Source organism: Callionymus lyra, chromosome 2, assembly GCF_982586985.1.
Source record: "Callionymus lyra chromosome 2, fCalLyr1.hap1.1, whole genome shotgun sequence".
Taxonomy (NCBI): Eukaryota; Metazoa; Chordata; class Actinopteri; order Syngnathiformes; family Callionymidae; genus Callionymus; species Callionymus lyra.
Genome location: NC_141819.1, coordinates 31,849,018 through 32,134,824, shown reverse-complemented (window position 1 = coordinate 32,134,824; position 285,807 = coordinate 31,849,018). Strand labels below are relative to the sequence as shown.

The 285,807-nt window shown below is 41.1% G+C and overlaps 7 protein-coding genes across 12 annotated transcripts; 3 read left to right on the top strand and 4 right to left on the bottom strand.

Moving 5' to 3' along the window:
• Nucleotides 1-1,159: 1,159 nt before the first annotated feature.
• On the bottom strand, nt 1,160-5,457 carry LOC148086568 (zinc transporter ZIP3-like). The gene is made up of 3 exons (XM_087784711.1): nt 5,407-5,457; nt 4,244-4,531; nt 1,160-3,112 (listed from the first exon to the last, which is right to left on the bottom strand). The coding sequence occupies exons 2-3, from the start codon at nt 4,448-4,450 to the stop codon at nt 2,369-2,371; spliced, it is 951 nt and encodes a 316-aa protein (XP_087640837.1). The 5' UTR covers nt 4,451-4,531; nt 5,407-5,457; the 3' UTR covers nt 1,160-2,368.
• A 397-nt stretch (nt 5,458-5,854) lies between these two features.
• On the bottom strand, nt 5,855-11,485 carry sgta (small glutamine rich tetratricopeptide repeat co-chaperone alpha). Its single transcript, XM_087784710.1, has 12 exons — nt 11,355-11,485; nt 10,433-10,574; nt 9,781-9,884; nt 9,604-9,694; nt 9,438-9,537; nt 8,436-8,540; nt 7,913-8,048; nt 7,780-7,842; nt 7,636-7,673; nt 7,414-7,560; nt 6,979-7,100; nt 5,855-6,310 (listed from the first exon to the last, which is right to left on the bottom strand). Exons 2-11 carry the CDS (start codon nt 10,530-10,532, stop codon nt 6,989-6,991), a joined length of 996 nt encoding a protein of 331 aa, XP_087640836.1. The 5' UTR covers nt 10,533-10,574; nt 11,355-11,485; the 3' UTR covers nt 5,855-6,310; nt 6,979-6,988.
• A 192-nt stretch (nt 11,486-11,677) lies between these two features.
• Nucleotides 11,678-21,700, top strand: thop1 (thimet oligopeptidase 1). The gene is made up of 14 exons (XM_087784709.1): nt 11,678-11,981; nt 14,433-14,639; nt 15,773-15,921; nt 16,676-16,783; nt 16,871-16,973; nt 17,039-17,196; nt 17,294-17,429; nt 18,573-18,715; nt 18,772-18,995; nt 19,943-20,144; nt 20,266-20,452; nt 20,548-20,676; nt 21,196-21,332; nt 21,420-21,700. Exons 1-14 carry the CDS (start codon nt 11,969-11,971, stop codon nt 21,567-21,569), a joined length of 2,046 nt encoding a protein of 681 aa, XP_087640835.1. The 5' UTR covers nt 11,678-11,968; the 3' UTR covers nt 21,570-21,700.
• Nucleotides 21,701-23,663: 1,963 nt separating this feature from the next.
• On the top strand, nt 23,664-33,806 carry nwd1 (NACHT and WD repeat domain containing 1). The gene is made up of 20 exons (XM_087782997.1): nt 23,664-23,688; nt 23,774-23,932; nt 24,720-24,805; nt 25,744-25,860; nt 25,958-26,312; nt 26,388-27,687; nt 27,894-28,097; nt 28,162-28,315; nt 29,525-29,642; nt 29,708-29,872; nt 29,936-30,133; nt 30,500-30,622; nt 30,690-30,892; nt 31,173-31,433; nt 31,860-31,950; nt 32,012-32,160; nt 32,254-32,527; nt 32,595-33,148; nt 33,326-33,431; nt 33,496-33,806. Exons 1-20 carry the CDS (start codon nt 23,664-23,666, stop codon nt 33,804-33,806), a joined length of 4,953 nt encoding a protein of 1,650 aa, XP_087639123.1.
• A 5,343-nt stretch (nt 33,807-39,149) lies between these two features.
• On the bottom strand, nt 39,150-119,346 carry patj (PATJ crumbs cell polarity complex component). Of its 3 annotated transcripts, XM_087784671.1 has the most exons (49): nt 119,297-119,346; nt 117,454-117,510; nt 117,155-117,333; nt 113,259-113,462; nt 113,060-113,199; nt 112,709-112,877; nt 110,802-110,930; nt 109,707-109,955; nt 109,393-109,534; nt 108,825-108,913; nt 108,633-108,762; nt 107,529-107,651; nt 103,553-103,608; nt 103,432-103,488; nt 101,712-101,846; nt 101,462-101,656; nt 101,309-101,386; nt 99,312-99,503; nt 91,769-91,978; nt 91,570-91,629; nt 77,831-78,124; nt 77,600-77,675; nt 77,401-77,473; nt 77,209-77,268; nt 77,052-77,123; nt 76,811-76,988; nt 76,627-76,737; nt 76,406-76,465; nt 76,057-76,156; nt 54,969-55,165; nt 52,441-52,532; nt 45,204-45,285; nt 44,947-45,018; nt 44,792-44,887; nt 44,206-44,268; nt 44,054-44,144; nt 43,887-43,993; nt 43,740-43,823; nt 43,485-43,678; nt 43,278-43,425; nt 42,507-42,593; nt 42,295-42,436; nt 42,208-42,239; nt 42,126-42,146; nt 42,024-42,059; nt 41,245-41,349; nt 41,078-41,181; nt 40,875-40,998; nt 39,150-40,804 (listed from the first exon to the last, which is right to left on the bottom strand). In XM_087784671.1, the coding sequence occupies exons 2-49, from the start codon at nt 117,473-117,475 to the stop codon at nt 40,658-40,660; spliced, it is 5,607 nt and encodes a 1,868-aa protein (XP_087640797.1). In that variant the 5' UTR covers nt 117,476-117,510; nt 119,297-119,346; the 3' UTR covers nt 39,150-40,657. The 3 variants fall into 3 exon arrangements, with proteins under 3 accessions (XP_087640797.1, XP_087640794.1, XP_087640796.1); XM_087784668.1 differs by having other exon boundaries at nt 42,024-42,146; XM_087784670.1 differs by having other exon boundaries at nt 42,024-42,146; nt 109,393-109,495.
• A 351-nt stretch (nt 119,347-119,697) lies between these two features.
• Nucleotides 119,698-126,243, top strand: tm2d1 (TM2 domain containing 1). Its single transcript, XM_087782948.1, has 7 exons — nt 119,698-119,849; nt 121,549-121,616; nt 121,788-121,896; nt 121,970-122,061; nt 124,839-124,912; nt 125,430-125,546; nt 126,091-126,243. Exons 1-6 carry the CDS (start codon nt 119,710-119,712, stop codon nt 125,538-125,540), a joined length of 594 nt encoding a protein of 197 aa, XP_087639074.1. The 5' UTR covers nt 119,698-119,709; the 3' UTR covers nt 125,541-125,546; nt 126,091-126,243.
• Nucleotides 126,244-145,166: 18,923 nt separating this feature from the next.
• Nucleotides 145,167-285,599, bottom strand: nfia (nuclear factor I/A). Of its 4 annotated transcripts, none has more exons than XM_087784679.1 (11): nt 285,306-285,599; nt 238,519-239,047; nt 171,744-171,809; nt 169,867-169,941; nt 161,555-161,672; nt 160,091-160,218; nt 158,601-158,651; nt 154,585-154,763; nt 153,585-153,747; nt 152,819-152,907; nt 145,167-149,699 (listed from the first exon to the last, which is right to left on the bottom strand). In XM_087784679.1, exons 1-11 carry the CDS (start codon nt 285,486-285,488, stop codon nt 149,685-149,687), a joined length of 1,596 nt encoding a protein of 531 aa, XP_087640805.1. In that variant the 5' UTR covers nt 285,489-285,599; the 3' UTR covers nt 145,167-149,684. The 4 variants fall into 4 exon arrangements, with proteins under 4 accessions (XP_087640805.1, XP_087640806.1, XP_087640808.1 ...); XM_087784680.1 differs by having other exon boundaries at nt 154,600-154,763; XM_087784682.1 differs by lacking the exon at nt 285,306-285,599 and adding an exon at nt 246,043-246,965.
• Nucleotides 285,600-285,807: the final 208 nt, after the last annotated feature.

The following is a 285,807-nucleotide window of genomic DNA, read 5'->3' as shown; positions in this document are numbered from 1 at the left end:
TGGCCCTCTGTTGCAGGATACACATGGAATTCACGTTGAACACAAGGCCCATTGAATTATCGTTATGATTCAAATTTCTTTTTTTCAGGGGTTTTTCAATATATCGTATCGTGTATTTGATTTAACTGGTTTGTTTTCTTTTTAGCATCTTTTGACCCACTTTTTTATGTTGCCATACTAACAGTTAATGAAACAGCAAGACCACAAGTCACAAAAAGATGAAAAAAAAACAAAAATGAAAAACTTTTTCTTTAATGTATGGCCCAAAAAAAGTGATGATCTTAGGGAAAAACATTGTCCATTGCAAAAACAAAAATGCCATATAAGAAACAAAAGAAAAAAAAAAACAGTGAACTGCCTCATTTTGGGGAAGGAAAAACTCAACTGTCAATTACAGACAGAGAACATAACAATAAAAAATAATTTTAAAATACATATATATACTAAATACTTTCACTTACTCTTTAAGAGGACATTACAAAACTACAGAGGCTAAAGAGAACGTCAGCACAGTACATACTGTACAAACCCACACTCTGCCTTAAGCTGGAATCGAACATGTAACCTTCTTGCCATCACTCCAGCGAGTTCACTCAGACGTATCTGAACCGTCACAATCGAGCAGGAGCTAATCTGATCAGCTCTGGAAGTCTACCTTCGGCCGAGTCCAGAAATACGCAGACTGGAGGAGGAATGATCCCGTGTGATACCAAGAACTGTGTCCTGCTTTTGCGACTAAATCGGACCGGCCGGTGGTCAGTGTGACACCGGAGATTAAAGGTCAGTCATGCCTTACTGGACATCATTTCGATAGAGAAATGCAGTGGTCAGTACCTGTCCGAGGAGACGGCAGTGCTGAGAGCTGCTTTTTTTTTCTTGTCTGCCAATACTGGTCCCATTTCAGGACCGACTACAACAAAGAAGTGGAGCGTTAACAGGAAACATTCTTCCAGGCTCTTAAAAGTGAGGAACGTTTACTTACAATTAATTGTCGCCGTTCTCTTTTAAAACTTGTATTTCCCCCTGACTGACACACAAACATGCAGGTTAATTACAAGCCTTCAGGTGCATATTTGTGTCTCTTAGTTTGAGCAGAGACTCACCTTTAAATTCACTCAACCCTGTAAAGAATTTTTTTAAAAATCCCACTCAGACTGGATCATAAGTCATGGGTTTTTCTTTTAATCATAAAGCAACATGAATAAATACAAAATCACAAGATAAAAAAGAATTACAAATATTTGGTCGATGCCTCAACTAGTGTTAGTGACACAACATGATGAATCAACCAAGTATGACACAGTGATGACATTCACATAAAAACGAATTGGATTATTAACAGAAAGGTTTGGCTGTCACTCAAATCCTCCTGATGATTTGACGGACACTGTGTCTTTTAGCTCATCAACACACTTTTTAAAAAAGGTACAAGAAAAGGAAACGTGGGAACAAATATGCACATGGATCTCATTGTGGCAGGAAGATATAATTTCACACACTTTAGTCAACACAAGATTTGATTTGTAGTTATTATTATGCCCTTTATACCTTCATATCATGTACATAAATTTAGCATTAGAGTTTTTGTATCAACCATTTTTTTTTTACATGTTGTGCAGGTTCGAATTCAACATTGTGAAATCATATTTGAATCCAACATGTGGGGGATAATTTTTTTGTTTAGTTTTTCACAAATAAATATAATCTTTTCTCTGTTTAATCTGACATTTGGTTTGAAAACACGAGTTCTAAAAACACAGTAGATCAACAGTTCTAAGACACTCTACTCCACCCTGCAGGAAACTACTAAGCAGCGACGGTAACTAGTGCCAGTGATGCAGGTTCAGGTTGTGTGGAGTAAAACCAGATCCACCACAGCTGCTCATGGACATCCTGGTTGGGACTTAAGAGGAAAAGACATCCTGCTGCTGCACAGCAACTCTGAATGCTTAAGGCCGACTGAGGACTGGTCACAGGAGAGCAGGGTTGCAAGAAGGTTTGCCTCAGAACCTTGTAGCTACAGCACCACCTAAAATAATGTTTAAATATATTATACAGTAAAACCGGGAACTGGGATTAATCTTTGTCGACACACATCCGTAGAACATAATGATTCATGGACTAAAAGTTGATTCAAGCTTCTCTCGATGGAAGGAGTGTAGAGAAAACAAATGGATCACTAGATTGTATTTCAGGACGGTTCCCGCTCTTTGAGGGTAGAAAGAATTGATTGCAATTGCATTTGTGGCTCTAAAGAAGAGCTTTAGAAAAATGTTTCCCTTCGTTGAAACTACAACGACGACTCAAGGGATTAAAGTTACAGTTCTTGTTTCCTGCTCGGTTTCTTTGGTTGGTTCGGGATCTAGTGTCACCACTTGATGAAGACCAGGATGGCCAGGCCTGCGTACCCCAGGATGAGGAAGAGGACCTTGAGAAGACGGTCTCTCTTGTCCTCCAGCTCTTGCGACAGGATCTCAAAGAAGGTTATAAACAAAAAGGTCCCGGCGGCGAGTCCCTGCAGGACCACGGACACGATGCTGCCCGCCAGCGTCTGCGCCGACTGGATGAGCATCCCAACCACCGCCCCCAGAGGGATCATCATGCTGACGGTGACGGCCAGCTTAGCGGCGTCTTTCATACCGAGCGCCGCTTTGGCCACGCTCACGCCCAGAGCGACGGCAGCCAGGGTCTCGTGTATCGCCACACCCAGGAAGAGCCCGCCCAGCTTGGCCGCATCCTCCTGCAGCCCCAGGGCCAGTCCCTCGAACACGGAGTGAGCCGACAGAGCCAGAACCAGGCCTGCCAGTCGCAGCGGCCCCGCGCCCGCCAGCTCGGCGGGGCTGAAGTGTCCGTGCTGGTGGCCATGGTTGTGGCGGGGGGCTGCAGGGGTTCCCCTCGCTGAGGCGATAAAAGGAGTGTCATACTCCGAGTCGCTCCCTGCTTCGGAACCCCCGGCGTTGAAGGTCTCCAGGTCGATGAAAGACGGCTTCTCCTTCCTGAAGGTGAGGATGACCTGCTCCACGAAGACGGTGAGGAAGAATCCCAGCATCATCATCGTCTCGGCTACTGGATAGTCATTGTTGATGTTCAGCTGCCGTAAGACATCGTCGGCCTAAATAGAACAGAAATCACAAACTGTAATGAGGGTGCCTTTAATTAAACACTTTTTCCAAACAGTTATTTTGGTTCCAGACTGCCAAGTGCATAGTAGAAAGATTTAAATCTCATCAAAGTACAAATGTATCATTCAACAACTAAATAGGTTTATAAAGCATATAGAAACACAAAAGTGAAGTTTTTTTTTTTAGAGCATCCAGAAGTGTTGAAACAAGAAATAATTTGCTAATATCCATTCATTTTTTTCACGTCTAATGGACACCTCATTGATCCACATACAACAAATATTTGTTGATGCTTTACCTCTTGTTTATTACATTTTCACATCCACCATTTGCTCTTCTCCTTCTGGGTACATAACTTTACTTGAACTTTTTCATAACATTACATTGATTTCTTGAAAAAAAAAAAAAAAAAGTTATTATTATTATTATTGTTTTATTTGCGTTTAGTGTTGTCAAATCATCATCTAACTGGGACTCAGTTACGATATAACATATAACCTCTAATGCATGGAAGGAAAATGAAAAAACTTACAGCATTATTGTACCTTTAAAAGAAAACTAAAGTTAACTTTAAGAGGAAGTTGTTTTTCTGTACTTCATCAAGATTTTCACACACATTTTAGATGTTTTTTTTAAACATTTCTAAGCACCATTTTTAATCTATTTAATTCACAATAATGTATAGATTGAATCTGTAAATTTGATTAAGCCCTTTTTTTTCTTCTCTGTTCACCAAGACTAATGTTGGAACTGGTGATGAAGCTCAAGAAGCAGCTCTGTTACACGACTAGCCAGTTTGTTGACACTTGAAAAAAAATGATGTAATGTTGTTAAGGGGTTAACACATAATTTAAATAACCTATTTTTGCACACTTCCCAGCTTAATAGAGTTCATTTACTTTTTCAGGTCATAACTGTTGATTAAATCACTAACCTTCAGTTCAGCTTTTTAGATAATAGGTAGTTTATCAAAAATTCAAATTTCAAAAACTAAAACAACCTGTTTAACAAGAAGATTAAACTGCTGAACGCTTGTTCTGTGTGACGATAATTCAATGAGGTCTTGTAATGGAAGTTCAAATCGGCTTGAAGCGTACGTTTTTCATGTGTGATGTTATTACCTTGTCCCTGACGGCTGGCAGGAGAGCATTGAAACATGTCGCCAGAAATACGCCTCCTCCGAACGAGTTGCATAAGGACAGGGCTTTACGATATCTCTGCGCCTTGTCATAGTCCACATGCAGGAGACGAACCGGGATCACGATGCCGGCCAACATCAGACCAAACACCCCAAGTAGGCCGAGGACCTTCGCGATCAGGATCTGCATCCTGGCGTTTACCAGACGCTAGAGACCAGGAAACACAGACCACAGCTTCATCTGATCTGGAATCTCTCAGGGCGGCTGTTCCTGTTGGGAAAAGTATGATTTAAAAAAAAATGAATAAACCAGACGTTGACAAAACTATTGTAGAGATAAAAGGATTATTGGAGTCACACAAATCATATGATCATCAAAATAGTCAGTTTAAACAAACATCTGTCAGGTTTGAGAAAAAAAACGTTGAAATCAATTTTTACAAGAACACACAACTTCTTGGTTCGAGGGCATGGGAAATTCCAGTCTCTATCCCATGACTTTGTTTCTGACAATGTGAGCATTGTATGATGTAACTTTTTTGTTACAGTAGATGTTAACAAAAGGGATTTACAGCAAAAACCAACAAATTTTCTTTGGCTCCAAAAGATTTTAACAGAATGGACAAAAAGATTATACAGTAATACATTAAAACAGTTTTATCTTTATAGATACAGTCATATTAAGAACCGTTAGACTTTTATAAACAAACCCATGAAAAATCTCTTGTATTTAGTGTAGCATTTTAAAGGCTTCGATCAGTATTTTTCTTTTATGAAACATTTTCACCAAATCCTCAATCCATTTATGAACTGAAAAGACGAACATACTTGTGACTAGTATATTCACGATTGGATAACTCGGAACAGAACTAATGTAAAAATATACACGCTATAATGTATGAGGCTTCTCGTTGTATCAAATAATCGATGGCCGATATTAGTAATAAAACTTTATTTCCGGCTTCAGTTTAGCCAAGTGTGCTAACTTTGCATTAGCTCTCCGTCCTTAGCTTCCAGCTGCTGGAGCTACTAGCAAACACGGCCATGTTTCTTCCATGCAAACACAGGCTAACGTTTCTAACCGATAAAAAATAACTTCAATTTAATCAAAATGCATCGAGAAAGCAACAATATCACGATGTTTACCTGACCGAGTCGCCGTAACCCACCAAGCAGGTGGATGGAGCCGCTTCCATGTGACGTCATCGAACTCCGCCCTCCGTTTATGACGTCATCACTCTTTCATTTTATTACGTCATTTTATTTGACAAAATAAATAGTTAAAGGATGTCATTGGCAGGTTTGATGGACTGAACACAAAACTGTCGAGAACAATTCACGTTTTCTATTACATTTCAAAGGATTATGAGGCCTTCTGTCAAGCGGTAATAACTTTATTAATATAACAGATAACTTATTATTGCCTCGGACAGCAACAACCGTAAAGGTTTTATCATAATTATTTTGCTCATGTTTATCCAACATTCATCTACAGGGCTTAGTAGCAAATTATGGTCCTTTTTTTTTTTTTACAGAATTAGAATGGTAACTATTGCTGGACTTTACCAAACAACTTGAAATAACACGAAATTCGAAATGTAAATATTCATAGTTTTATTTCCTTACACAGATTCCTGCCTCCGTGTTGTCCCCCACTGCCTCTCGTTCACACACAATTCACAAGTTGACTTTTAAAGATCAAAGTTACACCTTAGCTTGGTTTTTATAGAAGAAAAAAGTTTCAAGTTTAGACCCTGCTGACTCGTGCCATTGTTAACTGTAATATATGGGTCCGTTTTCCTACAAGCACATTGATGTTTCAATCTTATATCCAATATCAAAGTTGCTCCTGCCCACATTAGCACTCGAGGAGCAGTCTGAGGTGGAGACGTTGGTGTGAGGTGACTCCTGAATAAAGGCTTCTCTCATGCAGGAATTAAACAGTGATGGAAACACAAAAAAATCTTTTAAGTCCTTCCATTTTTATGAATCCAAATGTGGAAAAAAAAATTGACTGTCAGCTGCTTTCTCCAAATTCAAATACTTCCACCTGGAAAAGAGAGAGTGAAAAAATAAAAATTAACCACGGTGAAGTAGCAGCCCCAGATAATAAATGAATAAAAAAAACTGCCATTTCATCTTAATTCCTAAATATATTCCCATTAAATGTGCCTTGAATATACGCAGTGTTTGATAAATGTAACCAATGCACAATCATCTGTAGGCCGATATTAAGAAAAAGAAGTTACACGAGTTTAGCATGATTTTATTTTAAGAACACGTCTCTGGGAAGAAGGATCAATATACACTTTGGAACCACTTGAAGCAACATGACCAGGATGAATGAAAACCTACACAGACAATACAATAGTTTAACACCACAGACTTAAATGTTTTAAAAGAAGCTCATGATAGTTTCCAAGTATCTCCACATAATAACAATAGAGCAGTTTCGATGTAAACCACTGAAGCTCCACTCATGCAGAAAAAAATGACGTAAACAAATACTTTTTGTAAGTCATTTGTCCACTGGCTCAAAAAATAAATGAATCATTAGTGGAAAAAGCTCCGTCCTGCTGCAGTTGGATTTTACATTACATTTGGTGAATTATTGGATCACAGTCTTGAGACATTGGCACAACGGCATTGTTAGGATTTTTTTTTTAAGTTCAGCAGATAAGCTGACGTTCCTTGCACCAAAGGGGTTTGTTGACGTACCACTTCTGTGTCACTGCTGATCCTCGTTGCCTGCACTTGGCGCCCGATTGCGCATTTGACTCCTCAGCTGTTCGATGAGTTCTGGGTTCTGCTGCTGCATCTGCTGAGCGAACTGCTGACCTCTGCAACACACACACAGATCCCTCATTATTATTTTATAATCATTATTATTTAACACAGAGATTTAATAAATGTCTAAAAATTAAAATTTTAATTAAACTATAACCAAAGAACCACATTGATGTCAATTATATTTCTACAGTAGTGACAAGAGTTGCCACCCACTAGTGGATCTAAACCTTACTAGGAAATTAACAACTTTGAAAAACATCCAGCCAGAAATGATAAGAAGAGAAGAAGGTCTTTTCAGACCTCAGATTTTTTTTAAAGAAACTGTTTCATGTAAAGAATTGTGTGATGCATTCAGGTACATACGCCTGGATCAGCCCTGATAAATCTCCTGGTGCAGGGGCAGGTGCAGGTGTAGGTGCAGGTGCAGTAGAGGTTGCAGCTGCAGTGGGAGCCCCTGCTGTTGCTCCACCCATCCCTCCTCCGTACGCTCCAGACATCATCCCTGACATCCTGCCACACATGAAATCCAAAGTTGCGAGCTGCACAGAACCCAAAAGAACGCGACGAGGAAATCCAAAGACTTACATCTGCAGGACCTGAGGGTTGTTCATCATCGATGATGCCTGCAGATCAGAGGTTTTAACTCAAACATCTCTCTTAAGTTGTGAAGGAAGTTGGATAACAGAATTTCATAAAAACTTCATCCAGTCACTTTCTGAGCCGACTCACCATGTTCATGAATCCTGGGTTACTGAGCAGGCCGGCAAGGTCGACTCCCCCCATCCCTGCACTCTGACACACAAACACAACGAGTCAGTGTCTGTGTCACACAAAGAGAGGTTCGCCACAAGCCACATCTTACTGGACTGGCCGTCTCCATCTTCTCCTCTGCAATCTTCAGGTTGGCTTTGTACGTGTCGTTGTCAGGGTCCAGTTCTAGAGCTTTTTTGTAGAAGTTCACCGCCTCTGTGAACTTGTTGAGGCTGGTCAGAGCCAAGCTGAAACATCAGACGTCAGTAGAATTGAACAAAATAGTGAGAACCAGTGATCATCTCCCTGCTCTATTCACAAGCTCTATAGTGACACCATCTAGTAACCCCAAAACAATGTTGTATGATCAGTAGCACATTTTGAAACAATAGTTGCATTAGAAGTGATTCACTGTGTGAATGGCTGTCAAAGCGCTTTGTGACCCTGGTCTAGAAAGGCGCTATATAAATAGAGTATATTATTATTATTATTATTATTATTATTACTTAATTGAAGAAAACAGATGAGCAGGTAAGAGTATAGAAGTGACAAGAGATTAATTTTCATAATATATTGGATTAATATGTAACTATAATGTTTGCAGATTTATAATGAAATACTTCAGGCAGTCTTACCCCATCCTGCCATAGGCTTTGCTGTAGTTTGGGTCGATGCCGATGGCCTGTTCACAGTCCTGCACTGCTCCAGCGTAGTTCCCTAGTTTACTGTATGCTGCAGCCCTGCAAACAAACACAAATGTCAGGTTTTCACCAAGTACAGGACTAAAACAACCACTTTGGATCACTATCAGAAAACATAGCAGAAGACAGGATCCCAGAGTGTTTCTAGAGGTTCCTCCACCTTTGGCAGATGTGTTCTTATCCAAAGTGGATGTTGGATACAGAAACTGTGTCAAATTTCAGGAAACCCTTCATTAACCACAAACTTAAATTATGTTAGGTTAGGTAGAACTTTTTTGATCCTCAGGAGGTCTCCTTCAGAAATTGTTTTTCCAATTAGTCACAGCAATACGGACGATTATTCATAAAACTAAAAATAAGAACAAGAACAAAGAGAAGTAAAAAGAACGAACAAGATGACGCAATCTTAGTCTAAAGATAAAGAACATAGATCAAATAACAAATAACAAATGATACAAAGACTAACATAGAACAGAACATCCTGATACTTTTACTCCACTCCTGCCCCCAAACTCAGAATTCTACAATATAATAGCCCGAGGAATGAATGAGTCCTTGAGTCTATTAGTTTTGCATCTGAGGAGGAGCATTCGTTCACTCATTTTTCTTCTCTGCTCACTGATGACAGTGCTCAGAGGATGACTGTCATCATCCATGATGGACAATAGTTTGTCTAGTGATCTCCTCTCAGCAACTGTCACCAGTGAGTCCAGCTTCATGCCAACCACAGAACCAGCCTTTCTGATCAACCTGTCCAACCTGTTGACTCTCAAAATAGAAGTTGTAGAAGCAGACTGGATGACACTCTTCAGCTAATCATAGTAAACCATGGCTGTGTGTGGATGTAAAACCAGGATGCTGGCAGAGGCAGACATGCTCTAAAACAACAAAGATCTCAGCTTCATCAATAATTCAGCAATGTTTTCATGGACTGACCTGTTGCAGTAATAGACAGCATTCTGAGGGTTGAGGGTGATGGCCTTGGAGTAAAACTCAACTGCGGCTCCAAAGTTCTCCACTTTCATCTGGTCATTTCCTGCACACGACAAAGTGTGTCCATGAAAATGTGTCCAAATATCACTCAATAAATGTTTGATGTTACCGTCTGATTTGAGTCTCTCTGCCTCATCTCTCTGTTCCTCGCCGATGGAGTTTGGGGTGGCGTTGTTGTTGACATGCGACTGAGCGGGAAACTGCAGTGATCAAAAGAAGGTGGTTTAAGATAGAAAGATTACCACAATTAAAGAGATTAATCTGTGACTCCACCAACGTGCTTCACCTTGTCTGTTACTAAGGCAAAAATCTCTGGTAATGTCATGGGAATCGAAAGACTCTGGTCATCAGTGGAAACTTCAAACGCTGTCTCCAGACATTGAACAGCAACTGCAGAGCAATTACAACACAAGAAGGGATGTCACTTTATATTAAGTAGAAGGAATGAAAGCAGATGTTAAACGAGGAAGATCGGAGGCTCAAACTCAGATTAGAGTGTAAATCACAGATAGTCCTTGAGCATCCTGAACCTTGCAAGTTTAAAATGTCTTCCTAATGTTAAATATGTTTCAAAAGTGTGGTTGAAGTGTGGGAGGTTGTCAACTACAATGTCTGTGTCACAGTCAGCACCACCACTACACACAGACACAGTTTGGATATTTTATTCCATTATTTGTCTCATTTATTCAAATCTGACATGAGACAAATCAAATGCTGCCTTCCACTCATTACACTTAATGCGTTCACAACCAAGCCGATTCAAATAGCAAAGTGCCATTGTAGGTTACAAACTACAGCCTAACTGCTATGTAGAATTAAAACAATAAAAAGATACTGAAGACAAGCTAACCCTCAGATAAGTAAATAGTATGTGCAAAGATACAAAGAGTATTTTTCAAGCCATAATATTAAAAAAAAACTAACAAAAAAACACCAACCTTCCAGGCTCTCCTGTGCAGACGAGGACAGGTTTCCATCCAGGAGCTGGTAGTGGAGGAACTCAATAATGGAAAAGGCAAGACGTTTGTTGTCTGTCATGATGATGGAGGTGCAGACCTCACTATGTTCAATAGTGGAAACCTTAAAAAGAGATAATCTTTCAGTACTGCTTGACCAAGAAACATTACTTGACACAAATGAACATCCCCGTTAACAACAAACGTTATTTTAAATGAATAAACGTTAGAATAACATGCAACATAATTGCATCGATTTGTTTTTTGTGAATGGGGAGTTAATCACATGCAGAAGGTTTCACAGCTACATTTAGCATTAGCTCGTGGAAGGTTCTAGCATCTCAGGTATATTATTAAAAATAAAGTGATGTTAACAGGCGACTATTCGTCATATAGTTGGACTTATGGGCGACTTTAATAAGGAGCAATAAGCAATTAAATTTAAAGTACAATGACGTCATTATACATAGTAGAACATGAGTTATTACGGTATATTATTAGCTTAGCTTGATAGCTTCTTATCAGGAACGCAGGACTATGGAAGCTATATAGGCTAACGTTATTACATGAGCTACAAGCTAAGCTAACAATTGCGACAGCTAAAGAACCAGAAAGAAACTTTCACGTAACAACTACACACTTGGATAAAAACATGTGCAGGCCACCGAACGTTTGTGTCGCACACGTGTTCTTCAGCCTTATTCACAGCATGCACGGGGACAACATTAGCGCGCAAACAAACACAGGAAAGTGTGAAACGTCAAAGTTTTAACGGGAGTCCGGCGTGACACAGAGGCGTCACACACGGATGAGTGGCTACATGCTAACTAGCTTGAAACATGTTGATAAAAGTGCCACGCCATTGGCACAGGCGTCGTGATAGCTCGAAGGTTTTCAACTGTACCAGTGGTCTCGGATGTGAGGTGCAGTCGCCGCTGATAACGGATGTTTCCGTTCGGGGCTCCGTGTAGGGGGGACTTCGCTGGACCTCAAGCCGCTCACGGGTACGCTGGTTGGCCTGTCGGGAAATAATGACGTCAGAGGCAGGCCTTGCTTACAGTGGATGACGTAAAACGTTTGTTGTATTAACGTGTCTAACGATTCCTTTGGAGATTTTTTAATTTTTATTGCTATTATTATTATTATTGTTATTCGGAAGTGTAATTGTAAAAGCTCAGCAAGGAGGCTATAAACACACTGTAACGTCTCTTTGTAATATAAATTATTCGAGTCACTCATTTCTTTATTACTTCATTGTTTTTATCTTTAAAGTAAACTATTGTAGGACAATCTTGTATCTTAAACCGTCTATAAAGTATTTTAAAAAAAAGGATACTCGTGTTACAAAAGGCAACATGTTTGTATTCTACGTTCTGTCGGTAGACGTTTTATTTTGGAACATCGGCGGATATTAAGTTTGTTCACATTTTCTGGCGCTTATTTCTTAATTCCCTGACAGCAGGCTCTCTGGCAGCAAACCATCACACGTCTCGCTAACCTCGACGATATCTCCTGACCATGGGCCCAACAGGTGAGCTTTAAAACTTTATTGCATGTAGATTTGAAGATAAATACCAAATCTATTCACAAGTGAACACATTCCGTTGTTATTCATGCGCACTCTGTCACAGGTGTTAGCTAGCTGCTGCTAACGGTTGCCTGTGTGACTCCATGATGATTCACTGTTATTTTCCTCTACACTGGATGGACTCCTGGAGAAAATGACTAACTTTCTAGTTTTTCTTCTACGTTCTCAGACTGAGCAGTGCTAGCTCACGTGTGTCAGTATCTGTCCATTCATGCAGCTAACTGAGCTGAACTGCTGGTTCATGCTGGGGACGGAAAAACCAACAAGTTTCCCATCATAAATAAAAATAAATCACATTTCCTTGACAGAATGGTCTTGTAAAGACGATCCCAGTGATATAAGGATCTTTTTCCTGCGATAAATATTGAGAAAGTTATGGTTTAATAAAACCGGTAAAAATGCAATCACCTTAATAAATAAATGGATAGATGGATGGATAGATACTAAGTCAATAGAGTTCAATATTTTAGGAGTGACTTTTTTTGTTCAATCCGATTTTAATAATGTTTTAACCTGCCTAATATTTACTCAATATTAAAAGGTTGGTATTGGAAAGCTTGTTAAACAAAGAAACTACTGGAAAAATAGGTTTCGTCATGTAGTAATGATGTTAATGCAAGATGTTAAGATGTTTTGCAGGGAATTTTGTTGAGTGAAAACTTAGTATATGTTCTCAGAGATTTGTGGCGAGATTTGATTAATCTGAAAATTTCGATATTCTTAATAAACTAGGACATTTGTTCTCCGTTATAACCATTGTTTAATAGTGGTGACGCTTTTTAGGGATAAACGTTTTACACGTAGATTTGTTTCTAATTCAACCACAGAAGACGACGACTTCGTAGCATGATAAGCAGACGGAGACAAAGTATAATTCAAAACTAAGGAATCTCTGGATACGGTCCTTGTCCAGGTTTCCCAGATTTTATAAGAATCTCTGAAGTCCTACGATCGTCTTAGAGCGCGCTTCAAATTTAAATGTAAGAAGGATGTGTTTTCCAGTGTCACTCTTAAGATCTTTCTCTAAGAGGGAAATGTAAGATGGAGCTGACCCACTCGTAACCACCTTCCTGGCGAGTGGCGACCAAATGCTCAGTGATCAAGCCGCGTCAGGCAAATTTATATCCTCCATTTTTCCAATTAATAAAACAATTTTCAGCTTGGAAAAGTTGTACGCAAGCATCTCTATTTGAGTTCAAGTAGTACTTTGATACTTGGTGTGATTTCCATTTGACTTGTCACACATGCGAGTGGAAGCTTGACACAGAATTACTTGTATAAGCTGATCATGCACTTCACTTGAGTGACAATATACGAAGGTCCTGCCTCCGTTATCTGGGGCTGTGATTGGCCGACACACTCGACTAAATGTGGCTGTAGAGAAAAACATTTCAACATGTGACATTCCGCAGATATCAAGGGAACAGATGTAATTGAGCTCAGAAAAGCTACACTATATTAAGGCGTCGCCAAAGTCTGCACTTTTGCCATATGAGACTTATGGCCTTATAAAGATAGATTTGTCTGACATCTATTGATTCAGGTTCAGCACCACCACACTGGACAGCTCACACTAAGAGCTCCTCTGACTTGATCTTAAAAAGTCTCTTATAAAGGCGGTTAAGAACGATCAAATCTGGGAAAACCCCGGCCAATATAAAGTAAAAACTGACAAAACAAATATGGTGAAAATGTCGTTTTTGTTTTTTAGCTTTGGAATAAAACGGTGGCAATAAAGAGAATACAAATGAATTACAGTAAGACAATATAAAACCAGTCAATACATTATACAACTACTTTCAAGCGATTAAAATGAGATGAATTAATACATTTTAGAATGTAATTATGATCTGTATTATCAAAGCCCTCAACTTTTAGTTTTAATGTTAATGTATTATTATGCAGCTGAGAAGTTGTTGAATAAAGAAAAAGTATCTTCATAAAATAAATTCTTGCTTCTAACAGACATGCAGTTTTAGGACTCAAATACAGCAGAATGTACCAAATGTTCGATGCAACCTTTAATTTCCACCAGCAGGGGTGAATGTTGCTGTGTTCTTTTGTCTAAATCGGCAACCTTTTCCACTCTAAGAGCCATTTGGAATCATTTCCTACAGGAAAGAAAACACTATAAATAAAATTTAAGTTAATAGTCGTTCAACTAAAATTGAAACTTCACTCGTTTTCTACTCACCCCCATGTCGACTAAGAGTTGGGATTATTAGATTTAACATTGAATTGAAAATATGTTGAATATTGAGTAAATAAATATCCATTACATCTCAAAAGGAACTATATTTAAGATTTGTATTATTCAATTGACTATTATTATCATATTTCACCCTTGAACTTTTGATTGTTGACTCTTGCTAAGGAAAGTTGTTTCCCCTCCAGGTGAGATGGTGTTCAGCAGCGCGGTGTCGGTCTGCTCAGAGAACCGTCTGCGCTGGGATCTCAGTCCAGATGAGATCCGGAAGCTCTCCGAAGAGCTCATCAGTACCACCAAGAAGGTATACGACTGCGTCGGTGCCCTGGACTTGGATGCCGTCACCTTCGAGAACACCCTGAAGGCGCTCGCAGACGTGGAGGTCGAGTACACGGGTCAGTGTCCAAACATCTTCTTATGATCTCCAAAGATTAAATGAATTGATCAAAACATGTGTGGAGTCGATGTGTAAAAGTACATAATTCTTGAATGGATGATTTAATTTCTAAGCACGTTATGGCTTTCCACAAATGTAGAGCTTTTTATAAAAAGTTGTAAGTCTTGTCCATGTTTTTCTCCATCTAAGATCAAAATCTTAGATGGAGTTTTCTCAGAGTACGAAGCATGAGAACAGTTGAGCAACACTTTGAGACGTGAAGTTGCACAATCTTAATTAAAAAAAATTAAAAAAAATTGTTTAGTGATGTCACCAAGGCAAACTCAAGTCATCACTTGCATTATCTGCCACTATCTGCTCCTGGCACATTAAGACTTGGTAGAAACAACAACATGTATCAGAAAAATAAGACCTGCTCTGCCCCAGGACCAACTTGTCAACCAGTCATGGCTCTTTGCGCTTGATTAAAATCTTTATTATTTATTTAACAAACAAAAAGTGCCCAAACCAGATAGTTCCATGGCTTGTGAATAACATACAGATGTGATCCAACAGAACACAGAGATGTTGCATTGTAAGTACATCTGAGTTGGCAGTGGTGAAGAGCAAAGGTCAAGTCAGCAGTTTGAAGAGAAAAGGCAGCACCAGCAAAGGCTTTTGTCTGTACACGGCTCCACAAACACAGCAGTGTTGCCGTGTAATGACGGACGAACATCACTCTGGGTGAAATGTTAGTAACGTGAAGACACCTTTTCAGAAACTCTGCACAGATAATACCTGCCAGCATTCTTACACTGGTTGACATTCAATCTGAATAAATTCATGAGAATTTCAAAGTCTGTATATAGTAAAAATAGATATGATCTAAAATCATATGTAATGAAATGCTCTTGAATGAACTGTTCATGTTTTGTTTTTGATTAGAGAATATCTTTCTTTTGATAAAAATAGTTTTCACTTGGTTAAAATAGTTTATTATAAGTTAGGATTTATATTAAATATTAGGAGGTACAGTAATTTGTATTTGTTTTGGGTCTTTATTATGCTTCAGTGACACCTTTTATAATGTTTTACTTTTTCACAATTTCCTCCTCTGTCAGACTGATTCATCTTTTTCTTTCTCTGCCTCAGTCCAGAGGAACGTGCTGGACTTCCCTCAGCATGTCTCCTCCTCTAAGGAGGTACGAGCCTCCAGCACAGAGGCCGACAAGCTCCTGTCGGAGTTCGATGTGGAGATGAGCATGAGGGAGGACGTGTACCTGAGAATCGTTGCGCTGGAGGTGAGCTGCTGTTGACCAATCGGAGTTGAAGTTGGATTATAATAGTCACAACTTAAAAAAGATGAAAGTTGAATTAACAATGCTGGGGAACGAGACTATTCTTCTAGAACATAATTTTCTCATAAGATTTGAATTGAAACATCCAAATTTGATTTTAGGGCAAACAGTGGAATGTTTCATAAATTATTTATGAACTTTTATTCATATTTTCTGTGATGATTGGTTTCATATTTTTATTGACTGATTTATTTTAAACCAATATTGAATTTGCTTATTATAATATGAATGTATTTGATAAAATAATCTTAATCTAACTTTTGAAATGTAATAGAAAATAAAACCTTTAATAACACTGCAGTCATTAACAAATCACAGAAAATAAAGTAAAAAAAGAAAAAGGGTTGTGGATGTAAACATCACAATTATTCTAAATCACGTTGATTTAAATAATAATAATAATAAAAAAAAAGAGTCAAACAATAGCTGGACTATCTATTATTTAAACAATACCCTGATGTGACTTTGGTAGGGCTTGGCCAGGAAACTGTGGGTCAGAGACAGCTTTTGCATTAATTTCGATATTTGCTAAAATACTGAAAGAAACTTTTGAGAGCCTTTCTTTTGTTTCGACATTGACGACAACTTGAAAGTGATAGAAACTATAAGATCAGTCTCACTTAGTGAGGCTTTTAAAAAAAAAGTTAAAAAATGAGCTCTGGCTGTAACCAGGAATTGTTTTGCTTCACTTGCGTAGAAAAAGATCGACCTAACCTCCATCACTGACGAGTCCAGACGCTACATGGAGCGACTGATCAAACTGGGGAAGAGGAACGGCCTCCACCTGCCCAAAGAGACTCAGGAGGTAAACGTTGTTTCTCAACACTTCAGCTGATTAGTTTCTTTATAACAAGCATTTTTGTGGGGAGTAACGTTTTTCATAATCTAACAGGAAATCAAGACCATCAAGAAGAAGCTGAGTAACCTGTGCATCGATTTCAATAAGAACTTGAACGAGGACACGACCAGTCTGTCCTTCAGCAGGGACGAGTTGGGTGAGACATTGACACGCCCTATCAGACCAGAACCTAGAGATGCTGAAGGTGTGCGTTTGTTGCAGGAGGCCTCCCGGAGGACTTCCTGGGCTCCCTGGAGAAGGACGGAGACAAACTCAAGGTCACGCTCAAGTACCCTCATTACTTCCCCACCATGAAGAAGTGCCATGTCCCAGAGACCCGCAAGAAGCTGGAGGAGGCCTTCAACTCGCGTTGCAAAGAGGTGAGAAGAACATCGAGAAAACTCGAGGGAGTTTAAAGCGCCTGTCAGTCAAGATGATCCCAAGGATGCTTGAGCAGCCGATGTTGTGTTTCCGCAGGAAAACTCTGTCATCCTGAAAGAGCTGGTTGAGCTTCGAAGCCGGAAGAGTTCTGTGCTGGGCTTCAACACACACGCTGACTTTGTCCTGGAGATGAACATGGCCAAGTCCGGGAGAAAGGTGGCAACTTTCCTCGGTGAGTGGAGATGAAATGTGACTTTGCACATTTCAAATTAACCATAACTCCACAAAGGTGTATCTTATCTTGTTACAATATCGGTGAATAGAGAACCAGGGCTTTGTCGTCATGGTTGCCGCCAATACCTCTGTAGTTTGACCACCTAAACATAGAGCAGATTCACCTGCACATTCGTCAAGAGTTATGCAGGCATCACAGGAGGATAACTCGTAAACAATAGTTGTAATTGAAGAAATGCAAATTGGTTCTGAAAGCAGATAAAGGATGACAAGGCCCACCAGATTATAAAACGCTATCAATGAGCTTTTTGGTTTTCTCTTCTGCGCCAGTCACACCTCATTAATCATCACTGTGCGACTTCCTGGTGTCATGTTACTGTGTTTAGCATGGAATAGTCTGTTGATCCAGATGACATGCACCGTTATTGTAGAGCATAATGTAGAGGATCGCAAGAGTTGTGATGTGCAGAGTGAGAAAGAAATTAACCAAAAGTATTACTTTCTGTTATTCGACAAATAACTTCCACAGTAGTTTAATACCATAGAGACATGTAGTGCGAAGTTTACCAACGTCTTAACAGATTTTTGAGTGCCATGGTCCACAGAAAATCAGTTGGGGGTCAGTTAATAACACCAGAAATTACACATAAAGTGCAGTGTTGATTTATTTATTTTTAATGCTCATTATCATTATAGCACTCAAATACAATGTAGCAGGTGTTTTAAATCAATTACGATGGTATAAAATGCTTAGAATATATGCAATGTAATAAACAAATATGGTTGAACTAGAAAACATTGACTTCACTGAGAGGGAGTTGTGGGTCAGAAAGTGAATCGACAAGTATTTTGTTTTTATTTAAGGAAGAAGTTGTTTGAGAGTTTAGGTTCACAGTTTAGAGCCATGATATAATATTGTAATATTATAAAGTGAATTAAATATAGCAATACCTTCCTTGTTTAAAGCCCTACCAGAGTATCTGAAAACACCAGACAAAAAGGCAAACAAAAGACCAGCAGTAAAAGTTGAACAAAAATCAACGTCTAAAAAAAAAACTGTTCTGTTCATTTCTTAACCCAATATAAACCCAGACCACATGAACATAATTGTTTAAGGTTCTTTTTTCTCACTGGCCCTCAGAGGAGCTGTCCTGTAAGCTGAAGCCTCTCGGGGAAGAAGAGCGGGTGGTCATCCTCAAACTGAAGGAGAAGGAGTGTCAGAAGAGAGACCTGACTTTTGATGGAAAGCTGCACGCCTGGGACACTCGCTACTTCATGACCCAGGTACGAGCCCTTGACAAGAGCCCACCTGAGCTCCACTACAGTGAACTCGTGCACAGGTGGAGGAGACCCAGTATGCCGTGGACCAGAACCTGCTGAAGGAATACTTTCCCATGGAGGTGGTCACTCGGGGACTGCTGGACATCTACCAGGATCTCCTGGATTTGTCCTTCGAGCAGATCAAGGGGGCGGCCGTGTGGCACCCCGACGTCACTCTGTACTGTGTCAAGGACCGAACCCATGGACACATGGTGGGACAGTTCTACCTGGACCTGTACCCGAGGTAAGAGATGGAGAAGAAGGGTGTAAGAAAATATTGATGCATTTGAATGATACCATATTGTCAGTATCAATATTTTGAAATTTGTAAGTAAGTCATTTTTATTTATAGAGTGCTTTTCCAGACCAGGGTGACAAAGCGCTTAAACAATCAAAACAATATTCAATAAAGTATATACTTAAAAGGTCAAGATAAAACTGATAACACAACAGGAGTTCCAGAAAATCAAGGAAAAGCCTGAACAAACAGAAACGTCTTAAGATGTTTCTTAAAGGAGTCAGTAGATCCATCAAGCGCAAAGGGAGAGGAAGATCGTTCCAAAGCTTAGGAGCAACAGCCTGAAAAGATTTCTCTCCTCTGGTCCTGAACCGTGTATTTGTATTTATTTATTTATTTATTTATTTTTGGGCTTTCAAATCATATTTTATTTTTATCCAAGTTCCTTTTTATAATTAGTTTAGAATTTATTATGAGTGTTAAACTATGTTTATTTATATATATATATATATATATATATATATATAAAATGTATTTACAATAAACGTGCAAATATTTATTAACTTACTTCATTTTTATTTGCAAATAAACATCCAACCCCTAGATGGCAGCAGTCATTAGGTCCTCCGCTGCTAAAGGAACAATGAAATCTGTGCAAGGTCCCTGTTATGACTGAGGACAAGAGGATACAGTCGATTCCAGCAGCTTTTAAAGCTGATGTTTGGGCTTATTTCTTGTTTTTTCAAGAGTCATGTGGTCCAAAAATGCACCACTGTAGTCAAGTACTCGAGCAATACTACAAATATATCTTTGATACTATAGTATTACAATATCTCGTATCTGTGTGTATCATGATGCGTATCATATCGCCAGATTCTTGACAATAAACCCCTCTATCGGAGACGAGTGCCGTCTCTGTCCCGGTGGTCTGACCGTCTTTTGTTGACCTCCAGGGAGGGCAAGTACGGCCATGCCGCCTGCTTCGGCCTGCAGCCGGGCTGCCTGCTGCCCGACGGCACGCGTCAGATGTCTGTGGCCGCCATGGTGGCTAACTTCAGCAAACCAACAGCAGACGCCCCGTCACTGCTGCAGCACGATGAGGTGGAGACCTACTTCCACGAGTTCGGGCACGTCATGCACCAGCTGTGTGCGGAGGTCAGTGACCGCTCATCGTGTCCCAGCCCAGAACCATATGAACGCTATCCATGACGCCACTCGTCGCATCCTTGTGCTCTCGCATGTCTGTGGCTCACCACCCCGTGTCTTTCCGCCTCAGGCCGACTACGCCATGTTCAGCGGGACTCACGTGGAGCGAGACTTCGTGGAGGCTCCGTCTCAGATGCTAGAGAACTGGGTTTGGGAGAAGGAGCCGCTGCTGAGGATGTCCCGCCACTACAAGACCAGTGAACCCATCCCTGACGAGCTGCTGGACAAACTCATCAAGTCCCGCCTCGCCAACACCGGTGGGTGCTAGTGTGCCAATGTTAGGATCATTCTGAGCGTAACTGATGGGTCAAAGGTCACGGGAGGTCAATCTTGTCTGCATGATTTGCCGCAGGTCTGTTCAACCTGAGGCAGATTGTCCTGGCCAAAGTGGATCAGGCTCTTCACACCAGAGACGGTCTGGACGCGGCAGAAGAGTACGCACGACTCTGCCTGGAGATCCTGGGGATCCCTGCCTCACCAGGTCCGTCGTCTCTCTTCACCACACGTTGATTTTTATATTGATTAACATTCTTCAGCGAGAATCTCGAGTTGGAAATCTTTTCTACATCAGAGATGATGCTGAAACATCACTCGTTTCTTTTGGTTCCCAATACATTTCTTTGGGTTGTTAGGAGAGCTAGCGGCCTCATTTTCAATGTAGAGTTTGAAACGTGAAATTGAGTTGTTTTTAAATGAAACTTTCCTCTAACACTTGAGAGAGCTAGCATTGTTCTGACTTGTCCTGACTTCAAAATAAAAGGAACAATTTTGGCTACTAATATTATTATTATTATTATTATAATTAGGGAACAAACGATAAAATTAAACCGATTTGAAAGGGTTTAATAAAACTAAATACTTGCTCAGCTGATCCTTTTTTTTCTGAAAGTTTACAGAGAAACTGTAACTGTTTTGTTTGGGTCCATGACGGCAGCAGAGATCCTCGTCAACCCTCCAGCTGTGATCCATAATTAATGAATCACTTGTTGTTCTCTTGCAGGAACAAACATGCCTGCAACTTTCGGGCACCTGGCTGGTGGCTACGACGCCCAGTACTATGGTTACCTGTGGAGCGAGGTGTTCTCCATGGACATGTTCTTCGCTCGCTTCAAGCAGGAGGGAATCATGAACCCCAAGGTCGGGCGGATCTTTGTCTGAGAGCAGACGACTCTCAACTTTGTTTCACAAACGTGTGTGTACTGATCCGGTTCTTTGGTCCCGCAGGTGGGACTGGACTACAGGAAGTTCATCTTGCGGCCCGGAGGATCAGAGGACGCCGCCGACATGTTAAGGAAGTTCCTCGGGCGGGACCCTAAACAGGATGCGTTCTTAGTGAGCAAAGGACTTATGGTGGACCCCAAGAGTCAGTGCTGATACGGCCCGGCAGCCTGGTCCTCCTGAAGATGATGGACTGATGTGATTTTCTGATGTTTTTATTTTCTACAAAAAAACAAACTGTAACAAACATGGAGGAAATGGCAGTGAATAAACTTGTTTTGAGGTGATATTTTCCACTTTTACTCACAGGTTTAGACTTAAAACGTTTGTTATGTTCTTAGTTAAACGCAAATTCAATTCATACATCACACGACTGGTACCAAAGGTCAAAGGGGAAGACAAGAATGAGGTGCCAGGACAGATGTTACCAGTTGTGTATTGGCAAGAATGGCGATACGAAATATGGTACACAGGCACCGGTATTATTATTATATATTGCAATACTATAAGAACAAGGATATATGTGTAGTATTGGCGAGTACTTGACTCTGGTGTTGCAGAATTTACAGACCAATTGAATAAGTCGTAACTTTTTGTTTTAAAGACCAAAATATGCAGAAGCTTTAGCTTCTACAGCTGCTTGAGTCCACTGTATTCTCTTGTCTTCAGTCATCGCTTGTATCTCACTAGTTGTCATTGTTCCTTTAGCTGTGGAGGATGTAATGACTACTGCCATCAAGCGGCCGGGAGTGTAGTTGCAACAGAAAAATGAACGCCATGCATATTTGCATGTTAATTGCAAGAAGAAGAAAAAAAATGAACATTAAAGTAATATACAAATTAATTGTGACTTTAAAGGGCCAACAATAAATAAAACGATTCAAATTGATACAGTGTTGAATATTGACTATTGATAGGATATCTTAAAAAAAAGAAAAAGTGTGCTTCTTTTCTTTCTTACACCCTTGTGACTAGATGATGAAGACGGTGAAGCGACATTGTTCTCATTATCGTGCTCGTCTGTTTTCAGCTTCATTAGTACTCGGCTGCTGAGCTTCTGCTCCCCAGAGACCCTCGCCTCCTGCGCTCCCCTCAGGTGAGTTCATCAGGCGCCACTTGACGACGGCGGGGAGAAGCAAATGTTGTGAAAGACTATCAAGTGTTGGTCATTTGAGACTGACTCATTTAAAAGTGTCAACCATTTTTATGCTCGGATCTTTCCCAAGAGTTTTCACGAAAACTTGTCCTCTACATTTACAGCAGAAATGAAAGCTCTCAGTTGACCTTGGAGGGAGTTTCTGGAGAGAGTGAAGTCTGACCCTCTTTCCTATTGCTGCCCCCTCGACCCCCATCTCAGATAAGCTGTAGAAAATATATGTTTGGTCATAAATGGCAAACTGACTCTAAGACAACGGGTGAGAAGTAAAGACATGATAGTCGACTATTAGTTCAAGTTGAGTTGTTGACACTGAAGGTGTTAGAATATATCGATACAGACATGTATTGCGATATTTTTGTTGACGATACTGTCAAGATTGGATAGCACTGTATTGCTTTAAATCAACTTGAATCATTTTTTTTACTATAGTTCTTTAATGGTTTTCAGTTTAACAAAGTTTGTTAAATATAAAATTATAGTTTTTTATTTTCAATAAATACACAAATATTCACAGCATTTGTTCATTTTTGTGTTGCAATTATACTTTCGGTCACAAGCTGGCAGTAGTCACTATGTCCTACACAGTTCAAGGAATGATGAAACACTGCAAGATCCCGGTGATGGCTGAGAACGAGAGGATACAGTCGACTCCAGCAGCTTTTTAAAGCTGATGTTTGGATATATTTTGGTTTCAAAACAAACAAAAGCAGTTACGACTTCGTCAGGTCATGTGGTCTGTAAATTCTGCAACTACTCGACAATACTACAAATATATCCTTGTTACTACAGTATCACAATGTATCGTATCGCTGTCCCTTTATCATGATACGTATTGTAGCCCCAGATTCTTGCTAATATACACCCTAATGTAAAAAGTCATGTTCTCTCAACTGTTAATAAGAATAAAACTTTTATTGACACGGATTTGAAACAATGTGAAATCTTTAGCATTGATGATATTTAAATACATTTAAGCAATTTCAAATGTGTTTTAAAAATAAAGAAAAACTAAATAAATCTTGATTTTGTTTGTCACTCAGTGTGCGTTAAAATACGCTTTGAATGTCTTAAATGTAAGGATTGTGTGAATCATGAGTCTAGATGTGTTGACTGCAGGTACAGTCGCAGATGCAAGACCCTGCTGTCTTGAGGGAACATCTCTTTAGGGAACAAAGCTGTTGACTGTGTGGATCATCTGCAGAGCAGAGTCAGTCTGTGCTGCAGAGGATGGAGGGAACACGTTTGTCAGAAGAGGCCAGCAAAGGTCGGAACCTGCAGGACCTCCTGAGTGGAGTGAGGGTTCAGACCAGCAGGACCAGGTCAAACATGATCCGAGTTTTCATCAGCTCCACGTTCACAGGTCAGAATACTTGTTGATCATTTTGAAGACTTTCACTTCGATGATATATCATGAATTACAAATAATTCATCAAGAATTACTTCTGCTTCCTTACAATGAAATAATCTGTAGTGTGTTTTTTAAACTTGCAAAAGTGATGATTGTCTTATATTAATGTTTATCTGTTGTTGTTTTTATAATCACAATATGATAAATACTGTACTTCATTTATTATGTTGTTTATTTAACTTTTATTTAATTATCATTTATGCTTTTAATTACTTTATTTGTTAATTGTTTTCGTTATTTGATTTGATGTGAACTAGCTTTGGAACTATATTCCTCTCCCCCTGTGTTTGATGGATCTACTGACTCCTTTAAGAAGCAACTCAAGAACTATTTATTTGTGCAGGTGTTTTCTTAATTTTGGGTGTTGCTGTGTTTGTCTCTATGTTGTCTTGACCTTTTAAAGTATGTATTTAAAATCAAACATTAGAAAGGATTCAATAAAAAAAAACATTTAGGCTCACATGGAACCACTTTGACTCGTGCTGTTGAAGATTAAAGAAATTCATATTTTTAGTCACACATTCATTCATGCATTTATCCATATTGGTTGAAGATGGTTTTTGCAGTTGGATATAACGAGAAAGGGGACCCAACATTTGTAAATAAGTTCTTTTGTGTATTTTTTCACATTGCAGTTACATAAGTATTACAGTGGAGGGCGCTAAAAACATCTTCCGTCGCGCTACTTTGACCTGCATATCAGTTAAATGTCACCAGACATTGGTGATTGTGTTTTCAGACATGAGCAGTGAGAGGAAGGTGTTGTTGGAGAGAGCGTACCCACAAGTGCTGGCCTTCTGTCGCTCTCTGGGGTTGATGCTTGAGGTCAGTCAATCACACAACAAACTTGGATTCGATAACACAATTGTTCAAACTACTGTTTTATATGAAGTGACTTCAAGAACACTTTAACACTATAACAAGAATCATGCAAAAAAGATAATAAAAGTAAAAAAGTGGAATTGTTTGAATCTTAAAACAGGTAAACTTAAACATATGGTTGACTTAAAACTAATCTTTAATCCTTAAGTGCCTTATATTAACTAACTAATAACTATTTTGTTCCATTATTACTAATGTGGCTGACGGTTAAAATATTGAGTTGAACACAAAATCAACTTGGTTAGTGTTACAATATTTAAAGCTCTTTGAACTAGTACTGGATTCTAATTTTTATGTACTCAAAGTGTGGGTAAAGTGATTTTGTTTAACCCACTTTCGGATCATTTATTTTTTTGTAAATTACTTTTGTTTATTACTTTTGTGTGTTTCTTATGGAAATATATGTCAGAATTCATTTCTGGTGAATTTAAAGAGGGTTTTTTTTCAGCCACCACCTCTGTTTGGTTTCTGGTCTGTTAATAGTATAAACGGTTTATTAGGCATTTTGCGAAAAAAAAAAAAATTTTCTCCAGAATAATGTACAGAACGACCCACAGTTGTGGGTAATGTATGCGCTGACATAATTTCTGGAAACTGTCTCATTCAACATTAGCTGGAGAGGCGGAGGTTTGTAAAAAAGCCAAAGTCAGGGTTTTATTTATAATTAATATAGAAGAGAATTAAATGTAAACATGTATACCATCAGTGGAATTATTTCCAAATAGTATTTTGATTCAAAGATTATTTTAACACTACTCATGCACATTAAAACTCCTGTGGGCGATAGTTACTTCGAATTTGGCGTGTGGCCTAGAGTTTGACATGTTTACTAAACATCCCGCAAACATTGCTCAACACAGACGCCATCTGCTGTTTCTCAGGTGGTGGATCTGTGTTGGGGTCTCAGGTGCGTCACATATGGGGACCATGAGGCCTGCGAGGTCTTCATGCAGGAAATCCAGAACTGCAGGAGGATCTCTGCTGGACCTTCTTTTGTTGTGAGTATCAGGTGTTAGCATGTTTGAAATCCTTCAATGTCACGTAGATAATAAGCTTCTTTAACCTCCTGATGATCTTCTCCCATGACTCCAACAGGCACTGCTGGGGAACAGGTATGGACACCGGGCTCTTCCTCGCGTGATCCCAGAGAAGGAGTTTGAGGTCCTCTTGTCCAAACTCTCAAAAAACCCTGATGGGGTCAAACTGCTTCATCGGTGGTTCCGGAAGGACGAGAACGCTGTTCCGCCCGTTTTTGTTCTGTTGCCGATCTCGGCTCTTTTCAGCCACTACAGCGACCTCCGACCTGAGAGTGCGACGCTCCGTGACCAGGATGTTACATCATGGCGTCAGACCGAGACTCAGCTGCTGGGGCTTCTACGGTCAGCGGCATCGGACGCAGAAGCTGCAGGTGACATCACAGCTGAGCAGAGACAAGCTTTCTTCACGTCAGGTGAGCGTTGAGTTGCAGACGATACAAACTTATGGAGTCATTTAACAGGTGGCCATCTTGTTCTTTGCTCCACAGTCTTGGAGCGTCAGCTCGATCTGGGTTTATCGAAAAATGACGGCAAACCTCCCGCTCTTTTATTCATCAGAGAGATCCCGAAGCAGAAAGTCAGAGAAGGCCCGAAACGTCTGTCCAAGTTCATGGACATGACTCTTGATGGACTGTTGGATGTGGAGGCTCAGGGTCTTCTCAATAAGCTCAAGTCGCGCCTCTACATCTCCTCCAAAACCATTCTCAATCTGCATTGCGTGGAGCTTAACAAAGGCAGCATTGACCCGAAACGCAAGGAAAATGTCCAGTACCTTGAGAGCATATGTGAGGACTTCGTGTCTCAGATGAAGTCCAGGATTGAAGCAGCTCTTGACCCTGCAGTGGGACCAAGTTGGGGAAAACATGAGGAGAATGGAGAATCTTTTGTGGACCGGTTGGTGGAGGAGGTGGGATGGCACGTTTCTTTGAGCACAGAGTTATGCAAAAGTCTTCACGGGAGAGAAGGTCTTCTTGGGAAGCTCTGTCTGGCCATGTGGGAGTCAACCAACAGTCGCCACAGTCCACTCGTGGTCCACGGATCCGCTGGGATGGGCAAGAGTGCGCTGCTTTGTAAGCTAGCTCAGGAAATGCAAACAGTCCTGGAGGGCAAGGCCATCGTGGTAATCAGGCTCCTGTCTATTTGTTACCCTCAAAGACCAGATGTGGATGTGGTCCTACGCAGTGTCTGCTCTCAGGTCTGTCTTGCCTGTGGTTTGGCGCCTCCTTCCTCTGTCACACTAAACTCCCATATGGAGCTGGTTAGTTACTTTCACAAAGCTCTGGAGCAAGTCTCTCTGCACGGAAACACCGCGCTCATCGTCCTCGACTCCATCGACTTGCTGTCCGAGAACCATCATGGACACAAACTGCACTGGATGCCCACTAGCGTCCCCCCTAACGTCCACCTGGTGGTTTCCTTGGACACCAACAGCGAGGTGTTTGTGAACGCGCGGCTGAAGTTAAAGAAGTTGGACAGCTTTTTCGAAGTGGAGCGTCTGTGTCGGGACGAAGGGAAGCCGATTATGGACGCGTACTTAAAAGCACGTTACCGAACTTTGACCTCGGAGCAAAGTGACGCCGTCCTTCAGAGCTTCAACTCCACAGGCAGCCCCCTCCACCTGATGCTCATGCTCTTTGTTGCCAAGAGCTGGGCATCAACTACCCCGGTCAAAGACCTTCAACTTGGAGCCAACACTCAGGAAATGGTTTCGCAGTTCTTCGTGATGTTGGAGGAGAGACATGGACGAGAGCTTGTGGGCGGAGCCTTGGGCTACATCGCACTGTCAAGGTACAGCCATGACTTGTTGCTTTATATCATTTTAGGACAGGGTTCCAAGCCATTCAAACCCCTAAACATAATCCTTATGAGTCCACGTTGTCCCAAAGCCTATAATCATCCAATTTCAAACCATGCTTAAAAATTTAGTAAAAATTACAAACACTACAATGTCGAATGGACTATTTTGTTGGTGTTTCTTCCTCCATTCTGCTCAGAGAAGGTCTGCTGGAGGCAGAGCTTCGAGACATCCTGTCGCTGGACAATGACGTCCTCAGTGAGGTGTACAAGTTCTACCTCCCTCCCACACCGTCGCTCATCAGATTCCCGCCTCTGATCTGGGCACGCTTGCGAAAGGACCTGGACGACCTCTTGGAGGAGCGATGGAGGCGCGGCGTGGTCACCCTCATCCTAAAGAACCGGTACTTGCCTTTTTTTTTTGTGTTGCGTCAAGTTGAAAGTGTTGAACCTGGACGTGTGTCACAGACGTGTGTCTGAGGCGGTGAGTGCCAGGTACCTGACCACTGAGAGGAGGGGGAGGAGCCTCGGGACCCTGGCGGAATATTTCCAGGGTCGATGGTCTGGAAAACTGAAGCCGGTGTCTCTACCTGGACTCTCCCTACTCCTTTCAGACAGAAAGGTTGGGCTAATCAAAGCAATTTTCATCTTTTCCCTCTGGTTCTTTTTTTTCTCCTTTTCATTAAGGGGCAACTAATATGAAAACCCAACTCTCCTGACTTACTCACAAGTCCCTCATCCAGATGATGCTCCATTTTAAAGTTATAACTTTATAAGGTTCTCCCCCGTCTGAAGTCTCGCAGAAGGAGAAGTTACGAGAACGGAGCTCATTATTATGTAATTATTATGTAATAATGAGCTTCACTCCTCCTGCAGAAGCGAAGATTGCCTGCTTCTGTGTGTAGACACGTCTTTTGGAGGCGGAGACTTCCTGGTTTGATGATGCTGCACTGACAAACCTCGAAGTTTGACCAATCACAGAAGAGTGGGCGTGGTCATGGGAAACGAGACGAAGCCAGGTCTCAAATCGCTTACTAAAACTTTTATTAAAAATTGTAAGTATTTTTAGTTCATAAATACGTCTCAATTCTTAGTATGCGAAACGTAGTGAGCCATGCACACTAAACTGTCGTACTAAAACGCCCACAAAACTGAGTAAGGATCGATGGACACTTTCTACCCTTAAACGGCCGCCATCTTAGTGACGCTTATGTTGTAAAAGGAAGTCACGTCATATATATTTGCCTATATTAAACAGGTGCATTTTCAGCCAGCAGTAGGAGGATGACACGTCTTTGACGTAAATATCTCACAAATATTTCGTTTCTCGTGTTTCTTGATGCAAACTCGCAAAACATGCTGCAAGCAGGTGTCGGCAATAGTGTTCCTACAGCTTTTTGCAAGCATCGTTAAATAATAGTAGAAGAAGAAAATGGTGCGTCATTTCCGGTTAGTGAGTAGCGGCAGTGTTTGATTTGAGACATACCATCTGTAGAGAATTTGCAGACTAGTTAGTATGTACACTATCCTGATGCATACTAACTTAAGCACATTTTCTAATGTAAATATTTCAATGAAAAGAGAGTTTTGTACAAACAGACACATACTGATGATACAATACTGTAGAGTCTAACATCTATTTAAGAAGCACTTAAATCAACACATTAGTTGCCCTTTAAGTTTCAAAAAATTAACCAGGGATCAATTATATGAATTTCAAACTCCCATATCCAATGACTTGACATACTAGATGTGATCCCTGGGTCTTGAGATCGAACCATGAGGCCTAACAGGGCACTAGTTGCTAATCCAGTCAGTTCTACTGCATTAGGTCCCTCCTCAGCCTCTGTGGTTTGCTCCTGGCCTGGCCAACCTCAGGAAGCTCCGTGGGCTCCCATATCATCTGCTGCATGCTGGCCTGTGGGAGGAGCTCCGACAAGAAGTCATCAGTACGTTTCAAAAGCTTGTCACGTCCACTCCTGGTCCACTAACATCGGAACCAATGTCTTCCCAGGCAGCGCTGAGTGGCTCTACTGCAAGAGTCGACTGTGCGGAGTGGCCAGTGTGATCCACGACCTGGACCAGAGCTCCCGCTTCATGGACTGTGGCGAGACCGGGCTGATCCGAGATGCCCTGTTGCTGATCAAACCGAGTGTGGACTACCTGGACGGTCACATGGGTTTGTGGTAAAATGAGCGCTTGTCACGTGTAGGTAGGTGCTGACTGTCACTGTTACCCTTAGACATGGCCCATTTCTACTCGGAGTTGCTGGCCAGACTGTCCTCCCTGGCTACGTCCTTCCCCTCTATGATTGGCCGGCTATGCACTCAATGTGAGGAGTGGCTGCTTACGTGCTCGGAACCAGTCTTCATCCCTAAGTGCAGTTTCCTTCAGGCACCAGGAGGGGCGCTGCAGCATACATTGAATGGCCCTCATGCTGGTAAATATTTTTATTCAAATAAGTCATAGATTTACATTATATTTATATTATATACATTCAGCTCTTTATTGATATGTGTAAATTATATCTAAACCAGGGGTCTCAAACTTGCAACCTCTGATATTCTCCTGCCCCTAATTTATTTTGTAAGTTTTTAAGAGTGCTGGCAGAGCAAGGGACTCCATTTTTTTTACCCTTCACATAAGATTGCAGATGTCCCTGAATTATCGTGAGGATTCCAGAATGTAATTAAACTTACACGACCTACTGCAACCCTGTATCCACAAGAATACCGGGCATGAAGTAGTCAAAAAGGTTTACATTAGGGTCATTTGAAAAATCCAACTTAAACAGTTGTTGTCGTAGGTGTTCTGTGTCTGGATCTCAGCGTGGAAGCCCAACTTCTAGTCATCGGGTCGGAAGACGGAGTCGTGGCAGTCTGGAGTCTCACAGACAAGTTTCTGATCCTGACCCTGCAAGAGCACTCAGGTTGGCAAGAAGAACATACGAGATTAAACAACGCATGAGAAGCATTGACCGGGGGTTGTCATTGTAGCCGCCGTTCTCCGTGTGAGGTTCACCGACGGCTGCCATCACTGCCTCTCACTCTCTGCTGATGGCTGTCTGAGGAGGTGGAGTGTTTGTGACGGTCAGATGCTGCTCTGCATTCAGGAGGTGGTATCCATCGAGACCATCACTGCAGCAGCTGTTCACCTCCACCTGTCTGACCAGCTGCTGTGTGTCTACACCAAGACAGAGGTAACACATCTGGACAACTCACTGCAGAGCTTATCTGTAACTATGTCTGAAGTCCAGTGATTGTGTACAATGAGCCCATCACGAAACCTTTTGAGCCATGGTACTGAGGAGCAGGGGCTGTGTGTGTGGGTACATGTCCTAGGTTCCTCTAACCAGGCCCCCTAGTCCTAGATGGGGGGTCAAGAACCATTTTGAGAGTGTCCCCCTGCTTAGCACGCCAAATACCAGGAACCCTTAAAATGAGTGAATTGTAGTCATTGCGGCATGTTTGCTCTTCCAGGTGAAAGTCTTGAGGCTGGACAGTGGCGACGTCATTAGCAGCAGTCGCCCGGAAATCTCGGAGGTCCTCGGAGTGTTGGACAACTCCGTGTTCTTTCTGTCTGACTGTGGTCGTGTCAGAATTTCCAACCTGGTAAACGAGACTCAGAGTTTAGAGATGAAGCTAGAGAGCCGTCACAAAGGGCTGACACTTGCCATGAGTGTGAGCTTACCAAAACGAGGGAAGGTGTTTGTGGTTTTCAAGGAAGAGGTTTTGTACCAGGTCAGTTTGTGTCCACATATGTCCACTCACGTCGCATGTTTTTATGGATTCATATGTCAAAGTTTGTTCTCATAAATACAGCAACTCAGAATTGCAAAAACATGAACAAATAACATTTTAAAAACTTGATACACATTTTTAATTTCTGACACACGTTTTCTGTTCTTGGTATGCTCTGGAACACCATGAGGGATTAAGTGAAAGAAAAAGTACAGATCGACTTTTGCAATTTGTTGACCACATTTACAATTTGTCGACCACATTTGCAAAAACAAGGAGACATGGACATTTTTACTATACCAGATGCGTAAATCCAACAACATGAACCGAATACATTTTGCGAGAGAGTTATAATTATTGATGCTGGTTTGCTTCCTCAAAAAATGTTTCCTCTTGTTATCGGTTAATGTTATCTACGTTCTTCAGATCTCCAGCAGGGGGCTTCACACCTCTTCTAAGTTTCCTCTGGTTCCTACTTTTCTCTCAGTGAGCGTGGAGGAAAAGATCCTGATGGCAGGTGCGATTCCAATCAGTAAGTGGAACAATAATGTTTTATTAAGTCACTGTGTTGTCTGCAGGCAGCAGTCGAACCCTCAGCCTCTTTAACATCAACGGTGACTCGGTGAACAAATTTCTGGACCTGCACCACGACCATATTGTACAGTCGGCTTGTGTGTCTGCGGACTGCAGACTGCTCGTGTCAGGAGCTGCTGACCAACTTATACGGGTATGTCAAATGTGTCATGTCTGTATATTTGGTCATTTCGGGGTGAAAGACCCTGAAATGAAGCACCACAATCTTAGAATTGTTGCCTCACAGATCTGGTCAGTGACCACTGGCGCTCTGCTGGACACCCTTTGTGGCTCCAACGCACCCGTCACCAGTCTGATTATATACAACGGCTTCATTCTCTCCGCATCTTCTGCGGACTGCTGCGTCCACCTGTGGAGCCTGAGGTACGACCCCCTCCACAGACCTGCCACACACATCCCTACCTGCGCCACATTCGTTGCCGTCACCAGAGATGCCGACCAAGTCTTCTACATCCAAGATGCAAGTCAGAAGGAAGTGGCGAGCTGGGACAACAGACTTGGTCAGTGACTCTTTTGAGTTTAAAGTCCATTTGGGCACAATTTAGCATCATACCTCATCTATGGCAGGATCTGTGGTGGAACAGCTGGCTCTGTCGGCAGAGGTCTGCTGCATGGAGCTGGCTCAGCACAAGCGCCTGCTGATTTGTGGCCTGACCACTGGAACCGTGCTCATCTACCCGTTGGATCTTCCACAAGAGACTCTGTGCATCCCCCCGCCGGAGAATTTCTCCAGGGTTCTCTGCCTAGCTGTAAGCCTGCATGAGAAGTACCTTGCCGTGGCCCATGAGGACTGTGTATGCCTGTTTGAGATGACCACCCGAGACGATTTCCCTACTGTGGACGGCCCCATTGACCAGTTCTCTCTGCCCCTTCTGCTGAGCCCTTTGTCCTCCATGGCTCTGCTCAACAACCGCCGACTGCTGTACGGAACACATGGTGGGGAGGTGATGGTGTACGACTTCAGCTGTCGAATCAGCTCCACTCTCGACCCTCACAGCAAAAGGGTCACCTGTGTGACTGCAAGTAACTGGGGAACTCACGCTCTGGTGGGGTCAGAGGATGCCGTCCAGAGGCTGTGGGCCCTGAACCCCCTGGTGCTTGACCACACCATGGAGTATAAGGTGAGGGATTGTCCCAACTTTAGAGGCATTTTCACTTTCTTTTTCTTCTTTCTTTCCAAATCTATTCACACCTCTCTTCATCCCTTCATTGGTTGTACTACTCTTCTTTTTCACCAACATTCTTGGTTTGACTGTGTCTGAACCTCTCATAAGTCTAGATGTCATGTACGCCCCTAGGGTTACTTCTTCGAGGGTGTTCTCTGCGCAGCCTTCTCTGAGAGTGATCAGTACATCTTCACCGGGTCTGAAGACAGGACTGTGAAGGTCTGGTCCACCTCCACAGGTAATTTATGAAACTCTCGGTGGTAAAAAAGAAAGAATTAAAACAATTCAAGTCTTGTTGTCAGGAAACCTGCTGCTGGTCCAGTACATCTACTCCCCGGTGGTTCGGATGGTTACCCACAGAAATGGATTCGTGGCATTAACTCAACATGGCTCCATCATAAAGGAAGTGTTTCGCTGTCCAGACCAGCTCAGTCCTGACCACAACCCTCTCAAGAATATCAAAGCCCAGTACCGGGTAACCTCCCGACAGAAGAGCCCAGACGAGTTGAAGTCCTTCACATCAGATCTGCAGGAGTACAACCCAGCCCAGTTTGATCTTAACGTCATCAGCACGCTGAAAGCCAAACCGTCCTCCACCTGTGTCCTCCTGTGACCAACCAACACTCTCAGGACTATGTTTGGATTAAATTGATGATCCAGAAGAACCTGATTAAACTATTATCACAGTAACTCGGAGTAATGTTTTTGAACGAACAACAACTTTGACTTGAGTCCGACATTTCTCTGAGATGTTGTTTTGGACTTTCTACCTAATTTTTCGGAATATAAGGTTCACAGGATTATTAGGCACAAATGACTATCTTAAACTACAGAGCTTTACAGAGTAATACTACGCAGCCTTTATGAGAAAAACTACTGAGCCTCACAATATATTTATTTGCGGCCATGTGGAGTAATACTACAGAGCCTCACGGAGTAATACTACAGAGCCTCACGGGGTAATACAACAGAGCCTCACAGAGTAATACTACCGAGCCTGCCTAAGTAATACAACAGAGTAAAACGATTAAAACTAGTCCGTTTCTGTCGCTCCAACACGACGTCACGTCCGGGTCTTAATACTTTGCTTTATGGAGAGAAAAGGTCAAAATGCAGAGTGTACGGGTCGTTTATTCGCCGCTTCAAGTCAAACAAAGATACAACTTTACGATCGAAAGGACTCGATCTTTGCCGGCAGCTCTACAGGTCAATAGCTCCGGGAAAGACGGTCTCGGGTTATGGGGCTTCTTTCTATTTAAGGGAAAGTTTCCTGTCCAGGGGGTCGCCTATTCCGGGGCAGTGGTTCTTTTATGTTAGCTCCTGTCTCGGGTCACCTGGAGAGTAACTTCCTTCCTTGCCTGTTGTGTGGGCAAGTTGCTTTGTCTTCCAGCCCCCCTTTTTTGGGTGTGTTCCGTTTTGCCCTTTTGTTTCACGCCCACAGGTGTGAACTGAGCAGACAGACAGATGCTTCATTAAGTCGCTGATTAATCTCTAGTCTGTTTTCAAGCTAGCCTTGAGACAGTGCATATCAGTATGAAGTGAAATGTTGATTGTGAATGTGTATTCAAACGTTTAAGCTCTTAGATGAGGCTAGTAATTTCTACTCTATTTTTTAATTATCTTTTTAGCATTAATTTAACTTATGGCGTATACGTATAGTGTATAATAATTTCCAATCTAACAAGAGCCTTGCAGGGTCATAATACAAAGGCTCACGGAGTAATACAACAGAGCCTCGTGGAGTAATACAACAGAGCCTCGCTAAGAAATACTACCGAGCCCTGCTGAGTAATACTACAGAGGCTTGCAGGGTAATACTACAGAGCCTCACGAAGTAATACAACAGAGCTTCGTGGAGTAATACTATCGATCCTGGCGGAGTATTCCTACAGAGCCGTGTGGAGTAATACTATGGCGTTGTGTGGAGTAATACCACGGAACCTCGTAAAGTAATCCTACGTGTTCTTGTGGAGTAATCCTACGGTGCATTGCCGGGCAGCTTGTAGCTTACCAAAGTCACACTAAAACATTATTACATATTTCTAAACTTTTTAAGCTGCGTACAACATAATAAACTAAATGATTTTTGTATTACCATTATCATAGTCTGAAACACAAGTTGTATATATATATACGTATATATATATACAGTATATATATATTGTTTACGTCGGTGGGAGCAAGATGGAGTGGTAAAAAGTGCTACTCTGTTGAAGGCTCTTGGACCTGCTCAGAGCCACATGGAAGGTCTGAGAGATCTTCAACAGAAACTTTTCTCCTGCTAGAAAAAACAAACTGGAAAACATAACTTAACACAACTGACCTTTCTGGCTTAAACTTCAACCCTCAACTTGTGCTCGTCAGTCATGTGACACTTGAGCCTTCACAGTCTCTCCGGATGATTCAACGCTTGTTTTGACGCAAAGTGAATTATTAACACCTGGAACGTCGCTGCAGACTCAGACTCCTCACTGAGACCATGAGGCTCCTTCATGTGTCCTGCATGCTGTTGCTGCTGCTGGAGGCCTCTGTGGACGCCCAGCCGGGTGAGTATCATGTTGTGTGTTAGTTGTATATACTTTGTGTATTTATTTTTTGTGTTTGTATATGTTAATGTAGGTTGTTAGCATTACATCCTCTTTATTGTGAAATAAATCAGTGTGTGTATTGTTTGTGTATGTTATCTATGCGTACCTTTTATATGCTATATTTGTGTCTTGAATTTGTGTTTTATATGTTTGAGTCTGTATTGGTGACTTTAGGTGTGTGTATATGTTGTGTTAATCTGCATCAGTGACTTTGGGCATGTGTGTATGTTGTGTTAATCTGTATCAGTGACTTTGGGGCGTGTGTGTATGTTGTGTTAATTTGCATCAGTGATTTTGGGAGTGTGTATATGTTGTGTTAAACTCTATCGGTGACTTTAGGTGTGTGTATATGTTGTGTTAATATGTATCAGTGACTTTAGGTGTGTGTGTATATGTTGTGTTAATATGTATCAGTGACTTTGGGCGTGTGTGTATGTTGTGTTAATCTGCATCAGTGACTTTAGGTGTGTGTATGTGTTGTGTTAATCTGCATTAGTGACTTTGGGCATGTGTGTATGTTGTGTTAATCTATATCAGTGACTTTGGGCATGTGTGTATGTTGTGTTAATCTATATCAGTGACTTTAGGTGTGTGTGTATATGTTGTGTTAATCTGCATCAGTGACTTTAGGTGAGTGTATGTGTTGTGTTAATCTGCATCAGTGATTTTGGGAGTGTGTATATGTTGTGTTAAACTCTATCGGTGACTTTAGGTGTGTGTATATGTTGTGTTAATATGTATCAGTGACTTTGGGCATGTGTGTATGTTGTGTTAATCTATATCAGTGACTTTAGGTGTGTGTATATGTTGTGTTAATCTGCATCAGTGACTTTAGGTGTGTGTATATGTTGTGTTAATCTGCATCAGTGACTTTAGGTGTGTGTATATGTTGTGTTAATCTGCATCAGTGACTTTGGGCATGTGTGTATGTTGTGTTAATCTGCATCAGTGACTTTAGGTGTGTGTATATGTTGTGTTAATCTGCATCAGTGACTTTAGGTGTGTGTATATGTTGTGTTAATCTGCATCAGTGACTTTGGGCATGTGTGTATGTTGTGTTAATCTATATCAGTGACTTTAGGTGTGTGTATATGTTGTGTTAATCTGAATCAGTGATTTTAGGTGTGTGTATATGTTGTGTTAATCTATATCAGTGACTTTAGGTGTGTGTATATGTTGTGTTAATCTGAATCAGTGACTTTGGGCATGTGTGTATGTTGTGTTAATCTGCATCAGTGACTTTGGGCATGGACTTCTTACTTTCAGAGCTATTCATGGTCAGGCTCCTCCTTACATCACTGATCTGATCCAGCCTTACACCCCAGCTCGGTCTCTGAGGTCTGTGGATCAGAATCTACTTATGGTTCCACGCACACGGCTCAGGACCAGAGGAGAGAAATCTTTTCAGGCTGTTGCTCCTAAGCTTTGGAACCATCTTCCTCTCTCTTTGCGCTTGATGGAGTCTACTGACTCCTTTAAGAAACATCTTAAGACGTTTCTATTTGTTCAGGCTTTTCCTTGAATTTCTCGAACTCCTGTGTTGTTCTCAGTATTATCTTGATCTTTGAAGTATGTACTGTTTTGAGTATTGTTTTGATTGTTAAAGCGCTTTGTGACCCTGGTCTCGAAAAGCGCTATATAAATATATATTACTTACTTACTTACATGTGTGTATGTTGTGTTAATCTATATCAGTGACTTTAGGTGTGTGTATATGTTGTGTTAATCTGCATCAGTGACTTTAGGTGTGTGTATATGTTGTGTTAAACTGTATCAGTGACTTTGAGCATGTGTGCATGTTGTGTTAATCTGCATCAGTGACTTTAGGTGTGTGTATATGTTGTGTTAATCTGCATCAGTGACTTTTAATGGTGCGTCGTGTAGAAAGTATGTGCATGTGTGTCTTAGTGTTAGTTGTCGTGCATGTGTACATTAAGCGTGTTTGTATATACGTTTTTTGTTTGTTGTATGTGAGTGCATAGTATTTGTGCTTTTGTGTATTGTTATCATCATCTCTGTCTGTCTGTCTGTCTGTTTCTGTGTGTGTGTGTTGTATATGTACTATTGTGCACATCAATATTTAATGTGTGTAAGTGAGTCTGTGTGGTCTATACATATGTTGTGTATGTAACCATGTGTGTAACTTGGCTTGTCTATGTGTGTGTGTGCATGACTTGTATAACAGAGTGAGTCCATCACTGACTGGACAGCTTCTCGTCTCCAGGTCCGTCCGAGGTCAGCAGTCGTCCTCTTCCTCGGTGGCTGACTGGCATCATCGCCGTCTCCGTCTTCCTCTTCCTCTTCTTCGTGGCGTTCCTGGTGAAGAAGGCCTGGTTTTCCGACCGCAGCAGTGTGTCCGAGTGTCGCAGGGGCTCGGGCGTGTTCAGGTACATGTCAGGTTCATCAACACGGTTCATCGCAGACGTGAGCAGCTCAATGAGTAATGAAGTAAATATTCTAAAATAAATATATCATAGACAATGAAGACCATCTGCAAATAAACGCACAAAAGAACCACTTGAGTCACAGGATGAGTGATCTCAGTCCAAAATATCACCTACTGACAAAAACCAGGAAATATACCTGACCATTGTTCACATATTTTGGTATTTGAGGCCATTATTAGTTTATATTTTGATGTTTTATTATTTAATAAACATTGATCATGTAGAAGGAACATGTAATCTATTGAGTCGATGTACGTCAATAAATTATTTGGATGTTAAACCTGCTAATTGTCCACTAATGATGTGATGCAAGACATCTACGTGCACACAACAAAATATTGATGAATTCCAGGATCCAGTAAATTTCCCGCTGTCAAGATCTCACACAACAGTGTTCTGCTCTCGCTTCATGACGTCTGACGTCTGTTTCCTTCAGATCCAAACACCAGGTGCTGGAAGCTTCTGAGGACAAGGTGACGGCCATGTGACCCACAGAGCTCGTCTCCAAACTTCTGATCTTACAAAGCTTCTCTCACTCCCGGCCTCCACCCTTCCTGTACTTTCTTCTTCACCTCCAGATGATTTACCACAAAACTATATCATCTTCAGCAAACATTAGTCCAGAGGCTCCTCCCTCACCTGGAGCCAGGAACTCCACCAGAGACTCTTATTCCTCTGAGATGTTGTTTTGGACTTTGGACCGTGTACATGCTGAACGTTGTGATCTGATATTGTACTAATGAATGATATTTTTCAACAAACTGCAGCCTCAGCTTTCTTTCCACAACACCGAACAACCAGGTTAGTGATTATTGAGGTGATGAAGACGACAAAGATGTTTACAACGCAGGATCTCTGGACGGCCATAGAGAAGAGTGGATTGGTCCACTCAATCGGCCAATCAGAACACGTGCTAGCTAGTTGGCACAAGCTTAATACACTTGAGACAAACTTTTATTTTCACGTACAGGCAACAATTGTGCACAAATTAATGGGAAAAAGACCCGACTGATGAAAAATAATGAATAGACACTCGGTTAAGGAAAGACGAGAGTAGAAAACAATATTTGACAGTGATGAACGAGAACACGTCTCAGAAGTGGAAGTCGCTATTAGCATGGTAGTGATTTAAAACAGGTCGACACTTGTGGAAACTCTTGATCAATTATGATAAAACTAATGCAAATGACAACATATATCATAACTAGCTGCTAGTTGAGCGAGTGTTGCTAGCAAGGAGCTAGCTGTCTTTGTTACAAACATATTCTTCACAATCATTACTTGCACATTATCTAGACGATATGAAAATGTTAGCGTAGCATACAACGGCAGAAAATTCATCCACAAGTCAACGGCACAGTAAGATGTATAACTAGCATTAGCCTAGCTTAGCATCAAACGTAAAGGAACTTTGGTCACGATGTTAGCTTAGCTCAACAGCAGGACATGCTAGTGGTTAAAAAAAAAAGTTGCTTAAAGGGTTGGTGTCGAACAAAAGCTTTTAAAATAATTCTAACAACAAGTTTCGAATTAAGAAATAGTACTGACAGTCCGAGCTGAAGCGGTCGAGCTGATTCAACAAGAGGATCCATCTTAAGCGTGTCGACCTGCTTTACGTCCCTTTCTAAAATCCCAAGATCACGATCATGTGGAAGACGGCGTGTCTGTTGCCGGGGGCGACACTCTTCAAGCCCACCGAGACCTGAGACGTTCGGAATCAGGTCCAAACTCTGCTGAAGGAACTTTCGCTCACAGAAAACAAAATGGCACTTTGCGTGAAGTGAAGTGAAGCTAAAATTAACTCATTTAAACTTTAACGTGTGTTGAGTATGTCCACAAATACAAATCATAACAACGTTCATACGCACTTGAGCGCGAGACAAACTACGTCTTTAGGACATGATGAACATGTTTGACAAGTTTCAGGCCCGGCATTGTGGTGCAATTTGTGCTAGCGGTTAGCGGCTAACCACTCATGCTAAGCTACCTGCGAAGAGTTCGGAAACGACGGCAGAGTTTCTCCACTTTTCCTGATGGCAGCACAACAGCTAGTGGCAGATCGTTGTAGACTCGCCTCCTCACTCAGTCTTGATCTCGGATGGTGCCCCCTTGTGTCGAGTCCTGCTGACGTCATAGTAGAAGATGGTAGCCCTTGTACAACAGAATGAGTCGTCAGCTGAATAGCTGCACTTATGCTAGCAGTTAGCAAGATGGGTGGTTGGACGGAGCCCCCTGGTGGATGAGGGGTGAACTGTGGAAATGAGGTAGACCAAGTGAGAGGAGATCTAATGAGGGACCTTCAGGTGGAAAAACTCTGCTCCAGTCTTCACGTGGTTTGGCCGACTGCCTGCTTGAGTCGGGGTGGATGTCCGTCTGCATGAGGACGTGCTGGGCGGCGGGTCAGAACCAGGTCCGGGCTAAAGGGTTCATTAGGAAAGGACCTCCAGCGTGACCCTTCCCTTCTGCTTCTTCAAGACGGCGACCGCCTGCTCGTGCGTGGCTCCCTGAAGACTCTCCCCGTTCACCGTCAGCACCTGGTCGCCCCTCTTCAGACGCCCGTCCACGGCCGCCGCGCCCTGAAAACACCCATGATGCACCAGTGAGTGAGAGGAAAGGGGGGGCCATGGTGGCACATGTGACTCTGACCTTGCTGAAGACCGTCTTCACGTAGATGGGCAAGTCTCCGTGTGGACTCCCGAAACCCCCCACGATGCTGAAGCCAAGACCCTCAACTCCTTTCTCCAGACTGATGCTGCGAGGACGAGGACCCCTGAAACACAAACCACTGTGTGTATTTCTAATGTTGCATATACATGTGTGTGTGTGTTTGTGTGTGTGTGTGTATTCACTCTGGCTCAGTGGTGTGTGTGTCCATGTTGGCAGGAAGACTTGTGCTGCACGACAAACTCTCCACTTGACTAGTGATAGCACCGATGTTGGTGTCTGCGACCACCTACACACACACAGGGGTAAGAACACAAAAACACACTTGTGTCTACATGGTAGTGTGTGTTACCTGCAGGTTGATGTCTCCGTAGCTGTGCTTCAGCAGGTCGACGACGTCACTGTGAGACAAACTATCAACTGACTGAGCGTTGATGCTGATGATCCTGTCGCCCACCTGCACAACACACACAAGCACGAGTGAGGAAACACACACAAACAAACAAGCACGAGTGAGGAAACACACAAACAAACACACACACACACACAAACAAACTCTCACTCGCAAATATACACAATCAATAGCACAAAGAAACGATAACATGCACAAAGAAATACACACAAACAAACCCACTTATAAATTGTACAAACAAACACACACAATCACACTCATGTACAAACACACTCAGACAGACACACATAAAAACAAACATACATACACAGAGAAACACAAAGAAACAATAACACACACAAAACAAAAATAAACATTAACACGCACAGTGAAAGATAAACGCATAAACAAACAAACACAGACAGAGAAACACAAACAATAACGCACACAGAAAACAAAATGAAATAAAAATAAACACACACACCGAAACACAAACAACACACAGGAACACTAATAATAAGACAGAAAAACCAACAAACAAATTAAAAAATAGAAAGACAGACACACAGAAACAAACACTCGAACAATAACACACACACAGAAAAAAACCAATAACAGAAACACAAACAAACACAGACAAAAAAACACAAACAATAAATAATGCTAGAACCCAAACTAAAGAAACAGACAACAAACAAACACATAGAAAAACAAAGACACACACAGAAACCCTGTGGTACCTTCAGGCTGCGAGTCTTGGCGGCGACACCGTTGGCCTGGATCATGGCGATGAAGACAGGGATGTCACCCAGAGGACTTCCCTTCCCGCCCGCTATACTCACGCCCAGGGAGTCATCGGGGCCCTGAGGACAGAGGTGGGGGTGAGCTTGTGTTCAGACCTGTAGGTCTGTGGTTAAAGTTTACCCTCATGATGTGCACCGAGCGCACGTTGCTCTCTGAAACACAGACGCGTTGTGAGTCGAGAATATTTGGAAGCTCAGACTTGATCACCTGTGATGCTGTCTGAGCAGGAAGTGATGTCACTGCAGGACTTCAGCTGGTTGTTGTTGTTGGGGGTCGTGCTGGACTTGAGTGGGTCGGTGGGGGGAGGTACGGGCGTAACCCCTGAGCTGCTCCTGCTAATCTGACTCATCTGGAAGAGGAACCTCACGTCAGCAACATCATCCTCTTCATCGTCACCTGCGCTCAGAACTGCTGCTCACCTGACTCCTCTGAGATTCTTGTCTGGACGAGATCCAGGAGGCAGCCTTCAGGCGACCCAGCTCCAGCTGCACCGCACCCCGAGCACACTGCACACACACGAGCCACACTGTCACTGCACACACACACACACACACAAGCCACGCTTTTACTGTACACACAAGCCACACTGTCACTGCACACACACGAGCCACACTGTCACTGCACACACACACACACACACAAGCCACGCTTTTACTGCACACACAAGCCACACTGTCACTGCACACACACACAAGCCACGCTTTTACTGCACGCACACACACACACACACGCGCACACGCACACGCACACACACACACACACACACACACACACACACACACACACGCCACGCCACGCCACGCCACGCCACGCCACGCCACGCCACGCTTTTACTGCACACACAAGCCACACTGTCACTGCACACGCGCCACACTTTCTTTTGTGTGAAGCCATCAGTGTGTTTTTGTGTTGTTTTGTGTGCAGCCTTCAGTGTGTTTTTGTGTTGTTTTGTGTGCAGCCATCAGTGTGTTTTTGTGTTGTTTTGTGTGCAGCCATCAGTGTGTTTTTGTGTTGTTTTGTGTGCAGCCTTCAGTGTGTTTTTGTGTTGTTTTGTGTGCAGCCATCAGTGTGTTTTTGTGTTGTTTTGTGTGCAGCCATCAGTGTGTTTTTGTGTTGTTTTGTGTGCAACCATCAGTGTGTTTTTGTGTTGTTTTGTGTGCAGCCACACTGCATGTATTTGTGTGTCCGACCTTCAGCACAGCAGCAACGGTCTCTTGAGTGGAGTTCCTCGTGTCTTCAGCATTGACCGACAGTATCTGGTCTCCCTGCATCAGTCGACCGTCCACCTCTGCGGCGCCCCCTCTGACCACCTCTGAGATGAACACGCCGCTGCCGCTCCTGACACACACACACAGAACACTTGTATCGCTGTGATGATGAAGCCGGGAGAATCTAACCTCTTTCCCACGATGCTGAGTCCCAGTCCTCTCCCGCTCTTCTTCTGCAGGTCCACCTTGAAGACGTCCAGGTTCTCCTCGTCCCGGTACTGGGCCTCGTCCCTCAGGACTGTCAGTCGGACTTTGGCCGGCGTCTGGCGGAGAGCGGCGATGGCCTGCTCGTGCGAGGCTCCACGCAGGTCCACCCCGTTCACCTGCACACACGTCCAGACATGAAGTCCAGGTTTACAGGGACACCAGTGTCAGAAGACCCACCTCCAGGATCTGGTCTCCAGCCCACAGGCGGCCGTCTCTGGCTGCAGCTCCTTCCTCGTACACCTCGTGGATCACGATGGCGTCCTGAGGGACGACATGTCAGGTCACAACACTGAACACTTCATCTGTGGACACCAGATGTTTCACCAGTTGTGTGTCCGTCCCTCCCACCACGCTGAGTCCCAGACCAGACCGGCCTTTGCAGATCTCCAGCAGCGTCTCCTGACCTGGTACCACCGCGCAGCAGGACGGATCTGAAGAGAGCGTTCATGTGTCAGAACTCAGGTTTGGTCCCGTGACATTCGGAGTCTCACCTCTGTTGGCGGCCGGCAGGTCTGGACTGATGAGAGGAGCCGGAGGAGGAGGGGAGGCGGTGGAGGGTCTGCTGCTGACGGGCCTGCAGGACTGGACACACAATCACAGTCACATGGAGTCGCCTCAGGATCCGACAACGAAGACGACGCACCTGCTGCTCCAGAGAGAGTGAGAGAGGCTGCAGCTCCTTCACTGGAGAGTCTGCTGTTCTTCCCTGATGAGACACATTATTTCATTATCATTAAGTTAGAAGAAAACGTGTTTCTATCTGCTATTTCAATGATTTAAGTAAGTAACTAAGTAAACCTTCTTTGTAAAGCGCCTTTCTAGACCAGGGTCACAAAGCGCCATAAAGTGTCTTTTGTCAAGATTAATCTTTTTTTTTCTCTTCATTTTTGCTTTCTCATCATTTTGGTTTGAAAAAAACAACAACTTTTCATCTTTTTATCGTCAGAACGTGTGTGAGAAAGAGCAAGTAAATATTGGCATGCGTTTTACAAATATGTCACGCAAATGTGTTTCTGTTTTTAACAATATATTAATCTTAAAAATAAATGTTGATCTAATTGGTTGAATCGGCGTATATTTTTCCAATACAGAATCCCAGTGACCCCTGTATGACCTCCGTGTGAACCCAGTATGACCTCTACTGACACGTTTTTTATTTAAGGTCCAAACGCAAACAAACAATTAATTTATGATACTTTCTTTACCACAAAGTTTTCGTTTTTTTGTACCTTTTTGCACGTGTCGTGAACTCTCGGTCTCTTGTGGGCGCTTTTGTTGCTGCTGCTGCTTCTGCTGTTCTGCTCCGGCTCACTGTTGGACTCGTCCTGTCAACAGAACTCCAGTTAACTGGACCTCAAGGCAAGAAGAAGTTGAAGCAACTGACCGGCGTGTCCGAGGACTGGAGGAGCGGCAGGTTGTCTGGAGGGCGGGGCCAGTCTGTGGGGGCGGGGTCAGGCTGAGGAACAAACGGCGTCATCAGACTTGTTTGATTGTTCATCTTGAGATTAGGATGTTTTTGTTTTCGCCACAATACGAGAGTTGTGTGTGTGTGTGTGTGTGTGTGTGTGTGTGTGTGTGTGTGTGTGTGTGTGTGTGTGTGTGTGTGTGTGTGTGTGTGTGTGTGTGTGTGTGTGTGTGTACCTCAGGACTAGCAGGAGAGAGTGTGGGAGCAGCTGGACTGGGAAAAGGAGCAACAGCCATCTGGTTTATGGCGTCTTCATTCCTGCAGATGATGAAAAACAAAACATCAAGGCGAGGAGACGAAGAATCTTCATCATCATCATCATCATCATCGTTTGCATCCTGAGGTAGACCCGCAGCAGCGCTGCACTGCAGACACACAACTGCTGCAGCAACACAAACATTATGAAATGAAACTGATTGGATGCGACAACTATATGAAGAATTTCCTGCAGCCTTTGAACACATCATGCCGGGTTTCCAATAGTTCTGATTGACAGCTCCAGATAATACCCAAAGAGCACTGAGCTACTTAAACTTTCAGCCAATCATGCGAAGTACAGATGGTCATGTGAGGATGTAGAAGGGCGGATTCCAATTAAATAATTTTGTCTGGTTGCACTATTATAACAACATAATAATATTTAATGTAAACAGCTACGGATTACAAAATATTGAATTTAGAACATGTATTTTTGAATTACTGAACAAGAATATCAAACTATGTGTAAAAAAAACGATTCAATTTTGTTAATACATTTTTTTACATTCATTATTAAATTATTTGTATTCATAAAAACTAAAATTCAACCTTTCAATACAGAAATTATGGATTTTATTGATTAAAAAAAGCCGAAAACATTTCAATAAAAAGTTTGTTTCAACAGTTGAAAAGTTAAATTCAACCATTTAATAATCTTTTGACTCTGAATCTTGGCTCGTGTCTCTCACAGACATGTCTTAGTTCTTGTCTTAGTTTTTTAGTGGCATTTTTCTGATTATCTATACATGTATTTTATGCAATTTACTATTGAGATACATTTTTAACCATTTTACCATGCCACATATTTAATCCCACATATTTGTGTTAGAAACACAAGTAAGAGAGTCGGAAACTATAAAACCAGAAACCGGCGTCCGTCGCTGCGAACTAACGACTCATCATAAGAGCGACATTGTTTCTCGAGCCACTAAAGTTGGGGTTCATCAGGCGTGTACTATTACGACCACGCTCTGGACCGGGATGGTCGTTTCCATGGCGACCCACTGGAAATGGCTGCCTCATTGTTCATTGCAGCGGCGACCTTTCTGTGGAGATAAATCATTCAGAGGCGACCTGTGGACAAGGTCTTAATGAGATTTTGTCACTTGGCTGAACAGCGAGCGCGGCGGCGTCCTTCTGCCCCGACACGCCGGCCAGATTGGATCGCAGCGGCGGAAAAGAAGGGACCCGGTCGTAATGGGGCGAGATTGGCTGCTGAACCTGAGGTGAGATCCAATAAGAGGTGGAACACAATTCTGGGGAGCAGAGCCACCTGAACCCCTCACCGGGTCGAGTGAAGGTATAAATGATGATGTTGAGGTGACTCTACTGTACAAACATCCTTCGTATCAAACAAGCATGTCAAGCCCAGGGGCCTCCAGTAGATATAATGTGGCTTCCACTGACTTATTCAGCCAAAGATTTTGAAATACGCATTTTTAAACTGTGAAAAGTTTTTTCACAAAGTTGTTGCTAATTCCTTAATACTCCTTAAAAAATATAGTTTCCCATCCGTACAGGTTAGTTTTTGTGCTTAACTGGATAAAGATGAAATAAAGATAGAATCAACTTCACTTGTTCGGATACCAAAGTGTCATGAAGCCACTTTTGTTCAATCCAACCTCAAGATATGATCGTGGACATGAATAAGGATTTAATACAAAAGTTCCTTATTTTGGGTAAAGTTATTTGTCATAACAACTTCCTTATCATCGTTGTCTCTGTATAATTATAACAGTGATGATCTCTGATCCGTGATCACCCCAAACTCTATTATTGAAGCTACTTAAAGACTTTTACTTTATGTTTATTCCCTTTTGAACATGTGTCATGTGTTAAGCACTTCGTCCAATCGTGGCCACTTCCCTGTTTGCCTGTAAAACAATAATATTTTGGAATTCTAGATGACCATCAGATCACATGTGGTGTGTTCAGGTACAATCAAAAACTTGAGCTTCTAAAGATCAAGGCAGTTTGTGTGTTGTATGGTCACGGCAAATTGTTAAAAAATATAGTTTATATCACATTTTATTCAAATCCTAATATCCCCCCTCACCTTGAAAACCACTGAGCTAACAGAGAATGCATGAGTTCTGTGTCCTGGGTGCTGATTGGCTAATGGAGCGCCACATGTCACCAGGTCAGACATGCCCTTGTGTTCGCTTGTTAAAGTTTCTCAGAAGAAGATACACCACCTGACGCAGCATCTCAGAAAACAGCGCTGTCACGATTCCCTGATGTAAACATTATCGTCGTCATCATTACTGCACATCAAATTCATCAAGTTTAATCGCAGTAAGTAAGTAGTCTGCACAAATAAAAATGTCCTAAGATGTTTCTTGAAGGAGTCAGTATATCCAAACACAGAGGGAGAGAAAGATCTTTCTAAAGCTTAGGAGCAACAGTCTGGAAGGATTTCTCTCCTCTGGTCCTGAACCATGTGCGTGGAACCATCAGTAGATTCTGATCCACAGACCTCAGAGCCCGAGCTGGGGTGTAAGGCTGGATCAGATCAGTGATGTAAGGAGGAGTCTGACCATGAATAGATCTGAAAGTAAGAACCAGAATTTTTAAATTGATCCTGAAAGCAAAGGGAAGCCAGTGAAGAGTTTTAAGGATCGGAGAAATGTGAGTTCTTCTACTAGAGCAGGTCAGAATTCTCGCTGCAGAGTTTTGTATTAACTGCAGGCGAGACAGAACCTTCTTATTTGGACAGGAAAAGGTCTCAATTAAACGCAGTCTTCAATGGTAAGTACAAGACTCAAGACGAGTTATTGTACTCATACACAGTTGGAAAATTTCATAAATTAAAAGTATAGTGCCACTACTTCACAGATTTTCACTTATATCCAGTTGTCCTGGAATGTAGCTCCACTGAGAGCTTGGAGAAGTCTTCGTCGAGACTAATGTGGCGTCTTCACTGCACGAGGTGCTCCGGGGAACATGTACTGCAGACTCTGGCATTAGTTTAAATTTCATCTTCAATCTTGCTTCGTCGCTCTGAGGTCATAATCAACCGGCTGATGAGCTGCTCGTCTCTCCGTCTCTATCAGGCGTCAGCGGGAGGCCGGCGGCTCAGCAGCCCGTGTCATGATTCGCTCGGAGTGATTTATGACGGCCGCTCACTCCCGGCAGCACTCGCTCACTCACGACTGATGCGCTCGTCGGTCTCGGCTCGTTGACCCGACCATGTCAGCCATCGAATATTCAGTCGCTGTGAAGGTAAAATCAACACGTGGCTGATGCGAGTCCTCAAAGCTTCTCCATGAACCCTCGTGTCAGTATTAGCTCATGTCCTACTACCTGCACATCGACTCAAAGATCCGTTTGAATGACCCGGTTCTTTTCTTGACTCCACTTCTACAAGCAATGAGGAAATACTTAATTTTTCTTTATTCCTTTTTAACAGTAAGTGAACCCAATGCATGGGGGTGAATCAGGTCCACCAAGAAATGTTCCATGGACCATGGAAAGTTTAAATAACGATAGCTGGTTTGAATCATTATTTAAACCTCACAAAGTACTTGATATTGTGGCGTAGTGGTGTATAGAAGTATATCAGTGCCATAAGAATATTGAATGGTCGGATTTAAAACGTTTTTTTTTTTTGTAAAGCATTAAGCATTGATTACATTTTTTTTTTTTATCATTTTCATGTTGAAAGCTTGAATTGTTTTCTATAAAAGAAAAGTAATTAAATGTTTTGTGTCTTCCACCAGATGGCGCTGTGGAGCACTATGCAAGCTTAAAATTATTATGAATAGAATTGTTCTTCTTCATAGAGAAATAATCTATAAATCATATTTTATTAATAATAATACATTTTAAATAAAGACAAATTATGTAATTTACAGACGGATATCCACAACTTTGCATCACGCAGCCTTTATATTCAAGGTACGAACAATTGTAGTGTAGTGTAGTGTAGTTATATTCAATAAAAATGTAAAGTGCCCCATATTATTTAAAGTAACTGTAACACTGTAAAGTTTGAAAAATAAAATTTTTACTGAAGGACAATTTTTTTTTTGGCTGCGTACATCTCTGTACTTTTCTATACTAATAATACTTATTTACAGTCAGAACTCTGCAGCGAGAATTCTGACCGGCTCTGGTAGAAGAACTCACATTTCTCAGATCGTTAAATTTCTCGACTGGCAGCCAGTTTACTTACATTAAATATGAAATAGACACAAAAGAGTCCTCTATCCAATATTATAAAAGAAACGTTTTTGTAGACGTTTGTGTTAGTGTAAAAAAAATAGATAAAAATTATTAACGGAAAATAAAATTAACGTTTTTAAAATAGAAATGATTGGATTAATGAAATGCAGAAAAAAAACATTTAAATAAAAAAATAAAAAAAATGTGATGGCACTACTCCCATACGTGTGCCTGCATTCTCCCTTAATACTTGGGTGATGAAATCAGGTCGGAGATGGTTAGAAATGTCAGTATTGTTGTTGGTTTGTGTCTAGTCCTGAGAGGTGAACACACTTCTGATTACTTGTTGTACCACTCAGCAGGAGTGTGGGAAGATTGCTTTCTTCAAATGCATCAAAAATAACAACTTATTTTCAGCCCGACTTTGTTTTTCTCTCCTCCATCTCCCTGGATCTGCCACTGACTCCTTCTTCTCCAGCGTTTAGATTTCCTCAGGGAGCGATGGCGCATGTTAAAAGTCTGTGTTTGAGAATCCACTGAAGATGCACCGCATTAATCAAGTTCACCTTCCGGAGTGGCGTCATCTGATCCCAGCACATGTGGCCTACATACGAGCCTCCCGTCGATCTTTGCCTTCAGACAGGTGAGTGTCTTCGCCAGCGTCTCGGAGTTTGGTCCCTCATTAAGTCACGAACGAACCTCCCTGACTGAGCTTTAAATATTTATGTCGGGTTCTTTTACAGACGCATCCATCACCCTGACAGCAGCTGGCAGCGTGGAGCTCTCATGAGGCTCCTCCAGTATTAAACTGCTGCATCAACATGTCAATCAGAACTCAGATTTGGGCCCTTTACTGAGTCGGTTAATAAGAAACTATAGATTGATTTATTGGGGTGTCACTCATCCACTTTTGTTTTGCAATGTTCCCTGGGAATTAAGCGTCTCTAAAATGGTTAAAACTGGAGTCCGTTTCCGTCGCTCCAACACGACGTCACCTCTGGGTCTTAATACTTTGCTTTAAGGAGAAAAAAGGTCAATGCAGAGTGTAACGGGTCGTTTATTCGCCGCTTCAAGTCAAACAAAGATACAAGTTTTTACAATCGATCGGACGCGCTCTTTGCCGGCAGCTTTTCAGGTTGATAGCTCAGGGAAAGACGGTTCCGAACGATAAAAGGTTTGCTATATTTAAGGCAGATCGTCCTATTGGTTCCTTCAAACTCCCTGTGTCACGATATCCTGTGGAGAGTCCTTCCTACTTTGTTTCCTTTTCTAATCATTCAAATGTTCTTGGGTGGGTGTTACTGTCTCCTAGGTTGTGTCACGGGTGTGTCCCTGTTTCGTTCTTTTGATCCACGACCCAAGGTGTGAAAAGGGCAGACAAACGTTTAAATAACCGCTGTCATGACTCTACGTCTGTTCCAAGCTTGCCTTGAAAACAGTGTAAATCAGTCTGAGTGAAATGTTGATTGTGAATGTGTATTCAAACATTTAAGCTCTTAGATGAAGGCGTATACGTATAGTGTATGATAATTTTCAATCTAACATCTCCCTTTCTTAGACGTGTCTCATCAACTGGGAGGTTAGCATTAGCCTGGTTAGCCTCCTGATAACTTCCATCTCTATCTTATCCCCTGAGAGGTTAGCATTAGCCTGTCTTATTCAACAGCGCTGACTGATAGTGATGCATAGGTGGTAATGGATGGTTTGTTGTTATACTGTCCAGGGAAATGCTGCGCAGATATATATTCATCCTTCTGCAGGTACTAGAGAAGCAACGCAACAAACTTTCCTGCAGCAGATCAATGCAGAGGAGGAGGTATCTTCTTCATCTCTCACTCCCTGACAATTCGGCTGTAATTCGAGACATTTGCTGCAGCGTCGCTCTCTCACCTCAACCACTTTTTCTTTGAGAGAATTTAGGCGGTCTATTCATGTTCTTCAAAATGAAGGCTATTACATGTGACAAATAAGCAAGAAACTGAAGATTTCCTACAACGGTGTGAACTTCTGCCTTTAAAGAGCAGCACAAACAGGCTCGAACCAGAGAAGAAACAGAAGATGGAGAAAGAAGACAAGTTCATTCGAGTCTCTAGTGTGAGAAATAGGCGCATCAAAGGTCAGCTTCATTTAATGGTCCCTGCAAAACACCAACGTCTGCAATGAAGAGACTCCTAGATGCTAAAAGACTGGCCAATAAAATTAAAAGATTATTATGGGAAAAAGATTACAGACATTGGAGAGAAGAGTGGAAAATGTGTTATGGATGGAAGAATCAAAGTTGAGGTGTTTGGATCAAACAAAAACGTTTGTAAGACGCAGACCAAGAGAAAGATTCTGGAACCTGACATCATCTGTCATAGAGCAGGTCATGTGATGGTCTGGAGATGCTTTGGTGCTTGTAAAGTGGGAGATTTGTAAAAGGTAAAGTGGATTTTGAACAAGGAAGACTATCACTCCATCTTGCAGCGCCGTGCCATACACTGTGGACAGCACTTTGTTGGAACCAGTTTCATCGTACAGCAGGACAAAGACCCAAAGCTCACCTTCAAGTTATGCAGGAGCTATTTAGAGAAGAAGCTGGTTTTCTGTCTGTAAAGGAGCTGCCGGCGCAGTCACCAGATCTCAACCCCATTGAGCTGTTGTGGGAGAAGCTTGACCGTAGGGTACGCAAGAACTGACCATCAAGTCAATCACACTTGTGGTGCTTCAGGAAACATGGGGTGAAATTTCTTCAGATAACCTCAACATATTATCAGATAGAATAGCAAAGGTTTGAGATGCTGTCATTGCTGCAGAGGGAGCATTCTTTGACGAAAGCAAAGTTTGAAGAAACAAAATTATTATTTCAAATCAAAATTATTAATTATAATCTTCCAACTTTTTGATGAATAAAAGTGTGACTTTTAATGGAAAACACAAAATTGTATGGGTGAAACCAAACTTTTGAACGGTAGTGTCCTTGTTTCTTATCTTGATTCCTGGCGGTCCTACCTTAGCAGGATGATCTTCACCTTGGAGGCGGCACTTTTGATGATGGCCGAGGCGTTCTGGTGGCTCCGCCCGTACAGAACCTGGTTGTTAATCTGGAAAAACAGAGAAACGTAATCTATTTAATACATACATATTTTGTTTGTACCATGGCTCACGTAGACAAGAGTTTAAGTGCACATCTGGAGCGACCATGGCCTACAGACTTGCCCGGCCGTACTCGTCTCAATCTATATCTCTCTCAGGCAGCAGACGATCAATGTTGATAAAAAGGTCGATCACATCCGAGTCGCCCCGAGCGGTGCACGCTTGATTAAATAACCTTTAACTGCTGCGGACGCTCCGTTCTTTCTCCTGATTAAGTCGTTGGTGAATTCTGATTACTGCACAATTCAGGTTACTTAACAGAGCAAACATTAAGTCATCTCTCTTGCAGAGGTCAAGACAACTCAGACATTGTGTTTGTTATAGCTTTGTCAAGTTGTGTGTGGGTCCCAATGAGGGGTCCCTGCAAGACACATGACACTGCGAGTGACTTCCATAGACAAACGAAAATAAGAAAAAGAGTATACAGGCCAAAATGGACAGTGAAGGGATCATCAAGAAATACAAAGACAAGGAGAATAACAAGATACCGCATTTCTCGGACAATAAAGCGCATTCAAAATCCTTTCATTTTCACAAAAATTAACAATGTGCATTATAATCTGGTGTGGGTTTTAGTTAAAAAATGAAGGTACTTTAATACAACAACAAAAAAACAAAATCTGCTTCTTGAAAAGAGAATAATTTTTACTGTATTTTCCCTTTTAATCTCTTTAATCTTTTTTGACTTCTTAGCTCGGTGTGTCTATGAATTGTAAATGATGTCGAAATACATTAACTCACGTCAACTGATAACAACAACTAACAAAAACAAGAAGAGAATATGGTGCAGAAATCAAGGGAAAGGTAGGATAAAGATGAGGAAAAGATACATGAAAAAAGAGAAAGAGGAATACAAATAGAATACGAAGGAAGGATGTTAAGGACAATAAAAAAAAATAGGAAGCAAAAAATGGAGGACAAAGAAAAATTGGACGGGACGAAAAAATAACAAAAGAAAAACAGAATCAAATCATGCAGGCATCAGGTCATTAACAGAAGCACCGACAAACCACCAGGCTACTATTAAAACAAGTCCTGCTACACAGAGTACCTGCTCCGCCACCAAGAACAACACAAACACACTTTAATTAAGACCGACGTTAATGAGCTGCGCAGCCACAAACTCATCAGTTCAGTGCTCATACAAACTCATCAATATCTCATCTGCACATGTGGAGAGACGCCAACAGGACGAGCTGTCGCTCAGTGACTTTCAGACGAATATAATCCTGCCATGATCGCTGAAGGAGACACAATCCTAACACGAGTTTACTGGCGTGTTCATGAAGTGTTAACGGAGGCTCTATTGAAAGTCATCAATAGTGGAGTTCATACATTACTTTTTCTCGCGCCAATTTAATAGGGTTTTGTTTTATTAGGTTTTATTATTACTAAAAATGGCAAAGAATATTTATCATTTCTAACAACGTCAGTGATAGATATACAACAAAAATAAATTAATAGAAGAACTAAATGCTTTGAAGGTTAAAATGTATACATTTATTTACCAAATAAGTATTATTATTTTACAATGTATATACAGTATAACATGTATATAAAATGTCTCATGATAGTTTTAAAAGAACCAAAATCATGACACTCTAGAGTAAAACGTTCACTTGAAGTCAATGTGTTGTCTCTGGGTCAAACGGACTCAGACTCCCGAAAACAAATCTGTTTGTGGTATCCCTTGTGTTGTCTCTGGGTCAAAGTGACTCGGACACACAAAAACAAATGTGTTTGTGGTATCCCTTGTGTTGTCTCTGGGTCACCTCAGGGACCTCCATCACTGCACATGCATCTTGGAAGCCATGGAGGTTGTTCACCTGGACCCAGAGATAATACATGGGCTGTATTTGATTTTAGTGTTTGTGCGTGTGCTTGCGTGCATGTGTGCATGTGTGTGTTAATTATACAGGTTTGTCATTAATTTTGAATGAGTAGCAGGGTGACTAATTTAAACTGTCTGTGTATCTCTTTAATATTAAAAGGAAGGAAAGTGCAACACATGTCCGAGACGTTAACACTTTCACACTTGACACAAACAAGCACAATCATTTCATGCACGGGCAACTAAGGTTGAGAGCCCTTGGCTTCAAACGTGGGCAGCTCTGCAGCATCAGCCGGTGATTTAGTGAAGCACTCGTCAGGGGAGAGAAGGTTGTTGGAAGTAAGTGTCGATGACATATTTACACCCTAATTTACGACCAGGAGACATTCTCACAATCCAAGTTTGGCTGCTCATGTGGAAACGATGAGTTGTGTTGACATGAAAGTGTGCGTTTCAAAAACAATCTTATCCACCACAATGATGAGAAACAGGATAAGCTCCAGCTCGACGTCACCCTGGAGAGCTGGGATGAAGCCGAAGATCCGAAACTCACCTCCAAGAGTTCATCTCCGACTCGGATGCGTCCATCTTTGGCCGCCGTGCCCCCGGGATGAAGGCCAACCACGAAGATGCTGAGCCTGGATCGGTCCCTGTTCCCGGCCAGGCTGAGACCCAAACCCTGACGCTCCTTCTCCAGCTCCACGCACAGTAGCTCCCCCTGCAGGTCTCCATAACGCTCACACCAGCGCTCTGTAACAGGGGACACGAGAGAGGTCAGAAGCAGCACCATACTTATCACGGAAGAAAAGAGACAGAAGACGGGAAAATAGAAGATGAAAAAAATAAAGAAGAAAGAAAAGTAACACGGATGAAAGAAGAAATTATCATTTAAATAAGACGAAAAAATGGAGGGAGAAAAAAAAATGAAAAGTAAGAAACGGAATAAGGAAAAGATTAAAAAATGAAAATATGAGAGGGTGAAGATGGAAAAGACCAAGAAAAGGAATTAAAGGAAACAAATTACGTAGAATAATAAGACGAAGAGGAACAGGGAGAAAATGAGGTGGAAGAAAGAAAAAATATTAAAAATGGAAGGAGAAGAAAAAGCAGGAGTAATACAATTCAGAACAATGATTAAGACGGACAGATAAAAGAGTAATAACAAGAGGGATAAGATGAATAAGAGAAAGAAAAAGGAATTTATAAAAGTAAATAATAGAAGAAAAGCAAGAGTAAGAAGCAAAATTAATGAAACAAGGAAAAAAAAAACAAGTGGAGGAGAGAAAGATAAAAAAAAAAAGGAATGAAAAGAAGAAAATGGAGTAAGAAGGTTAAGTAAGAACATGGAGTTAGAGGAGAAGGAAGATGAAAAGACAAACTAGAATTCAATAAATAATAAAAGGAAACCTAAGGATTATTAATCGAGACTAGAAAACAAACATCGATGACTAGGAATAACTCTTTGGAAGTATCTGAGGTCAGGACTGACAAAGACTGGATAATTAGTGGCTCTGGATCAAAGTTGTTATTGCAGTAAATCAACGATAACGAGACACGATCAAAACAGAGCGAGGGAGAAAAAGCGAGGATTACATTTCCTGTCAAACAGAATGAAGCTTAACAGTGCATGAAATAAACACGCCAGTCGAGGACGTGAGTGACATGACAAACTCCAGATCGGCGTGAGATGAAAGGTTCTTCCTGATGTCACGTATCAGTCTCGTAAACATTCCGACAGACGGGCGTGTCGCGTGAGGACACGGAGGCGTAATGATGACAAACACAACTGAGCAGGGAGATTGATGAGGAGGGGCGACGACCAGTTATCCTCCCTCATAATTCAGTGTGTGTGTGCGTGTGCGTGTGTAGGTGTGTGTGTGTGTGTGTGTGTCTGTAGGTACGCTTACTAATGAGACACCTGTGTCCCGCTCCACTGAAGACAGGACCGATAAAGACGAAGAGTCCTTATGATTCCAACACGACCACGTCCCGAAATACCAAAACTGTCCAACACAGCTGTTAATGACCTTGAAACAAATTGTAACTCAAAGTAGTTTGGATTTCAAGAAACGATGGGAACTCGTACAACAAACCCTAGAAAAAACGGGACTCGGTGGGTTGAGAGTAAGTTAGAAAGTAATGGTTATTTCTATGTGACCCCAGGAATAAATTCCGTCAGTGGTGCAGGTGTAAAGTATTGAGCTGACCATCCAGAGTCATATTCTCATTATTATTGAAGTTTTGTATGATCAGATGACAAGAAGGGCACACGTGGGTTTGAGCTTGTCTCTTTTTGAAGAAGAAGGACGAATAGAAAGAGAGGGAAGACTTGAAAAACCATTGTATGTCTAATAATATCTATTAAATAATGTACTTTTTTTTAGGTTCAGAGAACTTTTCTACAAGCAGAGAAATGTACAGCTGTTCCTTATATTCAGTTACTCTTTTGATATTTAATGCTATCGTCCTCTTCTGTGTGCTTTTTGGTTTTTCTCTATTCCTTCTGTGCTACTGGAAAACAGAAATTTCCCTGAGAGTGTCATCTCAAAGGGATCAATAAAGTGCAGTCTAAGTCTAAGTCTAAATCTGTGACATGGAAGAGCTTTGCACGATGGCTGGACTGACTGGACTTATACCAATGAAAACATCACATCCATGCTGAAAAAGAAATCTGAAAAAATGGAAAGAATGTGGAATCACTTTCAGAAATATCTGAAGTAAGTAAGTAAGTAAATCATTTTTATTTGTATAGCGCTTTTCCAGACCAGGGTCACAAAGCGCTTAAACAATCAAAACAATATTCAATAAAATATATACTTTAAAGATCAAGATAAACTGAGAACACAACAGGAGTTCCAGAAAATCAAGGAAAAGCCTGAACAAATAGAAACGTCTTAAGATGTTTCTTGAAGGAGTCAGTAGATCCATCAAACACAGAGGGAGAGGAAGATCATTCCAAAGCTTAGGAGCAACAGCCTGAAAAGATTTCTCTCCTCTGGTCCTGAACCGTGTGTGAGGAACCATAAGTAGATTCTGATCCACAGACCTCAGAGCCCGAGCTGGGGTGTAAGGCTGGATCAGATCAGTGATGTAAGGAGGAGCCTGACCATGAATAGCTCTGAAAGTAAGAACCAGAATTTTAAAGTTGATCCTGAAAGAAAGGAACACGATCTGTCAAAGTCTGGAGAAAAAAAGATGAGGAACAAATTAATAACTTCTAATTAAAACCTTATTTTCATTGTAGGATTGAGAGAAGGTGAAAAGAAAAGAAGTGTAAAGATATCACAAGTGTTCATTTCTATTATTATATTTTATGTTTTATTTTGTATTTTTGTTTTTTGTGCCTTATTCCTTTAATGGTGGGTGTGTTGAAGACATAACATTATCTAACAAATGATTTAAAAACATGTCTAAAAAATAATATAATATTGTACGGAGCTCATTTGAGAGCCACTGCGGCAGTTTAGAAGTGTAATGAAGCAGACAAATGTTTATTGACGAGTCACGCTGAGCCTTTTTTTCTATTTAGAGCCAATTGCCAGCCGAGGAGTGATGAGTCTCCACTGTGACCTCGTTTAGAAAAGAGCAGAGTCGGAGGAACGCGAGCCAATCCATCCCGGAGATCCCCGTCGTGTCGCCCGGAAGTGGACAGAAGATGAAAGAGCGGCAGCAGGAAGAAAGTTTGGACGGTCCACTGAGAGGACGAAAGATGAGGGTGAGTGATGGAGGGTGACAGGATAATGAGTGAAGGAGGGCACCTACAGATAATGAAACCATCCGTCAGCGTCTCCTCGCAAACACTAACATGTCCGTTTACTCACAAATCAAAAGCTACGATTACTATAGTGAACCAATCAACCATCTTCTCTCCTTCCTGCTGCAGTTTCTTCTCTTTACTTTCAAGTTTCTTTCTATAAAGTAAAAATATATATATTTTTTTATAACAACTAACATTTTTCAATGTTTCTTCATTACTGTCTTTGAACCATCAGAAGTGTTTAAGATTTAAGGGTCTTGCTCAGAGACACGACGGCACACCCAAGCCTGAAACTGTGAGGAAACCAGCAACAACTATGCTAATTTGTTTTATTTGTGCTGGTTGTATTTAAAGCAAATTAAATCTATTATTTTTTCCATTTATGACTGTGAGGGAAGTAAAACTGTGACAGTGACTCGTGATTATACAGCAGGAAGTCATTAAGATTCCGTCGACCAATTTAATTCAGTGTGTCAAATTAATCTCTGTGGGTCTGTGATCTGCACACGGAAGCATTTATTGTCGCTCATCTCCACAACTGTGCATCACTTCTGACAGTAATCTGTCGGCAGACGGCACATCTTCTCTCATGCGCCGTGAAACGAGTCTTCACGGACTAATAACTCAGGGTTACATTTTCTTGACAAACGAAAAACTAGCAATGTCAGTGAAACACAATTTCAAAGTGCACAATTATACATCCTAACCATGAATCTCTGAAGACGTTCTGAAGGGTAAATTTGGGTTCCTTTGTATTTCTGAGTGTCACTTGAAAGAAACAGTCACAGGCTTTCTTAATTGTAGGTAAGATAAGAGCGCTGGTGGACTGTTGAGATATAAATAAAACAGTATTAAATTAGAGACGCCTGCAGAGCCTCACCTCCAACAGAGAGCAACTACACAAGAGACGTGAGCGTGTGTGTGAAGATTTACGTGGTCAGCCTAATGGACGAATAATTGATTTAGAAGGACATATTTCTGCGTGTGTGAGAAGGACTTAATGCGTCTCAAGAGGAAAGACATAAAGTGGGAGATCCCGATAAGGAGGTGAGGACCTCTTATAAAAAGTGAAGGACATCAAAGATGAAGTGACGCACTAAAGAGATGAGGTGAAGGACACCATAGACAAGGTGAAGGAAATCAAAGATGAAGAAAATGATTTTATAGACCAGATAAATGACACGAGAGATGAGAAGAACATGATCGACAAGTGAGTTACACGAAAGAGGAGTTGTAGGACATCAGAGACAAGGAAAAATACCTCAAAGATGAAATGAAGAAAGTCACAATGAGGAGAAGAATGTCAGAGATTAAGTAAAGGACCTTATAGACAAGAAGCAAAAGATCAAAGATGAGGAGAAGGACATCATATACAAGGTGAAGGACATCAAAGATGAGGAGAAGGACGTCATATACAAGGTGCAGGACATCAAAGATGAGGAGAAGGACGTCATATACAAGGTGAAGGACATCAAAGATGAGGAGAAGGACGTCATATACAAGGTGCAGGACATCAAAGATGAGGAGAAGGACGTCATATACAAGGTGCAGGACATCAAAGATGAGGAGAAGGACGTCATATACAAGGTGAAGGACATCAAAGATGAGGAGAAGGACGTCATATACAAGGTGAAGGACATCAAAGATGAGGAGAAGGACGTCATATACAAGGTGAAGGACATCAAAGATGAGGAGAAGGACGTCACATACAAGGTGCAGGACATCAAAGATGAGGAGAAGGACGTCATATACAAGGTGGACGTCATATACAAGGTGCAGGACATCAAAGATGAGGAGAAGGACGTCATATACAAGGTGCAGGACATCAAAGATGAGGAGAAGGACGTCATATACAAGGTGCAGGACATCAAAGATGAGGAGAAGGACGTCATATACAAGGTGCAGGACATCAAAGATGAGGAGAAGGACGTCATATACAAGGTGAAGGACATCAAAGATGAGTAGAAGGACGTCATATACAAGGTGAAGGACATCAAAGATGAGTAGAAGGACGTCATATACAAGGTGAAGGACATCAAAGATGAGGAGAAGGACGTCATATACAAGGTGCAGGACAGCAAAGATGAGGAGAAGGACGTCATATACAAGGTGCAGGACATCAAAGATGAGGAGAAGGACGTCATATACAAGGTGAAGGACATCAAAGATGAGTAGAAGGACGTCATATACAAGGTGCAGGACATCAAAGATGAGTAGAAGGACGTCATATACAAGGTGCAGGACATCAATGATGAGGAGAAGGACGTCATATACAAGGTCCAGGACATCAAAGATGAGGAGAAGGACGTCATATACAAGGTGCAGGACATCAAAGATGAGTAGAAGGACGTCATATACAAGGTGCAGGACATCAATGATGAGGAGAAGGACGTCATATACAAGGTGCAGGACATCAAAGATGAGGAGAAGGACGTCATATACAAGGTGCAGGACATCAAAGATGAAGAGAAGGACCTCATATACAAGGTGAAGGACATCAAAGATGAGGAGAAGGACGTCATATACAAGGTGAAGGACATCAAAGATGAGGAGAAGGACGTCATATACAAGGTGCAGGACATCAAAGATGAAGAGAAGGACCTCATATACAAGGTGAAGGACATCAAAGATGAGGAGAAGGACGTCAGAAAGAGATGACAATAAGGACCTCATAGACCAGCTGCAAAAGATCAGAGTCGAGGTGAAGGAAATAAGGAAAAATGAGACACACATCATAGGAAAATGACATCAAAGACAATATAAAGAACATGAGATGAGGAGACCCTTATAGACAAGTTGATGAACAACATTAGTTGCAGGACATTAGAGATCAGCAGGAGAACCTAAGAAATGAAATGAAGAAAATGGACACAGAGATGACCAAGGACATTAGAGATATGAAAATGGACACAGAGAGGAGAGGAAGGACATCAGAGATATAAAAATGGACACAGAGAGGAGAGGAAGGACATCAGAGATGAGAGGAAGGACATCAGAGATATGAAAATGGACACAGAGATGAGAGGAAGGACATCAGAGATATGAAAATGGACACAGAGATGAGAGGAAGGACATCAGAGATATGAAAATGGACACAGAGATAAGAGGAAGGACATCAGAGATATGAAAATGGACACAGAGAGGAGGGAAGGACATCAGATATATAAAAATGGACAGAGAGGAGAGGAAGGACATCAGAGATATGAAAATGGACACAGAGATGAGAGGAAGGACATCAGAGATATGAAAATGGACACAGAGATGGGAGGAAGGACATCAGAGATTTGAAAATGGACACAGAGATGGGAGGAAGGACATCAGAGATATGAAAATGGACACAGAGATGGGAGGAAGGACATCAGAGATATGAAAATGGACACAGAGATGGGAGGAAGGACATCAGAGATATGAAAATGGACACAGAGAGGAGAGGAAGGACATCAGAGATATGAAAATGGACACAGAGATGGGAGGAAGGACATCAGAGATATGAAAATGGACACAGAGATGGGAGGAAGGACATCAGAGATATGAAAATGGACACAGAGATGGGAGGAAGGACATCAGAGATATGAAAATGGACACAGAGAGGAGAGGAAGGACATCAGAGATATGAAAATGGACACAGAGATGGGAGGAAGGACATCAGAGATATGAAAATGGACACAGAGATGAGAGGAAGGACATCAGAGATGAGAGGAAGGACATCAGAGATGAGAGGAAGGACATCAGAGATGAGAGGAAGGACATCAGGGACATGAAAAAAGACATCTGACACAAGGTAAAGGTCCACATTGAAAGGTCAAAAAAGATCAGTGATTAAGAGTACGGTATAAAAAATGCAAAGCAGGACATATAAGAGAAGGTTAGGAGCCAAAGCGACCTGTTTTCACAAGTGGAAGGACACGGAAAAAGGAAAAGATATCCAAGATGAGGAGGAGGACCTTATCGACATGTTTGAAGAAAATTAAAGACAAGTTTTAGGACATCTGAAAACCGGTCAAATAAGGTAGAGAGTCATGAGGATTTTTTCTCATGCTTTCATGATATCAGTCACAATCAAGGACACAAACAGAAAGTGAAGCTGGGGGCCTCCTGTAGGACGCAGCCACCAGCAGAGTGCTGAGTGAAAGTCAGCGCGTGAGGTGGAGGACAGAGGAGGACAGATGTTTTCACCTCGCACTAACACAAATGTTTCTTCACTAAAATATGTGTAAGAGCCGCGAGCGAGGCGACCTGTCACGTTACATCAGCATGTGAGCAACACACCCCAACCTGACGCCGCCAGATTTAGACGCCGAGTCAGATCCCTCCAGCCGTGTGTGTGGCACGAGTGTGTGCGTCCATGTTCTCCGCCCAACACGGGCTTCTACATCATGATGATCGTCTGGACTCGAGGGACGAGGTGAGACACGTGGTCGTCCATCACGCTGAAGGTCACGTCACCGGATGACAATCGTTTGATCCGCACCAGTCGTATGAAAAACAAGAACCCAGCAGATACAGAGAGAGAAGATCTGCCTTTGAAACCTTAGAGCTTCACTGGACTGGAATAGAAACACATTCCACCTCCGTCAAGGACGTGATCCGTGTTGAAACCTCCGAATAAAAAAGTTCCATAAATGATTTGTATTGAACTCATAATAAATCAGTTTTTTTTTTTTTTTTTACTTTTCCGGTTTACATAAGAGTTAAATTGTTTAGTGTGATAAATATGTTTAATAAATATTCAGAGTGAAAAATATCATTATCAATCTTTGTTATTTACCGTTGCTGTGTGGCAATTACCGCCGCCATTATGTTTTTATTCAAAGAAAATGTGTTTAAAAGACTCGGATGAAAAAAGCCCAGCAAATACAGAAGAAAAAGAAGAAAAATGTGATATTTTGGTCATATCGACCAGACCCTACCTGCCGAAAGGTTTTCTCAAAGTAGATTAATACAAGTTTCACGATCTATGAAGACAAGTGTGTACTTTAGGTTAAGCCACCGAACAGTGTGTGTTTTGGTGGGAAGGCTCTGCGGCAGCAGCTTCTGGAGGTCACTGCAATGCAACAGTAGCTCGGCATGCTCCACCAAAACACACACACTCGCTCCCACAGGAGGTGGCATTAATCTACTGCCAAAGCTGCTTGAGAAGGCTGGTTAGAAACAGCTCGCCATGAAGTGGAACAGCCACACGATCGGCACCGGCGTCGGCATTAGCGCTCGTTTATCTCTTCACTACAGCAGTTTATCATGTAGGAAGTCAATGAAAGTCGTGAATCAATTCCAGAGGGAAAATTCTTCTGCTGTGAAAGGGCGCTGAGCAAACAGAGTTCTGGCTCCTTGTTCCACCTGAACTGCGGCGGTGGACTCGTGTTATTAACCTGTGCCGATACACGGCATAGGTTTTGTCTGACATCTGGTATGATCAGGAAATAATAAAAAAAAAAACAAGTCCGTAAAAATAGACGTTAGACATGTGGCTTATGGGAAATGGAGTCATTTTAACAATTTACAGTTTTGTATTCACTGCAGCAGCATCAGGCCCTTTAAACACAGTTTGGTCACATCTCATAAAAAACTGTCATCACCTAAAAGTTACTTAACCAGAAGTGAAGAAGAAATAATGAGTGGAAAATTTGAATGAATAAAAGTCGCTTCTATAGTTCTTCACTCATGTAAAAACACATGAAATTGTACTTAAGTAGAAATTGATTTACCCATTTAAAAAATCCTTAAGTAAAGGTGGAAAAAAGGTAGATCATTCACTTATAGGAAATGTATTACTTTCTCTAACAGCAGGTGTTGAGCGTTTGTGCACCGTTTGTTTTTCAACTCGGAAGTGTTAAATTCTTGTTAAACAAATGCAGGAACTTGCATCAATGCAAAAAAGGTCAATACAATGACTTCATGGTGTTACAGGGCACAACAGAATTATTAGAACAGGACCAGCCTGCTTTCAATGATGTTAGAACAGACATTTATTGTATCTTTTTTATATGTTTTTTTCATAAAAAGCAATCTCAACACAAAATATATGAAAATATAATCAGATTCAATACTTTCTCTCTTGTCACACCTTAACTCATCTAGTAAAGCCTCTAACACAGGCTGTCTCAAACACATAGACACAATTTAACACCAAAATAATACTTCCAGAACACAAAATACAAAAAGTCTGCAACAACATGTTCGATTTTGAATACAGTTTAAAAAATACCAATTTGTCACCAGTATTGGTCCAAAGCTGAAAGATTTTCACCAGTAAATGTGCAAGCTATTCAAAAAATTTTAAAAAACTGTAAACACATGAATTAAAAAACAAACAATCTTATGATGAGGTATCCAATTGATTTTGAAGCGTAAAAGTAGACCTTTTTTTTAAAAGACCAGTTCACTTTGCTTAACAATCCCTTAGTGATCCTTTCATGTTGTAATGAGAAAACTCTTTATAGATGTACTCAGAACAACTCGTAGTTACAAGGCTGCTCATTGAAATTTAAGAAATATACTTTTGTGATAAACTGTAAAGGAAACCGAGCTAATAACTATTGCAGGCTTTGTTGCTTTGCTGTCTGCTCTTTTTAATTGCATCAGCGTCAGTTGCTGCCATGTGTACAAATGTTCCAGAAAAAAAAACCTCTTTTGGGGGTTTGTTTCAGGAAGCATTTGTCAGCCGCTGCATTAGATGGACCATGGACTGGAAAATATTATCCCTGACGGCTCAGAGAGAAATTAAAGCAGCTCTATGCGATTTTAGGTCGAGCAACGCCAGTGGACTTAAATGGTAATGTTTAGCCCGACGGGAGACCACATTTCCCATGAGCACTCGCTAAACGTCGCTATTGCCATGTCCCGGTTTGCATTCCATTGTCTGAATAAAGGATGATAATGATGAGGTAATGAATCAGATTGTGGATAATGAAATATGATATGTGTTATGAAGGCTTTTTAAATAACATAACTTTAACTTTGTTTTTGTACCGTAGTTAACCCCTACCCCCCCCCCCCCAACACAACCATCCCCAAGAACTTTTACAGTGAAAATAAAAATCACACAAAAACACCTCAAGTCACTGTATATGAGTCATTCAACTCGTTTTAAGTTGATGTGTCATCACAAGTTATTTTAGGAGAAAAATATTAAGGTACCCAAAACTACCCAGAGTTGGTTTAAGTCCCTTGTGAGAGAAAGTGTTTAGAATGTCCAGAGATGGGATGTTTTCTGATCACACTGAGAGAGATCGAGTTACATAAAACCCAAATCCAATCAGAACAAAAATGAAAGCATGAAGTCGGTGCAGGGAAGACAGTTTTCAAATTGCTGGTCTAATCCTCTCTTTCTGCTCTGCAAAACATCCATGTGCCAAATATCCTATATTTCACTAACACTTTTCTATGTACACATTTGAATTTAAATGTTGGGGTCTATCCAAAATGTTGCATTTTTTTTAACACCCAACGCTGATGGAACCCCAAAAAAGGTTTACAGAGATGAGGAGTTACACAACACTGACACTGGATCAGTCAGACTATTAACTTTTACTCATAAAAAAAAAAATCCCTGTCCTTCATTTCAAAGTTGACTTATGATTAGACGGCCAACTATTTTGTGATGGATTAACCGTGTCCAAGAAGGAAGGGAGGGGAGGGAAAGATGGAAGAAAAGACCATAATGCATGAATGAAAAGGGTAAAACTGAAATACAGAAGGAGAAAACTACACTAAGAGATAGAAAGAGAAGGAAAGGAAAAAAAAACATAGAAATAAAGAAATAAATCAGATTCAACAATGGTAAGTGAAGGAAGAGAGGAACATGACAAAGAAGGGAAGGGAGGAAAAGAGAACAAATACATGAGGGAAGGGAAAAAGAGGAAGAGATGGAAGACGGAACGGAAGACAAAGCAGGAATAGAAAAACTTGGATGAGAAAATGAAGAGAGAAGCAATGAAAACAAAATGACAAGGAAAGACAAGAGAGGGATGAAGCTAAAAGAAAAAGGGGGGTAAAGTTTAGATTGAAATGTATCAGAAGAAGAAAAAACAGGAAAAATAAAAAAAATGTGAAAAGCTAGGTAAGAGGAGAGGAAGGAACTGATGAAGGGAAACGCTGTCAAAGATCAAAGGAAGGGAATAAAGGAATGACGCATGTTAAGCGAAGAATTCACTTGTTAGGTTGAAATTAAGACTGTTTCATGGGGGGGTGCATGTGTGTGTGTGTGTGTGTGTGTGTGTGTGTGTGTGTGTGTGTGTGTGTGTGTGTGTGTGTGTAGAAATGCAGAGTCACCGAGGAATTATCTTTCACGCACGTTACATAATCCTCCACATCACCTGAACCTCAGACCGAACAAGTCAGTGAAAGTCACAGACTTAAACGTCCTCACAGAGATTCACGCACACGTCTGATACACTGCAGCGTGTCTGTGACCACCTGTTTGTGTGTGTGTGTGTCTTTGTGTGTGTGTGTGTGTTGAGCAGGCGAAAGATGACCTCTATCTGACTGGCCGATACCTCCACTGTTCACACTGAAGCGTCACGTCACCGTCTGAATAAAAACACACAACAGAGAGAACGCACAACTCACCCGGTGGCAGCATCGTCCATACTTCTGTCTTCACACACTCCCGATAGATCCAAGTGTGTGTGAGTCCTCTCAGGGTTGTGTGTGATACTGAGACACTGGCAGCGACGGCTCTGTTCTACACTCCAACCTCGATTACACTCCCTCTCTTTTCCTCCCCTCCCTCCTCCTCATGCTGCTGCTGAACACCCCCCCCCCCCCCCCCCCTCTACCCCACTTTTCCCTCACGCTTCGCCCCTCTTTCATCTTCATCATCACACCATCCAAAGCTATTTTCTGACCTCCTTTATGCATCTGCCTCTGGAAACATCAAACCTCATGACAGATGAAACTTTGCCTGATCGTGTCCTCAAGTATCCCGAGGAGACACGTGCTGGTCCGATAGTGACGTACTGCTGCGAGTCGTGCAACAGGTCAAACAACACCACGACCTTCTAAATGGAAGCTGATCCAAAATTCCATGTCAATTTATGACCGTACAGTTAGCATCGCTGGCTACGGCTACCGCTGGTTGACCTTCACTGGACAAGGACACAGTACGATACCTGAGCGAAGCACTTGTGAGGCTGTTTGAAAGGGTGACAAATGGCGGACCATTAAACATTGGATACTTAAAATACCTCCATCAATCAGTTTGAACTAGAGTTAAGTTTCCTCCAACACATAAAATATCGAAAATATCAATACACTTAAGTATCGCAATGTTTTTTTACACGGGACAGAATCCATATTTGACAGTTCCATTATTTTAACTTAACAGAAAAAGGAACAATTATATACTGTGAGATCCTCGGTAAGACTGAGGATGAGAGGATACAGTCAACTTCATCAACTTTTAAAGCGGATGTCTTAACATAATTTGGTTTAAAATATTATATTATGGTTTTTAATATTATGTTTTTCATTTATTCATGTGGTCTGTAAACTTTATTTGGCAATATCACAAATAAGTTCTTGTTCCTACAGTATCACAATATATTGTATTGTTTCCCTTGTATCGTGATACATCTCGCCAGTACACACACATAATAAAGAAATTTAAAAGGTTGTGGGATCTGCTCGTTAACGCTCAAAAATCATCCATTGAAGTGTAAGGCCCCCGAGTAAGAAGCAGAACTTGAAATGCATCAACATGACGTCAAAACACACAATGTCCAAAATTTTCTCATGTCCATCACGGCACTCTATCAACTCGATATGCAACTTATCTGCTTCTGACGTGTGCATCCCTATTAGTGCGACCATTTCCGCTAGCGTATCCAGACTTTTCACTTTCAAGTTGCATCTACGATAGAAGGTCAATTTGTCGGAGGGTCCAAAGTTAGTGTTAAGTCATGATGGCTAATAAGAGGCAGAATTTGAGCTCTTTTCATCATGTGTAAAAAAAAAAAAAATCTCCACTTTGCAAATGTTACCATGAGATCTGGGCTGTGATTGATTTTATGGTTTAGATCAGGGGTGGGCAAACTCGGTCCTCAAGGGCCGCAGGGTGTGGAGGTTTTTGTTCCAACCGTTCAAGAGGACACATTTTGACCAATCAGGAGTCTAAGGAGTGTCATCAGTTGATTGTCAGTCAGGTGTTGCTTGTTTCAGCTGAAACCTCATTGGTTAAAATGTGCATGCTCGATCGGTTGGAACAAAAACCAGCACACCCTGCGGCCCTTGAGGACCGAGTTTGCCCACCCCTGGTTTAGATGTTTCAACATTTAAATGAATGAAGCGGCTCATCCACAGTGTATCATCCATGATGTTGCTATTTAATTAAAGCGCTGGAATGTGAATTTACTTGCTCTGACATACTCGATGTGAGGATAAACGCATACTGTAGACATGGAGACAATATTGTGTTGAGGAACAAGGGAAAAAAACAATATACAGTGGAACAAGAAAAGGTTTACAATTTTAAAGCAGATATATCTAAAGGATGGCCATTTGCGGCCCTTTGGAATTCTTCAACCAGATAACTTTTTTTTTTTCTTTTAAATTGGAAAAATAAATCTTCCTAAAATTTTTTTCTATTTTGTGTTAAACTGGAAGGTTCCTTTAAGTTCTCAACAAAGTAATTATTGGTATGATTCTCACATTTCCCCCACAGCCCGTTTGCTCAACAATAAACATTGCCCTCTTTAAAAAAAAAGTTTAGACACCCCTGATCCAAAGGGAGCAAGAAAAGTAAAACATTTGTCTGGACACAGATGCTTCTAGGAACCAGGGTCTTTTTTGTATGACTTCAGTTTCCACTGTCCCCCAATTAATAATAAAGATACATCATCAAAATTCTGGTTCAATCCAAACCTAACCCTTGAAGTTAAGTCAGCAGTTGTGTTTATTCACCTCACACTCCTGCCGGGATTTGAACCAGGCTTAGAGAAGAAGCTATAGGAGCAGTCAATTACGTGTGATCTTTGATTTAAACCATAGTTTGAATTCTAGTCACTGTTGATAACGCTTATATGATGGCAGAGCATCAAGACTAACAACTTTCATCTAATTACAAGTTGTCTTTTATGGACTGAAATGTGTTTTTAGACTATGGGGGTCGACTTTGAATGACTGTCTCATTCCTCCACGTAACAATGTTGGAGGAAAGTAAAGAAAGTGTATGTTGCAATCAGAGATCAGGTCGGTGTAGAGCTGCTACGAAATCATATTGATCGAACACACACACACACACACACACACACACACACACACACACACACACACACACACACACACACACACACACACACACACACACACACACACACACACACACACACACACACACACACACACACACACACACACACACACACACACACACACACACACACACACACACACACACACACACACACACACACAGCACATCACTATGCAGACCAACACCTCGTGGAACCTTCACGGGTCTCACAAATTAATGTAGAGCGACACATCGTGGCCCCGAGAGCCGGCGACAGCCTCTATTACGATCCCTCACACACAATGACCCCCCCAGGACTTCTGGACTCTGTCCCATCTCACTTGTGCAGGAAAACACACACCTGACGTCTTCCTCAACCATGCAGTATCGACACTTGCTGACTCTCCTGGAAGTCGGAATAGAATCGACCTTTTGAAACTGTTCTGGTCTCGTCAATGAAGAGCACATGTATAAAAAACTCATGGCCCTGGGGCCAAATCTGCCCCCCCCAAGTCATTTCATCTGCAGGATATTTGTCTAAAATCGAAGTCGATTAATGTTTATGTTGATATTGTGACTTATGAGGATGTTTTTTATACAAGATAAGAATTACAGATCATGGATGTCTTCTTGAAACTTCTTGTGAAAGTACAACTGATGACCATGTTACAAAAGACAATGTGGGACTTATACTTCCAGTAAAAAACAGATTAAATACACATTTTTTTCGGCCCTTGAATCGGAGCTTGACTTGAGAGACGGTGGGAAGTGACTACCATAGAGAAGCTGAGCTTTTGCAAGTGATATGACTGCCGTCAATGGGGCTGATGATGCCAAACACCTTGGTCGACTCAAATAAAAAGTACAAAGTAATCCCTCCACGAGTACAAACTTTTACATCGAGTCGCTTGGATTGATAACTCGTGTAGCTTCTCGGACTCTCATCTCTAGTGGTGACACAGACCTGGCCTCACTAAAATAAAACTATTGATGAACTGAACTGATTCATATAAATCAACCAAACAAAGGGTTAATAACTCACCCACACTTCAGTCACTACGATCGACTTTGAAAGACACTGGAGGGTCACAGACGCCCTTTTCTACTTCCTCTCAACACAACACCCCAAACACAGCCCACAGGCGGTGACAGAGATAAAATATTTGCTGGCGCATCCGTGACGTCCTGCAGACAAAAACAAGGACTAAAATAGAAAATGTGTCAGTTCACCTTTAGATCTCAGATCAAGGGAACAGAACATTCAATTACAGCTCTGCTGTTGCACCAATAGAGCACACACACACACACACACACACACACACACACACACACACACACACACACACACACACACACAACACGTCAAATTAAAGCATCTAGTCCTCCGTGTGTTAATTTATTCATCATAATAAAAGTTACATTTGGAACATTTCTCATCCGAGGAGCTGGGATGGAAGCAGCGTCTGGAGACTTGAACACAGAATGTGTCCTACTTAACAAAAACAGTAGAAACCAACCCAAACATTTAAACTCTCAAGCCAGAAATGCAGCCTCAGATGATAAAGATATAACGTAAACCTAAGATGACCAAAGAGGAAAGAGAGTGGTGTGCGTTTGTGTTACGGCTTATTAGGAATGAGTCGAGCTTCAGCTTCTACTCACTTCGTGTTATCACAGACTTCCAAGAATCTTCCCTTTTCTCAGATGCCTTATCCCCACTTGAGGGATTAGAGGCAGAGAGGTGGGATTCTAATCTCCATCTGGGTATTCTGCCACATATTTCCCCCCCGAGCGCCAAGAGAACCCGAGCAGGTGAATCTGGTGAGATTTCTTCTTCACATCCACAAACAGTCCCCGAGAGATCCGTTGATCACACCTTTAAAATAAATGAGATGAAAGATTTGTATTTATAGAACTGATCCAGGAGACACAGACTTGGCTGAGCACCAGATATGAACATCAGATCTTTCTCCAAATACTTTTCTCAAAAACCATTGAGGAGAGAATTAATGGAGTCATCGAGTTGAAATTAGCTTTTCATGTAACAGAATTGATGCGTGAGCGCTTTTGTGTGACGTTGTCGTTTCCTGCGGCGCCAGACCTCAAATTGTGGGAGTGTAGAGACAGAGACTCATAGAGGAAGGAAAGGACAGAAGAGAAAAAGACAAACAAACAGGGCAAATAAGGATAAAAAGATGATTGAAGAAAAACAAAAGATATCTAACAAAGATAAGTGGAAATCATTAAAAAAGAAAGAAGAGAAAGAAAGCAGGAGTAGAAGGAAAATTGATGAACGTGACGTGACAAAAACAAAACAAACAAAAGAAATGAAAATATTAAACAAAAGTAAAGAAGGAAATGTTCCATCAGACATGTACGAAGTGCGGCCTGGGGGCCATTTGCGGACCCATAGCAGAATCCATGCGGCCCCCAGCTACTGTTATAAACTGTACAAATCACCCAGAGATCTTAAACTTTTTAAGTAAATACTTGGCAGTGCCTGGGTATATCAGATACATAGGTTTGCTTTAGAAGGAGTCTGAAGAAAAGGAAAAAAATAGAGTAATTTAAGACAGATTATGGGTCTTACAGTTGCTTAAAGGAGCTGTCATTAGGAAAATCAAATTAATTAAATAAGGTTCCAATTTATTGAATGGATGTTTGAATTTTCATGGGGGTTTTCTGCCCCCCTCATGGACCCGTCTCTTGCCCTTAAAACTATTTTTCCGTCGGTTAAGATGTTCTGAATTTTCCCTAGAGATTAATGAAGATAAATGTGCTTTTATTTTGAAGCTCTGAATGAAATAACTCTTGGTGTCACAAGTTATATTTTGCCCCAGCTCGGTTTCACTTCATCAAATCTGTTCCTTCTGGGAAAAAAGTTTAGAAACCCCTTGTTTAAACCAATGGACATTTTATTTTGCCAAGTTTTTTTTCTCTCTGTCATCGACTAGTGTGAAGTATTGACGAAAGAATGTGTAGCTGGAAACAGTTTCAGCTGATTCAGGAAACCTGCTGATGAATGAAAAGGATATTAATCTGCAAACAAGACCACAGAGTGAGAATTTTGTTTGACTAGCGTTTTGATATAGAGGAACATCTTTGTCAGAAATGTAAGCTCTAATAGTGGCTCGCTGACTAAATTATTGATCAGACACATGAACATTCCTCAAGGAAAAATAGCAAGATGGTTCTAATGGCTACGTTTAAATCATGGGTGACATGATCGTACTGAACAAGGCCGTTAGCGAGTCATCCTCACAGAAATGAATGCAAGAAGCTTAAGAATCATTATCTTTTCCGTGCGAGTGTCTGACCATTTGAGCTTGAGGTCGAAGAAGTTCACTACAAAAAAAGGATCATGAAAGAACCTCTCACAGCTCCTTCAAATCATACAAGACCTTAAAACGAACTCCTCCGTCAACAACAACAAGTGTACTTTTGATTCATATCGACCCGGACAGTTCTGGTGGGCAGACCGTTTGTACATCTGTGATTACACAGAGCAGTCCTGAGTCAACTTGATGTGTTGAATTATGGATACACAAGGCTTTGCACAAGTGGCTTTAACGCACCATGAGCTGGAGCGGTCGACTGAAAATAACCTAATTTTCCTACTTATAATAACCAGAGATGAAAAGAATGTTTTACTCATAATACTTAAAACCGTATCACATAAACTCTCTTAGAGCACTAGTAATTACTAGTAGACTTGATCTTCTTTTTGTGCAATTATTTTCTTTACCAATAACAGTGTTCTTCAATGCTTAACTTAAGTGCACTAAAAACAAGTTAGCAGTAAATTGTAAACAACAGTTTTGTCATCATTTTCAAGGGGGGTGTCAGCCATGCATTTGTGAACCAACTCTTTTAATTTAGCTCATGGGTTTAAGCAAAGCATTATGGGAGCTGACACCTCATATGTAATGTTAAGTTTGCAAATTAAAATAAAAGATGTTGAATAAATGTTGTTAATATAAAACCTTGTTTGTCAACATGTCAAAGTTATTAACAATGCGTTCCTAAATGACGTTTTTTAAATATTTAACCAGTGTGAGAATTAGGAGAATGTTAGTTCTCTTCTGTAACCTTTCACAAACATTCAGAGAGGGATTATCATGCCTGTATGTTGCCTCAACATGTATAATAGTTGACAATTTAAACGGTCACTCTTTCACAGATTTTGTTTAATGCACAGGGTTCTCAGAACATATCCCCTGTAAAAAAAAAAAGGCCATAATATGGCAACATAAAATGACTTGAGTTTGACACATGCGGAGATTACACAACCATAAAGAATCCAGTGGACTTGAGGCTCTAGCCTGGAGAAACAACGACCTGTTCAGGTCAACAAGAATGAACTCAAAGTGAAACAGTGGGTTTGACTTTAATCTGAAGTAGAAACAAAAGACTTCATATCTGTACGTATGAACTCGTCACTTTAGTATCGATTCAACCTCGACATGGAGTCAGAAGGTCCAGGATCTTTGTTCGCGCTCACAGCCACACGACCTGAAAAGAGCTTTTTCCAATCCAGTCGAATCATTCATAGCATCCGCCGGGGCCGGAATAGAAACGAGACAGCAGAGCGAGCGGAACAGAACCATCACCAATCACCCGAAACGAATCATCCACAATGAGAAGCGACACACAAGCGACACCGCCTGTGACTCTGGACCAACAGCGGCAGCCTCTCGCTCGCTCCCTCCGATATCAAATCAGCATCAGAGTCACACAGGCGGCAGCCCGGAAAAACAAGTCTGGAAAATGAGATTCTGGTGAAACAAAACCCTCCTGAGATCAAACAGCACCAGCCCAGAACAAAGATTTCATGATTCGGGTTTCATTAAAAAAAAAAAGAAAAAAAAAGAAGTCACATTTGATTCAGTCTCAAATTTTTCTGTCCTTATTGTTAAACAATTATATATAGATATAGAAAATATATATAGAAGTATAACCTTAACCTGGAGTCTCAAGGACCGTAACTAGTCTGATTGAGACTTCGGTGTCTCGCAGCAGCTCTTCATGAAGGACCATAAATGACATCATTATAAACAAATACATAAATTAACATGTGAATAAAAATGTTTAAATAAATAAATAACTTCTCATTTCATTTTTTTCAAAGAGCGTTGCCATTTCTAATTTATTTATTTATTTTCATTTATTTATTTCAATATTTTTAATATATATTCACATGTTTATTTATTTATGTATTCATTGTTTATGTATTTATGTACGTATATTTACTTAACCATTTATAATGATGTCATTTATCCTCCTTTACAGCTCTTATGTACATTAGATATTTGTCTAGCACTGGTAAAAAGTCAACTCTCAGGAGTCTGTAGTTAACACTCTGGACGTACAAGCTAGCAGATCACAATATTACTGGTAACTAAGAAGTTTCCAGTTCAATATAAAAAAGTAATGAAAAGTCTGATCAGGATGTGATTGAAAGTACCGTGAAGGAGTAAAGTGATCATGTTGCGGTTCGGTCCAAATCAAGTATCATGTTTCAGAACTGAGTCCAGCTGAGATCAAACAGGAGCCGAATCAAACACCAGAGCACGTCAACATGAACCGACATCAAAGCAGCTCCACACCCGAACACCACATCCACCTTCAGACCAGCAAAGAAGGACTAAGAACCCGGCAAACTGGACAGCAGAACCATGAACAGGACAGAAGAGAAGGATGAGAGAAAAGAGCCACAGAAACTTAAATCCTGTGTCCTGAGACACAACAGCCTTCAAACAAGACCTGTAACGACAGAAACACACGTGTTAGGCCGGATGAGCTGCAGGGTTTACTCCAGGAGTGTTCCATGAGTCACATGGACTTCCATCCTTAGGCTGAAGGACTTGCAGTGGTCCACTCAACAAGGCCTCAAAATGTATTACCAGGTTTGACTAAGGAAATGATGTGGCTCAAAATTACATATGGTTTACCATTTCAGTTATAATAATAAACAGTAGTTTAAAACTTCTAATTAGTTTTCAGAACGAATAATTATAACTTCATTTGTGACCAATGCTGTACAACAGCAGCCTCTGGTGGATACACTGTATCATTACAGACTCTTTAAAACTTGCCGGATACCTGGAGTATTGCCAGACTACAGAGGGACTTGTGGCAGAGGCAGAAGACACGGATGAAAACACAAGAAAACGCGAACGAGAAACAAGAGCAGATTAAGTTTATCTATTATTTAATTCACAAACTGCATTATGAATGAGTCGCAAGTATCAATACAACTAAAAAGTAAGTACATTTAAATTAATTTAAACTGGGTAACTGGTGTGTCTTTCTTTTAATAATATATATATATATATTTAAATCTGCATAAATCGTATGTACCAGCTTTTTCCCATTTGTTTTTCAACTTTATACATTTTATTTAACTTTTTAAAATTCAAAACAAGAGGGTAGAGGCGAGACAGGTTCCCATGTCGGGCAGTCAGTTTAGGATTTTGGCTCAAGACATTAAAAGCTTTATATTTTAGATAATTTCTAGATATAAAATAGAAATCTTTATAATAAAATAGCTTCTTCTGAGTCACTAAAATAGTTTTAAAAAGGATATTTTCATAATGTTGCTTTTGTTTTTTGCCAAATTGCTTTTCTACTCTATCATGTTTGTTTAAGACTCACCTTTGGCCTGCTGCAGGTCTGGAGTCAGCTCTCCATCTGATTGGCTCGGAGGTCTGTAGGGCGGCGGAGGTCTTAGCCGGGAAGAAGCAGCAGTGAGATTCTGAAACATGTTAGAATAGCGATGTGTTCACCAGCACAGGTTACAAGAAGACAGAAGATAAAATCACAAGTTTGTGTTAAGCCTCAACTATTGTCACTGACGCCCTCTGGCGTTTGTGATGAAAATGACTATTCACCATCACGATGCACTAGATCTACAGCCTTAGTCAGTAAAAGCTTACACAAGCTGGAGAACTTCTTCATGTGAGGACACATCACACCCTGCTGAGTGACAAAATAAAGTTCTCACCGGAGATTCAGTCCTGTTGGATTTGTGTTGGCTATAGGGTGGAGAGATGAGGGACAAGGGCTGTAACACACAAGTGTTGAGAAGTATGACACACGTGTTACTCTGAGTGAGTGAGTTGAAAGAATATGATGTCAAGAGAAGAGGATGTGAATGAAAGAGGTGTGATGCATGACAGAGTATTTTAAAATGAGTGACTCGGGTAAGAGAGGAAGTGTCAGTACTCGTGGTGTGGCACAAAGACTCTGCACGACGAAGACGACTGGACTCGGAGCTGACTTGATGGTGTTGACAGCCTCCTCATGACTGGCCCCCCGGAGGTCAACACCTGAGACCTGAACACACGTAAAGACACAAGATTCATAAACACACACTGCTGATATAATGACAAGTCAGGTCTGGTCTCACCTCCAGGATCTTGTCTCCGGTCTTCAGGCAGCGAGTCTTGTCCGCAGGACTGTCGTCTAGAACCTGCTTGATGAAGATTCCCTTCAGCTCCTCTCCGTTCTTCAGCCGCTTGATGACGTGACGACCCCCGACGATGCTCAGACCCAGAGACTGGCCTTCTTCGGGCCACACTTCCACCCTGCAGACACACAATAAGTCAACACATGCAGACTGACTTGCTCTGCTGGAGAGGATGGTTCACCTGCGGGGGGGTCCCCAGTGACTGAAAGCAGGAGTCTCCTCTCCTTCGCCCTGCTCACGCTCCGGCAAGTCTCTGCTCACACACCACATCAAAAATGACATCTCTGGTGCATATCTTCCCTTCTTATAAATGAATAAATGACACAACGACAACACACCCATAGCTTTGTCTAACACCTTGGCTCCGCCTCTTCCTCCTCGCCGTCATTTGGATTGACCTGCAAAATGAGAAGCAAAAAACAGTCAGCATCATTTTAACTCGCCTGCAAACACTCCTTTGTGAATGTTGTGCTGCCTCTGCGACAGAAGCCAGCAGAGGGCAGCATAGGACAAGTAGATGAGATACTAACTCAGAGTCTGTGTCCGTCAGAGTGAGTTCAGAGTCTGCTTCACTGTCACGGGTCTCGAGAAAACCTGCAGAGACTGAGAGAGACATGACTCAGTGAGTCGACAAGACTTCTATGAACATTTTAGACAACATATTTTGAACGTTAAATTGAAGGAGTGAGCACACAGACGAGTGGATCAAGAGTCGATGTGAAGGCTCACCCAGGAGAGAATTTCTTCCAGAAGTGTTGCTCTCATGTTCCCAGCTGAGCGCCTCGTCCTGCTCCCTCTTGTACGTCTGAAAGAGAACCAACGATGATTTTCTGCATCTCTTTTTCTTCTTGTTTCAAATAATGTTTATCAAAATCATGCGAGTTTCAAAAGTTGACCAAAGCAACAGCAGGGGGAGCCAAAGAACTAAAGCCCTCCTGGTATCCATCAGAAACAACTCACCTCCCCTGCATCTCTGCGCAGGGACGAGGTGAGCTTCCACTCTTCCCACGTAGGAGGAGCTCTCCTGGGCAGAGAGCTGGTTCTGTCCTCCGGTGGTTTGGCGTTCTGCTCCCTCAGAGTTTCCTCCTCTTCATCCACGGCCATCTCTTTGCCCTCCTCCTCTGGGGGAACGCTAGTGGTGGCAGAAGAAGAGGTGGTGTAGCGAGGGAGGCCTCCGTCCAAGATCAACTCCTCGTCTTCATCCTCCTGAACTTCTGAGAGATGGTCTGGCAGCAGAGAGTGTTCCTTAAAATCCTACAAGAGTGTTTTTAAACAGAGGTTATGTAGGAGATATAAGAGGAAGAGTGAGAAGACATGAGAGGAAGAATGAGGAGACATGAGTAGAAGAGTGAGGAGATATAAGAGGAAGAGTGAGGAGACATGAGTAGAAGAGTGAGGAGACATGAGTAGAAGAGTGAGGAGACATGAGTAGAAGAGTGAGGAGATATAAGAGGAAGAGTGAGGAGACATGAGTAGAAGAGTGAGGAGACATGAGTAGAAGAGTGAGGAGACATAAGAGAAAGAGTGAGGAGACATGAGTAGAAGAGTGAGGAGACATAAGAGGAAGAGTGAGGAGACATGAGTAGAAGAGTGAGGAGACATGAGTAGAAGAGTGAGGAGACATGAGTAGAAGAGTGAGGAGACATAAGAGAAAGAGTGAGGAGACATGAGTAGAAGAGTGAGGAGACATAAGAGGAAGAGTGAGGAGACATGAGTAGAAGAGTGAGGAGACATGAGTAGAAGAGTGAGGAGACATGAGTAGAAGAGTGAGGAGACATAAGAGGAAGAGTGAGGAGACATAAGAGGAAGAGTGAGGAGACATGAGTAGAAGAGTGAGGAGACATGAGTAGAAGAGTGAGGAGACATGAGTAGAAGAGTGAGGAGACATAAGAGGAAGAGTGAGGAGACATAAGAGGAAGAGTGAGGAGACATGAGTAGAAGAGTGTGGAGACATGAGTAGAAGAGTGAGGAGACATAAGAGAAAGAGTGAGGAGACATGAGTAGAAGAGTGAGGAGACATAAGAGGAAGAGTGAGGAGACATGAGTAGAAGAGTGAGGAGACATGAGTAGAAGAGTGAGGAGACATGAGTAGAAGAGTGAGGAGACATGAGTAGAAGAGTGAGGAGACATGAGTAGAAGAGTGAGGAGACATGAGTAGAAGAGTGAGGAGACATAAGAGGAAGAGTGAGGAGACATAAGAGGAAGAGTGAGGAGACATAAGAGGAAGAGTGAGGAGACATGAGTAGAAGAGTGTGGAGACATGAGTAGAAGAGTGTGGAGACATGAGTAGAAGAGTGAGGAGACATGAGTAGAAGAGTGTGGAGACATGAGTAGAAGAGTGAGGAGACATAAGTAGAATTGTGTGGAGACATGAGTAGAAGAGTGAGGAGACATGAGTAGAAGAGTGAGGAGACATAAGAGGAAGAGTGAGGAGACATAAGAGGAAGAGTGAGGAGACATGAGTAGAAGAGTGAGGAGACATGAGTAGAAGAGTGAGGAGACATAAGAGAAAGAGTGAGGAGACATGAGTAGAAGAGTGAGGAGACATAAGAGGAAGAGTGAGGAGACATGAGTAGAAGAGTGAGGAGACATGAGTAGAAGAGTGAGGAGACATGAGTAGAAGAGTGAGGAGACATAAGAGGAAGAGTGAGGAGACATAAGAGGAAGAGTGAGGAGACATGAGTAGAAGAGTGAGGAGACATGAGTAGAAGAGTGAGGAGACATGAGTAGAAGAGTGAGGAGACATAAGAGGAAGAGTGAGGAGACATAAGAGGAAGAGTGAGGAGACATAAGAGGAAGAGTGAGGAGACATGAGTAGAAGAGTGTGGAGACATGAGTAGAAGAGTGTGGAGACATGAGTAGAAGAGTGAGGAGACATGAGTAGAAGAGTGTGGAGACATGAGTAGAAGAGTGAGGAGACATGAGTAGAAGAGTGTGGAGACATGAGTAGAAGAGTGAGGAGACATGAGTAGAAGAGTGAGGAGACATGAGTAGAAGAGTGAGGATACATGAGTAGAAGAGTGAGGAGACATGAGTAGAAGAGTGAGGAGACATGAGTAGAAGAGTGAGGAGACATGAGTAGAAGAGTGAGGAGACATGAGTAGAAGAGTGTGGAGACATGAGTAGAAGAGTGAGGAGACATGAGTAGAAGAGTGAGGAGACATGAGTAGAAGAGTGAGGAGACATGAGTAGAAGAGTGTGGAGACATGAGTAGAAGAGTGAGGAGACATGAGTAGAAGAGTGAGGATACATGAGTAGAAGAGTGAGGAGACATGAGTAGAAGAGTGAGGAGACATGAGTAGAAGAGTGAGGAGACATGAGTAGAAGAGTGAGGAGACATGAGTAGAAGAGTGAGGAGACATGAGTAGAAGAGTGAGGAGACATGAGTAGAAGAGTGAGGAGACATGAGTAGAAAAGTGAGGAGACATGAGTAGAAGAGTGAGGAGACATTAGAGGAAGAGTGAGGAGACATAAGAGGGAGAGTGAGGAGACATGAGCAGAAGAGTGAGGAGACATGAGCAGAAGAGTGAGGAGACATGAGTAGAAGAGTGAGGAGACATGAGTAGAAGAGTGAGGAGACATGAGTAGAAGAGTGAGGAGACATGAGTAGAAGAGTGAGGAGACATGAGTAGAAAAGTGAGGAGACATTAGAGGAAGAGTGAGGAGACATGAGAGGAAGAATGAGGAGACATGAGTAGAAGAGTGAGGAGATATAAGAGGAAGAGTGAGGAGACATGAGTAGAAGAGTGAGGAGACATGAGTAGAAGAGTGAGGAGACATGAGTAGAAGAGTGAGGAGATATAAGAGGAAGAGTGAGGAGACATGAGTAGAAGAGTGAGGAGACATGAGTAGAAGAGTGAGGAGACATAAGAGAAAGAGTGAGGAGACATGAGTAGAAGAGTGAGGAGACATAAGAGGAAGAGTGAGGAGACATGAGTAGAAGAGTGAGGAGACATGAGTAGAAAAGTGAGGAGACATTAGAGGAAGAGTGAGGAGACATAAGAGGGATAGTGAGGAGACATGAGTAGAAGAGTGAGGAGACATGAGTAGAAGAGTGAGGAGACATGAGTAGAAGAGTGTGGAGACATGAGTAGAAGAGTGAGGAGACATGAGTAGAAGAGTGAGGAGACATGAGTAGAAGAGTGAGGATACATGAGTAGAAGAGTGAGGAGACATGAGTAGAAGAGTGAGGAGACATGAGTAGAAGAGTGAGGAGACATGAGTAGAAGAGTGAGGAGACATGAGTAGAAGAGTGAGGAGACATAAGAGGAAGAGTGAGGAGACATGAGTAGAAGAGTGAGGATACATGAGTAGAAGAGTGAGGAGACATGAGTAGAAGAGTGAGGAGACATGAGTAGAAGAGTGAGGAGACATGAGTAGAAGAGTGAGGAGACATAAGAGGAAGAGTGAGGAGACATGAGTAGAAGAGTGAGGAGACATGAGTAGAAGAGTGAGGAGACATGAGTAGAAGAGTGAGGAGACATGAGTAGAAGATTGAGGATACATGAGTAGAAGAGTGAGGAGACATGAGTAGAAGAGTGAGGAGACATGAGTAGAAGAGTGGGGAGACATGAGTAGAAGAGTGAGGAGACATGAGTAGAAGAGTGAGGAGACATAAGAGGAAGAGTGAGGAGACATGAGTAGAAGAGTGAGGATACATGAGTAGAAGAGTGAGGAGACATGAGTAGAAGAGTGAGGAGACATGAGTAGAAGAGTGAGGAGACATGAGTAGAAGAGTGAGGAGACATAAGAGGAAGAGTGAGGAGACATGAGTAGAAGAGTGAGGAGACATGAGTAGAAGAGTGAGGAGACATGAGTAGAAGAGTGAGGAGACATAAGAGGAAGAGTGAGGAGACATGAGTAGAAGAGTGAGGAGACATTAGAGGAAGAGTGAGGAGACATAAGAGGGAGAGTGAGGAGACATGAGCAGAAGAGTGAGGAGACATGAGTAGAAGAGTGAGGAGACATGAGTAGAAGAGTGAGGAGACATGAGTAGAAGAGTGAGGAGACATGAGTAGAAGAGTGAGGAGACATGAGTAGAAGAGTGAGGAGACATAAGAGGAAGAGTGAGGAGACATGAGTAGAAGAGTGAGGAGACATGAGTAGAAAAGTGAGGAGACATGAGTAGAAGAGTGAGGAGACATTAGAGGAAGAGTGAGGAGACATAAGAGGAAGACTGAGGAGACATGAGTAGAAGAGTGAGGAGACATGAGTAGAAAAGTGAGGAGACATGAGCAGAAGAGTGAGGAGACATGAGTAGAAAAGTGAGGAGACATGAGTAGAAGAGTGAGGAGACATGAGTAGAAGAGTGAGGAGACATGAGTAGAAGAGTGAGGAGACATGAGTAGAAGAGTGAGGAGTCATGAGTAGAAGAGTGAGGAGTCATGAGTAGAAGAGTGAGGAGTCATGAGTAGAAGAGTGAGGAGTCATGAGTAGAAGAGTGAGGAGACATAAGTAAGTAAGAGGAGACATGAGTAGAAGAGTGAGGAGACATGAGTAGAAGAGTGAGGAGTCATGAGTAGAAGAGTGAGGAGACATGAGTAGAAGAGTGAGGAGACATGAGTAGAAGAGTGAGGAGACATAAGAGGAAGAGTGAGGAGACATGAGTAGAAGAGTGAGGAGACATTAGAGGAAGAGTGAGGAGACATAAGAGGGAGAGTGAGGAGACATGAGTAGAAGAGTGAGGAGACATGAGTAGAAGAGTGAGGAGACATGAGTAGAAGAGTGAGGAGACATAAGAGAAAGAGTGAGGAGACATGAGTAGAAGAGTGAGGAGACATAAGAGGAAGAGTGAGGAGACATGAGTAGAAGAGTGAGGAGACATGAGTAGAAGAGTGAGGAGACATGAGTAGAAGAGTGAGGAGACATAAGAGGAAGAGTGAGGAGACATAAGAGGAAGAGTGAGGAGACATAAGAGGAAGAGTGAGGAGACATGAGTAGAAGAGTGTGGAGACATGAGTAGAAGAGTGAGGAGACATAAGAAAAAGAGTGAGGAGACATGAGTAGAAGAGTGAGGAGACATAAGAGGAAGAGTGAGGAGACATGAGTAGAAGAGTGAGGAGACATGAGTAGAAGAGTGAGGAGACATGAGTAGAAGAGTGAGGAGACATGAGTAGAAGAGTGAGGAGACATGAGTAGAAGAGTGAGGAGACATGAGTAGAAGAGTGAGGAGACATAAGAGGAAGAGTGAGGAGACATAAGAGGAAGAGTGAGGAGACATAAGAGGAAGAGTGAGGAGACATGAGTAGAAGAGTGTGGAGACATGAGTAGAAGAGTGTGGAGACATGAGTAGAAGAGTGAGGAGACATGAGTAGAAGAGTGTGGAGACATGAGTAGAAGAGTGTGGAGACATGAGTAGAAGAGTGAGGAGACATGAGTAGAAGAGTGAGGAGACATGAGTAGAAGAGTGAGGAGACATGAGTAGAAGAGTGAGGAGACATGAGTAGAAGAGTGTGGAGACATGAGTAGAAGAGTGAGGAGACATGAGTAGAAGAGTGAGGAGACATGAGTAGAAGAGTGAGGATACATGAGTAGAAGAGTGAGGAGACATGAGTAGAAGAGTGAGGAGACATGAGTAGAAGAGTGAGGAGACATGAGTAGAAGAGTGAGGAGACATGAGTAGAAGAGTGTGGAGACATGAGTAGAAGAGTGAGGAGACATGAGTAGAAGAGTGTGGAGACATGAGTAGAAGAGTGAGGAGACATGAGTAGAAGAGTGAGGATACATGAGTAGAAGAGTGAGGAGACATGAGTAGAAGAGTGAGGAGACATGAGTAGAAGAGTGAGGAGACATGAGTAGAAGAGTGAGGAGACATGAGTAGAAGAGTGAGGAGACATGAGTAGAAGAGTGAGGAGACATGAGTAGAAGAGTGAGGAGACATGAGTAGAAAAGTGAGGAGACATGAGTAGAAGAGTGAGGAGACATTAGAGGAAGAGTGAGGAGACATAAGAGGGAGAGTGAGGAGACATGAGCAGAAGAGTGAGGAGACATGAGCAGAAGAGTGAGGAGACATGAGTAGAAGAGTGAGGAGACATGAGTAGAAGAGTGAGGAGACATGAGTAGAAGAGTGAGGAGACATGAGTAGAAGAGTGAGGAGACATGAGTAGAAAAGTGAGGAGACATTAGAGGAAGAGTGAGGAGACATGAGAGGAAGAATGAGGAGACATGAGTAGAAGAGTGAGGAGATATAAGAGGAAGAGTGAGGAGACATGAGTAGAAGAGTGAGGAGACATGAGTAGAAGAGTGAGGAGACATGAGTAGAAGAGTGAGGAGATATAAGAGGAAGAGTGAGGAGACATGAGTAGAAGAGTGAGGAGACATGAGTAGAAGAGTGAGGAGACATAAGAGAAAGAGTGAGGAGACATGAGTAGAAGAGTGAGGAGACATAAGAGGAAGAGTGAGGAGACATGAGTAGAAGAGTGAGGAGACATGAGTAGAAAAGTGAGGAGACATTAGAGGAAGAGTGAGGAGACATAAGAGGGATAGTGAGGAGACATGAGTAGAAGAGTGAGGAGACATGAGTAGAAGAGTGAGGAGACATGAGTAGAAGAGTGTGGAGACATGAGTAGAAGAGTGAGGAGACATGAGTAGAAGAGTGAGGAGACATGAGTAGAAGAGTGAGGATACATGAGTAGAAGAGTGAGGAGACATGAGTAGAAGAGTGAGGAGACATGAGTAGAAGAGTGAGGAGACATGAGTAGAAGAGTGAGGAGACATGAGTAGAAGAGTGAGGAGACATAAGAGGAAGAGTGAGGAGACATGAGTAGAAGAGTGAGGATACATGAGTAGAAGAGTGAGGAGACATGAGTAGAAGAGTGAGGAGACATGAGTAGAAGAGTGAGGAGACATGAGTAGAAGAGTGAGGAGACATAAGAGGAACAGTGAGGAGACATGAGTAGAAGAGTGAGGAGACATGAGTAGAAGAGTGAGGAGACATGAGTAGAAGAGTGAGGAGACATGAGTAGAAGATTGAGGATACATGAGTAGAAGAGTGAGGAGACATGAGTAGAAGAGTGAGGAGACATGAGTAGAAGAGTGAGGAGACATGAGTAGAAGAGTGAGGAGACATGAGTAGAAGAGTGAGGAGACATGAGTAGAAGAGTGAGGAGACATGAGTAGAAGAGTGAGGAGACATAAGAGGAAGAGTGAGGAGACATGAGTAGAAGAGTGAGGATACATGAGTAGAAGAGTGAGGAGACATGAGTAGAAGAGTGAGGAGACATGAGTAGAAGAGTGAGGAGACATGAGTAGAAGAGTGAGGAGACATGAGTAGAAGAGTGAGGAGACATAAGAGGAAGAGTGAGGAGACATGAGTAGAAGAGTGAGGAGACATGAGTAGAAGAGTGAGGAGACATGAGTAGAAGAGTGAGGAGACATAAGAGGAAGAGTGAGGAGACATGAGTAGAAGAGTGAGGAGACATTAGAGGAAGAGTGAGGAGACATAAGAGGGAGAGTGAGGAGACATGAGCAGAAGAGTGAGGAGACATGAGTAGAAGAGTGAGGAGACATGAGTAGAAGAGTGAGGAGACATGAGTAGAAGAGTGAGGAGACATGAGTAGAAGAGTGAGGAGACATGAGTAGAAGAGTGAGGAGACATGAGTAGAAGAGTGAGGAGACATAAGAGGAAGAGTGAGGAGACATGAGTAGAAGAGTGAGGAGACATGAGTAGAAAAGTGAGGAGACATGAGTAGAAGAGTGAGGAGACATTAGAGGAAGAGTGAGGAGACATAAGAGGAAGACTGAGGAGACATGAGTAGAAGAGTGAGGAGACATGAGTAGAAAAGTGAGGAGACATGAGCAGAAGAGTGAGGAGACATGAGTAGAAAAGTGAGGAGACATGAGTAGAAGAGTGAGGAGACATGAGTAGAAGAGTGAGGAGACATAAGTAAGTAAGAGGAGACATGAGTAGAAGAGTGAGGAGACATGAGTAGAAGAGTGAGGAGTCATGAGTAGAAGAGTGAGGAGACATAAGTAAGTAAGAGGAGACATGAGTAGAAGAGTGAGGAGACATGAGTAGAAGAGTGAGGAGTCATGAGTAGAAGAGTGAGGAGACATAAGTAAGTAAGAGGAGACATGAGGGACTTGGTATGGAGACATAAAGGAGTGAACGCATGAAGAGTGATTAAGTGAAGCGACTTGAAATCGAGTGTCCTGACGTGTGAGGAACCTACACTGGTGACATAAATGAGGCAGTAATTAGAACGACATGAAAACTGTCGCGAGGTGACAAGGAAGTGAGAGAAGAGACATTGTTTAAGTTCATGTAAGTCGTCTTCTGCACGTCTGCGACGACAACTACATGTGAACAAGATGCTTGAACAAGTGTAGCAATGACTTCCTTCATTCGTCACAGTGATGGCCGACACGTTCATGTCTTCTCTCCTGCGCACAGACGCTACGAAGGACCGCCCGTCCTGTCGCAGCATGTGAAAGAAAAAGTCTCTTCTGTAAATCCGTCATCTGCAAAGTGAAGATTCTCAAAAAACTGCAGCTCACACTAAATCTCCGACTTGACTCACTTTGAACATTAGCCTTCATCTGGGAACACATAAAGGTTCGCTCCAACTCCCTAAAGAGCTTCCCTCAGCAGATACTGGGGGGATATCCTGTTCTTAACATTACGATGCAGACATTAGCCCGCGCCGGGAAATATTAATGACAACACTTAGGCTAATTTCCATCGACAAAGCCTCATCGTCAAGGACTCTCTTCCTCTTCTTTTAATTTGGGCCTGGGAAGCCGGCCCATCACGGCCATATAATGGAGGCGAGGAGCAGACGGCGGCCGCGGCGGCGGCGGCGAAGCTCATAACGCTAACAGGATGTTCCGCAGACTGATGTGTATTGGCTGCGACTGCCTGGCCCTCATATTCATAAGATTTAAAGACGCTGTCATTTAATATCTCCGCCATTAGACGATGAGGACACGCCGGGAACGCTGCGGCGGCAGGTGGGGGGTCAGACTCAAAAAGTGCACCGTACAAAGATCCTGTCAGGCTGATTGATGCTTCTGAATCTGATCCCGCGGTTTCGGCCCGACGCCGGGGAGAGGGAGCAGCCCTGCGTCAGACGACGCTCGCGCAAGTGTTTTGGCTGTCGCTCAACGCAAGGAGTTTTTCACAAACAGATTAAAAAGTCTTCACGGTAGTTCCGGGTCCCACGACGGCTCTGACCTCTGCCTGGACCGCACCGCGGACTCACAACATTTATGACCAAGAGGGCTTCACTCTGCCAGCAGAGGGCGACCTGGAAGTTTCAAGCCATTTAAAGCTCTTGAAAAGAGCGTTAAATAAATACCATCAACTCAAAATAAAATTCAGAATATATTTAAAGAGAACCAAAAAACTTTGTTACTAATCAATGACAGCCGTTCAAAGACACAGACTGTTCACTTGGGCCTGTGACTTGTTAAGCATGTCACACACATTATTTTAGTTCAAGACCAAATGATCACATGATGGACGACAAACAAATAAAAATACATTAAAAATTAAATTAACCTCATCAACAGTGTCAGGAGCTCACAAGGACTTGCACTGATTAATGAGTAAAATAACGTCCCAGTCGACATAATATATCAGAAACAATACAAAAACAGAAAAAGTGTTGTTTTTTTGTCTTAAAAACTTTAAGGTATCTTTTTTAATCAAAAAATTTAAATCGTATTATGCTATAATATAAAATAAAGAAATAAAGAGAAAAAACAAGATGATACTTAGATTTTATCATCTTGTTCGTTCTTTTTATTTCTCTTTGTTCTTGTTTTATTTTTATAAATAATTGCTGTATTGCTGTGTCTAATTGGAAAAACACAATTACCCAAAGGAGACCTCAGGGATCAATAAAGTTCTACCTAACCTTAACTAATATGGGGTAAGTCTGTTTGAGTCTACAACAAATTATGTCAATTGGGAAAGTTCTTCTAAACTATAAAATTAAACATTTAGGTAAAAAATGCCTAAAAAATAATATAAACTAATTAAACTAATAAATACAAACAATATTCATATTAGTACTAACTATACTAATAAACTATCAATAATAACAATAAACTATTCAAGTTCTCATTCAAAAAGTAAAATCATTATACATTTAATGGGTATTATTGGTTGACATATTTATTTTATATTTTATTTTATTTAAAAAGCCACGTCGAGGGGGTTAAGGAGACCCCTGCACTAGACTGTGTTATGTATCGAGTTCACATCCTCTGTAGAGGGAGCTCTGCTGGACACCACTATTATCAGGTGTGTGAAATTTGATGAACACATTCAGTTAATAAGAAACAACTATTTTTTAGTTTCTTAATTTGGTCAACTCGCATCCCATAATGCTCAACTAAATGATCTTGCAGAAAAGCTTCACTCAGACTCGCATAGACTCTTGACTCTCACAGAAGCGTCACGAACCAGGTTCAGAAGTGCCTTGCTCAAAGTGACTTCAGGAGAACCTTCAACCCCAACCGTCACCTCAGACTGTGCAGTACTTGAAGCCACGTGAGCCTCACTCACACCACTGGAGTGTATTAGCCGCGTTGAAATAATAATAAAGTGAGTCGTTATCCTGCCGCTGCGGCGACAGTCGGCTTCGCGCGGCACTTTTCCCACGAATGATGGCGCGGCGGCGCCGGCTAACTGCGGCTCCTCTACATGTGACCTCTAAAGATTGACGAGCCGTGGAAGTGTAACGGGGGTCCCTCTCTGGTCAGGGGGCCGGCGTGACGGACAGCGCTGCCTGCGCGGAAGTGACAACGATTGGTCGTCGTTTCAAACGGTCTTCAGGGAGCCGTGAGAGATACTTGTCAGAGGGACGAGAAGAGATGAAGCGAGAGGGAAGACAGACCTAAACTGAGACATAAACTCTAATAAACTGAAATTATTTATCTATAAATTCAAACTTTAGTTCTGTTTGTTTAAATGTGTTTTGTTTAATACTCCTTAGTACTACTTCTTATGAACTATTTGTTAATGTTTTTTACTTTTAAAAAGGACTAAAGGAAGTAACTCTCTGCTCCATTACACCAACATTTTATATTGAATTTAAAAGGCTAAAAATGACAAATTATTGGATTTGGAAAATGGATTATTTTATTATTGGAATTAGAATATCAAACTATTTGTGTAAAAATCCTTCATTTTGAAAGGTTTTCTTAATTAAATTATTTAAAAAAACGAAATATTAAAAAATATTAAATTAAATGATTCAATAAAAACAAATCCAACCTTAAAATATAGAAATTCCTCAATTGAATTATTTCTAAAAAAAAAATTGCCACAAGGAAAAAAAAAAATAATGTCGACATGTTAAATTCAACCATTGATACTATAAACTAAATAACTGTAATGTCAATAAACGTATTGAGTTTGAGTCCATGATAAACCAGGAGACCCTCAACACGACTCTTTCCACATAAACTTTATCCATAAAACTATAAAGTAAAAAACTTTCCTCCTGTTGCTTCCACTTTCACAAACGCTGTCTTTTTTTGGGCACACCATGTAAAACAGGTGGTCATAATGTTTTCCGACTGAATCTCTTTATGTCCTGATACTGTGGTGTTACTGCACTGAAGATGGTACTGAATGTTCTGGTGGACAGGAGTGTCCTCAGAAAACCCCCTCCTCCCCCCCACCACTCACTTAAGAGAGAGAGAGACGCTGCTGGTTGAGCTGATGGAGCACTTTGTACCATCGAGTCGTCCGGCTGAGTCAGCAGCTTTGCAGAGACGGTGAGGAGAGAGATTAAGGGGAGAGGGAAGGTGAACGAGAGGAGAAGATGAAAGAGAGGAGGAAGACTGGAGGCCGGGTGTGGGAGAGGAGAGAGAGAGGGGTGAGGAGGGGGCTGGGAGGAAGGTTAAAAGTGATGCAGGACGGAGTTTGCGAAGACAAAGCTGCGTGATGTTAACTTTCTTTGTTTGCGAATGAGACTTTCTGCACGAGTGTGAGTCGCTGTTGTGTAGTTGGAGTAACTTTTGGTCGTGAACGTCAACCCTCGTGCACCGGCACAATTGGAACGCCCCTCCACCCATCATCCCCTCCTTCATCTCTGCTCAACTCTCCTGTGTCTGACTCTGATCATAGACTCCTCATCAAACATGGGCTCTGTGAGGCCGGCAACAGTTCCACGCTCGGAGGACTCTTTGTTTTGCTGACTCCACGCTCACCTGTGTTGAATTTTGATTCGTCATTGGAGTACGAAGGTCGACATGAAAGACAAAAACACCAAATTGGCTTTACTTTGAAAGGTCCTGTGCAGTCAGCACGGTTGGAACACGATGTTCACCTGTGGTGTACCACCAGGTTCAGTTTTAGGCCCATTTAGGGCCAAATTCAACAGCAATTTAACAATTTATTTATCTTTTTTATTCATTTTCACATTTGATTTAAAAAAAATTCAAATCAGAGTTCCTTAATGGTTTATATTTCAATTCGAATGAAAAACTAGAAAACTTTACATTTACATTTATATATTCACTGCATTTGTTCATGCTTGTGTTGCAATTAAACTTAAACAGTCAGTTTTCACTTTCTCCACAGCTAAAGGAACAGTGAGATACTGATGATGGCTGAGGACAAGAGGATACAGTCGACCCTAGAAGCTTATAAAGCTAATGTTTGGACATGTTTTGGTTTCAAAATAGTTGAAAGCCATTATAACTTCATCAAGAGTCATGGGGCTGGTAAATACTGCAACGCTAGAGTCAAGTACTAGAAATATATCTAGTTCCTACAGTATCACAATGTATCAGATCGTAGCCACTGTATCTTTTTACACATCTTATCGCCAGACCCCTACAAAATACCCAAGCCACGTTAGCTATTTTTGAGTCTCTCCTGGATGACTTTGCTTCTCCTTAAGATAGAATCCCAGTCTTCCCGTCGTGAAAGGTTTCTTCGTTCTGCTTGTATTGTTGTGAACATTTCAAGTTACCTCAAAGTTTTATCAGGTCTAGAAAGACTTAACAACTGCCAAACACTGATCAGAATCAAGATAAACGCAGAGACTACTTTTAACTTCTGAAGAAGAGTAAGGTTGAAGACATTGTAAAGAGTTTCCAAATAAAAACAAGATCTTTACAAATATGCAGCATCTCACACACACATTGGACCAACAAAATGTATATTTACCAAACAGGAATTTTGATTTTGTATGTTCATTCTTTGATGCTCAATTCATCTTAATTATCTTCATGTTCTTGATCCTTAGTTCAAGTTAATGACTTGAACGTCTTATTGCTGACATCCATAATACCAAAGGTCACCGTATCAACATAAACATTAATCTATTTCGATGTTCAGCCGACGGGCCACAATAAAATGATTTGGTGAAGCGGATTTTGCCAATACGATTGTTGTGGATCGTGCACTAGAGGCACACAGCTGCAGAGATGAAGCGATAGGAAAAAAAGAGAGAGAAAAGTGTTGCAGCACAAGAATGCCAAGTGTTGAGGCTAGTTAGTTAAATTACGTCTCAAAAGTATTTTATATACTTAGGAAGGTTAATGGGTGAAAAAAGCTAAAAACTACCAATTATTCATCACCACAGTAACGTTGAATAACTGGAGACGTTAAAAAGATACACAATTCCTCACTTTCGAAAACTGTACAAACCTGATACAACAACATTAGAGTGTTGTGTACAGACCACTTGTGCACACGGATATACAACCGCACTTTGACTAAAATAAACCTTGTGTTGTACCTTGTGTGCAGGAAGTTGTGTGTTGCCGTCTTCCTCTCGTCGTTTCTCCAATTCTCCTCCCTGAACGGAGAACAAAAAACACGTCAGCTTGCAGTGTGAATGGTCAGCTCTGAGACCATGGTTCTCAACCCTTCTCATGGTTAAGTTCAAGTGCTGTTTTAACGATTTGTGAAGCCAAATGTAGACGTCTTAAACTCACCACCAAGGGCTTGCGGATCCCCAGTCGGACAGTTCCATGAGGAGCGGACTTGAGAACGTCCACGGCCTCAGACAGAGTCAACATGTCCAGCTGAGTCTGGTTGACGGACACCAGCTGGTCTCCGGGCAGAAGGCCTCCGTGATGTTCTGCTGCACTGTCTGGGAGGAGCGAGCGGATCACCATCACGCAGCGGGCCGGGTCCACCGGGTCCTGGCGAAAGAAAGAGACAAGTTTAATAAGTGTGTATTATGAAGATGTCTCCAGGACGTCATGTAGGTCACACAAAAAAAATAAAAACAAGAACTATATTGTACATTACATTATACTCTTATCACATTCAACACCTTATTATACACTTCACATTATTGGACCTCCATTCACTCCAATATACTTTAAATAGACAGAAGCACATTTTACTATTTAAAAATAAATTATATTATTCACTACTATATTTATTTCTGACTCTGAATGGCAGCTTTTAATGGCTGAATTGTACCCACTGTCAAAGGTTAGTCTTAAAAACATACTGGGAAATCATCCTCTACTCTCATCAAGTACAAACATCAAATGTTCATTTAATTGAAGCACAAATGACAACATTCACACTTAACACATAGCATAGCATGAAGTGTTTTTTTTTTTTTTTCATTAAATGTATTTCTTGTCTGTAAAAATCACAATTACATTCCACATCAGAAGGAAAGTTAAATCCTCCATTATTGAGTTGGAGATCTGATTAGACTTTTATCACTGGAGAAAACTCCAGTAATCCATATAAATACAAATATACAAAGATAAAAGATATGGCAGCCAGTTGTGTTGAACAGATGGACACAAATGCTAAATCAATACTGGATTTGTTTTTTGGTATATTTTCCTTTTATTAAAAAAACGTTGTTTTTTTTACAGTTAGATTTTTTTTTTGCAGCACTGGTATAAGTTTACAGTGCTGAGCTGTGTTCTTATCTATAATTTAAAAAAAGGAAAGACTAAAACTGTGTTGTTTTAAAAACGTTTAGCATTTGCAGAATTTATTGGATTTAAGTATACATTTGTTACCATGGCTACCATATTTTGTATACTGTACGGTACACAGTAGATAATGTTATTTCCAATATGAACTTTCAAGAGCATGTGAATGATGGGGAGAGATCAAGGCCATCATTAAGAAATAGATAGCTTCAGATGTTCAGGTCAAACATGTACATGTTTTTGGTCACAAGATTAAGAAGTAATTTTAGTATATCACGCATGCCGTTTAGCTCATCTTACCATGTGTTGTTTCACTCTAGCTAACAGCAGTGAGTTGAAGAGAACCTGCTTGCAGATGAAAAGGAAAAGGAGAGAAACAAAAGAGCAATTGAGAGGTGAAGGATGACGTGGAGAAGCAGGCAGGGGGAGACAAAGACCAGCAGAAACTCAAACAAACCCTGGTGGAGGTGTACAGGGACAACAAAACAACTAAAGTTAAGGTAAGTTACTATATCTCTTAGGTCATCGTTTTTGTGGTCGTCAAGCAACTTATTTTTCTTATACATGTTCAACTTCTGGCTCTCTGCTGCATCCGAGTCTCTTGTTGGAGTTAAAAAAAAGCACTATAGCGGGGTTTAACAACATTTCACAATAATACCAGAAGCATCCCAGTGTGACATAAACCACAAGGATTTTCCTGACCGCAGTGGTCAGTACAGGTCGACGAGGGTGCGGCTACGATAAGTTAACCACTTGAATAGTCAGGAATTTTCTTCAGATGTGGGGATTTTGTGTCAACGGTCAACTGATTTAAGATGGAGTTGTTTTGTGACCTCTGACCTTTACGGTGCAAAACATAGGCACATCTTCTTAGGCACCGACTACTGCAGGTTGTGGTACGACTTTTTTTATTTCACTCCAGACTGGGTCCCTGGTTTGATTCTGGACTATGTCAAAACTCTAGAAATGTTTTTGACCTTTAACTAATCTATATTAACTAGTCTACTTTGACTATTAACTACAATTCATTATTAACTGCATGTTCAATTTTAAAAACACCTTTTTTTTAAATGATCCTTTTTTTTTAAAATATCGACATTTTTTCTGTCCTTAAAATTGTCTTTGTTTTTTTTCTTTCCATGTTGCGTTTCCCTCTTCCTCTTACCCCTTGATAGATTCCCCCACCAACCCATCACAGGCGCACACTGAAGAAAATGTGAACGTTGAATTAACACCAGCCAACCTAAATAAATGTACAAGAGATGGTTTCAGAGGTATTAGACGATTTGTCTACACAAAATGGTGATTAAACAGCGGTGGGAAGAAAAATAAGGACGGAAATATAAACTGAAAATTGATCAAAAGGTACAAACTTATCAACGTAGCTCCTCACATGCACTGTTTTCATGCAGTTTACATAACGGAAACTGCTCTTACTCTTTATTGTTTTTTTGCTAGTCTTGCCATTAAGGTTACATTTTTTTTAAATAAAAGTATTGAAACATATCAGTTTGCAATTCAATCATTTTCTGGAGAAGTTTTGGGTTCTTTATTTTTTAAATGTAATTGTTCAAGATTAACTGAAATATTCCAAGACTAGTCCCACGTGTATTGAATTCAGGTTATAAAAAGATGATGTCTTATGAGGTGACAGAAAATACATTCTTAAACATAAATATGCATGTAAGGCTCTATTTTTAGCTGCAGGAAGCTACACAACAACTACATAAAATGCATGGAGGAAGAGATTACAAACAGGAAATAAAAGGCAAGGAAAAACGTCACTATAATATTTTAAATATGGCACTAGGCAAGTGAAAGGGCAAAATAAAAAGGAACAATAAAGCAGTTAATATGTTGGAGAGCCATTTTAAAAAGAGCACTCAAATATGTCAAATATGATATAAAATAAAGCATCGAAAATATGCATTGTAAAATAGAGATTAATATTTTATCTAAATAAATTAAATTATTAAAGTCTCAAGACATTATTACACTTTTTTTAGTTTAATAAATATAAGCCACTAAACATTTATTTAAAAGATAAAAAAATAAACGCATAAAGTACAACGTTATAGCGTATATAAGCAATATATATATATATATATATATATATATTTATATAAATATAAAATATATATATATTTATATATTATATTTATATATATATTTAAAAAAAACAAACAAAAAAAAAAACAATAGTAACAAATACGACAATGCAACATCCGAAAGTTAATTTGTAAAAATGTAACAAATGTTATTTTTTCCTTTTTCCTTTTGTTTTGTTAAAAGTTTTTATTACTATTTATTTTAATAAAAGAAAGCAGGACTGCAAAGGAAAACATCCTCTGGGTTACAATAATAAATGTATCAATGTGTTTCAGACTGAAAAGACCATTCAATGGGCAGCTCTTGCATATTTCCAATTTAAAGTATAAATTTTGAAGAGAAAAATCAAACAACAGTTTTTAGATAAATATAAACAAGCCATGAGATGCAGATTTGATCTCAGATCAGAGAAAGTTAAGTCCATATCTGAATTTGTATCTGCAGACCCAAGTCTGAAAGTTTATTATTTAGAAATAACAATATATTTAATCCAATGTTGAACTTATGCAGGTTTCAGGTCAAAGTGAACCAAAAACTAGCATGTGGGCCCAGTCCTGCCAGAATCCAAACACCTCGGAGACTCTGCCCTCCCCTGGTTAGCGCTGGAGTTAGCGCCGGGCCCCTCCCGCATGAACCCTGAGCTTCATCAGCGCCAGCTTCCGTGCCAAGTTCCCGGCTGCCAGAACAAAGCTGAGCCATATTTTTAGACTGAAACAAAATGTCTACAGGTGGTGAGGAGTCAGAACCGCAGTCCTTCACTCCTACAAGATCCTCCGGAAAAACAAAGACCTCTGCTGTCAAGAAGTGGAGGAATCACAAACAAGTGCGAGCAGAAGACAAAAAAAAAGCAAGATCTCAAAATGTAGTTTGCCAAAAGTAGTGAGATGCTTCCTCTATCGGTTTCTTACTCTGGTACTTTTATTTATTTTGAAGCTGTAGGTTACAGGAGGAGCACGCAAAGTTACACTTTTGTAAAGACCTTTATGATGTTGGTTAGATTCAAACTCTGCACATTCTTCACCGAGTCAGAGTAGCTCAGAGATTTTGTGTATTTAAATCAGCCGAGGAGCTTCATGGGGGCCTGAAGTTTGATGTGCAGATACTTTTCTCACTTGTCTTTGGTTTGATTTAATACAAGTGAATGTTCCAAAATAATTATCCGGCACATCCCAAATAATTCACTATCACAGATAAGTTTTGTTTAGGTTTTATAGGATATCGAAACAAAGCTCAAGAAAGGAAAAAACACACAAACTTTGTCATATTTGCTTCTATTGTAACGTTGTTTCCCGTGTTTATCCATCAACTACATGTCCATAGTGTACAAGTACTAGTTATATTAACATCTTTCAATTCTTCTCCAGGACAGTATCAACAGAAACGGAGCAACAACAAAAGACAAATCAGGTGAATAAGAAAATGGCATGAATAAGACAAAAGTACAACAAAGAAAAAAAGGGGAAAAGGAACAAAGAGAAGGAGAAAAAAAATGATCAAGGCCAACAAAAATGAACTAACAAAAATAATTATTTAAAAAAAAGAGAATACTGTCAATATTGTAAAGAAAAGATGAAGAACCGAAAGGAAAACCACCAGGGAAGTAAAAAAAAATAATTTAAAAGGTTAAAATACATCTGACAAAAAAAGTCAGGAAAAAACCCACAAAAAGTGGACAATAAATGAACATCACCAATATAAACTGTGGAGAAAATACAAGGAAAATTGTAAGAAAAAAAAAAAAGGAAAGCAAAGAAAACATTGGCAGCAAAAGCGACAGATATTACATAATTTACAAACAAAAAACAGGTGCAACGAGAACCAAGAAGACAGAAAGAAAGTGGTGGGAAAGACGGTTATAAAACAACAAGCAAACAATGTACGAGGTAAAAATAGAGAAGAAGAAGACAATAATAAAAAAGGTGTCGGAAAAATATCAAGAGAGAAGGAGAGAGATAACAAGAATAAAAAAATAAACTAATGAAAACCAAGAGCTTCTACACTGCAAGAATGCAGGCACCGATATAAAAGCCCAGGAATAGAAACAAAAAGAACAAGAAGAAGATTAAATGGCAGAAGACAATGATGAAAAAGAACATAAAGAGACTCAAACTCATCAAGAACATAAATAAAAAGGATAAATAAAACTATAGCTGAATGTAAAATGTGTCTAAAAAGAATCAAAACAAACACATCTGAGCTGAATCGGATCCAGACCTCCCATGCGAGTGGTTCTTGAGATCTGATGTCAGTTTGAGCTGCATATCCACGTGTATGGTGAGAAATCTGACACACATCAGGATCAACAAAAGCGGCGAGAGTGTAAACAAAGTCAGATCATTACCGACAATCTTTGATCCATCAACGGGTTTTTAAACACCTCAATCGTTTCTAAACGCTCCATCTTTCTAAGTGCGTGGAACAATGTCTGTGAGGAAATACGTTAGACGTCCACGCTGAGATAAGAAACCACAGTCTGAGGTGCGAGCTGTCAGGTTTTAGTGGAATCTGTCAGCCGGGTCCAGACAGACGGATCAGCTCTTCTCTTATTGCCTGCAACCATCTTTCACTCACGTCTGACAGCCGAGAGCCAGTAACAGGAAACACTTTGGCAGCGACGCTGCACTGACGTGCCCTTGAGCCAGAGATATAGACTTGATTCAATCTATTTTGTCAAAGTTGTAAGAAGTGGGTTATTTGAATTGGGAGGTGGTTGGTGTGTGTGTTTGGGGGTCTGACTGCGTGGAAATGATCATCTGCTGCATGTTAGAAAAGGCTGCAGGCTTCGCAGGAGTTACATCTCATTCATCTCTATTAAAAGGGGCTGCTGGGGGGTCCATGAGAAGGGAGGAGCACCTGGTAACACAATCCCTACAACAGTCTGACCTCTCTGGAACTTTGTACTTCCCCCTCCAGGAGGGTCGGAGGTCAGCTGACACCTGCAGTACAGTAACACGGAGGCTTCTCTAATATCTAGAATCTCATCAACCTCACATTCATGCTATTTTTATTGGTCTCCAGATGAGATCTGCTGTGAAGAGTCAATTATTGAGCGTATTCCTTTGTAGTGTACAAGTCGTTTAACGTGTGAATACATCTTTAACTTCATCCGCTGGTGTGTATTTTGTAAGGTAAGGTTTGAGTTGAAAATCTCAAATATAACCGTTTCATAAAAAATGTTTTCTTGGAATTTATAATTTCTAAATGATAATTGGTGATCTTTACTTACTGTGTGTAAAATGTAGTGTTTAATGCTTAACATAAGGAGAAAAAAATCGTGATTTCTAAGAACACTGCACAGGTTGATGCTGTAACTCTGCTCCTTCAGACAACAACAAAATAAATTAAAGGAACATATCATTTCTACCATATTTAGTGGAGTTAACGTTCATTCGCTCAGGACACATAGTATTAAATCAGAAAACTGCATGCAAGTACCGTGACGAGGCAATTACACTACGATCGACATTAGCTGTATATCCATTCATCCATCGGTTATTATTGATCATAATAATGAACCACATAATACAACAGAAATATAAAGAAGAATATGAAAATCATAGAGAACAAATAAACAAGAGCTAGACGAACAATAAACAACAAGAGTAAAAGCAAGAAAAACAGATGGAGAAAAGAAGAAAAAATAATAATAATAAAGTTTAAAAAAGGTTGAACAAGGTATGGGTTAACAAGGGACAACAATAACGCAAGAAAAACAAACTAAAATTGCCAAGAAAAGTGAAAAGTAAAAAGTAGAATAAACATAAAATGGTAAAAATTGAGGAAACAACATGTGATCAGGAAGGACAAGAAAATAAAAGACAAGCAAACAAACAATAGATTGATTATAAACAATATAAAAGGCTGAGGAATTAACAAGAAAAAACAGGAAGAAGGAAAGGAAGAATGATATAGAAAGCAGTCCAAGAGTGCTTCAGACAAAAATAAAATAAGAATAACAGAATTTGGAGAAATGGAAGAAAATGTACATTATTTTAAAAATGTAAGAAATGGATTAAGCAAGGAAAGGGAAAATTAAACAAAAAGGAAAAGTAAAGGAACAAGAAAAATAATTTCATAATTAAAGGCGATTATCACATAATGAGTTAAGAGCTCAGCAGGACATGACACACACACATGAAGACAAACACACAAACACACACACACACACGCCCTCCTGGCAGCAGCTTCATGTTCATGCTGACAAACGTAGACAACGGGGAGTTGTCTCAGCCGGGTTCTGATGGAGGAGAATGAGGAGGAGGAGAAGAAGAAGAGGGGGAGGATGCAGAGGTCTTGGAGGTGAAGAATGTGCCTACAGATAAAGACAGGAGGAGGGTGCGGCAGAATGAACTTCCCAAACTCCCCCTACAGCATCCTAGGACGACCGGTGATGACGAGTGTGTGATGCTTGTGTGGTTTGTATAGTTGTGTAGAAGTGATGATGATGATGAAGTTTTATCACCTGGTAGTCAAGGATGCTAAAGCCCAGGCCTTTGTCCCGCTCCTTCTGCAGCTCCAACATCTGGATGTCAGGAGACCAGAGAGCCAGTTCCCCGTCCTCATCATCTTCATTCTCTTCTCCCTCATCCTCGTCCTGCGGGCTGAAGTGACTCTTCTGCTCTTTCAGTGCCTCCTGAACAGGTGAATGTTTCTCCTGACAAACACAATCAACTGTCATCTTCCTGATTCCTTCGGGCTCATTAACAATAAAAACAAAAACAAGAATTTAAAACAAAGACATATTATTTAAAACACTCCAGAGTCAATCTCACTGCGCACAAGAGCATGTGACCTCAACCTGGCCTCCCATTGGCTTCTTAAAGATACATCTGAGGGGTCATATTCCTAAAGATTCTTAGAATTTAGCCACAAGAAGTAGCTCTTTACACTAAGAAAATTCTTGGTGTGTAAATTATTGTTTAGAGAGAGAGTTTAGTAAAGATAGAAGATCTTGAGAGAGCTTGTAAAGCAAGATTTGTGACAAGAACACAGTGTTCATAAGATTATATTCTATAGTCAAGTTTATTCATTTGAGAGATTCTTTGTCCATTATCACCAAAAGTATTTTACTATTTTATCCAACTTGTAGGATCGACCAATCACAACTAAGATATGAAATTCCTCACCAAGATAGGAAAGTCTTTCCATACCTTGCTCATGGTTCTCCGAGAGTGTTCTGGAATCACTCCCAAGATTAAACTGCTCGCAAGGATTTGGACAAGTTAAGAGCTCTCTGAGAGGATTCTCAGAATACTAAGGAATACAGTCCCAGATATTTTATGTGATGTTTTGAGATTAAGGTCAGATAGCTTTTGGTTTTCTAATAGAAGGACGGTGTCTGCTATATTGTATTATTGTTTTCATGATCAGCTACATTTAACATTTGTACTTGGTAAAAGATTTCAATTTAAGATACATGTTCTAAAAACGTGTTCAAAAGCATGATCTTACAATCTTATTGCTACATGATGCAAGCATCTTCCGTTTGAGGTTAATGCCTTGATCCATACATGGTGGAGGAAAGTTTATCCTTCATCCAGACTATCAAACGAAATAAGCAGTGCTGGAAGAATTCAGTTTAGGGAATTATTGAATAAAACAGATTTAAAGATAATTTATGAAATTGTTTGTTTTATTATAATATACAAATTCAAAATTAATAACAATAAACGTGTACATTTCAGTCTAGATTTTTATGCCAATTCTAATTGAGCTCATCTTTTATAAGTCAAAACTTATGGTAAATATTTTGAGGTGGCTGTAGATCAATGGTGTAACGGGCTTCTGGCTTGAGCCCTCCTTTGAAATGACCCTGATAAATGATTTATTTGATGTTTCTGGACAAAAAATGATTTCAATCACATATTTTTCAGGGGCCAGGGGTCAGGAAATGGACTAGACGTCAGACTAGTTTTCTTAAAAATAGTGTATATAGGATTCAGAATAATAAACTCTGTGTAATTCCTAACAGGAAATTGCTGTTTGAGTTACTTTTACTCCCCTCACATGGTTAGAAGACAGTGGGATAAAGTAAAAATCTAAAATGTCCAGGTAAAATAAAAATGATTAGGAATAAATTTCAAACATACATACGTATATATACATATTCTTTTTAAAACAAAATGGGTATGTACATTGTAGTGTAATTGCATGCAGGTTATTTATTATTAATTATTTTTATTATTTGTATTATTATATTGTGACATTGAGCAGCAAAGAGTTTTGCTATAGTGACTAGTGTTACAGTGAGGATAGATGATCATCTGATTATTACTTTACTCTATGCCATCTACCCACACTTGCTTTATCATCCATCAACACTTCTAGACAGAAGGGTGGAGGTAGACTGTTGTTTTTTTTCAGTGTCCCTCGTCATGAGTCTTTTCTGCTCATATCTGACTTTGAAAAACGAGAAGAGACTTTTCAGTGAAGCAGCAGGGAAGATTCAAGTCTACGTACCTGCCTGACGGTTGGCAGATCGTCCACCTCTCTGTTGTTGTTGTGGGGACTCAACATGGACGACAGCTGCTGCTCGATCTGACATCAGAACAAACATCTCATTACAGAAGAAATGTTCTTGAACTTGAAGCTTCAGAAAATTCTTTGCCTCACCTCCTCCACGCTGGGTCCTGGATGAAGAGTGGCCGAGGGTCGGAAGTCGTGCTCAGATTCTGCCTCAGACTCGGTTTCTGGTTCCAGCTCTGACGTGGGGTGTCGGCAGCAGACCAGCGTGAATGGAGGAGGGACCTCCTTGAGGAAGGACACGGCCTCTCGCCGAGACTTCCCATACAGCTGGACGTCGTTCACCTGTTAAACCAGCACTGTTGCATGAGGACGTCCACTCTGGCGTTTGACCTCTCACCTCCAGCAGCTCGTCCTCGGGCCTCAGGACTCCATGTTTGTCGACGGGACCTCCAGGGGCCACGGACGAGATGTAGTGATGGCCGTCGAAGGAGTCTAGCTCCACCCCCAGCCGGACGGTGTGGATGGGCAGCAGCTGTGGACCGAGCATCAGTGACAGTGTTGAACCTTCATGTCTGTCGTCAACACAAGCTCATTCTTCTCGCATATCATCCCTTCATCATCTCAGTGTCACTGATGTTCTCAAAGTCCTTTTCTCCCTTCACACTTTATATGTTTATCCCCCCCCCCATCACCTCTCCCTTCAGTCTCCCTAAAAGTTAGTAAATTAAAGAGAAATATGTTTCTATCGCTTTCTCTCCTGCCAACTGTCGGGTCTTTTCTTTCCCAGTTCTCTTACCCGCCTTCCTTCCTGGTTTCACATCAGCTTTGGCACCTTGCATTATCACCCCGAGTTTTTTTCCCTATACATGTTCCTTTCGTAATGCAGATGATAATACCACGGGTCACTACAGCAATTCCTCAAGTTCAACCAACCGGTCTCCATCCTTACCGTCCCAGTTACACTCTTCCTCTTCTTCATCTTCATCTCCATGTGTGCCAATCATCTGAGCTCTCCAACTTTAACCTAAACTTTACCCTCAGTATCCGCTTTGCTCTACTCCACCATCATCCTTTCCTTTGGTCTGGCTCCATCTTCCCCTTTAGCCTCTTAAACAAAGGTGCCAAAACTGTCCCTCCAAATCATTTCATGTCAAAGTACAATAATGTTCATGATGTTAAATTGACCTATAAAAGGTGCCAGAGTTTAAGATAAGAAACAAACGATGCATATCCACAATTACACAGAGTCGTCCAATTAGAGTAAAATTGATGTAAAGTGAAAATGATTTTATGGGAATGTTTGATAAAGGATGACAAAAATGAATTTATTAAGACATATCAGGACTCCAAAATTTAAAGGACAATTAGTCTTTTTTAAAACAGCCCATCCCTTTCAGGTGAAATACCTTTATCGTTAAAAAACACAGAGCACAGAAGTTGTGATGACGCAAAGCTGGATATGGCCAACATGTCAACACATGCTTTACCCAGCGTCCTCTGCACTCCACTTGTCACACCCAAATGACGCATTCAAAGAACTTGAAATTGGTGCATTCAAGAGCGTCTGATAAATTCTAAGAAAATGAAAAACACTCCTTAACTCCTTAAAGTTTGTGCTTCTTTTATGAGAGAAAATTATTTATAATTCACAATTGTAGAAATCTTTCAGCATGCCAGTCCATTACGTGCCTGTACATTAATCATGAGTGTGGTTTAGTTTAACAATAAAAAATGTTATTTTTAATTTAATTATATTGTTCATTTTTAAAAAGTCAGTGCCACACGTATGTTCAAAATTTTGTAATAGAAAATAATCTATGAAAAATGTTAAGCAATAACAGTAATCGCCAACAGTACTAATAATTAGAAAAATAAGTTATTTTACTGTTTTGGTTTTCAGTTTCAGCCAAGAACATTGATGCATCCCTAGTAAATACACTTTTTGTTTGGCCCGCAACCACAAAGTTTAAATCGCCTCAAACCATCTCTGCATTGATTGTGGAAGAATCCTCTTGAACCTTGTTTGAAACAGTCCAGTCATATAAAATAAATAATTTGTATTAGACAAGTAAAAATATTCTTCATTTTTTAAACAAAATTTATGGACAATTTCTTACCTTTGAGGACTTCTGCAGTTCTTCATCGTCTTCAATCACTGGATCCAAGTTCACCACCTGAAAACAACAACGCTCAACAACTTCCCATCGTGTTCCGCTTGTGTGTTTGTTTAAATCTCACCATGACTTGGTACTGTGGACCCAGTGCCTGCTCCCACTTGGCCCTCAGTTCTGCACCTGTGGACACACACGCCGAGGAAAACGCCAGAGTAAGCACTGGAGCAGATGTGAAATTACAATCCAGCCATTAAACAACCACATTAAAACTTCGGCTGCCGAACCGCGGCGGTGGAATCGCTGCGTCGCACCCAGTCCAGGATTTACGGATCGTCGGCGTTGGACGCCGTCAGGTGGAGTTTTGCCAGCAGAGCCGACACTTAATAAGAGATAATACCATATTTGCATTTGCAACGACGCTTCCATTGGACGTCAGGTCAATTAACGAGCTGGGAATGTTTGTGCTGCTGTTCATCTCTGGACTCTCCACGCTGATCCATGTCACCCTTTATTGCCCAAACTTTTGTCAACGCTGTGAGATATGTGCTGCTGCTGCGTCAGTGATTAACAATAATTATTCTGCACCAACAATTACTCCAGTGCAGCTTCAGAAAAGTTTCTTCAGGTGCAGTCAGCTCAGTCCACAAAAGTTCCAAACTAATGTACTAATTTAAGAAAAAGTACAAATGAGAATTTCCTTTACGCCACAAAGTTTTCCTCAAGAATCTCTTTCACTGATTTCGGTGCCAAATCAATACTTTTCAAATTGTTATGGTACTTTAATGTGTCTAAAATGTTCTTAAAGAGCAACTAAAGTGAAAATCCAATTTTCCCGACCCACATGTTTCAAATATGGAAGTGTTCCTCTCCAAGATGCAGTAAGTTTCTCATCATTACCATGTTTTGAACTTATTACTTTATAAAGTTCTCCCCCGTCTGAAGTCTCTGCAAACAAAAGGTTAAGAGAGCGGAGTCCATTATAACATAATAATGGGCTTTACTCCTCTACAGCCACCTCATGGAGAAATACTATCGAGTCAAGCTTAGAAATACTACGGCGCCTTGCAGAGAAGTAATACTGAGCCCCACAGATAAATACTATGTTGCCTCACAGAGAGATACGATGGACCATCCCAGAGTCGTACTAAAGAGTCTGGTAAAGAGATACCATAAGGCCTCACTTTAAATATCTTGCAAGTTCCTTTAACAACTTTACTGGCTTCCATAAATATATATGCTGTTGTGGAGGTTTTTCCACCTTAACCCGGAGACAACACAAGGGATACCACAAACAAATTTGTTTTGGGGCCTCCGGGTCACCTTGACCCAGAGATAACACAAGGTTTAAACTCGTGAAATGTGAGCTACAGCAGTTCATTGTGTTGAGTCGACTGTAACCTGGCTGTGTTCTGAAGGGTTTCTTGTTTCAGGAGTGACGTTTTGGATCAAAGGTGTTAAACATTAGTAGGCTTGTGCTAGACCTCGTCAGCGTTCATCAATATTCAACATGTTGCCGATAGGAATTCAGTCCAGAGCTGCTGTGACGTTGCTGCAGCAGGTTCTGACTCTCGAGAAGCAAGACGCCGTGACAGCAAACTGTGAAGTAAGCAACTCTCTGCCGAGCGTGAGTTCGAGCATTGCACGCACTCTACAATGTCACCGGGACGACACGTCTGCGAGATAATAAAAGCTCTCGACTGCAGCAGCGTGAGCGCCATCGTGACGGAGCAGATTGCGCCTCCACTTAATGAAAGGGGAAGCTACCACCTCCTCGCTTCACGCCGATATCAGAGAGGGAACGCCGAGTTGCTGACCTCGAGAAAAGCCCCTGGACGTTCTCTCAAATCTCCTCACGTGAGAAGGTATTTCCCTGCAGGTGGGGCTGTGATTAAATTAGCATTGCTAACCCGCGCCCCCACGCTGCAATTAATCTCCGGCGTTTGGCTGAATAAACAGAGTAATAGATCGCTGCGAGGCTGTCAGGCGCCGCGGACGCTTTACATCTGCTGGCCCGAGAGCGGGCGCTCCGCACGCTAAGTGTTAGCGAGGCTTTTTTTTGCCACTTAGCAAAGCTAATGAGGGATAAAAAGAGAGGAAATAATTCAGAGGGTTTGAGGCGTTGACGTGTCTGCAGGAGAGCCTGTAGATGAGGGAGGAGGGGTAAACACACCCTTCGCATTATCAGGCACTTCTACACAACCATAAAGCTTTACGAAGTTCAGTGAAGAATTTCACTTTTCCATTTGAGGGACAGAAATAGATAATAATAATATGATGTTTACAGTGTAGCCATTAATGCTGCTGTTGGTAAATTAGGAGACCAGTATGACCAATAAATACAACCGATTGAAAATCACAGTAATCCCTCATCCCAATCCCAATATTGTGGTTTAATAGTCCTTTGTCTCCATCAAATATCCTCCTATATCCTAAATTATATTGTGGGATTCCAGGAAGCTGCATCCTATAAGTTTTTTAATTTTCATTTTGTACACAGCACTTAAGTGGCCATGAGACCTTTGTAGCTGTTTATTATTTTGGATGCTGATTCTCTTATCACAACATTTGTTTAAAACCCTACTTGGATAAGTAAACATTTATTATAATGCAAGCGTTTCAAATTAAATAACAAAAGGGTCCATGTTTTTATTAGAAGGTTGGGTTCTGGGCGGAAAAAATTTGCTGCAATAAATGTTCCATTCTGACGCTAAACAATCATAGCCATAGTCAAACTCCATGACGTGTTTAAAGAAGGGAGAGCGCAGGAGAGGGAGTGTGAATTGAATTTTTCCAAGTTAATTAATTAGGAAACTCAAGTTATTAGTCCGTTCAGCATCTGCAACTACAATTAATCGTGAGCACTAAAATATGATTGTTATTGACAATTGACAGATGATAATTTAAACTGAGCCATCGGTTCAATATTTAGAGTTGTAGATTGTGTTATTTCAGAGTAAGAATCAATCTTGATGGAACACTTGGTATGTTTTTCTCTCTTCAGATCCACGAGTTCCTCAGCACAGCTGCTTCTAAACTGCTCAGATGCATTATCTGTGGCTGGGACCATTGTTGGAAGAGTCTCCCCTTAAATAGTAGAGCAGCGTAGACACTCTTTAATTCCGATTACAGATGCTCCTTTTTGGAGTTTTTGTCTTGTAAGACAAATCAAGAAGCAATTCTATAGATTTTACTGTCATCATTCTGTGATAAAATAAGTTAAGTTTTTTTCAGTTTAACTCCCTGTATTTTAATCCTTCTTCCTATTCATACTTTATTTATTATAACATTGTCTTTTTCTTGTTTTTGTTTACCACGAACGTTACTGTAAGTTAGACAAAATACTTTGGTCAGCTTTCCCTGTGGATGATTGCTATAATAACATCCTTCCTGTCAGTAACTTAGTAAACATCAGTAACTGTTGATTACATGGAAGTACGAGTCAATGAGTTTAAAACATTGACAGCATTGAAAAATGTCAAGGTCCAAATTCAAATTTGTTTCTCTATTCTACCAGCACAATGGTTAAAAGACTAAGGAAACTTGACACTATGTAGGTCAGTGGTTACCAAAGAAATAAAGAGTGAGAAAGAAAACAAACAAACTGAGAAAGATAGAAGGAAGGGAGATGATATGGTTTATAATTTGTCATTTAAGAGATTCATTAATTGAAACAAATCCTCACACTTCCTTGTTTTTATAAGTATAATTATATAAGAGGAATCATCATTTTCAGAAAAAAAAAATAATCGTGAAAATAGTTTCATATTCTGTCTTTTTACAGGTTCATATTGCTCAACACAGAATCAGACTCAGAAATAGACTCAACAAACCACTAAATGGAAATGGGACAAAAAAGAAAGAGAGCGGTGCTTTATCTGTTAACATGACTTGCAGTTTGAGAAGCGACCCAATTGTCCAGCGTTTAAAGACCGTTTTATCAAAGTGTCAAATACAATACCTTATCTCTGTGCTCAATTATGGTAATTTTTCCATTTGTCTGAGATTTTTTTTCTTTTTCCTCAAATCTGGCATCACACTTATTGCGCACCCTCAGTGGGGTGCACAGACCACTGATGCAGGTAAAGATATAATAAAAGTACCTTTAGTTAGTTGTGCTGTACTTTGATTGATACTCTCAAACTTGGCTCTCGAAGCAAACGCAGGAGATCGATTCCTGATGTCCAGTGACCTTCTCAGCGACACTCGTGATGGTTCTCTCTCCACTGAGGGACGGAAAAACAGTGAAGAGCAAATAAACAGATACTCAATGAAGCGATTGCATAAGATATCACACAGAGGAAGAGTGAACACTGGAAGAGTTAACTCTGTGAGCTTTTCTCCTCTCGTCTGCCTCCCTTGTCTCCCCTGAGATCAAGAAGACAAATTTGTTTACAATTCTCTGTAATTTTCCCAAACTGTCGCGCTACAACTCGGCGAGCTTCCTCCGCCAGCTACCAGTGAGATTAATTCACCCTCTTGAGGGTCATTTTTCTGCCCGCTCCGGTCAAGCCCTGGTCCGCTCGGCAAGAGCGTTTTCATTCCAGGAATGAAGAAGAAAGGAGCGTCGCTGCTTATCTGCCCCAGACGTTTCAACGTTTCATTACAAAGAAGTTGAAAGCAGCGGCAAAAGAGTTTCTCTCTTGTGATGCTGTTGTCTGCAGACGACACAGATCCTAGAGCCACAAATGTTCTTGGTTACGGGAATTAACACATTTTTTAAACACTGTGGAAAAGATTATTCATGTGACTCAACTAATTTGTGTGACATGACTCAAAGTCAGATACACTTAATATATTATATTTTCTTTATAATACCGTATAAATATTCATCATCACTGTATCAACGTAAACATTTCAATTTTTATTTTATTTTTGGTTTTATTGGGTGTAAATCACATTCTTTATCATATTGTTTATATGGCTTAGTGGCTTTTGAGTGGCCATTTTAACAATAATCGGCAATGACTGAGGACGAGAGGATACATGAACTCCAGCAGCTCTTAAAGCAGATGTTTCGACATATTTTGGTTTAAAAACAAATTAAATAGTTATGACTTTATCAAGAGTCATGTGGTCTGCAAATTCTGCAACACTAAAGTGAATTACTCGGACAATACTACAAATATATGGTTGTTCCTACAGTATCATGATCAATCAATACACACCCCTAAAATAACCAGTGACAAATGTTTCGCCCGATGTACCTTTATCCAGCGATCTCTCCAGAGCCCTCGCCTTCTTCCTGACCACAGTGAGAACCACAGTCTGACCCGTCTGCTTCATCACCTCCAGCACCTCGTGGTTGGCCAGGCCGTGGAGACTAATGCCGTCCAACTGTGACCACAATATGGGTTTCACGATTTGTTTGTCAAACACATTTAAATTTTTAACCTTACCCCTATCAGACGGTCGTGGACCCGGATGTTTCCGCTCTGGTCCGCGGCGCTGCCCGGGACCACGTGTTTGACAAACACACCGACAGCATCTGAGCAGGAAGAAAAAAGGTCAGTAGAATTTAGTTTGCACACTTTTTATCGTATTGCTAGAACATCTCAAATAAAGTCAATTCAAAAACATTTTCCAATCATTTTAAGTTTTTTGTATCAGGAAGTTTACATATTAATGTTGCATAAAATACATAAAAAGATATATGGATTTAAGAAAAAAATAATATATATATATATATATATATATAAATATTTATTTATTTTGCAGTATATAACACTATTTGTGATATATAGAAGTTTATAAATTCAAGCTTTAAAATGTAGGCTTGTCATCAAAGAAATGAAACGACTTCTCTAGGGGAAATCACATTTTGCTACTTTACTGGTTTGGCCTGAAGCAGAACAACTTGAGACAAATAAACCCAATTTATAAAACATTTTTTCTCATCTATATGCAACTGGATGGACAAAATAGACCCTTTGTAGATGCATTTTATAATCTGAAGGGGCCTCTTACCTTGGCTGGTCAGCGGGTTGTTGCCGATGATGGAGATTCCGAGACTCTGGCCTTCTTCCTTGACCAGAGAAACCTCGTGGATCTCGTATCCCTCCAGATTGGGCTGCGAACGATCAACTCGAGTCAGAGAACTCAACAGAGGCTAAGAAAAGAAGAAAAAAAATAACCATCCCTCCGTTTTTTACATACCAAAATACAGACACATATGACTTGGATAAAAATTTAAATCAATATTTTTCACCTCGTCTTCCAAGACAGTCTCAATCGGAAATCACAACTTAATATGGCTGCAATAAACCCATGGAGGTGCTCACCGTCTTGCTGACCCGACGATTGGGCTCCAGCTCAGGAAGTTGGGGGGGTAAGTGGGAGACGGGGGCAGCGTCAGGGGGAGGAGGTGGAGGCGCCGCCGTTGACTTCTGACCCCACGGATCTCGGGCGATCAGCATGTTGACGCGGCTCCCACATCCTTGTAGCACCTTCACCACCTGGTCGCTGGTGAGACCGCTGGTGGGCGTGGCCCCGATGCGAAGGATGTGGTCACCAGTGCGGAGTCGCCCGTCCTGAGAGGGTAGAGAACATCAGGTCTTCTTAAGTTACCGTTTGATCTCAATGGGTTACATTATACAGGTTTCGAGTTAATTATTGACTTGATTTTTAGCACTAGTTATTTCAGAATAAGAGCTTTTACAGAGTTTGTATTATCTTCTGTGTAGCTGTGTTCAATAATGACGTGGCAGTTACACCTGGTCGGTGGTTTGAGAAAAACCTGCTGAGACAGGAGAATTCAGTCTGTGCTTAAAGCCCTATGATGTGTTTGACTCAGACTTAATGTCCACACAAGCAACCTCATCACTTCATAAGTAAAATCAGAAAGTTTTTGGTTACATTTTGTCACATGATTATAATGAGCATTGTTTATTTACCTATGTGTAATTATATGTTTTGTGCAAGTATAAAACTTTGGTTCATTTAAAATTACATCCATTTTAGAAAAATATTACTACAAAAGAAGCAAAAAAGGTCAGCACAAGAGTAGTTTTTTCAGATGAACGACGGGAAAGAAAGTTGGTATTGTTGTTTTTTATTTTGACAGAAATCATACAAACGACACATTATAAAGGACCTCCTTAAAATAATTAAATGTGTCTATATGTTTTAATTACTTTGTAGCACATTAATTTTGATGCATGAATTTTTATGCACAAATCAAGTGAGACCCTTAAGTTATATTTACTCTTGACTTAACTTAATACAATATAGTATACGTAGGGGTGTTCCTATAGGTCAGCCAACTCTTCAGGAGGTGTTACCAAAGGGAGACTGATGGACTCTCTTGAGTCCAAAAGACGAAAAGACTAATTCAAAGCCCTTTATTTTGAGGTTTCTTCTCATTCTAGTCTACTTACCCTGTGAGCGACACCTTTTGGGATGAGCGTCCGGACCACAACCCCGCTCGACTTTCCTCCAACGATACCGAAACCCAAACCAGATCCATCATTGACCAGCTCGATCTCCTCCACGTGACCCCACTGATCCTTAATTGAAAAAAATAACATGTTTGTGACTGAAACATACTGTGAGGCTAAAAACTAAAACACTCTAGAACACGATCTCATCTATTCATATCCACTGCCAAGTTCTGGTTCCCCAGAGAGCAAATAGACATATTTGATTACATAACAGCAATTCGACAATTCACATCGTCTTTAATGAGCATCAAGTTTCCCCGTCAGTGTTGGACTTGTTCCAGCCGGAGGAGGAACGTGAGATAACTTGGACACTATCAGCTTCACAGTCTTGGCTTCGGTTGGAACAGTTAGCCGGCAGTTAGACCGGCAATCAAATCCGGCCCAGAGTTGTGGTTCTTTTAACGCTCTGGGCTCCATAAAACGTGACCCTGATAGATGCAGGACATGAATAAAACAAAAGCGGGCCGATCAGAGGCCCGGTATGCAGGACGTGGCACAGATCCAATGAGAAGCAGGAGGGCAACAACTGAGGAATGCTGTGTGATAATGACCCACAGAGAGCTGCGTCGTCAGAGCTCCTACCTCGGAAACACTACACAACTGTGGATCAACAACTCAGCATGACGAGTCAATGAGCTCCTGGTTTTTTTCCTCACCCTTAAAAACCCTCGATTTACAATTAACATCCTTTGAAGTTTTTGACATTTTTCTTTTTCCTATTGATAGTTAACAAACATCTCGAAAAGGCCAGTTAAAAGAAAATCTTAAAAACAGGGAAAAGTTTACACTAGCAGTCATTAAACCACATTGACAAGTCGAATCCCAAAAGTCTGTAAGAGTCCCTGTGACCTCTACGTTGCTAACTTGACTTCTGTCGATAGCAGGCAAAGTAAAAGTGTTCTCAATTGTTTTTGTTTCTCCCTTAATCTCTGAAAAATTAGGTTAAATGATTTTATTAAAATCTGGACAATAACGAAGATTTACTACTAGAAATTAAATCTCATTAACCAGTTAAACCCCACAAAACTGGGAATGACCCTAAAGAATAACTGACCTACACATGGCTGAGTGGGTCTTTCTGACAGAGAATTAGAAAAACGACTTCCTAAAAACAGAGTCTTATAATTCTCATAATTCCTTATTACCTAAATAATGTTGCATGTTCATCTTTAATATGTTGTATTTTTACATGTGAAGAAACAGGAATGCCTTGGATTGTTTTTGACTTCCATAGAGCTCACCAACAGAGTTTGACTCTCCGGTCATGTATCGATCCAGCTGCTCTAACTTAAACACAGATTGTCAGGTGTGGAGCTGACTTGATTTCCTTCAGGATTTGAGGTCATAAACATCAGCGGTGGAAACGTCAGCAGACTCGCAGATCATCATAAACAGGTGGAATCACTCTGAGGCCTCAAAGTGACCGTCACTCATAAGAGACGACCTCGGAGTGACGGCCAATGTACAGGGGAGGTTTCTGACAACGCAGCAGTAACAGGGTTTGAGATACAAAAAGGTCTTTGCTAGGATGTTGCCACGCCACAGAGGATATCTGGTCCTCAGACCATCTTTGGAATTCTTTCCCAGTTCTGTGTGTTAGTAGAGAGATGGCTTATGGTATGTTGAGGTATGATATGTTGTAAATTATTTGTTTTGCTGGAGTGACTTCCATTCTTTTTATGACATCTGTGACAGGACTGGACTGTGTAGTTCAGGACCCAGATTTTTCAGTAGTTTGCCGTCAATCACTGGCAAGCTTCCATCTATATCTCGATAACTTTACTACCTTAAATCCATCGCTGGCTAACCTCTCACAATAGCTAGATGACAGCCTGATTTCTTACCTTATGCGAGTTGGACAGAGGAGAATCCTGCTGATCTCTGGCGACCACCAGCTCCACCGTCCTCCCGGGCTGCTGTAGTAGACTCAGGGCTTGCTGCTGGCTGATCCCGGCTTCCAGAGGATTCCCATTTATCACCAGAATCTCGTCTCGCTCCTGAAGTCGCCCGTCTCTACATGGACAAGCACATTTGAGTGGTACAATCAAACAATCTGCTCTTCTGAACTTGAATGTCATCATTGTCTCTTTTTTAATTAATTCTTAAGATAACATTTTTCTTCATCATCATTTTTTTTATATTTTGTTGATAAAAAGACAGATCATCAGTCCCTCAGATGGTGCTTAAGAACCAACCTGTGTGCGATGCCTCCGGGCGAAATGTGTTTGACGAAGACACCCTGACTGCTGCTTCCTGCGGGATTTAGCCCGACCACACTGAAGCCCAGACCACCAGTCATCGGCCGGGTCAGCTGAACCACCTCCGTGTGACGACCCTGCACACAAACGTATTAGCCTCTGCTAATGTCTCCACGTGTCGAGCGACTACGCCCACCTTTGCAGCCGCAAGGATCCATTTGCGGAGGAAGTCGGGCGAAGGTGCGGCCTGATGGACGTTCGCCGTCGAGGCGCTGGTCAGCGCAGAGGGGGAGAGGGCGCGTGGTGCCGAGCTGCCGGCTGGATTAACGGTGCTCATAATGAGCTGACCCTTCTTTGAGAAGCTGAACTCGTTGCATGCGTCGGGCGGCATGCTGCTGAGCTGGAGAAGAGACGGAAGAGGATGCCATCATTATCAGGAAATAGCAGCATAAGACAGAAGCATATTGTGATAGACAGTTAAAGTCCTGATGACCTTAACCTGCTGAGACTAAGGTTGCTTTTCTAAACATAACTTATTATTGTATATAGTGTTTACTAAATAATATGAAATAGTTTGAACATATAAGTAAAATATTATTTTATAATAATAATAATCTCTATTTATGTAGCGCCTTTCTAGACCAGGGTCACAAAGCGCTTTGACAACCATTCACACATACTGATGGGAGTAGGCTGCACCACATGGCGCCGAATCTGCCATCAGGAGCAATCAGGGTAAAGTGTCTTGCTCAGGGAAACAACGACACAAGCTTGTCTGGAGCTGGGATTGAACCTGCAACCTTTTGGACTGCAGGCAACCACTCTACCATCTGAGCTATGACGCCCCATTTATAATACTTTTGTAAAATAAAACTTTTTTTTTCATTATATAACATGTCAAAACTTGACAAGACAGAATAACTCTCCCTTTCTCACAGATACACAATTTAACTACAGACTAAAACTGGCAACAATGTATCAGAATTTTAGATGAATAAAAAGGGCAGAGGCATTCTTGCAAAGACTTATACATTTATCTCTAACAAGTGTCAAGGTCCACGCCTGCCACCTTCCAAGTCCTCCCTCACTAAGAAATATAACCGGGGAACTCTTTACTTAGACATCAGTCTGTCCGTGTACTGTAGAAATAGTTCAGATGGAAAGCCCCCCATGGAAAACAGGGTGAAGATGTATATTTAAATACTGTACAGTCTGGATGAGTCACATCCAATTCATACGTAAAAACAAAAATTAAAAAATGTTATGAATATTTTAACCTGCTATACTATTGAGAAGGGAGTGTTTTCTATATGCATTTTATTTTAGTTTCAACATGCCAATGCCAGGTTGATGTATTAAAAAAAATAGCAGGTTATGTTGAAAACATTGATCCACACATGTCCCATGTCTGCTGATCTTGACCCATCCTGGTCTTGTGCAAGTCTGGGTTGATCTTGACTAAAAGTCTAATAAATATAAATCAAAAACTTTGATAAAAAAAGATATTGAAAAAAAGTTATGCTAAAATGAATTAGCATTATGTTACGACTTAAAATAACAACAGTGTAATAGAAACAGTTTAGTGCTTTACTCAAATAAAATGATACCGGCTGGTGCAGCTGCTCTGTTAAACCATAGACTTTGAAAATACCAGCCTGAGGAAACCTGAGATGTATCATTTATTTCCACTTTAAATAAGTTTTTAGTCTCGTATTAATGTGATTTTATCTTGCTTTCCTATTAAGTTCTAAGGCAGTGAAAAGAATGTTAAACTCGCTGACTTTTGTTTGTTTAGTTCGTAATGACTTTGGATGTAAAGACACATCAGCAAGTCTTGTAGGTCATTAAAAACAACAGAAACTCCTGAGAGTCAAAGAAGTTCTGAAAAGAGTCATCAGACAAGACACAAGTTCAAAACAAATGAAACGCAGACGCCCTTAAATGCAAGGACGCAGTGGACCGGACCCAAAGACGCAAGTGGAAACAGCGCAGAGGCCGGAGGGGTGAGTGGGGAGGAGAGAAGACGAATCAATAGATTCCTCTGCAGGCTTTCTCTCCCTCTCTGGGAACAGGTAATGTATTAATGACCTTTACACTCACATTGTGGAAACTTATCAGTCTGCGGCTTATTTAGGCTCGGCTGACGGAGCAAGATCCCGGCTATTTCATCAATACCACCTCGACAAGGCCGTTACTCAAACCAAGACACAAGATATTAAAGCTTGATAGATCCGCAGAGGGAGGGGTGGGGGGGATAAATAAAGGAGAGAAGCTCGTCGCACCCTCCGACAATTCCCGCCGACACATTCATAGACTCGACTCTGACCTTCGCAGCACTTAGAATATGAAGCCCTGCGTCAGTTATTGCCATTATCTTAATTTGGCCCCACGGATTGTTTATTGTAAACACCAGCGTCGCAGCAGAATACTGATGCAGGGATTCAGTGTCACAGCAGTCGGCGGACGAGTCACTATGTTGGACAGTAGCAGGATATCAACACTGGAGGAGACCTTAGTGTTAAGTGAGACAGTACATGGACGTCATCTGTGCCGTTACCCACAGGTTTCTCTCTCAGATTTGATGAAAGTTGTTCAGAGATGTCACCAATCAAACCTAGCGAACTTTGCTGTCCTATGTCTCTCACTTTTCAATGTTTGATCATTATTGATAGTATTAGGTGAGAACGGATCTTGTTACAACTTAAAAATAGTAACACCAGAAAGTAACAGATTTGAGTGTTATTTTAATAATTGTTTCATATTCCCTAATATAAATTATTTCAAAATTAGGAAAAAAATAGACATAGTAAATGTATTTAAATATGGTCATATCTCAGTCTGTCATTCACAGCATCCACTTTCTCGCATCCTGAACTCACCTACCAAATCCCCCCATACATGCCTCATGCACACGCAACTCATTTCCAAGATAATATTGACAGAACAGGAAGTACAGATGAGCAATACACAGTACCAAAAAAAATCCAAACTCGCAATCCAAGTTTCTCATTCAGATTTTTTTCAAATGAAAACAATACAAATTTGAAAAATCCACAGTACAATGATAAATCTACGATATACTTTTAGATACTTTATACTCAAGATAAATATCTGATTTTTATCTGTGAATATTTAAGGGATTACTGTACTTGAGTCAGAGCAAGTTGACGACCAACTTTCCTTCCATTCATCCAGGTTCACCGGGTGCATGAATCAATGTCTAAGGAGTCGTCTAAGAAATGTGATGTGTACAAGTCTGGAAAAGGATTTGCACTCACATCAGCTGATGCGTTTCAGATGCACTTCCTCCGACAGGTTAGGGGAAAAAATACGTACTTAACCCTGTCTTTATTATGTCTGAACCAAATGTTATGTTAGATAAGAAATCCACGTTGGGAGCTCAGATCTCTGCCAAGCAAGAAGAAGTTATCTTTTGGTTAGATCCTGAATTTCTCCAGTCCCCTCATATGGGGTAAGGAAAATATATATATATATATATATATATATATATATATATATTGCAGGTTTCAGTTTTCATAAATAAGACTTTTAAGACTTAAAGATCATAATAAAGACAATTTGAGAGGAATCTATATGAGATTCTAATATAGTGATGTCCATTCTTTAAGTGTAACAATATTTAACCAAGGTTTTCTCTCAGAATATACAATCTTATCAGATCTTATACAATAAAATACATCATTATATTTAAAAGCAGGAATAACATTTTGAATAAATAGTGTCAATACAAATTCAAGACCTCAAATTAGGGTAATAGATTAAGATTTTAAGGTACATTTAGTTGTTCCAGGCCTTACATTGAAATTATTGGAATTACCATCTACACACATTTTTGTGAACGTTTCCTTATTTCATACTATGTAACAAATTCTAGACTTCAAGGCTATATCCAGCAGACCAATTAGATCATCTAGTTCATCAGTTACTTGTTGCATTTAAAACAGTATCCTCTTTAATTTTTGGGACGCAAACAATCGCACAACAAGCTAGATAAAACAGGTGTTGTGGATTTTTCATCACACAATCATACGTCACATTAACAAGAGTGCTGTATTCGCTTGACTGTCTCACCTGTTGCCGGAGTTGCTTGACCGAGTGCTGCAGGGTCAGGATGTGGTTCAGCAGAGGACTCTGTAGCGTCTCCTTCAGGTTACCCAGGATGTCACTATGGGTCCACTCCTCCCTCTGGACCAGTTTGGCCTGCAGACGCTCCAGAGCCCCCAGCACCTGCTGACGCTCAGCTGAGGACACTGAAGACAAAATATTATTTGTAGTGAACTGAATGTTCACTTAAATTTTGCTAAATAATTAAGCAGCTCAGAAACAAGTTCAATAAACATCTGGAAGAAAAAAAAAAGAATCATATTTACCTGCTGGGACATTTTCAAACATGGTCGTCCTTCCTACCCCCAATAATCTGGATCAAACTAAAAACAGACACATGATGCTTTCAGGCGACATTTTAACACTGCAGCAGCACGAGGTAAATAATGCAAATGAACGAGGAAACAAAATCATTTAGAAAAAAAGGAAAGATTAATAATTTGATGTGAGAGCCGGAGTACATCAGGGAGCCACTGTTCTTGTGGTATATAGATGGACAGACGGACAAAAAAACCTGTGAAGGCGTTCTATGGACCATGATGTTTGCAGATGATATAGGTGGTAAGAATACACAAACTTGAATGTGAGGGAAACAAAGTAGATCAGTGCGAGTCAGAGTAGTACTTAGGGGTGCACAGTATAAACTCGTACTGACTGAAGAAATAGAGTGAAAACAACATTATATTAAAGAAATAAAAAAAATATGAGTACTTGCTTTTAATGCTTTTTATTTTAGGTGTCTTTATATTAATCAATAAATATGTAAAGATTTAATTTTATGGGGAAGAGTAAGGATGAAAATATGAAAAGATTATTTGAAGTCCCTTAAGTATAAAATACTTGCATTCTATTTATTAAGATGGAAATATGTTTTTGCAAAAAGACAATTGATTAAAAGGAATTAATAGTGAAATAAATATAGTTTTTATCAATGCACAATTGAACCAAAGGGAAAATAAAGGAAACTGTGAAACATTTTTTTCTTAGAACAAATAACATTCAATAGTGTTTGTTTTGAAAATAAAATAACAAACAGCTTTTGTCATAAAAAAAAATGTTATGTTGTTTTTGTTTTGTTTTTTAAGCTGGATCATTATATTTTATAACAGTTGGCCTGATTCTTTGGGTAACACAAGATTATTGCACTTTCAAAAGTGACTTAGCGGTTTTAAATAACCTGTAATAGAATTAGCACTTTAATACACAAGAATAACAAACCAGGAGGATAGATAACAGTTTAATATTTCATTAATAAACAGCTTCCCTAAACGTATTAAACCATCTGTTCATCCTTGTTTAAAACTGTAACTAGTTCTTTCAATTCCTTTCATTAAAAGTTTCTCTGATAAGAACAACAATGACCAGCTGCTGTGTCATGTTTGCAGGTGTTAGCTTAGCATTTCTCTTGTTTACGTTGCCCAGTAGATAGCAGAGGAGGGAGCACACACACACACACACTCACACACACCCCCTCACACACACACACACACACACACAAAGACTCACGTTATCAACTCACACAAGTGGAAAACACACAACAGCCCCCTCAATACATCTGGTTTCGAATAACAAGCTTTTTTTTTTTTAAATGATCGACCGAAACCAGCCAGTGCTGGGGGGGGGCTCACCTGTAAGTACACCTGAGCGACCAGGAAGTGAAACCAGACCAGCTCACAGTCAGTTGTGAACAACAAACGCATCATTGTGCAACATTTACAATAAATAATCGTAAACTAAACTAGCAAAAGCAGTGAATTCCAAACAGGAGCAGGTTCAAATCGCAACAGGTGCACCCAAGTTTTCAACGGGGAGAAAGCACGTTTGTACCGCAAAAGATAAAAGTTAAAAAAAAGTTACAACCCAACTACTTTATTCGGAAATAACATATTAAACTCACTTTAAGGTTTTTTTTAACGCTACAACGCCCGACGGGTCGCTAACCGCTGCTAAGCATTAGCACGCTACATAGTTACACATTAAAAACTTTTGAGAGCAGTTTGCCTTGTGTTTTAGTACAAATGTAAAAACGAGCGGTATTTCAGTGTAACCACCGGTTATTCACGCCTTTTACAGTATTTTAAAATGTTATTAAACTAATGAGAAACTCACTTGAAGTCGATCCAGCTTGAAACCAGCGTCGCTTTAATGCTGTGTTCAAGTGCAGCAGCGAGCAACGCTGGACGCGAAGCATCTTTTACATTTTAAATATATATTTTTATTTAAAAGTTCTCGTTCATTATACTAAAAAACACTTGTTTTTTTTAAACAATTGATTACCTTTTAAAACTAAATTATCAGTCGGCATCTGAAACATTTATTAGTACAAAACTAGTAATTTAGTTCATAAATCAATTAAATATAAAATGTCTTAATAAAAGTAAATAACTTTATATATCTTCTCAATAATACAAAGTTTATTATATTTTAGAATACGGCAAATTTAAAAAAAAAAAATCACGACCAGAAATGAGCGTATATTTTCCGAGCCCAACTGAACGCATCACTCATTGACAGTAACAAACATGGCGGCCTCTCTGAGACTGCTGGCTTGTTTACGTTCCGGTGTTTGGAGCGTTTTGTTCTATTGTGTTTACTCGCATCTCACAGCCGTGTTCGCCGAAAACGTGGACAGTTGCGAGAACCTGAGGTTGGGACAGTATCTTTTTGGACGTTTTATTGCCTTCAATTCAGCTCAGAGGGATGGAGCTGTGGGTGTGTGATGCTAACGGCTAAACTTTTAAAGCTAAATCTCTAATGTGTCAACAATAGTGAACCATCAACCTGTCGTTAGTTAAAATATGTTGATGTACTTTAATCTGCATCTTCATTGCACATCGCAGATGAAATGAATACGTTACTGTTTACCTGTAAAATAACAGACCAGAAAACAAATCTTTGGATACATAGAAAAGCCTCTACGTGTATCTCATTGTTATTACATCCCATAACAACCTGTGTTGTGCTTATTGTATTTCTTTTAAGTATAATATTTCTCAGCAGGTTTTCTAATTCAACACGATTACAAAACCATTACTTATTTTCTCTTTAAAATGCGTGAAGCCAAATCAAAGTTAGAAAACGTTTTTTCCCTAATGACTAAACTAGTATACACTACTATATCATATTCATGTACATTATGATACAGGATAGAATATATGTTTAGAGGTTGCAAAGCTGATTTTTCTTTTTATTCTTGAAGATCATAGAAATAAGCAAATGCTCAGTATTCCCATAAAGAATACATGTTTGAATTGAGTTAATCTGTTTTAATAGTATGTGGAAAATGTGGGCTATTTAAACAATCTGTTTTTCTTATAATGGCCTTTTAATACCCTTATAATTCAACAATACAATATATGTAACAATGTGTTCTTTACAATAGTGGCCTAAAAACAAAAAAATTACCAAACTGAAATGACAAGAGAACAATTGAAATTCCAATAGTAAACGTGAAATAAGTGGTATTTTATTGATTTTAAAAGTCAGAAGAATCAGAATAAAAGTGTAATAAAATACAGTTTAATTTTTTTTTTTTTTAACTAATCTGGGGAATTTGGAAAATATACATTATATATAAGGTTGATGAAAAATTATGCAAGAAAATCTATTGGCAAAATGTAAAAAAGGACATATTAACTTTTTTTTTTTTTTTTTTAAAGAAGTAAATGACATGCTGAAAAAAATGGTAACTGGAGCACTAAAATTATAATAGAACAAGATTTTAATACATAATGAAAACAAGAAATGAAAGTAAGTACTAAAAGATAAAATATATCAATTTACATTCCTCAATAATGTAAGTAAGTAAGTAAGTAAATTATATTTGTAGAGTGCTTTTCCAGACCAGGGTCACAAAGCGCTTAAAAAATCAAAACAAAACTCAATAAAATATAAATTTAAAAGATCAAGACAATGTAATTATCAAATTCAGGACCTGAGCGAAATGGGTTCAGGTGGAAGAAGCTAACTTACTGTGTCAACACCTGAAAAACAAACAAAAATAAATAAATTAAAATCAGCACCTTTTAATTGAGATGAACGACTGAGCTCTACAAACATCTACCTGTTATCAATCACAACAGTAGCTTTCTTCACAAAATGTTGTCAAGTTCATGTTGAAAGGATCCATTCTAGGGCCTACAGAGCAGGGATTTTAAAACTGTGAAGAAATCAAAGGTTCTTTGGAGGGCAGGAGAGACGAACCTCTTCTTAAACGGTCGTCATACCAACGTCTCGCATGTCTGAATTTAACATTCAAATCTCAGCTTTGGAGGAGTCTAATTTTCCTAATTGGTCAGTAAAATATGAATCACAGTACTAAACGTGGGCACTTTGCACTCCTTGACTCTGCTCATGTATCTCTGTAATGATCCGAAAATTGACGAGTCCACTCAGGAGCCGGAGAACTGCAGAGAGTCCACATCCTGGGGTGAGTGAGATTCCTACCAGCTCAGCACTTTCTACGAGGAGGGAATGACCTTTTGTACGCCAGTGGATAAAAGTTTCTGGGATGATTGATTGTTTTCTAATGAATGACTGATTGTTGTGTTCAGTGGTCTCCGGTTGTGTGTAACAGTGTTGTGAACGTGTGCGTTCGCAGTGGAGTGTCTTCCTGCTCCCAACGTCAGCTGCAGGCTCTCCAACGGCACCGAGTTCAGATTCAGTGGCGAGGAGGTGGGCTTCAATAAAACCATCTCCTGCAGGAACGTGTGAGTGCTCGGAACACACTCGCTTGAGAAGAAGCGCTTTTATGTTGGTGCATAACTTTGTGTCTTTTCACAGGAGCGGATATTCCTATAAAGTCGCGGTGGCGCTGTCGCTGTTCCTGGGCTGGCTGGGAGCTGATCGCTTCTACCTGGGATACCCTGCTCTCGGTGCGTTTACAGTCTATGGAAGTAGATCAGTGGCATCAAAATATTGAATGGTTAAACTGTTTTTTTTATTGAAATGTTTTAAAAAGTTGTTAGTTTTTCAAGCATTTAATTATTTTCTTCGAATTATTGAATTTAATAATTTCTATATTGAAAAGTTGAATTTGTTTTTATCTTCTTATAAATTAAAACTAAATATTTTCAAAATTAATTACATTTTTACACATAAAGTTTGATATTCTAATCTCCATCATTCAAAAAGATATTATCTGAAGTTCAATTTTTTTAATTAATTGCCTTTGAATTAAATTAAAAAATAATAGTGTCACCAGAAAATACCAAAAGTGGACTGAGCTACTCAATGACTTCAATGTAGTCATGTGATCTTCTACGTGTCGCATGATTGGCTGAAAGTTCAATTGTGTAGTTCAGTGCATTTTTAGTAATGTCTGGTGAGACTATTCTACCAACATTTTCATGTTGAATTGAAAAGAACAAGAAATAAAAAATATTAAATGTTTAATTATTGGACTTTGACTATCAAACTCTACATGTAAAACCTTTTTAAATTGATTTTGAAAATATAAAATGTTTTAATTCAATTATTAAGAAAACAAATTCAACTTGAATTTTTTTTTTTTTTAATTCAATAAGCATCAATCAATTGAATCAATGAAATTCAATATAAAAATCAATGTTACAACATTACACATCTTTAATTCAACCATTCAAAATGTTGATGGCACTGATACACCTCCATAAAAGTCCCTTCTTTCCTTCTTAAAAAAATAGCAAGTTATAAAGTATATTTAATCTCGAAACCATTAATTTTGACATCGTAACAGAAAAATTTAGAATCAAATTAAACTCTTAATTAAAAGTTCTGTCGATGAATGAACTCGTGTTGACGTGGTTCACACTCGATCTCTGCGAGGAAACAAAGGTTCCGCCTCTCAAGTGGTTCCTAATGAACCCTGACGCTGTCGCTCAATCAATACCTTCTCCTAGCAGAACTGAGAGTGAAATTGGCAGAGCTTTTGTTTTAGGGATGAACACACGATGAGTTGTAAGGTTTGTTTAAACAACGGGGATGAGTTATTATCTGCGGCTCTCGTCCATTTTATAAAGAGGCACCTGCACCAGACAAGAGTGTGCGAGCGTGTGGTGCCAGGGGACTTATTTGGACGGAACACAGCGGCTCCGAACAACACCTGGCCTACTTTGGCACGGGTCGGGCAGGACCCGGCCAAGTATTTGTATGTAGAAATTCTGTTTTTCGGAGGCAAGACCACGCCAACAGAAGAGTAGCGGCAGCGGAGCTCCACTCACGTCCTGACCAACATCCAAAAAACACATTAACGTTCCTGCATCTGCTCCAACTCATTTCATCTTTCCACTGTTTCACTTCTCCCTCAGGTTCCATCAAATTATTTTAATGGAGCCGACAGTTTATTGTTGGAGGCTTCCAGAATGTTAACAGCAGAAATAAGAGGTCATCAACCCGGGCACTGATTCGCTTCCATGTGACCTTTGACCTCTACCAGCAAACAGAATACTATGAATGTATCATGGTCAGGTTTGAATGATACGGTTGAGTTTCCTCTTTTTTCAAATGTATACTTCAATTCTTCACGTCTTATCCGAGGGATTAGAACCAATACGCGGTAGCTAAACGGAGCACTGACCAAAAAGAAGATTATAATATCCCTTCTTTTGTCCCTGTTGGATTTTTTTAATGTTTTTTCTGATTCTCAATTGTTTCCTCAGAGATAATTATGATAGTTTGGGTTTTTTATTTTTTATTTGTGCATAATTCAAATTTAAAAATTACATATGTTTTTTCAATATTTTTCCTGCGTGGTATTGATTTTTAATATTTGATTATGTTCTTACAAATGCCAAAACACAGAAGTTTGAAATTCGAACTAATTCAAACTAAATTCTAACTTGTAAAAATTGATTTTCTAAACTCAATACAATTTATTTTTTAAATTTCTATTAAAATATATATATAAAAGTCAAAATACCTGAAAGAGTTAACTTCTAAACTTAACCATGTTAAGGCCTAGAAAGCATCAATTAATTTGGATTCAGTGGCTTTCAAAGCAAGGGTCTGGTGGCACCAAATATATACATTTTTACTATTTAAAAGGCTATAATTCAATAATTTTGAATTAAGAAATTGTATTTTTGAATGATTGGAATAAGAATATCAAACTCTATGTATTAAAAAAACATTGAAAATATTAATATGTTTAATTAAATATTTCACAAATTTTTTTATGTTATTAATCAAAAAACAAATTCAACCTTTCACTATAAAAATAATTGAATTCAGTTAGTTCATGAAATGCTAAAAACAACATTTCAATAAAATATATTTGGATATACAGTATATGGAGAGAAACTAGTTCCATACAAATGAAGCAACTCTCCGAGATGTGTTTGGTGCTTATTAGACTCACTCTACTGAACTTACTTCACATTATCGTCTGAACTCTCTGAGGCTGGCACGTAAGTTTGTGGCTTCACGTCCGGCGTTCCATTTATCGTCTTCATCAGGCATGTTGCTCTTTAAGTGGTGGGATCTGCTTCTGTCTGTGCTGGGATTTCAATTGACAAACTTCTTTTGTGCGAGACAAGTGTCTGCAGCTGCCGCCTCAACCGGCTGAACTGCGTGTGACAAAGAGCCCACAATAATTGTGTCCAATTTTAGCTTCCTGTGCCGCCAGTTTGTCGTGAGACGGAGTTGACGTGTCTCTCGTCCGTGTGTCTCTCAGGCCTGCTGAAGTTCTGCACGGTGGGGTTCTGCGGGATCGGCACTCTGGTGGACTTCATATTGATCGCCATGCAGGTGAGTCTGAGCCGCCGGTGTTCGAACACGGGTTAAGAGGAGGTGAAGCATCACTTGAGGCGCCCCAGATAAAGAGGAAGGTGTTGATTGACAGCTAGTTTTGGGGGGCGTTGTTGATGAATAAACAACCGGCCTGATGATTATTTACACTTCGGTGTCGTGCCCGATGAATGATGGCGCCTGAAGTTTCTAATGGACCGCGAGAGCAGGCAGACGGATGGAGCGGCCGGACAAAAGGTGATGGCTGCCTCGCGCGTAGGTGTTTTAGATAATAGAAGCTGGACATCCATCACGGGGAGGTGTGAAGGGGACCAGCGGGGACGGAACAGCAGATCAATGGATGAGCGAGCGGACTAATGGTGTGTTAAAACCCGGCCAGAACTCGATGGATCAAGTGGTCTAAATGGTCGAGAACAAAATGTGTCACAAGTTAATTTGGAATCATTCATCGTCCTGGTGACCGAGCGCTTCTCTCCGGGCACCCTCACTCGTGAACAAACCTCCCTGTCTCCGTCAGATCGTGGGCCCGGCTGACGGATCCAACTACATTGTGGACTATTACGGCGCCAGACTGACCCGACTGTCCATCACCAACCAAACCTACAGGAAGCCTCACCTCTCCCAATGAAGCTGCGTGAGTTCTGGCATCAACGAGATGTCAACGCTAACATAATATACATAGAATGTATAGATACACGTGTTAAGGTCATTCAAGAAATAATACTGTTGCATATTTAAGGTCAGAGACTTACACTGACATACTAATAACAATTCAAACACATACATTCACACACTTAAATTTGTGTTTTTATGTATTTTACTGTCTTAAATAATTGAATTCAATTGTTTAAATATTAAAGTTTAAAGGCTATGAATTAAATGTTAAATTAAGAACTTTCATTATTGGAATTAGAATATCAACATATTTATTAAACTTAAAATTGTTCATTTTGGGTAAAAAAAGCTTTTAAAATATAACGCTTGTATAGAATCAATTTCAAGCTTTAAATATAGAAATGATTAAACTGAATAAATAAAAAAAATGCAATACTTTAAAAACAAGATTTTAATTTAAAATAACCATTATATCCAAACGTTCTATATTCTGATGGCACTGCTACACGGATTAGTAGATTATAAATTACTGTTACTTAAACTAACTGTTATTTTCTCTCCAGGTCACATGATTATTTCTCCTGCTGGATTCCTGTTGAGTGCACATTCTGTTGCTGTTCCCATGACAACTATGTTCCCAAACCTTTATTTATGCCTCTTCACTTTTGTACTTTGTTGATATTTATGACTGTGATCCAATAAACATATGAGCTCTATATCCATCTTTGGTGTTCATTTATGCTAATAAAGAAGGAGATCACGGTCACTGTCATGGATGTTTAGAGAGCCGGGAAGTTAGAAGGTCAGAGGTCAAGATGTGACGTCATTGGCAGAAGTTTGGAGAGTTTAAAAAACAAAGATGTTCAGCTTCGTAATGTAAATTAGAGAGGATGATCAATATATTAACATTTCGTAAACAAAACCACATTTGAAAGTAGTTGAAGAAAAAGTTAAATCTAAATTCTAATATGGTAAATCATCAACTCAATTACAAGTTATTTAATAATACTTAAGTAGAAATAAATGTGTATACAAATATATTAAAATGGTAAAAAACAAAACTAATACTGCAACTGACATCGCTCTTTAAAAATCGTATTTGACAAATCACGTGAGAGAAAAACTTTACATTTAAAAAGCTATAGCACCTTAAATTAAATTAGTTTAGAATATAAACCAACAAAAAAGAATAAAAGATGAAGATACAAATCCAAATCTACTCTTGGACTTTAAAAAAATATAAAGAATATTAGGGTAAAAAGCAAAAAAAGCCACTCAGCTCCTGACCTGTATTCGTGTCCATCTACAAGAATAGCCACCAGGGGGCGATCAAGATCTGATTCTTTATTTGCATCTTTAAAAAAATAAAAAAATACACACAAAGGTGTGTAAAGTAATCCTCGTGTTCTTGTCATGTTTGCAGCGACGCGTCTGTGTTGGTTCAGAACATTTGACTGACGATCATCTACCGTAACACTCGGCGGTGCTGAGATAGTGAAACACACACACGCACGCACGCACCCCCACACACACGCACACAAAACACGTAAGGCATGAAATTACAGTGTCGTTGGTTGGAACGAAGTGCAGCAGGAAACTTAAACGATAGGGTGGCGGCTTCACGCAAATGTTCTTTGAAAAGTGTGTGTGTGTGTGTGTGTTTGAGTGGGGGGTTGGGGGGGTTTAACTAAATAAAGAAAAATAAAATCCTCTCCCTCTAATCCGTGTGTGTGTGTTAATTTGGACAGTCAGGCCTGGTGTGTCACCAGATAAGTCAGTTCAATGTTCACACTCAGGATGTTAACGTGTGTGTTTGATCTTATGAATATTCACACGTGTGTGTGTGGGGGTGGGGGTGTGTGTGTGTGTGTGTGTGTGTGTGTGTGTGTGTGTGTGTGTGTGTGTGTGTGTGTGTTGTTATTGATTCATTTCTTGGCAGCAGAGAAATGTGCAGCATTACTGATACATGTTTCCTGTCTGGCCAACAAATAATCATCTATTTCAGCGTCATTTCCTCTGCTGTGTTTTACGTGACACTTGTGATTGACACTTATTTGTCTATTATTTTTTTAACAGTCTTCAGCGATTGACAACTTCTGCCGTTTTGTTTCCAATATATTTTTTATGACGATCCAATTTGTCTCCAACAGAAACATACGGTGATTGATGTGGTGGTGAGTTGCTGTCCAGGGTGTCCCTCTCCGCTTTCTAGTCAAGTGTGGAGAATAAAAGTAAAAAAAATTGTACTGATTAAAAAAATGTTTTCCCATGTTAATGGATAAATGGATGGTATTGTTTGTAAAATAAAGGCATTTTTGGAAGCTGTGATATAATTCTCACGTTGTTATTCTTCAGTTATTATACAACGCTAAACGCTCTTTAATGTAAGGATCTCCTGTGGATCCAAGTGACTCGGGGATGAAAATAACAATTGATAAGACCTTTTTTAGCAGCTAATTTTATATAAAATATATTGTAATATTGTAATATTATATATATTATTATATGTAATATAATGATAGGATTATAACTGGAAGAATTTGAGTGGCTAACATAAGAGCTAACCTTTTTCCAGCTGCTGACATTTGATAGCAGCTAACTGATTTTTATTTTATTTATTTTTTATAGAAAATAACATTTGATAGCAGCTAACAGACTTTTATTTTATTTATTTTTTTATAGCAGCTAACATTTGATCGTGGCTAGCTTTAGAAAGTTTGTCTTTTATAGCTGCTAACATTTGATCTTGGCTAACTTATAGAAAGTTTGTCTTTTATAGCTGCTAACATTTGATCGTGGCTAACTTATAGAAAGTTTGTCTTTTATAGCTGCTAACATTTGATCGTGGCTAACTTATAGAAAGTTTGTCTTTTATAGCTGCTAACATTTGATCGTGGCTAACTTATAGAAAGTTTGTATTTTATAGCTGCTAACATTTGTTCATGGCTAACTTATAGAAAGTTTTTCTTTTATAGCAGCTAACATTTGATCTTGGCTAACTTATAGAAAGTTTTGCTTTTATAGCAGCTAACATTTGATCGTGGCTAACTTATAGACAGTTTTTCTTTTATAGCAGCTAACATTTGATCATGGCTAACTTATAGACAGTTTTTCTTTTATAGCAGCTAACATTTGATCTTGGCTAACATATAGAAAGTTTGTCTTTTATAGCTGCTAACATTTGATCGTGGCTAACTTATAGAAAGTTTGTCTTTTATAGCTGCTAACATTTGATCGTGGCTAACTTATAGAAAGTTTGTCTTTTATAGCTGCTAACATTTGATCGTGGCTAACTTATAGAAAGTTTGTCTTTTATAGCTGCTAACATTTGATCGTGGCTAACTTATAGAAAGTTTGTCTTTTATAGCAGCTAACATTTGATCGTGGCTAACTTATAGAAAGTTTTTCTTTTATAGCAGCTAACATTTGATCTTGGCTAACTTATAGAAAGTTTTGCTTTTATAGCAGCTAACATTTGATCGTGGCTAACTTATAGACAGTTTTTCTTTTATAGCAGCTAACATTTGATCATGGCTAACTTATAGACAGTTTTTCTTTTATAGCAGCTAACATTTGATCTTGGCTATCTTATAGAAAGTTTGTCTTTTATAGCAGCTAACATTTGATTGTGGCTAACTTATAGACAGTTTTTCTTTTATAGCAGCTAACATTTGATCTTGGCTAACTTATAGAAAGTTTGTCTTTTATAGCAGCTAACATTTGATCTTGGCTAACTTATTGAAAGTTTGTCTTTTATAGCTGCTAACATTTGATCGTGGCTAACTTATAGAAAGTTTGTCTTTTATAGCTGCTAACATTTGATCGTGGCTAACTTATAGAAAATTTTGCTTTTATAGCAAATAACATTTGATCTTGGCTAACTTATAGAAAGTTTGTCTTTTATAGCTGCTAACATTTGATCGTGGCTAACTTATAGAAAGTTTGTCTTTTATAGCTGCTAACATTTGATCGTGGCTAACTTATAGAAAATTTTGCTTTTATAGCAGCTAACATTTGATCTTGGCTAACTTATAGACAGTTTTTCTTTTATAGCAGCTAACATTTGATTGTGGCTAACTTATAGAAAGTTTGTCTTTTATAGCTGCTAACATTTGATCGTGGCTAACTTATAGAAAGTTTGTCTTTTATAGCAGCTAACATTTGATTGTGGCTAACTTATAGAAAGTTTGTCTTTTATAGCTGCTAACATTTGATCGTGGCTAACTTATAGAAAGTTTGTCTTTTATAGCAGCTAACATTTGATCTTGGCTAACTTATAGAAAGTTTGTCTTTTATAGCAGCTAACATTTGATTGTGGCTAACTTATAGAAAGTTTGTCTTTTATAGCTGCTAACATTTGATCGTGGCTAACTTATAGAAAGTTTGTCTTTTATAGCTGCTAACATTTGATCTTGGCTAACTTATAGAACATTTTGCTTTTATAGCAGCTAACATTTGATCTTGGCTAACTTATAGAAAGTTTTGCTTTTATAGCAGCTAACATTTGATCGTGGCTAACTTATAGACAGTTTTTCTTTTATAGCAGCTAACATTTGATCGTGGCTAACTTATAGAAAGTTTTGCTTTTATAGCAGCTAACATTTGATCTTGGCTAACTTATAGAAAGTTTGTCTTTTATAGCAGCTAACATTTGATTGTGGCTAACTTATAGAAAGTTTGTCTTTTATAGCAGCTAACATTTGATTGTGGCTAACTTATAGAAAGTTTGTCTTTTATAGCTGCTAACATTTGATCGTGGCTAACTTATAGAAAGTTTGTCTTTTATAGCAGCTAACATTTGATTGTGGCTAACTTATAGAAAGTTTGTCTTTTATAGCTGCTAACATTTGATCGTGACTAACTTATAGAAAGTTTGTCTTTTATAGCAGCTAACATTTGATCTTGGCTAACTTATAGAAAGTTTGTCTTTTATAGCAGCTAACATTTGATTGTGGCTAACTTATAGAAAGTTTGTCTTTTATAGCTGCTAACATTTGATCGTGGCTAACTTATAGAAAGTTTGTCTTTTATAGCTGCTAACATTTGATCTTGGCTAACTTATAGAACATTTTGCTTTTATAGCAGCTAACATTTGATCTTGGCTAACTTATAGAAAGTTTTGCTTTTATAGCAGCTAACATTTGATCTTGGCTAACTTATAGAAAGTTTTGCTTTTATATCAGCTAACATTTGATCTTGGCTAACTTATAGAAAGTTTTTCTTTTATAGCAGCTAACATTTGATCATGGCTAACTTATAGAAAGTTTTGCTTTTATAGCAGCTAACATTTGATCTTGGCTAACTTATAGAAAGTTTTGCTTTTATAGCAGCTAACATTTGATCTTGGCTAACTTATAGAAAGTTTTGCTTTTATAGCAGCTAACATTTGATCGTGGCTAACTTATAGACAGTTTTTATTCTATAGCTGCTAACATTTGATCGTGGCTAACTTATAGAAAGTTTTGCTTTTATAGCAGCTAACATTTGATCTTGGCTAACTTATAGAAAGTTTTGCTTTTATAGCAGCTAACATTTGATCGTGGCTAACTTATAGACAGTTTTTCTTTTATAGCAGCTAACATTTGATCTTGGCTAACTTATAGAAAGTTTGTCTTTTATAGCAGCTAACATTTGATTGTGGCTAACTTATAGAAAGTTTTGCTTTTATAGCAGCTAACATTTGATCTTGGCTAACTTATAGACAGTTTTTTCTTTTATAGCAGCTAACATTTGATCGTGGCTAACTTATAGAAAGTTTTGCTTTTATAGCAGCTAACATTTGATCTTGGCTAACTTATAGACAGTTTTTTCTTTTATAGCAGCTAACATTTGATCGTGGCTAACTTATAGAAAGTTTGTCTTTTATAGCAGCTAACATTTGATCGTGGCTAACTTATAGACAGTTTTTCTTTTATAGCAGCTAACATTTGATCATGGCTAACTTATAGAACATTTTGCTTTTATAGCAGCTAAAATTTGATCGTGGCTAACTTATAGAAAGTTTGTCTTTTATAGCAGCTGACATTTGATCGTGGCTAACTTATAGAAAGTTTTGCTTTTATAGCAGCTAACATTTGATCTTGGCTAACTAATAGAAAGTTTTGCTTTTATAGCAGCTAACATTTGATCTTGGCTAACTTATAGAAAGTTTTGCTTTTATAGCAGCTAACATTTGATCGTGGCTAACTTATAGAAAGTTTGTCTTTTATAGCTGCTAACATTTGATCGTGGCTAACTTATAGAAAGTTTTGCTTTTATAGCAGCTAACATTTGATCGTGGCTAACTTATAGACAGTTTTTCTTTTATAGCAGCTAACATTTGATCATGGCTAACTTATAGAAAGTTTGTCTTTTATAGCTGCTAACATTTGATTGTGGCTAACTTATAGAAAGTTTTGCTTTTATAGCAGCTAACATTTGATCGTGGCTAACTTATAGACAGTTTTTTCTTTTATAGCAGCTAACATTTGATCGTGGCTAACTTATAGAAAGTTTTGCTTTTATAGCAGCTAACATTTGATCTTGGCTAACTTATAGAAAGTTTTGCTTTTATAGCAGCTAACATTTGATCGTGGCTAACTTATAGACAGTTTTTATTTTATAGCTGCTAACATTTGATCGTGGCTAACTTATAGAAAGTTTTGCTTTTATAGCAGCTAACATTTGATCTTGGCTAACTTATAGAAAGTTTTGCTTTTATAGCAGCTAACATTTGATCGTGGCTAACTTATAGACAGTTTTTTCTTTTATAGCAGCTAACATTTGATCGTGGCTAACTTATAGAAAGTTTTGCTTTTATAGCAGCTAACATTTGATCTTGGCTAACTTATAGAAAGTTTTGCTTTTATAGCAGCTAACATTTGATCGTGGCTAACTTATAGACAGTTTTTATTTTATAGCTGCTAACATTTGATCGTGGCTAACTTATAGAAAGTTTTGCTTTTATAGCAGCTAACATTTGATCTTGGCTAACTTATAGACAGTTTTTTCTTTTATAGCAGCTAACATTTGATCGTGGCTAACTTATAGAAAGTTTTGCTTTTATAGCAGCTAACATTTGATCTTGGCTAACTTATAGACAGTTTTTTCTTTTATAGCAGCTAACATTTGATCGTGGCTAACTTATAGAAAGTTTGTCTTTTATAGCAGCTAACATTTGATCGTGGCTAACTTATAGACAGTTTTTCTTTTATAGCAGCTAACATTTGATCATGGCTAACTTATAGAACATTTTGCTTTTATAGCAGCTAACATTTGATCGTGGCTAACTTATAGAAAGTTTGTCTTTTATAGCAGCTGACATTTGATCGTGGCTAACTTATAGAAAGTTTTGCTTTTATAGCAGCTAACATTTGATCTTGGCTAACTAATAGAAAGTTTTGCTTTTATAGCAGCTAACATTTGATCTTGGCTAACTTATAGAAAGTTTTGCTTTTATAGCAGCTAACATTTGATCGTGGCTAACTTATAGAAAGTTTGTCTTTTATAGCTGCTAACATTTGATCGTGGCTAACTTATAGAAAGTTTTGCTTTTATAGCAGCTAACATTTGATCGTGGCTAACTTATAGACAGTTTTTCTTTTATAGCAGCTAACATTTGATCTTGGCTAACTTATAGAAAGTTTGTCTTTTATAGCAGCTAACATTTGATTGTGGCTAACTTATAGAAAGTTTTGCTTTTATAGCAGCTAACATTTGATCGTGGCTAACTTATAGACAGTTTTTTCTTTTATAGCAGGTAACATTTGATCGTGGCTAACTTATAGAAAGTTTTGCTTTTATAGCAGCTAACATTTGATCTTGGCTAACTTATAGAAAGTTTTGCTTTTATAGCAGCTAACATTTGATCGTGGCTAACTTATAGACAGTTTTTATTTTATAGCTGCTAACATTTGATCGTGGCTAACTTATAGAAAGTTTTGCTTTTATAGCAGCTAACATTTGATCTTGGCTAACTTATAGAAAGTTTTGCTTTTATAGCAGCTAACATTTGATCGTGGCTAACTTATAGACAGTTTTTCTTTTATAGCAGCTAACATTTGATCTTGGCTAACTTATAGAAAGTTTGTCTTTTATAGCAGCTAACATTTGATTGTGGCTAACTTATAGAAAGTTTTGCTTTTATAGCAGCTAACATTTGATCTTGGCTAACTTATAGACAGTTTTTTCTTTTATAGCAGCTAACATTTGATCGTGGCTAACTTATAGAAAGTTTTGCTTTTATAGCAGCTAACATTTGATCTTGGCTAACTTATAGAAAGTTTTGTCTTTAATAGCAGCTAACATTTGATCGTGGCTAACTTATAGAAAGTTTGTCTTTTATAGCAGCTAACATTTGATCGTGGCTAACTTATAGACAGTTTTTCTTTTATAGCAGCTAACATTTGATCATGGCTAACTTATAGAACATTTTGCTTTTATAGCAGCTAACATTTGATCGTGGCTAACTTATAGAAAGTTTGTCTTTTATAGCTGCTAACATTTGATCATGGCTAACTTATAGAACATTTTGCTTTTATAGCAGCTAACATTTGATCGTGGCTAACTTATAGAAAGTTTTGCTTTTATAGCAGCTAACATTTGATCATGGCTAACTTATAGAACATTTTGCTTTTATAGCAGCTAACATTTGATCGTGGCTAACTTATAGAAAGTTTTGCTTTTATAGCAGCTAACATTTGATCTTGGCTAACTAATAGAAAGTTTTGCTTTTATAGCAGCTAACATTTGATCTTGGCTAACTTATAGAAAGTTTTGCTTTTATAGCAGCTAACATTTGATCGTGGCTAACTTATAGAAAGTTTGTCTTTTATAGCTGCTAACATTTGATCGTGGCTAACTTATAGAAAGTTTTGCTTTTATAGCAGCTAACATTTGATCGTGGCTAACTTATAGACAGTTTTTCTTTTATAGCAGCTAACATTTGATCTTGGCTAACTTATAGAAAGTTTGTCTTTTATAGCAGCTAACATTTGATTGTGGCTAACTTATAGAAAGTTTTTCTTTTATAGCAGCTAACATTTGATCGTGGCTAACTTATAGAAAGTTTTTCTTTTATAGCAGCTAACATTTGATCGTGGCTAACTTATAGAAAGTTTTGCTTTTATAGCAGCTAACATTTGATCTTGGCTAACTTATAGACAGTTTTTTCTTTTATAGCAGCTAACATTTGATCGTGGCTAACTTATAGAAAGTTTTGCTTTTATAGCAGCTAACATTTGATCGTGGCTAACTTATAGAAAGTTTTGCTTTTATAGCTGCTAACATTTGATCTTGGCTAACTTATAGACAGTTTTTTCTTTTATAGCAGCTAACATTTGATCGTGGCTAACTTATAGACAGTTTTTCTTTTATAGCAGCTAACATTTGATCGTGGCTAACTTATAGAAAGTTTGTCTTTTATAGCAGCTAACATTTGATCGTGGCTAACTTATAGACAGTTTTTCTTTTATAGCAGCTAACATTTGATCGTGGCTAACTTATAGAAAGTTTTGCTTTTATAGCAGCTAACATTTGATCGTGGCCAACTTATAGAAAGTTTTTCTTTTATAGCAGCTAACATTTGATCGTGGCTAACTTATAGAAAGTTTTGCTTTTATAGCAGCTAACATTTGATCTTGGCTAACTTATAGACAGTTTTTTCTTTTATAGCAGCTAACATTTGATCATGGCTAACTTATAGAAAGTTTTGCTTTTATAGCAGCTAACATTTGATCGTGGCTAACTTATAGAAAGTTTTGCTTTTATAGCTGCTAACATTTGATCTTGGCTAACTTATAGACAGTTTTTTCTTTTATAGCAGCTAACATTTGATCGTGGCTAACTTATAGACAGTTTTTCTTTTATAGCAGCTAACATTTGATCGTGGCTAACTTATAGAAAGTTTGTCTTTTATAGCAGCTAACATTTGATCGTGGCTAACTTATAGACAGTTTTTCTTTTATAGCAGCTAACATTTGATCGTGGCTAACTTATAGAAAGTTTGTCTTTTATAGCAGCTAACATTTGATTGTGGCTAACTTATAGAAAGTTTTTCTTTCATAGCAGCTAACATTTGATCTTGGCTAACTTATAGAAAGTTTTGCTTTTATAGCAGCTAACATTTGATCTTGGCTAACTTATAGACAGTTTTTTCTTTTATAGCAGCTAACATTTGATCGTGGCTAACTTATAGAAAGTTTTGCTTTTATAGCAGCTAACATTTGATCGTGGCTAACTTATAGACAGTTTTTTCTTTTATAGCAGCTAACATTTGATCGTGGCTAACTTATAGAAAGTTTTGCTTTTATAGCAGCTAACATTTGATCGTGGCTAACTTATAGACAGTTTTTTCTTTTATAGCAGCTAACATTTGATCGTGGCTAACTTATAGAAAGTTTTGCTTTTATAGCTGCTAACATTTGATCTTGGCTAACTTATAGACAGTTTTTCTTTTATAGCAGCTAACATTTGATCGTGGCTAACTTATAGAAAGTTTGTCTTTTATAGCAGCTAACATTTGATCGTGGCTAACTTATAGACAGTTTTTCTTTTATAGCAGCTAACAATTGATCGTGGCTAACTTATAGAAAGTTTGTCTTTTATAGCAGCTAACATTTGATCGTGGCTAACTTATAGAAAGTTTTTCTTTTATAGCAGCTAACATTTGATCGTGGCTAACTTATAGAAAGTTTGTCTTTTATAGCAGCTAACATTTGATCGTGGCTAACTTATAGACAGTTTTTCTTTTATAGCAGCTAACATTTGATCGTGGCTAACTTATAGAAAGTTTGTCTTTTATAGCAGCTAACATTTGATCGTGGCTAACTTATAGAAAGTTTGTCTTTTATAGCAGCTAACATTTGATCGTGGCTAACTTATAGAAAGTTTGTCTTTTATAGCAGCTAACATTTGATCGTGGCTAACTTATAGAAAGTTTGTCTTTTATAGCAGCTAACATTTGATCGTGGCTAACTTATAGAAAGTTTTTCTTTTATAGCAGCTAACATTTGATCGTGGCTAACTTATAGAAAGTTTTTCTTTTATAGCAGCTAACATTTGATCGTGGCTAACTTATAGAAAGTTCACAGACACAATAAGAGCTTCAGTAGCTACAACCAATAATAGCTCTTAGTAAAAATTGGCAGTTACCATAGTAACGTTACAAGAGATACTCAGAGCTTCTTCTACAGAAGATATTTTCTAGCAACTTTAGGCAACTTTTTAATTTAATGAAATATTAAGAAAAGTACAGAGTAAGTCATCTGAGTTAAGTTTTACCTATGGATCCCTCACACACACACACACCCCCACACACGCGCGCACACACACACACACACACACACTCACACACACACACACACACACACACACACACACACTCACACACTCACACACACACACACACACTCACACACACACACACACACACACTCTCACTCACACACACTCACACACTCTCACACACACACAATCACACACTCGCACACTCACACACTCACACACACTCTCACTCACACACATTCACACACACTCACACACTCTCACACACACACACTCGCACACACACACACACACACACACTCTCACTCACACACACTCACACACTCTCACACACTCTCACACACACACACACACACACACACACACACACACACACACACACACACACACACACACACACACACACACACACACACACACACACACACACACACACACACACACACACACACACACACCAGGGAGGCCTGTGAAGGAGAGAGATGACAGGAGATAATGAGAGGAGCAGGAGGAGAAGGTTCCTCCTCTGGGGAGACGTGGAGCTGTCAGAGTAAATGTCTCGTCTGCAGGGAGATAAAATCATATTTAAAGATCAGACACGTTAAATCTCCACAAGCTCTGTTTGAAGAACCTTGAAGGATGAGAAGACGAGAGGGAGGAAGAGGAGGAATGACAAGCTCTTCATCAGCAAACTCCTCCTGACACAGTCTGGATTTAATGTTTCACTTCAACAACTTGTTCTACACGCTCCTTCTCTCACTTCAATACATTTTCTTTTCTCTTCACTGTTTACTTTTTATGACTCAGAGGATTCATCTTTTCGGTCGGTGATTCAATTCATAGTCAGCTTTTTACCAACAAAGGATCTAATATTTAGTACTAGTTTATGGAGGTAAGTTAAAAGATAGTTTTTAATGGCTGCTAACTTCATGACAACTTACCATTTTGAGCGTCTGATGTTCAATGGAGGACGATGATTTGCGAAAACAGTTTTTTCTCCATATAGCACGTATCACTAGTAGTGCAAAACTTTACAAGGTATTTAAAAACTTTAACCAGCAAATGAGTTAAATCACACACACACACACACACCTGCAGGACGCCTGTTCTCATTGGCTGAGCCCGGCAGTAGGTGTGGTATTGATTAGAAACCACAGCTGCAATTACATGACTTCACACTGAGCTCATCGCAACACACACACGCACACACACACACACACACACACACACACACACACACACACACACACACACACACACACACACACACTAGAGTGACTCTTTGATTTATGCTAATTGGTGTGTGGACGTGTGGAGCCTTAATCCTCTCTTCTAATTGGTCTTCCATTATAGCAGCGGGGTTTTGGACGGGGGTGTGTCTCAGGTCCTCTGTTAAAGGTGTTGCCATGAACCAGGATGATGAAAGACTCAGACAATGCAGACAAGATTACGTGACTTTTCGTGCAGGTGGGCTCACCACAGGCGGATAGATGAGGTACAGGAAGCCCCGTCAACTATGGGAGACTAGAAGTAGAGCCACTGCTCCTGGTAGTCGAGGAAGACCAGGTGGTTCTGGTCAGGAACTCCCTGAGTCTGCCCCAGTGACTTGGCGTGAGATAAGTGGCACCTTGCTCTGTGGCAGCTTACTTTGATAGTGGCTAACTCAACAACAACTCTTTGAATGGTTACCTTTTGAAGGCAGCTAACCTTTGAATGTAGCTAACTTAACGACAGCTAATCTTTTATGGAAACTACTTTTTGAAGCAACTTAAAAGGCAACAAACGTGAAAACCAAACTCTCCTCACTCACTCGTGTTTCAAACGTTTAAGTCTCATCATTAACTTATTCCTTTATAAAGTTCTCCCCCGTCTGAAATATCGGCGAACGAGAGGTTACGAGAGCGGAGTCCATTAAGACGTAACGATGGTCTTCACTCCTCCTCCAGCCAGCTATAATCATGGTCCTCTTTGTTTTTACAACGAGTCCCTTGGAGGTGGGGACTTCCGGGATTGGTGACATTCTGTGACAAACCTCGATGTTTGACCGATCACAGCAGAGTGGGTGTGGTTATGGAAAACAAGATTTCATCCCCAGAAAAAAGTGTTTTCAGTGGGCGGGGCTTAAACTCATTCTTTTCGATGTAAATATTTCAATAAGAGTTTTGTACAAACAGACTTCTATTCAAGAGACACATTACTTTCACTTTAAAGATTTGATCTTGCACTTTAAAGTATATACTTTATTGAATATTGTTTTGATTGTTTAAGCGCTTTGTGACCCTGGTCTGGAAAAGCGCTATAAAAATAAAAATTACTTACTTACTTACTTTTATCGTTAATCTAACTTTTGAAGGAGACTAACTTAATGACAGCTAATATTGGAGAAATCATGTCTTCTTCAGTGCTATCACCGGAACACTAGGACAACTCTTACTAACGTGGGACGGTTATGATCCGGACAGACAATGAGACCAGTCAAGATGGATCAATGGTACGTGACACATTATCATTATTAATAGTAGAACTAGAGCTCCCAGAGGAAGCTCACAGGAAGGGACCTTTCAGTTAAAACTTATAAACAGGGAATGTCTAAAGACTACATTTGAGTTTTCTTCGTTAACCTTGTTTAGTTTCCTCCAGACTGTAATCTCCTCACAGCAGGGTCTGCAGCCATGTGTCCAGCAGGTGTGTGGTCACCTGCAGCCTCGGCTCCTCATTAACCCCCCATCTCAGACTCCTCCAGTCGCAGAAGCATCCCTGCTGCACCTGGTGGAGCGGACCACCGACGGTACCAGCAGGAGCTTCACGCTCGGCTACTTTTCTTAACTTTTTCCATGTTCATTTGGAATGAAAACCAAACGAGTTCGATAGAATTGATGGATAAATGTTACCTGTAAGTCAACAGAACAACTTGTCAGCCATCTACGCTCCTATGGCTGCAACAGGATAGCACAGTGTTCTTAAAGGAGACATAGACATACACTCGACCAGGATATTTTTATCGTGTTCATGAGCCTTCAGAAAATCCTGTTTTTCAAGCTCGGATCATCCGTGTCCAGTAAGAGCTTTGTTTTCTGTTATTTAGTTTCGCTGATAGACTCTTCTTCGCTGGCATGTGCTGTGGCTGGATGAGCCGGTCTCAGAGATGTTGTCTCTTTATCTGGGTTTTCCAGGCAGCAGGTAATTCCCCCCCACGGTGGTCTTAGGGCTCATCTCAGTGGCCACCCTGAGGCCTCGCTGGTCCGCGCTGTCTTGGCTGCTCTCGCCGCATTAGGGCGAAGCAGAGCCGCAAAGATGAACCAAAAGAGAAGCGGGGTTATGATAGGTAACCTGGGGTATGTTCATAGAGACAGTGGAATTGAGGGAACCCTTTTGAGTCACTTTAAAGAGCTTTACAATCCAAACGTTTAGTACCATTTTGCTCTAGATACATGTGTTTCATGAGGTAAATCAAGAGACTGACCTGAAGCTCAGTTGTGTCGAGCAGTTGTCACGGTGTCAACTTCTACTGTTCCGAGCCGGGCTTGTTTCTTGAGAACAAATATATGTTTTACATCTACATCTTCTGGAAAAGCTACAGTTGCTATCAGTCTCAGTTTCTGCCAAAAATAATTTAAAATAAACTTGCCGGAAAACGGTGCGTTCACTGACCACAAGATGAATGCGTTATTGTTATATTACTATATACTGGTTCTTTGTTTAACAATTGTCTTATTAGTAAATGTTTAGCTGGTTATCTTTGTGATATACAACTTTATGTTGTTATGCTATTTAAAACAGAGCATTATTTTATTTTATTTTTGTTGTTGTTTGTATTGTTTTTTATATTAGTGGACATTATTTTTCATGATTACCTTTATCACGTTAATTGTAGTATTTTGTTTGAAATTCAGAAACATATATATTTTTTCTTTTTTCAGATATTAAAAAAATGTTATACCAATTAACTTGTTTATTTATATTTCATGTAGTAGATCTAACTATGTTGGAAATATAAACGTGTCACATTATGCTTAAATCTTTATAAATATTTTCTGGTATTTCAACTCTACTCACATCTTTATCTTATCGTATCTTTAGTCCTCAGATTGAATTGACAGATTCTACCCTTTTTTTTTAAAAACTGCAGTTCACAAACGCAGAAGTATTTTTTGAAGGGGTGGGGTCTTCTTCATTTTGACCTCCTGGTGATCAGTGACGGGGTAATGTCAGGTCATCCTGCATGTGTGTGTGTGTGTGTGTGTGTGTGTGTGTGTGTGGTTGAATTATTCACACCTCTGTGCAGTTAACTCCCTTCAGGAAACCTGAGAGGTGAAGGTTAGGAGCCGCACCCTGTTCTCGGAGGGTTCACTCTCTCCATTATTTTTCATGGAACTAAAATAACAAGAATTTAAATCTGAATTAAAAGTCTGTTTATGGCAACATGCAGGTGAAACCGTCTTAAAAAGATATTTGAGCTTTTAATAAATTAGCAATGCTGTGAAAAAGATTTAATTTGGGGTTTATTTTATTCAGACTTGATGAAAGTGAAACAGTTGTTAGCATGAAAAGACGACAACAGACGGTCAGAGCAGTAGCATTTTTATTTTTTCTCATCGTTGCATAGGAAATGCACATCTTACTTCCAGTCGATTGAGTCGCTGTGATGTCACTAATGAAGCCCAAGGGATGGAGCAGAACAGTCGTACCAGGGACGGAGCCCAACAGAACCGAACTCGGACCACAAGAGATGGACGATGGACTCACGGGGTGCGGCGACCATGAACACTGGACGATGGAGCGGCAGCGTCGTCGTGGCAGAAAATTCCACTCAGTTCCGATAAAAGAGTTGTAGAGGCACAAGGTTCAAGTCTGAGGGGGTGATGATGAAGATGATGATGATGATGAAGATGACGATGACGATGATGATGATGAGGATGATGATGATGAGGATGATGATGATGATGATGATGAAGATGAGGATGAGGATGATGAGGATGAGGATGATGATGATGATGATGATGATGAGGATGATGATGAGGATGAGGATGAGGATGATGATGATGATGATGATGATGATGATGAGGATGAGGATGATGATGATGATGATGATGATGATGATGATGAAGATGAAGATGATGAGGTGACACTCAGACCGCAGCAGGTCAGACTAACAAAACGCCTGGATGAAGATTGTCAAGCTTAGCAACAGTTAGCGTCGCCTCCACCGGGGGGCAGCATTCGTTAACAACGTAAGTGAGAGTATCTATTATGCTAACTGTTAGCAACTTGCTTCTCGACACTTCCGCCGTCATATAATAAAAGAAGTCGACGCTCGGGTCTATCCCGGTCAGATTCCACAAATTGAAAATCGTTTTTTTATTCACAGTGAAATGCAGGTTGTTCGCAGTTAGCTGAGATTGATATTAGTTTGTATTGCTTGCTAGCTGTTAACACATTTTAACATTGAGAAACACTAAGAAAATGGATGTTAAAAATAAAAAAGAATTAGTCGTATCATTTCATGAAGTCTGCACAAAGAGAGGCGGACGGAGAAGTTGTTAGCACGGACGACCGGATTGATATCGTCTTCGAAAAGTGTTAAAAATTGGTTGCTAACAATTAGCACTGATGGCTAACATTAAGCATTGTTGGCTAATATCATGCGGCCCAGATACTCGTGTGAATCCCTAACAAATCTTTCTCGTGTAAAGATCTAATCTAACAAAAAAAGTGCTAGCGTTGTTAGCAAAGAAAAGATCCGCATCACAGGTCAAAGAAAGAAAGAAAGAAACTTCGTCCAGTTAATCCTGACGCAGCAAAGTCTTCCTATGATATTAGAAAAGTAGTTCAAGTGCAAACAAATCTATTTGAATTAACTTCGGCCGAAACAAACTTGTGAAAACACGACAGCAGTTCTGAGGGAAATCGTTGGCGCGGATGTTCAAGCCCGACGTATTGTCCTTCAAGCAGAAGCGCTGGCTCAGCAACAAACTCGCTGAAGCCCTCCGCCCCGGATCAGATGCAGCAGTCGAAGATCCGGATTCAAAGAGCCGAGCTCCATCGACAGGCCGGCGAGTCGAACACAGAGAGGAGCCACTGGAGGTGAGCGAGACGAGTCCATCGACCCCCTGGCCCGGGAAGAGAGGGTTGGAGGGAAAGGGAAGGGATAAGAAAGAGGGCGGTCTCCCAGGTGCCGGCAACCGTTTTCCTAGACCATCTCCTGTTTGAAGTCCTCGCATGAGGGACTTCTGAGCGGGAGAGTGCTGAGTGCGGCAGAAAAAAGGCAATCGATTCCGGACAGCGCCGGGGGAGGAGGATCCGCCCCGAGCCACCGCCAGGATTCTCGGATGGAGATTGTCGGATTACTGCGGGAGAAGAAGGCCTGCGGCGGTCATCATGGTGGCACCCCCGTCGGATCAATGACCCCCGACGGAGCCGTGGACTCTCGGAGCGAACATGGAGATGAACAAAGAGATTTGAGGCTTTACAGGGAGACTCAAAACATCTGGTTCTGGTCGGTCGTCTTGCGTACGGGGGGCGGGTATGGAAGAGCATGCAGTATATTTGGTGGTTACATCAGCTATAGTCGAGGGCCGGACAGGACAGCGAAGGCTACTGGTGTTGAGTTACAAACAGGTAAATACAGTTCACAGGCACTACATCCCATCGTTTCCCATACATCGTGGATATGCTGGTTCTCTTTTCTCAGAAGCTGGCTCTGGAAGTGTCGAGTCTTGTTCGATTTTTACAAAGTGGATACCAAAAGTCCTTTTTTTTTTTTTTTTTGGAAGTCGGTGCATAGTTCTCATGCAGATTAGACTGCTATGCTCACAGACGCCGCCAGGAAGCATGAAAGTTCACTCGGATTTACTCCCCGTCGCTCGACTGGACGCTTAGCACCGTGTGATGGTTGAGGGAGGATGTATGAGTAGATCTGCTTCGAGGGAAGACTTGTCTTCTTCAAGTCTTCCCTCCCGTCCATGATCTCTGTGGTAAGAGGAGGCGCTAAACTCTTGCCTAAAGTTAGCATACAAAAAAAACACAACAACGCTTTTTAAGTGAAGAAAAAATTGAGTTTTTTACTAGAGCAAGATTGATTTCCAACTCCAAGACAGCAGGTGGTGCTGTCCTACGGCTTGTATGACGATGTTCCGTTTGACCACTTTTCTGTGCGTCGCGTAGACTGATTCGTAATTTCAAATGTGGATGAAAAGAAGTCGTTTTGTCGCCAGAAATCAACGGAAGTTTGGGTTTTAATAGTGCAAACTTATTTGGTGTAAACGCACCTTAAGAGTCACACTAGGGGGTCCTATGGTTGGAGTTGTCCACCATGGTCGGGGAAAACTCTACATCATCAGTAACATTTTCAAGAAATAGCGCCGTCCGCTGTTGCTACAGAGACACACTGCTTTTAGCCACGAGTTATTCTCGAAGCCCGATGACTTGATTGTTACGCTCAGACTCGTGGCCTGGTTCGCTGGAGGAATCGCCGAAGAGCGAGAAGCCAATCATTCGTTAAACCCTGTTTCCTGATGGTCTCCCTTAGAATCCCCAAATACCTCGAGAGATGAAGGGAAGATTAGTGGTGACGTTTTTTTGTTTGTTTGTTTTTACCGCGCTTCAAATCTGTGTAGGACACATATCTGTGATTGTGAGTTTAGTCATTCGTTGTTGTGTGTCTGTTGTGAGTTGTCGAACCTTAAAAATTGTATTTTTTGTTGTGTATAAGTGACTTTTTATCACTGGTGAATGTGTGTTGTAAATTCTTTCAGGGGCCACTTTGTAATATAGAGGTGTATTTCTTAATATTTTTTATTTGTGCCAATAATAGCATTTTTTAAAATTTTGGGTTGTGCTGAGTATATTTGAATTGGGTTTATTGATTTTCTGTTGTGTTTCACGTTACTGATGTTTCGTCATTTATTTTTTGCTAACCTGTAGTTTAAGTTAAGTGTTGTTTTAGTTGTTTTTTTCCAAATAGCTTTTTGTTGTGGTTAGTGATTAGTTTGCGTGATGAATGTTTTTTGTAGTTTGTTGATTTGTTTATTAATTATTCTTTATTGTGTTCAGTGACTTGTTGATTTGTTTATAGTTGTGTTTTTTGTTTGATTTTGTGGTTATTAGGTGTTATTTTTGTGACTTGTTATGTTTAGTGGCTATTTGTTGTGTTTAATGTTTTTTTCTTTTTTTCATTAGGTGTTGTGTTTATAACATATTATGTGATTATCTTAAATGTTTTTATTGTGTTATATCATTTTTTGTTGTGTCAAAAGATTGTCTGGTTGTGTAGCAGTGGGTTGTTGCATGTTAGGGGTGGCGTCGCCCGGCTCTCCAGGCTCAGAGGGAGAGCCGGGTCAGCGGGGTGAAGAAAGAAAGAGATGGAAAACAAAAAGAATCATGTTGCATAATCAAGCTGTTTATTTTCCTGCATGGAATGGTGAACACAAAAAGATGCCTGATGCAGTTATAGTCGCGGCATCCTTGGGCTGGCTAAGTCCTTGTCTCCTGCCTACAACTAAAATCTTCAGAAACAAAACCGCTCGTTTGTCTTTCCTCAGAATGACCTAAATTTAGCTTCAACACTGATGCAACAAAGAACCTTCAAACATACAGCATACTAGAACATCCATTTACAATGGTCTTATCTCCACAGCGCCCCCTATACTTCTTAAGTACAGGAACATGCCACACCATCGACAGAAGAGTCCTTAAATACAAAAGAGGGAGAGCAAATCAAGAGGATGAGGAAACAGGAAAGTTTTCAACTTAAGTCCAGTTCCCCGGGAAAACAAACCAGTTCTAGTCATGTGGCCTCGATACGACAATCAGAAAATTCACGACACTAGTTTGTCCTCGTTTAATCAACGTTACAAAAGTCCTGCGTTATAAAATAGGGCAGCATCAAATCAGTGTAATTAATAAAACTATACAACGTACAAACTCCCGGCCTGCCGCCCCGTCTCTTGGAGCTAAACTCTCTTCGCTGCTGTACCACAACTAAACGACACACAACACAAAATAAGAACACACACTGCCCAACTATTGCTTTTTTTTTCTCTTTCTTTAAAAAGGGTGCAATTTTGTCATCGTCTGAGCTCGAGCGCTCACTGATTAGAAGCCCGGCTTCGTGACACTTTTTAACTTTTAAAAAATGTCCGTGCAATTTTTTTTTTTCCTTTTATTCCCTTCGCTCTTTTTTTTTAAGCCCTGGAAGCTGTTTTTTTTTTTTCACCGTTTCATATTTAGTGCAGATAATCAGGGGAGTAATGCCCAGCTAAAGGGTGACAAACGAACACGCACAAGTGGAACGACTAAACCATCACAGTCTGACACGGAACAGACACCAGTTAAAAACAGAAACTTCTGCTGTTGGACGTTTTGAATCTTGTGCGCGATGGAGAAGAAGTTGGATTTGATTAAGGCTTGCTCGTGACCCAAGAGATACAAATTCAAGAGTTATCTGAAGGAAAAAAAATGCAAAACTGTGGCCGTCCGGCGGAGGTGTCCCTCCCCGGGTGACGGCGGCTCAGCTCGGCAAGAACATCACAGCGGGGCTGGCTTCATCATTTTTAGGGACCGACCACGGAGCGCCACGCCAGTCACGTGCACACCAACTTTGGTTGAACGGAAAAAATGAAACTCAAAAGGAAAAAAGACAGAAGTCGGCGCGAGTGCAAGCAGGTATTGCATATTTGAACGTCTTCCTTTTTCTGGGAACTTAAAGTAGCGCGATGATGGGAAAGACTCTTCAGAGCGAAGAACGAGAGCGAGTCTGTTGTTTAGTAAACCAGCATGAGGTTGTCGCGTCTGATCCAAGTGAACATTTGCTCCATAAAAACAGGACTAACAAGGAGCGAAGGATCTACGTCGAGTCCTTGTTCCGAGAATCTAGACTAGACTATTTTTATTCAGATAAATGCTAATAAGGCCGAGCTAACAATTCATAAAAGTATTCATTATCAGACTTCAATTTACACATTCAAATGCTAGCGTGCTAGCATAGCATTATTCTTACAAGTTAAAATGAGCAAAAAACGCGTTTATGCCCCTAGGAGTTTTATTATTCCAAAATAACTTTTAACCTTACCGTTATTTCCAGTCTTCATTTCAACTTCTAATTTAAAAAATGGCATTTTCCTGCCGAATACATTTTTAAAACGTCGAGAACATGTGTTGAGAGCTCACTGTATTAGCCTCATTAGCATTAGCATCGGGCGCTAAGTTTTGATCTTAAATAAGAATATTAAGTCCCTTTCAGCATAATTTCACATTAGCTTATTCCATTGGCTGGTTTTATTTTTAAACTTTAAAATACAGTTGGCTTCTATACATTAAAAAAACAAAAACAATTTAAGATTCTTAAAAGAGTTCAAACCTTTAAAGTTTCACTTCAGAGTAAAGTAAGTGAGAGAATAATCCATAACAGTCTTTAAACAACAACATATTTTGGCAACATTGAAAATCAGTCTTATTTAGCTGTTTAGCTTTTTCACTGTTAACAAGAAATGACATTTTTATTAATGGGTTCATGAAGCCCCAGCATTTATGGCCAGCTAAGAGCTAGGGGTGAATTGGCCGGACGTTTAGCTTATCTCTTAGTCTTTTACACAGTTTAAATACTATGAAGTGCATTCTCCCTATTTTGCAACATCACATACACATTTAAAATCATTTTGATTCAACTTTTTCGGTGCAAATCTTTTTGCTCAATGTGGTATTTACATATCAGGCAAATCTATGAATCTAAGTTGCTTGTTGTTTTTAAAAAAATGTTTTATTATGTTTTATAAGCAGTTAGCATTGTTTAATGCCTGTAGCCCTTAAATTACTTAATCAAAATGAATATTGTTTTCATTTCTGCTGAGTTATTTTTTGAAAACAGCTTCCTTCCTTAGCTCAGTTTTAGAAGCTTCTGTTAAGCTTCTGCTCACTTGCTCACCTGACGACAAGAGCTCAGAGTTGGACGAACTATTCTTCTAGACTTCTGCTGTAACGCGTCAATCTCATGCTCGCTTCCTAAACACCCTCAGACCCTGACCTGAAAACAGAATGCGGCGAAAATAAAAAAGGGAATCAAAGTTAGACGATGACGGTTAGCATTTCTGAGAATAACTGCGTTCCTCCCTAGGTTCAGACGTTAGTCGCTTCAGTTACCGACAAAATGGAAGAAAAAACTCTCCGCGTCGGATCTGGTAGAAACCTCGGGGACCGGAACGTAGCTCAAGGCACATTGATGAGGAACAAGTTCTTGTGATAGATGGTGACGACATGAGAAGCAGAAGTGATCAGTAGCTGGAGGGGAAAAACAAAATTTTAAAAGAGAGGGCGAACGAGAAGAATGGAGCGATGTCGAGAAGCGAAGAGAGCTGGTTGTTTGTGAGGCCCTCTAGTGGCCAAAATAACAGACGGCTGCTGGCGAGTGCCGAGCTTTACAATATAGTGTCTTTATCTCACTAACTACGTCGTCTATGAAAAAACTCTGTCACTAACACTAGAACATGCATTTTTTTTGTTCTTTTTTTTCAACATTTTTCACTTAAATTCACTTTTGTTCGACGCTGTGGTGTGTGTGCGCGTGTGTGTATATATATATTTACCGTATTTATATATATATTTATAGTATAGGAAAAGGAAAAATAAAAGTTGCATGTGAAGCGTCGACGATGGACGAAAGCTTCCGGAGAGTTCGAGGCCACGCCCCTCCTGATTACGCGCAGGAATAAGTGCTTCCGATTGGCCGGAGCCTCTAGGAGACTCGGCCGCTCCACGGGCCGGCCCACGACTGACCCGTTCAAGATTATCAACACAAACTGGGGAAATCCCTCTGATTGAAGCCCGATTGAACTAATTGCTACGTACTTTTAAAGTCAAACCATGTGCTCATCGCAATAACTTAACCGCTAGGCGCTAGCTTTTTTTTTTGTCAAACAAAAGTATTGATTGTATTCAAGAATCTTCTAAAGGGTTGTTTTTTTTTTAAAACTAACAACAAAAAGTGAATACAGCTCCCCTTATTTCTCTCAAGGCTTATCTCTTTTGTACCCCAATATTTTAGAGTCCCAGAGGTGTAAGTGGACTAGGAAGAAAAATATATATTTATATATACTTTTCTACAACCGTCTCCAACCAGCTATCTTACAAAAAAGATTCAGCCAACAAACAAATTGCACTTTCCTCAGGATCAATATTCCACTGGTGGTCGCTCTCGGCCCCCCCATTTGCCCGCGTGATGGTGCAGCTTCACCCAGACTGGTGGATGGATATCAGAAAAGAAGATGGCGGCTAAGAGAAATAAAAACAGGAAAATAATCGATGAAGACTCCCGGACAAGCTTCCTGGCGTAGGTGACCCCTCCTCCTCTCGGTAGTTCCTTTGACTCGTCTGTCCGTGTACTAGGAAAGAGCCTTATGTTCCACCGGCCACCAGGGGGCGGGCTTGAGCGAAGTCCATCCCAGATTGGGGAGGAGCGTTAGCTGGTGGTATCTATTCCAGGTAACGCCCTACGGAACCGTCGTGACCGCGATGATTGGAGAGAGTTCCACCCCCCACCAGGGGGCGCTCTCAGTCTGGCTTCTCTCCCGAGAAAAAAGAAAGAAGGTTCGTCCTGAAGAAGGTCATTAGGGTCGGCGGGGCAGAGGATCGGGGGTCTGGCACTATATACGGACATATAAACCATATGTCGGCAGGAAGTCTCGAATATACAAAGAGGGTGTTTCACACCGAAGAGGGTCGGGGGGGTCGGGGTCGATCCGCTGTAGCCATGCTGATGCTGCTGAGTCTGGCACTGATAGGGGCGGAGTCACGGGGGCGAGACAGGGCTCTCTGTCACAGCTGGCGTCAAAGTCGGAGGAGGAGGAAGGATCTTCAGCGGTCCGTCAGACAGGTAGGTGCAGGAGGGAGGGGCCTCGGAGGTCTATCCCAGGTACCACTGCGGGGGGAGACACAGGACACGTCAGCTGACATGCACACATCACACACATTGTTTGTTTAAAATAAAATAATCAGCGCCCCCTAGCGGCAACGCAGCATGACTAGAATAGTCCAGAGGTATCAGAATGAGGGAAGTTGCGGATTATTTTATTCAAATAAAATGAGTTTGTTTGTCTTTGCAACTGTATATCAAAGTTTTCTCGTGCCTTGTGGGAGGTTATGGTGATGTTACGTTTTTAAATAACTTGTACTAATAAATCATATTAAACCTTTTACACATAACAAGGGCATTCATAGCGAAGATGTTCGAACAACAACAACCGTATTCAATATCCTCAAGAAACCCTTGAAAAACATGTCTGACTCCTCAGACGTTCAAGAAGCCGGTCTGAGCTATCGAGGGCTTTGTTTTTTAACAATCTTTCAAAATGGCTCTTTTTCAGGCGGAAGCTGCAGATCTCAGAAAAGAAAAATATGGCTTTCGACAGCAAGAGAAAGATTGTTTTGAAAACAGAAAGAGGAAGTTTATTTTTACTTGCACAAAACATCTGAACCTTTTCTCCATTTTTCTGAATAATATATTGGATACTTCTTTGCTAATACATCAAAGTAAGATAAATGTATTGTCAAGCGAGCACAATACATTATATACAACAACTGGGGTGAAGCAAAAGAAGGGAAAAAACATATTTTTTTCAATTTACTCTGAAGGACATGGAATTATTATTATTTACCTTTTGGTAAAATAATTTCAATAAATGATATCAAGAATTTAAGTAGTAATACATATTTTGAAAAAAACTCTCAGAATGTGGCCCCTGGGCAACATTTTGCTCAGAGAAATGCAATTGAAGCCATTCCACCAATCCCACTGACCCACCACAGAGCGCCCCCCTGAGGGCACCACACAAACTCACCTAACAGGAAAGTCGCTGACTCTGCCGTTTAATACTTTTTACTGAGCTTGGGTTTTTTGGGTGAATCTTTACACCATGAAAGTGTCACTTTTTCCTGTGTGTGTGTTTGTGTGTGTGTGTGTGTGTGTGTGTGTGTGTGTGTGTGTGTGTGTGTGTGTGTGTGTGTGTGTGTGTGTGTGTGTGTTTCTGAGGCATCCATCTTTGATCGTCAGCTATTGATCGTCGGGGACAGGACAAGTTACCGTTCCCAGTTCAAGTACATCGCTGCGTTGCATCATGTCTGGTTGCTACGGACGACCAGACGGCCCGGGACGTGACCGCCATCACCAAGACAACCACACCCCTCCTACTCTTTATGTCTATACATCCACCCTGTCCCGTCCACGCAATTTAGGAAATGTACGATGAACTGTGTGTGTGTGTGAGTGTGTGTTGCAGGTTTGTGTTCACTCAGACCTCACTTGCTCCTGACTCGTTGTAATTCTATTGCTGTGTGTGTGTCTGTGTGTGTAGTAGTGATAGAGGAGAAGACTGGAAGGTTAGTTTTTAATCAATACAACTTGCTGACGCTAGGACTTTTTCTCGCTCGCTCCCTCTCCCCGCTGTCTCCCTGGATGTCTCTCGCCCGCTCGCTCGCGGCCTGCAGTGCAGCGACTCCCTCTGTCCTGAGAGGACTCGCCGAAGATGAAACTCTGGGCGTCCAGACGCTCCCTGCGTGCGTGGTAACATGACCGCACGGACGCCGACAGCTGGGATTCAGACGGCGGACGGTCATCGAGCGCGAGGGAGCGTCGGGAACGTGTCTGAGGATTTATTTTTAGGGCAGGAGAAAGTTTCTGGAGTTTTACACGACAAGCTACAAAACACGACTGTGATCAACCTCACGCCAACGTCAACTGTCAAACTTTATATTCCTTCATCATCTTTTGCTGTGTGTTCATGTTTTCTGCTGATTCGGCTGGACTGACACAGGTGTTACTGCTGATCTGAGATGATTTGATGACTGATTTCACTGACACACACACACACGAAAAAAGAGTGTGTAATCTGAAGAGCAGGGTTCGGGTGAAGGGCACCAGGGAGCACGAGGCGGCGACTGTCGTTGGTTCCCGACTCTTTAAATGAGTTCAGATCACGTAAAACACCTCCAGCATCCACTCTTTCTCTCCACCCGTTGCATCTCTTTGTCTCTCGCCCAGACAAGAGCCGAGTCAGCACATCTGTGACACGCACTTACAGACTGGATGAGTCATGGGGTGGGCGTGGAGCATGTTCTGCGCGTCAGGGTGGTTTCACCTTGAAGACGGCGTGCGAAGAGGACGACGGGACTGACGCACACACTCGGACACGCACTTTAACACAAACCAAGAATACTCACAACATTTTGATTCATCACGTCACGTTTCAACGATCCAAGACATTGTTCCGTGTGTGTATGGCACAAGTTACAATACTGACGCTGCACACAAGTTGGCACCAGACGATGCCAACTCCCTCCCTCCATCTTGGTTGCCATGAGCGACCGCCGTCGTCGCCCAGGACAACCACCACGCCGACCCTGGTGGGCACCATGCCTGCTGCACTCAGACAAAGCCAGTGCCATCTGCCCCCCCCACACACACCCCTCAAAAAACACCTATAGAGCTCCAGCACACACACACACACACATGCACAACGGAATGCACAGACTGTCCAGTCGGGTCGCCATGGCGATGTGAGGCGGGGAATGTTTACTGTACTCTCCCAGGGTTCTCTCTCTCCCGAGCGTCGACCGCCCAGGGTGACTTTTGTTCCGTCTTTTTAAGTGCGTGTGTAATTATGTTGTGTTTGTGTGTGTGTGTCCAGCTCAGGGGTCACACACTGATGCAGCAGGGCTCTTCCTGTCACTCAACAAACTCTGGGCACCCTCATTATCCCAAACACTTTCAACCTTTAGGCCCGAATCACTCTCTTATGAGGGTAGACAAAACCATCACACAATCGTGGGATGGTCGGACACACAAATCACATGAATATATAACACAAGTTCAGAGAAGACACGATTGTGTTCGTCGTTAAGAAGGGAAACTTGTATAGTTAGCATTACAAGCATCATAACCCGCCGCCGGAGATAGCAGAATAAAAATTGGCAAAAATTTAGAAAAGGAGGAGAGACAAGGTCCAGGTTTTATATAGACAACACAGTGTGTTTCGGGGTTACCTGTGGCTGCTGAGGGATGTTGAAGCCAGGGTCTCGGGGGCCCACGCTGACAAACCGTTGGGCAGGAGACGTGGTGGGGGTGGAGTAAGCTGTAGGTGTGAAGACAGTAAGCGAAGCATCAGCACAAGCGGAAAACTATTCGATTAATGATAATGATTAAAATATACTCAATTCTATTAGCGTGACCATCACAACCCTCACATGATCGTTTAACGATCTTTGATATATGCCAGACCTGTAGGTGGTGTTGTAGTGCAACAATAGAGGAAAAGGTGTGACCAATAAAAGCTCATGTGCTGTTTAAAAGCAAGACTGGCGAGAAAAGTGAAACTTTATCTTGCTTATAAGTGTTAGTCGACGATTACGGCACTACAAGTCAACTTTTAAAAACTTTGACTAAAGAAGTCATGGTTGTTATCCGTTTAAACACCATCATGAGAACACAGTCTGAAGATTCAAGCTAAAAAAAAGGAAGTTCACTTCTCCTCGTAAACTTTGAAACTGGCCATGTGAGGCTGAAGTTTGGAAAGTGAGCAACAGCTCAGAGAAGGAATTAACAATAAACATGCTCCTGTTGTGTTGGTGTGTGGGCAGGATTAGCTACGTTGGCAATAAACATGTTTGTTTATGCCAAAAGAGATTTATCGATGCCTGAAGTCACATTATAATCCCACTTTTACTTTATTTCCTCTATTTTCGTTGAAATAAATATAATTTTATTTTTAAGCAAAGAGCCACCGGGGAATCTTATCGGTCGGGGACTCACTCGGTGAGGTGGGAGAGTTGCCTCCTCCATCGGAGGAGGTGGAGGGCGGCTTGGCGTCGACGGGCAGCGGGACGGGACGAGCCATCGGGGGAGGCGGCGGTGGGGGGAGCATCGGTGTGGGCAGGAAAGGGTTGTGGACCTTTCCCTGCGAGCTACCGTTGGGCTGAAGGAGGAGAGAGAGTTTGTTAGGACGCCATCGACACACTTAGCACAAACATTATTTTGATCACAATTGTATAGATTCAAATAATTCTTTTTTTTAAATTTACAATTAACATGCAAATATTGACATCTTCCAGAGGTTAGATGGCAGAAGTCATTACAATGAAATCCTGTGACATCCTGCTGATGACTGAGGATGAGAGGATACAGTTGACTCCAGTAGCTGTTAAAGCAGATGTTTGGGACATATTTTCGTTTCAACACAAATTGAAGCAGTAACTCGTCAAGAGTCATGTAGACTGTATATTCTGCACCAGAGTCAAGTACTCTGAGAATACTACAAGTATATCCTTGTTCCCATATTATCACAATATATCGTAATGCTGCCCCTGTATCTTGATACATAGCTTGTTGCTAGATTCTTGCCAATAGGTCTTTACATGTACATGTTTTTTTGTCTATGTAAGGATATGTTTGTATATGCTTGAGTTCTGTGCTTGATTGTTTGCATGTGTGTGTTTGTACGTGTGTGACGTCATCTCTTCATCAGATGAGGCAGGTCAAGTTTTAGTTTTTATGACATCTGCTAAACACAAAAAAGTGTGTGTGTGTGTATGTGTGTGTGTGTGGTTCGGCGGCGGTGGAGGGAGTATTGATTCAGTGTCTAGACGCAGATATATCAACTATCTCGTTGCAGACAGGAGGCCACACACACACACACATCTGCAGTGACTTCAGCTCCAGGCCTGCACACAGAACCTGATCTTCGCACAGGCAGGAAAACCCGACGTCGGTGTGTTTGTGTGTAAGACAAGAGTGTGTGTGTGCGATTGCTTACGTTGAGGAAGCCCACCTGTCCGGCCTGCTGGGCGGAGTCAGGACAGACCAGCTGGACGAACTCCTTGAGCGTCTCCTGCGGGTGATACCTGATGGCCGGGTGAGAGAAGTAGGACCCGGGTTGCTGCAGGATGGGGGAGGAGGAGAAGTGCAGGCTGGATGGGGGGGCATGGGGACTCGCTGTGAGGAGGGGGAGACAGAGAGAGAGAGAGAGAGCATTATTAAGAGATTGAGGAGTGGGTGAGTCTTCACTGACGGGTGTCATTTCAGGTTGATTACATGGGGCGGGGCTTCACATGCAGAATCAGGAAGACGGACAGACAGCAGATGAAACAGAAATCATCAATCAGAGGAGGAACTCCTTCCTTCCCTCCCCTACATCACTTTCTCTTATACCTCAACATCCCTTCACTTTCCTCTGCATAAGGATGTCACTCCTCTTTCAAACTTCCACTTCTTCTTCCCTCTTTCACTGCTGTTCTCCTTAGTCATTTGCTACCACGTCTCCTCTGCTTCAACCCTCCTTTCCACTGCTCCTGCTTCCATTAAGACCTCCTCTTTTTCTTCTCATCCTCCTCAGTTTGTAGCAACATTTCCCCTTTAGTCCCGATAAATCAAAAGAAGGGCTGAAGAAAAAGAAACAATGACACAATGATGAAAACCTGAAACGATAATTGAGGACTATATAAAAAAAAAGAAAGATGAATAGCTTATTAAAAATGTATATATAAAATAAACCGTTCTGATATACACTTTATCTAAAGCATAATCAGTAACTTCATTGTAAAGTTTTATGGCCACACCTATCCAGGGAAAGGGCCAGATGTGGACCCCGGACAGATCATCGACAAGTTCTGTTCTCAGGTCTTCCTTCATTTCTTCTTTCGTTTCTCTCATCATATTTGCATTACTTCACATAAGAAACGAAAAACCCTTTTTTCCAATAACCTATACCTCACACTGCTGCTCCTCTCATCCGTCCTCCCTCTTGTCCTGATTACGTCCCTCCTTTCTTCCTCCTCCTCTACTCTTGAATGTAATTAAGCCTCTAATTGGTCTAATATTCTCTGATTGCTCGTTAGTGGATGAGGCCTCGTTAAGGGCTGTGATCTATAGGGCCGCGAGGAGGAGGCGAAAAAAAGAAAGAGAGGAAGACATCCCAACTGAGGAAGAGAAGAGATAGAGAGATAGAAGCAGAGAAAGAGAGAGTAGGATGGAGAGTTAAAGCTGCTGCACTAATTCACTTAAAGTCCACTGTGATTTATCACTCTGACAATACACACTGACTCTGGGTGTGTGTGAGTTTGTGTGTGTTTCTGTGTGTGTGCACGTGTTTCTGTGTGTGTGTGCGAGAGTGTGTGTGTGTGTATGTGTGTGCCCTGTGGCCAATGTATTTACAGTAATCATTGAATGGATGGTTTTCCCCGGACTCCAGTGTATGTGGTCAGTACATAGATTGTGTGTGTGTGTGTGTGTGTGTGTTTGTACAATCAACAAAAATACTCAGAATGTAATATACAGAGAAAGAAGTTATTCTTCTTGATGTACACGGGGGTGAACCATCGTTTAGGAACGTTCAAATATTGTTGATTCTCTTCATTGGCACGTGATCTGATTCCAGGCAAGGATCCTCCCTTACTGTGACCTTGGAATTGAGATGGACTGATTCAACCACACGAGAAAAGAAAAAGTCATGAATCACATCGATCGGCCGAAACATTATGACCACCTCGCGTGTGTATGTCAGACAGAAGAATCAAAGTGCCACTTTGTAAATTACCTCTGTGCCTGAGTCACTCTCCTCCTCCCCTCCTTTCTTATCTCCCTCTTCCATCTCCTCCCTCAGCCTCAACTTTTTCCCTACGACCTTCTCCCCCTGCATTCTCAAGCTTCTCACTCCTCTGAGGTGGAAGGCACAGGCAGATGAGCGGATGAATTAATCGGAGGATTAAGTCGATGCCTGTTGCTGCTCAGATGTGTGAGCAGCAACAGGCGTCGACCCCGGAGCCCCCCCCGGCTCCTCCATCAGCTCCCAAATCATCTTCTATCCTCTAATCTGCAGCAACACCAGCAGGATTAACTCCCACACCCTTGGAAAACACTTAGAGATGAAAATGAAATATTCCACCTACTGCCCCAGTCACAGTCGGGGAAGTCAGATCTCAGATTTGGAGGCAGAAGAGTGAAGTCATCAATCAAGTCTGACGCTGGCAGTCGAAAATATGCTTCTTTACTAATATTGAGATAAGTTTTTATTACTTAAGGAGTCGAGGTTAGGAAAAAACGAAGGGGCAAACCCTGATGCACATACACACTCAAACACACCTAATCAGATGCTAGTACTCACAAATCTTTATAATATACGCATAAACACGTGCAAACAAACATACACAAACACACAATCGCAAGTAAACACACTCATACACGCTCAGACACACACCACAGGTGTGTCTCTCTCTTCCAACCTCAACCTGTTTCTATTGTCGACACAACGCACAGCAGTTGATGGGGGAGGGTGGGTGAGGAGGTGGGAGGGGCTATGGGATGGTTTCGGGTCAGACCGCCTCACCTCGAGGTCCAGCAAAGGCGGGCCGCTGCTGCTGGTGGTGAGTGTGAGCCGTTCTGGGGAAGGAGGAGTAAGAAGAGGAGGCAGCGCCGCAGAAACCTGACTTCCTGAAAGTCGGCGACGGCATCCCTGCCAAGAACGATGATGATGATGATGAAGACGAGGGTGTGTCACGCTGTCTACATTTCTTAATCCTCATAGAGGAGGAGCAGCAGCCACTCTTTTAGTGGAGACTTTGGAAATATATTTATGTTGAAAATCTGGACTTCTTTATGGAACCTAACATTTCTAATGTTAAAACATCTTTGGAAATGTTGTTGTTTTTATTGAATAATTTTGTAATAAATATGACATTTAGATTTTTTTTAAATTATTGGTATATCAACTCCATGTGTATTTTTGGCAAATAAAGAAAATATTGCTTTATTTTTAATATATTACAACACAAGTGCACCCAATCATTTTATGCGGCCAATGACAGTTAATCGAGATTAATATTAATATATGATAAGATATGGAACAGAGATAATTATATATTATAATATCGGTAATTGTTTAAAAAAAACTAAACAAAAACCTCACCAAAAGGTGAATTTTTGTTAGGAGGTAGCGATATTTGTCTGGCCCATTGTGTGACTGAATTTTACATCCCTGTAAAAGAATGATGAAATTCTGCAGCAGGTGCCACTTCGAGGGGCGGGGCTTGGATACGAGGGGAGGGGCCTCGTGGTGACATGCAGGAGAGAACAGGAGGACGAACTGAAAGGATGAACTGCTGAAGATTTGTCATATGAGGATGACACAGTGTACATTTATGCTCCAAACATTCACTCTTCCATCAATCATTTTCATCCATTCATTCAACACTCCTTCATCCAGTCTGTTTCTCATCCGTTAACCTGTCCATGTGTCCACCCAAACACCTGCAGTCTGTCCATCAATCCATCAATCTGCTAATCCTTCCGAATGACTTTGACTCTCAAACTTTCTTCAACTTCAAGTCTTCAGCTCTGCTACTGTAGCTCACACGCTTCCTCAGATCAGAAACATCAGGTAGTCACACAGGTGGTCTCGACCCCTCCCCCCACTCATATATAACAGTTATTGAATGCACAGCAATGATGATGATGTCATCAGCATGCAGCCAGGTGGTTGGACATGCGGGGTGGGAGGTGTGAGTACAGGAGAGAAATGATGGACGCTTCACCGACAGACCAGGAGGAGGAGAGACGGGAGGAGTTCTCTCCTCCAGGATCACTCAGAACAGACAAGAAGAAAGGTAGACAGGAGGGCAACACACGGGGAAACGAAGGAGTCCAAACACATCACAACACTGAACCGAGAGCATCTGGGTGTTGGCCCAGCAGGGGGCGCAGATGAAGAGGAGGAGGAGGAGGTGGAGAGACGGGTTTACAGACAGAAAAATAAAAAAGCGTGAGCACAGTCTTTACCTTGTCGGGAGATGAACGAGCTAGCTAGCGAGCCGCGCAGCTTATATCCAGCTTTCCAATGCAAGACGCAGGAAAGAAGGAAAAATAAAAAAGGAACCAAAACAAAAAAAAGAGAAGGAGAAAGAAAGAAGAAAAGCAGCATGAATACACTGGAGGAGGAGAGAGAGATGGAGGCAACACTTCGTAATTAAGTCTTCAACTTAAAGACACACTCGTACACATTCACTCCTTCCTGCTTCTGACACTTTTCTTTCTTTTGACCTTTTATTTTGACCTCTATTTACTTTTCTTCTACACAAAGTTTTAATTTTAATTTTGATCTTTCTCAGGTTTTTTAAGTTGAAGCTAGTAATTCTGGTTATTGTGGTCATTTCTTGTTTTGTCATGGACAACTATTTTCTTAGTTAACGGTTTCTCACAGTTTATTCTTAAGAATAAAGAAAGATGAAAAGGATTTTATGCCTTGTATGCAGCGTTTCATTCAAAGATACACTGTTTGTGATAGATACTTGTTTATGAACGGATTCAAGTTAGCACTGGTTTGCGCCAGCTGGGTTTCTACTATTACCAGAACTTTAATTTATTATTATTAAAATAGCTTCTGCATTCCTTAACGTTTCCAATATCTTTTGTACACAATATTTGAGAATAAAATCACAACAGCTTTTGTTAAATCATTTAAGATTCAAATGTTGGAGAAACAGGACATTTACCGGATAAGGTTCTGTTCTTATATTCATTACTTTTTAAAGGCTACTTGATGGAAAATGGCTGCAGCTAACCTGTGCTAGCTAGCATTAGCTAACAAACAAACATAGAGCTAAGTGTTTAAACAACAATGTTTCTGATTCCTGAGTTTCAAATTTATCTTGATACAAAAACATCAACACTGACAAGAATTTAAAACTGTTTCTGAAAGCAAAAAACAAGACTTACAGCCTATATTTATCTAAAACACCAGAACAGATTAGAAACACTAATTTAATATAAGTCCAGAATGGGAAATGTATCATTTTAGGTCAAGAATGGTTCTCATCCTCTTTTAGAGTTGGAAAATCCAATTGATCTTTTTTTTTTAATTATTATTTTTGCATTTAAACTGCTCTTACTAAGTCAAAAAGTAGTCATGTTAACTAACTGACGTTGAAATTGTACTTTATTTCAGTAAAAGAGAATTTATCAGCAGATGTTTTTAACATGTTTTACAACTGTAGTTGTAGAGAGAAAGTTGGTCAGTGGTGTCTTTACCATCTTTAAATATCAATTCATCTTTACTGTGCTTACAAATACACCAGTCACACACACAGACTCAGTGTTTCCACTCTCTCTGCTGTCACATGAAAGCATCGCTCCGTCCCACTGTGGAGCGGCAGGTTAAAGGTGAGATGTATGTGTGTGTGTGAAGAGGGGGTCGTGTGTGTTAGGCGGCAGCGTGTTATCAGAGAAAAAGCGAGCAGGATGGAAAATGTGGTCGCCGCAGCGACGAGTACCTGGCTCCACGTCGTGCCAGCTGCTGGCCTGGCTGCCGCTGCCCGGAGATCGACCTTGACCGGGGTAGTAGGACTCCTCGCCGGGGCTGTCCACGTCCTCCTCCATGCACTTTATCCTCTTGGCCGAGCTGAGGGAGACACGCTGGTCAGTCCTATCCCCAAGCTTACTGTCATCAGCGTGTCCAGCATCACACAGGACACTCATTCAAAAAGACTGTGTCAACAACTTCCTGCGTACTGTCATCAGCTCCGTGTTTGCAGAGACGCTGAGCTCTTAGGTAAATAATCACATGATGTCAAGAGCGGAGCGGTTTGTGAGAAATAATGGTGACCTTACGCCCCTCCGTCCAAATTTCCCAATCTCCAGATGTTTTCCCTGACAGTGCCGGAGTGTGTGTGATGATGTGTGAAGTGTATACAGTATGTATGAATGGACACTCTTTGACTTTAGTAAAGACTTTAAATATTTCCATATGGACCTGCATCAGTGCCTCGCAGCGCTGTGTGTGTGTGTGTTAGTGTGTGTTTGTGAGAGAGAGAGAGAGAGAGAAAAAGAGTGGGAGGTCTCAGGAGAAGTGTTCAGAGTCAAAGTGAGGGAGTGAGTGTAAAGGACACAAAGAGAAACACACACTATCAGTTAATCTCAGGCAGTGGTTCACGGTGTTGGTGTGTGTGTGTGCGTGCGTGTGTGTGTGCTACAGGGCAGGTATCTAAGCAGACAGACAGACGACTCTAGCGACCACATCGATTTAACAGAGGAGGTCAGGGCAAACCTGGCGAGTGTGTGCATGTGTGTGTGAGGACACACTATTTAATCTTTGAGGAGGAGGAACATGAAACAGTTAGAGCTCAGGAAACACACCCCGATTGCGAGTGTCTCTGCCTGCAGTCTGTAAGATGACCAGTAGGGGGCGACTTATCAATACGTGCATTTGTGTGTGTAAAATGTGTGAGTTGGCAGCGGAATAAAACAGAAATCAGGCAAAAATGATTTAACAGGGACTAACTAGTTTAAAATCGGCTTAAATCAAAGCACAAAGTACACATTTTAAACATTACCTGGAATAAATACATTTAGATTTAGATACTAAAGTAACACCAAACTTTAAAAAACATGCTTAAGTGAAGGTGAAATCTGCATTTTAAACGAAAAAAGCGACTCAATTACAGATAATTGAGCAAAAATGATTTACTGTCCACCTTTGATATTATTATTATATATGTGCAGGATTTGTTAAGTATTTTATTCATATACTTTATATAGGTTTGTGTTCTGAAATGGAGGGATTTCTTGTGTTTCTGTGTGTGCAAAAAAAGTTGCATTCTCTCTCTGTGTGTATGATTTCAGAGGTGTCTATGAAGGTATTTAAACCAGAAAAAGTAGTTGAAGTTCACTGTGTGTGTGTGTGTGTGTGTGTGTGTGTGTGTGTGTGTGTGTGTGTGTGTGTGTGTGTGTGTGTGTACCTGGAAGAAGAGGTGCTGGGCAGGGGTCTCCTCATGGCTCCTGGACTCATGCTGTAGTAGGAGGAGCTGTCCAGTTCTGCCAGCGAGAAGTTTGGACCGGTGCCGGCTGCGATCGGTGCTGAGGAGGAGAAAAGGTGAAAGAGCATTAGGTCAGATCAGAAGTCAAGGATAACCCAGTCGGTAACATTCCGTGAGTGAAGACCAGCTCAGGTTCATGTTTGAAGAGGAACAAATGTCAATCTTGAGGCAGGTTTGTGAGTCAGAAAATATCAGAACAGAAAATAACAAATGCAGCCTGATCTGCAGCTGGAGTGGACATTACCCATAACAGGTAAAAACTCCTACAAACAAACTTTTTACTGTCTACCCTCGACCATGTTTCTGATCCTCACTGGAGGGAGAAGTTTGAGAAGCTCTCAGAGAGACGAGTGAGGGAGAGAAGGAGCGAGACGGGCCGAAAGGGAGAGATGGCCCTTTGTTGTCAAACTCTCCAATTTATAAAATGCTGCTGAACAAAGGCAGCAATCAGCTTCAAACCCGGACATCCGTCTAGCCCCGCGCCTTCGGCCCCCCCCGCCCCCTTCTTCATCGCTTTATTGACAGAGAGCATGATGGTGTGATGGGATGAAAGAAGGAGGAGGAGGTGGAGGAAGAGCAGGAGGAGCAGCACTGACAGGACCTGGTGGGTAGTTTTCTGCTGAGCTCAGCACCCTGCGCTTGCTCGATCTATCACTTGCACCCTCTCTCTCTCTCTCTCTCTCTCTCTCTCTGCCCTGCAGTGATAGCTCTGGCCTCTCACGCACACATGCACACACACACACGCACACACACACACACACACACACACACACACACACACACACACACACACACACACACACACACACACACACACACACACACACACACACACACACACACACACACACACACACACACACATCCTGAGGTCTCCACTGTCTTCAGGTATGACTGGACATCTCAAGTGTTTCTTTAAATGATGTATCAATGAGTAAGAAGTCCTACGAGTCAGAAATAGATCAGCTCCCATATGTGACCTCTTGACCTTTTCTTCTGGACAAGGCGGTCAATTTGACTTCGACTTCTGCATTAGTCATGAGAATTGTTGTGAGAACTTCAGTGTTAAACTCACTGTTGCTCAGAGGTAGTTGACACTTTCTCGCCTGTGGTCGAAGTCGTGTCCAAAATAAAAACTCAAACGTTTGTTTCTTAACAGTCGACAAAAGTTAAAATGTTAAAACTACATTAATCCAGCTCTGGAACATTGTTCTTGTAAGAAAACTCAAATCAAAAATAGTCTTGATAGGACCACAAACTCGTATCAACACAAAGATGCTGCCGATTAATGACACTTTATCTGATCTGGATGCGGTCTGAGGACCACAAGTAGCCCTTTGTCTGCACACAGTTTTATCTCAAATAGTAAAAACCGCAACAACTTCAAAGTAAATTTGTTTGTCAAACAACATAAAGTGATAAACTGTAGACATTATTGTTCAGTTCGCCATGTAAAGTTATACGAAAAAGAAAAATCAAGATAAATTAAAGAAATACATAGAAATACGAAGCGTGAAGACTTGAAGAGCCAATCATCATGTTCAATTTTTTTTTTTTAAATGTGTTCCATTAGATAAAGGCAACAGTTCAAACAATAAGACAAAGCCTTTAATCCATAAAAAACTATACACAAACTATCGTTCTTTTACCAACTTATAATGTAGAATATTAAACAAAGAAGAAAATGAAAGGAAAACCTGAATGAAATAAAGCTGTTTGTTTTATTGTTACAACCCTGTTGTGTTTTCAAGTGTGTTGTTGTCCAGCTGTAACAGTTTGACTATTATTATCACTCTGGTGTTAATAATTAAAACTGCTGCGCATCTTTGTGCTATTTGTGCCGCGGTGCCCATATGGTGTTGGCACACAACCAGGTGTGTGTGTGTGTGTGAGTGTGTTGCCAGTGGCAGCAGAGGGCAGAAGGAGGGAGGGATGGATAAGAACTATACAGGCCTCCAGCTTTATTCATCTTTTCATCCTGGCATTGCCCTGCGACTGAGTGTGTGTGTGTGTGTCTGGGAGTGTGTGTCATGTGGGAATGCCTCCAGATGAAGGTACTAGCAGGTGCCAAGTGGGTCAGCTGCCTTCTTATCTGTTTGCGAGTATGTTAGTGTATCTCCGTTGATATATACGAGCGTGTGTGTGTGTGTTGGCAGAGCAGAGCCTTCATATAAACATAATCCCTAAATCCTAAGTCTAATATCAGCTCTCTTGACACGCTGGAAGAAAAACAGCACCAGTGCCAAGGTGAGCCCCCCGGCCCTACAGTCACACGTCTTCTTCTGCGTGTGTGTGTGTGAGTGTGTGTGTGTGGCAGATTGCTACAAGTGTTTTCAAACATCAAAGTGTTTGAGGAAGAATCCGTACATATAGCTGACTTGCGTGATCTTACACGCGACAGACGCGTTCAGATCCAGAACAGACCATGTTTAACTCACGACTCATGTGAGACGCTTCTGTAGCCGTCATGATAAAAATATATTTTCATTTACTACTTCTACTATATCACTTAAAATTGCCTCCACAACCCGATTGTAGCCAAGAAAATATCACATAAAAGTCGGTAACCCGTGGAGCCTGTTACAGGACAGTAAAAACACTCATCGTTTCAAACTTAATTTGACTTACAGTTCTTGTTTGATACTTTCAAGATGTCATGTCTGTATCTTGTTATCAACGATTGTTTGTTTCTTAGTATACCAAAAAATGTGTTAATATTTCGTGCAATTGCAGTAAACATGATGTAGCTCAACACGTCAGAGTGAAGTGGTGTTTTTTTGTGGGGTTCATCAAGGCATCATACTCTGTAGTAAATACCATATCTCGCTCTGATCGCCATCATGCACATGGTGTGTTTGTTTGTGTGTGCATTTATTGAGAAAATGCTTTTGACTAATTTTAAAAAGTTTTGATTAGTAAAAAAAAGTTTCGAGTAATTAAAAAATAATGAATTAGTAAGAAATGTTGTAATATATACATTTTGATTTTGAATAATTTTAATAAATACTTTTTGATAAATAAAAAGTTTTGATTAAGAAAACACTTTTTGATTAGTAAAGTTTATACAGTTTTGAATAATAACAAACGTTTTGATTAATGCAAAATGGGATTGATAAAAACAAATATTTTGGTTTATAAAAGTAGGGTTTGATAGATAAACAGATTAAAATACAAATTACATTAAAATTAAATTAAAAACATTTTTTTCTATATACATGTTTGATAAATAGACCTTTAAATTAAAGATAATAAAATGTTGGATCCTAAGTTCTTTATGCAAGTTTTCTAGCTGCAGTAAATATATAACAAAATCAAAATTATGTTTGAAAATCTGGTCAATCAATCAATCAATAGAAGTTAAGAAACAATGACTGATTAATAATCATCATAGCAGATATATGTGTTTTCTGTCACTCAGAGAAAAACAGTACACTTTGGCAATAAAAATAAGAATTCACAACTCAGGTCACCAGGACTCACTCATTCAGCATAATTGTAACCACATGCTACAAATGTTCACTCGTCCTCCTACAATGCACAGCAACACAAAAACTTTTTGGAGCAGCTGAACGAGTGAGAAGAAACTGGAGGAAGTGGTGGTGAAAGACAGACTGAGGGTAAGTCATGGGGGAGGTTTATTAGCAGACAGGAGAGAGGAAGGGAGGATGATTGAGGAGGAGAAGTCAGAATCCAGTCCGCTGAAATATACTGAAGTGACCAATTACATTTACAACAAGCTGCTACACTAACTGAAGCTGCTCTCTCTCCTCCTCTCCCTCGGCCACGCTCTCTCTCTCTTTGTGTGCCGCTTTAATAGGATATTGATCGACAGAGAGAGATTCGATTGGCCTGCCAGTGAATTGTGTAATGGCTGCACAACGCCAAGGTCACCCACTGTGTGTGTGTGTGTGTGTGATGTGTTCAATACCCCGTCTTTCCCCCTCTCATCTGCCCTGAGCCACTTCTCATCTTCTGGTCAGATACAGGCGTCACTCACCCCTGCAGACCTGACTCCACTCCCTGTCCAACTTTATTTACAACCACCGGCAGCGACAACAGGTGTGCTGCTCACTCCTTCACCCCGTGGTGTCCGATCTGGTCTAAAATAAATGTGCCTGCGTGGTGAGTTCAAGGGTCAAGCCTCAAGGTCTATGATGACGACCATTCGGGTGAACAAATATTGCCTTGAGATAAAAATCGAGTGTCTCTGGTCACAGTGGGACGTTTGAGTGTCACCGACATCAGAAAGATGGATGTCTGTGGTCACTTTAAGTGTCTATAGTGGCAGTAGGAAAGTGTAGCGTCTGTGGTTACTTCATGGGACCATGATGAGAGTAGGAGACGAGAGTGCCTGCGGTTACTTCCAGTTCATAAAAAGTTGGAAATTTGAGTGGTTCCCGTGGTTACATCTGTGACTGTGATGCCCGTAAGTAATTTGATTGTGTGTGGTTACTTCAATTGTAAGTGATGACAGTAGGAAAACAGAGTTGTGATGGTTAGTTCAAGTGTTTAGGATAAGAATTGGACAGTCATCATCTGTGGCCACATCATGTTTACACTGGTAACCACTGACACTCCACTGTCCTACTCTCATGAAGACACTTGAAGTAACCACTGACACTCCACTGTCCTACTCTCATGAAGACACTTGAAGTAACCACTGACACTCCACTGTCCTAATCTCAGCAAGACACTTGAAGTAACCACTGACACTCCACTGTCCTACTCTCATGAAGACACTTGAAGTAACCACTGACACTCCACTGTCCTACTCTCATGAAGACACTTGAAGTAACCACTGACACTTCACTGTCCTACTCTCATGAAGACACTTGAAGTAACCACTGACACTCCACTGTCCTACTCTCATGAAGACACTTGAAGTAACCACTGACACTCCACTGTCCTACTCTCATGAAGACACTTGAAGTAACCACTGACACTCCAATGTCCTACTCTCATGAAGACACTTGAAGTAACCACTGACACTTCACTGTCCTACTCTCATGAAGACACTTGAAGTAACCACTGACACTCCACTGTCCTACTCTCATGAAGACACTTGAAGTAACCACTGACACTCCACTGTCCTACTCTCATGAAGACACTTGAAGTAACCACTGACACTCCACTGTCCTACTCTCATGAAGACACTTGAAGTAACCACTGACACTCCACTGTCCTACTCTCATGAAGACACTTGAAGTAACCACTGACACTCCACTGTCCTACTCTCATGAAGACACTTGAAGTAACCACTGACACTTCACTGTCCTACTCTCATGAAGACACTTGAAGTAACCACTGACACTTCACTGTCCTACTCTCATGAAGACACTTGAAGTAACCACTGACACTCCACTGTCCTACTCTCATGAAGACACTTGAAGTAACCACTGACACTTCACTGTCCTACTCTCATGCAGACACTTGAAGTAACCACTGACACTTCACTGTCCTACTCTCATGCAGACACTTGAAGTAACCACTGACACTTCACTGTCCTACTCTCATGAAGACACTTGAAGTAACCACTGACACTCCACTGTCCTACTCTCATGAAGACACTTGAAGTAACCACTGACACTTCACTGTCCTACTCTCATGAAGACACTTGAAGTAACCACTGACACTCCACTGTCCTACTCTCATGAAGACACTTGAAGTAACCACTGACACTTCACTGTCCTACTCTCATGAAGACACTTGAAGTAACCACTGACACTCCACTGTCCTACTCTCATGAAGACACTTGAAGTAACCACTGACACTTCACTGTCCTACTCTCATGAAGACACTTGAAGTAACCACTGACACTCCACTGTCCTACTCTCATGAAGACACTTGAAGTAACCACTGACACTTCACTGTCCTACTCTCATGAAGACACTTGAAGTAACCACTGACACTCCACTGTCCTACTCTCATGAAGACACTTGAAGTAACCACTGACACTTCACTGTCCTACTCTCATGAAGACACTTGAAGTAACCACTGACACTCCACTGTCCTACTCTCATGAAGACACTTGAAGTAACCACTGACACTTCACTGTCCTACTCTCATGAAGACACTTGAAGTAACCACTGACACTTCACTGTCCTACTCTCATGAAGACACTTGAAGTAACCACTGACACTTCACTGTCCTACTCTCATGAAGACACTTGAAGTAACCACTGACACTTCACTGTCCTACTCTCATGAAGACACTTGAAGTAACCACTGACACTTCACTGTCCTACTCTCATGAAGACACTTGAAGTAACCACTGACACTTCACTGTCCTACTCTCATGAAGACACTTGAAGTAACCACTGACACTTCACTGTCCTACTCTCATGCAGACACTTGAAGTAACCACTGACACTCCACTGTACTACTCTCATGAAGACACTTGAAGTAACCACTGACTCTTCACTGTCCTACTCTCATGAAGACACTTGAAGTAACCACTGACACTTCACTGTCCTACTCTCATGAAGACACTTGAAGTAACCACTGACTCTTCACTGTCCTACTCTCATGAAGACACTGGACGTAACATAAAAGGTCCTTTAGGAGAATGTCAAATCAAAGTATTCTGCGGGAACATAACTGTGCAACTGGCCGGGGTCCGGCCGAGGGACTCGGTGAATAAACGATCATGTTACTTTAATGTAAGTGTCCAAGTTTGTTTGCAGAGGCATTCCTCACCATCTTGATTTATCTTTAATTGAAAAAAACTGGTTTAGTCAGCACTTTTAAAAGCTTTGTTGCCCTCTTCATACTTACATACATATGTTCCTGCACACACACACACACAACTCAGGTGCATTAGCTTTTAACTTTCAACTTGAAGACACACACACACACACATACACAGGCACACACACACACACCGGCACTCTAATCTATAAGTGATTCTTCCACAGCCGCATCGCTGCAAATCTGCTGACCACCACAATACACACAAACACGCACACACACACACACACGATGGAGAAAGGTTGTGTGCATCTGTGAGTACATTTGTATTCGCTCCACACAGAGTTTGTGCATATCGAGCGTGGTATTAAGATTCTCAAGTAAGATTAGAGTTCACTTTTACCAGCTTTTAATCTGGAACAGAACAAGAGCCGCTGAGTCGTGGACTTACATCCCTACGATCACGCTTTACACAAGACTAATTTCGTCGCAACACAGACGAAACAAAGTTGGGACAAACTTTGATCTCAAGTTCTTAGACCATAATTCTCGTGGAATTATATTGACGGGTCTTGATCAGGAGTTACGTTGTCATGGTGACAAGCACCAATCTATAGAGCTGCCAAAGACTTATTTTCCCTTTAAAAAGTAGCTCCACCTGTGGATCTTTAACCTCTAGTCCTAGTGTGTGTGAGTCTGATTCATACCATGAGTGTGTTTCTCATTAAATCTCAACATGAGTGTGTTTGAGCTAAAATGACTGTATGCATTTGATCACACTGGGATAAGTGTGTGTGATCGATGATGCTTTGATCAGTGTTCTGTGTGCGTGTGTGTGTGCTGACAGGCACTTTACGTCGTCTATTGTTAGCGGTGGGCGATCGACAGACTCATATAGATCCCACTGTCACTCTCTCTCTTCTGCGCGTCGGCACTTTTAAAGGTCGCCCCTCCCTCTCCACGTCTATCTCACGTCTGTCTCACCCTTCCCTCTCTCCTTCACCCTCGTCGTCCCGTAATGCTCATCACTTACTCCGAGGGTTGAGACGAGGAAGGGACGGGGAGATGATGTCACCAGATATCTCCTGGTTCCAGCGCAGGAGGTTTAAATACACCTGATGCGACATGAGACTTGGTCTCTAAATGGTTATCCACTGTTTCAAACTCAAGACAAGCTGGTGTGTCTAGACGCAGAGTTGAGTTCAGTCATCTGGGTTCAGTTGCTGATTCATCAAGTCGGGTGCAGTTGTCTCGAGCCAACAAAACATATTCTAAAGAATTAGGATTTTATGATTGTTTTAAAATATTCTATTATCATTATTAAATATTATAAATGTATTTGTTTGTATTGTTGTTTATCCTGATCAGAGTTCCCCCCAAAGAATATATTTGAGGTTTAACTTTTTTCTTTACTATACAATGACAAATACCAGACACAACAAATTCATGTTTTTAGCTCTAGGCTGGAGGGTTAAAAAAGGAAACTTCATGACCGTGAAAGTGCATCGACTGTGGTTCAGCAGTGAGGAGAAGAAAAGGAGAACTTACTCTGCGAGACCCGGACGAGCTCAGCCACCGTGAAAACTCCTGGTGTCACAAAACTGTCCTGGAAGCCCAAGTGACCTGAGAGGACGAGGGGAGAGGTCACATCAGTCAATGAGTTCAGATGAACAGCCATATCAAACTGGATCGTCAAAGATGCTGCTACTACAAGCCCCATGATGCACTGCAACAGCTGTAGTGTTACATAAGCCAGAGTTTTATCTGCTTACTATGTGTTTATTTTTTACAAAAATAACATTGAACTGTTAGCCGCCTGTGAGCTAACACAACAAAGAAGTAGCAGCAGGAAAACCGGTTATTGTCACAGTCGCCACGAAATGGGAAGTTTCTTTTCTTCGCAGTGATAATGGTTAACAGCTGAGTGTGTGCGAGTGTCTGACCTTGACCTGGAATAAGGCTACGTGCCAGCATACACACAAACAAACATATGGGCGGTCATTTGTATTTCACATTTAGCCTTCGCTCAAAAATCTGCTGTAATGATTTACAGGTCTTCTCTGTGTTGCTTACGCTGACCTGGACACACACACCTACAGTACACACATAGTTTTGATAATCACAAATAAAGTTTTATACATGTCGCACATGTTTAGATCAATTCAAAACAGTGCACAGGAGGGTTGAAGACATAAATTAAACCTCAACACGACCCTGACCTGAGTTCCACGATCACAAGCAAGTTTTTTGAAAATGGTGCTTGCATATAAATGGGTTTTGCTTGGATGCCCCACACATGCAGGGACCATCAACACTTCAACTTACCCTGAACCTTCTAGAAATTGTTGTTTCAATTTCCTGCCACACAGCACAAACTTTTCTTTGCTCACAATAAAATACAAACCCTTCATCAACAACAACAACTACTGACCCAGACATTGAAGGGCAACTATGTGTAATTTAAGTGTGTCTTAAATAGATCTTGGTCTCTATTGTACTCATCAGTATGTGTCTGTTTGTAAAAAACTCTCTTTTCATTGAAATATTTACATTAGAAAATATACTTAATCCCTGCCCACTTAAAACGCTTTGTTCTTCTGGAGATTAAACTCAATTACCATAACCACGCCCACTCTGTTGTGATTGGTCAAGCACTGAGGTTTGTCACAACGCGTCAGCAATCCTGGTAGTGTCTACCTCCAAGGAACTTGTTTTATAAAGAAAGTGGTGCGTGATTACAGCTGGCTGGAGGAGGAGTGAAGACCATTATTATACCGTTATACCGTTATAATGGAATCCCCTCTCGTAACCTCTTGTTCGCCAAAATTTCAGACAGGGGAGAATTTCAAAAACATCGTCATGATGAGGGACTTACTGCATCTTAGAGAGGAAGACTTCAACATTTCAAACTGAATAAGTCAGGAGAGTTGGGTTTTCATATTTGTTGCCATATTTGGGTTTACATCTTTAAATACACACAAACCGATACTGAAATACACATTCACACTTACTACTAAAACACACATCTTCCAATCACACAGTTCCCTAGCAACCAAACAACAACAAAACCACAGTATCACAAAATAAACAAAGTTATTTCCCCTCCCAGACCGACACACACTTAAATCAGCCTTCATGCAAAAATGTGTGACGATTTGTCTGTCTGCACAATGTCCCCAGAACTTGTGTTAACTCAGACACACACAAAGACACAGACTCACACAAAAAAGGATATCCTCCTTCTCACACACTTAGGCAATACTCCACTCTCTGCTATGACATCCATCACCACACACACATTGGAATCTGTCACACACACTTCCCTCACACAAACAATCTGCACAGTGGAATGTGTGTGTCAGTACTGTCTGGGTCATACGAAGGTCAAATGTCATCAGGTACAGAAGTGAATGTTGGGGTCTCACCATTCTCAGGCTGCTCCTTGATGTCAGAGTCACTGGCCTGGTTGGGGCTTTCTGATTGGCCGGCTTCTGGAGGTAAAACAGAAGACAACTGGATTAGATTCCATTACACACACAAGTGACGGTGGTGTGTTCAATGACTGTTGTAACAAATCATAACATAACTGAGTTTGCTCAAAACAATAAAGTCATAAGCAGCCCAACGTCCACTTCCGGTGCCAGAGAGGATTATGGGAAAACAGAAAAGTGTTGTATCATGAACAGAGCCCAGGTTTATTTTCCCAGCATGCTCTATGCTCTGATGCGGCTCCGGCAAATGATTTAGAGGCTTCGGGAGCATCGATCGGCCCCGCTGCAGATAAAATAGTAGGGGGAGAAAGAAATATTACCCATCATGCCCCTGCAGCGGGCTGCCCGGGGCCATGACACAGGACTAGACTGAGACGGATAACAGCAGACCTGGGCGGGTTTTATAAGGGTGAACAATGAAATTAAACTTTTTAATTATGCCAGAGTCTTTAAGACTGAAAGATTGTTGATGATGTCATCAATGTGAGTCGGGAGCAGACCCAGAGTTTCATCCTTTGATAAGCAAGGTTATAAAGATAAATGAAATTCTGAGTAGTTTTAATGAGAAAATGTAGTTTATGATGACATAAGTTCATCCAAAGAAAGTAACAAGTTGCTGTCAACAAAAGACGTAATCTGTGAATGAACAGAACTTTAATCTGAAAAGTGCAACTATGAATTATTGAGGAATATTTGACATATGATAAAACAGTTGCTGAATCCCCCCAAACACACACATACACACACACACACACACACACACACACACACACACAAACACGTCTCTCCCGGACAAACACACACACCAGCTTGTTTGCATGCGGCTCGCCGTCTCTATTTGCTTCAGCAGCTTAAAACAAAGAGCATCAGGATGAAACCATGGCAACGGGAGGCGGGAGGGGTGCTGTAGTGGTGGGGGGTACCGATGGGTGTGTTTCGAAGGGCACTTTCACACACTGCCCCCCTACCCTGAAGCCCCCCCACACCCCTCTCTCACTTATTCAGCCGTCAACCCCCCCGTCCAGGTTAATTAAATATGCTAATGAGGCGTGGGAGCAGACCGGACCGTCTGCATCCACGTGGGGGGAGAGAGAGGATGGGAGGGTTTTGGGTGTGGGTCCCCCCAAAAAATGCAGACTGCTAAATAAAAGCCCTCTGTGCACAGCAGGATGAAACACCAGGTGTGTGTAAGAAGTGCTGCTGGAACTTTGGCACCTTCTCGGTCTCAATCCCACGTCTAACTCTTCTTCTTCTTTGTTTGGATCACGCAGCGCTGAACAGAGGCGACGCTGCCCCCTGAAGTGTTTGTCAGGATGTGCATTGACATCTTTTAAACCATTATTTGGCTGAAAAAAACTAATGTGATGCCAAGATGAGTGCCGGACAAATGGCGATCCGTGATAAATTGTGTGTTAAGAATGAGCCGCGAGCGCAACCAATCTGAATACGGACCAGTTAAAAGTCAGAGATTAAAAAAAAGTGTATTTCACAGTTATCTAGTGTGGTGATGATAATGACTCGCTGTTATGATGCATGTTGGAGAAACAATGCTGAAGATAGAGGGATCGGAAGAAAGAAGAAGGTGTAACTAGGCAGGATGATAAATACAGGTTAAGGTAAAGATTGCTGTGGCCACATTGATCAAGATTATCACTTGTCAAGTCAGAATCATAGAACCATTGTTCTATTGAATCCCATATAAAGAGAAGATAGATCAAATACCTGACAGTGAAAACACTTTTAAGGATATCCCTTTTGTCATTACAGAAGTACAGACACTTTAAGAGAACAAAGAGAAAAAAAAGTCCCTTAAAAGTCCAGGATTATAACTATAATTAGGTGTGATACAATTTGGAGGAGGTACATACAATACTACATAATCTACTCAACTTTATTAGTGGGGAAATCTACTCTGTTAAAGCAAAACATATATGGTTCAGGTTTTAAAGTAAGTTACTTAAATACTTTATTTTAAACAGAATGTGCTCAGGAGATCTTCCAAAAAGAACAAGATATACATTTTTTTCTTTTCATTGATTAAAAAAATAAATGCATCTAAAACAACATATGTTATGGTATCATTAGTCTCCAATGTTTTTGTGACTTAAGTGCCATATTTTAGTATATAATGTACTACTCAGTTGAATTATTTGTTGTAACATTGACAGACATACTAAAACGGTCTGAACTAAACTGCTCATTGAACTGTAAAAGTGCATCAGAAGTGGAAGTTTAAGATCAAGTTTGTTCCACTAGAAGAGAATGAAAGATCAGAAAGACATTTTTCTTCCTAGGAGGTCTCCTTTTATTGGAGTTAATTGTTGTCTGAGAACAACTCTTAGATAATATGATGCTGTCAAACTCTCAGTTGTTCCTCAACTTGTAAGGCTTGAAGCAGAAGTTTAAGAATTACAACTTAAAAAGTTAAACAGTAGACAAACAGTTAAATGTAGTTTATTTATTTTACAATACTTAAGATCAAAGGAACAAATTACTTTCTCGCATGTTACTGCAGTTGATAAATGATTCCATTGATCTATATTTTAAAGTGTTTATTAAAAGAAAATTCAGTATGCATTTAATTAAATTTAATTGAGTTAAAAGTAAACATTGAATATCTACATTTGCCAGTTTTACCTTCATATATTTTTAAAGTGGCACTAATTTGTACTTAAGTCATATTTCCTCAGGATAACATTTTTATCTCAACATGATATTTTAGAACTCTTTTCACCTCCACTAAATATCATCAGACATGTTCAAGTCTTTGTTACTTTATGTTTCATTTGTTTTGAGCAGCAAGAAGCTGCAAGAAGAAGAAGAAGAAGAAGAAGAGAGGAATAAGGGCAGAGGTCTCCCTCTCTCTCTCTCTTCCTCTGTGGGAAAGTCAAACTCAGTGGCCTGGAGTTTTCTCTCGACAGGCCTGTTTTCTCTCCGACGCTTTTCTCGGAAGATGTGGATCGAGGGAGGGACGGAGGATTCCGGGGAAGGCTGTGAAAGAGCGAGAGGAACCAGAGAGGAGCTTCGTAGATATGAAGCTGTAAACAAGACTTCACTCGTGTCACACTTTTAAAACCACATTTATGTCTAATTGAAGTGTAGTTTCACAACTGTTGAAATGATGATTTAAGTTTTATAAAGCTAATGTTGGCTTGTAGGACTACATATAAAAGTTTATTGCAAAGACATAAAAACACAAAACTTGAAAGGTATATAATATAAGCAGGTTTATGTCTAATTGAAGTGTAGTTTCACAGCTGTTGAGCTGTGGAAATGATGATATAAGTTTTATAAAGCTAATGTTGTCTTTGAAGGACTACATATAAAAGTTTATTGCAAGTTTATAAAACAAAAGGGTTTAAATATCACCCACGTGTTGAATGAGAGGTGTTTACAGACATATACTGTATATCATTGTATTAAAGTAGAAATGAAAACAAAAGTTCAAAAGTGAATGCTAACAGCTAAGCTAACTAGCTACCATAACTATGCTTCAGTGACATTACCAAATGGACGCTAAAGCTAACTAACAAAAACAGCAACTTTAACTGAACTTTATAAAAAACACAACACAACTATACCACTATTATCAGAAATATAATATGTAGATATTTTGCAGACTCACCGTCAGCTGGCAGTAAATGACTGACAGCAAATGATTGTGTTGCGTTCAAGTGCAATAAGAAAAAAAGAAAAAAAAGGGGGGAAGATAGCTAAAAATGACTAGATTAAAAAAAGTTGATGGCTTTGTGATAAGTGAACAACACACGCTGAACATTTAAACGTCATTTCCGGCATTTTGCCTGTAAATGAAAAGCAAAACTGCAGATGGATTTTTGCGTTTCAAAGAAAGTTGAAACATATCATTAATGCTAACGTTGATGCTAAGACTGGTTCTGTGAACGTTTACTGTTACAAAACACAATTAGAATGGACTAACATTTCATATTGACTTTTAAAATGATCTGTAAAGGGCTTTGAGCTAAGACTTGACATAAATATAATAATAATATGAAGAAAATGACTTAAAAACGCCCCCCCCCTACAAAAAAATAAAAAATAAGCTAAAGCTAGCAGGGCTAACAATAGCTGTTTGAAAGGGTCTAGATTAGCATCTGTTGTTTTTAAATTAAACTCCAGTAAAGTAGTATCCGTTGTCAACTCTTTCCTCTTTTTTTGTGTGTGTTGATGTTGTTGGTGTGTGTGTTGTCGTGTTGCATTCTGACACTTTCAAGACTTTTCCTATTTTCTTTAGTTCTGTCTTGAGGCAACTCTTGATCTCTTCTATGTTTTTATTATCTCTGGGCATGATTTTCTCTTTGCACTCCTGTTTCCTCCCAAATGTAATACATGATTAATCATTGTGTTGTTTTAATTTACTGGTCATGTGTCCAACGGTGTCCCTGGATCTCTCCCCAAGTAGCTCCAACACGCTCCCTTCAGAGCTTTAACTCAAACGTTCTGTGTATGAATAACGTTTTCACACGGACAAAAAAACAACTCACGCAATCGTGTTAACAAATGATTTCCCCTCAAACCTTGCCGTGTTTTTTTTTTAATGCGAGGCTTTGATTGTATATTTAAATCTGGCTGTGCCCGGTGTCTCGCTCTCGCGCTTGTGTCGCGGTGTCTTGGCAGGGCGACAGGCGTGAAAGCAAAACAAAAAAACATGCCAGAAATAATAGAAACACTCGACTGTTTCAGCGGCCAACTTTCTTTTTTTTTTTTTCTGTCTATGTTTGGCTGTGAAAGCTTGACCGTTGGGCCCAGAGACAAAAGTACACACACACTCACACACACACACACACACACACACACACACACACACACACACACACACACACACACACACACACACACACACACACAGAGTGTTGCTGCAGCTCAACACATTCGTCTGGATTTTTACAGGAACTAGAATGTTTGATAAGAACCTGAACATTTTCCCGCCCGGCTGCACCGCGCAGAGCAGTAAAGCAAACACGCCTTCGTCTGTATTGATCGGACCAGAGACCCGGTTCTGATTTAGCTCTTAATGAAATGAGGAGACGAATAAATTCATCTCTAGAAAGGCCACAAATCAGCTGCCTCCAGTCATCGCACGCGGAATAAATTAACGTTATTCATACGACGTCGCTGCACGACTCTGAGCGGCTCACATAAGCCTTCTGGTTCAAACTGAAGAAATGTAGTCCAAAGTTTCTAAATAAAAGTCAATAATTCAATTTAGAAAAAGGGGTAAAAGTAAGAGGAAACAATACAACTTCAACATTAAACTTGATTCAGAACAGGTCAAATATTTTATATTTTTTCATTATTTTAAAATTAATTCAATATTAATACAAAAATTGTTTTAAAGTGAAAAATAATTCAAATTAATAAAAAATAAAATTAACATGATAAATATTTGTTTTAATCTTAAAGAAAATGATTTATTTTAAAATGACTTAAGGCATAAATTTGGAATTAATAACATAAAAAGATGTGATAAAATTAAACAAAGGAAAAATGAAATATGTAATTAATCTCAAATGAATACGTAAAAATGTAAATAGTTGAAATTTATGATGTAAATTATTTTATTTTTTCATATTCCGATACTTTTGAATTTTTGATGAAGTGAAAATACAATAAAATACACTGGAAAATATGACACATTCTTAAAATATTAAAAGAAAAAAACAAACAATACATTAGATAATACCTAAAAGTATTTTAACAAGGCAAGATTTGAGGTCACAAAAAGTAATTGACTATTTCAAATTCTGAATATTGCCGAATACCAACAAAAATAGAAACATCCCGATGTTTTTATTTTGCTTGCTCAGCGTTTTCCTGCGCGAGCGTGTGTTGATCTAGTGTTTTCCAGCGCCGGAGGATCGGGACCCGGACTTGGCATCTTGAACTCTGGCACTGCTGCAGACGGGGGTCCGCCAGCCAAAGCTACAACGCTCGCTCACACACTCACACACGCCGACACGTCGGGGGAAAAGCTTGACATGACTCGCCAAAATAAAAGCTGGCTTGTCTTGTGGATTTACGACATAAAAAAAAGGCGAGCGTGAAAAGTATATTTCTGACGGATTCTCACGGACGACTCGGCCCCGCCGGGTCTCCATTTTATGGTTGCCAGCCGCCATTTTGTCGAAAGCCGGCTCTTCTCCTCGCGACACGCGCTCGTCCAGAAAAAGCCAACACAACAGCCTGTGTAACTCACACCAGATATGAGTGTTTTATTTATGTGCCATTAATTATAAAATAAAAGCAGACGGAGCTTTGTGTGACAGAAACGCTGCTGTCAAGACGCCGCCAAAACTCTCTCTCTCTCTCTCTCTGCGTCGCTCGCCGATGTCTCTCGCCCGTCAGACCGTGTTTGGGAGAGAGAATCCCGTTAGCCGTCTCCATTGTTGGACGCCCAACCCAGCTGAGCTGCCAAGGAGCCGCTGCCAACTGCACACATTCGAACAAACACACAACGTGCCCGGCCCGGCGTGTGTGTTTATGCCAGTGTGTTTGTCTGTGTGTGTGTGTGTGTGTTTGCCCCCTTTCTCTCTGCCTTCAGCCTGGCAGCCATCTTAAAGCGTTGGCAACCATTTTGAAGCTTCTGTCTGTTTTCTTTGAGCGGCTGCCATTCGCCACCTTCTGCCAGAACAAAAGAGGGCCGACGCCATCACCAGACATCCGCCGCACACACACTACGGATTCACACACTCACCCCCACCCCCCCAAAAAAATAAATCCAGGATCCTTCAGACCTTCTGGAAGATTTCATCAGCGCGCGTGTGATCTGGTCGGACTGGACACCAGCCAGTAGACTGGCATGTAGATGTACCTGACCTCTGACCTCTTCGCCGCTGATGATGTCTCTAAATGATCAACTTCCTCTAGAAAACCTTGAGTGATCTTCCATTCATCTCCAGCCCAGAAGCTCCACAGAGTGAGGCTCCAGTCACTGATGAAGATGTTCGAGGTACTGCAGCCTCAAACTACCCCTCCCATGATGCATCGCTGCGACATCGGACGAACATGAACGACAAGGTCCAGCTATTGACCACCAACGTTTGTGTGTGTGTGTGTGTGTGTGTGTGTGTGTGTGTGTGTGTGTGTGGTCAGTGGTTACATCTGGTCAGATTGAAATACCGGCTTGTTTTTTTTTTGGTGGGCGGAGTCCAATTGATGAATTACAGTATTGATCGCTGCTCCGCTCACTTTCCATAATTATAGTGCTCTAATGGATGACACACACACACACACACACACACGCACACACACACACACAGAAGCTAAACTTTCCGCTCTATTCATAAATTTATCCTTTCACTACTTATTTTCTTCCTCCCTTTCTTCACATCCTCACCCTTTCCTCTCCACGTCCTTCCATCATCTCTCTCATCCCTCGTTTCTTCCTGATTTCTACTTTTCGTTCTGACATACAGCCTTGTATTCTACTCACTTATCCTTTCCCTGGTTTTCCCATCCACCTCTTTACTCCTCCAAACCATCCACTTTTCTCCTCTTTAGCCATTTCATTTTCTCCATCAAACACTTCTTTTTACACACCCTCTTTCATTCATTACTTTCTCATCCTTCTCTTCTTTTTCATCATCCGTCTACCACATGTTTTCTCCTCTCCTTCCTCACACCAACTCCTTCAACTTCATCCTTTTCTACCCCCCAATTCATTTGATTCGTTTCCTCCCTTTCCTTCTTTTATATTTTCCCTCCGTCTCGGATTGTTCTCTTCCTTCCTCACACCCTCCCACTTCCCTTCCTCTCACCCTCCTCTTTCCTTCCCTTCCTCGCATCCTTTCTCATAAACCTTTTTGCTTCCTTCCTACCTCACTCCCTTCCTTCTCTCATTCATCACACCAACCTTCCCTTCTCACATCCTTACACCCCCCCCACACACACACTCCTTTCTCTGCAATACCTGCAGACTGTTCTGATCAATACTTATAAATTATTGATCAGTCTGACGTTTGCTGTGATTGAGGCGCTTGCTGAAAAACTGCCGTCTCATCGAAACCCGGGATTTATCAGGTGAACACAGAAGATGAGAGGAAGAGGATGAGGAGGGAGGGAGGGATGGAGGGATGGAGGGAGGGGCAGATGGGTGAGAGATGAAAACTCTCCCTGATTGGTCACTCAGGACTTTGAGAAACTTTATCTTCACTTTCTATCGCTCCTGTTCTTCCCTCTTTCTCCTCCACTTTTGCTCCCTCGCTCAGGTCCAGGAGAAAACGGATGTCTGGCTGAGATAACACACACTCACAGTCACACACACACACAAAAAAAAGTACACACAACCAATGTAATTTCACCATAATTCCTCTATAGAGCTTCTACTGCTATTAATCATTGTGTTTCTGTGTGTGTGTTTGTGTGTGTGTGTGTGTGTGTGTGTGTGTGTGTGTGTGTGTGTGTGTGTGTGTGTGTGTGTGTTTCTGTGCCACTGTTGCCAGCCCAGAGCACAATCCACTAAATAAAAGGAAGCACTGACAGCGAAGAGGAAGCGAGTCTCTGTCTGTCCATCAACAGTGATCACATCAGCGTCGTCATAGTGACGCAGCAACTTCTCAACAACAAGTTTAACATTACCTTAATACTGTACATCCTAAAAAACACAAAATACAGGTAGGAGTTGTATCCGAGGGTTTTAATATAATAAAATGTTTAAATGAAGCCCAAATATATCAGTTAAATGTGGAAAATGTGTTAACAATAATAACAATAATGTTAATAATAAACATGTAGAGAAGAAGAGAAATGACAAAAAAAATTGGCCGCATTATACTTGTCATTATACTTTTATTTAATATTAATTGTAATAATAAGTATACCCAAATAATAATTTTGGCAGTTTAGCTATTTGCTTCCAAACATTTTTTTACATTTTTAAATATATTTTTTAATAAATTAAAGAGATTAAAAAAAGAAAAAAAAAGTAGTAGTGGTAGTTAACTTTTCAAATAACATTTAATTACAAATTATTTAAAAACAAGAGTCAAAGGTTTAAAAAGAAGGACAAAGTTAACTACTATAATATCAAATACACCCTAAAAAAGACTCAATTAAAACTCATAAACTATATTAAATTAAAATGAATGATAAAGAATCATGAGTAAACTTTAGCAATGATAAGTAACTTTCTCTTTTGTTTTCTATACGTCGGAGCATGGCGTTGTGTTTAAAGTCTTCATTCTTGCCTGAACTGCTGAGATGTTTGGGCTCCGACAGTAGAGTCGGATGTTTCTTATGGAAATGAAGGTGTGTGCGTGTGTGTGTGTGTGTTTCCCCGAAAACATTTCCTCACATTACAAAAGTCGTCAGTCGGCCAACAAAACATCCCCACACTCCCCTAGAATCTACTCCGATGCGAGAATGAGGGGGAGAGAGGGAAGGCAGAGGTCAAGTCGTCTGTGAGGAGGAAGTGGAGGTGGGAGAGAGGGGGGAGGCGAGGGGGGGAGGAGGAAGTGACCCGGAGCTCTTCAAGAGCTGAATAGAAGCTCCCGCTGAGTTCTCAGTGTTCTGACGTTTGCTTTTGTCCAAATCACTTGTTCCTCTTTTCTGCCTCTGTGGACGTAATCTGCTCCACACTTCTCCTCCGGACAGGCGGAGGAGTGGGAGAGGAGGGGGAGAAAGGGATGGGGGGATGAGGAGAGGGAGAGTGGGATGATGGGGGGGTGAGGAGGAGGGGGAGGAGAAGAAGCAGGAGGTGGAGAGCTGGGACAAGAAGATGAGGAGGAGAGAGAAGAAAGAGGACTGGGAAGAAATGTTGAGAAAGAAGGAGGAGAAGAAGGAGAGGAATCGTTAGAAAAAGGAAAGAATATAGATGTGGGGGGGGAGCAGAGGAGAAAGAGGTCAGTTGAGGTCAACGACCTGAGATGAAAGTTCAGAGGACGTGGAGGAGGAAATATGTTTCGGACCAAAAGTGAAAACTGATGGATAAAAAAAAGAATCTAAAGAAAAGCCTGGAATACAGGAAGTGACCTCACATTCCTCCCCCACTCTCACCCTCTCTCCCCAGTGAGACCCTCAGCAGGGCTCTCTGGTGTGGAGCCTTGGGCGGCTGGGTCGTCCGAAGAAGAACCGCACAAAGAAAGAGGGAGTGAGTCTCTGAGCGAAAGAATATGTAAGAGATATCTCAACACAGACACATACAGAACTCCCCCTCCCCTGTCTCCCCCCTCTCTCACCCCCTCCCCTCCCCGCCCCCCCGCCCCCCCGCCTCCTTCACAGCAAACAAACAAGCAATCGCGTTGGAGTCTAAAAGAGTGGAACCACATCAAACACGGGAGCTAATCCTTCCTGGATCCGAGCGCGTCCTCCTTACTAATAATAGATCTGCGGCAGGGAAGAACATTACGCCTCTAATTTATTGATCGTGACGACGTATTAAAGATGGCGTCCCCGCTCGCTTGACAACACTACGCCAGTTCTGGGTTAGCCAGACAACCCGAAGGATTCCTGGAGGGCTCTGACGTCTGGTGGAATGCCTCGGAGAGGTTCACCGGAAGTTTGGGTTTTGTTCTGGAGTAGAACCAGAATCACGATCCAGGTGGTCCAGATCCTCGGTTTGTGGCGTGCCGGGGCCGCTGAGCCACACGTGTTATTGTTTTTAAACTGTGATTTAATGAGTAAATAACTTGAAAATTGATAAAACAATAAGAGAGAGTCGGATCATTTAAGATTCAATAAACACAGTTTTACTTTTTTATTTTTATTTTACATTAAAAAATTGATTCAATATTTGTGTGCCTATTAATTTACATTATATTCCCCGAAAAAAAGTATTTCCATATTCGAGTGTCATTTTTCCATTTCTATAATTATATGATTTATTATATCGATTTTTATATTCTTTTAGACAACTTTTTGGACCAAAAGTTTTTTAAATAAACATTTTTCCCATTTAGTTGTAAATATATATATATATTTGTATCTAAAACTTATCACAGAAAGTTTTATAAACATACTAAAACATAAGTATTTCGGTCCCTGTTGCTGATGCTGAGCTGGTACCTTCAGATTGATCCGCCGACAAACTCTCTGAAGAGTTGGTCAATATCAACTCGGCTTTGAACCTCCAACCTGTGTGAGCAGCTGTGCACGACGTGGCTCTGAGCGACAGAGACAAACTACGTCACGCTACAGAGAAGAAAAAAAAAAAAGGCCCAGAACCGTCTTGTGAATTTGGACCACATGTTCTTTTTGGACGGCGGCCGGATCTCTTCTGATTCCCATGTCAGAGTTCCGTCAGCGTGATATCACGCTGCAGTGGGCGAACCTCCGGGGAGCAGAACCAAATATCTCCTATCAATGACAAATGTTCACATATGGAGGAGATTTAAGGGGGAAAAACACCAGCGAGAGGAAGATCAGGTCTTCACTGCTGAAGGTTAACTGAATTTAAACTCATCTTCTCCGGAGGACAGTGCCCCCGGTGGGTTAGGTATGAAATAACAGGACAGATTTGAACTTGACTTCATCACTGAAGGAGAAAAACAGCTGCACAACTATACACCAAATAAACCACAAGAAAGTTGTCTTCTGGCTCAGCTCTTTTCTGCCCAACTCCCAAACCACTTTACAAAGTTCCATCATCCAGGTCAGAACAAACACCTGTTGAGATCCAGGACAAGAAGTGCTGATTTCATTTCTCTATGGCATCAACTGCATCAATAGGCATTATAATAAAACATAATTATAGAAATGATCAATTAGAAAATGATGAAAACATTATTATAACTAAAAAATAATCCTGAAAACTAATTAAACAATGTTATATTAATACTAGTTAACTAATAAAACAAAAAGAACACATATTTTTAAAAAGACATAATTAAATCCTCATAGGAAAAAAATAATAATTAGGTTTTAGTTTACCAATTAGGTGTATTTAATTAACTTATGATTACAATCAGTCCGTTTTTAATCTACTCTTGCAGATATGAATATTAGCTTCTTATTTTTTCCAAAACATTTTGTTAAATGGTACGGTGAATAAGTGTGTAATATGTTCAAATATATATAAATACTTTATTACATCATTTATAATGAATGATACATTTGATTAAAAAACGATTAAATGGTATTTATTTCAACATTTGGAGAAATTACTTTTTTGTCAATATTTTGATGATTTATTATACTTATATATATATATATATTTATATATATGCAACATATGACATTACAATTGGGAGCTTTATGTTTCATATTCTCAAATAACATAATACTTATAGTTTAAAAAGAACTAAAAAGAAGAAAATATGTATTTATAAATTCTTAGACTCCAGCTCTGAGCTTGACTGCATCCTTTTATGTGTCCAATCGTTCAGGAATCAGAACTGGCTTCTAACAAGGAAAAGGTCACCGAACGAAAAGGTCGTAGTTCACAAGAAAAGTTCACAAAGTTAGGAAGAATAGTGCTGAAGCTCCAGAGGTCCTCGGTGCACTTAAATTAGGTGAATTAACGTGGCTGTTGTACGCAGTGTAACACTACACACACACTACACACACACACTACACACATTAACTGTGACGTTTATAAAAAAAAAGGAATAATGAAACCTGGCTCTGCTCAACATGTGTTTCTGCTTAAGTCGGGTGGATTTTGATTCTTAATGGCGCTTTGCTGAGCTCTCATTAGCGAGGCATGCTGGGAATGAAGGAGCAGCAGCTCCATCGAGGAGGAGGAAGAGGAGGAGGAGGAGATGTGAGGAAGAGCAAGAGGAGAAAGTTGAAAGATGCCTGCAAGTCTTCGTCGGCCTCAAGAGCTTTCCATGTTACAGTGGAAAGAGCACATGCACACACTTGCGAACACACACACGTGCACACACGCACACACACGTGCAGAAACACACACACATGCTGCAGGGAGGAGAGATCAGGGGTCAAACTGGGTGGGTGGGTGGAGTAGAATGGAAACTATTTGAAATTGAAACGAATAATGATTCTCTGTGTGAGTGTGTGTGTGTGTGAGTGTGTGTGTTTGTGCGAGTGTGTGTTTGTGCGCGCGCTTTATCCTTTTCTTCCTCAAACGAATGTGAATGAAGACGTCAACCTTCCAGGATGCAGAGGCTGCTGCTGAACACAACGCTTCTGTGGAGAGCGTGCACATGTTCCCATGGCAACGGAGACCCCCCCCACCCCCCCCGAGTGGGTTTCATCATGTGACCTGGAAGCTGGGGGGTCAAGGTTCGATGGATAACAAGGCACCTTCATAACTGTTTACAGAGACGCATCCCTTCGCTCGGATGTTCCTTCACTGTAGTTCGTCGGCACGTGTTTCTGGTCGTTACCATCTCTGCTCATGTTTCATGACATCCAAGAAAACTTCATGATAGGGTTTGATCTTTGTTAAGTCAACTGTGCGATTATCATGTGTTCTGTTTTGTCACTGGTATTCTTTTGTGTATCACAACTTTATTGACACTACACGGTCACTGAAGAAGATGTTTTTGAAGGTCCAGTGGATTTCATTGAAGTTAATTGAGTTGAATCCAGTGGAACTGGAAAGTTCCCTGGACTCAACTCATGAAGTATTGTCAAGAAGAGATGCAAGACCAAATCCAGGAAGGATGTGTTGGCGCACACTTGCTGCATTAACGTCTGCAAATGCCTTTTTATTTGGTAAATTCACTGATGTGCTTTACTTTTATCACTCATTTCCTGCCTGAATGATCCTTTCTACGTCTACATAAAACAGGGTTCAAGATTAAAGGTCAACTAATGTGTTGATGTAAGTGTGTCTTAAATATATCTTGGACTCTATTGTATCATCAGTATGTGTTTGTTTGTACAAAAAACTCTATTTTCATTGAAATATTTACATTAGAAAATGATCTGAATCCCCACCAACTGAAAACACTGTTTTTCTGGGTATGAGATCTTGTTTATCATAACCACGCCCACTCTGCTGTGATTGGTCAAACATCAACGTTCTTCACCACATGTCATCGATCCCGGAAGTCTCCAAATGCAAAGGGAACATTGTATAAACAAAGTGGGTGGCTGTTTGGAGCATATTATGTCATAATAATAATAATAATAATAATTATAATTATAATAAGAATGTGCTCCACTGGCGTAACCTCTTGTTCGCTGAGATTTCAGACGGAGGATAACTTTATTATAAAGTATTATATAGTAAAAACTTGTTGTGTAAAGGGTCAAGGGTTAAGGATTAGAGTTAATGTTTGGATGAAGGATGGGCGAAGGTTAAGGGGAAGGGAACAGGTTTGGACTACAGTAACAGTGACTACAGGTTCTGGGATCACGTTTTTTAAAGCATGTAATTGCAATGATAATCTATCTGGCATCTCAGCTGATATCTCAAACTCCATAAGCATCTATGGTCCGAACGGCAACTTAATAACCTCTGTGACATCAACGTACCGACCAATTAAACAAATGGAGGATGCAGTAAAAAGCGTATCCCTGTGTCGGACGAGGACAGGGAGGAAGAGGAGCCGGGCTGAGGAAGAGTCCGAGGTCCTATAGTGTGACTTCAATCCCATTTTGCAGCGGCCGAAGAAACAGAAAAATCAATGGTAATGGCTTTGCAGCGGGCGAACCTTCAGCTGGAATTAGAGGCAGCCCGGACTAAATTGGAGACGACCCCGTCGTCTTCCCACAATGCTTTGAGCTCTTCCCGCTATCAAGAAAGTTTAACCCCCCTGCCCCTCGCACAACTTCCCACAACCCTCCTCTTTCCTAAACAAAGACCTGATTTAAATGTGGACGGAGGACAAGGGAGAGAGGAAGTCAGTCAGGTGTACGTCACCATCCCTGGAGAGTCGGATCCTTTAGGATTTACAAAGTTTCTTCAACACACTTGTTGGACCCAGTCGGTCGAAAACCCCCTCGACTCATCGGGCGTTTTAAAAAAGTGCGTCCCCCTCACGAGGTGGAGAGCGTCTCAAGTCGACTGTCAGGTCTAATGAGACTCGATTCGATCCAGCTGCACTTTCCTAAGCCGCGCACCTAAGATGGTTGAGATAACTCCTTCAATCATGACCATCATCCTCCAGTCGCCCGACACGGGAGAGCCGCCGCTCGGCGTTGTCAAGAATCGTGCCGACTCATGCTTGTCGTCAACATCTGCTTTCACTTGGAGGGGAACTCTCGTCGAACCTCCATCAACAACTCATGCAACATCTGAGACCGAACAAAAGGAGCCAGTGTTCCACAACGTGAGGTCAATGAATGCGAAACCATCGACTGCAGGATGTCATCACATTAAAGTCTTTTCGTCTGTTTCCTATAGGTTTTATGTTTTACCACAAAGGAATCATCCTGTATCTACATCCACTGACACCAGTTGCCTTCCCTTCTTAATCGTCAGTTTCTGCTCTGGGTTGTTCGCTCCGACTCTCAGTTCAAGGTGAATTTGTTAGCGACAGAGTTTGAGGTTCAATTCCATCGGTAAAAAAAGCAAGGCCGAAATAACCCAACAAGTTAGGCTTGTAATACCACCCTTCTTTTTTTATTAATCTTATTACTGAAACGTTTTATTATCATAAACTTTGTGGGTTTTTTTAAATGGCGTTCTTGGTATTTTCTTTTTCCCCTGTATATGTTATCGTAAAATCCGATGTCGCCCAGTAGGTGTCGCTAGAAACACTGAACGTATCCCATACAGTAGCCCAACTATCTATACGTCATACTTTACATCAAGTCGCTTTCAAAGCAAACCTTAGCATCGTTGTTTCCAGAATAAAAGGAAAATAGGTTTGTTTTCACTTCTGTACCTAAGTGTCGTACTTTTACCTTCCGATCTTAAGGTCTAAGCTCGGCGGTAATATTTTGACACGGCTACTTAGCACCTCACTGGAGTGTAAATGTGTTCGCTACGTAGGCGGTGCTGCTTTTGATTCGACTTTTTCTCAGCAAATATAAATGTACACGAAAGGGAGGGGGGCGGGGGGGTCGTAAGAAGTGAAAGAGAGGGTGGGTTAAAAGCTAAGAGGGGTGTTCGGGCCTCTCCGCTGGGAACAGAACATTCCTGGGTTATCCTCTTTTACCTCCTGATTCACTGGAACACAGAAGCCAGCAGACATGATGAGATTAACCTCCCCCTCTTATCCCTCCCCCCGTCTTCTCCCTCACTGTATTCTTCGCTCGCCCGATAAAGCGATCGTCGGCGAGCCGAGCAGTTAAACACTGGTTTGTGGAAACGCCAGGAGACGTCCGTGAAGAACAATAAATAGCGCCTCACTTACTGCACGTCTGACTAAAGTCACTCTGGCCACATGCTTTCGACGATCACGGGAAAAGTCATGAATAAATAAATAAATCTCACATTTTCATTGTTTTTTTAAGGATTTCATTTTTGTTTTTCCATAAAAACAACTGCATTTCAGAGACTTTTTTAAGTTTTATAGAATCTAATAAATATATATTTTTATATATATAAAGATGACCTACTATCCACATTTTCGCCCAACTATGTCCTATGTAACTGTATGCAACTGTTAATTTCAGATCCAGAGTTCTCTCCAGCATCTCGATGGACTCTTCAATACTCTCCTCTTTTCTATCACTGTATCCTCCCTCACTCTTCTCTCCGTCCATCTGTCTACCCCCCCATCTTTCTTCCGAGCTGGTCACAGCAGGAGGCCGTCAACAATGAGTCTGGTTCTGCTCGAGGATTCTGCCATTTTCGTTTTTCGTCTCCAACGCCACACTGTTCTTTACTCATTGTTGTGTTGCTGGATCTGTTTTTACTTTCTCCACTATAGTCTTACTTCAACTGTAAAGTGTCTTGAGATAACTTTGTTATGATAAGACACTTTAAATAAAATTGAATTTATTTGAATTTAATTTCTTAACAGTTTTGTGTGGTAACATTCTTGCTTTATTATTTATAATACAAATATAATTGTTTTTTATTGATTCACTGTAATTTTTTTTTGATCATTTAAGGAGAAAAACGTTCGTATTTGTATTTATTATTCTAATATTATAGTTGAATTAGAAGAAAAAGTGTCTTGATTGTGGTCATTAGCTCAATGTTTCTTTTCCAATCACAATTCAAGTTCAAACACATCCCTCCGACATATCGCTACATAGTTCGCTTTAAGATAACTTACATTTTGACCAGTCGCACACAGGTCCCTGCAGCGTCATGATGCTGATCACCCACTTAAGGATATGGATCCTAAAATGACCCGAACACTCTCCGAGGATTGACCGGAGAAGAAGAAGAAGAATTCCACTGCGGCGGCGGCGCCGCGATGAGATCAGAGGTGAGGCGGTTAAACATTATTCCAGGTGATGAATCCGTCTTGGTATCAACCTTTAATTAAAACACCGGGCCGACGCAGGACACCCGGGTCGCCGCGGAGGCCAGCTCTTTGATTCTCCCAGACTCCCCCTCCTCCCCCATCCCTCCAGTCTCCCCCCCCCCTCTGATCTTGTCAGATGTTCTGTTAGCTGCTACTCCTGTTACTCCTGTTGTTTCTGCTGTTGTTGCGCCGCGCTGCTAATACACAGCGGCGCAGCGTTAATGACCCGCAAAAACACAATAACACACGTCTGCTTCTCGGATGCATATTTAATGCAGACAGCTGAACAAATTACATATTTATGGATTATAAGATCAGGGGGGGAGGGAAGGCGGGGGGGAGCCACGGTGTCATTACCCAAGCAGGCAGGTACCGGGGTCCCATCTGCATCGGCATCTGTACTGCAGGAGGGGCCCGCGGGCCCGGCGGGGAGGGGAAGCGCCTGTTACCACCAGGATGTACTTTCGCTGTCGTACGACACAAAGTAGCGAAGTGAAAACAAACTTTGTCTGGAGCTGAAGTGGAGCAGCTCCGGATCAGAGGACTAGCTTAAGAGGGGGGCATTGGGTCAACCACGGGGAGGGGGGCACACTTTTATCATTTTGGTTTTGTGTGTGAAAAACTATGGAGGCTCGAACTCAAACTATCTTGATCACATTCTTGAGTCTTCATGATGTTATTTCAAACTATCAGGATCACAAACAGGACTTCCTCGTCTGATCCTCCCTGGGATAAAATATCCTCATGTCACCATCTACTGTAGCGTCGGGACCACCAGAGACACCCCCCCCCCCCCATATCTGCCTCCTCCTTTCAAGGTAATTAAGATTTCAATTAAAGCGCTGGGACCCGGAGACTCCATCCTTGTAAATTAGCGCGAGAGAGCCGACGTCACGAGGGATCGTTAAAGCCAGTCAGGACCTCGGCGGACGAGCCATCGATCAGACTCACCTGCTCCTCCGAGAGGCTTCGTCATTTTAATGGGACTTCCCTGATCCGGTCCGGCTGCCCGCGGCGTCTTGCTTACGCCCGTCTCTTCCGATTTAACTTCTTGTTTAATTGTTTTCTAGATGTGATGATTCCACCTGGTGTTAGTTTCTTTAAACTGTTTGCTTGGATGTTGAACTGCTGGTTGTAAAAACAGGAAATATCTAGGGGTACGGGGAAACAAAGTATTTATTTCGATACTGTAAGTATAACTATATACTTGTAGCATTGTCGAGTACTTGACTCTGGTGTTGCAGAATTTACAGACCACATGTCTCTTGATGAAGTTGTAACTGCTTTCGTTTGGTTTGAAACCAAAATATGTTCAAATATTACTTTTATAAGATGCTGGAGTCGACTGCATCCTCTCGTCCTCAGTCATCGGCGGGATCTGGAGGGCTTTCAAGGTTATTTATAAACCATAAAGTAACAATTTAAAAAATAAAATATGATTTGATGGCCTTTTTTTTAGACCAGGGTCACAAAGCGCTTAAACAATAAAAAAAAGTGACCCAAAAGAAGCATCCTGTGTGAACTGACCAACTTGAAACTTAAAACTCGAGGCCACATGCTAATGCTAAAAGTATTCATCATCTTCTCTGTGTCTGGAATGTTTGTCATCGACTAGGTTGACTTTAAAGAGTCTTTTTTTTTTACTCTCCCCCGCGTACATTCCTTTACATTCAATACGTTTGAGATCACTGTGTTTCCTCTGGTGTGAGCGGCGGGAGGTCATCAACGCGCTCGAGTCCCCGACGACTGATTCTCCGCCGCCGACTAAAGAAAATACTCGCTTTGTGAGGAGAAACATCTGCTCTGCCTTGTAGAGTACTTACAGCAGCAGGGAGGGCGGGGCAGTGGGGGAGGACGGGGGGGGAGGCGGATGGCGAGTGACTTGTTCTGGAGTGCTAACACCCTTAGATGGGATAAGGTGGCTGATCCTCCAATGCAAGGCTCATTATTGTTGGAGGGGATTTGGAGCTGCTTTTTCCTGTCTGGACGGGAGGTGGGCGAGTGTGTGTGAATGTGTGTCTGTGAGAGTGAGGGGGGGGGGCACGGTGGTACTCAAAGCTGATGTAATAAAGATTTGGGTCTTTCAGGGTGAATGAGTGCAACTTTCAGCCAAATGTTTCACTACTTACACACAGATGTAGACACAAGTGTGAACATACAAACGTCTATTATTAACGACAATTGGTCGAAAGGAAGATAATGTCAAGATCGACAAAACCCTCGACCCTTTAATGCTTGTGAGGCACTCTGGTTTCCTCCCACAGTCCGACTGATGGACAACAAAGTACTTTCTTGAACTAACCAGAGGCAAATAAAGTGGTCCAGACTTCTCTGAATCTTACTTAAGTTTTCCATCTCAGCTGAACACCATGAACTTACCTTTACCTAAGATGTAAAATTCAGATCGCATGATAATAGTTCTGAGCTTACGTTTCCAAAATGTGTCTTTAAACGCTTTTGTTCAAAGAAAATGATGTAAAATATAAAAAATACTGGAAAATCCAAGAAAGAAATAATTGTTGTTGTTTTTGGCTTCTTTGGTGGCAACTGTTGTTTAACCACCAACATGTCTGCGGAGTGTAAAGCCAAAAAAAATTGGCAACGAGTTTGTGAAGTTCCTTTGATGATACGAAGCCTTTACTTTGAAATGGTTGATACATGAATGTAAGTAAGTAAGTAATTTATATCTATAGAGCGCTTTTCCAGACCAGGGTCACAAAGCGCTTAAACAATCATAATGTAAATGTCAGTCCGAGCTTTGGTTTTCAGACCATGTGGTAAATCTTTCCTTTGATGTTCTTGAAGTTCCATGTATGAGAAGAAAGTGGAACCGTTGATCATTAGTTTACCTCACTGTGTTAGTGTGTGAAATACATAGAAAAATAAATTAGTGTACTATTTGCATGAATCCCGTGGCCCTACTTAACCGCCATGAGCCTCAAGTAACTAAATATTAAAACAAAGGAAAAACCTTTTATGTACTCCACGGAATCTGCACCTTAAAATGCAAGACATAGCGTTCAGGAGAGAAAACTGTGCAAGAGGCCTCCTCGTGGAATCTTATGGGAGAGCAGTGGGTCTACTCTGAGTGTCTCCCGGATGAAAACAGAGTGGTCACCTGCAGAAAAATGCTTTTAAATACAATGAGAAGTAACCGACCAATCAATGGAGAGTTTTGTCTCTTGGCTCAGCTCTTTAACGTCATGACTGTAGACTCAATTGGAGCGACTTTCACACAACACAGAGGCACAAAAACCGACAAAGTCATTATGTGAGCGGACGCGTGATGGGAATGAAGAGGTGAGTGTATCTACGCAGCTGGACCGGAGGGCGACTGCTGCTGCAGCCGAGGCATCTGCTGCAGCGAATCTTTAGCAATAAAGTGAGCGCTGCACTTTCAAAGATCAGCAAAAAATGCAGCCGAGGCAGCGACTTTGCTCCAGCGAGAAAAGGGGGAAGAGTGGGGGAGAGAGAGAGAGAGAGAGAGAGAGAGAGAGAGAGAGAGAGAGAGAGAGAGAGAGAGAGAGAGAGAGAGAGAGAGAGAGAGAGAGGCAGCAGGTGGAGAAAGTAATCCTGGAAGCGACAAGAGTTGAAGTTGGAAGGAGTGAAGAAAAAAAACCCACAGCTGAAGAGCAACACGTGGCGTCCTCTCTTTCTCCGCAGCAGAGTTCCTCTCAATGAACCAAAACTTCCCTCAACCTCACATCGAGTCCAGATGCAGCGCCATAAACACGTTCCAAGCCATGAAGTCACTGCGGGCCCGACCAGAACAAACACTCTGGCGGATTATTTGCTGAAGTCGGCAGTGAAAAACAACTCTAACAAATGAAACACTCAGAGATGGTTTTAACCACAACTCGTCCACTTTCTTTTTTCATAACGAGATTCAGAAACAATTATCAAAATGTCTTCTTCCATGTCTATATAATATCAATATATACATAATAATTGATTTATTCTCTATACTGATTTGTCTCTGCAAGTTGAAAATGTTTGTAATGTATTTCCCGTTGGTAGAAAAAATTATAAAAAATACTTTTTGTCACTTTTTAGACTTTGGGAGGAAACCAGAGTGCCCAGAGGAATAAACTAAAGAGCAACTAAGAAAACGCTCGCTACACACTTGGGATTCAAACCTGTGCCCTCTTAACTACGTTTACCTTTTATAACATAATGTAAACATTCTTAGTTTCTTCTTGACTGCTACCTAATGATCTTAAATGTATCTTGTGATTACAGGAGTCACCAGTAGAGGGAGCACTGCTGAATTGAATCATAGCTCAGAGGTCAGGTCTCAACCCTACCAAGCTCAGTCCCTTTTAGCTTCAACAATCCAGAAGTTCCTTCCATCATGAAGTTTGATAAAAACAAGAGTTTGTTGGACCAACAAGTGAACGATTAGAGAAGAAGAGCTACAAGTCAGAAGGGTTGTCGCATTGATGTAGAGTGAAGTCAAGCGGCGAGGAGGAGGAGGAGGAGGAGGAGGAAGAGGAAGAGGAGGATGAAGACGAGGAGGTGGTGATGTAGTAGATGTGCGGGACACGTACGGCCCCGGCACAGTAAAATTCATGATCATAAAGTGCAGGCCCTTGAATAAGTCGATGCAATAATCTGCTGCATCATGAGATAAGAGGCTGGATGAAAGGGAGCGAGCGGAGAGCCGGGTGGGCCGGGCCCCTCATTAAGATTCCTGCGGTGCGGTGACTCAGCCCATTTTGGTAATGGAGAGCCCCGGCCACCTAAAGATGGAAATGGCCATTTTTCAACCCCCCCCCCCCTCCTCACGCACACATTTTATATATAAATTATCCGGAGCACTTACAAGTGGGGAAGGCTGGCGAGGAACGCGGCAAGGTCGTTCTCAAATCTTTTAGACGCGACATCGCAGGAGTTTTAATGGGAGTGCAGCGGGAGGACAGCGAGCAACTTTCCTCGCCGATCAGACGCGTGAGCGAACGTGTCTTTACCCGAGACTTCCTTCTGCTGATTCGGTGTTTCAGGGGTCGGGTCTTGGCTGGAGTCCTTTCTGCTGTCTCCACTAACCAGAGGTGGACCAGGTCTATCCCTCCCTTTGTCCCGGGACTGCCCTGCGGCCTCCTCCAGTTCTCCCTTACATCCATCTGCCCATTAACAACTTTACTCATCCATCCATCTTTTTTATTCTCTACTAGGCCATTTCGTCATCATCCTTTTCAACGTCCAACATTTATTTTAGAATGAAGAGAGTTGAATCCAACCATCATTATCCTTCTATTCATCATTTCATCCATCAAAAGAACCTATCCATTCATCATGGAAGTCCATCTATCCATCCATTCATCATTGGTGTCCATCCAGCCATCCATCCCTCATGTAAAGCCACCCATCTCTTATCCATTCATCATGGATGTCAACGCACTTATCCATCCAACTAGCCATCCATTCAATATTGGTTTACATCTACCCACCCATTCATCATGGATGTTCATCCATTCATACATCCATCATTGGTGTCTGTCCACCCAACCGTCCATCTGTCCATCACGTATGTCCATCCATCATTATAACAATTCATCTATTTTTTTAAATTCTTATTCAACCATTTTGCTTACCTATCCATCACCCATTCATCATAATCCATCCATCATTATTCATCTAACTGAACATCCCTTCATCCATCGATCCGTTCTTCTGTCTGAATATTATTCTTACAACTCATCATGGTATCCATTCATCTTTTTATTCATTCATTTTTACTGTCATCCATCCTGCCTTCATCACTTTATCAATTTATATAACATTATTCTTTATTAAATCATCCATCCATCGGACTAGTTCAGTCATCCATCCATAATGTTTTCATCAACGGCCTGCAACAACTCTGTTCCCTATTAAGTATTTATTTTCTCGTTTATTTAATTTTTACATTTTTAAATCCTGTTTCCCGATTTTCTTATCTCTACATAAGCTATATTGTGTAAAATGTGTCAGTTGTGATCAAAATATTTGTGCCGCGGGTCATCTGAGGACAGCCGAACAGGGACATGAACAGGTTGATCATGGAGAGATCAGAGACTCTGAGCAGGATCAGGTCAAGTCCAATCCCAGCGTCTGAGGGGATTTAACCTGCGCTCCCTCCTCCAGCTGGAGCCCGGCACCGGCTCCAGAAGGTCTGGTGGACCCGTTTGGGTCATGAAGGTAAACAAGTCGAAGAGGAACCTCGGCCCGGTACGTGGGAACAGAACCCTGTCACCGGACACGCCGTTGGCGCCGGGGTCGGATCAGGTGACCGAGCGGACAACAAGGACTAATAATGGATGACAGACCGGCAGCAGATTGTCTGTCAAAGAGGATTTCGGAAACTTCTGCATCTGATTAAAAGCGTCGGAAGCGACCTGACGCGACACCAGCTGACCACTCGTCTTTGGTGGAGCAGTTGACCTCTGACCTCATCAGCTCATCATTACTGCTGATTCTTTAAAGCCTTTAATGTTTGTTTCAAACGGCGGACTTGGTTTCATCCACCGGTGCGGCTCTAAACCCTCCTCAGGAGCGGCGACACCGTTATTAATTCAATAAAAGCTCATTACTTGAACATATTTGGCGTGAGATTTACAGCTGCTAATCTGTTCGCGGCTCGGACGGAAACTGCAGTGGTCGGGAAAGCGGAGATCACCTGTGGATGACGGATTACCCCCGCAGAACCGTGGTCGTCCTGTGCCAGTGTGAGGTCGGCAGCGTCCGCCGCAGCAGCTCCTCCATCACTGTCCCTACATGACTCGCGGCGGATCTGCTGATGTCAGAGAATTGACTTCATTTATGTCAATGGACGTTAGCCGAACCCCAGAGGAGAGCCAAAGTCATCGAACACAGCTTCTCCTCTGCGCCTCCACTTTGTGTAATGCTGCAGAGTGCATTAAGTGTCCGGCCATAAGAGCGCGTCATCGTTTTTTGCCACCAATAACCGCTTCTTCAAAACTTCCGCAGTGATCGCCCCGACACCCGCCGTCCATTATGACCTGCAAACTGACTCTGTTTTTGTGTTGGAGTGATCAACTTTTCAACGTGCTCCACCAGTTCAACAGGATCGTTCATGCCTTTCCCTTGATGAAGGAGTCCAACAGTTAGATCCTTGAACGCATCATACTGCGTATGCTAATTGATGGGAGTGGGATGTGACCCCGAGGCCTTTAGTTTGACCCTCAGCTAAAGCAACAAGATCATGATTACATTGCATTACTTTGTGCTAAAAGTCTTAAGGGAGAGACTCGAGTGCGGATCGGGGTGTATCGAGTTGTGTTACAATAAAATCTTTGTCCATTACTTTGTGTATAGATGTTCGCAAAAATGTAGCTAATCTTGATGGGGCTACGAAACAAAAACACTAGAAAGCACTTAGAGAGTACATACCTCTGCCAAAGAACTAATTTCCACCAACTTAATAAAAACACAGCGAACAATAAAAACAATGGATTCCAAGGCTGGGATTCAAACCTACGCCACCTCAACTTAGCTTGTTGTCTCAGGCAACTAGCTGTGAAGCTAAGAAATCTAATTGTGAGTGTTACATCCTAGAACACATAGAGGGCGCTCTCACTCACTTGGACCGAAGACGAAATAGTTCAGAGAGTAAGTGGCAACAAACAAGCTCCAAAGTGAAAACAAATTAACCAACTTCTTCAGCATCAGCGTCCCTAAATCTGAAGTCAGGTTAATCCCAGACCGGGTTATTTTAAACTGGGTTCCTGGCACCGTCTCCTTCCCTTCCTTCGGCCCAGCAGGGGACTCCGACTTGGCAGCGGGCGCCGACCTCCCGACCTTCGAAATAAACGCTCCAGACAACAAACATCCTGAGAGGCGAGCGGCGGCCAAGACGAGGGAAGGAAGAAACACGCACTGATCGATTGAGAGCTGGTTTAATTCTGGTAAGCTGGTTAACGTCGGGACCGGAAGGACGTGTCTCGTTTAATCGCTTGTTGTTATCATGAAGTCATCGCCGCTGCGCCGAAAACCTTAAAAGCATTTCGACTTTTATAGAGCGTCCAATAAATCTCTGAAGTGTCCCGCGATGAAACGCTTCCTCCTGAGCAGCATTTATCACGTCTACTGTTCCAGCCATCCTCTCCACTGACGCTGCTTTCAACCCCTCTTCAACCACCATCTTTGATGAACAAAGTTTTCTTCTCGTTCCTCTTCTGAACAGCATCACACTTTGATCGTCATCCTTAACTCTCTGTTCCCATCATCCAACAGTCTTTCCACCCCATAGGTGGCGCTGTGTGATGGAGAGGAAGTGAGAAGACCAGGAATGGTATATTTAGTGTATGTTTGTGAGTTATAGTTTGGTTTATGTGACTTTTCTTTGATACATTTTGGTTCTTTTATTGAAACCAGTTGTATTATTTTTTTCCTTTTTGGGTTTAAAATTGTCAAAATTTTAACAAAAGAATAAAAATATATTGTATTTTACTCTTTATCAACACCTGAATTATTCTGGAAACACATGTACTCGAAATTAAACCTATAATAATAATATTGACTACTTTAACACGGAAAAATTAATTATAAATCCAATCATATGTTGTCAAAATGTAAGAAATATTGGTTTTACCTTTCAAAAGGGGGAAATCTTTTTCCTAAAACATGACCCTTTGGGTCAAGTTTAAACACTAAGACAAATTACTACCATTAAAAACTAAAAACAGTGGACAAGGCAAGAGCCGGGGAGGAAGTAGGGCACAGACCACCTGTAGAGTTCAAGTGTGCAGGTCTTAAATACTGCCATGAGTCTTGCTAAATAAACAGTCCAAGTTTTAAAGCCTAAATTTCCCTTTTAAGAAAAATAATAAATCATTAACATCGGATTTGCTTATTAGTTTGCCTGGATGAAACAACGAGTCATTAAAAGTATTTTCTTAAACTTAAATTTCAACAAAAGCTGCAATGATCCACGAGCTAACACACAGATGCTAAGCTAGTATGTTAAGTATTAGCATGTTTAACAACCTGATACTGACAGCATAAAACAAATCTGAATAAAACAGACATTTCTCTACTAAAGAAATTCTACCGTTATGACGATAGAGGAAGTGATGGAGTTCACTTCATTCTGTGTCCGTCTGTTACTGATTTAAAAAAAACAAAACAAAAAAGTTCCTCTTTATTTATTACTATTTTCTTTTTTCAAAGTTCAGTTGTGATGTGGAGCCTGCTGAGGTCCCGCGAGAGTGGGAGCCTGCGAGGGCGTCACGTGGTTCAGTTACCTCGGATGACCTCGTCATCCGGGACGGCAGGTTACACAGATCACTGTCACAACACACACACACTCACACACACACACACACCAATGTGACATACATGCGCTCCCTGCTTCATCTGAGCCAGCAATTGGATATCAGCTCATGTGATCCCAACACCCACTGTGTGTGTGTGTGTGTGTGTGTGTGTGGGTGTGTGCATGTGTGTGTGTGTGAATATGTGGGTCACAGCTAGCCACGTAGCACAACAACACACAACAAGAATGCTTTTCCCAAACATATTGATCTGCAAACAGACGACCGACCAGCCCCCCCTCCCCGCCCCCCCTTCTCTCACAATCTGTCTTTTTTTAACTTCCTGCCCGTGAACGCCGCCGAGCGCCTCGGCGTGTTCACAAAGATGTTATCGATCCCCACGAGCGAAGGCCTCGCTCGCTGCACGACAGGCAGCATGGGACATGTTGCATCCTACTCCTGACTCCGCCAATCGTCACACACACACACGTTTACGCGTGTTGGAGCTGTTAGCTCCATTTGCCACACATCCTGGCAGCGCTGGCTCGGCGCTTTAATATCTATCTTAAGAGTTGACAATCTTTCGGGGCAATTAAAGCAATCGATACGGTCCTGAGAGAGAAGACGAGAGAGCAGCCTCTTATCCCCAGTAATAGCTCTCACTAAATAATGAATATCAGCCAGACCACACACACACACACACGCGCACACACACACACACGCACGTCGATGGTAACCAACACTGCAGGTTGTCGGACGAATGCTGACACCTTCATTTATGGAGCAGTGAAGTTTCAACTCGTTGGTAGATGCTGCTTTAGGAACGATCGACTCTGAAATACATTTCCCATCATGCAACATCAAGAGGCCTGGGAGCCACGCTCAGACACCACCCATCAACCTCATACAAGTCGTGGTCGACCAGCATCTCCGTCTGGGAAATATGTACGTTGAAGGTGGTTTTGTGAATCTTTCACTTTTCAAACGTTCCAAAATGCACTGGAAATAATGACACAACTTATTTTATACACAAGAAACACACTTACAAACTCATGCAAAACACAAAGAAACATTTTCAAAAAATGTTAAGGTGTGTGATAAAATATTGCCTTGTCGATATATCGCAATATTCATTCAAAAAACTGTAGAAGTATATAAAAAAAAAAGGTTTATGCAGTTTTCACATCATATTTTATTTAGCTAATTTATGGTTTGTATTTCAAATAATTCTACTTAAAATAAAATAATTTATAAATAACAAATATTCACTGAATTTGTTCATTTTTGTGTTGATTTAAACGACTAGATGGTAGCAGCCATTACATCCTTCGCAGTTAAAGGAAACACAGCAAAATCCTGGCGATGACTGATGACGATATCAGCTTTTAAAGCTGATGTTTGGACATATTTTGGTTCGTAACAAGTGAAATTAAAGTTAGGACTTCATCAAGAGTCATGTGGTCTGTACATCCTGCAACACTCGGACAATACTACAGTTCTATTCCTGTTCCTACAGTATCGCAATATTCTGTAACGCTGCTCCTGTTTGGTGATACGGTTCAACAGATTATTGCCAATACCCTTTACTGAAAATAATTGTTATTAAAAATGTTTCTACAATTCAAGTCTATTTGATTTTGTGTCCATGGTCCATCTTCATTTTCAAAATAAAAGTGTCCAGGCTGCACAGGGAGCACCTGTGAGCAGCATTGAATTTCAAAATAAGGTGTGAGCGAGTGACAATATCATCTCATTAACCTGCTCCTGTGTCTTGTAATGAGGCGGCTGTTAACCCCGACACACATCCATTCACACGCGCCTAAGAGGTGATAACCGGAGCTAATAATCATTGGTATAAATGAACGTAATTATTGACCGGACGCACCCGGCTCACCATAAACACCTCGCTCCCCCGCCTGGAGTGAAGATCCAGGCAACCCCCCTCATCCCCAGAACACACTGAGGACTCAGGGAGGAAACAGGAGCCGGAAGAAGATGCTCAGTCTCATAAGATCGTCAACAGTTGCGACACCATCACGAGATGGGACTTCATTTTTTTGGATTTATATCTGTGACCCAAACTTTAGTTTGTCAACATGTGGTTTCCATGGTGACGCTGCTCACTGGTCCGGTTGACACCACAGACTCTGGTCCTCTGGTGTGTTTGCTGACTCTTCACCCTCCCTGCTCTCGCTCTCTCTCTCAGCTGTTTTGGGCTCAGCGGGCCAACATGGCCGCCGGCCCAGGCTACCCCTGCTCCCTACACCGCCCCTCCTTCCTCCACCTTCTTTCCCCGGCGAGCCAAGTGGAGCTCGACTGGATGTTTGGAGCAGCGCGACCTTTTTTAACACTCGCTTTTGTTGTCTTTCTGCCGGCCAAGCCTGCCCGCCGGAGCGAGCGAGCAGCGGCGGAGTCACCCCTCGCCCCGGCCTCCCTCTCTCTCCCTCTCTTTCTCGCTCACACACACCAAATGAAAACAAACCCTTACTTCTAGAGAGAAACTGCAGGGTTCTGTTCTTCCGAGCGGTTTTCCATTACAGTTTGACCCTCCCGAAGTCACATGACACCTGCTTAACCCCCTCGCGCTCACTTTCAGAAACGCCCGAGACCCCTCCGTCGGCTCGACCCGACTCCGAGCTTGAACTCCGTGACCTCTGACCTCACAGCGGTTCAGAGCAAATCACTTCCTTCCTGCTGAAATCCGACACCGAGTGGCTTTTGTGCGCGGAGAGGCCTGACTCATCGGCTGACTGGCTCTGACTCAGTTAAACACCGACAAATGTTTAAAACACATTTACGGCGACTTTGTCAACTTTTCTTTGGTCAATCACTTCTTTCGTTTGTCGAGGACATATGACTTTTTCACATTTTTTAAATACGTTTTTCGGGTTCCCTTTTAGAGAGCGATTCACTACTGCTGTGATTAAAAGTTGTGTTATAAACTTTTTTTGTGTTTTGTGGACTTTTGTGTTTTCATGAAACATCACAGCACATTGATGCTGTCATCCTTCAATGTTCTACCACTCCAAATGACCGTCTCACGTCTTCCTTCAGTTGAAGTCCTCGAAGGCCACCAGTTGGCTCACATGTACTCTAGACTAGGTACTGACCACTGCCAACGCAGAACAGGTGGTCATAATGTTAAGGCTAAAGATCATGTATGTTCCACTGCTCTGGTACAGTTTGGTCAGTCCAAAGATCTTGCCTGTAATCAGTTGTGGTTGTTGTGTGTGTGCGTTTGTGTGTGTGTGTGTGTGTGTGTGTGTGTGTGTGTGTGTGTGTGTGTGTGTGTACGTGAAAGTGTCTGTGGGGGTTTGGGACAGATTGGGGTCGGGGTGTTGCTATGCTGCAGAGCATTATGGGACTGAAAAAAGGCTGGATGGTCGAGAGCTTATCAACAAGCTGATGCTATTTTTAACCCCCAAACCTTAAACCCCAACACACACACACACACACACACAGACACACACAGACACACACAGGCAAACCACTCACCTACACACACAGAAATACTTGACCACGCACACACATTAACACATACCTTCACAACGATAGAAAGTTAAAACCACATGTTGAAACATATTTTTTGAGTAAAGGAAGAAATCATTTTTGTATTATTTGTCATTTATTTAATAAATAAACTATTCAACCTGAATGGACCCTGAAAACAATACCGAATAAAAGGGTTTACTCATGAAAAATAAATCTGTATGATTTGTAAACAATGAAAAACAAAGCTGACATCAGCAGGACTCGCAGACACGCTCTCGTGTGAGCTCGGCCGGTGCAGAATAATAGTAAAAACATGAGAGCGCCAACAAGTAAACCACAGAACGTCGTCGGTCGTAACGTTCTTGCTTGAGTAAGTCGACACCAGAAGTGGCGAAGGGAGCCGTAAAGGAAGTCCCGAGTCTGTTTAAGAGTCGTCTGTGAACCCGAGGGATCCTGTGAATGGGAAAGTACTTAGTCAGGACATCTTTGATCTCGCAAAATGAAATTGTTTCTATCGCAGCGAAATACTCAAGCGAAGGGAAACACAACATATTCCCCGCAGGATCTATATCACAGCCATCCTGCCGACAACACATTTGCAGACGACGGATGGCGCTGCACGTTATGAAAAGCTTGTAACACTATTATGACACTACTTTTATTTAACGGCGAAAAGCCGAGCGCGGGAGCGGAAATCAATCTGCCGCGCTGACGAAAGTGGAACTGGTCGGTGACGCAGGATCTCGGAGCGACTTTCTCTGCGAAGCCTCCTAAAATAAATAAAGCCCGATAACAAAAACAATCGGGAGGCGCGGAGGCTAAAAGGCCGACTCCGTGTGCAGACTGCTGCCGGAGGATGACTGGGCAGACTGGGAGTTATCTGGAAATAAGGCAGACGCAGGCTCTCAAATTCCTCCCAGTCGGCTGTTTACTTCCAGGGACGGGAGAAACTTTACTCCGGCCGTCTCTACCGCTCGCCCCGGCTTCACATTTTTGTGCAACTGATCTCTCGCTACTTTCCTCTCCGGGCGGCGACAACGTGTGACCCGTCTTTGCTTCATTGTCTTACTGACTTGAACCCATAGTTGGTCTACAAAAAGCAAGAATGAGGTCATCAAGGAGCCTTATCTTACAGCAGATCGTCCCTGGTGCAATCTTCACTTCCACCCGATCCCTGGTTATTGTGTTTCACGGATCACGAGGGGGGCCCCGGGACCCAGACTCTAGCCCAGCCGGAGACAGAACAGACGCGGCGGAGAGGGACGTAGCAGGCGTACATGTGAGAAAAATCTCTAGCTCTCTCTTAGATCTACAGATCCACTCGCGTCTCAACTTCAGCGAGAGATGACGTCTCGTACCGAGATCTGATGGTGATGGTTCGCTCAGACCAGAACCACCAGTTCGCCCAAGAGACTGGCTTTGATTGGACCAGTCCTGGTTTACTTGGGAATCGAACCAATGGGCCTAAACAAATAACCACACTTCTTAGTGGGCTCAAGTTATCTTACCCTGATGATGGTTCATCCAACAGCACTAGTTCTGCATGTTGACCCCATGAGGTGGCGTTCATACCACAAGACAATGGGATGTTTCAAGTTTAAGAATTGAAGAGTTTAATTTCTATGACACTGGATGAAATGCACAAACAAGGACCACTTCTCTCTAATATGATTAGAAATCTTCCTCTTGTGAGTGTATTCCTCATCCTAACTCGCTATCCTTCGAGCAAAGATCTGGCTCTAGAGTGGAAGTAATCTTATGAGAGAGTTATAAGAGAGTGTCGCTGCTATTACAAGAAAATACAGATCTGACATCTTTAGCTTCCTTTTTAATTTGATCTGATTTCTTTTCGAAGCTTTTAATTATCTTCAAATCAAGCCTCCACTTGGCTGACGCAGCCACGAGGCGAGCCAACTTTGCAAGAGAAAATCCATACCGGGCTCTTAATAGAGACAAGGAGACCTGAAAACCCTCCTGTCAAAGCGAAAAAACAAGAAAATCAGAGTGGTGTTCTATGACCAGGAGGAATGTACAGTACGGCACTAAAGTGCATTTAAGTACAGTATGTGTGTTTCTTTTTCCACCACTCCTTTCCAGAGGAAGCAGACAGGCCTCACAGGGAGCAGAGAGTGGGGGGTTCTTGGGGTTGGACAAGGGAAGGGGGGGGTAAAGGAGTGGGGGCGCTGTGGGCGATGAGATTTGAAGGGGGGGGGCTGTAGCGTTCAAGCAGCGGTGGGTTGATCTCCTGTGATCTCCTTCCTGTGTGGCTGTCAGGGCCTGTGGCGGAGGCTTACATCTTCCCCCGGCTTTGCCCTCCTGCCCCAAAAAACTACCCTCCACCCCACCCAGCATCCCACCCCCGCACAGGACTTCATGTTCATCCCCTTTGACCCCACCGTGCACACCTCCCATCCCACCCCACCCTGCCTTGTTATGCCCCAGAGAGCCGCCGCCGCTCCGCTAAGACTGGAGGAATGAAGAAAAAAAGAAGGAAAAGGCAGCGAGAAGCCCGGTGGCTACAGAGGCAGTCAAGTCAGACAGACGGAGACGGGAAGAGACAGACAGAAAAAAGTCAGACTGTCAACCATCCAGACGGATGCAGTGAAGTTGCAGATGTGATCCAGCTGCACAGACACTTCGCACTGGGACGATCGTTTTCCACATCGGCCCAACAAAGAAGGTATTATGTTGCGCTGATACTTCCCTCCCCGCCTCGCGTCTCCCGATGCAAGCATTCCAGATAAGCGGCAAAGGGAGATTAAAGCTGAAACACCACAGACATGTAGCTGCTGGGACTGAGCACAGAGAAGTCGTGATAACGGTAAAGTGCAGAGCTTGTTTGTGCTAATCGTGGCTGTTCTGATTAGTCAGGGGTGGGGGGGGCGGATGTACAGGTCGGAAGAGAGAAGAGTTCATTTTGCCGACTGTTCAAAGATGTTGGTTTCAAGCAGGGTTTAGGAATAGGCTAAGGGTGAGGCACCTGCTGGGGAACACCATGTTCACCAACACATGTCTGACCACAAATCAATCGGCTCTGCTTCAGAATCTGCCCTGATCTCACCATCATCATCATCACCATCATCATCATCATAATCACCTGCCGTACTTCACACCAAACACATTCGTGTGCAGAAGAAAACTTTTAACTCCAGGAAAAAACAGTGTTGTCTCAAACTTTATTCAAAGCTAAACCGTTTTCCTGTGACATTGCAGTACCAACCACAACAACAACACGCTGCTGCTACATGTTTACGACTGTAAACTGTTTGTAGCCACTTGAAAAAGTTGAGACACCAGAGAATCATTTTGGTCTTTTGTTAAAAACTGCATGGGGAACTATGACTCAATGTCCCGGAAATATACCTCAAGCAACTGAGAGCAGGGGTGAGTCAAGGTGAGCAGTGGACAAGTATGTCACTGAGCTAGTACTGCTGGCACAGTGACCTCAACTCCCAGCATGCTGTGTTCCTATCAATACCAGCAAATCACCCTGAGGGTCGAGTGTTCTGTGTCTATTAGATTATCATAACCTTTACCGGCCTTTACCGCGGATTTTACCCGAATAAAGCTCAAGTATATAGTTAAATTGAGTTGTAGACTTATAAAGGAGCTTTCAATGTCTTCCCTGGTGAAGCACTGACTGTCCTCAATAACACTCAAAATACCAACAACACATACATCTTGACAGAGTAGCTTTACTCAAAACACTTTGACTAGCCACTTATGAATGAGGAACTTAAAGAATAAATGTGTTTTTTTTCATCACTATCCGTGGTTGATCAATATTTTTATAGATTGATAGATCTGTCCTTGATTTGACGAATGGCCAATGACACTGTAAATTTCGGACAATGTGCGAGTCTTTCCTCATTAACCAAGTTCTGGTAACTTTAGGGTTTGTTCCCCTAAGTGACGCCTAAGTAGCCTGGAAAGGATCTAAAGTCGACACATAACTCAACGGGCTCCGTCAAAGTCTGACTCCGTCCCAAAGGTTTATTTCCTGGACCATTATGACCCAACAAACCTTGTGAGGGAACCATAAAGAAAACCCCTCGCCGCTTTATTTTCACCCTCTGATACTCGGAAACGAACGTCACGAGTACTTCACGGGGATTGGAAGAAGGCAAGTTAACGGCCTTGAGACCCACCAATTTATTGGTTCTCACGCTGAGCCCGTCATGCTGATTCATTTAGAATCCATTTTGTCATCGTTGCGGCGGGGCCTGCTTTACATCACCACCTGCCCTACCTTTTCGAGGACCATTGACTTACTCACTTTTCAATGGAGAATGAATGGAATCAAACTGTTCTGCAAATTAATTACGGCACGACGGCGAGACGGGCGGAGGAGAGCGAGGAGTTGGAGGGGGTTGGGACAGGACGGGAAGAAGAAAAGTGCCCGAAAGAGAAAGTGGTTTTAGTTGTGGGGCTGGTTTTGGCCCGCTGACTCAGAGCCCGATTGTGCTGCTGGGAAACGACGGCACAAAAGGAACAGGAGGAGTCCACTTAATCCTGGTGGGAGGGCGGTCACTCCGGAGAAGGGAAACACCGACGTGCTCATTTATCTGTTTCGGTGTTTCATTAGGACGCCGCTAACTGCTGCGGGGCCTTTTGTCTTACTAATCCTCGCAATCAAACATGCGTGCAGGGGTGGCGGCGGCAGGGTAGGGGGGGCGGTTACTTTGAACGTCGGGGTTTTATGGAGAAAATAAAATGCCTGGCCACCTAGTGCAACCTTTTATCGCACCTCAATACCAAGGACAAAGAGGCTGCGACGCTTCGAGGGTTGAAGACGGGGGGAATATTTGCTCAAGAGACACTTAAACAAGCGGCTAAGAAAAAAATAGGGGGGTTTTCCAGTTAAAGAGGACAAAAGTCCCCGAAAGAAGTGACGGAAAAAGAAAGTTTCAGAGACGGCAGCGGGACCCGTCGGCCGGCAGGAAGCTTGGAAATAAAGCGTGGCTGGAGAAAGAGAGAGAGAGAGAGAGAGAGAGAGAGCAGCGATCCCACCACGTCTCCTGGTGCAGAACTGAGGTTCACCAGCCGCCGTGGCTCGCGGCTCAGCTCACATGAAGCAACAGAGGCTCCTTAACGCATCAGTTGTGGGGGAGAGTCGGACCACGGTGTTGCGTGGAGGTCGGGGGGGGCGAGTCTCCCGAGGAGCGCCGTTTTTCTTTTTCGTTTCCTCTCCCTGCTCTCGCTCTGCTCTCTAAACACTCGGGCAGCTTATTTACTTGTCATTCACTTAGTTCTTATTTTCGCGCTCCTCCAGCGTGAAGGGGTTTCGGCCGTTCTTTCGGTTCCTGCCGGTTGCGGTGAAGAAGAAAAAAAAACTTCTCGCTGGTTTGATTTTTTTTGGCTTAAAATAATTCCTTCCTTCCTCTTTTGATGGCTAAACAAGAAAGTTTCTTCTAGGTTGGACCTTCTGTCCTAAATATATCCTCCCCCTGGATCCTTCCTCACTGCTGTTTTTTCACCCTCCAGCAGTGATTTGTTGCAAAATCTTATTCTTAAATCTTGGACCCATCCCACACAGCCGCCAGGTTTAGCAGAAGTGCAAGCGCAGCTGGACAAAAGAAGAAGAGAACATCAGATTTTCTGTACTCCGTCCTCACGGCCTCAACAACAATCTAAGAACGTTGCGTTGTGTAAAAGTGTTCCTCGTCGTTCAGTTCATAAAACGATTTACTTCTTCAACCTGTGTCTCCAGATACCCTGGTACCCTGACCCACCGTCTTCATGTTCACTCTTACAAAGAATAGATGTTGGTGTTCAGTTGTTGTTTGCACGATAAATCTGTTTTGTATACTTTTGGCTAATTTAAATATTTAGTAAAAGTTATATCGTAAAATATATACTCTTATTAATATCATGTTAACGTTTGTACATATATTATCTGTTTTTAAATACAAGTTCAATGTACAATCATACAAACATTTAATTTATTTTCGGGTATTTATAGCCAATGTTTATTACTTTTTGTGTAATGGTCATTTTTCACCTACAAGTTAGCACTTGGTTTTGGAGTTGTTTTTGCACATCCCTCAAAAACCTTGTGAATCAAGGGAGTCCCATTGATCCACAAGTAGTACATATAAAGCTTTAACCCTTGTGTTGTCTCTGGGGTAACTCAAACACATTTGTTCCCCGACCCTCTGGGTCAAGGTCACCCACGAGACAACACAAGGGTTTAAAGCTTCACAGGTACCACTGGTGGATCAGTGAGACACTCTTGATTTATGTACAAAAACAACTCATCAAAGACTTCATAATGAATCCAAAGCAAAGGTAAAAGCTTTGAATAAGATCGAGTTCATAATTTCCACCGAGTGTTTGAATACTTGGTCTAATAAACAAAGGAGCCGCTGACGTTCTTGTCCGGCAGCGACCAGAGGACATGTAGCCGTGTGAGAGTACAGTATGTTCTGCTCCAGTCGGTCATGTCTCAGCAGCTCTCTCAGCCCCGCTGCTCCCTGGAGTCCAGACTGTACACAATCACAGCTCCTCTGGGGGGGCGGGAGGGTTGGAGGGTTCGGAAAAGCCGGACTCAGCTCAGCAGCCATTCAGCCGCTCATCCATCTAACCGGACTTCAGCGAGGCCTTAAGGGCTCATTTCCCCCCTCTGACTCCGGAGAGGGACGAGCGATGACGCACCATCCAGCTGTTGGGCGGGGGGTTGGGGGGTGGGGGGGTACCGTCGGTCTACTGCACCACCTTCTTCAAGCCTCCTTAATAATGGAAGCTGTGTATTAGCTCTGACAGTATCATTTATGGGCGAGCGACGGGCCGGCAGTGGGATGCTATCGTTTAAAAGCAATATGGAGTGGAATTATTTATGAGGGTCTACTCACGAACACCTCCCTCCTCCTCCTCTGCAATGCTGCACCGTGAAGGGCAGCACTGGACCCAGGTTGTGTGTGTGTGTGTGTGTGTGTCTGTGTGTGTGCATGTGCGTGAGCGCTAATTCAGATGCTACATACTGTATCGTGCTACTGCCGCCAGAATGTCAACAAGCACTCGACCTGAACTGAGCAAAGGTGGCTCCTCCAGTCGCTCACACATCAGGTCAGGAACCAGAGGAGCCAGACCGAGTCGCTGGACCGGACCGAGGATTAGACCATCAAGAAGAACACCCAACCCCCCCCACCCACCCCTGACTGTCTGGAATAACTAACCTGCTTTTCTATGAACACCTGGTTGGCGTCAAGTATATGACAAAACTAATGAATTAATGATGATAATAAAAGTTTTCTGATTCTGAAAACTACTGTAACAAGTACTTAGATAGTCTTAATGCTATATGAAGTTGTTTTTTTTAATTATCTTTTATTAAATAAATTACATTCATGTAATTCAACACACTTTTCTACATAATAAATATCACTGATACGGTTTAAGAAAATTTCAACACACTTAAATATCGCAATTTTATTTTTTCTCTACTGTATTGATATGTATGGATTGTTTTATTGACTATTACTCTGCAAATGTTCAGCGTTTTTCTTTGATTTTTATTAAACTTTCAGCTGCTAGATAGAAGTAGACAGTACGTCCTCTGAATCTAATAGAAAAAATTGAATCCTGCAAGATTCCGGCGATAACTGAGGACAAGAGGATACATTCGACTCTGTAAATCCTGAGCTCAATCCCACAGCAGGTGGCAGTGGAATTAAAGAATTGATCTATTCTTTAAAGATTGTGGAACAACATGAATGGAGGTGTGGCTCGGAGAAGCAAACCTGAATTCTGACCAGTATGCAAATCTCACTGTGACAGTTCCTGGAACACACAACTGGAACAGGAGTTGAAGAGAAGAAGGTTTCAGAGGTAAACTCGACGAGGCCGTAAACAAAAGTTGTGGAATCAGGTGTCAGACGGAGGTTCCTCGTGTGTTGATCACGAGAAATCAATTCTTTCTCGTCGTGGGACCGCCATCCACGGAGGACACAAGCGCAGACCACGTCGCACAATCGGCCGTATCACATTCACAGTGTCCGAGATGAAATTTCAGCTGCGAGCGTTGTGTTCCTGTGTGTTGTCTGCGCGGGCAGATGGGCGGCGTCGGGCTTCCCTCGTCACAAGAGAACCGACGATGTTGCGAAACCAAGAGGCGCGTCCAGGAGGGTTCAGGGACGAGGCAAGGATGAAATGTACAGTCGGGAAAATAACCGCAGCAGCTGTTGCGAGTCTTCTTCGGCAGGATGTGTGAGTTTGTGTGCGTCGGTGCACGTGTGCGAGTCTGTGGGACGTCCAGCCGCGTCCAGATAATTAAAGAGAAGACGGTTGAGCTGCTGTTGACACCTGAAGACAATCAGGTCGTCTTTGCAAAACACACAAGAGTCATTCTACAAGTGTTGAATACATTGATTTTTTATAAAGCTGCTGACTTTTAAATACATCTATATTTATACTTATATAGAGCAATATATGTTTCCTCAATTTATTTTCTAGAAACTTATATTTATTAACAGTTTAAAAAAAGAGTTTTATACACTAATGTATAATTTTCTGTGTGAATAAAACAAACATAACTATATTCATACATACTGTATATCCTGCTTGGTCAGATTTCTACTTTAATGTTTAAAGAAATGTATTTTCTGAAAGACATTCCAACAGCATTCTTTTCTTTATAATGTTTTCTACAATTTCTTTTCTTTTCTATTTTGTTGGGATTTTATGAATCTATATATTCTCCAATATAATTGAAATATTGTCTTTTAAATGATTAAATGTTGCTTGATTATTTATTCCTTCTTGATACATTATTATTAAAACAAATCTGAACATTTTAGTCAAAATAAATCTTACTCGTGTGTTAAATATGCATCCAACGTTATTTTGATTTACCATTTTTATTAGTTTTTCCCCAGAAATAACATTTTATTCATCATAATTATGATTTACTGTGTATGATCTTCAGCTCATTTTTCTCATGTGTTACCTTCATGAACACTGCAAGTCTGGTAAGAATAATTGTCGAACTTTGACCGTCGAAACAAAGACTGAAAAACCGTGGGGGAGAAAGAAAAGAGTGAAAATACTAAAATGAGGAGAGGGGAGAGAGAGAGAAAAAAAAGGAGGGAGGAAGAACTCCGGTAAATGTACTCTGAGGTTACTGAGTGCATGTGTGTCCTCACAGTGAGTACCTATATGTACACTTGGAAACATGTGCTCCGTGTGTGTGTGTGTGTGTGTGTGTGTGTGTGTGTTTCGTCACGTATGCCTCTAAAGTTTCACAGCTCAGCAGGAGAGGCTGCAGCCGGAGGGTCTCACTTCATACGGCGCCAGTGCTATCATGCACACACACTCACAAAGTTCCTAACTACAGATAGTGGGATAGTGTCACATGTGTGTTTGTGTGCGATTAAGTCTGATGAATGAAGCATGGCTATCTAAATATTCCACAAAGGCGGCGCTTTAGCCATATAATGAAGCCGCACGAGTGTGTTTTTTTTTGGGGGGGGGTGGGAAGAGGTGAACGGGGGGGTCTGGATAATGACTACACACAGACAGATGGCCTAAAGAAACACAACATACACTGATTTCCTTCCCTCCTCGGCCACCAGAAGTTAAGCAATTATCCAATCACAGCTGCTCTGGACGTAAACAATAACAGGCGGCTTCTCCGGGCGACAAACACTGTGACGTCGAAAATTCCTTTTCTGTCTGACTTTCACCTGCAGGAGTGCTGAGCCAAAACCCCCGACCGCCTCATTAGCTCACCAATAAATCTGAGGACCAACCAGGCTTTCATCGCCCGCGCTCCCGTGGCAACGCGCCAGCCGCTAAACGCTGACCCCTCGCAACTTCCGACGCCGCTTATTTCAAGTTTTCGGAGCCGCCGATCGATACGGACGGGATTAATTCAGGTTGTAATTAATCGCGATTAATCATGTTAGAACTCTGGTTTGATCTGGTTTTGCCGACCTTTATCTCAGAATCTCTGGACCATTGAAGATGTTCATTGATGAAATGTTACTGGCCTGAGAAAATATTTAAAAGTAAGTTCAGGCTCTTTCAAGCGAACAATAACCAGCAAAATCGGTTTGTATCTCCATCTCTAGTTTCTTGGTTGAACCCCATCTTATTCAAAAAAAAATTTGCATAATATTTACTCTTTGTTTTATTAGCTTGACAGTCCCTGACAACAGTTAAGATACATAGCAACAAGCTAACTCTAACAACACGTAATTTCCAACCCATGGGTAAGGTAGACAAAAGTAGGTGCTCACTGGGAATCTTTCTAAGGTAAAAGAAGAACTTGTAAGAGGCATATTTAGGATTTATTTAGGACCTAGTATGGCACTAATGGTACTACTTAACAACCAAAACATACTGTCAGAAGGTACAAGTGGAAATCATTGACGGTTCACTCCAGAGGGACTTACAGATACATGAACCTCATGGAGGAACTACTGAAGTCTCCGGAGAAGAACATACGAGGCACCTTAGGAAGAAGGTCAAGAGACAGTAGGAAATAGTCAAACACAAACTCTGAGAGTAAATTGTCATACACAAACAGACCAGTACAACACATTTACTAAAGCTTCAACTTGTGGTTAAAGAGCCACTAGAGACATTATTTGAATGATCAGGTGAAATATTAAATCCTAACCAAAGCAGCCCATAAAGTGAAATCTCTTCAAAGTTTAAATTTTTGTATTTTATCTCGACTTGCACTTTCCTCCGAGAATTTACGTCCCATCTCCGGGAGGGATTTACGAGCCGCAGTGACCCAGTCTGGATGAGATCTTGCTGATCGATACGGACACGACGCTCCAGAGACGCTCTTCTCCGGCCTTTTGGAAACTGACCAAACGGTTCACGGGGAGGTGACACGGACCACAGCCGCCGAAGGTCACGGGATAAAGTGTGGACTCATCAGTTCGATCTGACTTGTTAGAAAGTCGGTTTGAACGGCGCTGAGCGACTGAGGAAGACTTGACATGGAGGAAGGAGAGAGAAGACGGAGATTCTGGTTCGGTGAGTCTCATGGATCTTTAGTCGAAAGACAGATGTGGACGTTCAAGCTATTTGGACTGGCCCTCCGCCCGTTCTAGCATTAATAATGAATGTTATCAAAAGGAAGATAAAACCGTAGTTTTGTAGATCAGACTCCCTCGCTTTTCGCCAAAGACTGGTTTTTTTTAAGATAACCCTAAGAGTTCTTGTTTAGATAATGTAACATGTTTATTTCTTTCTTAATTTTCTTGGGGCGGCTGTGTTTGACCCTATGTTTTTTTTGACCTTTTAAAGTATGTGTTTTAACTTTATTGTTATTGATTGTTAAGTGCTTTGGGACCCTGGTCTGAGAAATGCGCTTTACAAACAAATTTTTAGTTGAAATGTCTTGGTTTTGGGGTTCGTCAAAGGACCATGGTCCGGTCCAGACCCGCATTTCAAATGTAGACTCTCAAATCAAACTGGTCTGGTGGTTTTGGCTCCTTCTGAACAAAGAACTATCACCCCGGCTAGCTGGGACCTGCGTGGGGACTCGTCGGTGGCTATGAATCGGCAGCCAATGAGACGTGTGGAGATTTAAACCAGGCAGGACGGCGGTAATGAAGCCGAAGAAGACGAGCGGGACAATTAAATGCAGGTTACACACACAGATGCTCCGACGCACACAAACACACACAAACACACACTGACGACAGTCTCTCCGAAGGATTCTGCTGGTTTGTAATTGAAGGCCTGAAGTGATTACAGTCGCAATCAGTTTGGTTCCTTTTCTTCAATCAATAGTGACCAAAACTGAGACGGTAATCAGCTCAGAGCTGTCCGTCACTGCCCGTGTGTGTGTGTGTGTGTGTGTGTGTGTGTGTGTGTGTGAGTGTGTGTGTGAGCAGAGGAGACCTGAGCTTAAACGATGGGACGACAGGCATTAACACTCCAGACTAATTACAGGTGAGAACAGCCACAACACCTGATCCGCACAGTCCTGCCTGGACTGAAGTCCAGAGTGAGAGAGAGTTTGTTTAAATCATCATGAATCTATTTCAGTTGTTCACTCACTATGACTCTTGACTAGGATGGAATTGAAGTTTTTGTGTATTTTTGAAAGAAGTTTTTAATTCATCTAACTGATGATTCTTGTCATTGTTTTGTGTTCATTGGTAATACAATGTACATTTTATTATTGCTGATTTATGTTTATGCAGGTTAAGAGGATCAGCATTGTTAAGTCTGAGACCATGGTTCTCGGTTAGAAAAAAAAAAGTTAAAATGTCCTCTCTTGAGCCTGATCCTCAGGTCTTCAAATTCAAGCATCTTCTGGTCATGTTCACGAGTGAGGGAGAGAACTCAGCATAGTGACTATTATAAAGTGTTGGTAAAGAAAGAGCTAAGCCAAAATACAAAGCTCCTTATTTAAGGGTTCCACCCTTATCTGTGGTCACCGGCTTAGTGTGTAGAACTCAATCACACTAGAAGCCACAATATTGTAGTAGTCCAGGTCTAGGGCCAAAAAAAAAGATATTTACAGAATTTCATTTTTCATTTTTTTGAGACTCACTAAACAACTTCCAGTTTTACTGGTACTATTGAAATCCATAACTTTGATTCCTTATCTTATCTTATCTTACGTACTGACATCTTTATAGAACAGTAATGTTCATCTACTTCAATTTTGATTTGGTGTCGTATTCAGGTTTCCAGAAGCTCAGTCAACCAGAAGAGACTCAGAACAGAGCCACAGGTGTATCAAGCTCAGCTCCAACAGAAGACTAGGAGGAAGCCTGGGGTCGGATCCAAACAGGTCTGGAGAGATGACCTGGTAAAACTCGGGTACCCTCCGGTATCGCTTATGTTAGCGACAACTCCTACAACTCTCCAAACTTTATTTAAAACTTCAGGAGAACAAAAGCAGCTTTAAAGACTAAAATGATTCGTCTTTCGCTAGATTTATTTGCTAGCGACGTCCCGCGGATGAGCGCGGCGTTCCCGCTGAGGAGCGAGGGAGCGCCGCGCTCGCGTCCTGCTGCGCACGCTCACACACAAACAAACAACAACAGACAACAATGCACACACACACACACACACACGGGCTGAAAAGAGGCGCTCGCTCTCCAGATGGGCCCCGGCGCTCCGACGGCGACAGCTTGAGCGCTGCGAGCGGCGAAAACAAAGATGACGGATTAAGTATCATGTGAGGAAGAAGCCGAGGAGTTTAAGTTGGGATCCTGGAGAAGTGGAGGATCTTGGTGGTTGTTTTTCGGGGATGAATTATAGCTCGTCCTCCTCTCTGAGAAGCATCTCAGAAGTAAACAACAACATGTCTTACAGTAATTAAGAGCCGGAGCTGCTGTATCAACTTCCATGAGTTTGTGTTTGTATAGGAAGTTAAAGTTAGATAAATGACATCACACTCACTTTTTAAAGTGACATATACCGTATGAAAATAATTTGGAAAAATTCCAAATGAAATATAATAATACAAATGAATACATAAAAATGATAAATTAATGCATGAAAAGAAAAATATATAAATACAATCACATTTGTAATTATTTGAAGAGTGATGTACATAAGGACACTATTACTTAATTATAAATGTTTTTAAATTAAATATAATAATACAAATTAAAACACACCAAAAATGTAACAAATAAAATTATTTTTTAATTTAAAAAATATATTATTTTCAAGAGTGACATACATAAGTATACTATTGAAAATAACAACTAATTAATTATTAACAATTAATTTTAAATATTTTCAGAATTTAATGTAGTGATACAAATAAGAACCAACAAAAAGAAAAAGTAAGAATAATGCATAACAAGAGAAAATTATCATACATTTAATTATAAATTAATCAATACATTGAAATTATGATTTTTATGAGTTGAAAACATAAGAATAATTTGGAATATTAATTAAAAATGTTCTCAAAATAAAAATGAAAAAATTTAATTTTTTTAAAATGCTTATACAAAGAGAATTACATTAGTTTTTACATTTCTAATGACAAAAAACTAATGTATTTTCAAGCAGACTTAATGTTGTTGCTTCGAGGGCAGGTCAGATCCATCAGATGTCCGAGCCTGACCCCAGTAATAAGTCTTAAGGTCATGACCTCTTGATCCTTGATCCGTGTTAATTCCCTGCACATATAGCTGACTCAGGATCCGAACAAGGAAAAACAAAAACTTTATGGAGTTTTGACACCTGATTCAACCTCCTATGAAGAGGTTGGAGAAACAAAGCAGGTTAAGAAAATAAATCAGAGGATAAAAGTCTGCAAGTATGAATGTGTGTTCGTGTTCGTGTGTCTACATTCGATCAATAACTGAATACATGAATTCACATTACGCCCTCTTTGGTGGACTCATTGATCAGCGATGCGTCTGCACACGCACACACGCACACACACAAGTGTATATTTTAAGTATCAGTTGAAAGTGCTAACGTAGCCGACGCGCTCCAACACAAGACAAACTCAACCCGTTTGTTTATCCGCGGTCGGATCTCACGTCCAAAAGTTGAAGTTATTCTGGACCGGAGTCTGCAGCCAGAGGAGGGGAAGGGGGAGGAAAGGGGGGAGTCATATCATCTTATAGATGGCTGGCAGAGTGTGATTTAAGTGCAGGGCGTGAAGGGGGTTCAGAGGGGGGGAGACAGAGTGAGGGGGGGGGGGGGGGCTTTAATAGAGCTTGCAGCTAATTGCTCTAGTGGCATCTTCAAACTCATCTCCCCCAAAAGCCCTTGAATACTCCTGCTGACACAGGAGAGGAGGTAGAGAGAGAACGAGTGAGGAGGTGAGGAAGGGGGACGAGGGAGGGAGAGGGAGGGAGAGGGAGAGAGAGGGGTGTGGGGGGGGGGGGTCCTCCTCACGCACCAGAAAACAAACTGTGGCCGTCGCTGCTGTGAGTTATTCCTCAGGTCAGGAGAGAGCAACTCAGCTACAGCCACACAAATTATCCTCCTCTCCTTCTCCCTCACCCCTCCCTCTGCAGTGAGGGGGGTGGGGGGGGGGGTACAGGGGTAATAATACACCCCTAAGCCTGTCATTTCAGCTCAACTTGGTGCAGGACCTGCCCACAAAATAGAAATATCACTTTCTCCCTGCTGGAATCCCGATCCACTCCCACCCACCTCCTCCCTCACCCCCCACCTCCTCCCTCGCTCGCTCTCCCCCCGTCTCCCCCTCCTCCCCCTGCGCTCCTACAACAACCCCTCTGTTGTCTGAATGCTGAATCACTCCTGAGAAATGGGGAGGACTGGGGAAAGAGGGAGGGAGGGAGGAGTGAAAGTTAAGGAGGGAAGTCAAGTCGTCTAGACCGGCGCAGGAATCCAGATCCGGTGGATTTCTATTCCCGGGATCTGGATTCGTTTGAAAGGTGAATTATCTCTTTGAAATGTATTTAATTCTTTAAAGACACTTTTAAGGTTAAAGGTTTTTCTGAAACTGGACAAGCCAGCTGTTGTAAACCACGAGTTGGATTTGGTGAGAACTTTGGTTCAAAGATTGATGCGAGGCGAGCAGAGCCGAGGCGGTGGAAGCCGCGGCCCAGATGAGCTGCCATGTTTCAGTGGCCGGCCAGATGTTGGAGCTCCGGGGTTTAGTTGGCGAGCTGTCACGACTCCCGCCTGGAGGTGACACACTCGCCTCACACACACTTGCAGCTCAAGGTCAACCACACACACACACACACACTCACTCAGGTCTGCTCCTCCGAGGCAACATGAGACGACGACTCCTCAGACCAGACCAGAGTTAGACAGTTATCTGCAGTTTATCATTAAACTTCCAGAAGCGTTACCAAGACTTCACCTGCTTCAGTGAAGACATGGTGGAACCACGACCATCACACGCTCACCAAACCAGTACCTGAAGACCTCAAATACAAACATCAAGGACTCGTACAATCACCTGAAAACCACAAGACAGTACCAACAGACCTCATACAAATACCTGAAGACTTTATACAAATACCCGAAGACCTCATACAAATACTTGAAGACCTCATACCAACACCTGAAGACCTTATACAAATACCTGAAGACCTCATACAAATACCTGAAGACCTCATACAAATACTTGAAGACCTCATACCAACACCTGAAGACCTCATACAAATACCTGAAGACCTCATACAAATACCTGAAGACCTCATACAAATACCTGAAGACCTCATACAAATACTTGAAGACCTCATACCAACACCTGAAGACCTCATACAAATACCTGAAGACCTCATACAAATACCTGAAGACTTCATACAAATATCCGAGGACCTCATACCAACACCTGAAGACCTCATACAAATACCTGAAGACCTGATACAAATACCTGAAGACCTCATACAAATACCTGAAGACCTCATACCAACACCTGAAGACCTCATACAAATACCTGAAGACCTCATACAAATACCTGAAGACCTCATACAAATACTTGAAGACTTTATACAAATACCTGAAGACCTTATACAAATACCTGAAGACCTCATTCCACCACCTGTATACCTCATATTAACACCTAAAGACCTCATTCCAACACCTGAAGACCTCATACAAACACCTGAAGACCTCATACCAACACCTGAAGACCTTATACAAATACCTGAAGACCTCATACAAATACCTGAAGACTTTATATAAATACCTGAAGACCTCATACAAATACCTTGAGACCTCATACAGATACTTGTAGACTACATACAAATACCTGAAGACCTTATACAAATACCTAAAGACTACATACAAATACCTGAAGACCCTATACACATACCTGAAGACCTCATTCCACCACCTGAAGACCTCATATAAACACCTGAAGACCTCATTCCAACACGTGTAGACCTCATACCAACACCTGAAGACCTCATTCCACCACCTGTAGACCTCATGTAAACACCTTAAGACCACATTCAAACACCCATAGACCTTAGATCAGCACCTAAAGACCTCATACCAGCCCCTGAACACATCATACCAGCACCTGAACACATCATACAACATCTTATATTGATCACACCAGTACAAACAGTGTGTGCTAATAGTATCAAGACTTGTGATTGGTGCTAAAACTCCATAGAGACGTTAGATGAAGAGTAGCACCGAGTGTGTACTGCACAGTAGTATTTGTTAGCAGTGGTGAGCCGTTGAAGCGCCGGTGTGATCTATCATCCTGAAATGGAGCAGGGGAACCAGATTAGCATCTGCTGCGTTCACACACTTTGTTTCTTCTTAAAGTACATTTTAAGGACGAGCGCACTTTTATTTACCGGCTCCTTTCTCCGGATTCACACGACCCGCGAGTCCCGGACAAATCTGCAGGATTGTTCCACAAAACAAACACTGAACCCGAAACTCTAAAGCGTGGACGCCGAGGTCAAACGCACACGTACAGGCGCGGCGGCGGCGGAGCGCGGCGGCGAGCTGCGGCCTGGAGGAGCTTTAATTGGCGAGGAGAAAGGCGAGTGGTTGGACGGCGTGGATGGCTTTTATCTGCACCACAGAGGCTTTTTGGATTAAGACTCTCTTTGGTCTGACGGCCATTGTTTCAGCGAGAGGGGAGGGGGGGGAGCAACAAGTTATGCAGATGAGATGTTAATTTGCCGAAAAGTGAATGAAGTCTGGAGCAGAACAAACCAGCTCGGAGGAAGAGTGTGGGAATGAAGAGGCAGCTGCACTTCTCTGCTTCCTTTCCTGGTCGTCTGCTCATATTTGGTTTATTCCTCTTTTTAAATTGTGTGAACAGGTGTTTTTTTTAACGTCCTCGTAATGTTGCATTTACAGGCTCTATAGACCGAGGTCGCTTCAGAAATGTGCATTTTACTAAGTTTAATTACCTTTTTATTTTGTACAATATTCTTAAACAATACATCACAAAAATAAGGATTTTTTTTAATATATTTTTACTGAACAGTACAATTGTACAATTTAGACTATTGTTACAATAGTAAAAAGAGAGGTATCGTAAGTCCTTAAAAAAAAAAAAAAGGCAAAACATTCTGCATTCAAAACTTTTATATAATATTTGTTAAAATACCCAAATCTAAATAAAAGAATAAAAAATGAATGTAAAGTCAACTACAGAGCAAACAACATTTCTGTCCTTCCTAAATTAATTTTTATGCATAAATATTCTATAAATAATTTTGTTAAATAGAGGTACGTCGCAAATAATGTTAATAACATGATTTATTTCACAGTCAAAACGTTTACAAAATATTAAATACATATATATAAATCTAAATGAATGTAATGTCAACACTGGAGCAAAGAGACTTTCCTTAATTCATTATTTTATATATTATTTTATACAAAACTTTCAAAGTAGAAAATGTGTAATATGAGCCAGAAATATTAGAAATAATGAAACATGGTAAATGAATCTAAATGTGTTTAATAAAAAATACCCTATGAACTTGGAAAACTATTTTGATTAAATGGATGAAACATGATGTAATTTATTGTTTGTAAAACAGTTGCGTCACATTTTAAGTCTAGGATTAGTTGAGTGTGAACGTATTTCACTGCTGCTCTCTCGCTCCGAACCTCGTCTGTTCCAGTCGCGTCAGCGTCGATTTACATGCTAATGAAGAGAAGAAGAGGAGGCGACGAGATGTTGTTGTTGTTGTTTTTTCTAATGTCTTGTTTGTTCGGATAGACAGAGGGGGGGGGTTGGGGTGCAGGACATCGGTGGGGGGGGGCTCGTGTTTGAATGGATCTTCGGGATGGAGGGGGGGACGCACCGGGGTGAGAGGGCTCCCCTTGTTTACGGCGACATAATGGAGTGTGAGGATGAAGAGGAGGCTGATGCCCTGGGAACGCACTGAGGGATGCTGGGAAACGAGCGCTAAAGAACTGATTCGACGCTGGCTACGGTTCAAACCCAACAGATGTGATATTGAAACAACCAGCCGGGATGTGCTGTGTGTTGGGGAGAAGCTGGTGGTACGACAAGAATCGAAATAAAGGGGTAACTATACGATCACGATATATCGTGATACTGTAGTAACAAGGATATTATTTGTAGTATTGTCAAGGACTTGACTCTGTTGTTGCAGAATTTACAGACCACATGAATCTTGACAAAGACACAACTGTTTTTATTTGAATTGAAACCAAAATATGTCCAAATAACAAGTTTAAAAGCTGCTAGAGTCAACTGTATCCTCTTGTCCTCAGTCATCGCCAGGATTCTGTAGTTTTTGTGGAGGATATAATGACTGCCGGAAGTTTATTTTCAACAGAAAAATGAACAAACACTGATTATTCGCATGTTAATTGTAAATAATAAAAGGATATATTTTATTTTAAACACAATTTTTTAAAAAACAAACCATCAAATAACCATTATAAATAATACAATGTGATTTGAAAGTAAAAATAAATAAATAAATAGTTTTTTGCTGATGCATATGGATTGAGCGTCATTTTAAAAGCGTATTAATATCAAAACTGACCAATCAGAGAAGACGGTGTAACAAATTGTTCTTGAAGCAGGAACTAATTTTCTTTTATTGAAGACATGAAGGTCATTTGTATTTTTTTTAAATCTTCCCCATCGTGTCATGGAACATCGGGGGGCGTCGGTATGACCCAGTCGGGTCAGGTGACCCAGACGTCGCACCATCCGTGCAGCAGCTCCCACATAAATCCTTCATTCTTTATTTGCACTCAGTTCCTAAATATTACCTGCTTCCTCTCCCCCCACCCCCCCCTCGAGGGAGGGGGCTCCGGTGGGAGGTGTGAAGTTACAGCGGGGACAGTCGGCGGGGAGAAAAAAAAAGCCTCCAGCCGACCGGCATCGCTGCAGATTCACCGACGTGGCAACATTCAAAACCCTGACGGATGCCGACTGAGTGATTTTTCGGCCGCTAACGCGGGATTAGAGCTCAGATATTAAATATTTGTGCATGCTTGTGTGGATTTGAGGACTGTTAAAACCCGTAATGTGCTCCCATTAAAGAGGAAATCTGCTTACAATTACAGAAACACGTCAGGGTTTATATAAGGCCTCGAGGTACACGAGAGGGAAAGTGAGATCTTGAAAGAGCAGGCGAGGATTATCACCCACACTTTCTTCGTCGGAATTTACACGGCAGTCGCTCGGGAACGAGGACGTGAGGAACCGTCTCGGGAAATCTCACTTTCAAACTTTTCTAGCGACATTGATCGAGTTCGAAACAACAGGTTGATCTTCGAGGTTGGTCTGCAACTCTTCGGCTTTACAGTAATAATAAAACAGATAAAGAGTTATCTACGGATGATTAAAACTTTCCTCTTTTCATTAGGAAGTAGAAATATTTATTAGTTGTACCACGAGTCATTTGTGGATTTATTTCTTGAGTTTAACGGGTTGGAGACTCACAATTAGCCACGCTAATGGCTACATTAGCAAAACATTCTCGTTGTGGTTTACAGCTCGCCGTAATGTTTTACAGCTCATTGAAAACAAACATTTTGACTTCTGCCTTTTGGATTGACGGGTTTTTGTTCGTTTGTTGAGGAGTAAATTCAAATTTCAGTCAGATGTAGATTTAAGAAAGAAAAGTCTTGCGGCGCCTTTAAATTCTATGATCCTACACTAGTCCTGCACTCAATGGTATCAAGTGCTGTCAACCAGGATTAGTATCAGGATATGTGGGGAACCTGAGTTCCTAAATGTATATAAAAAAAAGTGGTTGATTTGATCTCCAGAGGCTGAAAATCTTCCTCCAGCATCAGCGACTCTGTTGCTGTTCTTCAACTGGTGCAAACGCCTCCATCTGCAACTCTCAACTGGAGCTAATTAAACGCTTCATAAACCACAAATAAACTCGGCCTTCAACTCTGCAGTATTTAAAGCTCGGATACAGTATCCACTGACTCGCCTGACCTCTTCCTCAGCACTGAGGTCGCCTCTGAAGACCCGCACAATGATACAAACCTAAATTTGGAAGGAAAAAAAAAACTCTGACCTGACAGACATGTGACAAATGTTCAAGACTTAAAGGGTGAAAAAGTGCATCTTCACAAGAACTCCTCAGGAACTCCATCTGGAGTCGACACACATGTGTTTGTAATGGAATTCTTCAGGACAAACCTTTCATCGCCACAGTCGCTAGCATTTCCATAACCCAAATCCAGTTACGTGGGCTTAGGAATGATGAGTCGTATGCAAGCGGCAGTGCTGAGTTTAGTGAGAGGGAGTGAGACGGAGAGCAAATGGTGTAAGAGAACAAGTTTTCAGAAATTCTAATTTTTAAGCCAGAACTTACATAGATAGATGGATAGACTTTATTAATCCCTCTGGAGATCTGATTCGGGAAATGAGGTTCCAGTTCACAGCAAGTTGCATGAAAAAAACGAACAAGAACAAAGTTCAAACAATGGAACTAAGTGCAAGTATAAAGAACATAGATTAAAATGAAAAACATAAGGAGGAATGAGCGAGTCCCTGAGTCTATTAGTGTTTCAAATTAATGTCAGAGAAGAAACCCTAACAAAGCTGGTCCTGGACCTCCATGTGCTGGTATCAGCATCAGGCGCTGACCGTGTGGGCATGTTTTAGAGGACAAAGCCTGGTGGAGTGTCAGTTTTAGAATGAAAGTGTTTTGACGGTATTAGCTTATAACCTCTCTCTCTCTCTCCCTCTCTCTCTCCCTCTCTCTCTCCCGCCTGCACCCTTGAAAGCCTGCGGTGACCCGGGGATGTGTAAAGCGGGGCGGCCAAATGAATTGCTCCAGCACTCCAGCTCTCCGAGCCATTACGACGAGGAGCTGCCCTACCTGTGTTGAGTCAGCAGTCCCGCTCACTCTATCCGTCTAATGGACAGCGCAGGAATTTAATTAGCAGGAAGCCGCAGAGCAGGTTAGCGAGGGGAGGGAGGAGAGGGTGTGTGTGTGTGTGTGTGTGTGTGTGTGTGTGTGTGTGTGTGTGTGTGTGTGTGTGTGGCCATTGAGAGGTCGACCCCTGCTGTCATTGTGTGGAAACCACGTCCATCACCAGGACCATCTTGAAGTCAACCTGACCAGACGGATTCGGAATGTCGGATTTATGCTTTAGCCGTCATGTTGGCATCTAATTAAAGAGTCTGGAAGTAACTTTGTGTACACAGTACATGTCGGGTTCTAGAGCTCGTGGTGGCTCTCTGTGGGAGGAGACCCTGGAAAGCCAGTCTTACTGCACATGTATATTGAAGTGACATATCATGACTGATAACTTTGCCAGAGCTTTGAATTCCATCTTTTTGTCAGAGGAATTGGAGGTGATTGTTCAGTTAGCAAGCTAACATCGAAATGCTAATGGGTATTTAGAAAATACTGTGTAGTAGTGGTGAACTAATAAGATTTCGATTTTCAATCATTTTCTGCGGTCAATTCCCTCACTGGAGTTGCGGGGGGCTGAAGGCTATCACAGCTTCTTTAGGTGAGAGGTTGGGGACACCCTGGAAAGGCTATACAAAGACTTTCAACCATTCACACAGTTACTAAGGACAATCCAGAGTTCCGGAATCAAGCTATGTATTGTTTTGGACTCACTAAGCTAGAAGCGAACCCAGAACCTTCTTGCACACTAATACCCATAACACAGCCAAACTTTTTTTTTTGTTGTTGTAAAAATGTCTGAACTTTTGGTTTTAAAGACACACCGAAGTAACACTGTAAAAGTAACTGTGCCGCGTTTAAAGACACATTTCATATCGGGAACAAATCCCAATTCATCATTCATTTGCATTTAAATCCAATATTAGAAAGGTGGTCGGCAAGTTTAGAGGTTGATTTTAAATGTAAACCTGTTCGTTTTTACATTATTTCCCTTAAAACTTGTTGCATCCTCTTATCCTTAAAGTAAAATTGATATAAACAATGGGGTAGGTGCTCCTTAAAGCGATGATAGCAAGCAGACTGCTATTCATTGTTGTTTATTATATTTTTTCTCATGACTTTTTCACAGAAAGGAAGTTAGGTTTTGTCACACCATCAAATCACTTTTAAAAGGCTGCTTAAAATGATTGGACGATGTTAAATGTAACTAAAAGTTTCATTCTTTAATAAGAACATTGAATCAATGAGCTAGAATTTAGACGGATAAAAAAAAAAACACATTAAAAAGTGGTTTACCGTGGAACTCTAGCTCCTTAACAAAAATGACCAAAGAAGACATTTGAAGGAACCAAATACATAAAAAAAAAGGATTTCCGGCTGTCATTTGACGGCAGCGGATCTTATTTCAATTGTATAAGAGGAAAGTTTGAAGCGACTATTAATCAGATCGATACTTGGAAATCAAAAGACCCGCCGGCTTGACCCAGAGATCCACTCAGAACTGCCGGGGAAGAGGAGCCGCGGCGTAATTGGATTGTAGAGCGACTCGCAGAAGAGGAGCGGCGGCGGCGGCGGCGGCGGCGAGCCAGTTGAAGGGAAACAATAAAAGGAGGTGGTGGTTTTGAAAGTGAGGAGAGACCCCGGGACGAGGCGGAGGATGGTAGGGAGGGGGGGTCTGGGAGCGCGAGGATTTACCAATTAGCTCGGTCACCGGGGCCGACGTTCCCAGACACTCGCGCCGCTTAATCAAGTGGCGCCTTTGTCTCGTCTCTGAAAACAGTTTTCTGCTTCAAGTGCGCAAATAAAATCGGATGCTTCCAACCCCGGCTGCCGCGCGCAGGAGTCGCCGCGCCGCAAACAAAGCTAACGAGCCGACGACTTGAGCGCGCACGACAGACACACAACAGACACACAACAGACACACAACAGAGGTCTGTTTCTAGGACGTGAGCTGGGCTCTGGATGATACTGTGTTACCAACAAGTCGTCAGGGTGATCACATCCCGCCTTATTATTCTGTCAGGACGTAACTGTAGCATAACTCTTTAGAGGTTTATTAACTACTTTCTGTTTACTAATAATCGGAAAGGATCGACTTTTATTTGAAGTTTAAACCAACTCCATCAAGGACTCACTTAGACGACTCATCGTAGTTTTGTAATGCGAGTCTCTGAAAGTGTCTTATGTGTCCTAGATATGTAGGACTCTCATCTGATGACTCGTAATGTAAGGATCAGTTGACGAGCGAGTCAAAAAAGATTCGATTCACGACCAGAGAGGCCCTTTAGGACTCACTCGTATAGGTGAGAGGTTGTGGTTTCTTGAGTCGCAACTTCCTGAATCTTTACAACGCTGCAGAGTTTTTTCATGACTCATGGGTTAAGAGTCTTATATCCAGTAGACCAGTGGTCTATATATGACTGTCTGTACTTGAGCATTACTGCCTGAACAGAGTTTTTTTTTTGTAGTATTTTTATAGTATTTTCTCTGAAGTGACACTAGCCTGATACTCTTCACACAATAAGACGCTCATATCAGTCAAGTTTACTCTAAAAAATAAACCTGTAAACTAGTGAAATTGAGTCAAAACACAAACTCCTTATGATTTATTTTTACTGTTTTTATCATGAATATAATGCCAACCTTAAAGCGGTCTGCGGTACAGGAAAGGTCGGGATCCCCTGCACTGGATGGCGACTGAAACCTCTGTGGCTCAAATCTTCAGAGTGGAGTCAGTGGAGCGAAGAGTTAAGAAGCAACAATCAGACCCCGGAGTGAAGTTTACACACGAGCGGGGAGTGTTTATTTCTGCAGCCTCTCCTCGTCAGATAAACCAAACATCCCTCCTCTCGTCCCGAATCAACTCCGGCTAATCATTTTTTAGACGTTTTCCTTCCCGACCGCAGCGGCTCAGCGGAGATAAACATTGAGGGATGGCGGCGGCTGCCAGCGCTTTGTGGTTTGGCACGACGAGCCGCCACAGCCTCATTATCCTGCCCTCGCTTCGAGTCACCTCCTCCTCCTCCTCCCGATCAAGACGACGGCGATGCCACCGGCGCCGTCAAGTTGGCTCCCACCGACTGGGTAACTCTCCCCAACCTGCACCTCCGCTGATCTCCTGGATAATTAAGGAGGAACATCTGAGGGGCACCCCCGAAACAAAGACCTCCTGGAGTCGGGCCAGGGGCTCGGGAAGGGTTAAGGGGGCAGAGGGGGAGCTCCTCTGAACGTTCCTCTGAATCTCAACCAGAAACTTTTTCTCTCCAGTTCTGCTGATATATATTTCCGGCTCCTGAGGGACCGGCGGTGTCCAGGTCTCACGCGGAGACGCCGCCCTCGCGCCAAGACTCCTGAAGAGCTGATGAATATTCAGCCGGTAATTACTCACACCGCCGTCCGCCTAATCGGCTGCTAACGAACGACTGCTTTTTGTTTGGACACAAAAGGAAGAATTAATATCCGACACCTGTCGAGGGAAAAAAACTCTCCCAGTGATATTAAAAAAAATAATTGTATCCAGTTTTTTATTTTAAAAATTAAATAGTTTTTATGGTTCACCAACTTTATTAAAACAACATTTTCATCATCCAATCATTTACTTATTAAAAGTAAAATGTAACTTTTTTGTAAACTATATTTTTCTCCTTGATTTTTATCACAGATATACACGACAGAGCTTGTAGCTGAAGTCGAGTGACTTTCATCCGTATCCATGACTTTTTTTTATCTTATTTTTCATTTTATCATTATTCTTTTTTATCTACAGTATATAACGTTGACATTTTTTCACTCGATAATTTCTTCGTTTTTGTTATTTTCAACCTTTTAAATGCTATAATATCTTCATCCATTGTGAACCAAGCCAAATTTTCTAATTAAGACAACTTTTCCCGCGACATCTCTTTTGGAGTACCTCAGGGGTCAATGCTAGGACCTCTGTTGGACCTCTCAATGAGTTGCCAGTGGAATTAAATGTGTAATCTTTTTAATGCCAAACCATTTAAGAAGCATCCTTCATATATTTTAAACAAAACATTCGGTCACCTGGGGCGTCCTCAGGCATGATGGAAAGGCAGATGTTGGACATTGACAGGTGAAAACAGATGCTTAATTACTGCATGACATTGTCTACTGGTACAAGGTCATTGTATTGCATTAGTTTGATTGACCTTTGAGAACCACCTCTACACGAGGCCTACAGTAAATCACAACTTAAACATGAAGAGTCTCAATTCTCCAATAGAGGGCCTTCTCGAGGTTCCTCGCGACCCCGCGACCCCTGATGACACGGCGGACGGGAGCGCTCAAGCGCCGCCACCGGCGTCTCCGTTAGCGGCTGCTACTTCTGATCAGAACAATTCTGTGATATCTGTTGGCGTCGACCTTTCTGCTCCTTGTTTTGATTAAATCTGGAGCGTCTTAATCGGGTAATGGGGCGAACACAATTACAGCAAATGCAGAACAGCTGAACCCTGAAAAGACGTCAGTGGCTGAGCTGCTCTTCTTCTTCTTCTTCTCCTTCGTCTATATTTCAGCAGCCATACGGCGCTTTGGAGTTTCTCTGCTTCCACCATCTGTAGAGAGTTTCCCAGCAGACGTGCACAGCTGCCGCCGATCATGTCGCCGCGCACTTCACACACGTACACACACAATAGAAGAGAGAGTGTGTGTTTGGTGTCGTCTTGGCAAAAAGCAATAACTCAAAGCTGCATAACCTCAACTTAACTGATTCTGTAGCTTTACTTAAGTGACGACTTTGTCACACTATATCTGTGTGTGTGTGTGTGTGTGTGTGTGTGTGTGTGTGTGTGTGTGTGTGTGTGTGTGTGTAGGTGTGTGTGTGTGTTCACTAATGAACTCATCTACATTCAAAATTGAGATTAATTTCTATGTAACATTCTTTAAGTTAAGTTTTTTATATATATATTTTAGTTGAATAGTTGACATTTTCTTTTTAATGTATACAATTTTGTATACTAATGAAAGCAATTGAAAACATGAATGTTATGTACTTCCGTCCAATAAATACTACAATAGTGCAATTTACAAATAGAACAATAGAATGTAGATAGAATAGATATGATCAAGATATCTTTCTTTTACAGGTATTTGCCCCAAAATTTAATACATAAAAAGGAAGGAAAAATAAGAATAATTAATTTTATAAATAAAAATGTTAAATAGAAGGAGTTTTCAGAATAATATTTTAAATAAACAAACCAAAATACAAACGTAAAATATTGCCGGTCACAAACAATACATGTACGTGTGTCATCTGACATTATTTTTCTATATTATTCAAGTCTATTTATTTATTTATTTATATATATTTACATATACATACATATATATATATATTGCAACCCATCTATTGTCAATAAGGTCCACAGTAATATATAAAAAGCATAATATCTGATGAACTCTTGCTCTTTCTATTCAGTTGCTGACATGCTAATGTAGCCGAGCGTCTCCGTGCAAACAATGTTGATCAACAAATGACTGATCGACATTAAACAACTTTTACAACAAAGTTTCATATAATTCCCGAACTTTCACATCAACAAAGGTTCCAAAAAAGAAGACATGAATGAAGAATGACGCCTGAGAGACGGACGCGTCTTTTCAGGGCGAGAGGACGGAGACTCCATTTTGTTGGCATGGTTGGCACGGCGATGGGCAGAGTCTAGACTTGCCCTGAGCGCTCTGTTGCTAAGGGGGTGATTGAGAAGGGGGCGGGGGTCGTCCTTAGCAACAGAGACTGCGATTTTCTGCAGCCGGCTCACATCACCCCCGGCAACGCACATGCATTCCTGCAGGACGACCCCGGCCGGGAAACCTCGGGTCGGGGTGAAGTTTACCGGGCCAGCGGTCGGGAGTGATGGAAGGAGAGCGAGAGGTGAAGAAGTGCAGAGAGAAACTTTATCAACTCATTATATTAGCTGCTCGTGTGAGTCAACCTTACATTATTATTTTAATTTAAACTTTTGATCTCCGTGCATCATCTCTGATGTCATTTAGTGAGTCATTCTTCTTTCTTTGTATGAAACAGTTTGACTTTTTATAATCTATTAAAAGAAAAAAAATCTATTTGTAATTTACATTTTTCCTCTTTTAAATCATTTAGAAAAAATTCTGAGAAGTGTCCATTTTATAAGATTTGTGAATTTTTAAATATTAAAACAAAAATTAAGATTTATTAGTAAGCTTTATCAACAAACAAAAATAATTTTGAATTAAATTTATTTATAAATAAAACGAAAAAATACATTATTTTATTTTAATTCTTCAAAAATGTAACATTTGAAATATTTTAACACATTGTTATCTTAAGACATTTTTATTTGTTCAGGCTTTTCCTTGATTTTCTGGAACTCCTGTTGTGTTATCAGTTTTTATCTTGACCTTTAAAGTATATACTTTATTGAATATTGTTTTGATTGTTTAAGCGCTTTGTGACCCTGGTCTGGAGAAGCGCTCTATAAATAAAAATGACTTACTTACTTATATTCAGTTAAATGAAACCCATGTTGATATATACGCTCGTAAATAGTAATTAAACTATTCAATTTCCTCCTCAAAAATAGTTTTTTTAATGACTCATTCCATTTTTTTAACTTTAAAATCATTATTTATAAGTAAAATAATAATAATAATAAATAATAATAAAAAGATGGACTGTGTGTTGGCGCCGGTGAAAAGGTTTGGATCAGAAATCTCTTCTGGTGGTTCTGGATGTGTTGTTTACGCCTCAACACTGTGGCTTCGCTGCTGCGTGAGATTTATGATGAAATAAAGAGCAGCGCTGGAAACTTTATGAATGAGCCCGGAGCTCATTGACCGTAAAGAGGAACAATGTGGTGTCACCGCTTTTGTTGCGGCGCATGTTTGGTGGCTTCGCAGAGGTGTGTGTGTGTGAAGGTTCAGGAGTGTGAGTGTGTGTGTGTGTGTGGGGGGGGGGGGGGGGGGGGGTCTACAGTGCTTGAGTCACAGAACCACAACACAGACTGTGGTTTGAGGCTCTAAGCGGCTCCACATGACGACTGATGAGCGGCAGCAGAGGAAGACGAGGCAACAAAGCGGGTGTAAGCGGAGACGAGCCAACCGTCGCCACAGACCTGCTGGCACACACCGGCCCACACATTTGGAGAAACCTCCACTGAGCTGTTTGGAATCTGCTCTCACACTTCGTACCCCCCGACTGTCCCGCCAACCAGAGGATTGAACGTGATGTTGCTGCTGCTGCTGCTGCGAGTCAAACCACAGCAAACTTTCACAGCCGCCTTCGATTCAACCCAACAAACTATTATGTGCTGGAGTCAGTAGAAGGTTCTGGTACCAGTGCTGCAGAAACACTGAGTCAACTGAGATTCATCTTCCTCACACTTTTGAAAAATAAAAACTACTGTACTTTTTTACTATAAAGGGAACTAAGTTGGTATGAGTCTTCGTTAGAGTTTCTCCGCGAGGCTTAGTAGTATTGCTACTGGGGTGGGGGTCGGGGGGGTGTTGTCGGATTTCTCCGGGGGGCACCGTAGTACTACTCAGCCAGGATTTGTAGTATTACCCTTCAAGGTGTCATAGTATTACTCTGCCAATGTTACTCCGCCAGGCCCCATTATATTACTCGGAGATGCGTCATAGTATTACTGTGCCAGGTTTCGTGGTATTACTCTGCAAGTCAAAGTAGCGTTACTCCAGGAGGCGCGGTAGTATTACTCCGTATGGCACCGTAGAATTACTCCGCCAGGCTCTATAGTATTACTCTGCCACTGTTACTCGGCCTGGCCTCCTAGTATTACTCTGCGAGGTGTCATAGTATTACTGCGCCAGACTTCGTAGTATTACTCTTCCACTATTACTCCACCAGGTTTCATGGTATTACTCAGGTGTGCCGTAAAGTATTTCTTTGCAGGGCGCCGTAGTATTACTGTGCCATGCTTTTTGGCATCACTCAGTGTGGCACTGTAGTATTACTCTGCCACTTAGTAACATTAATAATAATAATAATCCTTTTTATTTAAAGGCGCCTTTCTTGACACTCAAGGTCAATTACTCGGCAAGTTGTCATATTATTACTCTGCCCGTTGATATTTCGCATTATGGTAAAAAAAAACATGGAGTTTTACAACTAAATCAATAAGACGACAAAAAGGAAAACAAAGTTTGTGTTCCTCCAGCAGCTACACCTCACTCTGTTAGCCTGGTCTCCATGACATCACTGGTTCCTCAAGAGAGCCACACAATTGGAGGATATCAATGCGGGGAGAAGATAACGGGCCGAGCGGCCGACCAGCGGGATGTGAAGGCTTCCAGTCGCCATGAGATTTGTATCTCCTGCCACCTGGTCTGACCCTTCAGTCTTGATGCCACACAGACACTCGTGTGTGTGTGTGTGTGTGTGAGGGGGTGTGTGTGTGTGTTGGTGTGTGTGTTGGTGTGTGTCTGACCCAGTTCTCTCCGTCCTCCTGAGCTCTTAAAGAGATTTGGAGCTTCGTCTCTGAACTAGTTAGCTCTAAACAAGCCGGCAGCCATTTCCAAAAATCATGTTGTTCCTCTTTATTAACCCTTACATTTTCTCACCACTAGTTGGCGCATCCTTGTGTCATGACTGACCTTTTCTTTCTCGAGTCAGTGACCCCTTCAGGACCTGAGTTTGTGATCAGTTTTAGTAAAATCTAGTAACAAACCCTCAAGATGAAACATCTAAACTATGGTAACAAGTTGTGACAAATACAAAAAGTGTAGATGCATCAACAACAATCTAAAAAAGAAAGTTATGAACCCAGAGGAAACTTTCTCCTTTTTTGTCATACGTCCACATTTACTATGAGAGCTACAATTCTGCCTCTTCCTTCTGCCATTTTGACCTTTCACTAATTTTAGACCCGCCATGAAGATTGACCTACTTCTTCGATGGCAATAAATTAGACGCAGGTTTTAAAAATAGAGCTACATGGGAGCCTTTCAACAGCAGGTGGCAGTAGCATTCTGAAACTTGCTCGCACAACACACACAACAGGGGCAAGGAAGATTAGGAGCTTCCACTGAAGTTGACCTTCAACTTATCGGTGGGTCCAGATGGTTATCTGGAACACCACAGAAATGTTTAAAAAACGTTTCCAGAAATGTTTTATTGAAATTCTGATGACAGTTAAAAAAAAACTACCTTTTTTTTTGTTACAAAGTGAGTTTTTTGAAAATACATTTTTTGGTGAAAAGCATCGCCTCAGCCTGACAACCATGTTTCTTTTCTTTAAACTTTTGCCTTTAAAACTTCCTTCTTTTGCATTCTTTCTTTAGGAGTTACCAAATAAACTGTTGATATATATTTTTTCAATAGAAAACAGACCAAGAAAGGACGAAGCAGAGACATACCAACAATTACGGACTTTAACTCATAAATCAATTTAAGCTCAAAATTAAGTTTGTCGAGCGCGTTCAAGGGTAAAGGTGGAATTCAAAACTTTAACCCTCTTATTTCCAGAGCCGGTGGACAGATTTTAGGTTTTTCGTGCACACGTCTACTTCCTGAGTTAGTCTTGAAAAGAGTGAGACGTTCAATGAGCTTCTCAACGTGTTCTTAATCACGACAACAAAAGTGCGGCGCGACACGATCGGACGATCTCCCGAAGGAAAAGGTTTAACTTGAGACGGGAGATTGGGGAAACGTTATGGGCTGCGGGATCGTTTGCAGAATAAAGAGCTCGGCCGTGCCAAGAAAAGTGCGAGATAAACGGCGGCGGGGATCCGGGGAAGTTTAATGTAAAAGTTTTATGATTCCATCTCGCTAATTATCTTTAATTGACTTTACAGCCACATAAATATTATCTCCCGCAGTAAACGCTCGCGTCTTTATTTCTGGCCGTGAAACTTTTAAATCAACGACGCGTCAACGCTTGACCCTCGTCCCACCTTTTGTTCCAGACCACACCCCTCGTGCTGCACGTGTGCGAGTCAGTGTGAGAGGAGAGGGAGACACTTGTGGGGCTCACACGTGTTTGTGCGTTTCAATGTGTGTGTACCTTGTGTAAATGTGTGGGTTTGAGGAACCAAAGAGTGTGTGAATATGTACGTGTGTGATCGAGTCAGTCTATGTGCGAACTAGTTCAAGTTTTTGTGCATGTGTGTGCGTCTGTAAAGAGAGTTTAAGCTTCTGTTCATGTACAATTGTGTGTTAATCTTTGTATATTTGTGTGCTTGTGTGTGAGAAAATAATCATGTGTATGTGTGCAGTTCAGGTTTGATTATGTGCGTCTAAGAGCGACATTAGATGCGTTTTTGTGTGACAAATAAATGTGCGCGCATAAGTTTATGTGTGTGATTTTGAGAGGATGCATGTGTGTATGTGTGTGCTCAAGATATATTGTGATGTGTATTTGTGTTGGAGAAGTTGGTACTTTGTGTTGAAAAAGTGCGACTTGTGATTTTTATTTGTGGGTGGAGAAATATTTAGTTTTGTGTGTATGTGTGCGTACAAGTCAAATGTATTTTTGTTTGATTATATGGTTGTCTTTGAGCGTTATTGTGGGTCAAAGTTTGAAGTGCACCTACAAGTATTGTGTGTGTGTGTGTGTGTGCGTGTGTGTGTGTGTGTGTGTGTGTGTGTGTGTGTGTGTGTGTGTGTGTGTGTGTGTGTGTGTGTGTGTGTGTGTGTGTGTGTGTGTGTGTGTGTGCTTGTGTGTGCGTGAGCTCAACTGGGTGCTAATGAGTCGGTGAGATGTTTACCCAAGAGGTCAAACAGCCAGATGATAGGGTTCACGACCTCCCGGCGGCGACCTCTGACCCGGCAGCACGTGCCGAGTGTCACTGTGATAATGACGTCCGCCGACACGCCGCACCCGACTGAGCGCCGCTCGTAAATCACCGCGTGCGAGAGGAGGACGGTGTTGGCGGGGGTCGACCTTTGACCCCGGGCTTGTTGCAGACAACGTCTCCCTTTCTCTCTCTCGCTCTCTCTCTCGCACACTTGCTGAGTGAAAGCGAGAGAAACTCCACCTGTTCTCTGACAGCTACTTCCTGTTCAGCTGTTTACCGTAACTTTTGGAATAGACGAGCAAGTTTTTTTTTTTTACCCATTTACATGGTGGAAACATGAGGCCTTCAGAAAAAAAAAAAAGTTGACCCCTTGAGTTCCCACTTGGGCTTGTAGATCTGCCGTGGTTTCTGGGGGTCGCCCCAGTTGCTCCTCAAGCACCGGCGTGTGGTTACGGGGATGAATTTGATTAGTCAGGTTTTTACTGACGCCGCCGGAGGTCACTTGGCCTTTTCATCAAGACGGTGTTCCAGAAAATCTCCCCCTTCCCTTGGACAAGGGGACCCCGAAACCCGATCCTCCGGCACCAGCGCCCAGAGAAGGTGGCGGCCCACTTTGATCAGAAGAAGCAGAAAAGCTGCGCGTCCCTTTCAAACTGTGTTTAATCCCAACAAAGCAGCAGTGGGATTCAAACTTTACTGCCGGATCTTTAACTCGCGCTGCAGAAACGAATGAAGGGAGCCAGTGTGAGCGCAGCTGATTACCGCCGAGCGAAAACACGCAGACGTGCGAGGATCCAGCTCCCCGGGGGGAGACGCGGAGAATGGACTCAGTCTTCAGGGGGCTCAGAGGGGCTTCAGTGCGAGAGGGGGAAATGATTGTAATTAGGGTTCAGGGGACAGAGATGTTTCCACCAACACTGAGTCTCTCCAGCAACACCTTCAAGACCGGCTTTTACTGGAAATGAAACCGAGAGGCGAACAGACGCCGACTATTGAGAGAGATTTAGTGGAATATTTTTACATTTCTTAACACCTTAAAGAGTGTAAACAACTAGGATGCTAGCAGCTAGCGCTGTGATCGTATCTCCACCAGTCAAGCAGAGGCACAGACGTCGCTTAAAAAGATGAATGTTTTTCAAAGATAACAAGAATAATTTTTTTTCAGACTGAGCAGTCAAACGGACCAGTCGTCTTATGTTCTTACACATGAATCACTAGAAGAGAGAGATGGGAAGTTTTTTTACGCAGCACTGAGCTTGCATTTGCTAAAGTCAACAATAATGTAAATGCGGAAAAACCCTATTTTTTTATTTTTTATTATGATTTTATAACTTAATCTGGATGGTAACCTGTGTTAGATTAAAAAAAACCCACATATTTAACATTTTCTACATTATTTTAAGGTGAAAATAAAAGTACTTATTCAGTGTAATTTGATTATAAAACAATTTAGTGTTAATTAATCTTATATTACTTTATTTGTAATAATTTTGTCCTAATAAAGACTTGTCAACCTTTCTGTATTTGAAACCTGGACTCCTACCAGACTAGTTCATGAACAGACGATCATCGGACAGAAGACCTGCAGGTTTGATCGCTGCTTTTGAAGATAAACCATTTTAGACAATCGTTTTCTAAAATACTTAATACAAATTTATGGACACTGGAAACAGTCCAGCAGAAGTCGTAAATCAGAAGAAAAAGAGTGTGATGGGGAATAAAATGCCAGACAGTCGGAGGTAAAGATGCCAAACTTGCTGTGCAGTTACGACGCATGACACAAAGAAGCCAACATGTGTGTGATGTGAGATTCTAAGACCTTATAGCCACAATCTGACTCAAAATAATATTTTAAAACAATTTTAGCATGTTATGAAAAAATGGTTGAACCCAATTTTTGAGTTGTTTATTTTAACACATTCACATTATTCATTTATTCTTGTTAATGTTTAGACAATGTTTTTTTAATCACAGTTTAATTTTTTACTTTATTGTTTAGACCTTTTGTAAAACCTTTTCTAAATATATTATTTCTGATTGATTATAGACTGACCTTTCTGTCATTTAATTTCTTTATACTGGTCTTTTTTGCCTTTCGGCATTTTTATCTTCCTCTTTGTCTTTTGAAGTTTAGATTTTTTTTGGAGAGGGCGCAGAGGAAACTCATTTCACTTCATTGAAAGTTGTTTTTTTTCTCATTTTGTTTTGCCTTTTTTGTGATGTTTAGCATTTAAACAAATAGTTTTTTCCAACCATAACATTAAATTAAGTATTTCAGATATGGTCCAACATCCAAAATCTACATCACACACTACAAAATAAATGTATTCATTTAATAAACAGCAAATACATTTTTTTTTCCAACTGTTACCTCCTCAACATGCTTTGTAAATGTGACAGATTTTAGGGCCTCAAGGAGCGCTGGAGTGATTTTACAACTTCTTTAAAACTTTTAACTTGAGCTTGTAAAGCTCAGTAAAGTTACTTCTGAAGGACCAGCTACTTGAATCACCTGCTAAACTTCTCCTTCATTCATTCAAAAAAATGAACAACAGTGTTTTTAAAAAATATGCTGAGCAATCGTTACACAATTAATTTCCTTGCTGCTGGAGGAGCCAGACTCTCACACACACACACACACACACACAAAAAGGAGCGCAGCAGCTGAATTGAAAACTTGGCAGCGACGTTTGTGTTTCCTTCTGATTCACTGACCGCTGATGAAATTCTGGCTGTCTGCAGCAGATAACGTGTTTGTCAGCAGCCACACTCGGAGGGAAGGTGCATTAGTGGGAATAAAGATGATTTCATTAATCGACAAGTGGCAGGGACGCTGCAGATTTGCTTAATCTGGTTAAAACGGTTTGTCAGAGGGTCGGGCGCTGGCGTTTCCAGGAAACAGGGAGGAGATTCCCCTCCAACAAAACCACCACATTGAACCTCCTAACGTTCAGTTACCTTGTCAGGAGGTCAACGCTCTTGAGGTCAGAGGGCAGACATTACTCATATACATTATTATTTTAGCTCTGCTTGAAGGTACCAGGTAGATCTTAGCTGTAGAGGAGCAGAACTCAGAGAACAGCTGAAATGTTTTTCATTAAATTCAACTTTATAAACTTAATTTCTTGGAGCTTAGAGACTAAAAAAAAACAACTAATTTTTCATGGCTCTAGCAATATGAACTAACTAAGTTAGCAACCTTTAGCAACTTCTGGAAACAACTCTTACACCGACTAGTTCCAAAAAAATCTACTTAAATGAAGAGCCTAGCTAATGTGTACGCCAACTGTGATTTTTTGTTATTAAAGGTGGGGTAGATAATCTTCAAAACGTTTGAGCAACCTGAATTAAAAATATTCTAAAAAACTTCTAAAGATTCGCCACATCAACGCCAACTTTTCAAAATGTGACATATCCATTAATTGTTCCGAACGAGCCACATTAAATAATGAATGTTTTGGTGTACTTTAAGCTGATACTTTAAGGTGACTAAAAATGTTTTATCTGGTGCCACTTTTGAAGTTTCGGAATGTAATTAATTGTCAGCAATTGTGGTGTTTCCCATATTTAATAAGGTGAAGTTATGTTACTTTATACCTGGTTAGAGCATGGGCTGGGGACACTGGACCCGTCTAATACAAGTCAGAAAACCACCAAAAAAAAGTGTCTTTTGATGCTTACAGTAGAATTGGAAGACGGTTCAACCTAAAGACAATCCAAGTCCAGAAACTCGTTTTACACCTGCGACCTTTGACACTTCAGCACGACCCACTAACTAACTGTGCCTGTAACATGACTTATATTCTGGCGATAGTCTCTAAATATATGATGCCAGAAGCACCCGTCAAGTTTAAACTCAAACAAATATTACTGAGTACTTGACATTCCATGTGAACCATTTTTGTCAAACCTTGACAGAGTCAACTCAACAGACCAGTTCCTGCTCGGTCTGTAAGCGCTCATACCTCGTGTGTGTCGTTCTTACATGACACAAAAGTGAAACTAGCAGGATGTCCTCGGGCAAAGCCAGTGTGTGACAGTATGAGCTCGTAGCTCACAGAAAACATGACTTGACTTCTGACACGAGTACGAACCAGTGCGATGACTGACGAGCGGTTTTCTCACACACACAAAGATGGAAGGAAGGACTTACCTGTGTGCACAAAGTAGGCCAGGTAGAGATCCAGCTCCTTGACGGAAACTCCAATGTGATGGGGTTGTACGCACAGGCTGGGGTTCGAGCACTGCGGAGACTTTACCAGCCGCTCCCCGTCAGTACTTTCAAGGGGAATCCCTTTGAATAAAATCACCATCACCAGGTCCAGCCGCCACACTTTGTCCGCCTGGCGCAGGCAGTCGATCCTCCTCATTTTGCCCTTCTGGTCGGGGTTGGAGAGCACGCAGCAGGGCTGCTTCTTTCCAGTCACCGTCAGCACAAAGTCTTCCCTGAACTCGGGCCTGATGTCCTTGCGCAGTTTGGCCAAGAGGCGCGACGCCCACTTCTGCTTGACCTCGGGCTTCTCGCTGAGCAGCTCGTCCTTCACCGCACGCTCTTCCTCCTTGGACATGCGCTTCTCGTGCTTCTTGAAGTACTTCCTCTTGCGGGCCTGCAGGTTGAACCATGTGTAGGCGAAGGCCCGGACGTGGGGCAGCAGGGCTTCGATGAAAGGATGGAATTCATCCTGAGGGGACGAGAGACAAACGAAACTTTGAAAAGAAAATCAATTTCATGCAACGGGTGATAAATAAACATCAAATCCCCAAAGTTGACCACAAATTATCTCTGGAGACATTTTTGCAATAAATACAAAAAACGGTGAGTGCCAGTCAAACATTTTTATACATGAAGGTAGAACTTCAGAGTTAGTTGACTGAAGAGCCAGAACAACCATCAAATCCAATGGGTTGGTTAGTACAGATGACCTCACAGGACCAGAATGACCCAATTCAACATACTGTATATAGTTTTGACCAGATTGATTGATTCGGTTCTGTTGTCACTTTCCCGAATGAAAATCTTAATTTAAGTACAAAAATGTAATATGACCCCGAAGAAATACTGACGTACTACTGATATAGTTTACATTTTTAGAAGTCTTGTATTTGTTTTCTAAATATAATTTGTTAAACTAAGTGTGCCCGACTCTTCTTTAACCTTAGTGTTGGCCCAGAGGCATGAAAATAAATGTCTTTGTGGTATCCCTTTTGTTTTCGGCCCTCTGGGTCACCTTGACCCTGAAATAACACAAGGGTTAAGAACATTTTTTGGTATTGCTTGTTGCATCAATGTTTCAAAAGTAACATTGCTATTCAACCTTATTATACTTTCCCAAAGGAATTTTCCCGAGGGATCAATAAAGGTGACGAGGATCTTTTGCACTTCGGCCCAAACCTTCTATTGACTGGAATAAATGTAGTTCAATGTTTACCCAAAGCATGAAGTCCTGAAGTCATACACACCAGTGAGACGGTGGTAAGACCTGCGTCAACGCTGGTGTGACAAGACGTTCTTCCGGGAAAGTAGGTCTTACCAAAGCGGACCTAAGGAACCCCTTAACGCTGACACGGCGACTATCCATTTATACACATCTAGAAAACTGAATCCATAGGGTTGTGGAGTACGAGGTTCTGGTGGTATTTATGTAGCACCACAGTCACGTCATTCTGAGGATACAATTGGGTTCCAAACTGCTGTCTTCCCTGTGTTTCGCTGTGTGTTTTCCCTCTCAGATTCATGTGGCAGCCGCATCTCGGCGCCAGCACAGACCCTTCAGTGTCGACCCGAGGCGGTCTGGCCTGGTTCTCGCCTCGCTGGCAGGAATGTGGGTCGTTGGTTCCCTGCCAGCATTTGAAAAAAAAAAACCCAAACCAACCCAACACCTCAGGACAAACACCGACGCTCACCAGCAGCTGACATGTGGAGGATGGAAGGAGTGCAACCAACGCCTGATGTGGCTTTTTGGCTTTTGGGGGCGCAGAGTCGGTTATGAAGTCGTTTCCCCGTCGGTTACACCTGCGACCAGAAAAGCAGCCGCGAAAAAAAGCCACTCAGCTAAAAATACAAAGACGGACAGCCTCCATAACGAGATACAAATGTTCTTTGGAATAGGTTTTGGCAGAGAGCGAGAGAACTGAACCACGTCCAGGTTTTTAATCAAAGGTCGGTTTAGATTGAGGTGTCAGCTTTAAATATATACACAAATCAATGAGCCCCTTAATCATGACCGGATCCCTTTTCCTCTCTCTTTCACCGCCCGCTTTCTCTGCAGTTGTTTTCGGGACATCTGCGGCCGAGCTCAGGCCAAACCCCTCATTTTCATTGTGTCCATCTAAACACAGACGCGGCAGCGAGCGAGAGCACGGCGAGGAAAAAAACAACACGTTTCAGGCCGACAGGAAACAACGAAGGCAACAAATCAGACAAACGTCAGACTGAAAAAAAAAACAAAGACACAGAAGATTTCTTATTGGGATTGAACCCCTCGGAGGGTTTCTGAGTCGAGTAGAGATGGAACAACTGGGGTCTCATCGGGGAGGGGGGATGACGTCCTCTTTTCTTGCCGACAACCTCAAGGTATAAATAAAGAACTCCTCTAGCCAAAGATCGAACACATCCTGCTGGCACTTTAGGGATTTAAAAAAGGTTAATAACTCAAATAAAAGTTCTCAAAGAGTTGTTTGCTTTACCTGTGACTACAATCTGTCTTCCCTTTTTTTTACAGAGACATAAACTGGAGTCTTTCCAAGCTACCTGGGGTGAGAGCGTGGAGACGACCTGGACAGATCTCTCAACAGGAAATAAACTAACAACAAGCGTAACATAAGGGATTTTTGTGCTTGTCTGTGATACTTTCGACATAGTTGGCCTTAATTACAGTAGATGCATTGAAGTCTTTAATGATTCAAAAACATTTACTACATACATTTAATTAATAAATAACATTTATTAATATTAATAGGGGAGGACTGTTGTGGTGTGAATGGACGACCATCCAAGAGAAGAAAATAAATTAACTTAAAGCCAAATATTTGTGTTTAAATCTTTAACGGGCCACAAAATTACTTTGAGGACTGGATTTGGCTCATTTGATGCGAAATAAACAGTTTTCACTGAACAAATAAGTGGGAAAATACATGTTTTTTGGTATTCATTTCAAAGTGGCACCTCATGGTTTAATAATAAAATAAACCAAGATCTTATTAAATGAATGCTTTAAATTAATTAAATTCAACTTGGAATGAACGTTTAAAAATGTTTGTTAATTGCTAGTATAACATAATAATAAAGAAAAATAATAATTAATATTCCAAACATTAAGATATATTTTCATCTCAGGATTACCAAGATCACGGATCCTTTGAATTCAGCATTCAAAGCATTACTTTCTTTTGTAATAAAGTTGTTTCTAAAGAGGACAATATCCAGCTCCTCTGTGTTTGCAGGGACCAGGCGGTCTGGTTCCTACGACGAAGGAGAGTCTAATGAGGCTTTGTTTTGGAGCCGCACATGAAAGTGGTCTAATGAGAACGTGATTCCTCTCGGTGAGTTTTCACGGTGAGCGAAGACGACGCCGCTCTCGTTGGCGGGATCTTTTCAACGTTTGAACTTTGACTGCGTTTTAAGCGCCTCTCTGGTCGGGGTGAGGATTTGGGTTAAATATTGTAAAAAATGCAGGAAGTTCTCGCGGTCGGTGTCAGACCTTCTTGCTCGGATCCGAACCTTCGCTCCCGCGCTGACGAGGAAACCGTATCTACAGGCCGTGCGTTAGAACGCCAGCTGCAGCGCTTCTTTTTTTTTTTTCTTTCCTCCCCTGCTCTCTATAACATTGTTCACCCTCCCTCGTGGAGGGTCTGAATACAGCACATTGTTTCTTCTTGGAGACGGTCCAGGCGAACGGGTTTGTCTCCAAAAGCGCCTCCAGCAGCTCTGCAGCCAAACCTGCAGCCGCTTCTTCGACTCTGAAATCTCACTCCAGGAACGGCCCAGAACGCCGCCTTTTGTTATCTGCCGTTTCTGTTCCGAGCGAGATGCGTTTCTAGCTGCAGTCCTCGGGCGGTTATTAGGACTTTGTGGACAGATGATGTGTTCGAGCTCCTCACACACACACACACACACACACACACACACATTCCGGAGTGGATCTGCAGCTCTGGAAGTTCGTTGGAACTACATTCCAACATTCCTGGCCAGCCCAGCGTTTTCAGCTTCCTGACCCGCTCACGTCGTCGTTTTCACACTCTGTCTTTCCACTGCTAACAAAATCCCACTTAACAAGTCACTCGCTCTCATATTCGGCCCCAAAACAGGGGGTTTTCTGCCAGCGGGGCGAGATAATCCCTCTTGTTCTCCCTCGCCTTCCCTCGCTTTTCCCTGAAACCAGTCTCCAAACACAATAATCCTGTTTCTCCAATTGTGTCAGGAAAATGAAGGAGCGCGAGACGACGGGAGTCTGATCTTATGTCGGGTTCGGGAGAGAAAGTTTGGGAGGTTCTGGGTTTCTTTCATGTCCACCACCTCACAGGCACACAGGTGTAGAGCCACCATCTGGGTTTGTGTGTGTCTGAAATGTGTTTGTGTTGGAATGTGAAGATGTGTGTTTATATTTGTGTGTTTGAAGGAAGTTAAATGGTCGATTAGTGAGAATGTTTTTGTGTGTGTGTGTGCGAGCTGTGTGTATCCGAGAAAAAAACGAGTCCTTGTGTTTGCATGTTGTTCAACCACGCACGCTTGTTTGTGTGTTTGATCAAGACGTGTGTCAATAAAAACAAACGTGTAAGAGATTTTCTGTTTGTTTGGCAGTAAACGTGTGTGTCAATTTCAAGTGGTCGACGTGTGCAAATGTGTGTGTGTGAGATGATGAACATAAAATCGTTTTTTGTTTGTTTTTTAAACAAGCTTGAATCAGGTCATGTGACCAACATGAGGGAGATCGAAACGTGTTCGACTCAACGGGCAAATTGATTGACAGCTTGTCTTCATCAAAACATGGAACATGAATTCAAATTTAAAGCTAAAAAAATTGTTTTTTTTTGTACAAATTAGCCAACTCTTTATATAAAATTATATAATTACATCTTAAATAAATATATTTAAATCACGTTGATTCATTCCACTTATCTTGGTGATAAAAGAGAATTTTTTCCTAATTCTTTTTTTTGAGAAAACCTCTCGTTTATGCTGCTTTTTCTTCTGGACAAATTAAATCATTTGGCAAATTTATATTGAATTAAAATTAAACGTCAGGGTCAATTATTAGGATGAAGGTGTTTTTCGGTGTAATGGGAAGATTTGGGGCAGAAAAAGGCCGACTGGCTGCTGGTCCCTGCCTGAGACCGACGTGTGAGTCGGCTCCCCGGGGTTCTGCCTTTCTTCTCCCGTCTATTCCAGGGTCACTCTTTCTTTCAGCTCGTTCCCTCTGAGGAAACAAGCGTTTCTAAACCTGCGAGGGCCGGACGGCGGCTTACACGTTCCCCTGCTGCACCTCGGTGACAGATGTAATGGGCTCCGGGTAACAAGCCTGTAACAACAACCCCATGAATAACAGTCATTTAGACCAGCAATAATGCTAATCCCCGCTCGGCCACTCGCACCCACACCGGCCCACTCGGGGAATTATCGGGGTACTCGGCGGTGAGGCCCGCTGAGATTTGAACGCCAGGAGAGGAGAAACCTTGGAGAACCTCGGCTACCAAACGCCACTATAAACAGCCAACGAGCTCAGGGCCAGACTCTGACTCTTTAGGGCCCACTGCGCCCCAAATACGAACCTGACCTCCATTTCAAATAACAACTAACCCTTGAAGTATAAACAACTCGTATAAATATTTTTTTAATTCTGGATTTTTCCCCCCCGTTAATTTTAAAAGCTTCTTCAACAAGAATTTGACGATTTTATGCAACGAAAACATTAATACAATTTTTCACAAAGAAATTTCACTTTTAAATAAAATTAAAAAAAACAATTAGCTATCAAACGTGTTTACTGCTAACTCTGAACAAAACCACCTTTAAACAGCGCCCCCTGAAGGATGGACTTTAAAAAGAAGTGTAGAAAAACAGAGTTAAATAGTCATTTAAGAAAAGGGCCTTAAAATGAAATTAAAATTCAATTTCAGTCTAAATAAAATTTCTAACATAACACCGTCATAAATGTTCCAACATGTATTGTAGCTGTTTTTATAAATTCCACTCGATATATTTTTTGCTGAATTATATACATTTAATAAGGTTTATATATAAACAAGTACAACACTTTAAATACAATCCTGATGATCCGTCAAGTCGAATCGATGAGACGCTTAGGTCTGATTGTTGGTTTTGCTGTCTGATAATCTGATTAAACGTTAATCTGGTGTTTGTTCATCCAGTTACAGACACTCACGTCGTCCTCAAACACGTCTGACAAAAAGCTTTAAATCCACATGCCAAGCTCTTTTTTTTTTCTTTTCGGGGATAAATTTGGGATTGAACGCAGCTTCGGATTATAAATAAATACGGCAGTGATTTTATTCAGCTAATACACGACACATTTTTAGATCATTTGCTGAAGTACATTTTAAATGTTTTCATTTTACTTTTTAATGACGAAATATATTTTTCATGTGAATTATTTCATGGTTATTGGAAAACAGCTGGAAATAATTTCCCAAGACAAGGATGAATCCAGAAAAACAGAAATAAAAAATCTGCAGCCAAACTCTGCATGAGGTCAGCCTCCGAAAAGCCCTCTAATCCTGTTTAACCTTTAACCCTGTGAACACATTTAAAGAGCATTTACATATAAATCCCGGGGATATTAATTCATATGATTATTTTTTTTCTGCAAAGGAATATTTTGGCACGAGATATTTGTGGAGGTGTTGCAAGTGAGCTGTCACCTCAGGTCACCTCTGGCACAATCCTACGTTTTTTTGGCTGCAAGAGACGTGGATTTGTGTGCCAGGCCTGAGTGAGGCCCGCACTCCAGCAGAAGGAAACTATTAATATCGAATTCAAATCAAACAGAGCAGAAAACAAACCGCAACTGGTTGAAGAAACGAAAGCGACACGTGTTATTATCCTACTAATTTGCCATTTTTCCCTCCCCGTATATAAACTTCCACAGCTGCACTTGAACGCCTCACCGCAGCAGGAAAAAGCACAGATGGAAACTTTTTTTTTTCGGGGTGTAAGAGGAACTTAAAAACCATTCGATTTTCTTAATTACAGTTGCACACGTTTATATTTGCGGTAAGATTCGCTAGTAAATTGTTTAAAAAAAAGAAATTGGCGCGGGGGAGATTCGCAGCAGCAGCGGAGCTTCCTCCGCTCGCAGCCCGGGTTGTGTTCACGGACGCCGGGTATCGTCACCGCAGCGGCTCGGTCGCGCAACTCCAGGATCCACTTGTTTAGAAATTAGTCACAAGTGGAAAATAAAAAAAAGGAAAGACTGTCCGCGACCTGCTGACATGCTGTCATTTTGGTTTTTATTTTGGATTCTAACTTTTTTTTCCTCCGGAGGCGCCATGTGCTGCAGCTTCAAAGTGTGTCAGAACCGAGGCTGCAAAGTTCGGCCAGAACTCCAGGAGGAGTCTATGGAAGTGAGTGACTACCGTCTATCGGAACTCGAGGATACCGCTGCAAGAAAACAGTTGTTAAGGCTTCTTTAAAAAAAAAGTTTGAAAAAGGCGCACTCACCTGTGTTAGACATAGCGGAGAATACATATCTGTTGGATCTAATCTTAGATCTGGAAGGGGTGTGTGTGTTTGTGTGCGAGTGCAACTCCAGTCTGTGTGTGCACGCGTGCGTGCGCGCGATGTCTCGGTGTGTATGTGAAGAAGAAAAAAAAAAGGGAAAGAACAGAAAAAAGAAAGAGAGACAGTGGTAAGAGGGGGAAATGCAGCCCTCCTTTTGCCCCCTTCGCTTTCACATTTCCAACCAGAGCTGATCTTTGACCCCGCCTCGGGTTACATGAACTGTCCGGACCTGTTAGAGGCCCTCCACCGGGGAGCGCACAACTTTCAACCCGGACTCGATCATCTCCGGCAAAAAAAAAACAAAGTCAATAGAAAGAACGATAGAAAAAAAAAAAGAAAAAAGTGGAGGATTCACTTCAAAGGGGAGCCCGGTGTGGACTCGCTGCTGGGGGCGGCTGCTGGTGCGAATCTCCCGGAAAAAAACTGCATTTTCAAGGCGCCAAAGATCCGAGAGGTTCCGCGGGTGCTGCCAACATGTCCAGCCGAGTTGCAGTGCGCTGTGTCCGGCCGCGCAGCAGTGCGGAGCCTCGGTGCAGAGGGGCGGTGCTGCTGCTGCTGCTGCTGCTGCAGAGCTGGTCCCGGGGAAAGAAACAACCGGTCGGGCTTCGGAAGGTAAAAGTAAAAAAAAAGCCCCAAAAAACGAGATCCCTGAGCTGCCAGACGGCCGCCTCGCCTCTGAAACAACCGACAGCTGCTTTCCGTTAATTTATCTCAGGCAGGAGCAGGAGAGAGGGAGGATAGAGAGAGAGAGTGTCCCGGAGCGCCACCTCCTCTCGCTCCTCCAACCAGCACCGGCACCTCCGGCTCCTGCACCGGCTCCTCTGTCCCCGCGTGGCCGCGTCTCTGCGCCCGCTGACCCCGCCGAGCCCCGCACCGATCACTGGCTGCGATTATCGATCAGATTAACAACAACCCAAAAAAAAAAGAAAGAAGGAAAAAAGATCGATTCCGGTTGCGCGAGGAGGTTGATGCCGCTGCGGCGGAGCGCGAGCGCGTTTGATCCGCGGATGGAACCGATCAGTTGATCGATCCATGCGCGAGGAAGACTTGGACCCGCGGAGTCTGAGTCCTGCGCGGAACCACCGAGGCTCGGTTCTAGACTGGACTTTTTTTGACTCTCACTCTGAGCCACGAACCTCCTCTCCTTTATTTTTTAGTGAACTTGAAATGAGATTTAATGTCGTGACAAACAACGATTTTATTACACATCTGCTTTATAATAAGACTGAAATTAAATCAATATTTAACGCGACATTTAAACAGTTTAAAGTCGTCATAACAATTGAACGCATCATCTGTTGACGCATTAAAAGACGCTGTCAGTAGAAAACATGTTTTTAAGTCTTTAAAAGGAGATAATAAAGCCGTACTTTGAATTAATATTGAAAGCTGCGTGACTTTAAGAGACACATTCACAGTCACTCGGACGGTCACCAGATTCAACCTCCTGCAGGTCAGCGACCCTCCACTCTCCTCTCTACAGGTGTTGCAACTTCTGCCCCCCCTCAAGTAGAGGTGGACAAACAGCGCCCTCTAGATTGATCCAAGAAGCTTCCCGGATCCACATTTCAACATGACTGACTTCACGATAAACCTTTGGTAAATACGAATGATCGGATGAACAGTCGATCACGGGTTTGATGATACAGTGGAGATCTGAACTGGTCGCGGTCTGGGGGCCACATGTGACCCCTTTTCACAGAATTCTCTTGGCCCCATAGAGGTCAGACTGAGGCTATAAAAATGATCACGCAAAATTTATTTTTTTAAATTTGAGTTTAATCTCTTTTTGTTTCCCTATACATACAGTATGTATACATACATTTATTTAATTATTTTAATATAGAAAAAACTTCATTATCTGATTTATAATTTGTCATACACTGTATATATACAAAAACGTATTTCTATGAACAGACAATGAAAACATTTTTAGTTTATTTTTATAATAATTAAACTCCTAGCATTTTAGATTTTATTTTCCATTTTGATTTGTCAGTTTTTTTTCCCCGGCTAACTATCAAAACCAAGTAGAAACTGAACAAGGAAGTCTGAGTGAAAATAGCCAAACCTCCACGTTGGATGCAATAAGTAGATATTTATGCTGTATATAAAATTATAAATAATTATGTGTTTCTAATATAGATGTAAAACTTGATCATGCAAAATGACTCATTTCTGGTAACTTGGAACAAAATAAGATAGTTAAACCTTTATATTCTTAAAGATTTTCATTTTTATTTTAGTTTTCTTTGGGTAATAAGGCTCATTTTCTTGGCCCCGTCTGTTCTCCGGCTTGACCGTCACAACAGTCACAGTCTATATTGTTTAAATTTAATTGCTCATGTTATATATCGTGTACACAGTGTAGAGTATCAAAGAACAATGCAGTATTGTGTCGTTCAGACGACAATATCCCAGTGTAGGTCGACAGGATGTACACAAACCAAACATCGAGCTAATGGCTCCATTCAAGACAGCGGCTCAGATTACAAACTGTTATGATATCAGTGGAATCGTGTCACATTAAATCACCACAACAATAACACACTAACTGTCTGAACACAGTGACGGTCCGAGCCTGAAACCGTCGACCTCAGCACTAAAGCCGAATATAAATCTGCCTTATAAACAGCGTCAGAAACATCAGGCAGACAGAAGATTAAACAGGACAATGAAATAACCATTATAGGCGATAAAACGTCTCTAGGAACCACACAGTCAAATCTTCATTTTGTGTCTCCTCTGACGGTGCTGCTGCATGACTGGACTCAGTCGCACAATGACCCACAACTCTCAGACGCCACACAACATCTAACCTTTTATTTTCTATTCATGAAAAATAACTTCTAAACTAAATGCAGCGACTCCATAAAGATGCTTTCAAAGTGATGAAATGGTAAACAGTTGTTTGTATACGGTTTGGCCCCGAGGATAGTCTAAGAAATTCTATGGAGGATTCAGAACTGCAGTGCCGGACTTGACCCGGGTCGTCCATCAAAATGCTAATTTCACACCCAATTATATCTTCTAATTCATAATCACGTGGATGTATTTGATTAAGTCACGTGACACGCGTAATGAAACGGGCTAAATTTGAAAATCAGGTTCCAAAAATGTAATTTAACACTATTACGCGCTGAGGCTCAATTACTAGAACCCTGGCTAGACATGTTTTTGACAAGAGAACTTTCTAACGTCATGAGAACAATCTTTGATAGCAAACAGCGAAAAATGAATTTTAATTCCCATGTTTAGATTTAGACTTTTAATCACATAATCTGAAGTTCTTTTTTAATCGTCTTGTTACTCCATTTGCTGCTAATGTGCATGTTCAATCTAATAATACAGTTAATTTCATGTTTTATCTGTCATTTCTACATCAGGGATGCTGTTCACGAGCACTATTGATTCTGAACATATACTTGCTAAAACTGTCTCAACCCGTTTTGGACCTAAAAAAAAAGTTTATTTGTGGTATCACGTTCTAGAATATGATAAAATGAACTAAAACAATGTTGGGGTGCAGATCAGTCATCAGCTCGGAGAAGGTTCGATGATCATTAATGGAATAAGACAACAGTGGTCCCAGAAGAAACATGGCCCTCATAGTTTACCACCTCATCACCACACTTGTAACATTTTGGTTTTATTTTGATGAGTCATGACTGAAACTTCTACTAATGAGTCTCTGTCTGGGAAGTTGATGGTCTGGCCTCAGGTTCTAAAGCTGAATAGTTGTTTTGTGCCACAATGAGCGCCTCCTTATAGACGACTCCACGAAGAGTTATTGTCTAAATCTGGTGTGTAGATTTTTTTTGTCTCAGTATAGATCAGGAAAAGTCTTGGTCATGACTGGTCTGTCTTGGACCTGCACGTCCAAACCATCTGGTCCAAGTCTTGGTCGGGACAATCTCTGGTTTTGGTAGTACCTTTGCTTTGTCTTGACGACAGTTCTACTTTAATTAAAGGTTTTGTCTCAATGACTGCTTTTTGAAGTTTTTTACAATGTTTTTCTTCTACAAATACAACTTTTTTCAGTCATTTAAATAGTCATCTATAAAGTGTTCTTTACTTTTTTATACAATACCCGTTCTGAACCAATACTTTGGAAACACTGAAGGTGCTTAAGTTCTGCCTACAACGGTGCTTAAAGAATGGAAAACATTTTATTTGTCCATAGATTTTCACAATCTTAGGGAAATGTTAATGGACCATGTAGTAAATTTGGGGTCTTTCTGTTATTAATAATGCTATCGTTTGATCTGCTTGACTGATGGGATGTCATTCTTGGTTCTTCACTCTTGAACAGGAGATCAATACCTAAGCTATGGGTTTCCGAAAGGCTCTTGTAACGACTACTTTATTGTGACTTTTATCACACGTTCAGTGAGTTTTCGTAGCTGATTTGTTTATCATTTGTATTTGATTCACAGAACGTCTTTCTTCTGTGTTGAACTCTGAACTTTCGGCCAATCACAACCGAGATACCGTGGTCAAACTTCTATTGCACATAAACGTCATATTATTTTTTGAAAGATGCAGACTATGATTCTCCACTAGTTTCTAACATCAATATAAAATTATGTATAAAATAATGTGGCCTAAAATAAAACCTCCAGATTAGTGACTCCTTATCTCGTAATTGTACGACTTCTTAAGATAATTACCTGAATCTCCACAGAAGACTCTACACCGACATATATCATATCTTTGATATTCAAGTTTTTTTTATTTGACAACTTCTCAGTCCACTCTAAAACCAGGCGCTTTTCAATTAAAACTTTAATTAAAACGTCGGTTGAATTAAAACGCAGAAGTTTGTCTAGTGAATCATCTGTTTGTTAAAAGCTCTTTCTAAATAAATTTGCCGACCCGGACGGTTCCTGCGTCTGCAGGTTCCGAGTCGTCGGAGGTTAATGAAGAGAAGCTTTTATGTTAATAGACGGACAGCCGGTGTGATTTAACAAGACAATCTGCAGATTTACTTCCCCGGGATCTGGCTGCACGTTATTAGCCGGCTAAACAACCAAGGTCAAGACAAAGAGAAGCTCATTAGATTACGGCAATTAAATTGGGCTTTTGATTATGATCAATAATCTTAATGTGTAATCACGGATTTACTCGACTTCTCGCCGGGCTGCAGGGAGAACGGCTCACTGCTGAACTTTAGCTGACATTTATGCTGAGATTAGGTCGGATGTCGGGGTGTAGGTGGGAAGGAGGCGTCACGTGACCCCAGCAGCCCTGATGTTGCTCTGAGAGGACAAGAAGAATCATCTCAACCGCACATGTTTGAAGGTCAAACAAGCTTTAAACTTTATATTATCAGGTTCACATTTGTAAGAAGAAACATTGAAACATGAAAAATAAAATGTAAGATTTCGGTCTAATAAAGTAAAGGATGAGACTACGATGTCATAATAAAATGCAAAAATCAGGAGATGAACCACATAAACATTTCAATAGAACTTCAGGATTATATTGCAACAAGTTAAAATGAGGGAATAAAATAAACATTTAGAAGAGATATCAGATTAAAACGTTTAATTATAATATTATAGAATAATAGGGAGGTAAAAAATGTTGAAATGATAATGTATGGATTATGTAATTTTCTGTCATTAAGATCACAATTCTGATTAAAACATACATAAATACATACATATTACTGCATATTGTGATTTAACAAGACACAACTTAAAATTTAAAATCAAACTCTAAAAGGTTTTGACGTTATCATATAGATTATTTTAATACAAAATCAAAATAAGAACATACAAAATGTTAATATATTAAATCAATTGTATTGACATCCTTAAGTGATCAGAAGGATTATGAAGTCGGGGATCTGGAGATGAAACAGACTCTATTATGACTTTAACAAACAACAATATAAGGTTAAATTGTCATTAGGAACAATATTATACAACAATAAAAGGAAAATGAAAGATAAGGGCCACATTAAGATAGATAGATAAAATGAAAGTGAACATGAGGATTATTCAAATGCATTATTCTTTCAGGATTAAAAATCAAGCATGTTGGGAGTTAATCAAATTAAGAGATTAAAAGTAGTTGCAACAATAAATTCAAGATCACGTGATAGTAAATCAGATTAATGGATGAAAGTCGGATTTGGAGCTAATCTGCGATGCTACTGTGTCAGATTAGAAAGTTTTAATTCTGTTATGAATCATTATTATAAATGACAACAGTGAGAGATCAAGTCAAACTATCACATTTATTACTTAAAATGAGGGGATGAGTTGAGAAATGTGTCAAAGTGTTAGATAACGCAATAATTAAATGATTGAAATGAAACACAAACAGACAGGAATGTTTGTCAATAACATTATCGTACAGAAAATTGTCAAAGAAATCTAACTCTTGACTCCATGTGACCTGAAGCTCTAATTCCGTTTAGTGACATCATCGACATTCAGCCTGAGACGCCCTCGGGAGGACGAAGTAAAAACTGCAGGCAGATTTTTTAAACATTTGACATTTTCATTTATTCATTAACCTGTTTCAATGCTCTGACAGAGATAAATATATATTTTAAATTATATTATATTTAAATACATATCGATCTTTTTAATACTTCATGCATTACTTACTGTATTTTTCTTTATGTTTGCGTTTTTAGGGTTTAATTTGTAAAAAGGAAAAATAATTAAATCAACCATATTGTCAACAAAGTGTTATCTTTAGTTAGGTTGTAATGTAAAAAAAATCTATAATATTTCATCACAAATATGTAAAAATAAAAAAACACTGACTATAGAGATAAATATTAAAACAAAGTAAAGTCTACAATAAAGTAATGAAAAATAAAGTGTGAGGTGTAAAGACACATATTTCTGTTGAGCAACTTGTCAAGAGAGAAGAGAGCAGAAGGAAGACTATTGATAGAAGTTAAGATTCAGGAGGGAAAACTGCTCGAGTTCAGGTTATTATAGGATGTGAGAGCATCCCACTACACTTAAAAACAGCCGACCAATCCGACGCGGAGCGGAGCCTCAACAAAAAATGGACGTCACCATGGAGACAGGCTGATGTCGGTGCTGGTTTGGGCCAAAAACAACAACAACAAAATAAGCAGGACCTCGGCAAGTGTGTGTCGAGTGTGTGTGTGTGTGTGTGTGAGAGTGTGGTTGTGTGTGTGTACTGGGGGGATGGGGGCTCCACCTGCTCCCACTGAGCTGCTGCCAGTCTGGAGAAAAGCCAAAACAGATCCAGGCCCGGAACCAAGTCTCTGAGACAGCTCAGTACAGCAGACACGGAGCGAGGGAGAAGATGAGGATGGAGGACGACAGAACACGAGGGACAAATTGTTCAAAACTTTTGAGATTTCGGGAACGGCTTTTCAGTTAAGATCCAGAACGTAGTAGAGACGCGTACCTGCACTCTAGCGCAGGAATGTATCAGAACCCACGGCCACACATCTTCTTCTACAGCTTCTACTACATAAGAGTGTCCCAAACTTACAGACTTAATAAGATTTTATTAAAAACATTTCCACTGGTGGCAGCCTCAGTAATACACTCACTAAAAGCACAACAGCAGCTAGAGTTTCTGGTTAGATTCCTCACAAATCTCTTACACGTTGAAGAATGCATTGGACACGTCACATGTCTGGGAATCACCCTCTGGTTATCTGCCGCAGCCCTTAGAAAACTGAAGGTCGTTTTCCCTTTTAAGAAAGTTTTCTGATTTGATAAGAAAATATTTGAATGAAGTGAGTCACGGCGCCCTTGAGCAGGACTGTCGACGCTCGTGTTCTATCAAACCATCTATCGAAGGTTAGCATTAATGTGCTAATGAGGTTCGACGTGTGTGGAAACAGCAGAGCATATTTTTGTTAAACATTTACATGTTTCTGATCTTTCTCTCCCTCTGTGTTTACTATATTTTGAATTGATTAATTTATGTATAAACCTCACGTTTGTATTCTTTCGTACTCTAGGCAGAGACAAAAACGTTTCGTGTAATGTAATAAAACAAATAATTGTTGTTAAAGAAACGTATGAAACAGAAAATCTAGTCGATAAAGTCAAAGAATGAATCAAAAACTAATTCAATAACAATATTTTTCTAAACTTTGAAATCCCTCTAGTGTGAATATGAATAAAGCAGTTTCCTTAACGTTACAGTCTTTCTCTGGTTTCGGGTTCGGTTCTACTGTAAAGTCTCTCGATTCAACAGTATCAAGCTCATCTTTTTCAAAGCCTGGAGAGCAGGACCAGTGTGTGTGTGTGTGTGTGTGTGTGTGTGTGTGTGTGTGTGTGTGTGTGTGTGTGTGTGTGTGTGTGTGTGTGTGTGTGTGTGTGAGAGAGAAGAGGAGGATGAAACAGGAAGGCAGTTGTGCAGTGAGAGCGATGCAGGAGGAACAGATGGTCTGGCAGTACACGGGGAGAGGCCGGAACCCCCCACCTTCTGACCGACTTTCATTGATGAGCCAACGTGTGAGCGAGCGAGAAAGAGAGGGAGAGACATATGCCATCACACAATATTATTGAGAACAGCACCACCACGAGAATCTTAAGTCCGCTCACAGAGAGCCTCTTCCTGCCAACATGGTCACGACGGCTCCACTCTTTTTTGTTTTCCACCTCTGACTGAGCCTGATTTAGACCCGGGTCCGTGTTCTGTTGACTCTCGTCCTCCAGCTGAGATGAGATTTAAGTCACCGTTTGACAAGAGAGTCTTCTCTTGAAGGTCCAAACCTGTTCCACCGAAGACATGAACCGACTTGGTTTTCTATTGAGAACCATGGCCTCAGACTTAGAGGTGTGTGTGACTTATTTTCACAATAGCTTTTTTTACTTGACTGCCTTTCTGTCCAATTCAGGTAAGGTGTGTTTTGACAAGAATCGAATGATGCTTTTTGCGATACAGGGTCTACGATACGATATATTGTGATACTGTAGGAAGTATATATTTGTAGTATTGTCTGAGTACTTGACTCTGGTGTTGCAGAATTTACAGTCTACATGACTCTTGACGAAGTCGTGACTACTTTCCTATGTTTTAAAACCAAAATATGTCCAAACATCAGCTTTAAAAACTGCTGGAGTCGACTGTATCCTCTCGTCCTCAGTCATCACCGGGATCTTGTGGAATTTCATTGTTCCTTTGAGGAAGTAATGACTGCTGCCATCTAGCGACCCAATGTTTATTTGCAACACAAAAATAAAATTAAAAAAACTGTCAATGTTTGCATGTTTATTGCAAACATTTAAAATAATAAAATAATACTTTTACTTTACTTAAAAGAACTATGATAAAAAATGGAAAAATAAAGTTCTTTTGAATATTGATACAGATTGTGAAAAGAATATTCCATATTTGCTTACACCTCTGATTGGATCTATATTTTATCCTGAAGCATTTTCACTTTCTTCAGTTTTTTTGACGAAAAGAAAGAAAACAATCAACTCAGCAGAATACAGTTGAAGGTGACAGTGAACGCAGCACCGGTCCTGACTGGGTCGAGACCCTCAGCGGAGGCGAGTCGAGTCAGCGGTTCATCCAAGATCCGTACAGACCTGGACTGATCATCAACGAGGGGCTGGTGAGACCCAGACTAGTGTCCTCACACACATGGGAGAAGACGACGGAAGCCTGCAGGCGACATGAGGAGGAACCAAGACAAGCTGTCAGCAGAGCCGGACCCCCTCCCCGGCCCTCCACCCAGACCCCCTCCGTGTTCCTCCTGCTGGCTCGGGTCCAGCTCAGCAGCCAAACAAACTCGGAGGAGCCGCCAAATATCTTCAAATGCAGCTTTTTACTCCGATCGTTTATCTCCATAATTGTGTCTCAGCAACATAATGAAATATTTCTCATCGTGTTTGACTTAATGTTTTTATTCAACAACTGATTGAATCATGGTTTCGCTTTCAATATCATCTATTGGTTTAGTGTACAAAATATTGATATTACATATGTCATATTATATTATCAGAAAAAGGTAAATAATGGTTAACATAAAAAAAAGAAACATTTTTAAACTTGAAACATTAGTTTATTCACCTCATTTTTACACGTGTTACAATATTCTGTAATTTCATTTAATCAGTCATTCACTTACTTTAAAAATGTATTTCTAGTTCATTTTAAACATGTTCTTTTATCAACTACTTGTTTAAAAAAAACAATTACTTTACTTTGAATTCCCAACATCATTTCTTCTATAGTTTATTATATAAAAATAGAATTATACCGTGTTAATATACAACATATTTTATTTATATTGGCATGTATTCATTATTATTGGTGGTATCTGTGCTGACTTTTTTAAAGAAAATAATCAACAAGCAACTATATCCGCTGGATGTCAACTTGAAAATTAAAAAAGCTAATTTTCCTGCTCTTGGCGAGACTTTTCTTCTTTTCTTTTCTTTTCTTTTTTTTGCATTGGAGCAATTGAAAGAATCTGGTTTTCCACATTCCCAAAATGGGTTTGTTTTTAACCCTCAATAGAAAAACACATTTTAATTACCAGCAATTACGGAAGCATGAATCAAGATGCTGCTGTAATTGTGCGTTGGTTTGTATGTTGCTGCGTTCCTTCTCCGGCAGACAGCGCTCCATTATCCGGCGGAAGAAAAGCCAGAGTCTCCTCCGGTGCTGATGAAGTGACGGCGGCTGACGGACAGATGCTTTAATCGCCTCGTTGTGTTTATAATGGAGAGAATTCACCTGAACACAACCAGCGGCGCGATAACAAGGCTGGAAACGCACACAAAGACAAACAGATGTGCAGTAACACAATATGAGAAGAACAGAGGAGACCTGACAGCTGTTTACCTGAGAAACACACAGCTGGAGACACACACACACACACACCCAGACAAGCATGTGTGTCAGGGAACCAATCAGAGCGCAGCTTTAATTACAGCTGAAAGACGGAACCATGACCGAGACTTCGCCGTAAACTGTCTCTTTCCACGTTTTCCACATAGAAGAAGTCGTGATCCGAGCTACTCGAGGAAGAAGAAAAGCCAGGATCACATGACTCGTGTGAGGAAGTGATTCTCAAACCACTTAAGACCAAGGACACACAACCTCTGTCACTTCAACAACAGTTGACTCGAGAGTAGAATCAACATGAACCTTGACCTGCCTTCGCTGTGATTTGAAACTCACCAGCTCACGGACCACGTTCATTGATTTTAACCGGCCATTTGGCCCCCGGTTTGCATTTTCTTTACTGGTATAAATTGATGTTTATTTGAACAGCAGATGAACTTTAACACAACAACAGAACTTGGTGAGACTGTGAATTCCCATGATGCCCTTCAACACAGAGCTCTATTTAGTGACTCTAAAATACTGTATTTCAAGTATGTTGTCAAAAGTGATTGACAGCTGTAAGTGGTGGACTGGGCGGCAAAGCATTATGGAAGCGGTTCAGGTCACTGTTACCGAGAAGGCTTCTGCAATCTTTTCTTCACTAACCAACAGTTCTTCTAGTAGAACATTGACCAATTAGACTGACAATGGGACACATTTGAAACAATCTTTTGGATAAACAATTACATAAATGTTAAATAACGTTTTTAAATCAAAAAATATATTCATTCATTTAATACTCAATGTCTTGAAGGAAGTTTTAAAACATACATAAATCAATTACTATACTCAAGCACAAATAAATCAGTTTTTTCTCTTCGTAGTGAAGCTATATTTTCGTGTTTTGTTTGAAACATGTATTTATTTAAATTGAGTTAAAAAAAAGAAAGATTGTGTGATAGATAATTGAAAAAACATTGTTCCACATGAAGTCTTTATTTCTACACTTTATGAAGGCTTCTTTGTTCTGAAAGCTCTGTTGCCCTTCAACACAGAGCTCTATTTAGTGACTCTAAAATACTGTATTTCAAGTCTATGTGGTCAAAAGTAATTGACAGCTGTAAGTGGTTGACTGGGCGGCAAAGCATTATGGAAGCGGTTCATGTCACTGTTAACAAGGGGGAACAAATTAATGTTGATTTAAACCGTATCAATGGTTTATCTACTTGTCGAAATAATTATTTATTTTATTTTATTATAATAATGTCTGTTTTGTGAGTGTGTAAAATGACATTTGGGGATTTTTTCTTTTAACAGAGTTGAAGGAGGGATGATGACACCCTCAACATGTATCTGAATGTTGAAAAATTAAACATCCCCATTTTTTTTAGATTTAGTTTAAATGCAGGATTTTTTTAAATGTCAACAAGGGACCACTGTACAGACGCCTCTACCTTATCCACCCCGTCTGCACTCTCTTCTTTACTAACCTACAGTTCTTCTAGTAGAACTTTGACCAATTAGACTGACAATGGGACACATTTGAAACAATCTTTTGGATATACAATTACATAAACGTTAAATAACGTTTTTAAAACTAAATATATATACATTCATTTAATACTCAATGTCTTGAAGGAAGTTTTAAAACATACATAAATCAATTACAATACTCGAGCACAAATAAATCTGTTTTTTCTCTTCGTAGTGAAGCTATATTTTCATGTGTGGCCTTTTGTATGAAACATGCATTTATTTAAATTGAAAAGGGAAGAAAGATTATGTCATAGATAATTGAAAAAACATTGTTCCACATAATGGATTTTTCGACACTTTATGAAGGCTTCTTTTCATTTATTTGGGCCCCTCATAAAAGTTTCACTGCAGTTTGGGAGTGTGGGCAGGAAAGCGTCCTGGTTGCGACACAGTTTGAGAAAGACTCTCAAGCGAGCTGACATGAACGTGAGGATCTTTCAAAACGAGGAGGCGTGTCACAGCTTTGACGGACAGTTGGGTTCGAACTTGTAATGCCGTTTTAATTGAGCGCCCCCGTGCTGTCGGCTCCTCTCTGTATCTCCTGAGGTGGAGCAGAGAGGAGCTTTACCACTCTTGTGGCCCTCGGCGGTGGACGGGAGGCTCCGGGGCCCCGTCTCCCCGCGGTGTGACTAACACGGGCCGACAGTGCCAAGGTGGCGGAGGGCGGCGGCCCGGTGCCAGCCAGCTCCGGCTGGGCTCGGTGCCGCCTTTGTGTGCCTCGGCTGCCCGCTATCTTCCCACAACATGTGCTGCTGTCGGGGGCCTGAGAGGGCCGGAGTTTGAGTTTGGGATGGTAACGCTCCCCCTTAAATCCCCCTCGATGCTCTCGCCCTCTAATGTCTTCATTGACAGTGGGCTGAGAGTCAGGGGAGGAGGGTGAGAACTGCTGCTGCTCTTTCTCTATGTGTCTGATGCCGCTGATGTTTGGAGCCTTAAATATATCAGTGATCACAAATCTTACTGGACGTCCAATGAAACCACTTCACTACATAATGAAGTGACTCTTGAACAATGCCGGATGAAAAGCAGAATCTATCACCCCCGTGTGATCTGTGGTTTCAACACTATCTTTGCACATTTTAGGAACAAACTCTCGAGCCGTCGCTTGGACCACTAGTGGAGTTTTACTGCCTCTATGCATGGATGATGACACTTTAACTACACGTCGCTGTTAATGTGTAAATGATTGGTCTTCAATAGCTGTCAACAAATTAATTTCAAGTCTTTAGTCTTCACATATGACCCTAAAGCTACTGCAAATATTAACATCTGGTATTCGCGGTGTAATGTCTCCCTCTGCTGGGTGTTAGGCAGAACTGCAGTAGCGTCGGAACTAAAGTATATCCATTTTATTTATTTACTTTAAAAAAAATAACTTTACATTATTAGTTTTTCATGGTCAGGTCAACCTGGATTTCTGCTGATTAGTATGTCGTTTTTGAACGTAAACTTGCGGATAGGTTTTAATGAAACATATATATACATTTTTAATTAAATAATTTTTTCTACTCATCCTAAAAATACTAATGTTTCAGTAATGTTTTCATTTAGAGTTCCAGAGGAACATTTGTGATACAAGATAAGGTATAACTATAGTTAATTATTATTAATTATAGATTCAGTCTTTGTTTTAATGAATTAATTAGACTAAAAAAAGAGCAGAGAAACACAAACGTGCCATAAACAAATAATATATTTAGAAGTAATAAAAAGGTTAAGGTTTTGAAAAAAACAAACAATTAAACGTATATTTATATAAGAGGGAGAAGCATTTGAATACATTTTGATGGCAACAATTAAGATTTAAAATACCTAAACATCTACTAAAACATCTAATAAATAAATAAAATATTAAAATACTACAAAATTAAATCAGCACTAAATCATATATTTCAAAACAGTTGGGGAAATATATATATAAATATCCCATAGCCCTTCACCTTTGTATGTCCCTGGAAACGAGCGTCAAAGGCCAAGAATCGAGACGGCAAAATGAAGGGGTAGGGCTAAGATCAAGGGTTGAAGGTTTAGACAAGCCCTAAGAGTATTAAACACAATTATATGAGAAACAAGAGCATAGTAGTAGAATTAATAAATCCTTAAATACCAGACTTATGAAGTCCCTGTAATGTTTGAAGTAAACTGGAAATGTTTAGAAGAGCACGAGTCAAATGAGTGATGCGCAGAATGATAAGGAGGACCATGAAGGATGTGGCAGGAGAAAGTGGGACAAAAGCGGGTCATCATCGCTCATCTGACCCCTCGACCCCTCGACGCCCACATGTGCACGAGCAGAAGACAGGGGTGTGCGAGCGGAGGACGTGTGCACCTGAGGAGACGCCCGGGCTGAGCTCCAAACAGAGGAGCATTCAACTCCTGACTGATGATGTTTGAGGCGTCTGACAAACTCTTGAGTTTACCTGCAGGATTAAAGTGAATCCACCAGATTACGTCTAATCCTGCTGTTGACTCTGGAATATTGTTCTTCGGTAAACATCGCAGGAGAGATACTTGAATACAAGTGAATCCTCGTCCGGATTCTGCCGCTCACCTGCTCTACACTTCTTCTCTTCAGCCTCTTCTACTTTCCCACGTCGCTTCATCCCTTTCCTCCCCTCTTCCTCCCCTCTTCCTCCCTCCTCTCCGTCTCTCCTGGACTGCAGCCGACCGGGATCCACGTCCCTGTAGAACTAAATGGATTTGCCCTCCTGAGCAGAAGGTCAGCACTTATTTCCGCACACTAAATGAGAAGCACATGCTTTCTCTCCTCCTTGCTGCCTCCTCAACTCCTCACAGCCTGCTTGGTCCAGGAGGAGGCGCTGAAGAGGGTGAGAAAACGGAGGAAGGGAAGGGAAGACAGCAGGAAGGAAAGGCGTCGCTGGAAAAACGGAAATTCATGTCATAGAAAGGAGAAGAGAAAGTGTTGAAAAAGTGTTTTTCTTGTAGGTTCTGATCAATAAGTCCAGACCTGAAGCCTTCACCTCCCTCAGGCCTTCTTCTTAAGATACTCCAACAAGAGCCGCCACCGGTGACCAGGACAGAAGACCTCAGTCAGTGAAGATTTGATCCTAGAAGAACCTTAACTTCCGATCACCCGTTTGTTCGGCGAGAACACTTCCAGGCGAGTTAGCGGTCCAGCTGCAGACAGAGGCTTCTCTGGGAATTGTCATGAATATTCAGGCGCAGCCTCTGGTCGGAACAGCTGGCGGCGAGGGAAAACAAGCTGCTTGGAAGACGATTCGACGGCGACTCGCGTGCGACCGCAGCTCGAGACTCACAGACTCTCTCCTGGTTTCCAGCAGGTGGACCAGAATCTGTTTGTCTGCTCGAGGCACACACACACACACACACACACACACACAACAATGACACTGACGTGGAGACACATGTGCACCATTGTTGCCGTTTTCAACGTCCGCTGATCGACTGCATTTGTACGAAGGTATATAGTGTAAGTACTCTGTGACGACTGCTGCTAAAGTTAAAAAAAAAAAACTCTACTGTTGGTATCCAAGCTTAAAAACTTCAGAGAAATATTTTAATGTTTTAAGCTGCAAATCATAAATAGAATGAAAAGATCTGATTTTACTGTCATGACTCACTCTGCAAAAAGAAAAAATGCCTTTTTTTAACGTCAATTTATACCTTAAAATTGATGTTCTCTCTTCATGCCATGTAAAGCATCGTTAACACTTTACTTTGAAAATGTCATATGACTAATGACATGGGTTAAATATGATGATTTTATTATTAATTTCTTGACAAGTCTACAATGAAATGTTTTGATACTTTGTAGGACAGTAGTCTACATCTTCTAGAAGAGATCTGTGGCAGTAACTGATCGTAACTTAGGAGTAAAAAGTATTTATAGCATCAGAAAGATTTAATCTTGACAATGACATTAAAGAGAAAGAGCTAAAATATGTTTTAATGACCAATTACCCCAAAATGATACAATAAAATGAAAACTGAAAACTATTAACTTTGGGGAAATCTGAACTTTTTTTAAACAATCAATATATATAAATATGGAAACATGCATTTTAAACAATACAGAGTATGACTGTGATAATGATGGAAAACAAAGCAGACATAGTGTTGCGCTGACGCTCTTAATTTGAAAGCATTGAAGTTTATTTACTTCTTCTGAATGGAGGGAATTTACTGTGAACTTTGGCTAGAGCCAGATTTAATTGTGGTTCATTTGAACGGTGACAAACCAGAACAAAACTTGACCGCAGTACGATGTTGTCGCTGTTGTGTTGTTAAGTTACGATGAACAGATCACAAGATCCGCCTCGTTTCTGATTGGTTAATAATGTACAAAGTACCAAAGTTTATAGTCAGGAAAAAAATAAAAGTTTTGAATGATAACTGTAAGCGTAAGAAATGTCCAGTGTGGTATTTAAATGACGCAAAATTTTTGACTGTCGCACTCGAAGCGTGTATTTGATGAACATTAATAAAGCACTAACATCTTTCCCGACTATAGCGTTTTATTTGTGTTTATTTGAGTTTATTTGAGATTCTCAGTTCAGATTTTGTAAAGAGTCAGACTCGACGGATCTGTCCTGAACTAACCGTCCTCCGTCTCGGGGTGTCAAGAAACACTCCCCTTGTTCTTGAGAGTTTAACTGCCATTTCTCACCCTGAATGTTGCCATTCCACCGCTGACTCGTCTGTCGCCAGGGGGGAGCCAGAGGAACCGTCAGATGGTTCTCCAGATGTTTGGGCAACAAGCAACAACTGCCTGATCCTCCAGAGAGACAAACTTGAAAAGCTTGAATCCTTTACTTCTGCAAACTGAGGATTTATTGATTTGAAAAATGATTAACGTTTGTGAGGCTACAGAGCAGAATCTAATCATTTATCTGTTAATATTGCGATTAAAATAATACTATGGATTTCACTCAACAGTATTGTCTTTAAACTATTTAATCCACTTTTTATTTTTCTCTAATAGCATTTATTTTCTGAAATATCAGTTTTAATATTATTAGTTAATAATGGACAGCAGGTAGCATTAGCTCCTCCTATCCTTAAAAAGATGTGTGGATCCAGATGGTTATATAAGTGTGACTTTGCTAACTTTATTAGAAAAAACAGACACTTACTTACATATTAACCGCTTTCAATGACAATTTCAGGAAACTTTACAAAATAATTTTGATGAACAGATAAATGTCAGGGATCACATGACAACCTTGACCTTTTTCCTTTACCTTAGACAACAATCAGGAAACTTCCAAAAATATGGCATAATATAATTAGAGAGTTGAAAGTTAACTTATATCTAAAAATGATGAATTAAGCTTGAAATAATTTTATGTCGGACCGATGACATCGGTTTGGTCTGGGCCAGTTACAAAAAATATAGAGTACATTTTGTTTGGCATGTGACCCAGATGGTGGTCAAGATTTCGGCCAATCATGCGATTGAGTTCTGAGTTCGAAACCCCTGAACTTTTTTCCACACTCGTCCAGTCAAACTTGGTGTCAAAGCCCAACAGAAGTGAACAAGCAAACAAGCCATCAAACAGATCTGATTACAGAACCAGCCGCTCAGATGTTATCACACAAGATGTGACCTACAGTATCTGGGTTGATCGGGGCTCTATCAAAGTCACAGCAAACATGCTCCATTCATGAAGCAGGGGTGTGTGAGGCCGGGCAGCACCAGATGGGCCAAATTAATCCGTATATTGAAGCAGAGAGGTATTGGTGTGCGTGAGTGGCCCACAGGCAGGAATATAACAGCGGAGAGGAAAATAAAGAGACAAGGGAGTACTTCCTTTTTAGCAAATCTGGAGGAAAAGCGACGTTTTCACAAGCTGGCGGTGATCGGGTTGCAACGCAGAGTGGTTCAGGCGAATTATAAATAAATCAGAGTGCAGCAGGCGATCTGAGCAGACGAGGAGAGTTCTTTGTTTACGGCCTTCTCTGGAGACCTGAGACGGACCCTACGAATAAATAAATACCACGACTACAGGAAGTTTAGCCGCTTCCCCTCCGGCCCAGTTTAGTTTTATTAGCTACAGAGATACCAAACATAGAGACCCCCTCGTCCCCCCCTCCTCCGTGTGCTGCTGAATGAACCTGAGGAAGACTGGACTTAGGAAAACTACACTGTTGTGCGACTGGGACAAGATTCTACTATCAGAACTTCTTAGGTTTCTTACTGCAAGTAACATTCAAGACTTTTGAATACCAGTTGGAATTACATGTAAGAACAAGTCGAAAATTAACCAAAATGATATATATATTTTTTAAAACATCTTGTTTGAACTAATGTTGAAAATGTTCTCACTAAATAAAACACAAGCCTCGAACCCGAAGCCAAAACCATTGGCTGGAAAGTCAATTCTAATTTTATTTACAACCTTTCCATGTTGCCCAAAGCAAACGCCTCATTACAAAATTTGCTACATGAACCGGTTTGAAGTAGAACCACGACAAGCATCTGCTGTTTGTTAGTTCCGCTATTGTGATTCTGTGGCCATGAATTAATAAAATAAGTGAATGTTACCAGATACTTTGAGATTTGAAACTAAAAAACAAACATTTTTGAAACTTTGGAAATGGTTATTTAATCAGAATCACAACCAGAAACTTCTATTGCCAGTGTTGTAAACACAACATTTTGTTTGTGGTGTCAGTACAAAATAAAAGAATGAAATCTATATAACTCACAAAATAATCAATAAAAAAGGGAACCAAGTTCCTAGTCAAACAGAAAACGTAAGGCCTTTTTAGACCTTTAAAGGAACCCTGGTCAATAATCAAATGTAAGCTTGGAGTTCACTATGAAAAATAGATTCACAAAATTGAAATGACCATCTCTTTTTCTTCTTCACTATATACACAGACAAATAAAGTACCAATTTATCTTATTTCCAAATGGAATCTGAATGAACATCTTTAAAAGTGATCACCAACAAAAACTTCAAACGTTGAAGTAATTTGCTTATGTTCCTGTGATAATATACAAGACTGACAGCACTATTAAGGAGATGAACAAGTACTTTGTCAATCATAAGCAGAGGGTTGGATGCAAAAAGAGAAAGGAAATATTTTAGGATCTCTTATGCAAAGATTAGGCCTGTAGGTTCAAGGTCATGTAGAGGTGTAAGCATAGTTTTCTAGTTGTCTGAGAGAACCACGATCACATAGAGAGGAAGTTACAGCCATATACGAGGTTAAACTCCACTTTTACATTTGATGATCTCACATTTAAGAAGATCTTAAATCAAAAATGCCATCCACGATATTCAAAATTGTATTATCCGCAGAATGAATGATCATATGCTCCTTGTGAACAGAGGATGGAAGGGACAGACAGGTGTGTTCGGGGTGACGATGGGGGAGAGTGGGTGAGGTGGTGGTGGTGGAAGGGGTGAGGGACTCCAGAACAACAGCTTGCTCTCAGCAGGGGTCTCCAGGAAGGAGCAGGTGAGGAGGTATCCATTGCAGTGCTTTTACACCGTCTACCTGACACCGGTTCACAGAGGGGAGGTGCAGAGAGGAGGAGGAGGAGACCGGCAGGAGGTATAGAGGAGCCTACAGACCATAATAATCTGGGGTCGAGGGATATTTCAGATTTAAGATGAAGCAAATACACAGGATACATATATATTTAACTTGGACATATTGACAGAAGATTTTTGCAACAAGCTTGAACAATTTATATGAGCTTCTGCAAATGGTATCAGAAGTGGGATGGTAACTACCAGAGGATGACAGATGTGTTTGTGGAGAACAACAACAGTTCACTGACCATATTGGACTTGCATTGGACCAGAATTATTTTTTAGACAATCATTCAAGTTGTGTCCAATAAAATAGCTAAACATGTACTTTTGATCAACAATCTTGATAATCAAACAACAAAAGTCACAGCTAGATCTTCCAGAAACAATCCGCAAGCGTCCCTGGCTGACGTGGAGAACATCTGGAGAACGTTTCCGCGGACAGTTTATTATCTCTGCTGCAGAAAAACACACCTCTAATTAATAAGTTGTGACCTCGGAGCTCGTCGGCCAGTGAGTGACAGGTGACGACGGTGCAGTGGGATCTTCTCCAAACACGCCGGCTCAAGCTGCTCCCATGACCTCTTCCCCTCTCGTTCTCGGCCGTTACGACAAAGTGCAACTTTGGCGACATCATCACCCACGCAATACCTCAGCTTTCGTTCGTGAGAATTTGACGTTTTCATTTTAATGCCAGAGACACTAACCGTATACTTGGAACCAAAGTTACACTTTGGAGTCCAAAATCTCTCTCTCTCTAACTGTGTTTCCCAACCTGCCACTGGATGTCGCCTCTCGTGAATTCACATTCCCTGCAGGTAAAGGTGTTGCAATACTCTCTGGGCTTCATTTGTTACCTTCAGTCGAACAAGGTTATAGTTCTAGTGAAAAGGAACAATGATTCAAGTGATGCGATAATTACTCTAAAAGGTTCCACTTTCTCGTCTCTCGAGACTCTAGACATGAAGAGACATTTGTCTTAAACAATAAATGATGCCGTCAGGATGTTGAGAAACCATCTCAGAACTCTCACAGTGGAGATACATAGGATATCTAGGGTGAAGATACACATGCTAAAGATGCAGCATGTACAATATCCCCCCCCCCAATATCTATCTGTGAAGTCTAAGCATTTGACACATTTCCTTTTTTACGGCATTTTTGAATAAAGTAAATTCTACATCTATGTTTCCATGTAAATCCTACTGTATGAATCTTCCTAGTGTGTTTTGTCAGTAAACATTAGAGCACTCTGTTCGGTGTCTTAATATGTCAAGGGCCTCCAGGGGGTCCAGAGTTAAGTTAGCCTGTGTTTTAAATATAGATTCCTGATTTCTTTCGCCATTTTAAGGTAGTACTGCTTCGCGGTGATGATTGTTTTCATTTTTATTATAAAAGTTTGATGGAAATGTCCACTGCCTTTGCCACATGTTGATGCACCCACCGCTAAATCCAAGCGCAAGAAGAAGATAGAAATTGGACATGCTAAAAGAAGGGAAAAACGACATAGCAAATACATAATACAAAATAAATTAATCTTAGGTTCAGTTTATGAAAAAGGAGGAAAACCAAGTTGGGCACAATCAGAGGAACTGTAATAATTGATGATAAAGAATTTAGTCATGTTATTTAAATGTTACAGCTTTTAAAGTGTGTAAACTCTAAAAAATAATGTGGAAAATGAAAGTTTGGGTCAGTTTATCAGGAGTGCATTGAGGGATTATGAGGGCTCAATTTAGTATTTGAATTAGGAAAAATTAAACAACATTTTTTTTCTCCAACACAAATTGGACAAGGCATTATAGGTTAATCTAGTTACAGTATGTTTGCGTTTCTACTGGCCTCTAGTGGACTATCGTGGACTGGCCGATGAACTGGCCCCCCCACTGTGCGACAGAAATAACACCAGCTGGCCTGAAAAGGCTCAATTTGCCGTCTGAAATCACCCGAGCCTGCCAGGTGACATCATCGCCAGCAATTAGAACATTTTCATGCTAAAAACACTAATTCTCTCTCACAGCGGGGAATCAACTCGCAACCTGCTGCACAGCAAAAAAAAAAGTCATGGGAGATTCCATATTTTCACATGTTGGACGAAAGCGAACATGAATCGCTCACTTGGCACTTCTGTGGTCAGTGTCCTCCAGCGAGGTGAGAGGTCACATCAGGCGGACCGCGCCACTGTGCCAGAACATTAGAAAAAAACCCAAGGTATTGTTTGACTCTAACCCTGCTGGACCCTGTGAAACTGAAACCTGCTGACCCGCTGGTTCTGTTGCCAGGACTGAACCGGGCTTCTCATCTCCAGCTGGGTCTTTGCCTCCTCTGTTTTCTTCTCATTCACTGGATTAATTAAATCGCTGCTCGCTGCTCTCGTTTCATTGTCCCGCGGCCTCTTTAACAGACCTCTCCATTCACCCCAAAATGGGTCTTTTATGGGGTGGGCTCGAATCTAAAACAAACTTCACTGCTTCAAGTGTGTGGGAGCGGAAACATGTGCGGGGAGGACGAGCTCAGGAGAGGCTGATGAGGCTGCAGCGCTCAGGCAGAGTCACACGGAACATAAATCATGGGTTGATGAGAACTGAAGAAGCTACGACGCTAATGATGCTGATGGTTCCACGGTTATGAACGCTCGCACAACTGCACACTAACTTTACCCACTAGAAGCATTCATCGCCATGAGTATTAGAAATGTTTATATTGTTTTATTACAAGATTAAAGTTGGATAAAAATACATTTATTTCGAGATTAAAGTGGCAAAAACATTTTATTACGAGATTCATTTCTAAACGTTTTTTTAATACGACTTTAAGTTTGTAGAAGAATACCTTGATAAAACTTAAATCTTGTAATAAAGTACATTTATTGTAAGATTAAAGTCATATAAATGCATTTTTTATGGTATTAAAGTTGAATAACATTTTGAAATAATAATAAAGGTTGCAAGTTTCAGCTGGTCACATCATATACACAGTGTTTCCATACTCTAATCTTGTAGTGAAAGTATTTAATACAACTTTAATCTCGTAATTAATATAATTTATACAAGTTCAGGTTCTTTTATTATCAAATATGCATGTATCGAGACGACTTCAATCTTGAAATAATTGTTTTTTTATAGATTAAATCCCCAAATAATAAATGTATTATTTTGGAATTCAAACGACATTAATCTTGCAATTAATTTTATTTTCATGCAACTTCAATATATTTTTAAAATGTAAAAAATGAAAATGTTTTAATGAAAAGGTAAATGAAGAAAACTTTATTGTTGTGAATTTAAAAAAAATATTTAAATGGCAATAATTCTCTATCATACGATGATAGTTTGACAGTAACGTCAAACAATACTAACCACAGTTAAACACAACTCTTACAGAACGTAAACATAGTTACACACTAACCACTATTTGCTTGGCTCCACATAATTGACGAAACATTCCCATTAAAAAAGCTTCAAATAAAGTTTGTGGAAATCTTGTCGTGTTTGATGGAATGCTTCGGTGTTTGTTTGTTTACTGCCTCTCCTCAGTTCACATGCATCTGTTGTTCGGGACTCATTATACGAGCATTGAACCAGCATCCTAAGATAGACGCTTTGCTGTATGTTTGTTTGACACAATGTTACGCCGGTGGTCACAATGTTACGCCCGACGGCTGCTTAATGATCCGTCGCACCAATCCAACACACGGAATCCACTTTAGGGAGCGCTGATACGAGACGCTGGACTCGCAGGCGTGGAAGGCACCGGGAGAAACAATCGTGGCTCAATCACTCGCATCATCTTCTTGTTTTTGCTCAGCGGGAGAAAACCGTAGCGACAAAGAGGAAAGCCATGCACAGAGGACAGTCAAACTTCATCAAAATCAACACGTCTGGCACCTTGTGTCGTCGCCACGTCACCACCTGGTTTATTGTTTGGTTGTACGTCATTTTGAAATCATGAAGAAATGTGCTTGTGTGGAGTTCTTCAGAGGCCGGTCCTCGCCTGCAGCTGCCGCGCCGGACACCTAATCTACTTCATTAATGCTCTCAGTCGACCATCAGCACTGAGCTCACAAGTCCTCTCTGGTTTCATGCCGTCGTGTCCAGGAGCTGACGAACCTGCAGCTGGACCGACTCCACCGTTGGACTGCAACGCCATCGGCCGCTCTGGAAACTAGTGTCCAGTGTGTTTGACTGATGAGTTAGTGTGAGAGAACCAGTCATCAACATACTGTTCATCTATATATATATTCATCCACAGAGTGATTCTACCTTTTATTTAATATTCATTTTTATTGTTAAGTTAAGTACTTATAAGCACAAATGAGCATTTAAACTTTAGCATTAGATTAGATTACAATCACAGTTGTCTAGTTTTTGGATAAAAATTAATCTCTATATTTATCGAAAACAAGTAAAAATTCTAATAAAGTGAAATTTAACTTAATTGATAATTATCCAGGTAAAATTATAATAGTTTAATTATTTATTATTCATTAGTTATGACCAAAAAATAAATTCAACTAGATTTTTCACTGTGTCTTTCAGTAGTTAAAAAAACCTCAACAATAACAATGTAATAAACTTAAACACGCAAAATGTAAAAAAAACCCATTACTATGATACATTTTTGACATCATATAAATTAACTAATTAAATCAACTCAATCTTAAAGAAAACTTGTTTGTTACAGGTAATAAAAATGCTAGTAATAAAGTTTTATTTAAATAATCATACCAAACATTTGTACCAAAAAACGATTTGTTTAATATTAAATATAATGGTTTTATTTATTTTTCCAAATGCTAACGACTCTAAATAATACACATTAATAAAAGCGTTTATTTACCAAAGTACATCATTTCATCAGTCAGTCAAAGGTCAGGGGTCCACTCAGGACACGATAAAACAATTAGAGACAGTTGATTTTTTTTTTTCCTGGTGCTCAGATATCAAAACACCCCGGGACGACACACGCTGTTCCCAACAGGAATGCTCGTTTTATCGTCTGTAAATGGTCCAACTGGGACTTTCCAGCAGAACCATCAGAACCAACTAGACCAGATTCATAGATAAGCTTGACTCAGAACTCACATTTGCATCATTTTGGTTCCCACAAGCCAATTCCGAGGATGTCCCGGGTCTCGTGGCCTCCTAAGCCCACCCCCCCTCCCTCTCTCTCTCCCCCTGTGGCGGATTAAGTGGGAGCCAGCTGTAGTAGTGGGGGTGTGGGGGGGGGGGGGGTACATGCTGCCACAGGACGCTCCAAGGTGACCCACAGCAAAAGCTGGCATCACATCTGCAGCCGAGCCTGGCCCGTCCTGACCGCCATCAGGCAGCGCCGGGTCCTCGCTGCCCCCGAGTGCCCTCCACACTGCCCGGCTGGCGTACCGAAGGGTGGTGGTCTTGGAGGGGGGGAGGGCATTTACATATGCTGGATGTGCATTTATGTGTTGTGTCCATGTGTGTGTTTGTGTGTGTGTTGCTCAGTGGGTGTTTATACAAACATGTGCCGCAACAACTCTGAACCTTCTCTCTCCAACTTGCATCTAAAAATGAAGGTCGGTAAAGGTCAAAAATCAAGGACCAAGTCTGAGACCCCCACAGACTCCACCAAGGACTATCAGAGGTCCTGGGACCCTTCAGAGGAGAACGTTTTAAGGGATGTTAGCCAAGGTCCCCCGAGATGCACCCACCAGCTGCTGCTCCTCGTGGGGCCTGGTGGGTGGGACAGAGCCAGGAAGGTGGGGGGTGTGGGGGGGTCATCGACTCTCACTCTGAGGCCTTGACGGAACACCAGGACAATCGCGGCAGGTCGGCCCGCTCCATGGGCCGGACAGTTGTAAGTAATGGGGCCGTGCTCATACGGCGGCACCGCTCTGAATCACCTTAATGAGGCGCTGGGAGGGGCCGCCGGGGGGGTTTGGCCATCGTTTCAAATGAGGGTCTACAAAACATGTTCCATCTGATCTGTTTTTGTGATGTTTCTGCTGTCATGGACTTTTGTCACATTTTCTACAGTTCATCGTTCGATGTGTAGTCAAAGCCTCTAACCGTCGTGTAACCGGTTACATGTCTGAGACTTACGAGCTCTTTCCATCGCAGTTGCATTATATAACCACTAGAGGGCGGTGTCTCCATTCAAACACCTCCCAATCCCATTCCAGTAAAACCCTTCCACCATGTACCAGACAAAAACATTCTTGCAGACCCCCTAAATACTAAACAATGTCCAACAAAACAGATAAATCACAGAACTTTATGTACCGTATTTTTCAGACTATAAGGAGCACTTTAACTAATTCTTCTCAAAAATAGAATGTGCTCCTTCTAAGGCTATTGTATTAACTCTGGTTTTACTGACTTAAAACCTATTTCATGTGATAGAAATAAAATGCTGGTTAACTACTAACCTCTACTGAGAGTCTCACAAGTATAACGACTTTTATTGTGTAATTTATGAACATTTAAATTGTGTATAAATAAAAACATATGTATAAATAAAGCTGTTGTACTTGTCGTAACTTTTAACAATCTTTCATAAAGGCACACATGACCAAAACACACACACACTTCATTGGTCAACAGCAGCTCTGCTTTACTCTGTAGGAAGTATATATTGGTAAGTGGTGTGTGTCCATCATTGTGTATTTTTCCACCCAAAACACTTGAACTTATTTATTACTCTGCATGTAAGTAAGTAAGTAATATTTATTTATATAGCGCTTTTCCAATGCATCAATGCACCTCTTTGTATAAGTAAATTTATCTGTGTGTGTGTATCTCAGTATGTCTATTATATTTATTCTACACCTTCACTCGACTGATTTGAACCTGACCCGTAAAGCCCTCCGAGCGCCAACGTTACATGTGTAACTACAACTACAACTCCTGGACACGAGCGAGGCTCAAACAGCTGATGTGGGCAACATCTGGCGGCCTGCTAATCGCTGCGACGCTGCGTTTAATGAACTAAGTAGTCCATTTGTGTAATTGTTTAATCACAGAGGTTGCTATTAAAGCATTAGCAGGTTAGAAAACATCCGACTTTTGTCATGTTGCTGCAGGGGGCGGGACGGCGGGTCATGATTGATGTGATTAGAGGGACATTCAGTGGAATTCCACAGCTGGCTGTAGCGGCCATCAGGAATAATTAATTTAGTGCTGAACCAGCGACCAAAAGGGTGTCGATTTCATGACTCCTAAATTCAAAATATTATGCCTTCGACAACACAACAGATTTTATTCTTTAATTTATTGAATGGAAATATTATCTCTCAGTTCTAGGGGAGCAAGGAAATATCGAAACACTTAAATGTTTTATATTTTTAATTAAGTGCCTTAAAAACTAAATAATTTGAATTTTCTTTTAACAAATAACATGAAAATGTATTAACTGCATTTGTTTACTTTTGTGTTGCAAATAAACTTTTGCCTGCAAGATGGCAGCGTACTCCACAGCTAATCAATCAATGAAATCCCGTGGGATCGGGTGATTACTGAGGACAAGAGGATACAGTCGACTACAACAGCTTTTAAAACTGGCTTGGTTTCAAAACAATTGAACTTCACAAATTTGTCAAAAGTCATGTGGTCTGTAAATTCTGCAATACCAAAGCCAGGTACTCAGGCAATCCTACAAATATATACTTGTTCCTACAGTATCACAATATAGCGGAATACATTGTATCTTTTCGCCTGTATGGTGACACATATTATATCGCCACATTTGTTCCAATATACACACCAACTAGTACCTGACAGGCTATCATCTTGTTACACACACATCTGGACCCCAGTTAACCAGAAAACAACTAATTGGTAAAAATAAAGAATTAACATGGAGATAAGAAGTTTCTTTAATAATTAACTTTCTCTCTGATTGTAAGGCAAAAGTGTTAAGTTTCTTCTTTTTATTCAAATGTGTGAAATCTCTCGACTTTACACAGGAAGAGTAAATATCCGATCGGAAGCAGCTTTCTAGGAATGCTGAGACGTCTTGGCAGTTTCCAGAACAGATTGGGGAAGTCTGTTTGGCTGTCAGGATATTTACGATGGCAAAAGTCCATTTCTGCCATCAGAGCGAACGGGAAAAAAAACCTGACGCAGCCACACTTTAACTGAAGACTGACACCAAGGCTGGCAAACACATTCGCAATGGCTCCCGACCAAGTACACACACACTAACACACACACACCTCCCAAATACCAGATGGTGTTTCTGAATATTGTTACCATTTTTTTTTTTACGATTATGATCATAAAAGTGTGTGAAGTATCGGGAGTTGCGGCTCAAATAGTGAGGCCCGGAACTTCTCGACACAAAATGAGTTCATGTCCAGGAAATATCAGAAGAAGGTTCCACAAGTTCTGTTGGCAACTTTTGAGATCTTGAACTCATTTTGACTTTCATTTGCATTTTGATTTTTGGTGTTTCAATGCATTTTTCCTTTGGGATAGTTTTGGATATTCTAGTCTGGTGGGTGTTCTGCATGGTGGGTGATGTGTGGCTTTGAAGTCTTGCTCACAGGTATCAAGATGGAGAAGAAGGACAGATGGAAACTCAGTCTTAATTTAAAGTAAAAATAAACATCTAATCTGGAATTGGATGTACATTTTGCAGTGGAAAAACCTGCCTAAAAAAACTCTATTCTTCACGCAGTCTTTATAGAGCGACTAATGTTTGGATTTTACTGTGTTTTAAATAGATCTTGGACCTCTGTTATACTCATCAGTATGTGCCTGTTTGTACAAAACTCTATTTTCATTGAAATATTTACATGTGCTTAAAACACACCTGGGCAAAGTGAGGGGGGCCACATGCGGTCCTTTGACTGTATTCATGCTGCCCTCAAGAGATCACAGTACAACATAGACCTTTTTTTCTGACATCTAACAATTTTGTTTTGTGTTTATTATTGTATTTGCTCTAAATGAAAAATAAAAAAACCTTTTTTAAACTTTTTTGTAACTTTTGTGAACATTTCTTGCTCCTCAAAATAAATGGAGAAAATATTATCATCTTGTTTAGAGGAAAAGGTTATTTTTCTATCTGTTTCTTTTACAAAAAGGTTTATAAATATGTGTTTATGTTCATTAACTGTATAATACTTTTCAACAAAAACACCTGCGGGATGAAACCAAAAAGCTAACGCAAAGCAAATGTGAAGGAAATGTCGAGTCTGCAAAAGCTCGGAAAGCCTTGAAGAAACCTTGGAATGCTACAGGTACGCAGTAGAAAATGGATAATACTAATTTATCTTGGAGGCTGATTGAGATCCTGAAGAACGACTCAAAGCTCCATTTAAAGAGGATTATGTTAAATATACCAACATTAATCTCAACACAGCCAGTGGCCCTTACCTTGTTTCCAAACCCAAATAACGACATTACAAACCAAACAACAAGAGCTTAGATTTGCCAAATCTCTGGTCTCTTCCTGTACAGCGAGCACCAGGCAGTATTTAGAGCAGCGAGAAACAGAAACCAGAAGGCCGTTTGATACCGAGCCTCAACTGGCAACGCGCCACGCCGGCGAGCAGCAACAAACAATGCTCACTTTGTTTAACCCAAATCCTTTAGGTCCAGAGGAAGGAGGAGTGAGGTGATCCGTGCCACGACTGTGTGTGCACCTGCGCGCCAAACACGTACAATCAAGATGGTATCGGTCCACGTATTTAAACCCGTTCGCTGCCACGGCTAAATATCCCAAAACTCTGGTGTTAATTATAGCACTGAGAAAATCACACGCGTTTGTGAGATAAATGAAGACGTCACAAAGTACAGTGAAGAATGTTCGTTTGTCCTACTCTACCGTAACAACTGTATTTTATAAAGAAAAGACATGCTCCTGTACTTGAGGCATGAAAAGCAAGAAAACATGTGTATGAAAATATTGTTAATGGCTCCCCCAGTGTCCAAAAAGTGTAACTACAATATCATAAATTCTGTCGTAAGTAAGTAAGTAAGTAAGTAAGTAAGTAAGTAAGTAAGTAATATTCATTTATACAGCGCTTTTCGAGACCAGGGTGACAAAGCGCTTTAACAATCAAAACAATACTCAAAACAGTACATACTTCAAAGATCAAGACAACACCGAGAACAACACAGGGGTTCGAGAAATTCAAGGAAAAGCCTGAACAAATAGAAACGTCTTAAGATGTTTCTTAAAGGAGTCAGTAGACTCCATCAAGCGCAAAGAGAGAGGAAGATTGTTCCAAAGCTTAGGAGCAACAGCCTGAAAAGATTTCTCTCCTCTGGTCCTGAGCCGTGTGCGTGGAACCATAAGTAGATTCTGATCCACAGACCTCAGAGACCGAGCTGGGGTGTAAGGCTGGATCAGATCAGTGATGTAAGTAAGTTATTTGTAAAGCGCCTTTCCAGACCAGGGTCACAAAGCGTGCCAGATTACCGCATGAACATTTGTGTTAAATGGTTTTGTTGCTTTCTGGTTTTATCCTCCTGGTAACTTCACAACTTTAGTACTTGAAACACTGTCTCAGACCCACTTAAGTTACGTAGTTTGATGGTCAGGTGACACTCACAGACGGGTCTTCAAGAAGAGCTCTGTTTAAAACATAGCTAGAGAGTTATAATACCAAGTTATGACACTAATGACTCATTACAGAAAATATAAAAGTGTCAAAATTTTAATAAAATCATTTCTTACTGGCCCCGCCCACTGTTCGAAGCATGCAATTGCAAGTTAAATTACATACATTTAAAAAAAGTAATTTATGTAACATAACATAATTAATATTAACAATTAACATCCACTTCTTCCAAGTTTTCCCTCTTTCTCTTCTTATCCAGCTATATTGATACATTCAAGATCGGGAGTTTTATTGTAGGCTAAAAAAAAATAAGTCGATTATTTTTGTAACTTTTAATTAAATACTAAGTTATTTGATTAACAAGCAGCATTACAGGACAATGTAGAAAGAGGGGATGTCTAATTTCTGCAAATATTTTATACTCATTTATTTTTCTTTAAAATAAGAATTATAAAAACTTCTGGTTCTACCCTTTAAGAGACAAAGTTCTAAATATATATATTCAATTTCAACATGACTTCTTGACATTGCCGAGGCACTTCTATCATCATCATCATCATCATCATCATCATCATCATCATTGTCCTATTGTTCCTCCTCCCAGTAGGACGTCCACCAAACACACACACAAACAAGAGAGTGGCCTGAAGAAGAAGAAGAAAAAGAAGGAGAAGAAGAAGAAGCAGCTGTGTTGGCAGGTAGCCACGATTCTCCAGGGAAGGGCAGACATGGAGCAGGGCAGGATGAAGAGGAGGAGGAAATGATGAAGAGGAGACAGGGAAGAGTGATGATTGTCACAGTTAATGTGACAGGACTTGTGTGTGTAATTAATGAGTGTGTGTGAGTGTGTGTGTGTTGTCGAAGGATAAGCAAGTAGTAGAGAAAGTAGAAAAGGGTCAAGTTTGTCCAACAGATGGCCATAATGAGGCTAGTGACGAGTAAACCATGTATCAAAATCATCAACAATGGAACTTGTTCTATAAAGCTTTTACACTTTGCTCTTGTGTTTTATTGATTCACCCTCTATAATCACTATAGCGCCCACTAGAGAAACAGTTGGTCATTGGTTTTTAGACGCTTTATTGTTAACCACAAAAAAGTAAATCAAAGTAGATCATTGTTCATGTTGTGACATATTATTTAAGATGTCAATTTTCAAGATAAGAGACAGATTATGAATTTGTTTAGTGAAGGACAAAGACAGATATAATTAAGATTACAAGCCCCTTGTGTGATTGAGTTTGACGCCCCTGACCCATAACATTCAAACGGTCCTAGGAGTGATGTTTTTAAGATCCAGCTTTGATTGTACGAGCCCTCTAGTGGATACTGCATTGAGTCAGTTTATATGGTCAATTAAAACATCTGATCGGCATTTCCAAGATCACTGAATTAAACTTATGATATGATCTCATCGACCCAAATTATTAAATTTAGTGCAAGTGATCAGATTAAACCCAGGTAGTGAAAATAAAGTAGTTGTTTCCAGTAATATTGTCTTAAATGGTTATGGTGAAGTGCATCAACATACATAAAATTGAATGCTTAAAGTATTTATAAATGAATCAACATTAGCAAGTACATCTGGATCTAGATTGAGGTTCTTTGTCAACACATTCTCTCCCCGTCTTCAGAGATAAAGTTAAATATCTGGTGCAAAACTTTCTGGATTATGGTTGACGGTAATCCTTCAGCTTTACGAAGAAACTTTTGCAAGTTCTAATATAAAGACTTTAATACTAAAGAGTCCAAAAGGAACCTGAGGTCTAGAAGGACCAGGTAAATATCAACGACCCTCATCACCAGGTTTATACTCATGATCTACAGTCGTAGTAACTTTTGAGCCGTTTTCAAATCAAACGGCATACAAAAACAAATATAGCTCAACTCAACAGACGCGCCAAACCAAACAAACAGTGCTTTATTAAAACATCAGATGTGGGGTGAAAGAGTCAGACCTCTCGCTTCATAATCTGCTCCAGAGATGTTTTGTACTGATGGGTAGCGAATACATGAATACATGTTTTACGTCACAGCCTCCCTCTTTAACCTCCTGGACTGACTCCAGACCAGTTTGTCCGTTTGCTCACGCAGAGCTCAGGCAGCTCTTTCGTCCAGCGATTCTGCTGCCAAACACGCCATCAGGGAAACAACCACTGAACAGCTCCTTACTGTTGAGGCTCCACCTGCTCGCTTTACAATGACGATTTCTACCAACAAAGAGTGGCTATAAGATAAACTTGTTGTGTGCTAGATTTATACACACAAAGATGAGGGTCAACACTAACTCTGAGTCATGATGACTCTGACTTGATCTGAGGAGGTGAAGAAAAAGATGAGCCAAAAGAATAAACTCTTTGATGGGTTGTGACTAGAAAAAAGGAGATTTAAAGTGTTTTGCGTGCATGAGGTGTCTGGACAGAAGCTTAGACATCCAACAAACAGTGGAAGTAGAACCAATGCTGATCTACTGTACATTGAAACCACCCAGATAAGGGGGGTTTTGGGGCAATCTCTACTACATCAGATGCTACCTGACCTGAGGGAAGAATATGTATGTACGCAGATGACATATTCTTGTTATTGTGTTGTATTCCTTCATTTAAGATCCCATCTGAAACCTTGTTTTGTTTTTATGTATTTTTTCTAATGGATATCCATCTAATTTTTGGATATCAAACAAGCAATTATATATTCATTTTAAACAAATGTTCAAGAACTAATAATCATAAAAGAACTGCAATACTTTTTTTTAATATCATTTGAAATGAAAATGAAGACCAATTAAAAAAAAAAAAGATATCCATATTAAATATTAATGCAATCATGATTTCGAAAACCGTTCACACAAAGTACTCTGTGCCTCATACACATAGCATGGTACTACTTTTTAAGGATCTAGCAGGTATAGAAATGCACTTTTTCCTGTCTTTTTTACTTTGGATACTAATCACTGATAAAAGAAGCACAAAAGAACAGAGCAAAAAAGTGAGAAAGTGTGTCAAAAATTTACTGATATACTAGTATTAACGTTGTGAGGCTCCTATGTCACTATTTTCCCAGGTAATATAACAAGAATCTGAACAATGACTGCAGCAGAATTCTCCATGTCTATTACCCATGATGGAATGTTTGCATCTTCACATCCACGCCACTTTCCATCTTAAAACAAAAGCATATTCATGTTGTCTTTTAAAAAGACCAAACTCTCACCCAGCACGTTCACAGAGTGACCTGCAGCCAGGTGAGATGCTGAGCCGGCACATGTGTACGAGTGAGTGGAGCAGCTCGGGTGTTCCGCTCACACTCGGGTCATCCGAGTTCTCCGCAGCTGCCCGCAGCTCAGCTTTCCAGCGCTAAGACGAGCTGCACAAGGCGGATATTGCCGCCCGGAGCTGCAACGCTCGCTGGCACTGGAGTGTCGACGGGAATCACAGTCGCCAGAGTTGGACACAATCGCAGCTTCTTCTTCTTGTAGAACTCCAAAAACAAAAGGAGGGACGGATGGTTTGGGAAACGATGCGGATGTAAAAGAATGAAGGAGAAGTCAGACATGATGGTGAAATAGGAAAAAAGGGGAATTTACAGGGTAAAGAATGAAAAGCATTAGATGAGAAAAAGACGAAGAAAGATGACGAAAGAAAGGACAACTGGATTGTGACGAGTCTTGGGAAGAGGTTTCACTTCTCATCCGAGAAGCTCCCTCAGTTTCAAGTGAGCTGGAGTTAGGAGCCTGTATATGTAAACCCATCACAGTTGACTCTCAGAAGCACATGAACCCAAGGCTAAAATTTAGGATGAGACAAAGCTGGAAGACAGGAGAAAAATATGGGCGAAAAGAGGTAGTATTGCAAGATAGAAAAAGAAGCCTTTGAGAAATGAAGGAGAAGGAACCAGCGGTGACGGGCTGCAGCCAGAACCCCGGGTCTGTTCGTGACCTCACACTTGACACCGCGGGAGAGAGAGGGCCAGGACGAGTGGACGGAGGAAGAGAAGGAGGGAGGGCCGTCCAGTTCGCCGTGTTCAGGAAGTTCAAGCAGACAACTCTAATCCCCCAATTTCCTCCCCTCTAATCATCTCTGGCCCGCTCCAAATTGGAAACATCTTCCCCACAATATGACACTCGCGGTGAGGAACTCACCGGAGGAACCAGACTTTTCCTGCCGAGTCGCGTCACCGCTGAAGATGGTTAGACGGGAATCTTCAGGATTAGTAGAATCCATTGATTTTAACATGATGTTAGTTTGGTGAGCATGTCCTGCTGGGAGGAGGCCCCGGGGCAGACCTGCTGCAACTCAGGAACAATATATGTCAAAAAAAGGAGAAATTCAAGTTTCCTTCCCGACTCAAAATCATAGAAACCTAACTTTTAGTGGCTCTAATCCACACCTCAGGAAATCCCTCCCACCAGACATTCGTAACATCAACAAACACATTAAACTGGCTTATTGACTGCAACTTTTGTTTTATTGTTTTCATGTTTTTCCCTTTAAAAACATACTAACTTTAACTTAACTTAACTTTGGTCGTCTCTTAACTTTTAAAACTATTTCCTTTATACTGTTGTTTTGAATCTATCCGTATGGTGTCCTTGTGTGTTCTGAAAAGCGCCTTTATAAATCAAATGAATTGTTATTTATTTATCTGGAGAAAGTACGGTTAGGGGACCAAATGTGTCTGTGACCTCTTTAATGAGACAATAGAAAAAGTATAATACTGGTCATACAGATGTTTTTAAAATAAATATTTTAACATGTACATTTTTAATGATTAGGTAAACTGTTGTATTACATTTGGATTGTTTTCCTTTCTTCTCCTTTCATAAGTCATTTGGAAGAACATTAGAAAATATTTTTGAAATAAAATGATTTTCATTTTTAACTATGCCTTGTATAAAGTAAAGTTAAAATGCTTTTTTAATGGCATGGCATAATTGCAGTTAGTTTAACTTTTTACTTCCTTCTTTCTTTCTACTCGACATTCCCTCACAACAGTAACTGTATCGGTCCATTGAAGGCTCTTTCCTGGTGACGTTTCCTCCCTCCTGCCGGATTCATCAGGATTTGGATCAAGAGACAAACAACCCTGGAGAGCCAGACGATCAACTATTAAAAATATTCTGCCCTGGTCCCAACAAATAGAATCCTGCTGTATAAGAATAAACTTTTAACAACTCAACCTCAAAAACGATCAATCTAAGTCATGAGAAGAAAACAGGTGAGAAGCTGTCATCCACCTGGGACTCGGAGCAGAGCCTGATACAAACCCGAAAATTTGTGTCTTTCATCTTCACATATCGAGGACACCACATGGTCAATCTGGCTTGGGAAAGTCACATGAGCTTGGATGCCACAAACATGTCATGACCAGATGTGATGAGATGAAACATGGATGGATGGATGAGAGATAAATGAAGCATAATAATTAACTGGAATCGCCTGAAAGTCCAAATGTCGGCCGAGCTGTTGAGCTCAGGCCTGATTTGTGTCCCCCGTCCTGAGTCTGAACCCGGCCGAGGCGAAGGTGCAGCGGAAAGACGATCGCTCGGTATCGAAGCTCCAGATCTGCGAGCATCTGAACAGCACCAGGAAACAAAATGCTGGCGTTTCTGCATCACTTGCTCCATTATTAAAAGCCCCCGCTGCCTCCCTGTGCTTTGTTTACAAGCGGCCGGCGAGAGATAAAGAGTGTTTTGACAGCAGGAGGCTCCAACCCTTGGCTCCTTGGCCCGTCATTTAAGAGACGTCAGAACCCAACCCGTTTGGGATCAGAACGAGTGATTTCAGTGCTGCTTCTCGCTGCTGCGAGGGTCTCATTAATGAGCCGGACCCCACACCAGGACCGAGCCCGCCTGCCTACTGTGACCTATTAGCCTCAAAACACCTCATCAGAGGAGCAGCTATGAATACATCAACTTCTCTGGACAACATCATTTCACATGGATCCAGTTTTTCACTTGAAACAAATACAAATGAACATGCTTTTTTTTTTAACTAAAATGCTTTTCTTCAAAATGCAAAATATTTTAATGATTATTTAATGATTGACACAAAAATATCTATATATATTCTTCTCTTACTTGTTGAATTGAAACTAATGATATGGTTTTTATGGTTATTAATTTTCTAATATTTGATATAAACAATAAGTTAATGTGAGTACATGTGCAGACAGCCAACCGTTATCACTTGGAAAAAAAAACATTTAAATGCTAAATTTCAAGAAAGATAATCGACCTTTAAATTATATATATTTCTATCTTTTTTATTCGTGTAATATACAGCGTTGTTTATCGTACGATGTGAAGGAATCTGTTTTCATTAGAAGAAATAACAAATAAATAACAAAAACTCTTCAATGTTATAAGATAAAATCAAGACAATTGAATTAATATTTATTTCAATAATATGTATTTAAAAAAAAAAAATTGTTCATTTTGACAATTAAACATTTTACTAGAGAAAAAGCTCTAGTTTCATGTGATCGGGTCATTCACTGACTCGAACACATTAATTAAACTAATTTGCAGTACGTTGAATAACAAAACACATTTAAATTGATTGGTGGTTGACAGTTATCACCAGCTGATCATAACATGTGTACATGTGGCTGGAGAAATGAGAAAATAAGTGGAATTATTTAGGAGATCATGCCAAATAAATATACAAAACAAAGGAAGGCCATTAAAATTAAAAATCTAAACTTCCTGCTGATTCCATTTAAATCAACTTTTGATCAATTTTGAGACAAATATGACAACAAATAGAATCCTGCTGTATAAATAAATAAAAATCAACAGTCTTCCCTATGTTTACTCTTACATTCCTAATTTCTCTGAAGCAAGTCTTTTACTTTGCTCAACAGCACTCAAGCATTGGAAGAATTACAAGCCGATCAGTCAGCTGAAAACATGACGTTTATATAACACAAAAATACATTTGGATTAAAATTATAATAGTATAAAATATAAAAGTGGAGGTTCACAATATGTATAGATATTTTGACCATTTTATGAATTTTAATTGAAATGATAAATACATTTTAAACATGCTGATTTAAAAGTTAAGTTGTCAAGTTTCCATTAGGTCTACAAAATAAGAATAGCAGGATTGTATTATTTTTTTTTTAAATATTAAATCTCTTTTGTGAATCAGGAACCGTTTCCTTACATGAACCCGCTCTAATAACCGGGAAGCATCACAGCTGCTTTTCCTAAATTAAAGCCGATAATCCTCTTTGTGTGTTTCAGATGGTTTAACCTTTTTGGACTGTGATACTGATGAAGCTGCTGCACATTTAAGTGCCACTAATTATCATCTGTGTTGCAATCATACAAAAAAATGAAAAAATATATATGGATTAAAACAAATAGAATTTCAGTTATAACCAAAGAGAAAAAAAGAAATACTTAATACAAATTCCCACTTAAAAGATTATTGAGGTTTTACTTCTTTTTTTTTGTTGTTTAAATAATATAAAGCTAATAAATTAAAAGAATTTCATCTAGAAATATACATTTTGAAAGAGAGATGTTAAAACAATATAATAGAGAAATTATAAATACAGACTATTCATTTGACATAATCAAGTGTTTCTATCCTTTATCCAAAATTCCTTTTTTTTAATAAATTTCATAAATTCAACATATTTCAAATAGAGCAAATATGTATTTATCGTTTTAATTAGGATTTATTGAGAATATTGTTTTTAAGAATACTGGAATTAAAATTGCCAAATAATAGAAACTTCAATTTTCCATCCCATTTGGTTCAATTAAGTTTCTCCACAAATATATGTAGAAAATAAGTAGGTTTGCAATATAAACAATGTAGAATTTGTGGATATTTCCGTTAACATTTTGTGGTGGCTCCTTAGTTTTTTCCCCCCTCTTTTTCAATTTATTTAATATTTTTCCAGTGGATTTTTTAAAATTTTATTTTGTTTAATCTCTCACTAGATTTGTTTTCGTCTTTACGCAATTAGATGTTTATTTAAAAGCAAAATAACCTCCTTGACCTCCCATTTTAAAATGTTTTTTTTTTAAATATGTTTCCTCTATATTCATGGATGGTCCAGGGGTCACCAGTCCACGGACACGCAGGTGGAAAAACCCTCCACGGAATCTGCCGCTGCTGGAGGTCAACCGGACGGTGCGAGTGGATCACAGAGCGACGGGAATTCTCCCGGTCCTGCTCCTTTATAAAGCCTCCTTTGTTTCTCACATCTCGCGACCGAGGCTGAAATGAACCTGCAGCTCCTAAAAAAAAAGTTCCATCTCTCTGAGAGCTGACGGCGGGAGCGGCGGCGGCGGGACGAGGCTCGTGTGAAATGTGACAGCAATAATGCGCCTGTCCTCACGAACAGACTCGTTTCTGTCCGCGCCGCTCATTTGCGCCCCACAAACACACTATTGTACCCCCTTCTCCCGGGGTGACCTTTCCCTTCTTCCCGCTCCGTCAGCGCGGTGGCGGGGTGTCAAAGGTCGCCTGGCCTCGCTGACCGCGCGGCGGCGGAGGCGCGAGAGGCACCGGCGCCGGTGTCCGTGTCCGTGCGTGTGGACTCCGTGGTGCGGTTAATCGTGTCAGCGGTGGTTGCGCGTCTCTCTCCGGGGTACACGCGCACGGAGGGTTTGAAGCGACGCGCCGGAACAAAAGCGCGTTATTTTTTGTTTTTAACACAAGTTTCCCCCGAATTTCGAGCAACAGAAGCAGGTTCAGAAAATGGATTCTCGTGGAGGAAGAAAAAAAATGAGGGATAAAGTTTGAAAAAGAGAGTAAAAGTGGGTGAAATGCCAAACTTACCATCCACCAGGTTCTGGCCGAGATGTCGTAGCAGAGCTGCCATTTGATGGAGCCTTCCGCGGTCTTCCCTGCCATGACGCTGTCAGCGAGCTTCATCTGACGCGCGCGCCGCAGATAAGACGCCCTAATTGAGAAAACATTCGCACTGGCATGTTGGGCAACATGTAGCCCGCGCCGTACCATATGGAATCATGGGTAAAAAAAAAAAAAAAAAAAAGATCCTTGACAATGAACCAATCTCAAGCAGACCCCGTGGCAAGGTGAGCGGCAGTCATCTGCTCAGGGAAACACACCCCCCTCTCTCTCTCACACACACACACACACATGCAGTAGACTTTTTTTTTTTTACGCATCACCGACCCTCGCTCTTCACTGCTCGTTCCATTAGGTCTTGACCATCAGTGAAAAAAACAAGTGTCCGGCCGGGACTCGAACCTCCTGGATCTGCAGGTATAAGAGGATCGAACCGGCGGACACATGGAACTGCTTATTCTACCTCTCT

What these genes read in the sequence shown, in the direction of transcription:
- patj (XM_087784668.1), bottom strand. Translation starts at nt 117,475, where the DNA reads ATGTTTGAAAATGTCCCAGCAG. An exon ending in TCAAGCAACTCCGGCAACAG is followed by an intron (nt 113,463 to 117,154) that starts GTGAGACAGTCA and finishes TCTCTTCTCCAG; the next exon opens with CTCAGCAGCATGCCGCCCGA. An exon ending in CAACCCGCTGACCAGCCAAG is followed by an intron (nt 108,914 to 109,392) that starts GTAAGAGGCCCC and finishes CTTCCTGCTCAG; the next exon opens with ATGCTGTCGGTGTGTTTGTC.
- nwd1 (XM_087782997.1), top strand. Translation starts at nt 23,664, where the DNA reads ATGAGTCTAGATGTGTTGACTGCAG. An exon ending in ACAAGCTTTCTTCACGTCAG is followed by an intron (nt 26,313 to 26,387) that starts GTGAGCGTTGAG and finishes TTTGCTCCACAG; the next exon opens with TCTTGGAGCGTCAGCTCGAT. An exon ending in TACTCCTTTCAGACAGAAAG is followed by an intron (nt 28,316 to 29,524) that starts GTTGGGCTAATC and finishes CTACTGCATTAG; the next exon opens with GTCCCTCCTCAGCCTCTGTG.
- sgta (XM_087784710.1), bottom strand. Translation starts at nt 10,532, where the DNA reads ATGACAGACAACAAACGTCTTGCCTTTTCCATTATTGAGTTCCTCCAC. An exon ending in GCTGTCTATTACTGCAACAG is followed by an intron (nt 8,541 to 9,437) that starts GTCAGTCCATGA and finishes GTTTGTTTGCAG; the next exon opens with GGCTGCAGCATACAGTAAAC. An exon ending in AAAGCCTATGGCAGGATGGG is followed by an intron (nt 8,049 to 8,435) that starts GTAAGACTGCCT and finishes CTGATGTTTCAG; the next exon opens with CTTGGCTCTGACCAGCCTCA.
- tm2d1 (XM_087782948.1), top strand. Translation starts at nt 119,710, where the DNA reads ATGGCGGCCTCTCTGAGACTGCTGGCTTGTTTACGTTCCGGTGTTTGG. An exon ending in CCTGGGATACCCTGCTCTCG is followed by an intron (nt 122,062 to 124,838) that starts GTGCGTTTACAG and finishes TGTGTCTCTCAG; the next exon opens with GCCTGCTGAAGTTCTGCACG. An exon ending in TCATATTGATCGCCATGCAG is followed by an intron (nt 124,913 to 125,429) that starts GTGAGTCTGAGC and finishes TGTCTCCGTCAG; the next exon opens with ATCGTGGGCCCGGCTGACGG.
- nfia (XM_087784679.1), bottom strand. Translation starts at nt 285,488, where the DNA reads ATGGTACGGCGCGGGCTACATGTTGCCCAACATGCCAGTGCGAATGTT. An exon ending in CTCGTTCATCTCCCGACAAG is followed by an intron (nt 154,764 to 158,600) that starts GTAAAGACTGTG and finishes CCCTCCTCACAG; the next exon opens with CGAGTCCCCATGCCCCCCCA. An exon ending in GACAGGTGGGCTTCCTCAAC is followed by an intron (nt 153,748 to 154,584) that starts GTAAGCAATCGC and finishes CTCCTCCTTCAG; the next exon opens with CCCAACGGTAGCTCGCAGGG.
- LOC148086568 (XM_087784711.1), bottom strand. Translation starts at nt 4,450, where the DNA reads ATGCAGATCCTGATCGCGAAGGTCCTCGGCCTACTTGGGGTGTTTGGT. An exon ending in TGCCAGCCGTCAGGGACAAG is followed by an intron (nt 3,113 to 4,243) that starts GTAATAACATCA and finishes TGTTCTATTTAG; the next exon opens with GCCGACGATGTCTTACGGCA.
- thop1 (XM_087784709.1), top strand. An exon ending in GTCCCGCCTCGCCAACACCG is followed by an intron (nt 20,453 to 20,547) that starts GTGGGTGCTAGT and finishes GATTTGCCGCAG; the next exon opens with GTCTGTTCAACCTGAGGCAG. An exon ending in AGGGAATCATGAACCCCAAG is followed by an intron (nt 21,333 to 21,419) that starts GTCGGGCGGATC and finishes TTGGTCCCGCAG; the next exon opens with GTGGGACTGGACTACAGGAA.